Genomic DNA, 267,689 nt, shown 5'->3' with positions numbered 1-267,689 from the left:
AAACATAGTATTGAAACTTGGACCTGCTGGGGGTGTGGGAAATCTGCAGGGGAGACTGCAGCCTGCCCAGGCCCTCTGGCCATCCTAGTGCCCCTTCTTTACCCTTTAGTGGCAGAGCTAGAACTTCTTCCAGCAGGAAGTCCTTCCGTGTGTCTGACCTGGACCCCTCCTGCTGTGATTGCAGTAAAAGTAGACTCAGCAGCTATTCTTTGCCTCTCCTTTTCCTGTACTGGGAGGAGAGGTTTTGGTTTTGCTGGAGCAGGCGAGGCTGGGCCCATCTCTTTCCCCCAGTCCTTGAGGTGGGAGAGAGATGGGGCAGCCCATTTGGTTGGGGGTGGGGACAAGAGGGCTGCAGGATCACCTGCTTGAGCTGGGCCCTGGGAATGGAATCCAGGGTCCTAGGGGCTAGAGGTTGGGGAGTTGAGTCTCCAGTGGCCCCTGTTAGCTCTGCTGACCCCAGGCTGCACCTGGTTTCTTGGTCTTCAAGTCTATTGGTTACCTCTCCCCAGACAAAAGCTGGGACAGGAAAGTATGTGAAGTTCGCATACTGGGACATTCATGGCCCCAGGCCAAGGGTGTGAACAAGGTGGCACCCATCACCTTCTTTGTTCAGATAGGGAAATTGAGGTACCTTGGCCAGAAGTACACAAGGGAAATGTGGGTGGGGCAGAGCTCCCCTATCTGTCTCACACACTCAAATCCCGGTCTCCCCTCCCAGGTATCCAGACAGCTGAGCCTGCTTCCTGGGCCCTAGGCCCCTCCCACAATGCCTGTTGCTGGTCTCCTCCTCTGGGCTTCCCTAGTGATTGGGGCCTGGCCAGCCACCCCCTTCCAGGACCACCTCCCAGCCACGCCACGGGTCCGGCTCTCATTCAAAGGTAAGACGCCACTTTGCTGTTCCTCAGCATCTTCCTCTGTGCACAGGAGAGAGAGGAGGGGTCAGGGAAACAAGGACCAATTGTGCAGCCACAAGGGTCACCGTGGGGGGCGGGGGGGAGGGACAGGGAGCTGGGGACCTGCTGGGAAAGGCTGGAGACTGGACCGCTTAGACATTTTGGAGAAGGGTCCTGAGTATGGTTCCCTTCTAGAGTCAGAAGGTGAGGTCTCAGGCTGGGTGGCCCCAGGTCTGCAGAGTGTCTCCTTCTGTATGATAATCAGGAAGTCGGAGCTGCCACTCCTTTCAGACTCATGTTTGCAGAAGCCCTTCCTTGCCCCTGCTATGCGCCTGGTCCTGCCCTGGGCAGTCCCCAGGGAGGAGGGTCAGACACTCAGTGCAGACACTGAGACTTCAGGATGCTGGAGGTGCAGGACCTGCTCTGCAGGGCTGTGGGTGCTGGAGGATCCTTCCTGTGGGTCTCTAGGTGGGCGGGATTCCTGGGAATTGGGGCGGGTGCTGTTGGCTGTGACGAGAGGGCAGGCCACCTGGTGAGTTCTGGGAGAGCATGTGCTGTGGTGACAAGCCTGAGCTCCAGAGAGCCCCAACGCACACTTGGCTTTGGAAGTCCCTGGAAGGTTTTAACGATGGGTTGGGGTCTGGTCCTTCGGCTCCATCACCTAAGCCTCTGGGCAGGTGCACACCTGTGGCACCGTAGCCAGCTGTACAGATGGCTCACTCACCGGCCACTTCCTCGAAGGTGTTATGATCAGAAGAGTCTGCTCTCGGCCTGGGGTCACTCCTGAGTTCTCAGCCTTGGCCCTCCTCTGGCCTGAGGTCACTTGTCCTGCCGCCCGCCCTGGGTGGGGCCAACTAGGCCCTGGCTGGCCAGATTTCCGGGCACATATATTGGGGCGAAAGACTGGGCTGACCTCTTTCCTTCCTCAGGCTCGCCCAGCCCTCACCTCACTGTGTTCCCATGCTCCCCAGCAGAGCCCCTCCCCTGGCCTCATCCTGTCCCTGCAAGTTCATGGGGGCAGTGGGCAAGAATTTCTGAGGATGAGCCTGGGAGGAGTCCTGGGCAGGGCCTGAGAAATGGGCAGAGTGGATCCGTGCGGTTTGTAGAAGCAGCCCCCTCTCCCAGGCCTGGAAGACCAGATATTTATTCTGCTGGCACCCCCACCCTTTCCTGGTAGAATTCCTCCGAGCAGATTAATAAATTTTCAAGGGGCCTGGTTTCCCCTCTTTCCCCTTCCCATCCCAGGGTCCAGGCAGGGGAGTTAAAGCATCCCCTCCTGCCACAGGGACCCTGGAGCCCAGACATCCACTCTGGGTGTAATTTTGTCATCACCCTGGAGACCCATGAAGAGGTAGCTGGAGGGATGACACACAGGGAGATCCTCTGTATGCTCCTTTTAAACCTTGGACCTCCAGGGGCAAAGGGACAAAGGCTTTTGTTCCTGTTTCCCAGAGTGAGAAACCGAGGCTCAGGCAAGGGCAAGGCCAAGGTCATGCAGGAGGCAGAAGCAAGGCCAAAAATAGAACCCCGGTGTCCAGGCCTTGTCGACGCCTGACGCCCACATCAGTCAGGTCGATTCGCTCTGAAGCCAACACCCGCGGTGACTAAAAGCCCGACTCCTGGCAGCCGGCCTACGGTGCTGCTGACTGCCCTGGCAGCCTGGGTGGGGCTGCGGGGCGCCTGGGGCCACCCTGTCCCTGGACCTCGGTCCCTTTGCACACGCAGGTTTCCCTGCCCTGAATGGCCTTTCCTGTTCCCCACTTGATCTCATGTCCTAGTTTTATGGTTAATGTCACTTAGTTTAACAGATACTTGAGCACCTACTATGCGCCAGGCCCTGTGCTGAGTACTGGGGATCTTCAGTGAACAGGATGGGGTACCTACAGTCAAACTGGCCGAAACACAGTGGACACCGGTTGTCTGCGCCACCTGGGAGCCCAGCACTTAGGTACACCAGGCCCCGTGCTGAGTGGTCTCAGCCAGGTCACGCACACGAGGTGGCCCTCAGTGAGGAGTAAATCCTCATCAAGTGTTTGTGGAGTGAGAACGGAGGCCAACACCTACAGAAACGGGTCTCACAGCCAGGCCAGGGCCTGGGAAAGTGGGGGCTTCTCCTGGGCACAGAGAGGGTTGCTCTCAGAAACACTGGTGGTCGCTATGGCTCCATGCCTCAGTTTCTTCTTCTATGCCTTGAACGGATATAGCAGCTGGCATACCAGGCCTCGGGGACTCGGCTGAGACTCATCCCCTCCCCTGCCTGGGTCCTGCTGCAGTTGGGAGGTGCTGGCATGAGGGGCATTCCTGCCCAGGGCTGATAAAGGAACAAAGGCAGGAACTGGGCCAGACTTGGGCTTGCTGCCCACCCGTCCTCCCGGGCACCCCAGCCAAGCCTAAAGCTAAGAGGGTGTAAGGGAGAAGGGCCCCAGGGTTCAGTCAGAGCGGGGGCTCCTCTGGCCCCCTCCTGAGCGCCCTCCCACCCGCAGCACAGCCAAGGTCAGGCAGAAGTGAGGGGTCAAGTGGGGACTATTGCCAGGAGCAGGGGAGGTATTCCCTGAGAGCTCAGGGGTGCGGGGGCCTAGAGAGCCTGGACAGCAGGGCCGTCTTCTCTACCCCTCCTTGCCTAGGCCTGGATCCCCTTAACCCCAGAGTCACTGACCAAGTCTGGGAGCAAAAGCTCCCCTTCCCCCACCCTGAGAGGGCACCACCTTGGCTGCAGCGGGGAGGTGCCAGGGCCCTGCCAGGTCTTTTGTTCAGCTTGGGGAATGCTTACTGTTTGCCAGGAAGCCACCCCACAATACACGGCTGCTGCCTGTGCTGGCTTTGGCCAGGACTTGGGGCCAAGAGGTGTTTGGTGGGGAAAGAGGTCTTGTGATGACATGAGGTGGTTAGACTACTGGGGAAACTGAGGCAGGAATAGGGAGATGGAGCAGAAGGTCATCTTGCCAGAAAAGGTCAGGTAAGATGACGATAATAGAAATGGCCGTAGGTGCCCATGAGGATAACCAAGTGGCTGTCCCTCCAAGGCCTGAGGGCACTTCTCTGGGTTTCCTGTGAGCCATGAGACCCGGAGGCTTCCCCAGCCGCTCAGGTGGCCCAGAATGGTGCCACCTCTTCCGTCATTTGCATGTGGCATCTGAGAGCCAGCGTCTCCACTTTCCACGTTAGGAGATGATGAGATTGCAGGTTAGGAGGGCTCATGGTGGGTGGGGGTTGTGCAAGTCCTGATGGTGCCTTGCCTCACCCCCAGGCCTGAGCACAGGGTGGAGGTGGGATGGGGAATAGAGGACCCACCCTTACCCCTGGGGGCTCCCTGGCCAGCAAACAGGCTAGGAGCTTCAGATTGCAGGGGAGGAGGTGAGGAGCCCCGGAGCTCCGAGGCCTGCGGTGGCACCAGGGAGCTGGGCCGGGGTCAGGTGGCTTGGACAACTACAGGGGGATATGGAGCCAGCAAACCAGGATGGGTGTGTGTTCCAGGATGAGCCAGAAAGAGGGAGGAAGGAAGACCCAACTCGTGAACTTGAGCCCAGATCCCTGCATTTGGGATCAGCTTTCCTGGAAATGGAAGCTGCCTCCCTCCTGAGAGCTTGGAAATGGCCACTTCAGGATTTGGGAGGTCCTGGGGGCTGGCTCCCCGCCCCCCAGCTGGCCAGAATCTGCCCTGGAAGAGACTAGGGACAGGTCCTTGTGCTTGCGGAGAACCTGCCTGAGGCCCCGCCTGAGTCAGCCAGGCCAGGGGCTGAGCTTCAGCTGTGGTCCCGCCAGGTCCAGCCAAGCTTTGGATGGGATGGCTACCGGCTGGGACTCGGCAACACAGGCCTTGTCTCTGGTTCCCTGGTACAACACCCGCCCCTCCCTCCTTGGCTCCAGTTTCCCTTGGCACCGAGCAGGGAGCTGGTGCATGCTCAAGGAGTAAATCATGTTCCTTGGCAGCCCCCGCTGCTTCGTAATCGTAAAGAATTTAAAGAGAAACCGCCAAGATAAAAATCTCATCCCGGCCCATAAAAGCATCTTTCACCCTGTGGCTTGGGAGGCAGCCGCTGCAGAGTGGGCTCCTGGCTGTCTGCACCTGTGTGTGCTTCCCAGCCCCGTGACCGCCCTGGAGGTGCTGTGGGCCTAGCGGGTGTCTTCAGAGCTGGTGGTATCTGGCCCCTGACTCCCGGGAGACCTCCAGTTCCCTGCCTTCCCCCGCCCAGGGCAGGGAGCGGGCACTGACATTTGGTAGAAAGCAGAGGTGCAGGTGGTGGTGGTGGAGAGGACTGGCCCTCGAGGCAGACAGACCCCATTCTACCCTCGTCAGTGTGTGACCTCGGACAAGTGGCTTAGCCTTTCCAAACCCTGGTCCCTCCCTGGCCCTGTGGAAGCAGCATCCCGATGGCTCCCGCTGTCCTGCTTCATCCTGGCCTCGGGTGGACCTTGAGTAGTGGAGTCCCTGTGTGTCCCGGCTTCTCATCAGTAAAATGGGGGTACAAACAGTACTGACCTCATCGTGTTGTTGGGAGGATTAACTTTGTGAGTCCAGCGGTGGCCCTTGTGAAGGAAGTCTCAGTAACTAGGAGCTGCGCTGCGGAAGGGAGGCAGACAGGCGAGGGCCCAAGGAGTCCTGCACCGCCTCACCCCTCTCTCTGATTTCTCACCTTTGGAGAGGAGACGGTGTTTGGAAAGGACTGCAGGAGGGATCCTGAGCCTTGTGGGTGGAGTGGGCATCCCGGCAGACTTCATGGAGGAGGCTACATCTTAAGTAGGGGAAGGGAGCTTGGGGAGAGGGAAGAGCAGGAGCAGAGGAGGGGGTGGGTGCTGTGGCACCTGGTTAAAGGGCAAAGTGCTAGGTGGAGTCTTGCACTTTCTCCTTGTGATTTTTAAGCTCTTTTTAATCCCGGCAGAGGTGACATCCCTATTGTGGGGAAAATCCAGTGATAGAGATGCATTTGGGGAGGGGATGCCTTGGAGTGGGCTCCCCTAAGATGTGCTCCCCGGTCTGGTTTGGGCCCACGATCAGCCGCAGTGACCCCTCCTCGAACGCTGTTCTGGCTCCTGCAGCTTGTGCTGGGGTGACCAGACCTGGGCTGCTCACTTGGGCATCCACACTGCTGGGCTGAGTGAGCACTGGCCTGATCTGGCCCCGCCTGGCGCTGGCCTGGGAATCTGAGCCCCGCCTCAAGGGGGCCCTTGGCGCTTTGGAGAAGCAGAGAAGATTCCTGCTGCATTTTTCTTAGAAATAGCAAGAGGGCCTTTGCCAGAGGCCTGGATGCCAGAAGGCTTCACTCTGAGTCCCAAGCCCAGCTCATGCGGGCTCCTGAGCTTGGTGGGTCTGCAGCCCCCCACCCAAGGCAGCTGAGCAGCCCCAGGGAGAGTGCAGAGGCCTCCAGGCTCCAGACCCTGACCACTGGCCCTGACCCAGCAGAGAACGGGGCCTGGGTGGTGGCTGTGAAGGATCCAGGAGGCCAGCCTGTGGGGGAGGGAGGCCTCTGACTGGGGCCACCCCCTATCTGCTACATCTCTGAGGGCAGGGACAGCCCCAAAGCAACAGGCCCTCTGGGGACCAGGAAGCCTTTGGAGTCTGAGGCTTCAGCTCCAGACCCCCCTTCCCCCACTCTTCTTCCTTCCTCCCCCCACCTCCCCTTGCCTCCACCTCCTCTCATCATCACCCTGACCCGTCCTTGGCTTCCTACCCGGACATGCTCTTTCCTCTGAGGTCTCTGCACTCAGCCAAGAGCTTTGGTTCTTCCAGCCTAAGGCTTGGTGCCGATGCCCCCATTTCCCTCCCAGAGCAGCGTCTGTGTCCCTGCTGGTCGGCCAGCATGGCTGGCTCCTGTGGGTCATACACTATCATGGGCAGAACAGCAGGTTGGTGTGGCGGTCTCTCGGGCTCCTGCATCACTGAGGTCCAGTGGGTGGCGTTCTAGGGGCCTCTGCCCAGGGCTGCCTGCACTGTCACTTTGTTCAACACCTTCCTGTCCCAGTACAGGCCTTCCCGTGTGGGCTCCCGACTCAGCCTCACTGCACCCCCCAGGACCGACCCTGAGCACGCATCTGTCTGTGCGGTGCCTCAGTTTCCCCATCCGGATGTTGGGCAGGGGGCTAAGACTGTCTGGGACATCCTGGGAATCTTCGGGTGGGTGATGCAAGTGTCTGCAGGGATCCCAGGAGTCCTAGGATGGCAGCAGAGATGGGGGCTGAGCCTGCGGACCATCCCAGCCTGTCCGTCTGGTTGATGTATCGGAGTAAATGAGCCATGGAGAGTTTGTTGTCTTTTGCAGTCACAGGGGGGAGGAGGTGGCTGAGGAAGGAGTGAGGGGTTTCCGGGCCAGGTCTGGAATGTAGGAGGAGGGGTAGGTCCCCGGCCTGTGGAACTGGAGGCACTGTCCCCACCTGAAAAGTGCTTTAGCACAGCCCTCCCCTCACAACCAGCCCCTCCTCCCACCCCCAGCACACTCCTTGGGCACATTCCTGTGTGGTCGCAGCCTGACCCAGCCTGAATGCTCCCCTCCGAGTCCTCCCTCCTCGCACAGGGCCGCCCTGCCTGTCCGGGCCAGCTCCCTTGCCCACGCCGTGTCCTTTCCAAGCTGGGCCAGAGCTCTGAACTCTGCCTGGCCAGCAGATGCCCAAAGGGCTCCTCATAATCAGCTGTGTGCACTGGTAGGGTCCATGTAGGACCCCTTGCCCCCCGCCCCCCGCCCCCAGCCCCCAGCCCAGGCCCAGACGCCATGGGGCCTGGGGGATGGGCAGGGCAGTGGAGGCACCTCAGCTAGAGGGCCCCTACCTGCTGGGACTATGTGGTTGAAAGTCACTAGCATCCTGTGGGGATAGAACCTCTGGTTCCCGCTGGCCTGTGTGCCAGGGAGTGACCCTGCTGCCCCTTGCCTCTTGGCTTTTCCTGTGCCCCCAGCCTGTCCTCTTCTGGGCGGAGCACGTGGGCACTAGGGCGGAACGGGCGTGGGAACAACACGCCCCAGCCCCCAGGCCCCAGTTCCAGCCCCAGGCCCGACCCCCAGCCCCAGCCCCAAGCCCCTGTCCCTGCCCCTGCCCCAGCCCCAGCCCTCCAAATGGGAGGGAGGCCTGCAGTGGAGCCTTAGCCCAGCTGGGTGGCTCCTCCACTCAGGCTCCTGTCCAGCTTGGTGTTTACTGAACAGCCGGGATGTTTACAGTAGCCCTTAAGAAGGGGCCCCTCATTCCACAGGGTTTCCCATCTTGAGGATTCCACTGGGGATAGGCATGTCAGGGATGCCGGGGCTGCACCCATGCCCACCCTCACCGCGGCTGGGCCAGTGTCGAGGCCCTTGCCCCTCCACCCTCCACTCTGGCCTTGGGTCCCTCTCCCCTGGAGGAGCCAACAGTCCCAGGAAGTGGCAGCTCTAGGTGGTGAAATACGGTAACTGGGTCCCCAGTTTAGACATTTAAATTAAATTCAATCAGAGTAGTTATTGAATATAAACACGCCGAGTCATTTACATGTTAATTATGTTGAATGGACTAGAGGCCATAATTAGTTGCTAATTGGGTGAGAGCGGCTGTAATTGGTATTGTTGGCAACGACCTGGCTCACCTGCCTGGGGGGAAGGGGGGCGAGTGTGGGTAGCTCCTGGGAGGCCTCTGGGTCTCTGATCTGGAGAGCCTGGCTCTGGAATGGGATTAGAAGGGACAGATATTGAGGGGTTTGGGGCCAGAGGAACCTGGAGCCTACCCTGTTAAGGAGGAGGCACCTTAAACCCAAGGCAGAAACCCTGGATTTGGCTTCTAGGGGTTTCCATCCCGAATATCTTGGGGTGGGGGGTTGCAGGGTGTGAGAGCCAGCCCCAGATCATCAGTGACAGCCTCCCCTGCCCAGCCCCGTGTGGGACCTGGAGCTGAACAAACAGGAAATGCCCAGGAGATGGTCCATGGGAGCCCAAGGCAGGTGTCACACTGGTGTGTCCCTGCTGATGCTGGGGCCCTCCGTGGGCCTGGCCAGTGTTGGAGTCTTGGCATTGGGGTGTGGGTGAGATGGGTATGCTGAACAGGGAGGTGGGTGCCTGCAAGTCTTTGGGGCTGCCCTGCCCCCAGCTCAGCTTGGCTGGGGCTCCCGGGGTTGCGGGGCTGTGGCCAGGGGCTGAGGCCTTCCGGCTGGCCGCTCGTTAAAAGAGGATTAGGCTGGGAGCCAGGGGGCCAGCCCAGACCCGGGGCCTTCCTCCGGGCCCCCTCGCAGCTTTGGGGGAGCGAGAAAGGGGCCAAGGGCTACCCTTCCCTAGAGCCCAAGGGGGTGTCCAGTGGGGACTGGCTGGGCTCTGTCGCCCATGCTCCCGTCTCCTTGTCTGCCTCAGTTTCCCTCCTCGAGGCCAGGCGGGTGAAGCATTGACAGAGACCCTGGCCAGCACCCCCACCCTGGCCCCAACCTCATTTCTCTTCAGCTTAGGATTAGGGCTGCGCCAGCCCACGAGGTCAGAGGTCAGGGCTGGGCTGCAGGGGCCTGTCTATCACCCCCCAGGATCCCAGCACAGCCAGGGGGGTGGCGCTGTCAGTCAGGGCCTGCTGCTTTGTGGAGCTGTAACCAAGGGGGCGGACGCCCACCTCTGCTCCAAGAGCCCCCTTTTAGCAGCAGACCTGGTGTCCTAGAGACGGGCAGCCGGGGTCGGGGCCCCCTGCACTTGGGGTCTGCGGGCACGCCTCCTCAGTGCTGCTGTCTCCCACCACCTCCCTTAAAGCAAGGCATCGTCAGCTGCTTCCCGAGAGGCGGGACGGAGACCCCAGACCAAGCCCCCTGCACGTTGCAAATGTTCCGAGGCTGGACCTTCGCCAGGCCATTCCGGGCGGGACCTGGGGACCTGGAGCTGCTAATGGTGTGGGGGAGGGATGGCTAGGGACTGGGAACGGCTGCGGAAATGAGGTGTCCGATGCCAGAAAAGGCTCTTCCTTCCCTGATGACGGGAAAATCCTTCCTGGATGTTGCCCCACCCAACCTGTGCCCGGCCTGGGTAAGGGCATGGGGGTGGGGCACCCTTCCCAGGACGCATTACCCAGGCACATCACCCTCTCTTCCCAAGGTCAAAGCTTACCCAGACTTGAGCCCCAACACCCACAGAACCCTTGATTGCGCCTCTGCTCCTCCTTCAGTATTGCCATGGGGAGGGGGGAGGGGGGACACTCCTGCCATCGGAGTGGGGCTGGGACAAGTGGAGTAATGGTGGCGACTGGCCTGAGGACATAACCAGACTGGGTCCGAGTCAGCAACACCCCCCCCCATGCCCTCTTGGACCAAGTCCTTGCTCCTTAGAGGGGCTGGGCCAGCAGGAGCTGGTCCTGCTTATTCTGCAGGTGTCAGAGCAGGATACAGGGGGCTGCTTGACCACCTCCTGCCCTACCCGCGGCTTCTTGGAGGAGCGAGGCCCCCAGTTCCTTTGCCTTGCAGTAGGTTGGGGGGGAACAGAACACCAGTTTTACTCCCCACCCTGTGACCTGAGGTGAGTACCCCTCTCCCTTGTTGGGCTGCCATGGGCCCCTTTTTTCATTCTTTCCTACAATCTGCCACGAGTGAGGTGAACACTCCAGTCAGAGGATGATAAGGCCAGAGCTCTACACCCAATCCACTCTGGAACCCCAGGAAACTCATCCCTCTCCCCCTCAGTTTCCCCTTCAGACAGATGGGTTGGGGTCTTGTTCTGCTCCTGTGGGTTGGGGATGGATAGAGCAAGGTTGGAGTTAGGAGAGATTTGGGGCTGGGTCCACAGGAATTCCCTTCCTGCTCGATGCCCTCTCTACCCCCACCCCAGCACTAGGAAATGGGGAGACAGGGATGGGACTGGGGGTATACGTCCTCCCAGAGATGGTGACATTCGGGAGGCCTGCTTCTTTCCTTGGGGAAAGAACCTCCTCTCCCCTCCAAGGCAGAGATGGCCCACAAAGGATGAGTGAGGGGAGGGCCCAGAGATGCCCGGCTGTTAGCATTTCTTATACCCCAGAGTCACCTTGAGTGTCAGTACTAGGAGGGCCCAAAAGATGGTCCAGGTAGGACATGAGGCTCAGAGCCAGAGTGTCCTGGCTGGGGCCTCGAAGCCCACTCCAGAACCCACATCAGACCCAGATTCCTGACCCTTTGTTCCACCCCTTCCTTACCCCACAGAGCACCCTGCCCCCACCACAGTTTCCACAGTCACCAAACATCATGTCCTGTGACAACAGAGCCATTGACGCCATATCCCGTGGCCACCGGGAGGGATCCCAAGGGTCCCGAGTCATGTGCCCTGTCATTGGAGGACAAGTTACCTTCCGGCCTTGGCCGTCCCAGTGGCCAGTCCCCACCACCAGGACTGGTTTTGCTCGGGCCACCCCTCCTTCAGTCCAGAAGGCTGTGGACATAGGTGGGAATCCCATCTCCCATACACTCTGGCCTGTCACCTTCCTTCTCTGTGCCTGGATGGCCTCGTCTGTAAATTGGATGTTGTGAGCACAGGGCTTTGCACAAAATAGGTGCTTGATGACTGAGAGGCTCCCTCTGTCCCCACCTTGGAGGGCTGAGAGGCAGGAGGTCAGAACAAAACTAGTCTCCTGCGCCCATGTATGTCTCAGTTTCCTCATCTGCTGAATGAATGGTCTGTGTCCTGTTTCCTGCAGACAGGGATGGAGCCTGGAGTGCTGGGGCTTTGAGTCCAGGAGGGAGACTTGGACTGGGGCTCGGGCATGGGGAGTCACAGCATGGCAGAGGGGCAGAGGGAGAGGGCCTGCATTATAGAGGCCCAGGGCTGGGCAGGGGTGGAGGGAGGGTGGGGATTGTGGCTGGTTGCACCCCTGGGGCTAAGTGTTTGGAGCTTCCTCCACTCCCGGGTGCGCGTGTCTGAAGGTGCCAACTTGAGCCTCTGCCTCCCTCCCCTCCATTGTCCCCCAAACGCCCCCTGTCCCAGCAGGACGGGTAAGGGCATAACCAAGCCATGCCCCCAGCCAGGGTATAAATAACCCCTGGCGGGCTGTCCCAGCCTGCGGGGGCTCTGCTGGCAGCCCCACTTCCTCTCTGGCCACTTCCTGGCCTGGGGGTGGGGGAGTGTTTACTTTCCTGTTGTCACTATGGCTGGGTGGCCAGGCGGGGGACTCCGAGTGGCCCGACAACAGGTGCAGGACAGGTGCTCAGGCTGCCCTGCCCAGTACTTCAGAGGCGCCGCTGGACAGGCGGGCGAGGCTGCAGCCAGGCCGGGATCGGCCCTTTGATCCCCCGGCGTCCCTGCGTCCCAGAGGTTGGCCAAGGTCATCATCTGTAGTCTCTTGTCGCCGCACAGACAGGGCTGGACAGGGCCGGGCCTTTGCTTGTCCTCCAGCCCCTCAGACATGGGCTCTGTGTCCGCTGTGGGAGTCCCCTGGCTGCCATCCCTCCGCACACGCCCATCTGGGAGCCCCGTCCAATGCTGCACTCGGGCACAGCCCCTGAGTTCAGCTCTGCTCCAGGCTAGCACACAGCAGGGGCCCGGGCAGCGGGGCCATTCCAGGACAGCTGCTGGAGTGGAGGGTGACCGTGACTGATGGGATGGAGCCACCTGCTGGTCCCACCTCATGCAGCCCCCTGGGGCCTTGGATCCCAGCTGTTCTCCCTCCCCAGCCTCCCCCTTAATTGCCCCACCTGTGAGATGGGTAACCACCTGTGAGGTGGGTAACCACCTGTGATGTGGGAAACCAGCTATAAAGTGGGTAACCAGCTCTGAGATGAGTAACCAGGTCTGAGATGGGTAACCAGGTCTGAGATGGGTAACCAGCTGTGAAATGGGTTACAGCTGTGGGCTGGGGAGCTGGGTCGGGCATGATCTCCCGGTTGTATGCCTCATTTGATTCAGGACATGTGTGTGCATGTGTCATACCTGGGCCCTGTAGAGACACGCATGTGCTCTCTGTGTGTGCTGCCATCTCAGGCCTCCTGTGCTGATGAATATTCATCACCCTCATTACAATCTTCCCTCTCCTGCTGAGCTAAAAATAGCTGGGGGTGGGTGGCGGAGGGGCTTGCCTGGGGGACCCATTGACTCTCTCTCTCCCAGAGGAAAGTTCCCTAGTTTCCCGGAGTCCTGTGTCTATATTGGCCTGTCACTGGCCAAGTCCCCTCCTGCCCTTCATCCCCAGGGAGGAAGACTTTCCTAGAGCAACCTGGGGGTGGGAGGGCCAAGCTGCTGGACTCAAGCAGAAAAGAAACTGAGGACTCAGCCAGACCCTGCCCCAGCCCTGGGGACACCGCCACAATCTGGGAGGGCCTCTTTGCCGAGAAAGGCTGTTCCGGCTTCTGAGTGGCCTGAGAATTCCACCATCAGCAGCCCGTGGGGCCTGGGGAAGCCCAGCCTGCTGGGCAGTGTGGCTTCAGTAGGACTTGCCCGTGTCCTGGCTGACCCGCTGTCTGGTGGTGAGGACGGGGCTCCCTGCCTCCCAGCCAGCGTCTGCGGGCTGTCCTGGATGCCCCTGCCCACACCTCCTCCTCATTCATCCTGTTGGGCTCCTGTGGGACGCTGGCCCCACCCTGAGCATCAGCCCCACCAGAGCAAAGACTCTGATGCCTCACTCTCCCTGACTCCTGCCCACTGTCCTTTCGCTGGGACCCAGAGCCTGGCTGGGATCGCTGATGAATCAGGGCTTTAGCTTTGGGTGTGGCCCCTTTCTGGCCTTCCCACCTGTCCCACTTTCTCCTCCCAGCAGGCCAGGGGCCAGGGAGGGAGCCAAGTGTTCCCTGGAGGGCAGGCTAGGGGTGAAGATGACTGAGTGGTAGGGGACCCCGTCTACCAAAGGGGGTGTAACTGGATGGTCTCCACGGGTCCTAACTGCTGCCCTGCCCTCTACCCTCGGTCCACAGAGCTGAAGGCCACAGGCACCGCCCACTTCTTCAACTTCCTGCTCAACACGACCGACTATCGCATCCTGCTCAAGGACGAAGACCACGACCGCATGTACGTGGGCAGCAAGGACTATGTGCTGTCCCTGGACCTGCATGACATCAACCGTGAGCCCCTCATTGTAAGGGCCAGCCAGCTGGGGCGGGGCAATGAGGGACCTGGGGCCTCAGGGCTGGGGGCCCTGTCCACAGGCGGCACCTTGACCCCTGTCTCTGGCAGATCCACTGGGCGGCCTCCCCGCAGCGCATCGAGGAGTGCGTGCTGTCAGGCAAGGATGGCAACGTGAGTGTGGCAGGGTCCACAGGTGGGATGGGGGTGGCCGGCAGTGACTCCAGGGAGGCTGTGGGGCCAGGCAGGCATCTGGGTATGTCCCCCGCTTTCCCTCTGGCCCCAGGGTGAGTGCGGGAACTTCGTCAGGCTCATCCAGCCCTGGAACCGAACACATCTGTACGTGTGTGGGACTGGCGCCTACAACCCCATGTGCACCTATGTAAACCGTGGCCGCCGTGCCCAGGTAAGCCCTGCCCTGCCCACCCTGCGCTGCCCCCATTGGAGGCTCCATTCCAGGGTTCTGATGGGAGGATGGGCTTGAGCCCCAGCTACTTCCCGGCCCTGTGACCTTGGGTGAGTGACTTCTTTCACCTCTCAGAGCCTCAGTTTCCTCACCTGAAAATGGGGCTAATGGTTGCCTTTCTCACAGGTCGGTGTGAGGAGGAGGCAGTGAGCTAACCCTCCCAAAGCTCTTAGCAATGTGCCTGGCGTGTAGTAAGCGCTCGCTCCATTGCAAGGCAGCAGTTCTCTGGGCTATGCCTGTGGACCGGGCCCTGCAGCCAAGCCAGAGGGCCTGGCGGGGACCTCAGCGTCAGAAGGCTGGACGCCTGGGTCAGCTTCTGCCACACAGCCTCGGGGAGAGCTGCCCCCGCCCCGGCTCTGCCCACCCTGCCCGCTTCTGCCCTTTTCCATTTCCATGTGGGCCTGTGTGTAGCTGGTGTGACCTTGCGGAGCGTATGTGAGTGATTGGACCTAGGGCACATGTGTGTGCAGGTGTGCACCAAGCTGTGTGTATGTGTGCACGCACAGGCGCATATATGTACTCTGGGGCCCAGGTGCTCACGTGTGTTCCTGGCATGTGTGGTGTGAGAGGCTGGCAGCCCGAGCCCGCTCCCCCAGCCCCTGCCACCCCTGCCTCTAACCTCTGTTCCTCATCTCCTCAGGCCACGCCCTGGACCCAGATGCAGGTGGTCAGAGGCCGAGGCAGCAGAGCCACGGACGGCGCCCTCCGCCCGACACCCACGGCCCCACGCCAGGTGGGCCTCATCCCTCCAGGCCCTTGCCAGGCAGCCCTGCCTCTGAGCTGCACTCATCCTGGGCCTGGCCTTCTAGCCAGGGCCCTGTGCCCCAGGCCAGCCTCCCCAGGGGTTCCCCTCTATCTCTGTGCCCCTCCCAGCCCTCCCCCTGCAGTGACTCTGAAGGCAGTCACAGCTGGAGTCAATGTGAGCCCTGCAGGCAAGAAACCATGAAGCCGCCAGGTGGGGAAGACAGGAGCCCTGGGGACAGCCATGCCTCAGCTCTCAGAACACATGTGTGTAGATATGCATGAGCACACACCAACATACAGTTGGGCACATGTTTGCTGTCAAGCCCACACCTTACTCAGCACCCAGAGTGGGAACGTGGTACACGCGGGCATCCGACACATTGCTCTCGGGTCCACTCCCCATGCCGCCCTGGGTCACTGGTTAGCAAAGGCGTCCTGCACACTCACGTGCCTGGGGCTTTCTTCCCCTGGGGTGGGAGGAGCGGAGCGCTCTGTCCACTGGTCATGACCCCGGGCTGGGCTGGGGGGCTGGGGCTGGGCAGGGGCGGGCAGGGGGGCAGGGGCTGCCGGTGTATGAGCAGATGGTTGCTTGAGCATGTGTGTCTGCGGCAGGCAGTGCTGGAAACTGGGACGGCTCAGACTGTGTGTGCCGGGGTGTGAACAGTGGGTTCCGCGTGCTGGCAGTGATGCGTGCCAAGCTGTGTGTGCAGCCCCGTGTGTGCTGGAAGTCGCGTGTGCAGAGTGTAACTGGAAACGGGCCTGTGTACACCTTCCCATCACCATCCCCGCCACCCGCTGCCTCCTCCTCCTGCCTCTGCGCCTCTCTCCTTTCTCTCCCTTCTCCCCACGAGCTCCTCCTGGTCCCAGTGCCTTCACCGACCTTCCTCCTCGCATCTTTGGGGCTGGGCTGGGAGGCACAGGAGGCTTTATGAATTCCATGTGGTCTGGGCTGGACCCTTCAACTCCTGGCTCCCAGGGGAGACGTGTGGAACTGGGAGCTTGGCTGAGGGGCAGGAATAAGGCCACGGCCTATTAGTCTGTCCACAAAGCCTGGGGACACGGTTACCTCGGAGCCCTCTGACCTGGTGGGACCTGATGGCAAAGGACAGAACCCAGGCCCTTGGCCAGTAGCCCTGCCCTGATCTGGTTGGCAGCCCCTTCTTGGCCCAGAGCAGGCAGCTACAGCTCACAAAGCTGTGCCTCTATGGCCCAGGGAGGCCCTAGCCAGAGTCTTGCTGAACCAGCTGGCATAAAGGGGCTTCTGCCCCTCTAAGCCCACCCCATGCCCTTCTCATGGCCCCCAAAGCAGAGCCCTCTGAGACCTGGGACCAGGCAGCACCTCCCTTGGAACCTGCAGTGTGGCCCTGCCCAGGGCCACCTGGCCGGACAGCGTTAAAACCCAAAAAGATCTGGGGAGTGAAGAGAAGTGGCTTCAGAGTATCACTGGGTGCCTGATTTTTACCCTGGGGGCCTGATTTTACTCCGGGGACCTGATGGCCCTGACCTTCCTGGCCATGGGACCAGCCTGGATGCTGCTGAGCCCCCCTCTGCCCTGCAGGACTACATCTTCTACCTGGAGCCCGAGAGACTCGAGTCAGGGAAGGGCAAGTGTCCGTACGACCCCAAGCTGGACACAGCCTCAGCCCTTATCAGTGAGTGCCCCCCCCCCGCCCTGTTCTACAGCCTAAAAGCCTGGCCTCTGCCCTGGAGTGGGGTGTGTGGCACCAACACTTACCCCAGGGTGAACATGCTAGCCCTGAACCCCACAGTGGGGCCTCACCTGGCAGGGAGAGGGATACAGACAGACCCCAGTGTGAGCTGAGGGGGAGAGACTAGGCAGATGGAGGTGCTGAGGGGGCCAGATCCTATCCTGAAATCCACAGTGTGGTCCATGCCAAGGCCAGAACCCTCCTGGCCACAGGCTGCCTGGAGGAGACTGGTATCCAGTCTGTACTTGGGGTGGTGTAAGGGGTGGTTGAATAATCCCATTTTGCCTGGGAGGCTGGGAGAGGCCCACAGGAAGCACCAAGGGAAAGTACTGGCCCCGTGACCAGCTGGGGGGAGCTTGTTTCTGGTCTGGCCAGGTGTCTGGGAGGGTTGGGGGAATGTTCTTAGAAGAGGGGTCCTGCCTGGGGCCTCAGGAGCAGCTGGTGCCCCTACCCACAGGTGGGGCGAGCTCACCGCTGACCCTGGTCCCTGCATCAGGCCTGTCTTCTGGCTGCCTAACCCAGTCTGCATCTAAGAGCAGCTGCTGGGCACCATGCCACCTCTAGGCCTGGGAGAGGCCCTTGAGGGCAGGGGATGGGCATTATCTTCTCCCTCTGGTCGAGTGAGTAGGTCCTAGCCTGATGGTAGAGCCCAGACCAAGGGGTCTGATGGGGGAGATAGGGCTTGCCTGGGGGAATCTAGAAGGAAGACTTGGAGCCCACATGGTTAAGTGTTCAGGTATTTTGTGAGCCAGATGTTAAACACAGCTATTATTAAAAATTAAATTATATAAAGTTACAATTAAGTCAATGAGTTTTTTAAAAATCAATTACTTTTAAAAGGTAAATACACTCAAAACTCATTACTTCTTAATTATTTTACTACATTTTATTATTATCGATGCTCTTGCTCTGGAGGTAATTTACATCTGCCGTGTCCGTGGGATGGAAATACTATATACAGTGTGCTGGTAGCTCTTCCCAGCCCCACGCTCAGGGACGCGGGTTAGCAGCTTGCAGCCGCGGTGGGGGGGGGTCTATCCACAGAAACTGGCTCTTGCTACTGACCAGAGCTCATTGCCACTTAATCCCAGTCCTCCCAGAGCCAGTTAAACAGTGCCCAGCACCCGGCTGGTGATATGATTGTGCCCTGGGGCACCTGAAGGGGAGACAAGACCCTGCCCTGGAGGTCATTTGGGCGGCACTCGGGTCCTAGCAAAGGACGGTCACCCTGACTGAGCCCCCGGCCTCCCGCAGATGAGGAGCTGTATGCGGGCGTGTACATCGACTTCATGGGCACCGACGCAGCCATCTTCCGCACGCTTGGAAAGCAGACGGCCATGCGCACAGATCAGTACAACTCCCGGTGGCTCAATGGTGAGTGCGTCCCGCCTGTCCTGGGGGGGCAGCATGTCTGGGATGTTGCCCGTGAGAAGGCAGTTGGGGAATTTTCCAGCCCTGTGGCTGGCTGGGGAAGAGTTGGGGTATTCCTGTACCCGGCGGGGGCTCCGTTGGGGAAGAGGCTCCCCAGCTGCCCCCGCCCCCCGCAGACCCTTCCTTCATCCACGCCGAGCTCATCCCGGACAGCGCGGAGCGCAACGACGACAAGCTCTACTTCTTCTTCCGCGAGCGGTCGGCGGAGGCCCCGCAGAGCCCTGCAGTGTACGCCCGCATCGGGCGCATCTGCCTGGTAGGCGCCCCAGGCCCCCCCGCCCCCTCCCCAGACCCAGTCCTGCCCGGTCAGCCCTTCTCTGGCAGGGGCCTGAGGATGAGCGAGCTGATCCGACCCAGCGCCCTGCCCCTTGCCCCCCAGAATGACGACGGCGGCCACTGCTGCCTGGTCAACAAGTGGAGCACGTTCCTGAAGGCGCGGCTGGTCTGCTCCGTGCCAGGCGAGGATGGCATTGAGACGCACTTCGATGAGCTCCGTGAGTACCCAGCAGGCGGGGGGGTCCTGCGGCTACTATGGGAGGGATGGAGGCCGGTCAGTGCACCTTTGGTGGGTCCCCCTGGGCAGGAGTGGGCAGGGTCCTGGGGCTCCTGGCTACGGCCTCCTCGCAGCACCTTCTCCCTCTGTCCCCAGAGGATGTGTTTGTCCAGCAGACCCAGGACGTGAGGAACCCGGTCATTTACGCCGTCTTTACCTCCTCGGGGTGAGGCTGGGGCCAGCGCCAGCAGTGGCGGGGCGGGGCTGGATTGGGGGGCTATGAGTTGTGGAGGACCCGAGCCTGCTAGCGAGCTGTGGGGTGAGGGCAGACTGGGGAGGGGCCCTGGGCCGGGGGTCTGCCGGTTAACAGCAGCCTGCCCTGCCCACAGCTCCGTGTTCCGAGGCTCTGCCGTGTGCGTCTACTCCATGGCTGACATCCGCATGGTCTTCAATGGGCCTTTTGCACACAAGGAGGGCCCCAACTACCAGTGGATGCCCTTCTCGGGGAAGATGCCTTACCCACGGCCTGGCACGGTGAGGACCCCACTGCCTCTCCCTTTCGCTCCTTCTGTGAGACCTGCCCTAGGTCTAGCTCTTTGCAGACATGGGTCCCCACCATCAAGGAGCTTACAGGCAGGTGGGAGAGGTGGACCATACACACATATAAACCCACCATTCACCCTAAATAGAGCTGAGATTTTAAAAACACCCAAAACCCACCATTTACATAGTGTCAGGCTGTGAAGCAACCCAGCCAGGCTCCTGAAACACAGATGGGGGGCTGGATGTGGCCAGCTACTCCCTCTGGGGGCTGTTTGGGAGCTGAAAGTTGGAAGGAAGAGTCTTCATGGTGGAAGCTGAGAGGCAGGGGTTGTGGGAGGTGATTCACTGGTCTTGGTGTGTTGTGGGCCACAGCAGGCGGCCAAGCAGGAGGGCAAAGTGAGCTGATTAAATGCTGTGGGCAGCTACCTCTGTGTGGTCAGGACTGGGCTGGAGAGTCTGGTCCTGGCAGAGGTCAGGGAAGGCTTTCCCCCAGAGGTGAACTCAGGCTGCACAGGGGTGGGGAGGGCATAGCCAAGGTGTTAAAGGAGTTCAGGGCCTGCAGTCCTGCCCAGGAGGGCAGGGGTAGAGTGGGGCTGAGAAATACCCAGAGAGGAAAGAGACATCAGAGTGGCAAGGACACGGAAAGGGAATGGTCGCCTCTGCCGAACGCTGCCACAGGGCCTCGGCACATGAGGCCAGGGAGGTGGCTGTGGAATTTGGCAATGTGGGACCGTGGGACCCCCTCTGGAGCAGGACCTGCAGGGAGACTGGGTGTAGGGCAAAACCCTGGCTGCAGTGAAAAGCAAGCAGGCGGGGTGGTGGGAACAGACAACAGACAGAACAGGCCTCCTGCAGCGCGTGGGTCCAGGGAGTCCCACCTGGACGACCTGGGCCTGACGCTCTCACCTGCCCGCAGTGCCCTGGTGGGACTTTCACACCGTCCATGAAGTCCACCAAGGACTATCCCGACGAAGTGATCAACTTCATGCGCAGCCATCCACTCATGTACCAGGCCGTGTACCCGCTGCAGCGGCGGCCCCTGGTGGTCCGCACAGGTGTTCCCTACCGGCTCACCACTGTCGCCGTGGACCAGGTGGACGCAGCCGACGGGCGCTATGAGGTGCTTTTCCTGGGCACAGGTACCCACTGCTGCTCCCAGCCCCTCCTGCGCTGGGCCCACTGGGTGGAGGGTGCTCATCCATGGGTCTGGGACCTACGCTGCTAGGGGTTGCTACAGGCTGGTCAGGGTCAACTCTGCCACCTTCATCTTTTGGAGCCTTCTCCCTATTGCCCAGGATAACTGAGACTAAGGGTGGGCAGGCCCCTTTCTCATCCCCCAGGGACAGGAGAGCAGGGACACTGGGTGCCTGAGGACCCATGTATGAGCAGGAAAGGGGGGACAGATGGCAGACACCTCCAGGGTACATGGGCCCAAATACTGACACGTGCTCGTATGCACACATGCAAGTGCACCCACCACCATTCCAGGAGCCCCTGCATGGGACCACCTCCAGCACCCTGTTCTGAGCAGCGTCCAAACAAGGGTCTGAGGTGGGAGGGGCCGCCCCGGCCCTGACACCCCTCGTCCCAGGCCAGTCCCCTCAGACCTCTTCCCATTGCTGGGGAAATTCCACCCTTGGTACAGAGCTGATGCTCCACTGCCCTCTGGGGTTTGGGCCCTGGTGGGGGAAGGGGCTGAGGCTGGTGCCCCTTCCCCAGTGTCCTCAGCCCCACTGAGGCCCTGCCCGGCCCGTTCCAGACCGCGGGACAGTGCAGAAGGTCATTGTGCTACCCAAGGATGACCAGGAGATGGAGGAGCTCATGCTGGAGGAGGTGGAGGTCTTCAAGGTGGGTGTGACCCCAGTCCTGACCGCAGACCTCCAGGGCAAGGCCGGGGGAGATCCCTAGAATCCAGAGCTGATCGTTACCTTCTTGCAGGACCCAGCACCCGTTAAGACCATGACCATCTCTTCCAAGAGGGTGAGTTTTGGGCAAGGTGGGCTGGGGCTAGGGATGGAGCTGCCTCTCCTTTGGGGTCAGGCCCTTGGCACAAGGATGGGGAAACTGAGGCACAGAACAGGAAGGGAAGGAGCCCAGCCCTACTGGCTCCTGATGGGGGCCAGCCCTGGGAGGGAACTGACATGCCCCTTCCCCTCCCCCAGCAACAACTGTATGTGGCCTCAGCTGTGGGCGTCACACACCTGAGCCTGCACCGCTGCCAGGCATATGGGGCTGCCTGTGCCGACTGCTGCCTCGCCCGGGACCCCTACTGCGCCTGGGATGGCCAGGCCTGTTCCCGCTATACGGCGTCCTCCAAGAGGTGTGGACCCCCAGACCCTTGGAATTTTAGCAGCAGACCCAGGGCCCTGTCCTGGGGGTTTGGAGGTGGATGAGATATCACCCAGGGGGAGTCTGTGCGCCCTGGTCTTCTGGGCGCGGGGACCTGGGGGGCAAGCTGTAGGCATGCCCGTCAGGACCTGTCCCCGTCCAGGCGGAGCCGCCGGCAGGACGTCCGGCACGGGAACCCCATCCGGCAGTGCCGCGGCTTCAACTCCAACGGTGAGTGTGCCGGGCCCCCCGTCCGCACAGCGCGGAGCCCCGGCAGCCAACCAAGCTGCCCACAGGACTCTCAGGGGGCCCACGGGGGTGGGGGGCTTGGGGTTCCGGACACGGGCTGTCCCTAGCCGCCCCCTCAAGGAGTGGGTGCCCCATGGCGTGCCTCTGCCTTTTGTGGGTGGGTGTCCCCATACGTGCGCCTTGGCGCCAGCCCCTCACCAGCCTGCCTGGAGGCAGTGCTGCTTCAACCTGACCCTCTGGTCCATAGCCAACAAGAACGCCGTGGAGTCCGTGCAGTATGGCGTGGCGGGCAGTGCTGCCTTCCTCGAGTGCCAGCCCCGCTCCCCCCAGGCCACTGTCAAGTGGCTGTTCCAGCGGGACCCCAGTGACCGGCGCCGTGAGGTGATTCCCTGGGCCCTGCAGTCCTCCCACGGGTGCGGGAGTCCTCTGTACAGTAGAAACTCCACGTGGGTGAAATGCGGATAGGAGCCAACCTGGGCCAGCGCTCATTCTAAGAAAGCCCTCCCGAGCTCCCTGCCCTATAGGGAAATCATCTGGGTGAATCTAGTTCTGTGGGCACTCGGTGGGGTTTCCGCATTATATGAAACCGTTTATAGGCATGCCTCTTTTACGTGAAAACTCCATACGTGTGTCCATCCGAAGTGTACCTCACTATAGGGCGGCATCATGTGGGTGAGCTCCAGTATACGGAAATGCTATGGGGTAGCCCTCGTTTTACGGGAATGCCTTCCAGGCATCCCTCCTTACGTGGAAGTTTTATGAGGAGCCCCAGTTGGGCATTCTCATTAGATAGAAACTCTTTGTGAGCTCCAAAATTCTCCCATTGTACGGAATCCCCTCCCAACGTGGAAATTGTATGGATGCCTCATCCAGGTATTATGTGCAACCTTCCTGTGGCTTTTTCTTGGTGTACGGAAATTCCACATGGCTGCCCCTGCGTGGAGTGGCCTCAAGGTGGTCTGATCTGGGAGCTGGCTGGGGCAGCGGGGTGTCACGCAGCCCCTGAGCGCCCGCTCCCTGCCCCTGCAGATCCGCGTGGAGGATCGTTTCCTGCGCACAGAGCAGGGCCTGCTGCTCCGTGCCCTGCAGCTCAGCGATCGGGGCCTGTACTCCTGCACGGCCACCGAGAACAACTTCAAGCACGTGGTCACGCGGGTGCAGCTGCACGTCCTTGGCCGGGACGCTGTGCACGCGGCCCTCTTCCCACCGCTGGCTGTGAGCGCCCCGCCCCCCCCAGGCGCCGGCCCTCCCACACCTTCGTACCAGGAGCTGGCCCAGCTGCTGGCCCAGCCGGAAGTGGGCCTCATCCACCAGTACTGCCAGGGCTACTGGCGCCATGTGCCCCCCAGCCCCAGGGAGGCCCTGGGGGCACCCAGGCCTCCTGAACCCCAGGACCAGAAAAAGCCCCGGAATCGCCGCCACCACCCGCCGGACACATGAGGCCAGCTGTCTGAGCCCTGCAATGGGCCACCCTAGCCCTTGTCCCTTTTAATATAAAAGATATATAGATATATATATATATAAAAATATCTATATTCTATACACACCCTGCCCCTGCAAAGACAGTATTTATTGGTGGGTTGTATATAGCCTGCCTCAGCGGCAGCAATGTCCAGAACTTAGACCCGTGCTGGTCAGAGACGGCAGAAAACAGAGACCACCTAATCAGGCCCAGCCAGCTGGGAGGCCAGGCCCGGCCAGGACTGCACAGTCCCCAGACTCAGCTGGGAGTCCACCTGCTGGACAGCTACCGCTGGAATCTACAGGACACAGGGAGGAGCCAGCTCCACTGGGACAGGCATGAACTGGACAGCTTCTTGCCAGTGTGTGCTCTCAACCTGAGCCGTCGGCATAGACATGGATGCAAGGACTGCTTCGGAGACTGGGGGTGGGAGGGGGGCTCAGATGCACTCAGAGAGGGAGGGAAGAAGGGGCCATCACAGGATGCCGGCCCCAGCCTGGGAGGGGGGCACTCAGTCAAGGCCAGCCCCTTCCCGGGTATTTATTCTCTATTTATTGGGGATGAAGAGGAACCCTGTGTGGGTGGGGCAGCCCTTCCAGCCCCTCCTCCCCCGTGCCTGGACACTCTACCTCCTCTTGGCTTTTTCTGTGCCACTGACTCAGGGGCTGGGAGAATAGCAGAGGGGCCAGGCTTAAGCAGGGCTGAGGGCAGAGGGGCTGTGGCAGAGGCTGGGGACTGCGGAGGCTCCCCGGGGCTCCCTTCTGCCCACCACTTCAGATGATGGGTGTAAATAGCTCTGGGGGGCAGTTGGGTAGGTGGATGGGAGCTCCTGGAGGCCCCCAGCTGCCCAGGCCACAGCCGCCCTTGGGTTCCATCTTGTTAATAAACACTGGCTCTGGGACTGGACTTTGGCTTTTCTCCTTGGCGGGGGAGGATGGGGGTTCAGCCCAGGACCAGGTTCTGTCCCTCCTGCCCCTCACCCCCACCCTGTGCGGCTTCGCCACAAGTTCCCACGGGTTCTTTTTTACTGGCCAGCTTCCCTTCTCTCATTCAATTATTGGATCGTTAGTTCAACTCTCTCCTCACCTGGCTTTGTGTCCAGCCTTGTGCCAGCATTAAGGACTCAGAATTGGCAAGACAAAGCCACAGCCCTCACAGTCTAGCCTGCCCCCCCCAAGCAACAAAACCCCCTTTCTTCCTGCCTGCTTCTAGCAGCTCAGCGGAGGGCCCAAAGTGAGCAAGTGAGTAGAGGCGGGGAGACCAAGGTAGGTGAGGAGCTGCTGGAGAGGAGGAAGTGGGGCTGGGTGCCCTGGGCCAAATGCACTGAGTCGGGCCTGGCAGGGGAAGCTAAGAGCTGGGGAGGCCCAAGGATCGAACAGGGCTCAGGGCCATACCTGGTGGCAAGGGAGCCAGGTGGGGACAGGAGGCAGTGGATTGGCCCCACTTTAAATAATATGCAAAAAGCAGGTTCTTGTTGTTTTAACAAACCCGGGCTCCTGCACCACCTAAGCCCTTGTGTATAAAGAGCTGCAGAGAACCACGGGGCCACTTACCATGTGGGGGATGGAAGATGGTTGGAACCTGAGGCTGAAAATGGCCTGGACAGATCCCCCTCCCCCAAGAGGGTAGATGTTGGAGCCCTTGGTGGGGCCAGTATTTACACCTATGTGGTAGGGACACTACAGGACACAGGGAAGGAGCCAGCTCCACTGGGACAGGCACGGACTTGACACCTTTGCCACCTTTGCCCTGTGTGGTCTCCTGGTTACAAATAGAGTCAGATATTAAAAGGCAGCCAGGTTTCCCGGAGGGAGTCCAGGCAGGAGGCTCAGGGCCCTCGAGGGAGCCTTGGGAGCCCAGGGTTTGGGGCTTCTGATGGGCAGTGGGAAATCTTCATGCCCACCCAAGTCCACTGGCATCTTGTCATGGAGAGGCCCCACCCAGGTCAGACCCAGCCCTCTGTATGGCACAAACGCAATGTCCACCTTTGCCTCTTGACTCCCTGAAGAGCATGACACCTAGTACCAGAGTCACCCAACCCTTCTCAATCGCCTCCTACTGCATGACTGAGCCTCCATTGCTTCATCAGCACAGAGGCGCTGATGGTGTGGGAGCCTCCCCTAGGGCTGGTGTGAGCTCACAAAATCAGGAGCAGTGCAGAGCCCAGGTGCCCCTGCATGCTTCTCCCTCTGCTCCCTGCTGCCAGCCCTGCCCCCATGGTCCCCACCCCCTTGGCTCCAGGCCTTTTCCTCCCCTTTCTGAGCCTGATCCCTGCTCCAGGGCAGGGGCAGGACCATTTCCAGGGTCTCTCCTGGAGGACTGGGGGAGGGGGTAGTGGGGGTGCAGAGTCAGCAGTTGAAGGATTGGGGCTACACCAGCCCGATTACAAGGGGTGGGGGCTGAGCTGGATTCACTTGTCCTTGTCTCTGATTGGCTCTTGGGTACCCGCAGCACCCAAATCCCACTAAGTAGCCCCACCAGGGCCTGCACAGGTCTGGAGAGCCAGTTGATTGCCAGGCCTGGGGCCAGAAGGGCATCCAGGGAGGCCAGAGGCTGGCCTGAGCCTGGCTCTGGAGATCCCTCCATCCAGAAGAGCCAACTGACCATTTCTTCACCTACTGCCAGGGCCATGGGGGCTGGGGCCAGCGCGGAGGAGAAGCACTCAAGGGAGCTAGAAAAGAAGCTGAAGGAAGATGCTGAGAAGGATGCCCGGACCGTGAAACTGCTGCTTCTGGGTAGGGGTATGGGCCCAGGAGGGGCCACTGTCACAAGGTCAGAGGCCCAGGGGCAGGCAGGTGGCCCTTCTGTGAAGCAGGAGTGACTTGGGAAGCAGAATGAGCCTGCAACAGGGCAGGGAACAGAGTGGGAGCCCTGACTGGCAATGCCCTGGCTCCCCAAGGCTAGGTATGCTGTGGAACCCCTCTCCAGAGGGCCTACCTCAGGAAGCCTCCCCTCTGAGAAGTGTGTACTAGCTGCTCTTGTAGAGGTGTGTGTATGGGGCACACTTTTGCCCTGGCTGGACATGATGGGCCTGCTGGGCAGGGCTCAGAAACCAGGGTCCTCTGGGGAGCCCCACAATAGGCTGCTCCCTTGGGAAAGAGGTCACAGTCCTGAGAGTGGGCAGCCTCTAGAACCATCCAGAACTTTATTGTTGGCAGACCTGCAAAGCAGGTAAAGGGGTACTAAGGCCCAGAGGGTAACGGATAAAGCACACCCACGGCCCCATGGTAGTGAGGGGACATGGGGCGGATTCAGTACTTGGAGGCCCCAGGGAGCTGCTCTGAGAGGGGTGCAGGCTCCACCCAGGTTCCCCAGAGTCCAGTCAGTGCCCCAGGAAGGCAGAAAGGCTAAGCCAGAAATCCCATTAACTGTGCCCAACACCCTCGCAAGCAGGCTTAGAGGGGCTGTCAGCTCTGTCTCTCCCCCACCAAAGGCGCTAATTCGCTCTGAGCCTCAGGGAAACACTCCCCAACCCAGGTGAAAAGCTGGGCTGACCCGGCTCAAATAATCCCGTGCTGCAGTGCCACATGTCTCCACCAGGTGGCGCTCCAGGCTTTATTTTGGTCTCAGGCTAATCAAGTGCTTAAAGCAGGGTCCTGTGGGTTCCCCGGCACAGCCGAGGTCGTCGATCCCCCTTGGCGACCTTCTTCGGTCACCCCTGGCTGTTACAGAAGTTTTCCTGCCAGGGCGCCCGACCTTACTTGGGGGGTTGAGGGGGAAACAGGTGGCACTGAGGGCTCCGGGTGGGCCTCGCCGTCTTCCGGGCCCCGCAGCAAGGTGAGGATGGGGAGGCGTCGGCGGGGGGCGCAGCTCTGAGGCCGGGCTCCCCCCCAGGTGCCGGCGAGTCTGGGAAGAGCACCATCGTCAAGCAGATGAAGTGAGTGCCCTGCCCGTCCGGGGGCCGGGGGCGGGGGCGGGGGCGGGGCGCGCGCGCCGGGCCGGACCTTCCCCGCCCGCGCGCCTGCGAGGCGCTGACCCCGGCCCGCCCGGGCCGCAGGATTATCCATCAGGACGGGTACTCGCTGGAGGAGTGCCTCGAGTTCATCGCCATCATCTACGGCAACACGCTGCAGTCCATCCTGGCCATCGTGCGCGCCATGACCACGCTCAACGTCCAGTACGGAGACTCCGCGCGCCAGGTGTGCCGGGGGGGGGCGGGCGGAGAGGCCTCTGTGGGCTGGAGGCGCGGGACGGGGCGCGAGGCCCGGGTCCCCACCCACCGCTGCCACCCCGTCCCCAGGACGACGCCCGGAAACTGATGCACATGGCGGACACCATCGAGGAGGGCACGATGCCCAAAGAGATGTCGGACATCATCCAACGGCTGTGGAGGGACTCGGGGGTCCAGGCCTGTTTCGAGCGCGCTTCGGAGTACCAGCTCAACGACTCGGCGGGCTAGTGAGCGCGCGGGCGGGGCGCGGGGCGCGGGGGCCTGCCGCGCTCCCGCACCCGCGCAGCCACACCCCGGGTCTCCCGCAGCTACCTCTCGGACCTGGAACGCCTGGTGACCCCGGGCTACGTCCCCACGGAGCAGGACGTGCTGCGCTCGCGCGTCAAGACCACGGGCATCATCGAGACGCAGTTCTCGTTCAAGGACCTCAACTTCCGGTACGGCCCCGCGCGGGTCCTCGCTCGCGCGCCCCCTGCCCGCGGGTTGCCGCCCGAGGCCCCGCCCCACGGGAGACCCCGCTCCTGCCCAGTCCCCTGCGCGCGGGAAGGCGGGGCCCCTGCGGCGTGCAGGCGGGTCTGCGGGCTGGGGGAGGCGAGGGGAGGCGTGTGGGCGTGTCCAGGGGGCTCCGCGCGCGGGCTCAGACCCCACCCGCCCCGTAGGATGTTCGACGTGGGCGGGCAGCGCTCCGAGCGCAAGAAGTGGATCCACTGCTTCGAGGGTGTGACCTGCATCATCTTCATCGCGGCGCTGAGCGCCTACGACATGGTGCTGGTGGAAGACGACGAGGTGGTGAGCTTCAAGCAGGACCCGTGTCGGGAGCCTGCGGAAAGCGGGGCCGGGGCTGCGGGAGCGGGGAGCGCCTGCGGGGGGGGCCTTCGTTCCAGAGCCGCCTGAAGTGGAGAGGAGGCAGCCAGCAGCGCGGGGGCGTGGGGGGGCCGGGGGGAGGCTGCCCGTGTCCCTGCCCGACGGCCCCTGCCCCCCTCAGAACCGCATGCACGAGAGCCTGCACCTGTTCAACAGCATCTGCAACCACCGCTACTTCGCCACCACGTCCATCGTGCTCTTCCTCAACAAGAAGGACGTGTTCTCCGAGAAGATAAAGAAGGCGCATCTGAGCATCTGCTTCCCGGACTACGACGGTGAGAGCCCCGGGCCGGCCGCCAGGCGGCGCCCCCCCCCCCCCCCCCCCCCCCCCCCCCCCGGGGCTGCGCTCCTCCGCGGGGAAGGACTGGGGCCCGGAGTGAGAGCCCCCTTCCCCACCAGGGCCCAACACCTACGACGACGCGGGCAACTACATCAAGGTGCAGTTCCTCGAGCTCAACATGCGACGCGACGTGAAGGAGATCTATTCCCACATGACGTGCGCCACGGACACGCAGAACGTCAAGTTTGTCTTCGACGCCGTCACTGACATCATCATCAAGGAGAACCTCAAAGACTGCGGCCTCTTCTGAGGGGGGCCCCTCTCGGCCCGGGTGCTCCCCTGCCGTGCCCCGTGATCTCTGTGCTCCAGTCCCATGCCCACTCCCCACCCCACCTCCCTACAGCGGACCCACTCCACTGCCTCACCCAGACCTTCCAGGCCCCCTCAGGCTCCACCCCACTGTCACAGGCCCCGCCCCTGGCTCACAAGTCCCACCCACTTAAGCTCTTTGACCAGGCTCCAATCCTGCAGGTGTCCTTGTTTCCAAAGCCACCTCCACAGTGTCTCTCAGCCTAGGCCCAGTTATTTTGGGGCTGGGGATGCTGACAAGGCTCCTTCTTTTCCCAGGTCCCTGAACCCATGCATGTCCTGAGACCCTGTAGCCTAGCCAGCTTGTAGCCCCAGCCAGCAGGACTCCGGAGCCCCGGCCTGTGGCCCCACCAGCCAGACTCAAAACCCTGAGTCCCACTAACTTTCAGTTCCTGACCCTCCCCTGTAGCTCCCAGGCCTCCCAGGGCCAAGTGCCCCAAACCCCAGTGCTGCCCTTCACGGCCTGGCTGCACTGGCCTCCAGGACCCACCACAGCCAGCCCCAGCTAGGAGCCGGCAGGACTTGGGGCAGCTAGAGCACACAGTGACTCAGCAGTGCCCGACTGGCCAATCTCCTGCAGCTCTCCCGCCCCAGGGGGCCCGTGACTCACCCGGTGGGTCTGGGCTCAGCAAACAGCCCTCCCTCCCAGAGTTTCAGGAATTGCAGGGGGGCAGGAAGGGATCCCTCCTCCAAGCAGGCCTGCTTGCCATCAGCCCGTTCCAAGCCTTACCACCTCCATGTGACAAGTCTGACACCTGTCTACCCAGTGGCCAGTGACTGTCCCTCCCAGTGGCTTCTGGGGTCCAAAGTCTAAGCCAGCTCTGGCCTGTATAGCTCTGACATAGGCCTGGGAGCCCCTGGGTGCCAAAGAGAGACTTAAGCTGGACCCTTCCCCACAGACCACTCTCAGAGTAACCCCCCAGCCCCTTCCCCCACAGGCTCTGCCCCCTCCGTCCTTGGACACTAGATCCATGTTCTACCTCACCCACCCACCCACAGTATTCGAGGTCTCGGTCAAGGGGATGGTCTGTTGAGGGAGGATACTGTTGACACCAGCTTCGGCCAATGGTCAAGCTGTCCTGAGGGGTGGCTGGGGGCAGAGTTCAGCTCCCATCGATCTGCCCCAGGAAAAGAAGTTGGGACAGGATGGTGGCCCTGAGGGGTCTACCTCAGGTGGGGTCACAAGCAAACCCAGGTGACCCTCGTCCCTGCCAGCAGCTTCTCTCACCCTTTCTACTCAAGGCCCACTTCCCGGCAGGAATAACTGAGGGCCAGGCCTGAACTGTCAGGGCCAAAAACCCATGTCCCCTCATCCCCACTCCCTGCTCCTCAATTACCCAGTCTTCGCTGATGCCCATGGGCCCGGGCGCGTACTGCAGGTGAGGACAGGAGCTTCCGTCTAGCGAGGCCAGGGCACCATTTGCACTCCCCGTGACTAGATGCTCAGACTCAGCAATAAACCTTTGCATCAGGTCCCCGCTGTCCTTTCTTGGGAGGAGGGGGAGAGTATTAATTATCATGAGTCATGAGCGTTTATGAAGTGCCCAGTGCCGGGCTGGACACAAGTGGGAAGATGGGTCCTCCAGGTTGAGGCAGCTGGCCTGACATGGCAGGGGGCACTCTTGGGAACATGGGACCAAAGTGTGCCTCTTGATGGGGGCTCGGGGAGAGGAGCCATGGGAAATGCTTGCAGGGACTGTCTTGGATCAAGAGGGAGTTTTGAGATGGAAGCTCATTCTGGCTGGGGTAGTAAGGGGTATAAGGCCCAGGAACATGGCCTTGGGGGCCACAGGAGTTCAGTAGAGCAAGAGGAGCGAAGGGGGACATGGGGTGGGGTGGAAGCTGTGGGAGAGTGCCAAATGCCATCCTGGAGGCCTGAGCTTCCCCCACAAGATGAGAGGTCTCTGAAACCCTCGAAGCCAGGGCATAATTGTCGGGCTGGGATTAAGGGTGAGGCAAGTGAGGCATTATCTCTGGTGCAAAATTTATGATTGGGACAAAATTTTCAATAATCAAATAATATATTAATGCAATGCTTTTAAAAATCAGAATGGCTGCAAAAAAATCCATGATGCACAAGATATCAATATTCTAAATAAGTTCAAAATCCGAGCGAGCCCTGGGAAGTCATACTGGAGCCTGAAGCAAGAGGAAAACGCCCACTCCTATAACCGGTTTTACGTATTTTTAATGGTTAATTTTCTCACATAACTTTAGTTAAAAAAACATTGAAATAATTTACAGTAAGTATATTAAAACTCAAAATGTTTCTTTAAGCTTAAATATTTTACTTATACCTAAAACAATTTATAATTTTATTTTCCTGACTTTAATGGAAATAAAATAGTCAGTAATATTTTCCAAATCTGCTTCTGGAAAAAACAATCATTAAAATTTTTCATAAAATCATGTATTTGGGGGCACACATGTTTCCTGGGGACTGGTGTGAGTGGCCATGGGGGAGAAGTGGGCCCAGGATCCATGGAGAAGACACGGCCTCCTTACCCTGTGGGGCCAGGATCTGAAAGGAGTGGGGCTCAGTGACAGGACCCAGATCTATGTGTTGACCAAGAGCATGTGATGCCCCCACCAAGCTGGGACTACAGAGGAACACTGAGGGGACTGAGTTTTCCAGACCTGTGGCCACTGGGGAGATGTCCAGGAGGCAGCTGGATAGCAGGTGCCAGGGGACGGTAAGGGTACCCAGACCTGAGCACAGGGTTTGGGGACACTGGCTGTGTTAGAAAGCCCAGGACACATATGGGCAACCACCTGGTGCTGCTCAGAGACCTGAGGGGAGGATGGAGCTTGGGCCAGTGGTTTAGGACCCCCCTGGGTGGTCTTGGGCCTGGCTGAGCAGGGGCTGTTCATCTCAACTAAGGACCCTCTGCTTGAGTAGTGGACTAGAATGGGGTGCTCAGGGAAGAGTGACGGCAGGATTTAAGGGGAGAGGCAAGGAGGAAGACAAAGCTTTGAGGAGCTGGAGGAGGCAAGTTAGAGAGGGAGGAGGCTGTCAGGGGAGATGGGCTGATGGGGTCTTCACACAGCCACCTTGTCTTGGAAGAAAAGTAGTGAGCTCCCAGCCCTCCTGGGCAAGAGACAGAGAGAAGCCCAAACACCATTGCAGGGGGTGCACCCCACGCTCCAGGGAGTCCCCTCCCGTGCATGGTTCTCAACCCAGAGTCTGGGGTTCAGGACCTATATTCCTGGATCTCATGGGCTGGAGATGATGCCTGGTCTCAAGCTGCCCTTTCCATGGCTGGCAAGCCTCACGGCCCCACTCGCCACACCAGTGCAGTTACACCCCAAGGAGCAGGAGCAGTGGTTGCCCAATGCCTGATTCAAAGTCAGGGCAGAGGATCAGAGAGAGCTGGCCAGAGTTGGCACCATGGCCACACCTAGTAGTGCAGGTAGGGGGCATTTACTGCGGGCACCTACGGCCACCACTGTCCTGCCTGACCTGCAACCTCAAGGTGCCCCCAAGGGCCCTCTCGGCCTCCAGCTCTGGCTCTGGCGGGACTAACCTGGCCCAACCACTGACCAGAGATTAGACAAGCCTGGCAGACGGTTAATGCCACTGACGTCAGGATCTGATTGGGTAGCCACTGGGGGCTTGGGCCCTCCCCACAGGCAGTAGCTTGGCCCATGTGACTGGGGCTCATTAAGCCGCTCCAGTGGCCAGAGAAGCTGGAGGCCAGATCTCAGGGGAGAGAGGGAGGGCACTCCAAGGCTGTGGGGACAGGCCTCAGCCAAGAGGTCACCAGCTCTGGGGACTCAGGCTGGGGAAGGGCTGGGGAGGAGGGTCCCCTCAACCTTCCCCTGTATTGTGCCAACTAAACCCCTCCTCAGGCTCAAGGAGGAATGTCCCAGGCACCATCCAGGGAAGAGTATAGTCAGGAGCTGCAGGCGTGGGTCCCCCACTCTGTAAGCTTGGAGGTGAGAGCCACCCTGTCCTGTGAGGCCTAGAGACCCTCCCAACATGACTCCAGGCTGATGTCCTGACCCTGCACACAGTCCTGCGCCTGTCCGTGCCAACCCCACACTCACGCCCAAGTTCTCCTGTGGCGGCGCTGTCTCCTCCATCCAGAGCGCCCTTCCTCCTCCCGCCCAGGCACGTCCCTCTCTTCCCCCGGGAGAGACGAGCCCGCAGGTGGCTCCTCCACCAGGCTTTTCCTCCGACCTGGCAGGGGCTTCCCTGTCTAGACGGCCTGTAGAGAACACTTAGAGATGCCGAGGCTGCGGCTTGCGGCTGGCGGGGGTGGGGGTGGGGAGAGGGGAGGGGGAGGGGGAGGGAGGGAGAGGGGGAGGGGGGAGGGAGAGGGAGGGGGAGGGGGAGGGAGGGGGAGGGGGGGAGGGGGAGGGAGGGGTGGGGTGGGGGGTGGGGGGTGAACAGCCGTCGGAAGTATAGGAAGAGCCGGCTCTCCCCGGTGCTCAGGCAGGGTCCTCCGAGATCATCTTCCATTTGGGTGTTGAAGGGCAGGTAAGAGTTTGCTCAGGAGGTGGGACAGGATGGGGAACCACGGGGACAGAGGCACGGGGAGTGAAGGCGGAGACGTGAGCCGCCTGCAGGGCTGGGCGGTGGAGAGGGCGAGAGGCGGACTGGGAGGAGGAGCGGCCTGGGAGGCTGTGCGGAGGCCAGCTGGGTGTGAGGCAGGAGCCCGCAGGGTGTCCGAGGAGTCAGTGCGCACAGATGCGGGGCTCTGGGCAGGGCGGGGTTGGAGGTCACCATGAGGCCTCACTGGTACAGGGCCTGGGCTCATCGCGGGGGTGGTGTGCCAGGGAAGGTGGTGGCTGGGGAGGGGAGGCTGTCCGGCTGGAGGCCCAGAGGACATGCCTGGAGAGGGAGGAGGAGAGCAAGGGGCTGCCCAGACCCTGGAAGGAGGGCCTGAGTGACCCCGGGACCCTAAGTTCTGCCTCATGTGTCTGGCGGTCTCCGGGCTGTGCCTCAGGCTGGCGATGGGGGTTGGGCTGAAGGCTGAGATCAAGCCATAAGCTCGCCTCCAGCCTGCACTCCAGGTGGCTGCCCTCGACACCGCGGCTGTGTGGATGGACATTCCCTCTGGTCTCTGGGACAAGGCAGCCGGCAGTTCTTAAAGCCCCATCCTGGCTGCCAGCTGTCCGGCCACCACAGGCTGGGCTGGGAGATTCGGCAGGTGGCGGGAAAGGCCTCGGCGCTGTGTTTGCCCTGGCCAGGGCCCAGGCCTAGCATCAACAAACAGGCAGCCCCTCCCCCAGCCTGGCCACAACTGGCCTGCCCAGGGACCCCACATCAAGCCGCCTCCAGGCCTCCCACAGCAGCCCGGCCCAGCCAGCCCCTGATCCCTCCATTACGGATTGAGGACCTCAACACCCAAAGGCTGGGCGACCTTGAAACCAGGCCTGGCCCCTCATGAGCTGCCAATGAAAGCCCCCAGCCCCTTGCAAATGACTTCTGTGAGCATCCAGGATGTCTGTAGGTGGGCAATGGGGCCGGTCTGAGACCCTGGTCACCACCTCTTCTGCCTGACTCTGTCCCGTGGGGTGTCCTCAAGCCCCTTTGGAGGGTGAAAGTCTTGGGGTCCCTCATGACCAAGGTAAACTCTGATCTGGGGATGACACCAGCTCCAGATCCGGAGGGAAAGCCAGTTCCCTCCATCTCTCAGCCATCAGAGGGGCTGGGAGCTCCGGTGGTTTGAGGATTTCAGGGGCACACCTTCCCAGTGCCTTTCTCTGTAGTTCTCCCAGGCCTCTGGCACTCCCAGGCAAAGCTGAGTCCCCTGCCTTGGCTGGAAGCTTCTCCCCTCAGGCCACAGGAGAAGACAGGGCCATTTCCTGTGACACATAGGGAAACTGAGGTTCACTAAGGCTTGGCTGTGGTGATGTTGTGAGTCAAGAGGAAGAGACTCTGGGAGTTCTGACTCCCAGCACAGGGCCACGGAGAGGTTAGACCTGTCCTGCAGGGATGCTCCCCCCAGCACCCTCGACGGGGCAGACATGACACAGACATCCAGCTTGGCTGGGAGCAGCAGAGGCCCTGGGATTAATCAGATCAAAGCCTGTGACTGAGAAGCAAGGGACACAGTTGCTCTGGGAATCTGTCCCCCCAGTTCACCTCTGAGGTCAAGGCCTCCCCCAGATCCCTGCTGGCTGGGCCTGGGGGCCTTAACACCTACGCCCCACCTCTGGGCACCAAAGTCCTGCGTGGGAAGCAGATGGGAGCGGAATGGGAGGCGCTGGCCCAAAACAGGGCCACCCCAAAAACCCTTGTCCCAGGGCGCCAAGTGCCAGGCCCAACTTCCCATGGGCAGACTAACAGCTGCCTCCTCCTCCTTAGAAATAAAGAAATGGGGGACGTGGCCAGGGAGATCCCAGGCAAGGCTCCCCTCCTGTCCTCACCGCTCCTGTCCCATCTGTTCCAGCCTCAGTCCCTTCGGAACATCTGGGGAAGAGAGGACTGGTGCGGGAGCCCCTCCTCACCCGCTCGCCCCCTCCGCTTGGGAAGCGCGAGGCAGGCAGAGAGATACTTTGTAGCCTCGGCGATGCCTAGTCCCCCGCTCCAGCCTCCTTCACTGACGCTAAGCATTGCCCGGCGCTGCGCTCGGCTGCGGAGCCCCTTCTGGCGCAGGGAGGTGAGGGTTAAGGGGGCACTCAGGGGGATCTGCTTTGGACTGAAGCACCCCCCCCCCAAGACTCAACTGAGCCCTCCGGGAGCAGCTGCTCCGTACCTGGGGGCTCCCTGGCGCTCCGGCTGCCCCCGTGCCGGTGCCGGGCGGCCGGGCCTCGCCTCTCCGGGACCAGCCCCTCCTCCCGCGGGCCCCGGGGGTTGGCCGGCCGGCGGCGGGCGGGGGGCGGGGGGCGGGGGCGGGCCGGGGGCGGGGCCGGCGCCCTTCATCCGCGGGCGCTGCGCTCGGCCGGGAGCAGAGGACAGCGGCAGCTGAGCACCGCGCGTCCCACCCGCGAAGCCAGGTACCGCTGGGGGCACAGTCCCCCAGCCCAGGGGCACCGGGAGGGCCGAGCCCTGCTGTCCACGCTCAGGTCCGCAGCCAGGCTCTGGGCAGCTCCCCTCGCCGCCCCGCGTCGGGCAGGCGCCCCAGCCTCGGGGAACCAGAGCCCGCGCGCTCGGGAAGCAGGTCTGGGGACCCACCTGTCAGACTCAGCTCCGAGCTCGAGCAGGTGTCCCGGGAGTGGCACCCTGGCGCCTCGGGGCCTCTCGGCAGGGCCGGGTGGGACAGCAGGAGGTGGGCGACAGCCGACGGGCTTCCCGAAGCACGGCCGGTGGGGAGGGGCCGGAGAGGGCCGGCGAGCAGACCCTGGAGCGCTGCCCGACGGGCACCTGGCAGGCAAATCGGCCCGGTTGGCGTGCAGGAAGTCCGGGTATATTTATCCCGGCTGCGCTGGGCAGGGATTTGAGGGCAGATCGGGCCAGGCTGCCTGAGGAGCCGCGGGGCACATGCTGGTCCCAGAGCCCGTGCCATTTGCAACCGGGCCGAGGGGCGCGGCGGGCACCGGGCGCTTGTGGGTCGCAAATTTGAGGACGGGGCTCGTGTGCGCTACTCTCCCCCGGGTGCGAGGCAGGGCTTGGAGGGAGCGCCACAGCTCGTGCGTTTGTTTACACCCGGGGAGGGGAGGCGGGGACCGGGCCTGTGGTGATCCCTCCCCTCCAGCACCGACCTGAGCCCTGAGCCCTGAGCCCGAGCCTGAGCCTGAGCCCTGAGCCCTGAGCCCTGAGCCCTGAGCCCTGAGCCCGAGCCCTGAGCCCTGAGCCTGAGCCCTGAGCCCTGAGCCCTGAGCCTGAGCCCTGAGCCCTGAGCCCTGAGCCCTGAGCCCTGAGCCCAGGTACAGGCTCTAGCACAGGTCTGAGGGCCACTAAGTCAAAGGTCCTCACCCAGGCCCATCCTTCCTTCAGCCTGCCAGTCCTGCCCTTCCTTCCATGACTGCTTGGGCCACTGTTCTGTCCCTGGAAGAGGCCTTTGGACCTACCCCTTCCCTTTCCCTTTCAGTAGCAGCCTGGCTGGGGGCTCAGTTCCTTCTGGAGAGGAAGCAAGTCCCTCAGAGGCTCTCAGCATGGAAAGCCAAAGAGGGGGCAGTTCTATTTTAAGAGATAGAGCTTCTGCACAAGCACGGAAGGCTTCCTGTAGGAAGCACCAAAGGTGGGAGGAATCAGGGGTGGAAAAGGCCAAGCCTGACACATCTCTCAGAGGACTGGAATGACTGGGGGCAGGAATGAGAATCTCACTCCTTAGCATTGGGGGCAGGGGACTGTGTCTCTGGGGGGAGGTACCTGTCTCAGAACTTTATTCTTCCTGGACGCGTAGAACCCATGTCCTCACTGGCTTCTCAAGCCACCCCTTTGTTCAGTACTGGTTCTTTTGGCCCAAAGCACACAAAAAAACAAAAAACGGTCCAGGGCTCCGGGTGGCCAGACCATGAGAGCTGGCTGCTCCTGTCCTGGTGTCTGCTGCTCTAGCAAGTAGCCTCAGAGTCCCAGGCAAATGGAGAAACTGAGGCAAAATAGGACAGGCTAGGTGGTTCGTGGTGTCTGGGTGAGGTCAGGGAAGGTTTTTGAGCTGAACTGAGTGCACCCTGAAAGTCTGGGCTGGGCATGGGGACAGTCACTCAGATTGAGGGGGAAACCTGTTTTGGGGAGTTCGGCACCTGTGTGCACAGAAAGCTGGGATGTGTGCAGCCCTTGCTGTAGTGAGACAGGGGCATTGAGAGAGGATGTTCCAGTGCAGACATGGCAGGCCAGGGGCCGTTTGGAGCCAGTGACATAGGCTGGGGGCTTGCCAAGGACCTCGAACCCACTTCATTTGTTTAACAACATTGCCTGAGTACCTACTATGTGCTGGCGAGTGGAGGGCTGGCCTTTGACTCTGGATAGGAAGACAAGTGCGGGTAGGTGGAGTGCCCTAGAGGACCAGGCGGGGCTTCTGAAGGCCAAAGGGAAGGCCCAGCTGCTGGGGCAGGAGGGGCTTTCCGGCCAGCAGCTTGAGGTGGCTTGGTTTTGAATTTCCGCTCTGCGGGCCACGTCCTGTACACAGCCTCTCAGCTGGCACGTCTACACACGTGCGTGGCCCTTAAGGATGGGGTCACTCCAACCGGCCATCGCCTCCATATATCTTTCCCATTGTGTGGTAGACAAGCCACGGGTGCTGGACGAGGGTTCTTTCCAGCTGGGCCTGGCCTCGTGGCCCTAGTGGGCTCAGTCTTACCCTCCGGATGTCCCTGCACCTGGCTAATAGGGGCATAGCCTGCCCTTGTGGGAACCTGGAAATGCTGTAGCAGCCTTTTTGTGGGGTCCTCCAGGGCTCTGCCTGCTCATCCCTGCAGTGCCACCTAGGTCTGCTGCCGGCTCACCCAGGCCTCTGGCTCCCACTCCCCTTCCTGCTCCTCCTGGGGCTCTCTCTGTCTTTCCTTGGTTGTCCCTTGTTGTCCCTTGCTGTCTCGTCTCTGTCTCTCTCTCCATCTGGCTGTCTCTGACCAGTTGGCCGTCTCTAGTTGTCTGTCTCCCTCCCCCTGTCTGAAGTCTAGTGACCTACCTCTGTGTGCTTTTCTGTTTGTGTCCCTCTCTGTCCATCCGCACTTCTCTGACTCCCTGTCGGACCAGTATGCGTGCGCGGACACATGTGTTGTGTGTGTTTTCTCTCCCTGCCTCTCTCTTCCCTCCCTCTGCCTCTCTCTGCTTCTTCTTGACATTGGATGGAGCCCCTCCTCCAAGCTGACCTTGCCTTTAGCCCCCCCATTGGGGTCTCCGACAAGTCCTGAGCTGCCCCAGGCCCCTGCTCCAGCTTTCTTCGGGGCCAGAAGTCCGGCTGTCCAAATATTTGGCCGCCTCCAGGGGATTCCGGGTCAGCACGGGGGAGGATGGGCTGGCTGGCTCGGGGTCTTCCCTGCCCCTGGGGGGCCACAGGCATGTGATGTCCTGTCCTTTGTCTCAGCTGGGCCTCAGGCTGCACGTCCCTCTCAGCAGGCTGGCAACAGGGGGAGGGGGCTGCTGCTGGCTCTGGTCCAGTCTTGAGCCAAGAGGTTCCAGCTGCAGCCTCTCCTGGGTTCAGCCTGAGCAAGTAGGGTCCAGGGCTGGGTGGAGGGGAGGCCGAGGTGTCTGCAGCTAGGCCCAGCTCTAGGCATCTACTGAGTGTCTAGAAAATATGCCCTGTTACAGGAAAGTTCACATTCCGGCCCCACCTTCCGGATGCCCAGAACACAGAAGCACGGACCCCAGACACAGGGCCAGGAAGCTAGGGGATGAGGGACTGGTGTGGCCAATACAGCAGTGTTCTCAGTCATCTGCTTTTCCCTGGATGTGCCACCAGCCAGCTGTTGGCCACACACTGGCCACTTACCCAGTGTTGTTGACAATGAGGGAGTAGTGGATGGAGAGCTGGGCCTACTGGGGTCAGAATCTGGGGTTATGGATCTGGGACAGGGGCAGGAGTGTGTTTTAACACCTTCCCGGGTCCTGAATACCCTCCCACATACCCTATTACTTGACCCCTGACCTCAGCAATCAGTTTCCCAAAATCCTTGTGGCTGTGCCTTGAAAACGGGCAAATCAGACATGTCCTTTGAATCTAGTTTCCCTGTTGACTGTCTTAGGAGGCTGTTTTCCCTTTGAAGCCTGGAGAAGCAGGTGGGCAGAGGGGTGCCAGGCTGAAAGGGGCACCTTGTTCAGCTAAGGTAGTGGTAGGGAAATGGTAAGGATGGGGGAGCTGGAACTGGGGGCAACCCTCATCCCTGAGACCCCAAGAACAAGCACAATGGGCCCTCAAGCCAGGCCCCTCCTTTGAGATCCAGGCTGAGGTTAGGGCTGCCCAGGCACAAGAAGCCCAGAGGCCACAGCAGCAGCTCTGTGGGGTCTCCGCCTCCACCAAGGCTTGTGGCCACAGGACTGAGGGGTAGACAGTGTGGATGCCTCCCTGTAGCCAGCTCGCTCCTGCAGACCCACTTTCGTCCCTGGTCCCTGGTCCTTGGGGAAGGAAGCAGACACGTGTGCTTCCCACAGCAGCTGACATACGCTGTAGCCCCACGATGGCCTGGATTCCTGGGCCTTGGAATCTTTAATTAGCCAAACTCAGCACCTGCCAAGGTGCGCCTGACCAATTCGCACCCGTGATGCGTGTGGGCGGGCGTTACCTGCAGCTCTGTCCCTGTGGCTCCTTGCCGCCCCCCTTATCTCCCAGCAGAACAAACAGACCCTGGGGCAGTGGCCTGGGCCATCGATTTACTGTCTGAGCCCACGCTGCACCCGTGACAGATGCTATTCTGATGACCCACCCAAGGTCACAGCGATTTCCCCACCCCAGAGCCGGACTCTGAGAGCCCCTGGCATGTGCAGGGGCAAAGGCCTCAGGGAGGCTCCTCACTGTCCCCAGCTATGGCCAAACCTCACTAGACTCCTGGAAGACAGGCAGACACTGAGGTCCTGAGTGGGGAAAACTCTGGCCACAGTCACACAGTGAGGCAGGGCCAGGTCAGCGTTGGACTTAGAGTGTCCACTCTGGGCTTTTCCCACAGCGGGCTAGGGTCTGCTGGCAGCTTGCCTTAGGGAGGGGTGATCTCCCTAAGTTGACCCTGACTCCCTGACATAAAGAAACCTGGGAGGTGGCAGGCCCGAGGTGAGGGATGGGAGTGTCAAAAATGGGCTCAGGGAATGGCTGGGGGTCCACGTGCCAGGCCAGTGTTCATCTCTGTCCTGGATCCCCAGCCCTTAGCCTTGCACTAGAATGAAGTACAGATGCCTTGCCCTGGCCTTCAAAGTTGTCGGGCTTGCCTATGGCCATGGGACCTTCATTTCACCTTCACAGCCTGCCTCATACCAACCTCAGGGCCTTTGCCGTGCTGTGTCCTCTGCTTGGGTCACTCTTTCCTATTTCCACACCCTGGTTACTCCCATTGGAATTTCAGAACTGACTCCGTCACCTCCTCCTCCAGGAAGCCTTCCTTGATGCCTCACTCTCCCTGTTTTTTTTTAGTCCCAGCATTATGCGGTTCACACTCAGTTTGCAGCACGAGCCATGGGAGGGGGTGTGTTTAAGGGTTTTGTCACTCCTAGACTGGAACCCAGTTGAGGAAGGGTATCCATGTTCTCTCTGAGGTCTCAGGCCAGCCGAAAACCAGCAGTGACTGGTTATGAGTAATAGGCCCTGAAAGTCTCAGCTTAGGCCCTGCTGGGGGATGGGGAACCTGGAGCCAGGACCTCGGGCACTTTGGCCATGACCATGCCATGGCTGTGGTCTCCCTGGAGGCAGTGCCCGGCTGCTAGGGAAGGATATTAAGGCAGAGAAGGGTGCTTTGTCTAGGCTGCTGACTCAGCACACTCCGAGGGCCTGTCAAAGCCTGCCCAGGACGGGAGGCCCTGCAAGGGCAACCCCAGCTGAGAGCCAGGGGGCACTCTGGAGTGACTCAGGGGACCAATTGTTGGTACCTCCACACCCAGCACGGATCTTGGAGGGGCGCCGATGGTGGGGCTTGGGGCTTGGGGCAGAGTCCCTGACCTCAGGGACTCTGGTCCAGGGGAAGAGGGAGGGTGTGAGAAGAGATATCCACTGATCATGATCCTGAACGGGCAGGGCTGGAGGAGAGAAGGGTCCCGGCTGCAGCATCAGAGGGAGGAGAGGCAGATTGAGGGGGTTCAAGGGTGCCAGGTGCGAGGTCCCCAGGATCGACACGCCTGGGGTCTGAACTCCAGCCTGGAGCAAAGGCAGGTGGTCTTCTGGTCAGCTCTGTGTGGCTGCTGCCTCCAGGACCAGGGGCCTGAGGCCGGAGGCCTGCTCCTAGCCTCCCCTACCCACCCATAGTCCTGAGCGCTAAGTTTGAGATTCCTTGTGCTCCAGGTTCAAGAGCAGACTGAACCAGCAGGATCTGGAGTAAGGAGAGAGGATTCAGGGCAGGGTTCAGGGTTCCCAAGCAGAGGGGGTGCCGTGGCGTCAAGACTAGGCTCTGGCTGACCTGCTTGGCAGTGCCATCCACTCCTTGGTCACCACTCTGGCCTCAGCTCTCGTGCTGGCTCGGCTGGCCATCAGAATGTCCTTATAGATCCTGAGGGGACTATGCCCAGGTATCTTCTGGTCATAAGGTGGGTGGGTGGTTCCCATCCCCAGTGATGGGAGAGGGGCCAACCAACAAGTTCTCTGGGCAGTGAGCAGGGTTGGGGGATGGAGAGCAGGGTTCCTATGAGACCCAGCAGGGCCACACCCTAAGAGCAGGAAAGGGGGGCTGATCCAGTGGTCCAGGCCCCTCGGCAGCTGGCCAAGGCCCTGAGCTCCTAGCCTGGGGCTCAAGCAAATGGGGACTCTGCTTGAAGACCAGGAGATGGGCACCTAAGGGTGGGGGGGTTCCCTAGCAGGAAAAGAGAGTCTTGAAGGAAAACATGGCCCTCAGGCCAGGGCTGTGTGGAGGGTGAGGCCTGTGTGGCTCAGAGAACTGGGCCCTGGGGCACCTATTTCCTGGAAGGCCCCCTGAGGGCCCTTTGCAGCCAGGCAGGCAGGGCCCAGGTGTCCCGCCACCCAGCACTGCCTCAGGCCTCCTGGCTCCGAGGGGGTAGCCTCTGCGCCTGCCGTTCCCAGCGCCAGCTCTGAGCCCACAGAGGGGCCTTTGTTCTGGCTGCCAGCAGTGCCCGCCGGGTGGCTGGGAACAGGGCCCACAGCCCTCACCCTTTCTCCAGGCCTCCAGCCGTCGGGCTGTGCCATTCTAGGTTGGCTAGGAGGCCCCTGGCACACAGATCCCGCACAGGAAACCGTCTCCCAGTATTAACCTCGGAGGGGAGTCAGTCCAGGGCCCACAACCAGAGTGGGACCTGGACGCCTGGGACTCAGCATCCCAGGGTCCTGGCGCCACTGGGCTCTGAACTTAGGTCATCCAACTGACCCTCCCTTCACAGATGGGGAAACTGAGGCCTGAAGGACTTGCCTAGGCTGGTGTGGGGTGTGTGTGTGTGTGTGTGTGTGTGTGTGTGTGTATACTTGCTGAGGTGCCCCTCAGGATGTCCTGGAGACCTCCGGTGTCAAGCTTTCCTCTCCCACAAGCAGATTCCAGGGAGGCCACAGACAGATCAGCCTGCACACATATGTCCCGAGTGACCCTCTGGAAGGTGTGCTGTGGCTGACACTTCCTCTGGGAGGCTGGGCCATGGGCCCAGGAGTGGGGAATAATCTAAGGACCATTCACTCTGCAGACTCCTGAGTGTGTCGGTGTGAGAACTAGGCTCCTGTGTTCCCTGAGCCATGGAAGCACCTCTGCAGACGGAGATGGTAGAGCTGGTGCCCAATGGCAAACACTCGGGAGGACTCCACCCAGCCAGCACCCCCAGCGCAGGCAATGAGAGGTGAGCAAAGGAAGGACCCAGTGATGTCTCAGGGCAGGGCAGGGTGCAGAGCAAAGGGCTGGAGCTGAGCTGCCTACCCTGGCCTGTGCCTGCAGGGTCGAGGGCCCCCGACGAAGCTGTGTTGAGGGCGAGGGTTTCCTACAGAAAAGCCCGAGCAAGGAGCCACACTTCACCGACGTGAGCCGGGGCAGCGGAGGGGCTCGGGCACGTCTGGGGGCAGGGGTGAAGTCAGAAGGCGTTGTAGGGCGCTGATGGGAAGCTGAGAGGCGGGGCGGGGATGCTGGGATGCCTTCCAGGCCTGCTGACCCCCTGCCCTTCCCCATCCACTCTGGTCCCTGCAGTTTGATGGGAAGACATCGTTCGGGATGTCGGTGTTCAACCTCAGCAATGCCATCATGGGCAGCGGCATCCTGGGGCTGGCCTACGCCATGGCTAACACGGGCATCGTCCTCTTTCTGTGAGTGCTGCCTGCAGCCCTCCTACAGATGGAGCACCAAACAGGCCACCACCCAGGACCTCCCAGGACCACCAGTTTCCTGTCCCAAGGCCCGGGTGGCAGTGGGGGGGCACTTAGACTCAGCCCAGGCCATGGCTAAAAGAACCAGCCACAGCCAGACAAATATACACCACTTCCCAGGGAACCCGCCGGGATGAAGGCACAGGGCCAGCCTATCAGGTCTGTCTGTCCTGTATTAACATGTGACGGACAAACCCCAGTGGCCAGGCCTGTGTGGACACTTGTGTCCTTACCTGGGAGCTCTGCCCCATAGCCACGTGGAACACGTGTTTGTTCCAAGAACTCGAGGAAAGGTGGGCTTACAGGGCCTCTTCTGGGTCAAACTGGCTGGTGTTCACCACCCCTGGTGCCTGCTGAACATCCACACCTGTGGGGGGTTCAGACACCTGGTCACAGAGCCCACACGCCCGGGCTTCCCGGGGCGCATCACCTCCCGCCAGCCAGGGGAGCCAGCGGCCTTTTCTCGTCGGTCTCCCCAGGTTCCTGTTGACGGCCGTAGCCCTGCTCTCCAGCTACTCCATCCATCTGCTGCTCAAGTCCTCGGGGATCGTGGGTGAGCTTCAGACCAGCCTGTAGCAAGGGGGGGGCAGCCTGGGAGGAGCGCTCCTGCGTGTCCTGACTCCCGGTGCCCACAGGGATCCGTGCCTACGAGCAGCTGGGCTACCGGGCCTTTGGGACCCCGGGAAAGCTGGCGGCGGCTCTGGCCATCACGCTGCAGAACATCGGAGGTGCGGCCCGGCGGGCGGACACAGGCAGACAGCGGGCGGGGGGCGGTCTGAGGACAGCCGGTTGGACTGACCCCAGCGCCTGCCCACCCCTCTCCCCCCAGCCATGTCCAGCTACCTGTACATCATCAAGTCCGAGCTGCCCCTTGTCATCCAGACCTTCCTGAACCTGGAGGAGAAAACTTCGTGAGCCCCAGGGTGGGGCGGGGCTGGGTGAGGGTGGGAGGCCCTGGTCTACCCCCCATGTCCCACCCTGGCCCTGGGAACCCAGGTTGGGCTAGTGGGAGAGACCCTATGAGTGGCTGGTGCTGGGCAGAGAGCTGCCAGCAGGGCTGACATTCAGTCCACCCCGTGTATGAAGCACCTAGGGGAACCCCAGGAGAGCCACGTGGGAGGGGCGAGGAAACAGCTCGCCTGGCCCTGGCCAAGCCTGTGAGCAGGGGGGACCCGAGGGCCGAGGGCTTAGCTCTAAGCCCCTGCTATTCCTGACTGTGGCTTGGGTGTGAGCCCCCCCACCAAGAAATTAAGCCCAGGCTGTCCCAGTTCCCCATCATCACTTTAGCAGCCCTGATGGCATCCCTGACATTTGTGAGTGGGGCAGAGAAGACAGCAGGCCCTGCCCTTGGCAACACGGCCCAGGCGGGCAGAGGGGCTGTGAGGCTGAGAGCAGCTCTGGGGGGAGGGAAACAGCCAGAAACCCCCTCCTTGGGAGCCTTTCCCGAGGAGTTGGCCTTCAGGCTTGTCCTTGAAGGATGGCCGGTCCTTTATCCCTTTAGTTCCCTGCAACCCATGTCCATTGGGAAGGGGCAGGATGATGCAGGATGCAGCTGCCAGTAGGGACCGAAAGGGGCACAGGCTGTTGGCAAGTCCCCGAGACCCCCGTGGAAAATGCCCCACCCCCCAGAGCCAGGTTCTTTCAGTCCACCCCCCTCCCTGGGCCCTTTGGGGTCATTCCCTGTGGAAGCTGGACCCAGACCCATGTGTCCTGAGTAAAACCACAGCAGGGACTGACCGGAATGGTTACCAAGCAGGAGCCCAGTGTCTCAGCCCTCGCCTGACCCAGGCGGGTGCTGGGAGCCTGCCGATTGTGCAGATGGGGACAGGGAGACTCAGAGCTGTGGACCCATATTCTATGGAGGTCACTCAGTGGCGCCACTGGTGGCCCTGACTGGGGGTGGAGGCTGTGTGGGCTCTGATCTCAGCTCCCCACTCCCGTCCTGCAGGGACTGGTACATGAATGGGAACTACCTGGTGATTCTGGTCTCTGTCACCATCATTCTGCCCCTGGCATTGATGCGGCAGCTTGGTGAGTGTGACAGGGCCAGGGCCTTGGAAGGGGATGTTGGAAGGATGGACCAGAGGGGACTCCCCAGTCTCACAGCCCGTCCTTCCCTAACTTTGCAGGCTACCTGGGTTACTCCAGCGGCTTCTCGCTCAGCTGCATGGTATTCTTCCTAGTTGCTGTGAGTCACCCTCCATGCTGGTCAGGGGAGGTGGCAGGGCTCCTAGGGGCTCCTCTGTCGGAAGGCAGCTCCCCCAGTCCTGGTCTAGATCAGAGTGACTTCTGGGCAGCCTAGCCAGGCCCTGATACTCTCTGCCTCATCCCCACCAGGTCATCTACAAAAAGTTCCAGGTGCCCTGCCCACTGCCTTCCAACTTTGCCAACATCACAAGCAACCTCAGCCTTGCGGAGGTCATGGAGGAGGAGACACTGCTCCTGGGGAAGACCGTCGCCCCAGACTCCTGCACCTCAAACTACTTCACACTCAACATACAGGTTCTGACAGGCCCAGGGTAGGGGCCCAGGCCCGGGAGGGGGGGGGAGTGTCGGGGCTGCGCTGACACTCTCTGTGTTCCCCCAGACGGCATACACCATCCCTATCATGGCCTTCGCCTTCGTCTGCCACCCGGAGGTGCTGCCCATCTATACAGAGCTCAAGGAGTAGGTTCCTGGCCGGGAGAGGGGGCAGCAGGTTGGGCAGGGGCGAGGGTGGATGTGGCCCTGCAAGGGGGGTGAGACCCCAGCCAAGTCATTTTCTCAGAGATCCCTGTGGCTGCTGTGGGTGAGGACTGGGGTAAGAACGAGGCCTCCTTGTGCACATGACAAACGTGATGCCAGAGAGGCCTGGGGGAACCTGGGGGCCTCCCAGCGTGGCCCAGCTTGGCACCAAGCCCCGCCCCGTCCCCGCAGCCCCTCCAAGAGGAAGATGCAGCACATCTCCAACCTGTCCATCGCCGTCATGTATGTCATGTACTTCCTGGCCGCCCTGTTCGGCTACCTCACCTTCTACGGTACGTCCGGGCTGGGGAGGGGCGGGGCAGGCAGAGGCCAGCTGGGAGGCAGGGCGCTTGCCGTCCCCGGGGTCGGGTGGGCTGGGCCGGGTCCCAGCCCTGCCTGGGCAGCCCGCGGACCCCCTGCCTCCACAGACGGCGTGGAGTCGGAGCTGCTGCACACCTACAGCAAGGTGGACCCGTTCGACGTGCTGATCTTGTGCGTGCGCGTGGCCGTGCTGACCGCGGTCACACTCACGGTGCCCATCGTTCTGTTTCCGGTGAGCCTGTGGGCAGGTGGCTGGGTGGTTGCGCCAGTGGGGGGGGCTGAGGGGCTGACAGGTCGGTGACTCCCCCGCCCAGGTGCGCCGAGCCATCCAGCAGATGCTGTTCCAGAACCAGGAGTTCAGCTGGCTGCGGCACGCCATCATCGCCATTGGCCTGCTCACGTGCATCAACCTGCTGGTCATCTTCGCCCCCAACATCCTGGGCATCTTCGGGATCATCGGTGAGGGTCTGGCCCTGCTGGGTGTTGCCCAGGAGAATTTCTCTTCTGCAAATCCTGGCAGATTCCTGAGCTCACACTCTACATTTATTTATTTAAAAATTTTATTGATTGATTTTAGAGAAAGAGAGAGAGAGGAAGTTTGTTGTTCCACTTACTGCTGCACTCACTGGTTGATTCTTGTATTTGTCCTGACCGGGGATCGAACCTGCAACCTTGGTGTATCAGGGTGATGCTCTAACCAGCTGAGCCACCCGGCCAGGGCCTCACACCCTACCTTAGAGTGATGGCTGCTGGCCATGTGCACAGCATGGCCTCCCATCTGAGGTTTTGAACTTAAGGCTGTTCTAACGCCTTTTGAGGGCTCAGAACCACTGAAGCAGTTCCCCTCACTGGGGCACACAGGGGAGCCAAGGCCTCCACGACGCAGGGTCTTGTCACTGGGTCTTGTCCTCATTTTGCATATGAGGAAACGGAAGTTCAGAGGGATTAAGGGAGTGGCAGAGCCAGGCAGCTGGTAAGTGGGGAGCCAGGATTCAGCCCCAGGACCATGGTACTCTGCCCACGTCCCAGACCAGTTGGGGCTCAGAGCTGGAATATCAGCAATTCTGAGACATCTTTAGGGTCACCCAACTCAGGAGATTAACTCCCTAACCCAATTCTGTGAGGACCGACACACAGGCCTGGGCTGAGTACCAGGGATATCACAGACAGGACTCTTGGTTGTTTATATCCCAAATTCAACTCAAAATGAATTAAGCAGAGGGAATGTTTTGGCTCAAGCAACAGAACAGCCTTCAGGAACAGCTATATCCAGGAGCCCAATATCCTCAAGTCTCCGTCTCTAGCGCGTCACTTGCCTCTCCTCTTTGCTAGTCATTCACTGACCGATTCTTCTGACACCAGTGGCACTAGCCTCCCACCCCATTGGGCAGAGAACAGGGGAGGGGCTGGGGGGTTCCCTAGAATCCTGCAGAGCTTTCAAGTGAAGTCCCCCCAATAAGAGACGTTTGATCTCACTGGTCCACCCCCGAAGCTTAGCCAACAGGGGGCCACGAGCACTCGGCGGCCATGCCTTGTTTCCACAGGTGCCACGTCTGCCCCGTGCCTCATCTTCATCTTTCCTGCCATCTTCTACTTCCGCATCGTGCCCGCCGAGAAGGAGCCCGCGAAGTCCTCCCCAAAAATCCTGGTGCGGGGGCCTGGAGGTCGGTGGGCCGGGATGAAGATGAGGGGGCTGCTCTGACCTCCGTCCTGACCCTGACTTCTGACCCCACAGGCCCTTTGTTTCGCTGCACTTGGCTTCTTGATGATGACCATGAGCTTGAGCTTCATCATCATTGACTGGGTCTCAGGGACCAGCCGGCATGGAGGGAGCCACTAGGACAACCCATCCTGCTCTGTCTACTCCTCCCAGTGCCCCTGCCCAGACTCCTGAGCCCCAGCTCGCACCCAGTGGCCAGTCAGGGGGCAGGAGAAAGGCATGGTTAACACGATGGCATTTGGCCCTGCCCCACGTCTTCTGTGGAAGGTTTCTTTAAAAAGAGCCAGGACCAAGGCCCTTGGGCCGCTACCCTGCTGGGCTTCTGGGCTGCAGGGCCTTCTTGAGCTGGGAGCAGAGTGGGGATGTACCCCTGCTCCCCTCCTGTTGCTCCAGATCTCCCCCAAGCCCGGTCTCCTCCTTGCACAGAGGCATATGCTGAGCCCACACAGCCTGTGGGGGCAGGCAAAGCTGGAACCCAGGCCTGCAGCCATCTCCCCACTTTGCTGCTGGGCCACCGTCTGCGCCCTGAGGCCCCAGCTCCCTCAGCCCCCTTGCCTTCCCTCTTTCTGTTCCCTAGGCCCCTCGCAGGCACTTGGGCTCAGGTCCTTGAATACTCTTGCCCCCTTCTCCCATCCCCTCCACCAGGAGCAGACCCCCACCCTATACGTGGAGCCAGCAGGCTATTTTGAGGGTGAAGTTGGTGTGGATACCCCCAAGGGACCCCTGCCATGCACCTTCACCAGTCCTGGGGAGGCTGGGACTCCCCCCACCCCGAGCCTGGGCTGTAACTCACATTCCATGGCTGGGAGAAGAGAGAGGCTGGGGCCCAGAATGTCTCTGCCTCTGGGAGCCTACGACCCCAGGGGCCAGCCTGGGACAGGGTGGAGAGACTGCCTGGCAGCCCCCTTTTATAAATATTATACATAAGACCAGCTGTGTTTTATATTCTTGGTCTCCATGGTCCCTGGGTTCCTGGAAAATGGAGTGAGAACTGGGACCTGGGTGGTGATAGAGCGCCCTCCTGCTTCTTCCCTGGATGAGGGCAGGGACAGGCGAGTCCCCTACCCCACTCTGCCCCCTGCCTCCCAAACCAACCAGTGGTGTGCGTGCTCAGACCCTGCTCTGGGCCCAGGCCAGGCTCAGCACAGACCTGCTTTCTCAGGGGTGAGGTGGGGAAGAATTAATGAGGCCCCAGGAAATGGGACAGAGAGAGGCCTCCGGAAGGAGGCAACGTGAGGTGCATCTCCAGCAGCTTCAGAGAGGGTCTGAGCTGGGGGCAGCTCGGAAGCCGTGCAGAAGGGCCCCCTGCCCTCCCAGGCTGCCTTGTCAGCCCTCATCAATGCCTTGAATCTGGAAACAAAAGTGCAGGGCCCTGTGCCCTGTCAGGCTGGTCTTTGTATTAATAGTAAAACCCATGGTGAATAAAGGTGGGGTAGTGAGTCCCGTGTGTAGGGCCTGAGCTTTGAGTGGGGGCACCCAAGGTGGGGCACAGACTGCAAGGACGCAAGGGCAGCCCCAGGTGCCCTGGCCCCGGGTGGGGCTGGGAGGCTGCCCATTGCCCGGGGCAGGCCTGAACCAGCTGGGACCCAGCGGGATGGAGCTGCCCAGGTCTTGGCACCAAACCCTCATTAGGAGAGACCCTGTGCCCAGCTAGGCCGCTGAGGAAAGAGCAGCAGGAAAAATCCAGTTTGAACTGGTAAGGCGGCTGCCAGCATGGGAAACCCCTGAAGAAAGAACTTCCTGAAGCTGGTGGCTGCTGGACCCATGGCATTGCCAGCCAGACAGAGGGGGCTTCCTGAGCTCATTCCCATCAGCCGCTGGTGCCTGGTCCAGCCTGGGGACTCACCAGGAGGCCTGTGGCCCCAGAACAGAGCTGGACACCTGCCTGGAGGTGGCTGCAGCCCAGAGTGCCCTGGCGTGAGGGCTGCCCTCGGGGTCTCTGCTTCCTCCCCATCAGATGAGGCTATAGCCCTGCCTCGGACCATGGGCTCCTGGGCAGTGGGAAGCAGTTCAGGGCAGGGTGCGTTCTGCAGACAGCCCCTGGATCTTTTCTCACACTCCCTCCATCCAAAGAAGGCTGCAGGCCAGAGCAGCAGCAGGCCTCGCAGAGCAGGGGGACGCGCTGACGGTAGCTCCCCAGCTGTCCTCCACCATCCCTGCCACACACAGCGGGGTGGAGGAAGGACCCTGGCCCTGGGAGGCCAGCCATCTCTACTTGCCCAGCAAGGTCTCGTCCAGCCTGGCCAGTGGGCAGCAGGTGCCGGGGGAAGGCAGCAGGCAGGGCGGCCTCCACATTATAGCCAAAACCAAGCGTCCACAGGACCGAAAATGAATAACCTTCACCCTGAGCGGTCAAGCCCCAGACACTGGGCCTCCCTGAGGACAGGTCTGCAGGCCCTTGGTCATCTTTAAGCATTTTTGTATGTTCTGAAGAATTTCCCAGGTCTTTTTTCTTCTTTTTTGCTTTTAAAAAAACTTCTCTTAAAAAAACAAAACAAGACAGAACAAAAAACACCAAACCCCCCCCACTTGTTCTGCTTGGAATATTAACAAGATAGAACAGCCAGAAAGCCCAGCCCCAAAGTCTCCTGTATTTCTTTTCACTGCTTTTCTTATGGCCACTTGTATGGAAAAGTAAGTAAATATAGATCAGGAAAAGGCACCAAAGCCTGGGCCGTGTTTCCCCTGCCCCCTCCGCACTCACCTGTGTGCACAGCACACATTCGCCTACCAGCGGAGGAGAGATCCATTCATTCACCCAGCGCGTTGTCCTTAAGGTTCCCCCTGTGCCAGGCCCTCTTCCAGCACCTCTGCACCCGCAGCGAGGGTGAAGACCCCGCCTTCCTTGAGCTTACGTTCTGGGTGGGGCACTGGGTTCAGACTGGAAACATGAAACAGAATCAGTAAGTTATATCATTTGTTGGAAGATGCCTAGTACTGTAGAGAGTGAAAATGGCAAGGTAAGGGCAGTGGAAACGGCCTGGAGGCGGTTCAGGCTGGGCCTCGCTGAGAAAAAAACCTGTGATGAGAGGTTTGGAAAGGGGGGAAGCCATGCGGATGACTGCAGGGAACCATCCCAGCCAGAGGGATCAGCCCGTGCAAAGCCCTAGTAGACACCATGAGAACTTTGGATTCTTCTCTGGGAAAGATAAGAGCCCTGCAGGGTCCTGAACACAGGAGGGGCAGGAACCGACTCAATAGCGACTCTAAGTTTCAAATTGATTATTTTGGCTGCTGCACCGAGACTAGACTCCGGGTGGGGGTTGGGGAGCCAAGGGTGACCCTGACACAGGGCTACTGCAGTAGTCAGGCAGACATGTCGAGGGGCTCAGCCTAGGGAGAGACGCTGGGCTTGTCCTGAAGGTAGAGGTGGCAGGGCTTCCTGATGGTTTGGGTAAGGGGAGGGACAGAGACAAGTCAAGGGTGACCCCAAGCCCATCTAGGGGCTGAGCTGCCACTGCATCCACTGACGGAGGCTGGGGGAGGAACAGGCTGGAAGGGAGATCAGTTTTGCCGATGAAATGTTTAAAACACTAACCGGACGTCAAAGTAGAGATGCCCAGTTGACTGCCAAGTGTGTGACCCGAGCTCAGTAGAGTAGCCAGCGCTGGAGCTTTGGATCTGGGGGGCAGAGGGAGTGGGTGGTACTTAAAGCCAGGGGCCTGGGTGACATGGGGGAGGTGAGTTTGGACAGAGGACGGCAGCAGTCAGGACTGAGCGCTGGAACATTCCTGTTAGGTGGTGGGAGAGATGAGGCGGAACCATCAAGGGGCCGAGCGGGAGTGGTCAGGAGGTGGGAGGAACCCCAGGAGAATGTGGGCACCGGGAGCCAGGCCAGCATCAGGTGCCCGGGGCGGTGGGGGCTGCTGAGGCTGCTGAGGACCTTGACCAGGGCTGTTCTGTGAAGAGAGGACAAGCCCGACTGACTGGTTGAGGAGAGAGAGGTAGGAACTGGAAAGGCCGAGTGTAGAAAACGTGTGTGAAGTGAGGGCGCAGGGCCCACAGGGGCCTTTAGGAAGACTGGGAAGAAGGTAAGGAGAGTAAGAGACTGGAGGGGGCTGGGAGGACGGTGGGTTGGAGGTAAGTGAAGGACTTCTGGGCCAGGGCCCTGGAGGAGCTGAGCTGGAGACAGTAGATGGCAGTTGGACAGTTGGCGTCAGGGAGTGTGCAGGATGGCCAAGTGCTGGTGGCTAGGAACATCTTGGGTCCAAGATGCAGCCAGGGACATCAAGGAGCATATGGAGGGACCCAGAGAATCGTCAGATACTGGCCTTGACCTCAATTTAAAGCCATACAGCAACTGACTAACTGTCAAACAACTTGGAACAGTTACAATGGACTGAAAGTTACTTAGAAAGAAAGGGTAGCCCTGGGAAGAAAAAAATCTGGAAGAAAACTGCTTTCAGAACCACACAAGGCTGCAAACCTGCCTGCCCTGCCACTCACAGTGGGACTTTGACAGAATTAGACGGCGACCTAATTCCCCAAGATCGGCAGAGGCGGCCTCTGCTGCCCCCTGGCGGTCAGCGGCCAGAGTCCGTCCTGCGCCGTGACCCACCCGACACGCCGCCCCGGCCCCCAGCTGGGCTGGTCGGCGCCCGCCCCGAGGCTCCGAGGCAGTCCAGGAGGGCCTCCCGGCTGGCGGTAGGGAAGGGGGCAGGCAGGGGGTGTCGGGCGGGGCTGGAGAAGTCGCCAGAGAGGGGCAGGGCCGTCCTCCAGGGGCATCCTGTGCGGCTGAGTGCGGAGCTGCCAGCCTCACAATTGGCAGTGTCCTCGGTGAGCCAGGCCCCGGCCCTTCCCGGGCCCCTGACCTTGGAGGGATTCCCAGACCCAATCCTGACGGTGCTCTGAGAGCCCCTGCAAGTATTAATCAGCTCTCCTTCTTACCCTGCCCACGTCTTTGGGGCGAAACTCAGCCGGGCACCGGAGCCCCCACTGTGCACCGGCCCTTAGCTGGGCGCAGGTAGGCGACGGGCACGGAGCCGCCTGACCCTCAGGAAGCGGGGAAGTGCCCACCGTGATTGCCACCCAAGTCAGCGCCGAGTCGACGCTGTGCATTTGGGGAGATGGAGGCGAGAGATCGTCCTGGAAGGGGGGGCGTGGGGATGCTTAGACCAGAAGCAGCAGAGAGGCGGCGCCACGGGGCGGGCTGAAGGTGGCTGAGGGTGGCCCAGGGGCCTGGGGCCAGAACAGGGAGAGGGCGCTGGGGCATCACCGAGGACGCCCAGTGCCGGGAGAGCCTCCTGGGCCCCCAAGTGGCAGATCGGCGGAGACGGACGAACGAGACGGGAGCGAAGCCCGACGGGGGTGCGGGATCGCGAGCCAGGAGGTGGCTGCGGAGAGGTGAGCTGCTGGACCGGCCTCTGCTCCCGCGCTGCGCCCCAGGCCCGCCAGGGGGCGCCGTCGCCCCGCGAGGCCTCGCCTGGTCGCTGGCGGCCACCGAAATCCAGCCGGCGGCCTAGAGAGGCCCCGGAAGAGGCGGGGCAGCGCCCCCAGGCCGCTTCCGGCTGCCCCTCCCGGCCCGCTGGCCGCCTTGCGGGGAGCCCGGCTGGGGCGGGGTGTGTGCGTCAGGACTCGGGGAGGCGGGAGTGCGAGGGGCCGCGGTGGCCCGGCGCCGAGGGCAGGCGTGGCTGTGGGGTCCCGGGGCGGGGGCGGGAGGCCGAGGGCGGGGGCACGGGCCTGCGAGGCTGCACCCTGCGCACCCCCTGCTCTACGCCCGAACCTCCTGGCCTTTTCCCTGGTGAAATACAGCCTTGGGGTACCCGGGGAGCCCGACGCGGGCCAGGCAGGGATAGGAAGGATTCCTAGCGATGCAGAAGCGGGCAGGGAACTCCCCTGGGGAGGTGGAGAGGCCACAAAGGTTGGGAAGCGGGTATGGGAGCCGAGAGAACCCCTTTTATTACTTTTTACTTTTTTCTCCTGATGACAGTTTTTAAGTTTGTCTTACTATTTACAAATATGCAATACAGTATCCTGCTTTTTAAAAAAATATATGTTTTTATTGATTTCAGAGGAAGGGAGAAGGAGAGAGAAAGGTCAATGACGAGAGCCCTTGATGGGCTGCCTCCTGCTCGCCCCCTGGGGGGGGTCAAGCCCGCAGCGTGGGCATGGGCAGCCTGGGCATGGGCAGCGTGGGCATGGGCAGCCTGGGCATGGGCAGCCTGGGCATGGGCAGCCTGGGCATGGGCAGCCTGGGCATGGGCCCTGACTGGCAGTGGAATCTTCACCTCCTGGTTCATGGATTGACTCTCAGCCCCTGAGCCAGGCAAGAGAACCCCTTTAGGCTGATTTCCTTTAAATGCTTGAGCAATGTCCATTTGGAGGAGACATTGAAAGGGTTCGACTGAAAGGGGCCCAGCCAGCCTAAACCTGCTGGAGGAAACAAGCTCAGCCCAATTATAGGTGCCCACCCCCACCCCCGGAACTCCCTTCTAGGGGACATGAGCAGCCCCATCTCCATAGGCTTCACTCCGTTACTCTCACCTTCTGCACTACATGGTGTTACCCCTGCCTCCCTTCCTGCCTCCTCTCTTGTCCGAAGAGACACTCCTCAGAGAGCCAGAGGGAACTTTAAAATAGTAGATCATGTCACTCTGTCTTATCACACTCCAATAGTTTCTGTCACACTTGAAAACTATTAGTGTGATGAGGAACACTTGGAACAAAATTTAAACTTTTCCCTGCCCCATGACGCCGATGACCTGGCCTCTGCTGACTACCTCCTGGCGTTAGCCCACAGCCTGGCCTGTGTTGTAACATATCATGCTGGCCCTCACCTCAGGGCCTTTGCATCTCAAAAGCTTTTTTCCAGGAGCCTGAAGCAGTCCCCAACCAGGCTCATTTCTCTAACTCCGTCTAGTTGGCTTCTGTTGCAGCATTTGCTCCTCATAGTACAGCAGGGCAAAGTCCCATGCTCCCCAGGACTCTGTGACCAGCATCCCTCCCAGGACAGGCCCCCTTTCTCTCAGTCATCATCTATAGGAAGCCCCAGAGCCCAGGTGCAGAGCCTTGGTGACACCTGGCAGGCTGCTTGCTGTTGCGTCACCTTCATTAGGGCTCTTTTTGCTCTTTCATTGAATTCAGTTCCAGGAAGCAGTGCTAATGACGACTCTAACGAGTCGCGGGAGAGGCTACCAGCCCCAGTCTTTGGACATCATAGCAGGAAAGGCTATGCAACAAGGTGAGCAGAGAAGTGGCTCCTGGGATAGGGTTAATTATTGTTTCCCAGGCTCTCTAAGGACCCTGGGTTTCCCAAGGGAGGTGGCATTTAGAGACTGTATGTGGCAGACACAGTGGCAAGTCGGGCCAAGGACAAGAAGGAGGGCTCAGTTCAGGCCTTAGCCCCAAAGCCCTGAGGAACCCTGGGTCCCCTCCCAAGGCAGTGGGCAGTTCTCTCTCAGTCATACCAGTAACACCCTGAGGGCCAAGACCAGTTGGATTTGCTGGGCCAGGTGAGTTGCTGCCTTGGAGATGATGCCTGCTACAGGCTCACACCCACGCCTACCTCAGCGCCCCCTGGGACTTGGGAACTCTGTCTGCCTGCTCCCCAGTGGTGCCCCATGCAGCCCTCCCTCACACCACTGTCCCTCTTGCTCTCTCTTCTGGTCAGGCTAAACTCTTCTGCTCCAGCGACACCAGCCCCTTCCTGCCCTAAGGTGTTTGCACTTTCTGTTACCTCTGCCTGTCACTCTCTTCTCTTGGCTTGTGACACAGTTGGTCCCTTCTCAACATTCAAAGGTCCCCTCCTCAGACCTGTTCCCTCCTGCATATACCTCCCAGTGGCCCTTGGGTCACCCTGTTGATTTTCTCCAAAACTGTGGAGTTCTTTTCCTGTTTACTGTGTTTGGCATGTGCTCCTGGAGGGCAGGCTCCCAGCTGCCTCCCTTACCCTAGGGTTCTCAATACAATAGGTTCAGAATAAACATCAGTTGAACAGATGACCCCTCCTCCCATATTCTCCTGCTGCCAACCCCCCAAGGAGGTGAATGAGCCAGAAGGGGTACCCTGGGCCTTACGGCCTCCCAGGCTTGGGACTGTTTCTCTGGGAGGGAGAGAAGCCTGGGAAGAGAGGTTTGAAGGAAGAGACAGAGAGGGCAGGGTGTCTGCCTCCAATCTCAGATTGCTGCTGGGCTAAGACGCAGGAAGGGGGAAGTGCTGGGGATGTACCTGGAGGCGGAGCCTGGCTCAGGGCTACAGGGAGGGGCCAGCTCTAGCCACTGAGATCTAAGCAGAAGCTGGGGGGGGGGGGTACCTGCTGTCTGCCAGGCTGTGATTTGGTGGTCACAGGGCCTTGTGGGGACTCCCTGCCACCTGGGAGCCCTGGCGGTGGGGTGGTCAGAATCCTGGACTCTGGGGATTCCTGTGGGGTTCTGCCTGTTCCTGGACTCAGGGTGGGGCAGACATAGCCACCCTGAAACTGTCTTTGGGGAAGTGCGGCGGCTTCCCCTTCCTGGAGCCTGTAGGCTGGGGTGTCACAGCCCACTGAGGGGGTCTCTGTTCCTCAGCCTGGTGCATGATAGGAACTCAGGATAAGCAGGACCTGCTCTGTAGCCTGTGGTCAGCCCCAAGACTATTCTGGCTTTCCGGTGAGCCAGCACCTGCCACTTCCCCATTCCAGCTGAGGTGCCACCTTCAGTTCTGCTGGATGTCATTTTATTGTCCTTTGTGGTCTAGTCCAGGTGGCGCTGGGCTGGTACGCATGGCGTCAACTCATACTCCTCTGGCTAGGAAGCCACCCCTGCCCCCAAAAGGATTCCTGGGTCCCCGAGTGTGACAGAAGCAGGTGCCAGTGACATCCCTCACTAGATGACCATGGATGGGTTCTCGCCCCTTCTGGCCTCAGTTGCCTCAGCTGCAAAGCAAGGGGGTTCCTCCAGCTGTGGCCCTTGATTTTCTTGTCTACCCTTCCCAAAGCCACCCTCCTAGCCCCACCTCCCCGTCTCCTCTCCCTGGAACGTTCTTCCTCAGTGCTCCTCTCCTTTAGCACTCCCACGTCACCTCCATCAAGAAGGCTCCCTGCCCTTAGTTTCTCCCTCCTTTGCACACACAACTATGGCAAGCATACTGTGTCTGCAGGAGTATTATTTACCCCTCTCCCAGCTCCAGAGGAAGGGACCCCTGGAAAGGTGAGGTAGAGTTTGTGTGATTCATTCATTTAATTTGACAAATATTTAGCCATCCTTAAGGATTGTGCTGCACGGGATCTGGAATCAGAGCCGTGGGTGAGAGAGACCACCAGGCCACTGGCTGGGGAGGAGGAAGCCCTAGGACACCGGGAGTCAGGCCCAGCTCACAACCAGGGAAGGAAAGCTGAGGAGGAGTGGTGAGCGGGGAAGGGGAGGGGGGGGCAGGGCAAGTCAGAGTGCTGGAGTGCCGGTGGGATGCCGGTGGAGAGTGGAGAGCCTTGGGTGGGGACAGACCTATGGAGCCTTGCAGAAATTACTATTGTAACAACTCACCCCTATTGAGGCCTTTCCATGTGCCACGCATATTCTGAGTATTTCTTTTTTTTAATATATTTTTTTACCCTCACCCCGAGGATATGTTTTACTCATTTTTTTAGAGAGAGAAAGAGAGGGAGGGAGAGAGAGAAACATTGATGTGAAACATTGATCAGTCCAGGGCATGAGTATTTCACCATTTCCCCCTTTGTCCTAACCTCAGCCAGTACAGTGGGTAGCTAATAGTATTAGGCCCATTTTACTGACAAGAAAACTGAGGCACAGGGAGTTTCTGGTACTTGTCCAAAGTAATATGCAGCCAGCAAGTTTGCAGACTACTCCCCAGAGTCCTTGTGGTCAACATCCACTCTACTATCTCTGTCTCCAGCACAGTCCAAAACAGTATGTGTGGGGGCTTTATCCTCAGGGCACTGGGGAGCCACAGAAGGTTTGTGAGCAAAAAGTGATGTGATTTCTTTCAGCAGGATCCCCTTTGCTGCCATGTAGAGGACAGGTTGTAGGGGAAACAGAAGATCCAGGGAGGAGCCTGGAGGCCTAGGGGCAGGGAACAAGGACACATTTGAAGGGGAGTTGAGGGGAGGAAATTAACAGGATGCAGTGGGTGGGGGTGGTCACGGCTCTGGGTGATGAGAGTCCACAAAGTCGAGATCCCAAGAACAGAGCCAGTGGGGGTGTCTGAAGTGTCTTGGGGAGGTTTCAAAGCTGTATGGGACATGGGGCTAGTGACCAGGAGAGAAGCTAGGCTGGAGATGACCCTGTGGGGTTCTGAGCCCCGGAGGAGGAGGTATGTGACTGGAGTAGCAAACAGAGGCCTATCTACAGCCCTGGAGACCCCTATGGAGACTGAGAGGGAGCAGCCTGGAGTGGTAGAAGCAGGGGTTGCTGGACTCTAAGAAAAACACTTAACTGGAAAGGAGAGGCTAACTGGTGGGAAGGGTGCAAAGACCAAACGATCTGGCCTGGAGCTGGAGGAGGCCATGCCTCCCAGGGAACCCCATCCTGCCCCGCCTCCATTGATTGGGGTCTGTGTCCCCCGACCTCTGGTGAGCCTGGCCTCCAAGGAGCTGACAGGTTCTCCCTGTTGCCCGGCAACTGCAAGAGCTGTTGGCTGTTGCTAGGAGCAGGCTAGGGAGGCAGGAGGAGGGAGGATCAGCTCTCAAGCATGGGGCGGGGCTGGTGGGGAGAAAGGCCAGCCTTGGAGCTGGGTTTGTAGTCTCCACGGGGACTAGCTGTGTGTGCCCCGTTTTATAGTGTTCTGTGGATTAGAGGCACATATAGAGCGTATCTCTGAGTGTGTGTGTCCCTGGGTGGGCATATGTGTCTTCACGACGTTTGCTCCATGCTCGTGGCAGTGCCTGCCTGAGCTTTGGCTCCAAGAAAGACGGAGCCTAAGGGGAACCCCTGGAGGACTCACAGGCCAATGGCTCCTCAACAAGGGAGCCATTCAGATAGGGGTACACAAGACACTCCAAGGAAAGCAGACAGCTTGAGGACCAGGAGCTGAAACAAGATATGTGCCAGGGTGGGAAGGAGGGAGCCTGTACTGCACAGGGGGCTGTGGGTGGCCAAGCATTGGTGGCCAGCTCTCCTCCTGGCTTTGTGGACCTTCATTGTTCTTGGGCAGGCGTCTCCCCAGCTGTCACACTAGAAATGCATAGGGTTGCAGCCACTCTCTAGTGGAAAGGCCACAAGATCATGGCCACTATGTTTCTAGAAGTCAGGTGCCATCTCTTTCTCCCTCCCTCTCTCCTTCTCCTTTGGGTCCGGGTTGCAGGGTCCCAGGCTGAAGTCCAGGATGGCTACATGCAGGAGGATGCCGCCTAGAAGATCAGAGAAGGGTGGGTAAATCTTGGATGACTAGAGAAGGCAACCCGCAAAGGTGTCGAGGTGGCAACAGACTTTTTAAAAATCGATTTGAGAGAGAGAAACATCGATTTGTAGTTGCATTTATTTATGCATTCATTGGTTGATTCCTGTTTGTACCCCAACCAGGATAGGATCCCCAACCTTGGCGTATCAGGAGAGGATGCTCTAACCAACTGAACTGCCCGGCCAAGACGACTTTTTTTTTTTTTTTAACAGTAACCCAGACAGAGAAGGGGCCAAACCTTCCCTAGGACGGAGAAAGCCCCAGTTGAGAGGCTCCGGGCTCTGTGGATCCCGGAAGGAATTTGTTGAATTAATTAACGAGTAACGAGGATACGCCTACCCCACCCAGCTCACGCAACTCCAGAAGCTCCCAGGGCCTGTTCCTGCTCCGCCCGCGAGGTGCGCCGGATCCCCACCCTCGGGCTACGAGATCCTCCCGCCCCCGCCGTCCGGCGCGAGCCCGGCGCTCCGCGCCCAATCGGGGCCCGGCCTCGCCTGCGGCCGCCCCGAGCCCGTCCCTCCGGGCGCCGCTCCACCCTGTGGCTCCCTCCCCGTGGCGCCGCCACCAGTCCGCCCGAGCCTGGGCGGGGCCTGACGGCTTCGCTCCGCCCTCGGGCCAATCGCGGGGCCAGGATCTGCCGTGGCCCCGCCCCCGGGCCCGCCCCGGCCCAGTCCCAGTCGCGGCCGGCTCTGGCCCCACCCCCGGCCCGCCCGCAGCCTGTGCGCGGAGCCCTGGAAGGCGCCGCCCGCAGACGCTCGGGACTGTGGACCCGAGAGCTACGCCGAGAGGGCCGGCGGCGGGAGCGAGCGGGGCGGGTCGCGCGGGCCGAGCCGGGCCGGGGCCGTGTGGGGGCCGGGGGCGGCCGGGCCGGCGGACGGCGGGATGGGCTGCACCGTGAGCGCCGAGGACAAGGCGGCGGCCGAGCGCTCCAAGATGATCGACAAGAACCTGCGGGAGGACGGCGAGAAGGCGGCGCGGGAGGTGAAGTTGCTGCTGTTGGGTGAGGCCGCGCCCTGCGCAGGGACCCCCGATTCCCGCTCCAAACCCCCAACAAGGACTTTGACTTCCAGACTCGGGCTTGGAACTCCCAGACTCGGCCTGGTCCCACACCTGGACTTGAACCCCCAGACCCGGCCTGGCCAGGACACCCAGATAGTGGTTCAAAGCCATGGGTTGGCCTAGACCTCTGATCCATAACCCAGACTCTAAGTCAAACCCTGGGCTCATCCCAAACTCCCAAGCCCACCCACTAGTACCCAACATAAGCTGCTCAGAACCCTGCTTGGCCATCTGCCCGTGGCTGACCAACCTCACAGACCCTCAGAACCCCAATCATCACCTACCCTTAGGTACCACCTCCTCTCCCCACCTGCTCCCCTATTCCCATTGGGCATGAGTATCCTTGGGGCCCCTACCAGGCCCCCACCCACTCCTCCTTCCTGCTGCTCTGGACCCCATCTCTACTCTGGACTCTATATCCACCTGTGCATCCCACCCCAAAGGACCTCTCAACTGGGAAACCACAGCTGCTCAGGAGCCCTCTCTCCAGCTGGAACTTCCAAACCTTTAGAGACCCCTGCCCCTTGCATCTGGCCCAGCAGGTCCCTCTCTGCATGCATCACTTCTCAGGCCCGCTGCTCCCCCTCCCTTAAGCCCTCTCCCACACTCTCGCCTTTCCCAGAGTCCCCCACCCCCCCTGCACTGGTGGGCCAGGCTGGGAGGAGAGGGCCCAGACCCCCAAGGGGCTGGACTGAGACTCCACTGGTCCGGCTGGGGAAGGGGGCCAGGCCTGGGCTTCCCAGGGAGATACCGTTGGCTGTCCGTTTCACGGTTTCTAAGCCCCGTCTGGGCTGGGGAGGGGAGGTGTGGGGAATAGGAGGGAGTGTGGAGGAGTTCGGGTTGTGGCGCCTTCAAGGCCAGGGAAGATGGTGGCTGCTTGAGGGGTGGGGGGAAGTGGAAGTGGTGAGACAGCCGACATATTGCTGCCCTGGCGGGAGGGCCGAGGAGATCCGCTGACGGGCTTCCCGCACCCCTTCTGGGCCGAAAGGCTGGGAGTTGGATCTTGAGGCCCTTTGAGGAGGGAGTAGTGGACCAGCTGGTTGAGGAGTTGGGGTGACAGATGTGGGTGGGCACCTGAGGTGGACTTTTGCAGACTGTGGGTCCTATAGTTGTCCCAATCCAGCCTCCCACTGGGAGCAGGTGTGGTGCCCAGTGGCAGCCTGATTTGGGGGAGGTTTCAGGGTTGGGGGAGGGAGGCCCCTGCAGCAGCGTTGGAGGCTGGACAGTGTATGGGGGGTGTGGCCCCTCAGCCCCAGAGCGGCTGTGGGGTCCCTAGGCTGTGAAAGTGGGGCTTTTCGTGCTGGACGTATGGTCCAGGGACGGCGTGTCTTCCCTCATCCTCCCATCTGTTGAGTGTCCCTGGGGGCCTGGCCTCAGGGGCACAGCCCCGGAGGTTTCAAAATGGCATCCGCTCCTCCGCTGCGAGGAAGAGAAGGGGCGGGAAGGGGCGGCGGCCCAGCCTCCTGGGCTGTTTTGCGTTGGGCGCTTGCCTCTTCCTGTCTCTGCTGCGAGTGCGGCAGCGAGTGGGTGTCGCGTGGTGGAATGCCAGTCCCTGCTGCCTGCTGGGCCTGGGGAGGGCACCTCTGGTGCTGCTGCCTCCCAGTGTCCAGCCGGCGGCCTCTAGGCAGCCCCTTCCCAGGCCAATCACTGTTGTGGTGGCTGAGATGTGGGACTGGGCCATGGTGCTGGGGACACAGGGTTCCTGTCCTGTTCTGTGTCCTGACCCCATGCTGGCAGACCTTCTCCTAGGAGCTCAGCTTAGGTTTTGGGCCTAGCAACCCCTCCCACACTGGGCTGGCATAACCAGGGGTGCTGCGCCTGGCTCAGCATTTTCTAGGTTGGGGAGTCCATCTCAGCATCCTACCCCTCTGGCTTTGCTTTCTTTGTGAAATGGGCTCCCCAGGTTTGGGCCAGAGTTGTGCCCAGGCCCAGGGTGGGGAGGATAAGGGCCTGTGGCGTTTCCTGTGGGAGTGTGGGACAGGCGCTTAGACCTGCAGAGGGTGCACAAGGAGCTGGAGACCAAGCTCTGCCTGAAACTGAGGACCCAATCTGCCCTGGCTGCCTGGGGAAGTGTCCTGGCCGGCCATCCATTTCCCACCCAGGTACAGGGAGCCCAGCTGAGGCAGCTTCCGAGTGCTGGGCGCCTGTCCCACATAGCGGGAAGAACTCTGTCCAGGCAACGGGACTCAAGCTGGGTCATTGCCAGCCTTCCTTCCCAGCCAGAACCACGCCTGCTGCCCCACCCGCATACTGGCTCCTTCCTGTCCCGGGTAGAGCTGCCAGCAGACGGGCATAGCAGTGTCACCCCGGCAGAGGCAGATGTGGTACACACTGGTGAGAGGTTGTTTTCTGGCAGCTTGGTAGGGGGACCAGAGTTGTTGATACCAGCCCTACTTCTGGGACATCTCCACTCATTATCCCAGGTGGAATTTGGGGCTGTGGGCTGGGCATTAGGGGAAAGGAAGCCAGAGTCTGTGTTTGGAGGTGTTTCTGATTTCGGATGGGCTTGTGTGTGCAGCCTACAGAGAGAAACAGTGCCCATTGCTGGCCCTGTGAAAGCCTCAGGGTATAAATGCAGCTGTTCTCTCTTGCCCCTGTACTTTGCTTTCCCCGGTTCCACCTAACTCACCACCCTCCAGGATCCTTCCTTGACAACCCCCTTCACCAAGCCTGGGGACGCACCTCCCCTGGCTCCTGGAACTACCGCTTCCCCCACTGGAGCATGGTGTTTGTCTGGGTCCCAGCTGCCCGCCCACCGCTTACACCGCAGGGGCAAGGCTGAGCCTCTTGTGCTAAGCATGGAGCCTGGCACCTTTGGATGCTTTTTGCCTGTTTGTTGAATGGGGGAAGTGCTACTGGTCTGAACTTGGTCTTGGGGATGGGTAGGTGGAGGAATAAGATGAGCCACAGCCTGATGTATTTTGAGCAGGTGGCAAGGGCTCAGTAGGGCCAATGACCAGGAGTGGGGGAGACACTGGGACAGAAGTTTCTTAGGCTTTTTCCTCCTAGTCTCACCACAGGCTATGCTGGCACCTCAGAGACAGCCCTTACCCCACTCCACGCGGAACTCTAGCGGACCAGTTTGTAGCTTGTCTCTGGGCACAGCACATGGTGGGGACTCCAGCTGTTCCTATGGCAGAGTGGCTCTGCGTCTTCCTTTCAGCTCAAGCTGTTTGGGGACTGTCCCAGGCCTGTCTAACTCTTGGGGCTCAGACCAGAGCAGCGCTGCAGGAGTCCCAGCCTGGCCAGCGTAGACTGTACCTACGAGGGCTCCTTTAGGTTTACTGAAAGAAGGAAAGGGGTTGGTGGCCTCTGTCCTGTCTCTGTCTCTAACAAAGGGCCTGGCCCACTGTAGGTGCCTGTTAAGTGTGCGTGAAAAGAACAAAGCTATTCAGCACATCCATGAATAGGGATAAGTAATGCTGGGGCTGCTGCCTGGGGCTTGGTCTAGCTAGAGATGATGGTAAGGGCCAGCCTGGGGTCCTGGCTGCATGGGTAATGGATGAAAGTGGGGGTGCTTCCTGAGAAGGGGCCCTCTGGGTAGTCTTGAAAAATAAGCGACAAAGGGACAAAGGGACCAACTCAGCAAGGGTACTGAGGGAGGAAGACCTGGCCTAGGTTCCCAAGCCATTGGGTGGGTGTTTCCTGGCCTAGGGTAGGAGGGCTCACCCTCCCTGGACCAGCTCTTGGGGTCACCAGGTCTGGGTTCAAATACCAACCCCACCTAGTGCACTGGATGAGAAACCCAATGACAGGTGAAACCCTGAGACATTTTCCATCCATAACCTGAGGACAGGGTGCCTGCCTGCAGCCACAGGTGGTGTGGGGCAGTACACCAAGGCCTGGAGGTGTGAAAAACTGTGAGGGACCCTCTGCTGACTCCTGCGGAGCTGAGAGATTGGTAGGGAGGGCTCTCCTCAGCCTAGAGGCTGCTTGGTTGCAGGAGTTTGGGGGGGACCCCTTTCTTGATCTCAGGCAGCTGCTCACAGCAAGTAGGGAGACCGAGGCATGTAGACAGGTGGTGCCACCTAGAGTTACAGACTGTCCTAGGGACCTTAAGCCTAACCTCTGGGGGCTTAGCCATCTTCCTGGGGGTCTGGGGACCCGGGCCTGCCTCCAGTCCCCCTTTTTCCCCCACAGCCTTCAGCATCCCGCCTGGAGCTCATTAGCATGTGAATAGGGGCGGGGCAGCTTGGGCCTCCAAGTCTCTTCTTCCCACCCCTCCCCCAGGCTGGGCAAGGCTTTGTCTTCCAGAGCGGGCAGTGCCGGAGCTCCCACACTAGTAGTGAGTAGGGTCTGAGCCATTTCTGACACCCTCTGCCTGCGTCCTGCCCAGTCCCGCAGGGCTCAGCCCCTGCTTATGACCCCAGTGTTGGTGCAGGCAATCTGGGTAGGCGTGAGACAGGGTCCTTCAAGGGATGCCCTTGAGCTGGGAGACTGGGTGAAACAGGGAGCTCAGCTGAGGATGTCCCAGGAAGGTGGGGGGTGGAGAGCCCCAGGCGGAGGGCTGTGCTGAGCAGTGGTAAGGACAGAGAGAATGAGGCCCTTGTGGCTGGGGCTGGAAGTCAAGGCAGCTGGGGAGAACAGGCCTCCCTGCCAGGCCCAGGAAAGATCGAGACACCCGCTATGCTTGAGTTGGAGCCTAGGCTGCCAGGAGGGGGCTGGCATGATCAGGGACCCCTTGGGGCCTGGGCAGCCTGTCAGGTGGGATCCCAGTGAGGCCCCTAGGCCTCCAGCACTTCAGGGGCTGGCCCTTGGGGTGGCTTGAGCCACAGGCACACACACTGGTCCTGTATACCCTGCCCTTAATATCAGTTCCTGGCTCTGTCTCTTGGTTTTTGTCTCTAAAAGGCACCCATTGTGACAGGAACAGGATGGAGGAAACTTGGTTCACACAAGCTCTTAGCCACTGAGGGACCAAGACTTTGTCTCGCCACACCCCCCCACCAGAGGATGAGGCGGTCTGACCTGGAGGCTGAGTGCTGCCTCCTGACACCCCTTGGTGCTGTGGGGAGACAGGGCCAGACAGATGGGGGCAGGGCCCAGGCCAATCTTTGTCCCACATTCCCAACAGCTCAGGGCAGGAGTCCCAACCTGGGAATCCAGTGAGGGAAAAGGGGTCAGCGGGTTCTGGCTGGGCCATAGCTCATGTCCCCACCTAGGGGTGCCCTGCAAGGTGCCCTGGGGACTAGGCCCTTTGGTGGTGGCCCTGGTGCCTGATGCTCTAAGTAGCCCCTCCCTCAGCCATAAGTACAGGGTCTGGCCTCCTGTGCCCAGCTCCTCTAGCCTGGAGCTGTTGTTCTTCCTAAACCCTAACCCACCCTCACCCCATCACTGCTGCTTGGGGCTGTGGCCATTTGGTGGTTTGGGAGGAATAATCTCCCTGGAATAGCCAAACATTTGCTGGGCACTTCTGTGTACGTCCAAGGCTTGGCAGTGAGTGCCAACCCAGTGAGCCAGAGCTCAAAGGTGGATCGTGTAAGGCTTGTCAAGGAGGTGTCCTTGTGGCTTGGAGCATTCTGGGGTGCCAAGGCTGCTACAGCTTCAAAATACACAGAAGGGGTGGCGATGGCAGCACCTGCTGTGTCCTGGGCAGGAGGGCAGTGGAGTCTGCATGGCAGGGCCGGGCCCTCAGGGAAGTGGTGTCCGCAGAGGAAAAGGAGGAAGCAGCTGGAGGGGGAGGAGCCCCGAAGAGGAAGGGGCCAGAGGGCCGCTCGGCTAGTGCTGGGAGTGGGGGGGCCATCCCGTCAACCTGGGCATCTAGAAGGTGATCCCCCGCCTGCTCAGGCTCATCCGCATCCCCCTGGGCCACCCTACTGGTTGGCACTGGCTTAGTCACTGGGTTGGAGTCAGTTCTGGCAGCTCCGTCCCTTGTCCTGCCCCAGCAACCACTGGGCCTACGATCCCAGAGAAGGTGGCGCTTCTGAGGAGGATTCCAGGCCCCTCCTTTGACCACAGGAAGTGGTGGCTGGGAGAGGGACGCTGGTCGGGGAGCTAGCAGGAAAGCAGAGGGCTGCTCCTGCGTTCCCAAGCGGCCATTGCCCTCCAGAGCCGGAAGGCTGGCTGCAGGCCCAGATGAATGCCCGGAAATGGAGCAGCAGCCCCGGGATTAGCTCACTCTGGGTTTCCCCTGCCCGGGGGTGGACAGAGGGGCTCTTGGTCCAGACTAAGGATTCCCCCCGCTGCTGGCCGCTGGCCCTGGGGTGCCTTCACTCGGCCTCTGGTGAGAACAGCCTTGACTGCTGTGTGCAGCTAGACTCTCCGGGGTTGTCGTGTCTGACTTACACCTGTAAGCCTGGGACTGATGTTACACTCATTTCACTGATGGGGAAACTGAGGCTCGGGGACATTATGTGACTTATGCAATAAGTAGAGACGCCAAGATGTGACCCAGGTAGTGATTCTGAGCACCCGCCCCCGTTACCGTGGCCTCTCAGGAGTCTGTGCCCAGCTGGCGAGAACTGATGAGTCAGGACAGCAGGCAGGTGCTGTGGGTGCACGTGGGTGCTGTGTGTGCCTGGGGCCTGTCTCTGGAGGCCTCCGTTCCTCTTTTAGGAGATTAAAAGGGGGTCTGTCCTGGAGGGCAGGACCCAGGACTGTATGTGAATCCTTTTCCTGCTCAGAGCCAGAAGCCTGCCCTGTGCCCATGGATGGCCTCCTCCTGAGGCAGCTGCCCCACTTTACTTTCTACCTTTCCTGTCGGCCCATGTCCCCTCATAGTAAGACTCAGGTCATCGTCAGGCAACGCAGCGCCTCGCTGTCTCCCTAACATTATGCTTCCTCCTCCCACCACTGCCAGGCTGGGGACTGAGCCCAGGCTGGAGGCTGTCGTAGCCCAGGATGGGGGTCCCTGAGCTTGGTCTGAAGATGGGTTGTCCTGATGGGAAGGAAGAGTGTTCCTGCAGGGGGCTCCCACTGTGAGCACAGGCTGTGGTGGCTTGTGTGGGACTGTGTGGCGACCGAATGTGTCCGTGGTGCGGGCAAGCTGTTAACAGCATGATAGGTGCTGAGGCTGGCCCTTGTGCTCCTCGCCTCTGAAGGGTTTTGTGGCCTTCCCCTCTTCCTGGAGGTTCCCAGGCCTCTGCTCTGTGCTGTCAGGCCAGGCCCCAGGGGTCTGAGGAGCCTGAGAGAGACGTGGGAAACCTGGAGCAGATGCTTCCGGGCCTCTCTGGGCTATGAAGCTACACAAAGCAGAGAGCACGCATCCTTGGGACCACTCAGGACCCACAACCCCCTTCCTCTCTGTGACTTAAAGCTGTTCTCTTTCCTCTTTGTGCCCAGTGCTGGGACCTGTGATCCATCATTCTCAGCTTGGTCCCATGGCTTGTGGGCACATAGACGAGCTGCTGGCTTGGGCTAGACCCTAGGATAGTTTGGGGTGAGTGTGAGGGAGGATCCCAGGGAGGCCTCAGGGTAGGCCTGGCACTTGGCACACTCCCTTGAGGAGGATATTTTATAGATGGGGACACTGAGGCCCAGGCACTGGGCATTTCACCCAGGGGGCCACCATAGATTCTTTGGAAACAGTGAAGGGATTCCTTAAATGAAGAGGCACGAGGAAGAGGGGTGTGTCTAATGGCCTGGATCCATGTGACCCGGGCCCTGTTTAGCATCTCTGGGCTCCCGTGGAAGGTAAGACCTGTAGCCTAAGGCGCAACAGTAAGCAACAGGTCTCCCGGCCTCCTCTCCTCCAGGCTGGCCTTCCTTACCCAGTGCCTCAGTTTCCCTCTGCACAATGGGCAGGGCCCCACCGAAGGAGACCCATCCTGCCCTGGAGACCCCTCTCTCTGTCATATCGGGCTGCCTCGACGCCTGTTTCTTGCAAGGAGAGCTCTGACTTGGCAGAGGTGGGCCAGGCCCTGGTTGTTCCGTGCTTCCCTGATGGACATGGAGAACCTCTGGGAGCCACTGGAGGCTGCCCAAGTGTCAGGGATGGGAGGGAGGGAGGGAGGGAGGGAGGGAGGGAGGTTCCGAGTTTGTTGGGGCACCAAGGGGAAGGCAAGGCCACACATACGGGTGGGGTGTCACAGGGCCCATCCAAGACACCCACAGTGCCAGACCTCCTGAGCCACTGAGTAGCACCTGGAGGAAGGAAGAGACGCCAGGGGCCGGGCTTGGAGGGCCTTTGTCTGGCGGGCCCTCTCCCCCTCCCTTCCATTCCCATTGTTCCTGGTCTGCTGTGTCTGTGCAGGCGGAGGGCTTCCCAGGCTCGGGAGTGGGTGATGGGTGAGGGTCCAGGCCCCTCCCCCAACTGCCCCTAGCTGAGGCTGCTTTTCAGAAACAGATGCTCCCCAGCACTGCCCTGCCCCCACGGCCTCCACTGGGTCTCTGGCTGCCTGGCTCCCCCTGGTGGTGGCCCGACCGGGGACCCTGAGGCTGCAGGGGAGGGGCAGGAGCTGGAATGGGGGGGCCGAACCACGGGCTTGGGTTGGAGACGTGGCACCTTCCTTGCAGTGGGAGTGGGAGGTGGTGCTTGGGCTGTCTTTGGGGTGGGCTTCCCAGGGTTCACCCTCACCTTCCCCCCGTGCCCCACTGGAGGGGGCTGGTGGAGGGTTGTGGCAGTGGGGGGCAGGCCTGGTGCTGTGGGTTTGAGCTGGGCTGCTTGCCCAAGTCTACCCTGTGGTCACGGCCACTGCTGCTTATGAGAATCTGCCCTGGCTCTGCCACGTCAGCTGGTGACTCTACCGAGCCTTACATGCTCCAGGGGAGCCCACCAGCACAGGAGCCTCTGCTGGAGGCCTTTCCCCACCCCGCCCATCCTCTGAGTGCGGGGCATCAGTGGACAGTGTCCACCATGAGTCTCCAGGGCAGGAAGGAGGCTGGGCTGGGTGGAAGGGAAGTGGTGAACTCAGAGCAAAGAGCCAGCAGAGGAGTGCGTGGCGCTGACTGCCCGCCCAGGTTCCACAAGTCCCGGCAGGGAACCACCGCTGCTGAGTCAGCCCTTAGCCGATGGTCAGCACCCTCCCCTGTGCTTTGTCTCAGAAACTCCCCTTCAAATGCAGTGGCCCAGCAGGCCACACTGCAGGTTGTGGTTGTTGTGACCTGTACAGCGAGGCCCTGGGCTGCAGTGTTCATTTCAAGAGCTTTGGGGAAATCTGTAATCTTCCAAAGGGTAGAAACACCGTGCTAATAACTTTTATCTGAACGCTCTCCATGTGCTGGGCAATATGAGAATAGCTTTGTGTCCAATCCTCAGCCCTCTCCCCGGAGGGGGTAATGGTGGTGTCTTGTTTTACTGATGAGGTGCCAGGAGCGGGCAGGAAGGGGCTGCAGTTCTTGGGGATCTCAGGGAGGACCATCATGGGCACAAGGGCTATGGCAGGTCAGGACCCCCCTCCTCCGGGTGAAGATCTGAAAGTGAAAGATGGGCTGGCTGGCCAGTCGAGGCTTGGCAGTCTCTGTGGAGGGGAAACTGAGGCCAGAGAGGACACTGGCATGTCAGGGCCTCTCAGCAGGGCAAAGCCTTGCCCAGGAGGTAGAGGGTCCAAGATGCTCAGACAGCAGCGACCTGAATACTGGGACTTGGGATCAAGCAACTGGACTGGTGGCGTGGCTGTAGGTCTGCTGCAGAGGCCCTGCTGGCTTTGTTCAGGCAGGTGGCCTGGTACTGTCTCCCTTCCCCCATCTGTTCCTCCGTTGGGGCCCAACACTCCCAGAGTGGAAGCAGATGTTCTAACACGGAGCAAGCAGGAGCAGCAGCCGCTGTCACCCAACACATCAAGGCAATTACTGCCTGCCTGCTCGGGGCCCAGCAGCTGCACCCTGGGGCAAGGGCTGCAGAGGCTTCTTCCTTGGTGAGAAGAGGTGTGGCCCAGTGGGAACACTTTTGGCCACCCCAGAGAGCCTCTACGGGCCCCTCTGGTCGCACTCAGCTGGAGCTGGAGTGCCTGGTGGGGCCCTCTATGGGCAAGAGACTCCTGCCACCTCCTGTTGTGGTCCCCTACCCTGCACCTTTGCAGCCCGCTAGTGAAGCCCCTTCTTCTGAGGGGAAGGTAGAGAGCTGGGGGTGGGACTGCATGCAAACTCTGATCCAAGTACCAGCACCACAGATCATGATAGAAAGGGGGCCACTGGGAGAGTGACAGTGAGACTGTTGGGCTGCCTGAGAACCAGGGTCCTTGTCCAACCCATTCCACTTGGTGTCATGCTGTGGTGCCACCTACCTCTGCCCCTGGCCCCCAGTCTGCCCTAGCTGCCCTGATTCTACCCCAGTGTCCCCCTTGCTTCCTGCATGGCCGCCAGCACTATGCCTTTGTTCTACTACTCTCTACTTCCCGTCTGAGTCACAGCTGCTGGAAAGACAGAGGGACACCCTGAGTCCAGGGATGGGGGCTCCGTGACCTTGGTTTGTCAGCCTGTCAAATGGGAGTCTTTCTGCAGTGATCACTGCTCAGGCCAGAGAATATCCTCCTAACTCTTAGAATGTGAGAGCAAGGGAGACTGAGGCTCGAAGGGGACGGAGAAGGGCGCCTCAGCTGGCTGGGGCAGGGAGCAGACATCCTGGCTCCAGCCCGGCTTGCCTCGGTGCTGCCTGCCTCGGTGTCTGCTGGGTCGGCTCCTGCTAGGAAAATCAGATGCAAAGCGAGTCTGTGCTGTCGTCCCTGTCGCTGGGCAGGGTCACTGCCTTGCCCACACCACTTACCAAACTGGTGACTCAGTTGGACAGGGGTCCCAAGTTACACAAGAAGGGACCACCTTCACCCTGACCTCAGGTCACTCTGAGTGTCGGTTTGCCTGGTGGGGATGGCATGACTGATCTGCCCCAAGACATCCTTGGCCTCCCCTGCCCCACGAGGCTCCTGATCCTGGCTGAGCCTCTGCGGCTCCTGGGCCCTCCCTGTTCCAGGATGTGCTCCCTCCCTCCGGCTCTGTTACTGTTATTGTGCTCACTTATTGTTACTGCTGTGTTAATCTCTTCGCTCGTGTTAGTTTGTGTGTTAGCCACTCCATCCTCTGAGGAGTCTTTACCAACCCTGAGGGATATGAGGGCCAGAGTCCCCACGTATGACCTGCCTGCCCACCCCGCTGAACTGCTCAGTGGGACAGACCTGCCACAGTGATCGGGAGGGTTGGAACACATGTCAGTGGGGCATGGGCCAGGTGTGCCCAGCAAAGAGAACTACATGGCAAAGGCCTGGAGGTGACAGAAGGCAGTGCCTGGCACGTGGAGTTGTCACTGGCTGTGATGGTGCCGGAGCAGCGGGAACAGTGAGCCAAAGCTGGGAGGGCAGGCCGGGCCCAGCCAAGGTGCCTTTTCCCTGGAGCTCAGGATGGGGAGCAGTGGAGAGAAGCAAGGCCCTGTGTCCCCCCACCGTCCCCCGGTCTTCACACGTCTCTGGGGAAGGTGGGTTTCTGGGCTGCATCCCACCAGATATGGCCCTGTGTCTGGGAGGAAACCTGGGAATTTTCTCTTTTTTGACACCCTTCCGGGGCATCATCCCACAGGGTCTGAGCCATATTTGAGGAGGGCTGGGCAGGCCAGGCATCGTGGTCTTACATGTTTCCCGGCCCTTCTGAATTCTGGCTGCGTGGTCTTGGGACTAGACTTTACTTTTCTGAGCCACATTGCCCTCATCTGTAGAATGGGAGCAGAAGCCGTACCTTTGGGGCTGCTGTGACAATCATAGGAGAGAGTGCCAGCAAATCCCTCCGCTCTGGCCTAGGGGATATACAGGGTGAGTCTGCCAGGCCAGGGAAGCATTTTGAGTCAGTACAGTGTGTGTGTGTGCGTGTGTGTGTGTTTTACACTGTCTCCCAGGTCCTGGTCTCCGTTTGCTCGGGGCAGACCTGGGCACAGCGGACAGAGGGCTTGGCCTTGGACCATGTCTGGAGACAAGAGTATGCTGCTGTGCCCATCCCAGGGCCTTGGCAGCTATGGCTGCATGTGGGAAGAGGGCTGCTGCCCTGCTGGAGTGTGCAGAGCTCCTTCCTGCCAGCTCTGCCCGGGCTCTGTGCTGGCAAGCACCAGCCGTAGAGCGGCGAGCTTGCATGTGTGAAAATGACAGGGTGACTCCTGCAGGGCTGGTTTCCGGTCTCCAGTCAGAGCCCCTGAACTCGAGTAGGGCAGTGGGGAGCCACAGTGGGTTACAGAGCTGTGAGAGGTGAAGTCTGGAGAGTCCACCATGGGGCACAAGTGTGGGTGCCCTGCCAGCTGCAGCCCCGCCTGCTCTGCTGCCCACCAGGACCGACTGCCTCCATGTCACTGTGCAGGTCGTGGGGTGGGTGAGTCAGCTTCCAGGACTAAAGGTAGCTGGGCCACTAGTTGCCTCCCTGTGTCGCCCCCTGGCCTGCTGACTGCCTGTGCTCTCTGTTCCAGGTGCTGGGGAGTCGGGGAAGAGCACCATTGTCAAGCAGATGAAGTAAGTGCTGTGGCCTCCAAACCTCTCCCCACTTCCCCCAGGCCCGCCAGGCCCAGGACCTTCTCAGAGGCAGTTATCCATCCTCAGGTCCCAGTGGGTTGGGGGCAGTTTTGTCCGCTCGGAAGTAGATCCCTGCAGGCCCCAGCGACCCCAGGTGGCCAAGTGAGGTCCCTGTGGTCTGTGGACATTAATTCCTGCCCCTTGGCTGCCAGGATCATCCATGAGGACGGCTACTCAGAGGAGGAATGCCGGCAGTACCGGGCAGTCGTCTACAGCAACACCATCCAGTCTATCATGGCCATTGTCAAAGCCATGGGCAATCTGCAGATTGATTTTGCTGACCCCTCCCGTGCGGTATGTGGACTCTCCCCCCTACCCTTGCCTCCCTCCCAAAAGGCCTCGGGGCAAGTTAACATCCTAGGGAACCTGAGAATAGCCCAGGCCAGGGCCCATTCCCGTGGCCTTCCTGCCCTTGTCAGGTGGGGTAGGGGTGAGCTCCTGCTACCAACTGACCATCCCCTGCTGTACCCAGGACGACGCCAGGCAGCTGTTTGCGCTCTCGTGCACGGCTGAGGAGCAGGGCGTGCTCCCCGAGGACCTGTCCGGCATCATCCGGAGGCTCTGGGCTGACCACGGCGTGCAGGCCTGCTTCAGCCGCTCCCGGGAGTACCAGCTGAACGACTCCGCTGCCTAGTGAGTACTCTGGAGGCGGGGCAGGGCCACAGTCTGCACTACAGGCCAGACTGAGGGCCTGAAGCATCCTCAGAAACATAGTGAAGCTGAGGACTGTCATCAAGGCCTTGGTGGGTCTGGGTTTGGAGGGGAGACATGGAACCTAAAGGCCAAAAGGAGGGCGAGGCAGGGTGGCTCGTAGAGTCCATTCCCTCCAGGCCGATTGTGTCTAATCTGTCCTTAGACAAAATCATTCTAAAGAAACATTTGCTACCATCTGCTCTGTGCAAGGTCCTGTGGGAGGCTTCAGGGACCCAGGGACAAGTCCCCAAGCATCGACAAATTAGGGTATCAGTGTTGTGGTGGCAGTTGGGGTAGGTCCAGCAAGGGACTGCTTCCTCTGTGGAGCTCTGAACCCAGCTTAGGGGAGGAACGGGAAGGACTTTCAGGCAGGGCACAGCGTGTGCCGACTCCTGGCTGTGCTGGAGGTCACAGAGGAAGTTCATGCTGGCTGGGGAGGGAGACACGGGGGGAGGGGATGGTCTGGGAGATGACAGATGTGTGCAGGCAGGGCGGAGCCGAGGACTTCAGCTCCAACCCTTGCTGGCCCCTGGCTGAGCCCAGGACTCAGCTGAGGAATCATAGGGCATCCCAGGAGTCCCAGAAGCCCAGCCCCCAGGGTGAGGCCCTGACCTCCTTCTCTGAAGTACCTGCCATAGGCCATGCCTGGTGCAGGGTGCTGAGTTCCCCATGGGGAATAGGACAGACAGGCTGGCGGCCAGTGCTGATGGCTGCAGGGCTGTGGGGGAAATCACAGGCTCTGGATGGTGCCACCCAGACAGACTGCCAACTCTGTACACTCCCCTTTTCTCTCCTACCTCTGCTTAAGCCAGCCCCTCTGTCTGGAACAGCTCTCCCACTCCCACTGCCCATCCAATCCCGAGCCCATCCGGAGAGGGGCAGGACCTCAGGAGGGTGGGTGGGAGGCGGTCTCACCTGGCCATGATTCCTAAGCCCTGTTCCAGTTATGTGGACAGCCCCCGCCCCTGCAGAAGTCTGAACACCATTGTGAGCTGTGCAGTCACAGCCAAACACAGGGGCCTCCAGACCTCAGCTGCCTCTCCTGGAGGTCACGGAGACTCAGCACCATAGAACTTGTAGTGCCTAGAGGAAGGGAGGGTGGGCCTTGTCAACCATTGCCACCTCAGTGCCCAGGATACTCCAGGAGGGTGGACGTAGAGCCACCTTCCAGGCCACTCCCCACTCCTCCTTGGCCCTGCTCTTCAAGATCAGCGAGGGTGGGGAGTGGATTGGGACACTATAGGGGACAGGGACATTCCATCCTTCACAGACATCCTCCAAGGCTGCCGTGGGGCAGTGAGTCCCTCAGGTGAGCCCACCTGTTGAAGAGAAGGGAGAGACTGATGTGGAACCCACTGTGGGGCCTCCAGACTGGAGGCGCTCAGTAGGGGGCGGGGCTTGTATAGAGGTTACGGCACATGCGTCACAGTCCCCCATGGTTCTTCCTGTTTTTCTGTTCTGTCTCTGTGTCTCTGAGGTCATTTCCCTCTGGCCAAGCTGCTGGTAGGAGCCAAGGGCAGGCCCCAGCAGCCCTGCCCCAGGAGCAACACATGGGCATTGACAGGCACTGGGCAGCGGCTTGGAGGCCTAGACCCAGGACCCAGGGCGCAGCAAGGATATTGAGGCAGGCAGCAGAGCTGGCCCCAGGGCCGGGCCAGGGCGAGTTGATACTAATTAAAGGAGCTGGTAATGTGAAGCCCCTGGGACCCCGCCAGGCAGGTGTTGATGGCCACCCCTGAGGAGCCTAAATTTTCTTGGGTGCTGGGAAAAGAGCCCAGTGGACCTGGCAGGCCCCAACCTGTCCAGCCCCGCATCAAGGGACATGCCAGGTTGCTCTGCGGCTGATGCCATAATGTTGCTGTTAGCATCTTGAACCCCTCACTGAAGAACTGCTCTGCCCCCTCCCACCCCCCTCACCTGCAGCCTTGCCACCCTGGGTTGTCAGGCAGGCCTGGCCCAAACCTGGGGGCTGGAGCTGGGCTGGGCTGAGCTGGGCTGGTTGGCCACATAGCTACACCTCCTCCCAGGCCCGTACCACAGGTGGGAGCCGAGGGATTCTAGTCCAGGTTTCCTCACCTGAGAGATGAATGCGCAGGGGTCTCTGTCAGGAGGCCCATGCTGGCCCCCACTGACCCCCACCCCCACCCCGACTCCAGCTACCTGAATGACCTGGAGCGCATCGCACAGAGTGACTACATCCCCACCCAGCAGGACGTGCTACGGACCCGTGTGAAGACCACGGGCATCGTGGAGACGCACTTCACCTTCAAGGACCTACACTTCAAGTGAGTGGGCAGAGTGGAAAGGCAGGGCCTGCCAGCCTGAGGTGACAGAGGGAGGGCCCCTGCCTCCAGGGCCTGCTCATGGCTGTGCTGGGAACCAGGAGCTGGTCCTGGATTCCCCAGCCCCACTCTGAGGTTTCTCGAGGCTGTGCAGTTGCCAGCGGCTCGCATCCTCTGCTGACCCTGGCGGTGTGGCTGCAGCCTGCCCAGCTGCCCAGCTGCCCAGCACTGAGCCTGCCAGGCAGACACTCCCTGGCCCAGTGAGGGGGCAAGTGGACAATGTGGAGAATCCACGAAGGCAGCTGCCCCACTCTGAGCAGGCTCGGTCCTCAGCCAACCTATGGAGTGGAACGGGGATCCTCTCCCAGAACCTCCTTCGTTCTCTGCAGCTAAGGTGACCCTGTGTCCACAGGATGTTCGACGTGGGCGGCCAGCGGTCTGAGCGTAAGAAGTGGATCCACTGCTTTGAGGGTGTCACTGCCATCATCTTCTGCGTTGCCTTGAGCGCCTATGACCTGGTGCTAGCAGAGGATGAGGAGATGGTGAGGCCATGGCCACTGAGGGGTGGGGCGGGGTGGGCTGGGCCAGGGGCTGGTGCTGACCGCACTGTCCCACCCCCAGAACCGAATGCACGAGAGCATGAAGCTGTTTGACAGCATCTGTAACAACAAGTGGTTCACGGACACGTCCATCATCCTCTTCCTCAACAAGAAGGACCTGTTTGAGGAGAAGATCACACACAGCCCCCTGACCATCTGCTTCCCGGAGTACACAGGTGTGGGGGGCCCTGGGCCTCTGGGAAGCGCTGGTGGGGACCAGTTGAGCCACGAGCGCCCCCTGCTGGACGGAAGGGTAATTGTGGGGCCCTTGGTCCAGCTGGTGCCTCTGGGGCTCAGGTACTTGGGCCTGCACACTCGGGGCCCTTCTTCCCCCTACAGGTACATGTGGCCTCCTCCACACACTCAGGTGTGCGAGGGCACTCACACAGTCACCCTGTGCACATGCTGCACACTGCGTGCTTGTCGGTCCACGCGGGACTGCCTGCCTGCCGCCCGCAGAGCACAGGCCCTCACCATTCTGTCTCCCGCAGGGGCCAACAAGTACGATGAGGCCGCCAGCTACATCCAGAGTAAGTTTGAGGACCTGAACAAGCGCAAGGACACCAAGGAGATCTACACACACTTCACGTGTGCCACTGACACCAAGAACGTGCAGTTCGTGTTTGATGCCGTCACTGATGTCATCATCAAGAACAACCTGAAGGACTGCGGCCTCTTCTGAGGGGCAGCGACCTGTGAGGATGGTGAGCCAGAGCGGGGCCAGGCAGGGAGCTGAGGAGGGACAGAGTAGGGCCACTGAGCCCAGAGAAGGGACGGAGAGGGTCCAGGTGAGGGTAGGGAACCCGAGTGCTCAGTAGGAGAGCAGACGACAAGGGGGCGCACAGGCTGGTGAATCCCAAGAGCCGCATAGTGCAGGGCACTGAGGAGGTGGCACAGGCAGGGCTGGGCTCTGTTCTGCCCAGTGGTTCAGGCAGCAGACGTGCCTGGCTGTGCACTGGGACAGAACTAAAAGACTATTCTGCCTTCCTTGGGGAAAACTCACTTCCTCACCAAGCAGGCCACTGGCCTAGCCTGAAGGAGGCTGCATGACGGTCGGGCCCTGCCACCTGCTACCCAGTGTGACCAGCTCTGCTCAACCCTGCCATCTTTGCCTGGGACCTCTCCGAGGGTCCTGGGCCTCAAGAGGCTGGCTCCACTGGGCCTGGGGAGGTGGGAAAGACTCTGCCAGTGCTCAGACCCACCTCCCCCCTGTAACCCAGCAACAGGCCCTGGCTTCTGGGTGGTCACTGTGTCCCTGGTAACAAGCGGGGTAGGGGATGTGGGGGAGTTTCATTGTCTAAGGAGGCAGAAGGAGACTCTCACAGTGGCTACCTCCCAACCCATGCACTGACTGTCCCCCACCTCCAGGGCCGCCGCGAATCTGCTCCCCCCAGTTCCTGAGGAAGATGGGGCAAGAGGACCACACACTCCCCACCTGCCCCTCCCCAGCCGCTTTTCCCCTCTTTCTCTGTTCTTGGCTCCCCCTGTCGCCTCCCTCAGCTCCAGAGACTTGGGGGAGGGGTTGCCACAGGCCTCCCTGTTTGAAGCCCACCTTTGTCCCAGGTGCTGGGACCAGCGGGGGTATTCCCTTCCTGGGTATCTGTCCTGGATTTAACCCTTGTCTTGTCCTGTGACCCGGGAGGGGAACATCCAGATCCGTGTCTGAGGGGCACGTATTTCTTCAGCCTGGGACCCCCGGCTTCGCCCAGCACCAGCCCCTGACCCAGCCCAAGTCCAGATGTTTACAGGGAGCCTCCTGCCCACCCCACCCCTCAGCCGCTCGGAGGCCCCAAAGGAAAAGCACAAGAAGTGTGAGACGCCACCATTCCTCAGACCACAGTCCATCCGCTCATTCTCGTAGCTTTTTAAAAAAAGGAAAGGAAAGGAAAAAAAAAATTGCAAACCTAGAAAACTTTTTAGAGAAAAAACTATTTAAAACCATCCGATCCTGACCAGCTCCCACCCAGCCCCATTCCAGTGATTCCGTGCCTTGAGTGTGTCTGCGTGTTTACACCCATCCCTCTGCTGGCTGTCCCTGTGCGGGCAGCGACCCTGCCCTGCCCCCACACAGTCGGGCTCCAGGAGCTGTTCTGGACAACTGCCAATGGGAGGGCCTGCCCCAGTGGCCCTGGGCCCCAGCTCCATTAACCTACATGTAGCCCCTTAGCGCTAACCTAGGAACCGTTGCTGCCTGCTGAGGGGTCCTGCCCCTCCTGCCCTCCCCCCAGGTTGGGTCCTTCAGCGTTGAACACTTCCTTGCTTTTTTCACGTTTTATGGAATTGTTCACCTGGTTTGAAATAATAAAATGTAGAAAGAAAAATACCAAGAACTGCTGAGCTTTGTTTTTTCCAGGAAGCAGAGACTCTGTCTGAGATGTGCCGAGTTGACCGTAGTGTGGATCCAAACCCTCACTGTGACAGGGCCCTGGGTGCTCGCTCTCCAGGTCAGACTCAGGCCCAGTACTCAGCACTTTATGGGTTTCCAGTGTGGATGCATCTTACCTGCTCAGGCCTGTGTCCCCCCTCCTCCCAGCCCCTCCACAGCCCTGGGGGTGGGGCAGCCTTCCAGCCTTGCAGAGCAGCAGGGGCACATTTGTAAGGACTCATCCACACTGGGCCCAGGAGAGGTGCCCAGTGGGTCTAGTGTGGAAGGAAATTGACTGAGCTCCCAGCCCGAGACCCAGAGACGGTTGCTGTGGTCACAGGGCCAGGTTGTCTGCAGCCCCCTGTACACCTTCCTGTCTCCCAATCGCACATGCTGCCCAGGGCCCTGCCCAGAACTGAGACCCCCTGGCCTGACTAAACAAAGTTGAGGACATAGGGGCCTCTGCCCCAGAGGTGCCCCTCCAAACCTGATGTGGGGGGAAGGGCCAGGCAGGCAGCTGCCCTTCAGTGTGAGGTGCCCTGGGCGGCTGCAGGGCTTCAGCTACACTGGGTCTAGGGCTCAAAGGCTGCGGGGGCTCTCGGGAGGCTGGGGGAGCGCACGCACGTTGCAGGAGGAGGAAACTGGCTGACAGGGCCAGGGGTCCGTGGGGTGGGCCAGGCCCGCTCGCGACTCCCGCAGCCTGCGGCGGAGCCTCCGCGCGGAGCTGGGCGGGGCCGGGCCCGACGGGGACGGGGCGGGGCTGGGAGGCGAGCTCCTCCGCCCGGGCCACCAGGGGGCGCCGCAGCCCGTGCTGGCCCCGGGGCTGGACACCGAGGCTGACGTCACTGGGTCCCGCGGAGGCCGCGGGGCACAAAGAGGCCTTTGTGGGGCCGCGGGGGCTGCGCGCCCGCCGCGGGACAAAGCGGCCGGGCCGGGGTCGGCGCCGTGGGGGCGGGGAGGTCGGAGGGGGCGGGGCGGGGCGCGGGCCCGGCCCCGCCTCCGCGCACCTGCGGGTCCCTCGGAGGCCAGGGGCCCCAGCCCTGGCGGGAGATGAGAGGCCGCAGCGCGCCCAGCCCGCGTCCCCGCCCCGGCGCCCGGCCTTTCCTGCTGCCCCTGCCTGGAGGGCTGGGGGTGACGGACGGGAACAGCACCCCGCCCCCAGCCCGGGATCCCCGCCTGCCTTCGGCGGTCAGGCCCGACCCGCGCAGCCCTGTACGTGCGGGCGGGGCACCGGTGCCCCCAGCAGCGATGCCAGCCCAGCAGGAAGCAGGCACCGGAGATGATTCCTTCCTTCCCTCCTGAGGGGGAACCCTGCACAGAGGCACCATTGAGGAGCTGGCATTGTCTGCTTGGTGCACCCAGTGCCTCCCTCCCTGGGTGGGCCATGCAGGATTCCAGCCAAGATCCCCTTGTACCCGGCTTGGCAGTGGTTCTGGGTGGGGCCCTGGCAGACAGGGCTTCCCTGGGTGCAGACAACTAAGCCCCCACCTGCTCTGGCCTTCCTACCCCTGCTCTGATTTCTAGGGCATAAGGCTCTATTGTCCCAGCACTGGCGGGGGTGGCCTCTCAATTCCTCCTTGTCTTTGGCAGTTGGGAAATTCCCAGCCATGGAGGGTGGCAGGCTGGGGGGCAACCCAGGTGTCCTGCATCCCAATAGGAGGGACTCCGCAAGGTTGATTGCTGGGGATCCCCGACTGCCTGTTGCTGCCCAGGCTGGACTGCAGCCATACCTCCTTCCTGGGAGCAGCTGGGTGAGGGGAGGCAGATATTCTGTGCTCCCTGACCCTGTGTGCCCCTGGAGCTCTCTCAGCCTGAGAAGGCCCACCTTCCTGGCCCCACCCATGGGCAGCTGCAGCTATGAGGCCTGGGACCCTTAGACAGGCAGGGCCAGGCAAGACACCCAGGTTCCTCCTCCCAGACCAAACTGTGGGTCCCAATATGAGGTGGGCTGTCTCTAGCCAGTGGAGACCACCCTAAGGCTGATTCTGTTCCACTGCAAATAGTTGCTCAGGCTACTGATGCCGTGGCAGCCTTGGTATTTTTAACCCATTGTGGGGGGGACAACTGGGAAGAGAGACAAGCTCTGAGTCAGAGAGGCCTGACAAGGGCAACCACTCCCCAACTCTCCTGGCCCAGACCCCCATCCTCAGCAGATGTTTAGAGGCCCAGATGCCAGCTGCAGCATGGGGAGGTGGCCTCATTAGAGATGGGGCCTCTGAAGCTGCAGGGGCTGCTGAGGCCTGGAGGAAGCCCTTGCTATGTTCCAGGGCAGCCCCATGGCTCCTCTTGAAGTCAGGAAAACTTCCTAGCCTCTCAGAGTCAACTCCCCTCCCCCCACCCAGGGTGCCAAGCCAGCCACCAAGGCTGGAGGCTCCAAACCATGACGTGACTGCAGCCACCCAGCCTGTGGCATGGCCAGCTAGGCCAGCATGGCAGTCAGGGAGAGGGCAGGGGCAGGACTGCAGCTTCTCTTGGCTGAGTTCTGGGTCCAGGCCCTCTCCCAAACAACTGCCCCCAAACCTGTCTATCGCCCTAAAAGGGATCCCAGGGGCCCTCACCCCTGCCATGAGGCTGTGCCTTCTCCCCAACCCCCCTTGGATACGCCAGCTCCCATTACACACCAAAAGTGGGGACCTCAAGCTAGTTGGGATATGTGTGTCCATGCCTGCCAGCCACTCCGTTCCTCAGTTAATCACAGTGTTGGGCACCAGGGGGCAGAGGGCAATGCCATGGGTCCCGTTATCCTCTCTGCCTTGGTTTTTCCCATTGCCAGAGACACAACCCCACAGGTGGTCTCAGGAGAAAAATCAGTTTGTCACCAATGGGAAGCCACTGACTCTGCTCTCTGACCTTATTACAGGGTGGGGAGTCAAGGCTGAGGGGTTGGTGCAGGGCCAAGGAAGGGCCTGAGGTGTCCCTTCTCCGTCAGTCCGCCATCCCTACCTGGGCTCAGCAGGCCCTGGTAGGTGGGAGGCTTCCTGCAGGCACTGTCTCCCGCCTTCCTGCACCTGTCCTCTGCTGGGTCTTACAGGTGTCTGGGCTTCACAGAGAGAGGAATCCCCAGAGGTGGATGGTGAATGGCGACAACAGCAGGTGGCAGCGGGGTGGGCCTAACGGCAGGAGGGCACAGTCCAAGCAAAGTCCTGGCCTAGAAAGAGCTGCTGCCTCCTGGCAGTGGGGTGGCTGGAGCACTGGCAGGCTGGCAGGAGTGGTGTGAATGCCGGGCTAAAGCCTGGGGTCCCCAAGCTTTGCAAACTCTGAGTCAGGGGCTGGGAGGGCCTGCAGAAGGGAGGCCTCAGGAGAAGTGGCAGAAAGAACCAGGGCCACAGCCTGGGGTGGGGTGAAGGGGTCAGGCTTCAGGCCTGAACGGAGAGGAGGCAGGGTCTCCCTGAGCTGGGGGCTTGGGCACTGCTGGGGGGTTGCCGACTTGTGGGGTGGGAAAACAGTTCCAGGGAAAGAAAGGAGACTGGAGAGGAGCCAAGTCTGAGAAGGACTCAGAAGTTTGGGCAGAAGAGGCGAAGGGAAGGGTCTCCCTCCAGGTCCCCGGGCCTGGATCCTGCGCGATGCCCAGTGCTGAGGTGGCAACAGGAGTGCACACCTGTACCCGCCTCCAGCGTGCCAGACCTGCCCAGCCCCCATTTACAACCGCAGGACCAGTGAAGGGAGTGATCTGAGAGGCTCCATTTCCCCCTAGGGACACACAGTTGAGCAGAGGTGTCAGGATTCAGCCCCACCCCACCTTCTTCCCTCCCCTGGCTACTAGGAGGTTGATCCCTGGTCCCCCAAACCTGAGATCATCTGGAGCCCCCCACAGCACTCCTGGAAGTGTAGCTTGTGTTAATGTATGTTAATGAGTTTAGGGACAACCCCAGTCTGCTTTTGCAGCATTCCTGGCACAGCCCTCCCCCCTCCCCCAGGCTACGGAGGAGGGGAGAGGGAGGCCCTGCCCCCAGCCCCCCCAGTCCCCCTCGCTGGGCAATGAGGAAAACAGGAGTGAGTGAAGAGCTGTGATGTGGCTGGGGGGGGGGGCGGGCTGCCCCATCCCAGAGGGGCTGACCTCAGCCGGGGAGGAATGTGCAGGAGGCGGAGGGTAGGGGCGGAGCGGTGGGGGCAGGGCCACAGTCGGAGGCCCAGGGTTCCTGGCTGCCCCTCCCTCAGCCCCTCCACCTCAGCTCTGACATGGCCCTCAGAAGGAAAGGGGAACAGGCAAGGAAGGGAGGAGCTGATCTTTCCAAAAAGGTGGGCCAGGGGTCCCCTGGGAGCTCGGAGACTAGGCTGCGGGTGGGTGGGGAAGTGCCTGGACAGACCCTTTCCCAGGAGACCCCCTGGGGTGGGTGCGGAATGTCAGAGAATTTAGGCCTCAGTTAGGTTCTCTGCAGGACCCCCCTGCCTAAGTGCCCGGGGAGCACATCTTAGTACCCACGTGACCAGAACGGGGCAGGCTGGAGCCACTCGCCTTGATGGCGAAAGCAGGTGTGAGTGGGGAACCAAGGTGACCCAGCCCAGGCTTCCTCAGATGGATGTCCTCCCCCAGCCACACCACCCAGAGCCCAGGCAGGGTGCAGGGGCCAGGCCCAGCTGGTGACGAGGGGTCGGGAGGCAGGTGCTGGGACTTGGCACAACAATCCAGTTATTTCCAGAAGGAAGAACTGAGGCCTTGGCAGCCTGTGCCACTAACAGGCAGCACCGGGGCAAGAACCCAGGCAGGCCTTTGCACACGGATGCCCTGGCAAAGGGTGGGGGCCAAGGAGCCTGGGGTGGCCCTAGGGCTGGGGTGCAGGCAGGAGTAGGGACCTCAGCTGCCTCCCGTGGTTTGTCCCATTCTGTCAAGACTCGGGCCCAGGCTGCCTGATTCCAGAATCCTTGGGGACTTCCAGAGCCCAGTGTAACCCGCAGCCAATGACCCTGCTCCTAGTGTTGTCCCCATGAGGTCCCTGCCCAGGGCCTGGCATACACTTGGACCTGAGGAGCAGAAAGGACACCTTGTGGGGACAGGGACAACTTGAGCTCCCACTCCTGGGGACCTCCCTTCCTGCTCCAGGGAGGGGACACATCTGGAGTTAGGAGGACAATGTGAAGGTCTCAGGTGGCCCAGGGACAGCCCAGGCCCTTTGGCTGGGGGTTGAATCCCAGGATGTTGGAAAGATGGGGGGGGGGGTGTCCTGGTTCCATTTCTCATATGGTCACAGGGCTAGGGAGTGAATGAAACAGAGGCTGGGACCCTGGGCCTGAAGAACTAAAAGCAGTGGGGGCAGGTAGGGGGCACAGCGGGTGTGGGTGGGGACCTCAAAGGCACTTGCTGATCTTGGCTGCTTGGGTGGAAAAATTGTAAACAGCCAAAGAATTTTGTTTGCTTGCATGGGGCGGGGGGAGGCAGGCCAGGTCCAAGGCAGAGAGCCTGGGAGGAGGCAGAGGTGCATCCCGGAAGCCCAGAAGGTCACGCAGAGGTGTGTCCCTCCCCAACCCTACGGGAAGGCCCCTGGTTCTCCCAGTGACCCCTACCATTCCCTGCCAGTCAGCCAGCCAGGTAGGCACACCAGGCCCTGAGGCTCAGGAAAGAGGCACGACCCCACCCTGTCTGGGCACAGATTCCTCTACCCCGGGGCACTTGGCAGGAGATGGCAGCAGAACTATGTGTACTTGCCACTGCCACACGGCCTCCCTTGCTGACCCCTGAGCGGCTGCTGGCCTCCCTTGAGGATGCCTGCAGGAGGATGCCTTTTGGGGAGGTGTTGAGGGGTGGAAGCCCATCCTCCAGTCCTGGCACATACACCCAGGTAGACCTGAGGTCCCCACTCAGCCATTGTCAACATTCAGCTCCTCTAAAAAAGTACCCCTGGCAGTCCAGACAAGGTGCGTCCCCAGACTCAGCTTCAAGCCAAGCCCCCAGACCCTTCCCAGCTGAGGCTCCGAGATGAAGTGTAGGAGCCCTGTCCCATCTGTGAGAGACACTCCCTTGGGGACAGGTGGTGCCTGGGTGGGCCCTCACCCCGCAGTGCATAGTAGACCTCCTGCCTGCCCTGCCTGCCCCTCTCTGGCCCTCCTCTACTGCCCCAGGCTGGCTGTTATGGCAACCACTGCCAGCCAAGTGGCAGAGGTACTGGCCTGAGTGGTGAGGAAGGACTGGGACTGGGTCCTGAGGGCCCATCAGGCCTCCAGCTGAGAACCCCCTCCCCTGACCTCCAACCCTCCCATCCCAGCTGGCTCCTGGGGCTGAGGTGGCAGCTGGGCCCCTCGTTACCCTCCGCCTGCGCCCCAGCTGTGGAAGGACAGGTGAAGAACCTGAGTCCCCCAGGGGTGCCTCTACCAGCTGTTCCTTCTGCCTGGGGCTGGGGGCTCTTTCTTGCTCCTTCCTCCTTCACCTTGACTGGTAGCCCCTTTCAGACTGCTGCTTGGGGCGCCCTACTGCTGTGAGGCCCCACGGGGGGTCATCCCTACCCACCCCTCCTGTGTGCCCCCTCCACTTTGGCCCGGCCACCATCTCCAGCCGTCCAGGCTGCCTGCCCAGTCACCCGATCTGCCCGCCCCATAAACTTGACGGCGCGTGTGGGGCGGTGGCCGGCTTGGCGGGGGCAGGGGCTGCTTCTTAAAGGGGCCGTTGGAGGGTGCCCTTCGCCCCCTAGGCTTCTCCCCTTCTGCGGGGTGAGAAGGGGCTGGGGGAGGGGGCGCTGCTGCGGGAGCTCTTGGGGGCCTTTGGGAAGGTAGCTGGATGTTTTGTGGCAGAACCCCCAGACCAGAAGAGGCAGCGGAGGGAAGGAGGGAGGTGGGGGCCCCCGCACGGAAGGGGTCCCGCAGCTGTGGAGCTGGGCAGGGGCGGGGGGAGCGGTCTGGGACGTGCCTCAGCAGCTGTGCCCCTTGCTTCATCCCACCCCAGGACCTTGCCCCACGCCAGGGCTCTGGTGCCCCGCACCTGCACAGCCTGCCTCTGGGAGGATGGTGGCCATTGAGGCCAGAGCCTGGCCCCATCTGAGGGGTCCCGGGAAGGGCTCTGGCTCGGAGAAGTGGAGGGGCTCAAAGATGGGGAAGCCCTGAGGCTGAGGGCAGGGGAGGGAGAGGCTCAGGGAGGCGGGCTGCTCCCTTAGCTGGGGGGAGAGGCTGCCTCAGGCCCTTGGCTCTCCCCACTTGATTTCTCTTGGGTCTGAAGTCTGAGCTCACAGAATTTCATTGTGTGACCAGCCCAGTCCACCCTCGGGTGGGGAGAGAAGCCAGCTTGAGCTGGGCTGTTTGATCCCAGCAGTCCCGGGTCAGAGCCCAGGTTCCTGCCCAGCCCCTGGGGCTCCTGGGCAGCACTTCTCTCTCTGAGAAATGGGCTCCAGGAGTGTCCCCGAGTTGAAGGCAGGGATGGACTCTGAGGTTGTTTTTGCTCACCTGCCTGTCCAAATAGACACGCATACACTTGTGTGTGCACACACATTCACACATGCACGCACTTGTGACACACATATGGACGTCCGTGAGTGCACACACCACACAGACACTGCATAAACACACATGCAATGCTGCGTGTGCACACATGCGTGCCACATATCTACATATGTAATACACATGCCACGTGGCCTCACAGGCGTGTATGTGATACATACGACACACGTGCAATACAGATACGCAAAGGGACCCTCAGAACATTCACACTCAAGGGCTCCCGCACCATTGGCTCCAGTCCCAAAGGTGCCTCTGTCGCTGAGGCTGCGGGTGCACAGCCACCTCCAGAGGCCTGACCCCTCCTGTTGTGCTCTCCCACCACCGGCTTGTTTTGCTCGCTGCACTTGGAGCCCTCTAAAACGCACCGATCTGAGTCCTTGTTGGCGCTCTGCCACCTCCTGTCTGTGTCCCCCAGCGTCCCCAGCCCAAGTCCCAGGCTGGCACGAAGTAGGCGCACCGAGTGTGTGAATTAATGTCTGTGAGTGTGTATGTGGGAGGGCGGGGTACTGGGGAGGGTGACGTGGTGGGGCGGGTGCCTGCCAGTGTGGGGGTGCCCCAAGGGTGTGCCCAGCGTGGGTGTGTCTGTGATTGTGGCCAGGCAGGGCACCCTCGGAGGGAGGGGAGGACTCGGAAGCAGAATGCGACCCCCCAGCTTCCTTCCCCTGGGGGCTGTAATCTGATCCCCCGGGACTCCCCCAGCTCAGCTGCCCTCCCTTGCCCTCTCTGCAACTCGTCTTCCAGATCCCAGGGCAGAGTCCAGGGCGGCTCAAGGCTCCTCCACACGCGCCTGCCGAGGCCTGCTGAGCCCTGGGCGCCCTGAGCGGGATGGGGCGGCCTGGGGCTGCCGCCATTCCCTCAGCCCTGGTCCTGCTCTGCACGGCGGTGCTGAGGGCCGCCTCCCCCAGCCCTCCCCGCCTCCGGTTCTCCTTCCAAGGTAGGTGCACCTGGCAGGCGGGAGGCCCAGCTCAGGTGGGCAGGGAAGGGGCCCAGTGCGGGAGGGGGCGCTGGGTTGTCGTCGCACCACCTGACCTGTGTGCCACCTGACCCGGCTGGATTGGGAGCACTCAGCCATCTCCAGTTAACCCTGTCCTGGCCTCAGCCCACATTCCCCTCTGCTTTCCCAGGAAGACCCTTTCTGTCCCCATGGCAACAGATCCTGCCTCTGTACCATCCCCTGCTCCCGGGGAGCTGAGGCGTGGGGGCCATTAGAGCTCCTTGCACACCCCACACAGGAGCGGTTACTAGGCAGTGGCATGGCCCTGAGCTCAGGCTCCTGGCGGGGACGCCTCAGCCTGGGTTGGGGTTCTGGCTTTCCCTGTATGCCTGGCCTCCCCCAGAACCCTGGCCTCCCAGAGTGCCTGCCTGGAGACCCTGCTTGTCCGAGCACGCCCAGGAGCCCAACCTGCCTTCCCTTGGGCGGGGGGTGGCTGCACTGCCCACCCTGGAAGCTTCGCGCCTGGGTGGGCCTTCACCAATGTAAACTCGCATAGGTGTGAATTCAGGTGTGCGTGGGCCGGGTCACACGTACAACCTTGGCCTGTGAGAGAGACAAGAGGCAGGGCCCGGGAAAGCGTCCGTTAGAATCCTCAGTGGCGTCCCCTCTGCAGAGCTCCAGGCCCAGCACGGCCTCCGGACCTTCCGGCTGCCGAGAACCTGCTGCTACGAAGCTCTGCTGGTGGATGAGGAGCGTGGACGGCTGTTCGTGGGCGCTGAGAATCACGTGGCCTCCCTCAGCCTGGACAACATCAGCAAGCGGGCCAAGAAGGTGCCAGGGGCCCCCAGCCTTGGTGGTGCTTCCCAGGGAGAGCGCCCTGGGAAGAACTGCAGACTGCTTGGCGAGACCAGGGGGATGGGTCCCCTGAGCGGACACCCTAGCCAGAGAGCACCCGAAGTCCCTGACCCGTGTTCCCCCTTCCCGATCCCCCATAGCTGGCCTGGCCGGCCCCTGTGGAATGGCGAGAGGAGTGCAACTGGGCGGGGAAGGACATTGGTGTGAGTGTTGGCTGCCCGGGTGGGAGCAGGAGGGTCAGCCCCTCACTCCATAGACGGGGCAGTGCTGAAACAGAGGCCTGTCTGTTCTGGCAGGGATGGGGGCAAGGGGTGAGGTGGCTGAAGTCTGGAGGTAGTGAGTCAGGGTGGGGGCTCATGTGATTCTTCTTGGGTGCCTGTGAGTCACAGGGGGCAACGCAGGCCTGTGTTTCCCTGTGTACCCATGCTAGTGAGAGGTGGGCTGGGTGGGTCACCAACGGCACCCAGGTCCCTGTAGCCCATGTCGGTACTTGCCTGGGCTGATGCAGACGAAAGGAAGGGGTGGGGGTGCCACTGGTGAGCTGGGACCCCTTAAGGTCGCCTCCCTGGGGGAGGCCTCATTGTCCCTGCTCCCGCCTGCCTACCAGACCGAGTGCATGAACTTCGTGAAGCTGCTGCATGCCTACAACCGCACTCACTTGCTGGCCTGTGGCACCGGGGCCTTCCACCCCACCTGTGCCTTTGTGGAAGTGGGCCACCGGCTGGAGGTAAGGCCAGATGCAGGCAGAGAGGGTGGCTGGGAGAGTAAGGGAGGGCCTGGCAGTAACAACTTCCCCACCTCCAGGAGCCCATGCTCCGCCTGGACCTTCGAAGGCTAGAGGATGGCAAGGGCAAGAGTCCTTATGACCCCAGGCACCGTGCGGCCTCCGTGCTGGTGGGTGAGTCCAAAGGCTGGGATCCCAACAGAACTTTGGGACCCCTCAGAGACTCTAGAACCTCACAAAGTCCCAAGACCCTCCCAGGAGCCCCAGGGATCCCCATAGCCTCATTGACTCCCCGGGGCCCCCACAGCTCCGCAGGCCTCCCCACCCGAGAGCCTTCAGCTTGGCTGAGCAGCCCTCGCCCTGTCTGCAGAGGAAGAGCTGTATTCTGGGGTGGCCGCAGACCTCATGGGCCGGGACTTCACCATCTTCCGCAGCCTGGGCCAGCGTCCGAGTCTCCGAACAGAGCCACACGACTCCCGCTGGCTCAATGGTGAGAGACTAGTGGGAGTGGCAGGAGGAGACCCTCATCCCCAACAGGGCAGGTACTGAGTAAAGCCCATAAAATAAGTGAGTAATGGGCACAGCCAGGTCTCAGCAAGTACTACCAAGTGGCAGGCCCTGTGGGGGGTATAGCCCATACCCTCTTTGAGTTCTCAGACCTCCTAACAAATTATAAAATCACTTCCAATGGCAATCAGACCAATGAGAGAATAAAGAGGGGGGGAGGGGAAAGGGTGACCAGGTGCAGGTGGTGGGAGGGTTGGGTAAAGAAAGCCGCTCTGCTGACCCAGGTGTGAGCTATTTCCCAAAGCACAGCAGGACCGAGGGAAGAGCATTCCAGGCAGAGGGAATAGCTAATGCAAAGGCCTTGGGGCAGGAACATGCCAAGAAACAGGTTTATGAAGGGAGCAATGATAAGGGACCTGAACTGTCATGGGCCAGGGTAGTTTATTCTGATGGGACCAAGCAGAGTGTTTGAAACAGGAGTGGGGCGCCTGCTTCCTGCTAGAGAATAAGATTCATGAGTGAAAGTAAAAGCGGAGACTCCATGCCTCTCCTTTCTTAAGCCACTGACCTGGGGAACTATCAGGGCAAGGCGGGGGTGGGGGTGGGGGTGGGGGTGGGGGGCGCCCAGGAAGCCGCGGTCTCTGCCGCCCTCTCGTGGCGGCTCCCTGACTCGCAGGCCCTGGCCTTTCAGCCCATCCCTGCGCCGTCTGAACTTGGCTGTGGAGGCCGGGGAGTCAGGTGCTGCCCACCGGCTCCTGGGAGAGGGAGCAGTGGGGCATGTGGGTCGCACAGCAGATCCGGGGGTCGGGGCCAGGGCCTCTCTGACTCCGTGCCTCTTCCTGTGGCCAGAGCCCAAGTTCATTAAGGTGTTTTGGATTCCGGAGAGTGAGAACCCGGACGATGACAAGATCTTCTTCTTCTTTCGTGAGTCAGCAGTGGAGGCCTCGCAGGCACTGGGCCGCCTGTCCGTGTCCCGCATCGGCCAGATCTGCCGGGTGAGGAGTCCCTGAGCCACATCTAGTGACCCCACTCCACCCGTTTGCCTTTGGGGCCTTGACCTCATCCCTTCCAATTGACCCCACAGAATGACGTGGGCGGCCAGCGTAGCCTGGTCAACAAGTGGACCACATTCCTGAAGGCGCGGCTGGTGTGCTCAGTGCCGGGCATCGAGGGTGACACACACTTTGACCAGCTCCGTGAGTGCCAGGCGTGAGGGATGGAGTGGGGGGAGGGGTGCAGGGGCACAGGCGCAGGAGCTTGGCCGCCTGCGGGCTGCGTGCCCTCTTCCAACCAGGCCCCTTGCCCACAGAGGACGTGTTCCTGCTGTCCTCCAGGGACCGCTGGACCCCGCTGCTCTATGCCGTCTTCTCCACCTCCAGGTGAGGGGCGGGGGTGGCCGTGTGGGGCAGCCTGGGCCCCGCGGGGCCTGCCGCTCTACCGGTGCTCTCGCCTGCAGCGGCGTCTTCCAGGGCTCTGCCGTGTGCGTGTACAGCATGAACGACGTGCGCCGGGCCTTCCTGGGACCCTTTGCCCACAAGGAGGGGCCCACGCACCAGTGGGTGTCTTACCAGGGCCGTGTCCCCTACCCCCGGCCCGGCATGGTATGTAGCCCAGGGACCCCGACCACAGCCCACTAAATGCCTCAGAGATGGAGAACTTGGCCTGGGGTCTTCTTAGTTAAATGTGGTTTCTACCGTTTGTTGTTGGTGAAAAAAAAGTCAACTTCATCAGACAGGGCTCCGCAGGGTAAGGCCACGTCTCCTCCTTAGACTCCCAAAGGCAGGGCTGGGTCTCCTCTCTTAGATTCCCAGGACAGGGCCCTGTCCAAACCCTGCCCCCCAACACACACACACACAGACACACACACACACACACACACACACACACTCTCTCCAGGCTCCCAGAGGTCTCTCGTGGAGGACTGCTGACCAACCCCTCATACCACATCCCTGTTGTGCCTCCTCCCCACCCCCCAGTGCCCCAGCAAGACATTTGGCACCTTCAGTTCTACCAAGGACTTTCCTGATGACGTCATCCAGTTTGCCAGGAACCATCCCCTCATGTACAATTCCATCCTGCCCATGGGGGGGCGCCCTCTCTTCCTACAAGTGGGTGCCGGGTACACCTTCACCCAGATTGTCGCAGACCGAGTAGCAGCTGCTGACGGACACTACGACGTCCTCTTCATTGGCACAGGTCAGGGTCCTGCCATGACCACCCACCAGACCCAGTCCAGGCTCCACGGTCTGTTAGAAGCTCCCCTTGTTCAGTCCCCTCTCCACACCTTTGCCTGGGCTCTGCCCCCGTCTCCTGGATGCTGCTCTGATTGTTCCAACCCACGTTCTCCATCAACCCAACCACGCTGAGGGTAGAGGCCTCCAAGGGGAAGAGATCCCGGGCCCTCGCTGTCCAGGAACACAAAGAGCCACTCACCCCTCCTCACCCCTGCAGACGCTGGCACAGTGCTGAAGGTGATCTCAGTCCCCAAGGGCAGCCAGACTGATGACGAGGGGCTGCTCCTGGAGGAGCTGCAGGTGTTCGAGGTGAGGCCTAGCACCCATCATCTGAGGTACCCCCACTCCATTCAGCCCCGACCCCCAGCACCCCTTCTCTCTCTCTTAGGACTCTGCACCTGTCACCACCATGCAAATCTCCTCCAAGAGGGTAAGTGACCAGAAGTCTCCAGGGTGGAATGGACCGAGTGGGTGCCCCCAACCCCGCATGTCCTTTGGTAGTTTGCGGCCCCAGGTTTGAGTGTAGGCTCTGCCTTTGTTAGACTGTGTGACCCAAGACCTCAGTGTTCTCATCTGTCAAGTGGGGAAGGGATCCCTGACGGATGGGAGGCGGGCACGGGGCCTTCCGCAGTCAGCCCCGAGCCCCTCGTGCCCCCTAGCACCAGCTGTACGTAGCCTCGCGGAGCGCAGTGGCCCAGATCCCGTTGTACCGCTGTGCTGCCCACGGCCTGGCCTGTGCCGAATGCTGCCTGGCGCGTGACCCCTACTGCGCCTGGGACGGGGCCAGGTGCACTCGCTTCCAGCCTAGTGCCAAGAGGTGGGCAGGCGCGGGGCGGGCCGGGGCGGGCCGCCGGGAGGGGTCCCTGGTGAAAAGAAGGGCTGGGGAGGCTCCAGTGTTATGTCCCCCAGGCGGTTCCGGCGGCAAGACATAAAGAACGGCGACCCCAGGACGCTGTGCTCCGGCGGTGAGTGCCCAGCGGTCCTCCCCTCACCCCTTGGAGATGCCCCACCCCCACTGCCCGGCCTGAATCTGACACCCTCGCTGCCCCCAGACTCGTCCCCTCCCGCGCTGCTGGAGCGGAAGGTGTTCGGCGTGGAGGGAGGCAGCGCCTTCCTGGAGTGTGAGCCCCGCTCGCTGCAGGCGCACGTGGAGTGGACCTTCCAGCGCGCAGGGGAGGGGGCCAGCACCCCGGTGAGCCTGGGGGCAGTGAGGGTGGGGTGGGGAGAGTCCCCAGCCAGGCCCGTGTCCCTCCCCCTACGGCCCTGACTAATGAGGCCCCACATCTAGATGAGGTCCAGCCCCGCCCCGTGAGGTTCTGCCTGCCCGGACCCCTTAGGTCCAGTTTGGCCCCTCATCCTGGTGAGGCCCCATTCCTGCCAACTAGGCTCCTGACCGCTCCCTCTCCCGCATCTCCCGCTCTTTACCAACCCCCCAAAAGCCCTGCCCTCCCCCGCCTATTGAGTGCCCTGACCCGCCCCCCGTATTCAAACGAACCCCGCTCTGTTCGGGTTTCCGCACTCGAAGACCACTTGCCCCCTTGCACCCCAACTTCCAATGTGCACCTGCGCGCGCCAACTCTGCGGCTCCCCCTCGGTCACGGCGACCGTGGCCTCTCCCGTCCGACCCCGGGGCCCGGAGCCGCGGGCGCCCCGCCCCGCCCCGCCCCGCCCCCGGCCTCACGCTGGCCCCCCCGCAGGTGCCGGCGGCGGAGCGCGCGGAGCGCACGGCGCGGGGGCTGCTGCTGCGCGGGCTGCGGCGCGGGGACGCGGGCGCGTACGTGTGCGCCGCCGTGGAGCAGGGCTTCTCGCGGCCGCTGCGGCGCCTGGTGCTGCACGTGCTGAGCGCGGCGCAGGCCGAGAGGCTGGCCCGGAGCGGGGACGCCGCGCCCGCCGCGCCGCCGAGCCCCAAGCTCTGGTACCGGGACTTCCTGCAGCTGGTGGAGCCGGGCGGCGGCGGCGCGAGCTCCCTGCGAATGTGCCGACCGCAGCCCGAGCCGCGCCCGCCGCCGCCCGAGCCCCGGAGGAAGGGTCGCAACCGGCGGACGCACGGCCCCGAGCCGCGCGCCGAGCGGGGCCCGCGCAGCGCCGCGCGCTGGTGACTCGGCCGTCGCCGCGCCGGGGACGGGAGGAGACGAGGCGACTGGACGGACCCTGGGAGCGTACAGCTGGGGCACGGGCGCACGGCGGTCCCCGGCCCCCCGAGACGCCCACGGACAGCTCTGGCCGGGGCGGCCGCGCCGGCTTATTTATTAACAGGATAACCCGTGAATGTAGCCCCGCAGGGGCGGCCCAGGCCCGGCCCGGCCCGGCAGGTGGGGAGGCGGAGCGCCCGCCCGGAGAGGGGCCTCCGCGGGGCAGGCGCGGAAAGCTGTGAACAGGCCGGGCGAGCCCCTGTACTAATGCAATAAACACTATCGGCTGAAGCTGGAACGGCCCCGGCACATTCGCTGGCCCCGGGTCTCGCCGTGTGGCCTTGGGCACCTTCCTAGCAGTCTCAGGACCTCAGTTTCTAAGCGTGCGTGCTGAGGAGGCAAGGTGGTTACCAGGCGACTGAGTGGGTCATATGGGGCCTGTGGAGATACACGCACAATAGATCCTAAATGATATCATTTCTGGGCTAAGTGCTATGAAGAAAGTAAAATTGGGTGATGTGGAAAAGCATGTGAGCAGAAGGCCTCACTAAGGGGGTGACACTTGAGCTAAATGACAAGGAACCAGTCATGGGAGTATCTGGGGACAGAACATTCCAGGAGGAAAGGGCCAGTGCAAAGGCCTGAGGTGGGCACAAGCTTGCTGTCAGAAAGGTCGAGGCCAGTGTAATACAGTGGGGTGACGGGTGTGGGATGTTTTAGGCAGAGCCCCACTGTACTGCTTTGTCCCAATTGGGAAGGAGTGACACAGGGACCTAACAGCAGAGGGTGGCCCTAAGCTGGACCACTTTCTCTGTCCGAGGGTGTGGTGCCCTGCGTCCCCACTCAACCTCGTGTGACCTGTGTGCTCTTGTGAAAAGGAGGGTCAACTGCATTGTGCCAAGTGCTCCAAACATGTGTTTCCAATCTCGTGTGTACTACGGCAGGGAGGAACCAGTTATTCCCACTTACGGATGAGAAAACAGGCCAGACGGGGCAGTCCTTTACACAAGGCTGTGGGCTCAGTAACAGAAGTACCAGTCTTCAAGCTGGGTCCTCCCACTGACCAGCATGGGTGCCTGCATGTATGGGATATCTGCCCCCCTTTTAGGGTTCTCTGAGCCCTTGTGGCACTGGGCTCCGGTTGTCCATCATCCTCAGTCCGATGCCAGCAGGCCACACAGTGGTGGGTGCTTATTCCACATTTGCTTGGAGAGACCATCCGGCTGTGGGCAGGGGTCTTGGGGGTGGAGAAGTGGAGATGCACAGGGCCCCCTTGCATGTCCTGGCTGCCACGTGGGTATTGCTGGAGGTGTGCCTGCGGCAGCTTGTCTGAAGACACCAAGGCTCCAGGCTTGTGTATATATGGGAGTGGCAGGGTTCCCCAGGAGAGCCCCTAGGCACATGCACTAGTGGTGGTGTGCCCTTGTCTGGGCTCCATCACCAGGTCAATAGTCCATACTGGCCCATGTGGGTCACTCCACCCCTCCCCCTCTAAATATAGCCCAGTGGGCTGAGCTCAGGCCTATTTTAGGCCCAGGCTGGGAGGCAGCCAGGCCTTCCCCAGGTTCTCAGAGGAGCTACTGCTGCCTCCATCCTGTCCTGCTACTGGGTGCTGACATCGGGGCCCCTGACTGCCCACAAAATCATGCCTGAGGAGACCCAAGAAGGTAGGAGATGTTGGAGGGAGGGCAAGGACCCAGAATTATGAGCCTGTGGACCAGGGAGAAACCTGCCCTGTCCCACTGACCTCACTTCTTTAGTTACTCGTCAGTCACCATGTCCCAGCTCAAATAATGGGACCTGCACCCTGTACACAGGAAGGCCCACCATGCCTTGAACCTCTCACCTCAGGCCCTGCCCTATTCCCATGCTAGGGACAACAGGGAGTGATTGGGGGAGCCACCCAGTCGTGGGAGGGTTAACCATAGGCTGTGGCCAAGTGGGTGTGGGTGGGGCAGCTGCCTGGCCAGTTCAGCTCTTCCTTCAGGGAAGAAATTGGGATTGGGGGTGGGCAGTGGTTGCAGGGAGCATTTGGGCACAAGGCCCAGGAAGTAAATAGGCTTCTGACTTTTTCCACTTTGGGCCTAAATGGCCCCAAGTGGCTAGATTGGGGTCCCTTGGTGGGTCTGACTGTTAAGACTTTGATGACCACTCATCTAACTGCTCCACTACATGCAAGAAGTATGGAGACTCAGAGGGGCCAGAGCAGGGACCCAAGAAGCTTCAGGTCCAGCTGCTGGCCGGGATGCAGGACTAGTTGCTCCTTGCCTCCAGCCTGGCTCAGCTAGTGCACTCCCCCATCACATTTTCAAAATTTTAGGGGGGGTCAAATATATGGCGATGGATGATTTGACTTTGGGTGATGGGTATACAATGCAATATACAGATCATGTATCATAGAAATGTGCACTTGAAACATGTAATCGTCTTAACCAATGTCACCTCAATAGATTTAATTCAAAAAAAATTTTTTTTACACTGGATGGGAGTGACCCAGCTCATTGTTGTGCGGTGGGGGGGAAGGTTACCTCCTTTTGGGGTCTTAACAATGAGATTTACTATGTGTTTTTCCTGGTAGCAAACAGATCTGAGTTCAATTTAGAAAGTGTGGGAAAAGTACAGCCAAGTGCAAAGGAGTTTAATAGGACCCGCAACACACCACCCAGACAGAACACTAGCAGCACCTATTTTTGTTTCACTTTTGAGCACGTCACAGGTCAGTTTTAGGCAAATCATGAAGGTTGAGTTACTGTTCAGAAAGTGATAAACCCAGAGAGCCCACTCACCCTGGCCCCTATCAAGAGATGACCCTTCAGTGCCCCCCAATGTGTGATCTAGCTTCCAGCTGGGTATCTGGGGGTCTTAAGGGGCTAAGATTTTTTTTTAAAAATCAAGACAAAGAACAACCAAAAGAAAATACGACTTTTAGAAATCACAAAATTACTATTTTGATCGATCAAAAAATAATTAAAATTCAGGAAAAGTACACAGATCCCAGTGACTAACTGGGCAGAGGCTGGGAGTGGGTACTTAGGAAGCCACATACATATCAGGCCCCCAAGCAGAGACCCAACCAAATGGGTCAAAAAAGGCCTTTTTTCATCTCTCAGCAAATACGTGTACACATGTACATATAAATTTTTTTTCACTGGAGATGCCTAAGAGTGGAGGTGGTGTACCCTTCTGGGGGCTGTGGGCAGCCGTTCTGGACCATTTGAAGAGTTTTAAAAAGTCCCTGCTTTTGGATCCATTAACTTTGCTTCTCAGAATCTGTCCTGATTAACTATCGGGAAACTGAGAGAAGTCTCCGTCCTCAATATATGTCTTTTTCTAGGGGTTGTTAATTTCCAAGGGGGAAATGGAACAACCTAAATGCCCAGGCAGCCTCAGAGGGACGCCTGAAGGAAGACCTCAGAGGGCCGAGAAACAGTCTGGTAACACAGGCAGGTCTCCCACTGTGATTCTGAGTGAAAACAGCAGGGCTCGAAGCAGTACAGCAGAATCACACTGAGTACATTTGAGAACACAGCCAAGGCCAGGAGGGAAAGGCGCCGCTGGCTAGCATGGCGCTGCTTCTGCTGGGGACCAGGTCACCAGGCTCTGGCCTGATGGGGAACTCCCAGGGCCTGCAAGGAAAACTGAGAGCAGAAGAGGCAGGAATGAACTTCATGCGCTGTGGGATTATTCCTCCAAGGCTGACAAACTCCTCTCTAGAAATGAGCAAGCAGAGGAATACCTGAAAGTCCCTGGAGCGCTTGGAAGGAAACAAAACGTGAGCAAGTGCATCCCCGTTACTGTGGGTGAATCAGGCCTACGGGGTTCTGGGGTCGCCCTGGCTCCAAAATCGAGGATCATTCCTAAGTTGAATTTAGGGGATTGAGAGCCCCATGTCCCTTTGTCCTACCCCATCTTTGCTGAGCACATGCTGCCTCTGAAAGCCACCCAGGAGAAGGGAGTGGCCCACCGGTTGAACCAACCCTCCCTATGCTGCCCCAGCAGACACCATGGCACCAATGCCGAGCCCGAGGAACAGGGCATCACTGGCCCCCAACCATGTGCAGGAGGTCCGCCTGCACCGGGTGGAGTCCATCAGCGACCTACACAGCGGAGGTAAGGGGGGCAGGGGACAGGGACTCAAGTATTGGGAAAGGAGAGCGAGCGCATCCACTGTCTTCCTGATGCTCCACCCATTTGCCCCCCAGGCTTGCTGTGCCCCTACCTGGCCGAGGAGGCACAGCCGTGGGATGAGCTGCTGGGCATCTTGCCGCCGTCGCTGTGTGGCCAGCCTGGCTCCGGCCGCGGGGGCTTCCTGCTGCTGCTGGCACTGCTGGTGTTCACCTGCCTGGGGCTTGCCATCCTGGCCGTATACCTGAGCGGTATGGAGGCGCAGAAAGCCAGCAGGAATCAAGGGCAAGGAAGTGGGGCTGGGAGGACCTTCTGTGCAGTTGGAGGGAGCAACTGCAGAGGCCGAGGCAGTGAAGGGTGGGGTGGGTGTTCTCAGCATGCTGAGCTGGATGGGAGTCGTGGGGTGATGCATGGTCCGATAGCCCCCATTCCGGTCCGATAGCCCCCATTCCTGCCCGCCCGCAGTGCTGCAGAGTGAATCCCTACGTGTGATGGCGTACACACTGCAGGCGCAGGAGGAGACACTGCTCAAACTCCGGCTGGCCAGCCTCAGCCAGCTGCGCAGGCTCAACTCCAGTGAGGCGCGAGAACCCAGCTGAGATGCCGCTTGGACCCGGAGTCTGGGTGTGTGGGGGGGGGAATAAAGTGGCCCTTGGCAGGTTTTTCCTCTCCCACTGCTGCTCCACACTACTTCCTTGGTCAGGTTTTTGTAGAAGAACCTGATCTGGCCCCACAGCTGCCTGCCTCTCCTGGCTTCTTCAGCCCTGGCCTAGCCAAGCCTCCTGATGCCAAGGCCCCACTTTGGGTGGCCCAAGGTCAGAGGAAGTGATACCAGCCTCCTGGCTCTTCCTGCAGCCTATCAGCACGCTTTGGCCTCCCTCAGACAGCAGGTTCAGAAGTCTAGAAATAGCTGCCCCCACCCCAGTCACCCAAACTTTGCCAAGCTTCCCAGTGGGGGTCCAGCTCTCAAAAGACAGTCCAAGCTCTGAGTAGGAGGGACATCTGGGGAGAGACTCTTGGAGGGCAAAGGTGAGGTGGAGCTGGGAAGGAGCTGGGCCCAAGCCTGGGGTGGTGAATGGGCAGGGGGGACAGGCAGAAATACCCAGGAGCAGGGCCACAGAAGGCTGAGCATTCAGTTTAATTATCTCTAGTAGTCTTTAAAAATCAGCACACAAATCCATTCCAGGTAGCCTCCCCTCCCCACTTGTGGTGACATTTGTCCAGATGGCATCCCCACCCTCCTCAAGGAAATGGTTCATCCAGGGGAACAAGGCCTGAGAAAGGAAAGGAAGGAAGGGACAGCCCCCCTACTGCCCCACAGCTCTGGACAGGTACACATCTGGCCTGACCTGAGACAGGGTAGGAAAAGGCAGTGAGGCAGAGCGCAGGGGCAAAGAGCCAGAATCCCAAGTGGCCTGGCCTCCAGCCCCCCACCCCAATGCCTGTTTTTGGTTTAGTCATTAAAAAAATAAAGCAACAATTTCTGGCAGGGACCAGCTGTTGCGCTGTCTTCTGTTAAAAATATGGGCAAGGGTGTGGACAGCCTCTTCGGGTGGTGCTGCCTCAGAGGATGTCTGCCCGCTTATCCCGCACGCGGCTGCGCGCCTTGGTCCGAGCTTTGAAGGCAGCGGCGTTGTACAGGTGCTGGAGTGGGGCAAAGAGCGATGAGCCGGGGAGCTGGGGAGGGGGAGGCCCAGGGCTTCTCCTTCACCCCGGCAGAGCTCCAGGCAGCGGGAGCAAAGGGAAAACAGAGGTGCCCAAGGATACAAACCTTCTCAAATCGTGAGATCTTGCAGGCCTTCAGGGCGGTGGCATCCAGCACCAGCACGGGGCCCAAGCCGAAGATGTCACGGAGCAGCTCGTTGTTCTGGGGGCAGAGGGAACAGTGAGCTTGGGCCAGTGTGAAGCAGACAAGCTGGGTGCCCCCTCTCTGCCAGCCTCCCCACCTGAAGGTGGTGGTGCATGCCCGACCCCAGCACATCCTTGAAGGCAGCGTAGATTCGGCGCCGAGCCCAGCTGTCCACGTAGAGCACCTCAAGGCCAAAGCGGATTGTCTCTTCCTCACACTCGCCACCCTGCAGGGCAGAGGAACCTGTAAGACTAAGCTTGGTGGCTGTGCCTGGGGACGAGCTATCACTGGGACACACACGTCCTCCCACGCACCTCGACAAAATGCAGCACGGCTCGGAAAATGGAGCGCTGCCGCCGGCGGTCAGCTTTGGCACGGTACTTGTTGCTATCAGAGGCCAGAGTGCGCAGAGCGTCGCAGAGGGCGTCCATGTCCTCATAAATCAGGTCCTCCTGCAGCAGGGAGAGGGAGGGCATGTGAGAGGGGCCTGAGCTCTGCTGGCTCTCAACATGGGGTTGCCCAAACCCTGCCTTTCACTGAGGAGTCCTTTTCTTCTCTCCCTGGCCCCCCTGAATCCCTTCTTGGCCCCTGTCTCGACCAGACCACTCTGCTCAGGGACCCCAACACAGCCCCTGGCACCTGAGTCTGTGCTGGGGCTACTTCCACTCTACAATGACCTAAGGCTGCCCTGTATTCTGTGGCATCTCCTGCATCCAGCCTGAGGTGGGCACGTGGTGTCAGCAGGTACCCTCGCCCCTCACACCTCAAGGTCCCTGGCGAGCTCAAAAAGCAGTGCGATGGTCTCGCCAGCAGCAATCCGCAGGTTCACAGTTTCACTGGACAAGAGTTGGAGTAGCCGGGGCAGCTGCCTGGGGAGGGGGCAAGCTGAGCTATGTGTGTGGGCTGGGACCTCTGCACCGCTCCCCTCTCATACCCAGTGGGCAGTCGCCTCTACCTGTTGAGGATGTGGCTGATGTGGGTGCTGGGGCAGATGGTGAGCAGCAATGCCCAGGCTTGCAGAGTAGCACAGAACAGGCCATGCAGGCTGGCAGGGGCTATGGAGCCACCCACACCACAGGACCGGCTAAAAACACCTTCCAAGCAGGTGAGGCAAGAGACCAGGTCCTAGGGCACAGGGAGGCAGGGCAGTGGCTCAGGGGCAGAGCTAGGGCCAAGATGCTCTACTATCTATGCCCAAAGGCCACTTACCTGGACATCAGCGGCAGCCACGTAGCAGCCCAAGCCGAGAGCAGAAGCGCACTGTTGGGAGAACAAAGCCAGGCAACGGTCAGAGAGTGAGCCTTGGTTCCAGCCATGCGGGCTCACCCTCAGAGTAGGGGAGCCTGGAGGCAGGGGGAATCACCTCTCTGCTTAGGGATGGTGTGAGGGAAGGGTGTCGCGGAGCATGGAACACTCACGTGGAGCCGGGCCGAAGGGCTAGCTGTGCCATCACTGAGCACGGAGACCAGGAGGGGCTGCAGGCTGTGGAAGAGCTCCTCACTCTTGGCTCCAGGACCCAGCTGCACGCAGAGTGGGCCTAGCACTGCAGCTGCCAGGGCCTGTTCCTCGCCCTTCCCTGCAGGGATGCTTTCCAGTCAGCCAATGCACAGGGGTCAGGACCCGGCCATTTCAGGCCCCACACGCCCCACACCCAACCTTTCTTGAGGCATTTTTCCAAGGCATCGGCCAGTGTAAGGCTGCGCTCCAGCAGGAAGTCAGGGAGTAGGCGGGACGCCAGGGCCAGGCGCAAGTTCTCAAGAGCACCTTGCCGGGTCTTGGCACTAGGGGATAGAGAAAGGGTGTCTTGTGGACCAGCCCAACCTGGGTAACATCTGTCATGGGTTGAGCAGGGACATGGGTGTAGGGGTTGGCTGGCAGTCAGGGGTACCTCTTATCTGTGAGGCAGTCCACATACTCCTTCAACTTCTCCTCAAGGTCCTCCTGCTGGCTCTGCTCATCCATGGCATCACCCCCTGCAAGGCCACCTGCTTAGCCCTGCTTCTTGCCCCGGCCCACGGAGCCCCCAATGAGTCCCTACCAAACTCCCATGCACTCTCACCGAAGCTGTCCTCTGCCGTGGTGCTAAGAACGCTGGGGCAATCGCTGGCGGTGCTGCGGGCCTCGCTGGCTGCCTCATCCTCGCTGGAACCCGAGTCGGCTTGGGCCCTGCTCTGAGCACCTGGGGAGGACAGAGCGGGGCACTGGCTTGCCTCCACTGATGTGTGATGGCAGGGTGCTCATCCCGCCTCCTGACACGGGTCAGAATGCTGCCCTGCTCAGAGATGAGAAAGCCAAGGCAGGGCGGGAGGCAAAAAGGACTGTTGCAAAGAACACTGAGCCAGGAAGCAGGAGAAAGGGAATGAGGTCTACCGGTCGGACAGCATCCGGCACCAGCAGAAGGGGCTGCATAGGCCCCACACAGGCCTGTGGCCCAGTCTGAAGTGGGAGCATACCTAGGCAGATCCTGGGGGAGCTCAGCCACCAGCCTAGATGATGCCCCCAAATGGCTAGAGCAAGATTCAGGGACTTATTAGATTCAGAAAGACCCAGGGTTCAAATCCCAGCTACACAGCTTAACAGGGGTACAACCAGTCCAGGCGCCCAGCCTTCAAAGCCTGTTTCTCTGCAAAAGAGTTGCAAAAGTACTTCCTCTGGGTAAGGCGCATGAAGACAGTGACTAAATAAGTTACTAGTCATAGCTCTTCTGTGGACCAACAAGCTCACCAGGTGACCCATCAGCCCTGGGGGCAGAAGCCCAGTCCGTACTGGATGTGGGTGGCTGCCCCAGGCTTCAAGCATATTGTCTTATGAGAGCTACCCTTGGTCCATCCCAGGCCTTCAGCCCTGGGCGGATGAACACAGAAGTTCCTTCTTCCCCTGGGAACTGCAGAAGGTGGAGTGGCCCCTGACTACACGAGCCCCTGAAAATAAGTGAACCCAGGGGAACATCAGGCCCAGCAGAACTGAACGCTCGGGTGTGTGGGTTCTGCTTTGGCCAGGGCAGGAGCCACGGCTGAGCCCTAAATGGGTTCTGGTCGCCAGGCTGGACCTACTTCTCAGGAACTACATGCTCCACGTGCATGCGGTCAAAGTTCAACACCCACACAGGACTCGGCGCATCTCCTCCCTCGCTCCCCTACCGGCCAAAGCAGCCCAGCCTTCCCTCATTAGCTTCACTGTGCCAGGGTCCCTCCAGATGCCAGGCCTTTGCACAGCCTGTTCCCTCCCCAGGGTTCTCTTTTCTGCCCCTTCTCAGGACTCTCCCAGAAGCCCCAACCTTGAGGCTTCCTTGGTTCCTAAGTCTGGGGCTCACACCACTGGTGAACTTTCCCCCCACAACCAGTCCTTCTGGAATATCACGACCCTCTCGGATATCTCCCCACCCCAGCCCCATTTAGGGGGGCGGCCTGGTCTCTGCGGTGCCTAGCAGGCACCTCATCTCTGCAAAGTAAACATATGTGTTTACTACACCAGGACACCCTTCTGGTCGACGCTGATAAGCGTCTCCGGGCTGCCGCGGGCTCGAGGGCGCCCACCCACGGTCTGGGCCAGGTCTTCCGAGGCCTAAATCCTGGAACTTCCCTATCGCCCCCTCCCTCAGTTCTCCCCCAGGCTCCCACCAACTTCCTAGTCCAGCTCAATACAGGACCAGGGGCTGGGGAGGGGACGAGCTTTCTACTCTGTCCTGCAGCCTGGCCGACACAGCAGGCAACTAGAGCTTAGGAGCGATGGGTGAGCCGAGACCGGGGGGTGGGGGGTGCCGACCGCGTCAGGGTCGGGAGCGCGGGCTCCAGCCCCGCGAGCGGCGCGCTCGAGTGGGGCGCGCACGTGGCCGCCGTCTCCCGGGGCCCGTGCCGGCCGCCGAGCTGGGCCAGGCAGGAGCTCCCGCCCCGGGCCCTCAGGGGCGCGACGGGACCCCGCGCAGGGCCCCCCCTCGCCGTTCATCAGGCGCCCCGCGCCCACATTTACCTCCTCTGCGGCGCTGGCCGCCCTTGCGGGGCGCGCTGCCTTTACGGGCGCGGGGCATGCCGCGAGTCGGCGCGAGGGGCGCGGGGTCAGGGCCCCGGCGGACTGGGGCTCCCGACCAGCGAGGCGCCGGCCGGGGTGCGGCGCTGAGACTTGGGCAGGCGACGGGAGCCACACGCCGCGCGCACCACCATCTTCGCTAGGCGCCCCGCCCGGCCAAACCGGTCGGAGCGCCCCGCCCTGCCAGACGGGCCGCCGGGAAGGCGAGTCCCTGGCGTTGGGTTCCGACCCACAGCCACGCGGCCCAAACTACTATTCCCAGGGGGCTGTGCGCGCATATGCGCGCTGGCCGCAGAGCACCTTGGGAATTGTAGTCTTCTCCCGTGACCCTTAAGCCCGCGACGCTCTAGCTGGACGATGCACCCACAATGCTCTGTGTCCCCCGCACCCCCGCCACATGCCAACGCGAACGATCGTTAGCTCTGAAGCTGAGCCGCGCACCGCGCAGGACTCGCGTCTCTGGGCACTTGCAGCCGGACACTGGCGACTGGATGGGCACGGGGCTTGGGACAACAAGGTGAACGGCCAGACCTCAGGCAGTGAAAGATAAAGTGACTTCATGATGAAAGCAAAGTACAGACAACAGTTTAGCAAGGACAGACCTTAGTCAAGATCTTGAGGCCCACCTGCCCTTGGGTCGGTCTCCTTCCTGCGATGTCTCGATGTACCCAGTGATGTGTAGGAACAGGGCCCTGGGCTGGCAACCCTAACCATCTGGAACCTTGTCTCTCTCTCCCTGGGACTGCTTCCTTTTTAGGAGGGGTCAGGTGATCTCAGAGGGCCACCTGTTTTAAAATAGTGTAAATGTTTTCTTCTGGCCCCTTCCACTCCCCAGGGATCCCATGGGAAGTGAGGTGTGTGTGTAGGAGGACTGGCTAAGCTAAGCAGAGCAAGAGTGGGACAGAATCCTCAAGGACTAGGAAATGGCAGCAAGGACAAGAGGGTCACGGCAGGTGATTGCTGGCTTTATGCTGTTTCTTCAGGTCCAGGCTTAGGCCTGGGCTCCTGACAGGTGGGGCCCATCCAGCCCCGGTAACAGCGGCAGCGGAAGGACTCCCAAGCTCCAGGGCTGCCATCTGGCTGCAGGTGTAGAAAGGCTTCCAGTTGTCCTGGGTGTCGCCGGGCGCAGCGCCCATGGCCATGACACCACTGGTTACTGCAGGCTATGGCCGCCCTGGTCACGTTAATTACATAGGGGCCCAGGGTGTCCACCAGGTAGTCATAGAGATGCCAGCACCTCTCCTGAGGAAAGGGGAGAGATGTATCAATGCGCCTGCTCCATGGCCCTGCCATGGTCTCTCCCCCACCCTTGGACCCCCAACACGGGCTGCATGGCGGGCTGGAGGGGGCAATATGATCACCTCAGAGCTGGAGATGCTCAGGTCCCCCCAGAGCACCACGCCGGCTGCCCCCAGTGCTGCGCTCACACCAATGGTCTGCACAAGGTCATCCTGGAGGCAGAGAGCTGCTAAGCCAGGGCTGAGCTGGCCAAATCCACCTAGGCCTACCTTCACCTTCCAGAAACTTCCTGGCTCATCGCCACGATCTGATTCTACCTCTAGAGTAGGGCCCCTTGGCACTGAGCCTCTGTGTAGCTTCTCGGGTCCTCCAGTGAGAGAATGTCTCCCCTCAGATCAGGGCGCCAAAGGCTGGGCCTTTTCTTCCTAGGACAGGGCCATGCCTTCCCACTAGATACCAGCTTTCACTCACCTGGGACAGGAACCTCCCAGAGCTCTTGTGTGTGAGGCGGGCATAAGCCAGGACAGGCAGGGGATGTGGGTGCCCAGCACGGGCCACACGGAAGGCCTCCTCCAGGCGGTATCGAACAAACGCCTGGTAGTGAGCAGGCGGCAGCCGGGGTGGCAGGTAGATGCTAGGGAAGAGGGCGCTGGAAGCAGCCCAGAGCCAATGCAGTTGGTTGTTGCGGGCAAGGGTGGCTGCACGGCAGTGGCCTGTGTAATTGGAAGCTATACCGTGCCAGCCATTGCCACAGGCTGGGAAGTGATAGAAGCCCCAGAGCCCACGGGGCTGCAGCGCTTGGCCCAGCCGCAGTGTGCCCTCCATCAGTGCTCTGGCCGCTTGTTCAAAGCCAGTGTGGGCCTTACGGAGCTGCTCCTGGGGGTCCAGGTGGGGGAATACCTGCTGTGCCCAAGCCCATGAGGCTGCCCGATAGGCTCGGCGGTAGCCCCAGTTCCCAGCCCAGAGCGGACACCATTCCTCCCAGTCCAGCACTGCCAGGCCAGTGAAGCCAGGTATCAGGCTGCGATGGATCTGATAGGCAGCCCGTTCCAGGTGGCGGTCAAGGAGCACAGCCTGGGGGATGCCCCCATTGTGAGCTGTGCCCCTGGGCCCAAAGTAGGGATAGAGGCCGAGCTGGTTCTTGTAGAAGATGGTGATGTTCTGCCCATGGAAATGCTGTCCACGATTGGCTGTGATGCTCAGGGCCTCTAGTGGCAGGTGCACACCAAAGCGGCCCCTGCAGCGTGCTGAGGGTATGTTCCACAGCACGGAGAAGGGGCGTTCAGGGGCCCCCTGGAGGGGCTGGCCACACCCCAGACACAGGGCCACCCCCAGCACCAGGGCCTCTCCTAGCTGCATGGTCATGCCCCAGGAATGGAAACCTGCAGGAGAGAGGGTGTGAACTTAGTCCATACATTCCACATAGCAGGGAAAGCTGGGAAAACTTCCCTAGCTCCTCCCCACAGGGGAGTGGGGAAAGCATGGTCCCCCAGGGGTCCCATAGGCCTCTCAGAGCAGCCACACCCTAAGCTGGTCTGGGCTGCTCCGCTCTCATGTTTTCCATCCCTGACACCTCCCCCACCCATGGCTCTCACAGTCCTTTTCTTTCTTCTCCCATCTTTCCTCCCCCAAGAACACTCGCCCCCCACCTTTCCCACTCAGCATTCAGGTCTCTGCTGTGGAGTGAGGGCACAGGGTTCCCACAGTCCCAGTGTGGTTCTGGCCACTGTATGCCCGTTTGTCTCCCTATCTATCTGTCCGCTTGGGGCAAGATCCTATCTGTCTGCCTAGTTCCCCATTGCCTGTGCCTGGTCCGGGGCCTGACATACAGTAGGTGCTCAGTGAATAGTGATGAGTGAGTGAGTGTGGAAGGGAATAGACACCCTTTTTCCTGGGCTTGGCAGAGTGGGAGGGGCAAAGGGCAGGCATCCTTCCATCGATGGCCCCAGGGCCAAGGTGGATCTGGGGGATCCTGCAGGAATAGGGGACCTAAGATGAGGCTGGCAGGCGAGGGTAGGGGTCAACAAATAAACTGTCATAGCCACACCCAACAGAAGCATTTATTCAGCCACACTGGCAGCTCTGAGCCACAGCCTGGGAGCCATCTCCTGGTACCACTGGCAGTCAGGAAACTGCCCAGGCTAAAGCTGCCCCCAGGTGCCAGGGGCTGAGGCATCGCCAGTGGGCTGAGGCTGGGACTGTCCTGGGGAGTCCACTGAACCAGAAAGACAATGCCCTGCCCTAGGTGGCCCTTCAGATGTCCTTTTCCATCCAAAATATGGGGCATCCTCTCAGGTCATAGTATTGTGTCTCCAGCAGGCTTTGTGGAGGGGGCCCTGCTGAAGGTGAGGTGGTCAAGGGCTTAGGCAGGGGAGGGGGTGGCGGCAGTGATGGCCCTTTGGAGGCTCTTGGGGCAGCCTGGGCAGTCAGGCTAGGGGCCTTGCAGGGTGGCTGGAGGGAAGGAGCTCTGGGGAAGGCACTGAGCAGAGTGGCGGGCAGTTGTCGGCTGGTGAAGACCAGGCCCTGCACAGGCTCACCCAGCTGGTAGCCCAGGTGGGCATAGAAGGGCAGCTGGTCATGAGTGGTGAGGTGCAGCCGGCGGAAGCCCCGGGCCTGAGCAAAGACCTCGAGGCCCTCCATGAGGCAGCGGCCAAAGCCACGGCCCCTAAGGGCCCGGGCCACCACCACTGTCTCTACTAGGAGGCTCTGGGGCCGGTCTAGCACTCGTGACAGGCGGGCATGTCCCACCACAATGGGGGCTTTCCCGGGTGTGGGGTGGGGGCTCAGCAGCATCAGGCAGAGGGGGAAATTGTCTGAGGACTGGCCCAGTGAATGCAGGCGGGAGGCGCGGCTGCGGGGCCACTGCTCGTTGATGAGGTCAGCACAGGCGTCCAGGAGCTCCGGTCGGCAGTGCACAGGCTCGAGAGTCAGCTCAGCCCGGCTGGGGGCTGGGGTCTCCTCTGGCTGGTGTGTGGGATCCAAGGTCAGCTCAGTCAAGCCAGGAATGAGGGTCATCTCTGATGGCATGCAGAACAGGGTCAGCTCAGCTAGCCTGCTGCTCAGGGTCAGCTCTGGTTGGTGTGCAGGATCCTGGGTCAGCTGGGCCAGGTTGGATGTCAGGGTAAACTCTAGTTAGCAGGCAGGATCCAGAGTCAGCTCAGCTGGGCTGGTACTCAGGATCAGCTCCATCCAGTGTGTAGGGTCTAGGGTAGGGGTCAGCATGGCTGGGCCAGGGCTCAGAGTCAGCTCTGGCTTACATGGAAGATCCAGGCTCAGCTGAGTCAGGCTGGGAGCCAGGGTCATCTCCTGCTGGGCTGCAGGTAGCTCAGTGCCAGGCTGGGGGTTAAGGCCAAGGTCTCCAGGAAGTAGCATTTCCTCAGATCACAGGGTGTTTCTCCTGTGGACACCAGCCATGCTGGCCTGTGCCAGGAGGGAGGATGGGGTTGGGGTAGGGAAGAGCTGACAGAGTGCTAGGGGAGCCATGCATCCTGGAACAAGGGAGTGGCGGGCTGCACCTTGTTCCCATACTCACTTGATAGCACAGGTGAACTGGAGGCGACCTATACCTGGGGGAGCTCGCTCAGGTTGACAGCAGGGGGGATGGGTTCAGGGTGTCCTGCCCACACTGGATGGAAGCTGAGAGCCAAAGGCTGGGGCAGAACCCAGGAGCCCTGGCCCCAGCCTGCTCTGGCTACGACTTTGATCCAGCCCTACAGCATCTCGACTGGTGGGCCATCAGACAGAACGTGCAAAGCAGGCACAGTGAAGCCATTGCTTAAACCCATGCAAGGCTCCTTTCAGAAGCAACGCAGCTATCAGGAGCTCTTCTGCCCTCCCCCCCCCTAAATTCCAGGTCACCATCTTGAACCACATGGGCCATGCCCACCACATAACTGATCCTGGGGTGCCACTCACTCACCCATCAGGCTGTTTTCCCCTCCCTGGAAGGTTTTCCTTGCCTGGGACACACAGCCCATGGTCCTCTCCCCAACACCACCCAGCTCAGGGAAGTTTTTTTTGTGTTGGTTTTTTTTTCTAGTGCTTACATTAACACAAATTTATTATCTTAATGGTTTGGGAAGACAGAAATCTGAAATGAGTCTCACTGTGCTAAAGTCAAGGTTATGAGGGCTGCTCCCTTCTGGAGGCTCTAGGAAAAAATCCATTTCCTTGCCTTTTTCCAGCTTCTAGAGGCAACCTGTTTTCTTTGGCTCATGGCCCCCTCTTCATCTTCAAAGCCAGCAATAGCATCTCTCCAACCTCTGCTTCCCTCATCACATCTCCTCTCTCAGGACACTTTGACTGGTCCTGGATCCAACTGTCCCCTCAGATGGGGCCCAGCAGCACTAGCAAGGGTCCTGGCTCACAGTCACACAGCAGTGTGGCTCCTGCAAGCCTGGTTCCCCATTGGCCTGAGTTTCATGGCCACTCTAGCTAGATAAGGACCATAGCTTCCTTCCTACATCCACAGGGCCTCCAACCGTCACCAGGATGGGGGCCCAGACCTCCTGCACCCAAACCCCATGGTTTGCCCATCCTGTCCCAAGCCCTGCTGCAGGAGGGTCTATGCTGGGGAAAATTATGGCAGTGGGGAGTGGGGAGGCATTGGTCCCCACCATTCTCACTTTCTCACCAGAGGGGACGTCTTGGCTCCCTTCCCCACCTGTCCAGGAAGGCCCTCTGAGCTTGAGGCCAATTTCACACTGGTCAGTAACTGGTAGACCCCCCTCCCCTCACGCCCATTCCACTCAGAAGGCTATAAGCCCCTCACCTGCAATCAGCCACCTCCGCAGCAGCCGCACCCCGTGACCAGGAGGGAAGATGCCCCAAGGTCTGCCTCTAGACCAGAAACCCCAGGCTTCCCCGCGGGTTTAACCCCTTCAGTACCAACCCAACCCACTGTGGGCGGGGTTCCTGGGTTCTCAGAGAGGCGGCACTGCCCCTCCTGTGCGTCGGTTTCCCTCTCCCTCCTAGTGAGCCACACACCGTGGAGTTTGGGGGGCGGGGGGCTTCGGGAACCTGACTCTGGGTGGGTGTGGCTCGGCATGCTCTGGGAAGGAACCACAGACACGGGGAGAGCGCGCGGGGCAGCAGAGCCACTCGACCTTATGGGGAGGAGCGGACAGAAGCACGGGGAGGGGGGCACAATGAGGATGGACACGCCGCGCGTGGGGAGGGGGCGGTACTGACATGTTGAAGCGGGGCTCCAGGATGCTCGGCGTCCCGGCTCCGCACAGGTCCGGTTCTCGCTCCGTCTGCGACTCTTGCGTGCGTCCGCGCTGCCCCCTACCGGTGCGGCGGACGCACGGCAGCCGTCGCCGTCCGCGGCGCTCCGCTGGGGCAGCAGTCGTCCAGGTCGTCCAGGCCCCGCCCCCGGGCCCGTGCGTCCTCCGACCGACCGGACGTAGGCTCCGCCTCCGCCCCGCCCCCTGGCGCCGAGCCCCGCCCTGCTTCCTGTGCGTCACGGCTCGGACTCAAAGCCGGCGGCATCCGCGGTTGGCCCCGCCCTCCAGGCCCCGCCCCGGCCACGCCCCCAGGCCCCGCGTCTGGTTCCACGCGTCCCCGAGGTCCCGCCTCAGTTCGGCTCGCTGAGCCCCTCTGCCGGCGCCCCGCGAGCCGCGCACGCCCTTCCTCCAGCTGCCTCCGTTTCCGCCTCGCCCTGGGCTCACACTGGCTTCGCCCACGCGCCGCTTTGTCTCGGCTCCCGCCGGCCGGCAGCCTCGGTCAAGCGTGGAAAAGGGCAGGTGAAGCTTCCTCCTGAAACTCGGGTCCCACCCTGGGAAGCAGCCGCCCTCGGACAGACGTCAGAGCAGAGAGGGGCCTTTCCTGTGCCCTCTGGATCCCGGGGCCTGCACGCTTTAGGCGCTCAATAAACAGCTCTTGGAAGTAAGACTCGTGTCTGCTTTATTTGCAGGGCTGGCGCCTCGGAGCGGGCTCAGGTTGCATGCAGGGTTGGTGACCACCAACACAGGAGCCAAAGGGCCCTCCCTACCTCTACAGCCAGACAGCCTGGGTTCAGATCTCGGCTTCTCCACTTTGTGGCTGTGAAAATTTGGCAGAGTGCTCCCGCCCTGTGTGTTGCTCAGTCGCCTTAGGACCGAATGAGTCAGCCCACTTAAAATGCTTAGCACAGGACTTGGTGAAGATCAGGCGCTCAGAGAATGTCAGTTCTTGTGATTGCTGCAGTTTAAAGACTGGCCCAGTCGGTGTCTCTGGAGGTGATGTTTATGACCCTGCTGGGTGGGTGCCGGACACTCTAACTAGGGATGCAGCTATCCCGGTCTGTAAGTACGTGAGCATACACAGGCGTATGCTCATGACGGTGGCTGAGTGTACTCCTCGCTGTGACCGTGACTTGTGTAACTGTGCCTGTACTTGAGAAAGCCTGGGCAGACCCCGAGTGCATTAGGTGGCGCTCAATGTGTGCATCCGGGCCAATCACCATGTGCCCTGCTGCTCACACGATGCTCCCCTCCAGCCAGGGTAGCAGTGACATTTGAACTCCACCACCATCCGTTCCCAATCCTCAACTGAGAGGGCACCTCGTAGGGTCAGGGGCCCGCCACCAGGCGTGAGTTCAATGGAGAAACTGGTGGGGTTGAGGATGAGGAGGGCCTCTGGGTGGCTGGGGCGCCGGACACAGCGGCCATGGCCTGAGCACAGGGCTTGACTGCACAGACGGGCTCCACTGGTCACGTTCAGGATGAAGGGCCCCAGTGTGGTGTCCACATACTCCTTGATGGCCTGGCATGATTCCTGGGTAGGAGGGGGAATGTCAGGGACACCACGGCCATGCATGGGCCCACCTAGGGCATTGAGGCCCTGACTGGCTAGTCAGCCAGGACTGCAGGGGTAGAAAGGATGGTCCAAGTGCCCTGGCTGGTGTTGCACAGTGGTTGGAGCATCGTCCTGAGCACCAAAGGGTTGAGGGTTCGATTCCCAGTCAAGGGCACTTGCCTGGATTGCAGGTTCAATCCCTGCCCCATCAGGGCTTACGAGGGAAGCAACCAATCAATGTTTCCCCCTCCCTCCTCTCTCCCTCCCACTCTCTCTAAAATCAATGGAAAAATATCCTCGGGTGAGAATTAACAACAACAAAAGAGGATGGGCCAGGGTCTCCCCAACCAACCTCTGCCCCCACCCCCGCCCCCACCCTGGGCCTGAGCTCACCTTGGTTTTTGTGTTCTCCCAGCTCACCCAGAGCACCACTCCTGCTGCTCCCTGGGCTGCGCTCTCCCCCAGGCTGTGCTCCAGCTCATCCTGGGGAAAGGGACAGCATGGCTCTGTGGGTCCTCCCTCCCTCCCCACAGCAGATTGCTATTAACACCACTGGATGAGACAAATAACTCCTAATTCCCACCTGGGGCAACTCTGGCCCTGGCGGTCAGAGGCTAGCCTGTCCCCACTCTGGCCTTGCGTACCATGCAGGCGGGCCTGCATCCTTTTGATGGATGCTGAAAAGTCCGTGCCTAGCACAGACCTTGGCACACAAAAGGTGTTCAAAGAACGTGAGAATGAATGGATAGAAGTGCCACAAGGCTGTGTGGCATCAGTTGCTGGACCTAATGCTGGACAAGGGAGGCTATGAGGTGGGCAGGGTCACCAAAGGAGACTCACCTGGGGCAGAAAGCGGTTGGTCATGTCATAGAAGATCTGGACATAGGGCAGCACCGGCAGACTGGGATCCCCAGCACCCCCAGCCACACGGAATGCTTCAGCCACTCGGTGCCGCACATACATCTTTGCCTTCCCTGTGCCCTCCAGCGCTGCGGGAATGTAGATGCTGGGGTAGAGGGCACGGCTCTGGCTCCACAGCCACCCTAGCTGATCGTTCTGGGCACAGACACCCTGTGGGCACTCGCCCGTGTAGTTGGGGCTTAGGAAGTCATAGTTATAGCAGTCAGGGAAGCCATAGAAGCCCCAGAGGCCACGAGGTCGTAGCGCCTGCCCCAGCTTGAGGGTGCCTACCATCCAGGCCTGTGCAGCCTTCTGGAACTGGTCCTGGGCCACCATCTCCACCCAAGGAGCCGGCCAGTCAGGGTGCTGCCCCTGTACCAGTTCCCGTGAGCGCTGCCGATAAATGTCCTTGGCGTCCCAGTTGAAGGCCCAGCGTGGGCGCCAGGCCTCCCAATCAATGACTGCCAGCCCTGAGAAATCAGAGGCGGGCATGGCCGCCAGGATGTCGTGGTACGTGCGGGCCAGGTGAGCATCCAGGCTGGCATTCTGGGGCAGGCCGCCAAACACAGGCTCCCCAGCAGACGTGTAGTAGGGGTAGGTGCCCAGCTGGGAGCTGTAGAAAATGGTCATGTCAGGGCCGAGGAAGGTCTGTCCCGGGTTGGCCACCACATCGAAGACACTGACATCCACGTCCACACCGTGCTTCTCCAAGCACCACTGGGTGTTTGCATTCCAGATAGTGGTGAAGGGCTGGTTGGGTACCACGGAGCCTCTGGAGCCTTGGGCCATGCCGAGCATGGTCAGGAAGAGGGTGCAGATGGGAAGCAGTTGAGCTGCCATGGCACGGGGCAGCTCTAGGGAAACCTGGCCAGGGGAAGCAGAGCTGAGAGCAGGCCTTGAACTCTGACTCCTGCTCTGACTTCAGGTAAACACTGGCAGGGCTCAGGGAACTCAGAGGGCCAGGGAGAGGCATGGAGGAGAGCACTGCCCCTGGAGGGCACATCTGAGTTGCCTCTTGGGCCAGGCGTTTTTCTGTCTCCCACAGGCCCTGCCCTGGGCTCGCCCACCCCACTTTCCCAAGGGCCACAGAAGCCATGGCATCTGTTTTGAGAAGAGTGGCAGAGCCAGGCCCTGCCCAGACTGACCTGACTGATGGGGCGGGGCCTTTCCTGTCTCTTCCCCCAGGAATCCCGGCCAGCCATTGGAGGAGGGGATGCTCAGGGACCAAGGGCAGGTCAGCCCAACCCTCCTGTATCCCGCCAGTCTGCCCCTTAGTCCCTGCTGACCTCGGGGCTGAAGGGCCTCCTCATGCAAACTTCCTGACCCCAGGCTTAGGGCCTAGGCAGGGCTCAGCAAGATTCTTGTTCCTCAACTCTGGCCCCAGCTGCGCCAGACTCTTGGAGGAAGACGCTGCTGCTGGCAACTCTGAACTTTTGTAGGGGTCACCCCGCCCAGACCGAGGGCGGGCTGAGGGCTGGGCCAGGCAGCGGAGCCACCTCACCACCCTAGCAAAGTGCCCTTGGCAGGGGTGGGGCCTGGGCCGGAAGCGGCCCCCCCACCCAGGCAGCACTTGGGCTGGGCTGTGTGTCTTTACTTGGGCTGGGGTGGGGGTGGAGGCAGTGCAGGGGGGTTGTCTGGGTGGCAAGCCCAGCTGGGCAGGCTTGTTCATGGTCCTGGAATTTGGGTATCTTGGGACTGATACCCAGGGAGTATGCGTGCCCCACATGGCTGCATGACATTTGGGGGCTCTGGACACTTTTGCCTTTGTGAGCAGGCCCCTTCCTTAAAAAAAAATTTTATTTATTGATTTGAGAGAGAGAAAAGGAGAAACTGTGCTTTGCTGTTCCACTTATTTATGCATTCATTGGTTGATTCTTGTATGCGCCCTGACCAGGGACTGAATAAAAAATTTAAAATATATTTTGCATCTATGTTGGTATAAAGACAAATAATATCCAGACTGAATCCATTATATACTCATTTATATGTTTTTTCTTCTATTAAAAAAATTAAAACATCTGTGGGCCTCTAAAGCACCGTGGTCCTAGGCCCTCTGCCCAGTGGATGTCCCCCTGCTTTAGGGACCTGTGTCTAAAAGGCACTGTGCTCATGAAATCGGGGCTGTGCTGTCACTCTGTCCGCCTGCTGGGTCAGTGGCTACGTCCGTGAAGCCCCAGTTAGTGACCATCTGGGCCTCCGCACAAACTCCAGGGGAGTGTGAGTGTGGGACCCCGCTGTCTTGTGACTGTGAGACCACGTCAGTGTGAGCACAGGTCTGAGCAGTGACCACATGCTGGTTCATTCCTTTGTGATTTCACTTGTTTGCTGACTCAGATGCTAGTGATTGATGCCTGCTGGGGGCCCAGGCCCAGGCTTGCCTGCCAGGGTGGGGTGAAGGAACCATCAGGTCCCTGGCTTGGGTTAAAGTGCTGCCTGGGCCCAGCCGGCATGGCTCAGTGGTTGAGCATTGACCTATGATCCAGATCACAGTTCGATTCCCGGTAAGGCACATGCCCAGGTTGTGGGCTTGATCCCCACTGTGGGGCATGCAGGAAGCAGCTGATTAACGACTCTCCCTCATCACTGATGTTTCTCTCTCTCTCTCTTAGTCTCTCTCTGAAATCAATAAAAATATATTAAAAAAAAAAAGTGCTGCCTGGGTCTGCAGCCTAGTCTGAGCCTGAGCCAGTGGCATGGTGGTCACCAGAGCAGTGGCGCAGCTGGCTGCCATCTGGGCTTGGTCCTCCAGCTGGCTAGGATGGAAAATCTAGCAGGGCTGAAGGAGAGGGTCAAGGGGGCTGGGGGCTGTGGGCACATCAGCCGCAAGCCGAGCACAGGATCTAGCCACAGAGGTGGCGGCCCCTGAGCCTGTCCAGAAAGCAAGGTCCCAGAGTGATGACCATCAGGCCCAGGGCAGCCCTGGACACCCCCCCCCCCCCAAGGCCCCTTGCTACGTCCTGGTGCCCCCAGAGACCTAGTGCTGTGATTGGCACAATCCAGCCAACCAGCAGGCCAGCATTCTCTAGCTGGCCTCAGTCCAAGGGAGAAGTCCTAATGGTGGAACAGCAGGAAGCAGCTGGGGCACCTGACACCCTCCCAGACCCCAGGGCCTCACCCACAAGCTAGCTTCTGCGGGGTTGGTCTGGTTGGATTGGTCCAAGTGGTCTGTGTCTGGGGTCTGAGCAATAGAGTGAAGAAATAAAATGGAGTCACTCTAGTCAGGCTGTTAAAATACTACAACCAAGGAGGCTGAGGCATGAGGAAAGATTCTGTTCTGTTCTAACTGGCCTGGGAACTTAGCTTTGACCTTTCCCAGTCCTGCATCAATGCCTGCACATACCTCAGGCCTCCAGACAACCCTCTGATTGCCCCCTGAAGGACTCACACATCTAGAACACCAGACATGACCTGACCCCTTGGTGTCCATTGTCCAGGCCACACATCTGATTGAGAACTATCTCAGACCAACCCAGAGGCTAAGAATACAGAACTGATTCTTCTCAAGAATGTACTTTTTAAGCTCTGTTGACAGGTCTGTCCAGCTTTTCCGTCCAGTCCTGCCTGCCCTCTGGTTGGGCGTACTCAGGCCCCAAGTCACCGTACTCCCCATCCCCCCCTCCCAGCCACCTAAAGGACAGCTCTCGGGGTCTCCAGAGTTGCACTTTCTCCAAGGCTGTCTTCCAGGTCCCCCTGGGGAGGTGATGTGAGATGCTCACAGATTCGTATGGAGGGGTCAGAGCTGTGTAGGGGAGGTCACACACGTGGGGGATCAAAGCTTTGCACACAGAGGGTTATGTGTATGTAGATGTCATAGCTAGGCGGGAAAGGTCCCAGCCAGGTGTGCCTCGATCACCTGCATGTTGGGAGGTTACAGATGTGAGTGGGAGAGCTCACAGGTGTGTGTGTGGGTCACAGCTGCCCTCCCTCCGCTGGCTCCATCATCTCATGGTCTATTGACCAACACCTGAATCTTCTCTCTAGCAGGCCCCTCCCCACCACAGCCAGGAGCACTGGGGACCCTTCCACCTCGGTCTCCTCCTCCACCAGGTGACATTGCCTTAGTGCTACCACCAGCCTTCTCTCCATTCTCTGCCATCGCCAGCCAGAGGGACCAGGGATGGCTTTACAGCCTGAGCGGACACTGCTTCCGCAGGACTTGCTTTGGCAGGCTCTGCTCCCCCAACCATGCCACCCCTCACCCCATGCTTCTCTGGGGAGCACTGTCCACCATCCAGCACCTGACTCGGTCTTCACATCCAGTGTGCACCTCCCTCTACACTGTTAGCCCCACAGGGAGAGTGTAGGGAGGGGTCTTTGTGGCGTGGCTCACAGATACATCCCTAGCAGCCAGCCCAGCACCGCAGGTGTGTGCGCTGCTTGTTGAACAGCTGAGACAGCCACCACCCTGGCAGTCAGGGTTGCTTGCCCCTCCTGCCCCTGCCTGATACAGGCGGCCACACCCCCCCTCATGCTGGTATCCCAGCTGAGTTCAGCTTCCTCCAGCCTTTCCCTGCTTTGTTCCTAGCATCAAGCTTCCCCCCCACCTCTCGAAACTCACAATAGAAATTCCTCCAGAACACCTCCCCTGGTCTGTCCTCACCATTGGTTTGTTTCTAGAACCTGTCTCCCCAGAGCAAGTGTGTCCTCAGGGTTGGGCTGAGTCATCTCTGACTAGGACAGGGGCACCCAGGTGTGGGTGGGATGGCAGAGAACCACCCAGGTAACTCCCTTCAGGAGCAGGGCAGTGAAGCTGGGTGGAGCTGGTCTGACTGTTCCTTTGGCTCCTTCTCTCTTCTGGGACAGCTAGAGACCAGCATATTCTCCCATGAGCAGAACAGGGCTGACCTTTGAGGATGTCTCTGCTCCCAGACTCTGGGTACCTCTCCCTCGCCCCTCATGCATCTGCAGTGGGAGAGGGACTGGACTTCAGATTTCAGACCCCAATCCCTTGCTTGCCTCCTGCGGCCATGCCCAGTGGAAGACTGTGACCCAGAGGGGGAGAGGTGTGTGTGGCTGGAGTCCATTGCCCTTGGGAGCTGGGAGTGGAGGAGACGCCCTGGCCTGTGGGAACAGCAGGGAGAGGTGGTCTGGTTACTTGCCCAGCCAGGGAAGATCAAACATCCACTTCCCCCTTTCTCCCTGGGTGGGCAAGGCGAGGCAGCTGGCACTGGCCCAGCTGGGGATACCGGAGCCGGCAGGAGAAGCACAGTGAGTCCCGTCTCTCACAGAAGGTTGGGCTCCGCTGCATTCCAATCAATATGGAGAAAGCAAGGCCCTTGGCACTGGGGTAGCATGTGAGTCCTCCACTCCCAGTGGCCCCGCCCCGACAGGACAGCTGCAGAGCGGGCAGCTCCAGGCCCCGGGGTCCCAGTGAGCCATTACAGACAAGAAGTCCCTAGCAGAGAGTTTCATAGGGAAAGAGCTGGGTCAAACCGCATGGAAGACTCCGGAATCACTCTCATGTGCCCAGGCCCAGGTATACAGTCCAAGCACAAAAGCAGTTGTTTTATATTTAATTTACAAAAGAGACCCCAAAATAATAATAATAAACTATCCAGGGGCAGGGAGTAGGGTCAGGTCCTCCCCGGCCATGCCCCTCTTCTTCTCTGGCAGGGAGAGAAAGGCTCTCCCAGGGGACTGCCCTTCCCCCTTAGAACAGGGGGGTGAGAGCTGCTATGGATGCCCTACTGGGCATCCCAGGGGCTCTTTTCCCTCTGGACTCATTCGTCCACCCCTTGCAGGCTCCTACATGCCTGGCAGAGCTCTTGTGGCAGAGGCCAGCTTGCCTGGAAGCCAGGTGAAAGATCCCTACAAAGTCCAGGTGAGGGCTAGGGCTGCCACAGCCAGCAGGCCAGTGAGATGGGACCCAGCCCAGGCCTCACTGGCACCCCTAGCTGACCGCTGACGGTCCCATTGGCACTGTTCGCCACCCCAGCCTAAGTAGCATTGGCACTGAAAGTGCTTCTTCAGATAGTCGAGGTCGGCCCAGCTGAGCTCCCCCTCTGGTCGCAGCGGGGGCTCACCAGGTTTGTGGTTAGGCACTAGGCGGAAGCTGCTGGCACTGAGGTGCAGAAAGGTATTGGTGCTGGGGTCTCGGCGCACGCAGCGCCCGTGGCCATGGCACTGGGCCCGGCTGCAATACTGGGCAGCCGAGGACACGTTGACTACGTAGGGGATCAGCAGCTGCATCAGGTAATCCTTGAGGTACTGGCAGGTCTCCTAGGGGCAGAGGCCAGGAATCAGGGTCAGCTGCCCCAGCCCAGGACCAGATGGAAACTGTCCACAACGCAGTGACCATACCTTCTTTAACCAGTTCACATGTGTATATATGCACAACTGTGCCTAAGCACTCGCTGTCCCTGCTCCTACTGAGAAGGGGGTAGGGGCAGAGACTGGATCCCTACAGGACAGGCAGACAAGGGCTGAACTGGACAGCTGTTCAGAACAGCATGTCCCCTTTCCTGGGAGCAGGGGAGGGGGCCTAGTCTTCTCTGTTGGGAACAGGGATATGTCTTGGGTGAGAGCCAGACAAGGGAGCCAGACTAGGTTTGCCCACCTTGAAATTCGTAGCCAAAAGCCCTAACATTCACCCTATTTCTGTAGACGCTGCAGACCCAGTAGGCCGGGGGGGGGGGGGGGGGGGGGGGGCTGTGTGTCTCACTTACCATGCTGGCGGTGAACCCTGCGTCGCCCCAGAGGATGACACCGGCCGCGCCGAGAGCGGCACTCTCGCCAATGGTGGAGATGAGATCCATCTGTGTGGGAAGAGGCTGGTCACTGGGGGAGGACAGACAGGGTGGGCAGGCCCCAGCCTGTTCTGACTGGGTGACCCTCCCCCAGCCCAGTCCTCCCCTCTCACTCCCAGGTAGAGGCTTCATTCACTCTCTCTTAAGTGTTTAAGCCATTTCCACCCCCTCCATTTCTAGAATGTATCTATCAAGGCAGACTCCAAAGTCAGAACACCTATGCCCAAGTCCCTGCTCTGTCCTGGATTTGCTGGCAAGCTCTGGGGACATTTCTCCGCATCTCTGGGCCTTAATTTTCTCATCCACGGAATGGAGATGACGATGCTACCCTTTCACAAGGTTAAAGAGAGACTGAGGCGAAGGGATGTAGAGTAGCGAGTACAGTAGGGGGCAAGAGGCCCTCCAGTAACTCCGACCACAGCGGTTCCCGAGGAAGAAGGCAGGACCCCAGGAGGCACATACCTGGCTAAGGCCTGTGAGCCTGCGGCTGTAGGTGGGCCGTGTGAAGACGTAGACTGGGAGTGCGTGGTTGTCATGGTGGGTGCGAGCGACACGGAGGGCCTCTTGAACACGGAAGGTGACAAAGTTGCGGCCATGGGCGGTGGAAGCGAGGGTCTCGTCCAGGTAGACAGAGGGGAAGAGGGCCGTGCTCTCAGCCCACAGCCAAGACAACTGGTCGTTTCGGGAGACCTCCACATCGGGGCAGTGGCCCGTGTAGGTCTCCCAGTTCTGCACGTAGTCGTGGTTGTAACAGTCGGGGAAGAGGTAGAAGCCCCAGAGGTGCTGAGGCCGAAATCTCTTGACAGAGCGCAGCGTCTTCAGCATGAACTCCCGAGCACCGAACTCAAACTCGTACTGCGCCTGCTTGTTGACGCGGTCTGAGGGCCAGTCAGGGTGGCGGCTGGCCACCAGCTGGCGTGATAACTGGCGGTACACGTCCTTGTCCTGCCAGTTGCGCACCCACACAGGCCGCCAGTCCTCCCAGTCGATGACCGCCAGCCCTGCAGGCTCCTGTCTGCGAATGTAGTGCTCCACGTGTTCCCGAAGCATGTCCAGGTGTGCCCTGAGGACGCTGTCGTTCTGTGGCACGCCACCATGCACAGGCTTCCCTGCGGAATCCACGCGTGGGTACAGACCTAGCCGCTCCCGGTAGAAAATGGTGATGTTCTGGTTCACGAAACCCTCGTTAGGTGAGGCCTGCACATCGAAGGCTTTCTCCTCTAGGTCCAGTGGCACCTTGAGGCGTGGGCCACAGTCTTGTGTGGGCACATCCCACGCTACCACAAAGGGCCGGCCTGTGAAGATGGGTGGCGCCGTGGGCTTGAGCTCCTTGGCCCACGCCACCGCCAACACCAGGGCCAGTATGACGGCGGGGCTCAGGCTGGGCCACATGCTGGGGGCTGCAGGAAGACGGTGTCACCTGCCTGGCACCAGCTCAGGGACTGAGGAGAGTGGGAGAGAGCAAGTCAGCCTAGAGAATCCTGGAGGTGCCAACCCCAAACCCATCCACACTGCCAAAGCCCACGCTTGAGGGGCACTGTGCCTAGGGCTGTTCAGACCCTGCTCCATGGCGGTAACAGGTCTGAGAGACCGCAGGCCACGCAGGCGCAGGCAAGACACCCTAGGAACTCAGTCCCAGGAGCACAGCAAGCAAAGGTCTCCTTCCCGGAGCAGGTGGCCTGTGGCTGGGAAAGGACCTCAGTTAGGTTTGTGACCTTCCTGAGAACTAGAGGAGCTGAGCTATGGACTCGCTGCCTTAGACGCCCGCCCGCCCGCCCGCCACCCAGCGCGTCGTTTCGAGGAGCCCGGACCCCGAGCCCCCTGGGTACCCGGCGGAGGGCTCTTGGTCCCGAGAAGCGACAGCATCTGCGTCGGGCAGGGCGCAGCGGCCAGCGAGCGGGCACGGCCGCGGGCTGGACCTGTGCGACGCGGCCCGGTGCCGGAGCGAGGCTGTCAGGGCAGACACTCCCCCAGACCCGCGCAGGCCCGCGGGGACAAAGGGGCCGCGGACCTCCCCCGGCGGCGCCGGCCACCGGCCCTTCCGCGCACGGCCCCGGGAATGCGCGCGCCCGCCGCTGGGCGGGTCGGGGGGAGCGCACTCCGCCTGGCCTTTGTGCGGGACCCCGCCCCCGCCCCGCACGTGGGGCCCGAGCCCGAGCCCGGCGCGGTGGGGGTGGGGTCCCTGGGCCGCCTCCCTGGGGGTTCGGAGCCCAGCTTGTAGGGAGAGGGCCCCCAGATCTGCACCGCTCCACCTCACCTTGCGCGGGGTGCCGCCGGGACCCGCGCCGTAGCCACCGCCATCCTCGGCCCGGCCCAGCCAACTCCGGCCGCTCGCCCAGGCCCGGCCCGGCCCGGCTCTGCGCTCCTGCTGGCTCCGCCCCCCGGCCCGAGGGCCCTTTAAGAATCCTGCGCGGAGGCGGGCCCGGGGCGGGACTCGCGGCCGGGGCAGGGAGGTGTGCCCCATTTTCGCGCCGCCACGGCGGTATTTTGGGCTCCAGGGTCCCCGGATCCTCCGCGGAGAAGCGCAGCCACCCATATGGGACCGTGGGGCCCCTCCGAACGGGTATTTCTTCCGGAGTCTCAGCGGCAAACGCCAGTCAGCCCGAGATTCCCCCCCGCAGCCTGCAGCCGGTGGTACGGTCCTCTCCGCGGCGCGGCGCGGCCAGCCCCTTAAAGGGACCGCCTGGAGGACGCGGACGGGACTGAGTGGGTGGTTCCCCGTTCAGCCGTGAGGAGGTGCTGTGGACCCCAAGGCCTTGGCCGGGAGTAGCTGCGAATCTGGCTCTGCACTCCTGAGTGTAGCCCTAGCCCTGGGGTCCCTTTGTGTGACCAGAGCCGATCTCCAAACTCCCAGGACAGTAAACCCCTACGGCTCAGGGCTCTCCTCCCCGGTCCAGGGTCTGAAGGGGAGCCCCGCCCCCTGCCTGACCCGAGAAGGGGGCCGAGTGCCCGCCTCTTCGCCCTTTCTGGGCTGGGCCGAGGCAGTGGTTGTCTTGGCAACACGAGCTGTGGGTCTCGGCTCGGCCCGCCGGCGGGGGGGTAGGGCATCCCCCTTCCTGCGACCTGCACCACCGGGAGGCCAATCCGTGGGCTCCCGTCCCCTTCTGCCTTGTCTCGGGGGGTGGGGGGCTGTGGGAGGCCCCAGTGCTTCCTTTCAACCCTGAGGCTGCCACCCTTGCAGAAGTTCCCGGTGGGACGGCGGAGAGCGCTGGGTCGGCCAGAGGGGCTCCCCCAGGTCTCCACCCGGTGTCCTGAGCCCCTTTTCCCCGCCAGCCCCTCCCGCTGGGTAGCGGGCTTGCAGCTGGACCGCGGCGAGACCTCCTCGCCTCTTCCTACACCCGCTCCCCGCGCGGTGCTCAGCTACCCGAAGGGCCGGGGTCTCCGCCACCAGCCCCCGCCCCGCTCGCAAGCAGGGGGGAGGAAGGGCGCGCGGCTGTGGGCGCACCTGTGCGGGTGCAGACCAGCCGTCCGCGGTGGGCTCACCTGTGTGGGATCTGTCGGAGCCTCGGGAGGTTAGTGGCCTCCCTCCTTCTCCAGGTGCGCCTCCGCAGCCCAGCTACTCACGCCCGCTGCTGCCCGGTGGGCAGCCCGCCGGCGACTTGATAAACCCCATGCCTCCCATCCTACCCGCTCCCGCCTCCCACCCAGCCCTCTCTCCGCACTTCCTGCTGCCCCTTGGAGAGGAAAGGGCCAGGAATGGCGCGGGGGAGGGGACCGTTTTGACCCTGTTTCCCTACAGGCTGGCTGTCCTCCCCACCCTTCCCCCCTAGGTCCTGGCCAGGGCGAACTGCGCCAGGTGACAGGAAGGCTGTGGGATCCCACTCAGGTGCCAGCCTCCCCCCTGCCCACAGCTTCCTTAACACTGAGAGCTCTTCTCCCCAACTCTCCCTTGGGGTGGAGACCCATCCTAAAATCCATAGCGTCGTGTAAGGGCCCCAGTGGTGGGGGTTTGGGGAGTCAGACTGCTTGCGCAATGGTTGGCTAATGGTTCCCCTAAGCAGGTGATGAAGGGAAGAGGGGTGTCTGGGGGAGGGGTTGAGAGAAATTCCAGGAACTGAGTCAATTCTTTTCCACTGAGAGCGGAAGTGTCCCAAGTGTGACAAACAGACAATATGTTGATGTATGTGACTGTGGGGGGTGTGGATGGGGCAGGGGCTGGGAAGGTTTTCTGCAGGATGCTCTCCTGCTGAGGGACATTCCTGGGTGGATTTCACTGAAACTCTGCAGAGTAGGGGGCTCCTTACAAGTGGGAAGTAGGTGCCCATAATGCGGCTGGCAGTAGGGAGACTGTAGCAGGGTCCCAGTGAAGTGTGGACAAATTTGCACACCCTGAAATCATTGAACCTACCCCCTCCCCCAGCTTTTACCCTACTCACCCACTTCCCTGATGCCAAGGGCCTCTTTCCTAACAGAGGCTGTGTAAAATTAGGGGCCTGGGGGAGTTGGCACATACCCTGGAGTCTGCCCCTGAGGACCAAGGAGTCCAAGACATGGCATGGGAGGGTCTCCTGTACCACTGTGCTGGCTCAAGGGACACGGGCTTTGAAAGCTTCAAAGGTGGGGCCCCTGGGGAAACAAAGACCAGGCCAGACTGTCCCAGGGCAGGGACACTTCCTCAGGCAGCCAGCAGGAAGGAAGTGAGCGCGGCCCAGTGGGAGGGAGTGGGGAAGCAGTGACCTGACCCCCATTGTTTCTAGCTTTGGGGTCAGCTGGGGCAGGCCCAGCACAAGGAGTTCTCCCACACTGGGACAGTGGTGATGGGAGATGGGATGCTATCTGGCAAGAAAGAACCCTGTCCCTGGGGCAGTCAGTAGGCAGGACAGCAGAGGATGACAGGACTTTATGTCTGATATCTTATTGGGAAAGTGCCCAAAGAACTAAGTCCATGTTGCACAGGGCAGTCCTGTCCCAGACTTTACAAGTTTAACCCTCCAAAAGACTAGTGGGCCAACTCCCCAGACCCAGAAGCCTGTGTGCTTGAAGTCTCTCCTCCCTAACTGGGAGTTGGGCTGATGGCCAAGGGCTGGGCAGAGCAATAAACCAGCCTCATAGCAGGGTGGCAGGGAACACAGGAAGTACTGGGTGGCTGAGCTTTGTCTGCTGGAACAGGGGCTCCAAGCCCATTCTCCTGGTGGTATCCACAGGCAGCCCTGGGAGGAGGCAGGTGAATATGGGATACAGAGCCTGGAAGTAGACCAAGGGCGTGGTGCCACCCATGTGGTTGCTGTCCACCTAAGGCTGGGCCTTGGAAGTCAATAGGGTTCAGGTTGTGGCCTCATGTAGGGTCAGCTGGCACTGCTGGGGGCAGGACAGCTGCTCCAGACCTATCTGAATCACACTCTCACCTCAGGTTAAGCAGGTGAGGCCAATCCCTAATGAAGCATCCCAAAGGCTTTCAATATCAGGGGTACCCACCTATTGAAAACAATATAGACGAGTGATCCTCCATCCTGAGGGGCCCTGTGGTGAGGTCTGTGTGAGTACAATGCCACCTGCTGGTCATGACTGGGATGGCTGCAGACTGTGCTCAGACTTGTCTTTGGCCTTGCTAGAGATTTGGGGGGGGGGGGGGGAGGCAGAATCCTGGGCCCAGGCCTAACTACCGAGCCTAGGTGGTGGTCTAGATGCTGGGTGTCACAGGCCCAAGGATGCCACTCTTGTATGCAGGGTCTACAAATAAATTTTATTGAAACTGAACAAATAACACAACAGCCTTCTTAGATTGGGGGCCACCCTCCCCACCATTTCCCATACTCTTGAAGTACAGAGCTTGCACAGAAAGGAATTTAAAAAAAAAAGTCATTTCTATGTAGAAATCAGACTCTGCCCCAACATCATCATGGACTAGACTATTTACAAACTTTCACATTTTAAGTATTCCTTTTATGGTTGTTCTCTCTGTCCCTACCCAGGGGCTCCAGTACTTTCCCCTGACTCATCCTGAAGGGATGGGCAAACTGTAGGGGAAGGGCTGGTGGGCTCAGAGCTACTGGCACCAGCCCTGGGGTGCTGTCCCTCACCACAAGGTGGTAAACGGTGTCCTCCCAATGGGAGCGGGGGGGGGGGGGGACCTGGTGCAAAAAGCAAGGGAGATTAGATGGAATAGGTGGGTAGGGGCAACTTCTCATAGGCACAGGCATCCATAGCCCTTCCTGATCCCATCCTATGCCTTCTCAATTCAGGGAGGGGGGCAGAGGATGACTCAAGGGACAACTAGTTGCAGTGGGGAGGGATCAACCCAGTCCTAGGTAGAGAGAGAAACCTCCCACACCAGTCCCTACTCCTATTAACAGCCAGCAAACTGTCCATCCATCTGGGGGTGGGAACACATGGGCAGGTAGGTAGGAAGAATCAGGCTTGCGTTGCCCCCAGCCTCTGTCCAACAGAGGAGGAATCGAGGTAGCAAACGGCTGAAATGTTCCAACGAATGGGTAGAGGAAGTGAGGGAAAGGAAGTTCCCACTTGTGTACAGCTCCCACAGCCAGGGGCTGGAAGAAAGACCTTATTTGTAAAGTGCTGTAGCCCCTAGTAGGGTTGGGCCCTAGGCAAGCTTGGAAGAAAGCAGGCCAGGTAAGGGCACAGGAATAATACATTCCCAATCAGCATATGCCCTGCCATGCTCTTTATAGGGATTGCCAGGGAAGGTGGGCTGGTAACTCTGCTATTAGCCCTCACCAGCCACCAGCCACCTCTTAACCAAAGACAAACCAGCACCCAACCAACATTGCAGGACTGCCTGGCTCACAGCTGAAGGTTCCAGGCCAATGGAGTTTATTCAGGATTGTGGCTTCAGCCTAGGTTCCTCAGTGGAAGCCACACCTTGAGCCTGAGGGTTTCTTGCTGAGGCAGGAGATGCTTAGGACTGCAGCCCCCCAGGCTCACACCTCATAGAGGATCACAGGGAAATCCACGTGGATGCGGGGGGTATCCAGCTTCACGATGCCCTGCCATGGAAATGGGGGCTGGTGAGGGTCATCTCAGTGCCCCTACTCCAGGAAGCCTTCATGTTCCTCCCAACTCCTCCCACAAGAGCCCCCAGCATGACAGCAGACCCCATCTGGGTCTCCTCAACACACTCAACATAGGCTCCATGACCACTGCCCAGCCCCTCACCTGAGGAATCAGGTTCTTATGCACCCGCCTCAGCTTGGCCCGCTTCTGCCCGTTCTTGGTGACGATTGTCTCCTCATAGAATTCGTGAGCCAGATCTCCATCCTCGTCATAGAACATGGAGCTGTGTAGAAGGAGAGGGGAACAGGCTGGACTGGAACCTCACACCTGATCATGGCACATGCTACAGACCACTGGGAAGTGTGCGCACCTCCAAAAGGGGAGGTACAACCTTGGTGGAAGGAAGGGGAGATAATATGCCTTGCTTAGGGCCTGGGGTCTACTAGAAGGAAGTGAGGAGTGGGGTGGTGGCCAGTGCTACTGTCACACCCCAAAAAGAGAGGCTATACCAGGGCACACTGTCCAGGCAGCCAAGGCCAATTCTCATCACTGGTTTGTTCAGCAAGAATAGCCATTCCAGCATCAGGTCCTTGACTCCACCCAGGACTTCTAGAGTGGGCAGGATGGTGGCTGAGCATGTTGGTATCCAGAAGACACTGCTGGCCCAGGGCCAAAGCCTGAGACAGCAGATGCCTGAGCTAGGAGGGAGCCTAAAAGGAAAAAGGCTGCATTCTTCCCACCCACCCCAGGTGGCTGGTGCAGCCAAACTGCTACTGTTGGGTCTCCCTAGTATCTACAGCCAAACCTCTAGCATCACTTGAGTGTCAGTCCCCAGGGGACCACCAGGGCCGGGTCAATCTATTGCTCCTGTCTGGACCCCTGGGGAGAGGGAGGAGGTCAGTGCTCCAGATCTGAACATATCTGAGTGCGGGTCGTTTTTCCTAAGCCCCATCCCCAACACTAGGGCCCAGTTCTGCTTTCCCGACCCCATACTCTCAGAGGTCCAACCTCACCATTGTGGGAAACGGCAACAGCCAAAACAAAGGGTTATTCTCCCCTCGGAAGAATCGGGGGGAGGGGAGGAGGCTAGGCGCCTTCAACTTGCAGGCTGGGCTTGAAGAAATAAAAGACGTCCTTAAGTGTTGGAGGCCCTATCTTAGCTCCACCGTGCATAAAACTGCCTGCGCAGGGACAAGCTACAGGCCCCTTTTTCTCCTAGAGAGATCTCAAGAGCAGCCTGGCAGGAACCGGCTGCCCCAGCTTTCCACATCCCCTGCTCCAAAAGGGGCCTCAATATGGGAATCGCCCTAGCTCGGGCGCAGGGGAAACGGCGGCGGGAGCTCTGTGACGCACGGCACCTGGCAGCCCGCCTGTCCTCCCTGGGGCGGAACCCCACGCCCTTACCCTCGGCGCGTGAATACGAAGGGGGGCACGACTCGGCCTCGCGGACGCACCAAAGCTTGCTCAGCGGCCGCAGCCTCCGGGCCGCCGCCCCCCGCCGCCGAGGCGAAGGGCCACAGGCCCCGAGCTTTGGAGCCGCTGGCGCCCATGTCAGGGCCGCCGGCGCATGGCGGACCCCGCAGCCGCTTTGCTTTTTCACCCGGCCGTCGGCACCACCATGCCCTGCCTCGGCTTCCGCTCGCAGGTGCCGCCGCCGTCTTCCGCAGGCTCCACCGTCTCCACGGAAACATCATTTCCGCTTCCGCACGCTGCCCCCAGATTGGCTGCTTCTCCCGTCGCTCCGCAGAACAGGACCAATAGCCGCCCTCAGACACTAGGCATCCCAGCATGCACTGCGAGACGTCAGGTTCCGACAGGCCACTGTCTCCAGCTGGGGCAGCTCCCACCCAGGAAAGCGGCGGCTGGTCCCGCGCGCTTCTTTGACTTGTATGGTGTCCCCTGCGTGCCCACCCCCGAGGCCAGTCGCCTGCCCAACCACCAGCACTCTTTTGACCCCAGGCCAGGTGGCGCGGTGCCTCTCTGGCCTCATTCTATTCCCACGCCGTTTTTTTTCGATCACCACTGTGGCATGTGGAGAAGAAACCAAGTCTATGGAAAATTAAGGAACTGGCCAAATGTCATACAGCCACATTAAGGCCTTAAGAATTCAAATTCAGTGTTCTTTACAAACCCAGCAGAAGGTATGCTTCAGGAAGGCAAGAATTAACAGCCGTACTTTCGGTGCCATGAGCAGTGAGTGTCAGGTCCTCAGTAGTGGCTCGATAAATATTTGGTGAAGCGCCTCTCACAGCTTGCAGGGTGTGTGGTTTCCCTAAGCTCTAGCTGCAGCTGATATTCTTATCAAGACCTGAGCCCAGGGTGCTGACTTACATATCTGTACCACAAATCCTTCATAGATTGGTCCCATGGTGACCTTGAAAAGGTGCTCTGTGAGCCTGTCCATCACCCTGGGCAGCCACTGGCATGAAGGGCAACTGGGGCTGAGGGCCCATAATAGAGAATCTAAAAGCAGGAGGTTCTTAAATCTTTATTCAGCCAATTTTTCTCAGGCCCCAGGCCCTGATGATGACTATCACCCCCACCCCTTTCCCCACAGGAGGCATTCAGCTGAGGCCACAAAATATACATTCACACACATCATCAAAAATACCCGAAGTAAAGGCCCTGGCTTTGACTGGCAAACAAGGCGTGGACTTCGACCAGTGCCCACATTCACACAGACCCCGTCCAGGGACATCCTCCTTGGAGGAGGCACTGAGGCACTGTTACTACACCATGAGATAGCACCAGAGGGTACTGTAGAGGGAAATCTAGACTCTTCCTTGATGTCTGTCTTATCTTGCTTATCTTGAACACCCACTACTGGCTTTGATAGGGTTGCCCTGAGACCCCATCCAAGATCCAAAACATACCTTTCCTCATACATGAGAGTCCTCATCCCTGCAAACATGACCCTATTCTGTTTGTTGGGTCTCCTAGATTCTCGCATCTGAGACACGAATTAAGGAGAGAGACGTCTGTCTGCTCTACCTCTGCTGCAAGCCTGGAGCACCTTCCCAGGGCAGCCCTGGCCCACCATGACTCAGTACATGAACGGCAGAGGGCGCGCATGGGTGGACGCAGGGCCAGATCCTTCGCCATTCTCTGGGTTCATTCCACCAGCAAGATGAGGGCCTCCATGCACACTCATTCCTCAGGCCACACAGGCCCTGTCACACTCACACGGCACGCCCTTTGTGCTGCCTACTCTCCTCCTTCTACCCAGGGGTATAAGGTCACCCCAGGGGGCAGGCATGCAGGGCCTCCTGGATCTTCTGGCGGCAGTAGGAGTACTTCTGCAGGATCTGGCGGAGGTGTTCCTCTTCCTCCCGCTGTAGGATGCGCAGGAAGTTGTGGAGTTCAGGCATGCTGAAGGCATCCCACTGCAGGGGGGAGGGGTGACAAAGGCTGCAGCAGGCATGGCCAAGCCAGCAAGCCCTCCCAGAAAAGACCAAGCATCATGGTCACACAGCTAGGATGGGACTTTCTAATATCAGGTTCTTTCCTCAATGGTCTGTGCTAGGATTCCCACCAAGTCTGTATAGAAGACTGGTCCCACAAAGTAGGGCAGTCACCTCACAGATGGGCCACCAAACCAGATATTTCCAGTTACCATGGACAGGTCACACTCACACTCTGAATCTAATCCCACTTCATGGACTCAATACATTGGAACCAGAAAGCTTCCAGGTAAAAAGTCCTAATGTCTGAAGGGAAGCCTCCAGGATGTCCGGTGTCCATCTGTGTGGCTTTGATCTGGTCTGGGATCACCATACTGTCAGATGGACTCCTGTATGTCCTGAGGACTTTCCACAATGAGAAAGAGCAGAGTACCAAGACAATTCTCCCTGGCTTCTTGAAACAGGCCCTAGACCTTGGTGCGAATGGCCAGGAAGCCTTCACATTAGCCACAACGCTCATGCACTCCTGGAGAAGCACTGCAGGGCTTGTTCTTCAACCCTGTTCCTCCTCTAACCCTCACTATAGCTGCAACCCATCAGCCCTGTCTAGTGACAACCAAGAAACAAAGGAGGGCTGCATACTCACATTCACCTCCCCAGAATCATTCTCTTTCAGGACAAAGCTTAGGGCTTTCTCACTGGGCCCGGCAAGGAGCCGCAGCCGCAGGGGCTGCTCATCATCTGACAGCTTCCGGAGGTACACTGCGGGCCAGGAAGGGAAGGGAGTGTTTGATTAGAGTCAGGCCCAGCCGCCTCAGTCCCTGCATGCACAGGTGCATGCATATATGCCCTCACACAAGGTGGGGTGAGGTGGAAAGCTCACCTTGGCCATGGCGCTCAGCCCGCTCAAAGAGCGCAAACTTGCGGGGGTCATCCACCACCAAGAACTTGCGCAGCAGGGCCTCAATGACCTCTCGTGCCCGCGTGCGTGACAACACATGCAGGTGCTTGACAGTATCCTTGGGTAGGTAGAAGGAGGTGCGGCGCCTCACTGCAGCGCTCCGCCCTGGGCCTCGCCGGGCATCCTGCAAGGTGGGTGGCTTCTTGCTGGAGGGCACTGAGACGGGGCGCACCAACTTCAGTTGAACCTTGATGAAGCCTGTGTAGGAGCCATCCTTGTTCTGAAGAAGAGAAACCGCACCATGACTAGGTTCCAGGTGAGAAGGGACAGATTTGGCACTGCCAGTCCACATGAGGCTAGGCTAGGTGTGAATAAATCACTACATGGGCCCACCCAAGAATACCTCAGCTGTAACCCTTTGGACATCAGGCACACAGCTGGGTTCCTGCCCCGCCCCACACCCCTTCCCAGGCTGTCAACTCACCAGGCTCATGAAGAGGTTGCTGTTGATCTGGCCATTGTACTCCTTGATCTTCTGTTCAATCTCAGCCTGAGAAAGGTCTGATGTCTCCCACTCCACAGGCTCGTCCTGAAAGATGGACCAACATGGACCCTTAAGGAACCCATCCAACTGCAATGCATGTCATAGGCAGAGAAGTGAGCCCTGGGCAGGCCACTGAAAAACGGCCTCTGGGGTAGCTTTTGGAAACTGACAAAGCTCAAGCCTGATGAGAAGAACCCATCACTGCTCCTTGTTCTGTATGCAATAGATGGAGACAGCAATGGCAGAAGCATTTGGCTACTCTCTGCCCCCTGACTGGGGACAGATCTGGGTGAGGCCCTATGGGTACCTTAAAACCAAGGCAACTGAAGGCACAAGGCCTGGGGCCAGGAAAAGAGGGAAAATGCTGAGGAAGGACTCTAATTTATGGTAAAACTACCTCTCACAGCCTGATCTCAGCACTTTATTTAGGTGGGATTGGTGTGTGTCCTGAAGAAGGAAGCCCACTTTGCCACTCTGCCCTGGCAAAGGGCCATGACCCACTGTAGGGTGTGAAGTGTGAGGACTTTTGCACACCAGGAGCCCCGCACCAGTGGGCAGAGGGGAAGGGCAACCTCTACAACATTAACACCCCTTGGTAGAGGACCTGGGGTCAGCCCACTGTGACATGCCATTTGATCTTGACCCAGGCTGCACAAAATGTAACTTAAGGCCAGGTTCCAAATCTGCCAGACGTGAACAGATAGCCTCCTGGTAGAGCCTGTCCCTCAAGTGCCAAGCAGGTAGGTTTCTGCACTTCCTCCCTGCTATACGGATGTTCAGTGCCAAGATTTTAGCTCCACCACTCAGCCACTCCCCCAGTCCTCCAGGAATTGGATTCTTATCAGAAAGGTGGAGTATGGACCAGGGTGAGCAGGGCACTGAATGAACTTTCTTCTACCAAACTCCCTTGGTCCCATTGCATCAGCCTTTCTTCCTTTCCTGTTGATATCAGGCCCTAGCTGGAATGGGAGTGTCACAGACGAAGCTGAGATCACAGCTGACTAATGCCTTGTCCCAAGTCCCAAGGGAGTTCCCACCAGAAGGTCTCATAGAATAACCTTGTGCCCAGGACAGCCAAGGTTCTCCCTGGCTGCTGCTTTGGAGCCCTCTACGCTTAAACCATCTGATGGGGACAAATCAGGAGGACAGACGAAAGTGCAGGGTGGAGGTCACAGCCTTTTAGCTGTCTGCTCTTCACCTAGAACCTGCTGTTCAGCAGCCAGCAAGTACATGGTGCTGAGGATTAAGGCTGGGGCTCCACAGGAAAAAGGTACTGGGGGAGAGGTGGGAACTGAAGCCTATTTGCTTCCCCAAGTTTCCAAAGGTCTCCTGGATGGCGGAGAGCATCGAGAAGTGAGAACTCCAGCACAAACCTTGTTGGGGACAGTGGGAAACCCCATAAGGCTGGTAAGAACAAATGTTGTGGACTCTGGAAAATGGAATTCTGGAGCGGGGTAAACGAGGGCTGGAGGCTGTGAATAAAGGGTGGATATGTTTGTTCAGGCCCAAGGAGCAGGACGGGGACAGGAAGGAATGCCCCAGTGAGAAGCGCCAGGATGAGAGGGATGCTAGGGGCAGGAGGAAAGTGGAACAGACTCCAGTGCCAGGGCAGGCAGGAAGAGATTTATTTACAGAACACGGTGGGCATGGGGTGGCACTAACTTACTCCCCTGCCTTGAGCTGGCTCTGAGCTCCAGCCTGGGAGTGAGAAAACTTGCTCCTTGCTCTTCCCTTCTCGGGTGATTCACGGCCCTGGCCTGGGATGCAGTGACCTCAGTTCCAGCCCCTTTCCTTCTCCAGGTGAATCTCCCTCAGTATATTTACTCATAAAACATGGGACTTGGATGGGAGGCACTATACTGTTCAACCAGGATTTTAGAGGAGGAAGAGCTTCTTTTTCAGATTCCAAAACTGCCTGGCGGACGAGGATTCGGACAGCCATCCCGGAGGGATGCACAGCAGGACCATGGGATTTCCCACCTCTGACACCACAGCAACGCATTCTCCACTCTGCCACTGTCCATAGAGGCCGGTGGTCTTATTTTACATACAACTGGGGACTCCCCAACCTCCTTTTCAATTGGTTAGTGTCTTATGGTTTTCTTGCCTTTCCACAATGGAAAGTGGCTCAGGCCTGAGCGACACAGAGCAAGTTTCAGGGATCCACACTCAAACTTTGCACATAAGCTCTGGGCTGAGCTTTTGAGGTTTAAAATTTTCATCTAAAGACATATCCACAACTCCCCCTTCTCTTGGCTCATGTAAGGAATTCTGCTCCATGGACGCCAGACATACTGAGCTTCATAGTCTCCATCTCTCTCTCTCTCTCTCTCTTTTTTTTTAAATATATCTTTATTGATTTCAGAGAGAGGAAAGGAGGGGGAGAGAGAGAGACAGAAATATCAATGATGAGAGAGTCACTGATCGGCTGCAGCCTGCAACCTGGGCATGTGCCCTGACCGGGAATCGAACCCCGATCGCCTGGATCCTAGGTTGATGCTCAACCGCTGAGCCACGCCAGGCCGGGCTCCATCTCTCTTTCCTGATAGTCTGGCCAGGATGCTCCCCTGAGGTGTACCAGCCCCAGAACAGTTATCTGAGCCTGGCGGTCACACTCATGGCACACAGCACAGAGGTCTCTAAGAAAGGGGACACCCAGGAGACTCCCAGAGGCACAGCTGCTCCAGCACCACACCTTATAGTCCTGGATTAGTAACCCCTCCTCAGGTATTTTACAATCTAGCCTTGTGGATAAAGTGCTCCTGGATGCTTACAGTCCAAAACAAGGCTTCCTTCCCGTCCATTCCCAAGTCCCCTATCTCCAGATCCACTCCAGTTTTGGTATACATGATCCCAACGGGGGCACGCCAGGTCCACTCTAGGGTGGGCATCAGACTCCTCCACATTCCAGCAGCTGGTAACAGGCCAGGACCCGCCGGCGGTGGAGACTCAGCTGGCTCCACTCCGAAGTGCTTTTGGGGGGCGCAGCCCATCCCTGGCCTCTATCCTAAAAACACTTCTCAATTCCCGGCGAGGACTCCGCCCTCTCCACTTCCTCCCGGGTTCTTCCCAGAGTGGGTGGGTGCACCCGAAAGCGGAAATCGAGGTCCTAGTCCAGACTTTAGTCATAGGTGGTTAATGCCCGTCCCAGGTCTGCCCCAAGCCACGTAGCTTCTTCCCCTGGTTCGACCGGTCTGGGGCAGAGAGCTAGGCCTCGGCGCCCAGTACCGACGGGCCGAGAGTCCGACGCACGGTTCCACCGGCTGGCCCGGGACCGGCCCGCGATCCACGCTGACGGAAGCGCGGGGCTGCCCACAAACTAACTCTCCACCTGGAAACTTACCGGGCAGGGGCGGGGTCCCAGTGACCGCCCCAGGCCCGCCGCCCGCAACCTCGGGTCCCCACCTGGTCCCGGCGCGGCCGGCGCACTAGCGAGGTGCGCGCCGTAAAGTACTGCTCGAGCTCCGAGTCCGAGTCCTCCTGGCTGCAGTAGCCACTGCTGGTCGTGCTGCTCCAGGTCATCTCGAAAGAGGGCGTCCCCGCGTCCGCCTCGCCCATCGCCGCGCCCGCCAGCCGGCTAGCCCACCGAGCCCGCGGCTCCCTCAGCCTCCAACCACCGCCCCGACCGCGAGCGTGCGTCCGTGTGCGCGTGCGCCCCGGGCAGCGTCGGCGCGGCAACCGTTAACGCTGGAAAGGGCCCGCGGCGTCCGCCTGGCTCGCCTCTCATTGGGGGAGGGACGCCCAGGGGCGGGGCCGCACGCGCCTCGCCCCCGGGGATGATCTCATCGACCCGGCAGCTCCGCTCAGCTCGGCTCCGCCCCCAGATCTCACTTCCGGTGGGGAGCTCGTGGGCGCGTGTGCGCATGTGCACCAGCGTGGCCGCAGGACCGGATGCGGATGCGGGAAGGTGCGGAAGTTGCGCGGGCGCGGAGCGCGGGCGGTGGGGCGGTCCGCGCGGAGGCAGTGCTGCCGCACCCCCTCGAGCCCGCGCGCGGCCAGGCGCTGCCCCGCTCGTTGCGCGTAACGCGGGCCAGCCCTGGGCTACGCCTGCGACGGGGCCCGCTGGTCTGCGCGTCCCCGCCTCGCCTTAGTCTCGGCCCCAAACTCACCACGTTCGTGTCCCGCTCCAGCGCCGGTTCCCAGCCCAGATCCCGGGGCCCGCAGCAGTCCAGGCAGACGAGCGCGCGGCAGCGGTAGTGGCAGGTGAACTTGCAATCTGCAGAGAGGCCTGGCCGTGAGGCGGGGGAGCCCCAGCTCCAAGAAGCGTCCCGGGGACGGAAGAGAAGCCCCAGGCTGCGGGCCGTTGACCGCTGGGCTCTGCCTAACTGGCCTTATGGAGGCCCCGTTACCGCCCCCTCCACACAGGTTCTAGCGTTCGTCCCCCGGCGTCTGGGAGCGGGCGGGAAGGCCTCCCTTCCCTCCGGCAGTTAGGGACCCCGGCCGGCTCCGCTGTTGGAGCTGGAGTGCAGAGCCTACCCCCTCCGCCCTGGAAGGGAAAAGCTGCAGTGTTTTAACCCATGTCCCGCTCCAGTTGCATCTGTCTCTGCTCCCCTCGGACCAGAACTCCCCAGTCTGATCTACATGCGCGCATTTCTCGCCTTCACTCTCTCTGCCGATCCCAGCCAGGCCTGCTCCCCCAGGAAACTGCCCTGGTCAGGGTCCTCAGCAACCTGGGTCCTGCTGAGTCCCGCGGTCCATTCTCCAGCCGCACCTCAGCATCGCCTGATGCTCCCCTCGCTTCCGAGGGGCCCCCACAACCCCGGTGTTCCTCCTACTTCCCCTCAGTTGCTGCTGAGCTCCTTTGGTTCTGTCTCAGCTCCCAGATCTGACGGCAGAGCGTCAGGGAGGCTCAGTCTTGATCCTGCCGGGCTCTGTGTACACTCAACCCACCCCAGACCCAAGGCTTCCATCGCTGACTTCCCCCTCAGATCAAATCCTGTGAGCCAGTATCTTCACTTGGATGTCTAATAGACACTTCTACCCAACATGGCCAACATTTAACTCACTTTTCTTCCACCTCACCCTACCCTGGCCTGGGTTCCTCATCTCGGCAAAAATTGCTAATATTCTCCCAGTTGTTTGAGGCAAAAAAAACCCCCAACTCATCATTGATTCCTCCCTTGTTTCTGCCTCTGACAAGGACCCAAGTTGTCCTGTTTTTCATTTCTGTGGCCACTTTATGTCTTGGGAACACGGCAATGTCACAGCCCTTGTTCATGCTTTGTATTGTCATATCACCCGTGTCTGCTCCCAGCGGAATTCAGGACAGACTCCTGTGCTGGATGAGAGGGTCTCCATGCACACAGACAGGCCTAGAACATCTTCCTTAAGTTCTTAAATGGGCCAGAGCAGTGATTTGCAACCCAGGCTGCACATTAGAAAGATGTTTTTAAAAATTGCTGAAACACTCCCAGCGACTGATTCAACGTGTCTGAGGTAGGGTCCAGGTATAGGGGTTTGGAGGGCCATAAAAGCATCCCAAGTGATTCTAGCTGGTGTATAGCCAGTGGGAGAGCAACCTCTGCTTGCTACTGGTACCAGGGAGGGCAGAAGGTGTGTGGCTGGCTGTGTTTCATGTTTTAGCACTTGGTTGACTTGGTCTGTGATAGGTATTTGCTATATGAAGACAACGAAATTCCTGCTTGCAGGGGGCCCACCCAAGGCTCTACCTTTTTCCAGGCCCCCCCCCATAGGTGGGTAAATGCCCGTCACCCCAGTGATTACCCCGGAGGGGACATGGTGAGTGAATCTTTGCAAAGGGGCAGGCCTGGGAATATGGACTTAAGAGACTGGTAGGCACAGAGCCTTTCTCAAAAAGGGCCACGGTACTGTACAGATAAGCAATTTGAAATCAGCACCTTGGTACTCACAGGCACCTGTCTCTGCCCAGCTGTGCCCCAGACGCAGGTGCAGTGTGGCAAGGACATGAAACGTGCCCACACTCTCTTCTGTGATGGGGTAGAGGTAATGGACCTGGTCCTCAGGGGCGTTCCAGCCTACCCCCTCCGAGGCAACTTGACCCGCAGCGCCAGTTATGCCCTTTGACCACCCATTTCACTCGCCAGCGCTTGGGGCCGCTACTCACGCGCGCACTGAAGGCCCTTGCGCACGACGCCCCAGATGAAGTCGCCGCAGAGGTCGCACCACGTGTGTGTAGTGGGCCCAGCGGGCTGGAAGCGGTGGCCGTGGCCCGGGACCGGCTGCCTGGCTGGGTTGCGAGCTGTGCCCGGCGAGATGCGCAGCGCGTTGGCGCGCTCCAGACGGGTGCGACCTGGGGCGGCGCGCGGCGCGGGCGCCAGTTCCCGCAGTTCAATGAGCTCAGGCTCCACGGACATGGCCCGGTCGGCCGGGGCGCCAGCCAGTTCTGGGAGCGAGCAGTCTCGGGGCGGGCCCCGATGCGGCGCCGCCCCGGAGATCCAGGCCGAGCGAGCGACGGGGAGATCCGAGGAGAGCGCGCAATGGAAACCCGGGCTGCGGGGCTGTGTCGACCCACAGGCGGAGTGGGGCGGAGGGGGCAGCGGCAAGGGACTCTCGTGAAGTCCCCGCCCTCCCTTCAGCCCCAGAGCCACTCCCCTCCCCTCTCACGAGGAGGAGTGCAAAGGCCACGCTGAGACAGGCGCATTTCTGGAGACCAGCTTTATAGTGCAAGAGGAAGAGGGTCCCCACATCCGGCCCCCGCCCTTGCCCTCACCCCTCTCCCAGGCCACCGCCCGCCCCAGCTGAGGCAGCGCCCCAGCCTACCCGCTGGGTGGGGCAGGAAGCGGGGAGCGCTTTGCGGGGGGAGATGGGACAGCAGCGGCCCCGCCTGCTCCCTCAGCACCTGGGAGGCTGGGGCTCCTGCAGAGGCCAGGCTGGAATCCCGCGGTCCGGGAGCACCGGGCTGGGTTGTACGGCATTGGTGGTCTGCCCTCAGCAGCTGCAGCCTTCACTTCGCTCTGTCATCCTGGGCTGCCGGGACACAAGCCTTTTTATGCTTCTCCCAGTGCTTGACTTGGCACTCCCTGCAGGCAAGTGGGCCAGTGAGGATGCAGTGCTTGTGGGGGGGGGGGGGTGTAGGAGTGGGGTTTAGGGGCCCAAATCCTAGGATACCCTCACCTGCAACAATACCACTCATTTTGGCATCGCGAGCAGCGTTTGGTGGCCTCTGTGCTGCAGTTGGCACAGCGGGGCCGCTCTGGAGCCACTGCCTCTAGCACATCCAGCCTGTAGGTCTCGGCCCACCTGGGAAAAGGGTCAGGAAGGCCTGGCTGAGCCTGGTAGGTGGGAGCACAGGAGCACCATATGCCTTCTGCATCCCTTCCACGATGTCTGCCAGCTTGGCATGCCTCACCTTTGTGCCTGCTGCCGGAGGTCCTGCTCCGAGGGGTTGAACACATGCTGCAGCTGATGCTTGGCAATCGCCTTCCACTTGCCTTTGTTCTCTCGCTCTAGCCGCTCCCAGATTTCTGGGATCTGGGGGAGAGAAGAGAGTGTCAGGGAGGAGCTGAACTGGCAAAGTGGGCAGCGGTCCTGAGCAACTAGCTTCCTAGTGCCTACCTGTTCGAACACCAGGTCCTTCTTAGGGGGCTGGGGTTCGGCCAGGGCCAGATGGGCCAGGAAGCTCTGCAGGTCTGCCAGGTTGGGCAGCTGGTCAAGGAGTGTATCTGTGAGGAAGGCCCGAAGCTGCAAGGGCGTCCAGGGAAGGCCAGTGTGAAATGGTGCTGACCAGAGGGTCAAGGAACAGGGACGGCCTGGGCTGGGCTGAGGGTGCCTTCGGGTCCCATGTCCCACGAACTGCCGTGTTACCTGAGGCCCAAGGTCAGGAAACAGGACTGGGGCTGAGGTGGGTGGGCAAACCCACCAGCAGGGATGGGGTGGGGTCAGTGCTGTGGGGGGTTGGGGAGAGTTCCCCACCTTGAGTAGCTGTCCTTTGGCAAAGCTGGTGAGGCAGTAGCGGGTGCGGGCCTCCGGGCTCAGCAGCAGGTTGTACAGGGCAATCCACACCTGTCCCTCCAACTTGCTCATCTTTTGCTGCTCTGAGGGGCCCACTGTCTGCCAACGGCCCCCCTCAAATTGCTGCAGCTTGCCTAGGGAGAGGAAACCGCGTACTGGGTGCAGGCATTGCATGCGTTCTGAGTAAGCCAGCTGCATGGGCTAGGGGTCTGACCGCTGCCCTGGGAACAGGACTTGCCCAGGCTGTGGTGCTGCTCACTCCAGAGCATAACAAGTTCTCGGTCGTGGACACGGGGGCCCTGCCTGCTGCAGAGCCCAGATCTAGGCCCACTTGTGGGTGAGCCATCCTGATAGCCTCTGTGGACTAGGGGGCAGAATTTGTCTGCCTGTGTGCATGCTGCCCACCCCCATCAATCCTGGAGGACATCCTGGAAGCTGTGAGCTGAGGCTTAGGCAGATGGAGGAGAACCTTACCTCTTTCCCTCCGGCTCCAGGGACTGTGCTCCAGCAGTTCCACCAGGAGGCAGGGCAGGTTGTGGGTGCTGAACATGCGGCTCAGGGTGCTTAAGGAAAGGCTAGGGGTGGGGGTGCAGAGTGGTGAGCAGAGGGGACAGGCCAGGCTCCCAGCCCTCCACTGCAGGTCCCAGGCCGGGCAGGGCAGCCCACCTGTCCATGCAGTCAGTGATGTAGCGGAGCACTGAGAGCGCCTTCAGCGCAATCTCAAATTCCATCAGCTCTGCCTGCTTCTGCAGCTCCTGGGGAGCACATGGTGTTCAGGCCTGGGGGACCCTGGGTCTAGCCCTTGCCAACCCCAGGGAAGCTCAGCCCACCTTCATGGGGGTGCTATACTCAGACTCCTCGTTTTCTGGGGGGCCAGCATGGCCACTCCGGGCCACCAACAGAGTCAGTTTGCGGTGACAGTAGTCCACCAGGTCCAAGACGGTATCCTCTGCTGACTCACACACCTCCTGGGGGCAGGTGGAGGGGAAACATTCTCTCTGATGACCCCCTTCCTAGGCACAACCCCTCTTGCCACCAGGCCCTGGCTGGGGCAGTAGCCAGTGCACAGGACTGGCACCTCACCTTGTGGAAGAACACGGTCTCCAGGAGATTGATGATGGAAGCCTCATGGTGGACCTGGCAGATAAACAGGAGGACAGAGCCCAGGGCTGCTGGCGAGGGGACAGGGGCTACCAGCTATCCTCTCTAATCCCAGGTCCTCTGACCGGGTTGGCGGGGTGCACACCAGGGGCCAGCTCACCACCATGTATATGGGAAACGTGTTCTGGGGCTTGTAGTCCTCCAACTTGCACAGCACGGGGAACACCTTCTGCTTCCACATCTCCACTGTTATCAGCTCCACCACCAGTGTCGGGACCTTTGAGGGGAGGGGAAAGGACAGGGATGAGGTGGGTCTGCCTTGGTCTGGCAACCCTCCCCTCCCTGGCTCAGCCTAGCCCAGCTCTCCTCCAACTCCCCTGGGCCCCTAGACTCTTCTATGCCCCATGAGTACCTTCCTGACCTCTCTCCTGCACCTTGACCTCTCCCCTGCACCTTGACCTTCATTTCCAGCTGCCCCTGGCATCTCTTTGGGGACATCCCCCATGCTTCCTGTGGCTGGTCCTTGCCTTGTTCCTCCTGTATACCTGCCTTTGTCCCCTCCTCCCTCATCAGATATCCCCCAGGCCAGCCCTCCTGCTCACGCCCTGCCTCTCGTCCCTGTCCTCTTGTGTGCCTGTGCCTCACCCTTAACCAGGGCCCTTCACAGTGCCCCACTCCTACCTCACCCCCAGGAGGGGCTCTACCCTTTCCTTGCAGAGGAGCCCTTTTGTCCAGTGATATCTCAGTTCACCTACTGGTGTCACCTCCTGGTTCCTGTTCCAACCAAGCCAATTCTGGTTTCTAACTCCCTCTCTCTCAAGTCGGGAAGGCTGCCTCCTTCCATTGCCAAAGTCCCACCTCCACTTCAGTGGGGACCCCTCCAGTGCTCAGGAACACCTTTAGAACCTGGGTCCTTCCTCTGCAGTCTAGGCTGTTCTAGGATCCACGACTATCTCCCTAGCCAACCCACACCCTGCACCTGGCCTGGCATGCCAGGATTGTGTCCCGGAGCGGTACGAAATCAAATGTGTAAGGCGCTCCTCCTTTGGGGAGGACAGGTGTGCCACTGGAGGGAAGAGCAGATGCCCGGGGTGCTCCTGAGGGATCGAGTGGTGTGGTGGTGGTGGTGGTGGCGGGGAAGGCAGGAACCCTGCCTATGACCCGGCGTACCTTCCCGTGGGTTACCAGCAGCTCCTGGATGGGCTCGCCCTGGCTGGCGGTGGCATCAAGGATGGCCTGCATGTTCAGTTTCTCCAGGTTCTCATGCTGCTGGTTCCACCTGCCCCAGAGGGTGTGTGCGCAGGCATGTGGGTGCACGTGTGCAGGAGGAGTGGGGTGGGGTCAGAGGGCTCAGGACCACATAGCCCTGTCTTGAAGAACTTTACCTCCCCACCTGGGCGCCCCTCCATCCCCGGCAACCCGTCCCTCCAACGTCGGAACTCCCCCAACTCAAGGGCTCGGACCCCAGGAGTCCCCCGGCCCTAGCTCCAGCTGCCTCACCCTCCAGAGCCCATCTCGAGCAGCCGGAAGCTGCGAAGTCCCCGCACCAACACGTCGGCCTCCCCGGGCAGCAGCAGCTCCAGGTCACCCATGGCTGGGCCGGCGCGCAGGTGCGGCCACCAACGCGCTCCGGCGTCCGGCGGGGCAGCCCCGACGGTTGCAGAGCTGTCGGGGCGCGTGGGCCTCGCTGCCATGGAAACGGCTGGCTCGAGTCTGCGCAGTGCCGCCTCGGCCCCGCCCCGCCCCCTTCCCCAGCTGGGGTGCTGGCAGGGACCCTATTCGCACTTCCAGAGCCTTCTCCCTCGCAGCCCGCAGCCAGTCGTGGGTCCCCCGAGGGTCCGACTCCGGTGGCCTCGCTCTCCTGCGGCCGTGAAGTCGGCCCGCCCCCAGCCGGTGCTCCTTTCCGGGGCTTCCTGGCTCCGGCGTTTCCCGCACCCCGCTCCACCTGTTGGCCGGACCCCCGAAGCGCTGTGCTGGGCGCACAACTTCCCTCCGTCCCAGTCCGGGCTGCCATCACTCCGCAGGAGGTCACTGCCGAGCCTTTCTACTGCTCTTAGAGGTGCGCACGAGGCATCACTCGAGGGTGATTCTACAGCTGCCTCTGGCCCTCAAAATCCTACGGCCAGAGCGGCTCGCCGGCAGCTTGCAGAATCAGGCTCTCGCTCCCTCTCCTTTTCCGGGACTTTGTTTCTCGCCCCTCCCCCCCTTGCCTCCACCGGTCCAGCTCCATGGGCCTCCCTCAGCGGTTTCTGCACCTGTTCCCTCTGCCTGGAATACTCTTCCTCCCTAAGGGCCCAGTTTAAGCCACCTCAGCGAGGCCTTCATTGCCCATCTAATCCAGAGCAGCCCAGCTCCCATCCCAGCGCGCTCTCTCCATCACAGCTCCCTGATTGTCTCCGTTTTTAAATAGCGGGCACATTTACTTGGCCATTGTCGGCTCTGTCCACCAGACGGCGCTCCAGGGCGCCAGGACCGTGGCTATTTCACTCAAGGCTGGCTCTCTGGTGGCTGGCTGAGAGGTGGTACTGGGTGGAGGTAGGTTGAAATGGATGACTTTATTTACAAAAGTGACAGTCAACACTGAGACACGATGGACTAGCCTGCTGGTCTGCCCCTCATTCACCAGACAGGGCTCAGCAGGAGAGAGTAGCTGTGTCCAGCCCCCACCAGCCTCACTTCCAGCAGATGATGATATTGGGGTCATTTTCCAGCCGTTCATCCAGCTCCTGGTAGCTCATGCCTGGGTGGTGGAGGTGAGGTCAGAACCCTTGGCCTGGCCACCCTGCCCTGCCCCCGCCCCAGCTGTCCTGCCTGCCTTTACCCGTCTTGCAGCAGATCTCATCGTAGCTATGGCATCCTGTGTAAAGCCGGGCGGGGTGGCTCCGCTCCTCCCGAGACACCCGCACAGGGTACTTCTGTAGTCTCCGGATGAGGTTCTTCATAAGCCCAAACTGGATCAGCTTCCTGGGTCGAGGGAGAGAGGGGCGATGCCCTGGCCAGGTCTTCTTCCACTAGGCCAACCTTTTCCTGCAGTCTCCCTTCCAATTTTGCCTCCGTGGCCAGACTGGCTTCTAAACCCATCAAGCGTCCCTGGACTAGCAGTGCCTCATGATTCTGCTCACTGGGAATCTCCTGCTTCCTCTCCAACCAAAGACAGAGAGGGTGTGATTGCCTTCGGGCAAACCCCTCATGCCCCAGGGAATCCCCTTCTGACCTTTCATCAACGCGCTGCAGCTGTTGGGGGTGGCGGCCAATGAGGTCTCTTACAGTAGTGCCAGGGCTCAGGCTGCAGTACAGCTGGAACACATCCCGGAGACTGGCTCTCTTGTGTCCTGTGGGGGCCAGGGGTCAGCTCTCCAGGTTGCCCTGCCCTCCCTGAGATGGCCTCCCCAGAGCCTACTGTTACCTTGTTTGGTCACATAGGATAAACACTCCTCTTGCAAGGACTTGTCATCTACCAGGTCCTGGACCTTGGGTGTCGGGCAGTATACATTGGAGTACTGGAGGGTAGGTAGCAGGAGACACAGGGGTCTGAGTGAGAGGCTTGGAAGTCTGACACAGCCCCAGTCACATGATCCACTCTCCACATAACCAGACCCCAGACTCACCTACCTGGAGGATGGACACCAGGGTCACAACGCCATAATACCTGGGAGAGAGAGTTGTGCTCGGCTTCTGAGGGCCATGCCTTCCCAGCCCCCATACTCCGGGCCCCTGGGCTTTTCCCTGGTTGGAGTCCCTATCCTGGGTATGACTGTTGCCCCACTCACAGCAGGTTCTGGATGGCGATGCGCACCAGGTTGAGCTCCACATCTGCCTCGGCTGAGATCTTCTGGACATGACGAAAGCCATCAATGTAGGGCAGGATCTGGGCAGGGCAGGGCAGAGTCAGTAGGGGTGGGATGAAGCCAAGGAATTGGCCAGCCTTGGGTGATAATACCCACGGAGGGCTCGCACACCTGTTGTGTGGTGAGGTCCCACTGTGAGTTGAAGAAATCCTCCTTGTCCTTGGTAAAGACAGGCACATCATACTCCTGAACCACAGGAGGGTCAGGCCGCTGCTCAATCACCTTCAAGTGGATGGTGTTGGACTCATCTGCAGGGGGGTCCCACCCATATTCTCAGTGCCATCTCTTCCAAGAGGCCCTCAATTACCAATCAGTTCTTTCAGCAACCCTTGAGATAGGCAGGGGCTCTGGGTAGGGCCAATCTTCCCCTTTTATAAAGCAAGAGACTGAGGTCCAGAGAGGGGAAGGAACATGCCCGTGGAACAGCTGGAGAGCTCTGCTGGCAGCCCCAGTCCCAGCCCCATCATGCACTGGACCCTGGATATCATCAACTCAGCTCATGGCTATTTCCTGGCCATGAATTTGTTCACGAGTCTTGTCCTTGGCTGTGCTCACCTTCCCCTGTCACTTTCCCATCCCTCCTCTACCCCTCTGCTGTCCTTGCACAGACTAAGCCATACCAATGGGCAGAGTACACCGGCCTGAGGCATTTAGCTCCTCCAGCAAGATGGTCATGATGGGCACCAACTTCTGCTTGCTTTCCTCCGTTGACACGAAGCTGCTCTCTAGCTGGATGGAGCATGGATAGCATGGTGGGCACACCCCAGGACCCCTGGCTGGCATCCTGCCCTGGCAGGTTCCTAGGTCTGGAGGGCTTTGGAGACAATGTGAATACCTTCCCCAACACTGCCTGCCCATCCACCCAAGCCCATCGTGTTGCAGACCTCTAGTGTGGTCAGGTAGCCAGCCAGTTTTTTGACGATGGGCTCAAGGGCACAGGTCTTGGCCTGGGCATCACACACAAAGCCCAGGTTGAAGAGCAGGGCATTGCGGCTGTACTTCTTGTGCTCGATGCACACAGGGCAGCCGATCAGTTTCTTCTCCATGGCTGTGCTAGAGAGGGGAACAGAGGGGAACAGTCAGGCTCCTCCCACTCCCAAGCCTGTCTCCTCCTCCCGGGAACCCCCAGCTAGGGCCTCACACGGTGATGAGCTTGTTCTGCAGCTCTGGCTTGGTGATGATGTACACCTGGACCGTGTCGAACAGCTCCCGGGAGATGAAGTCCTCGGGAACCTAGGAAGGGAAGTGGGAAAAGGCTCCCCAGTGGACCTTGGTACTGGGCAGAGGAAACAGGACATCCCCCAAGACCTAAGCCCTCTTCTCTAGCGTTTCTCCTCTCTCCCATCCACCCAGGCCTCCTACTCCTCTGTTTCCAAGCAAACGCCGTGTGCTCACTTGCCTCCTGGATTTTGCACATGCTGTTCCCTCTAACTGGCACACTCTCTCCTCGCTTATCTAAATTCCTATGCATCTAGGGATGCTAATGGACCACCCATCCCCACCTCTCGTGGGACCTGGCACCTCTCCTGGGTCCCCATAGCCCGAATTCCCAATCCCTGCCTATGTGATGCTTGTGTGCTCCGCCACGCCGGGGGCCTGGGACCTGGGTCTGAGGACCCTCTCGGAGCAGCGGGCCTGCGCGCAGCGCGGGGACGGGGCTGCACCGCTTCCAGACGGTGGGCTGAGCTCTCGAGAGCGTCCCTATTTCCCCACCAACCCCGCGAACCCAGTGGCACCTGATAGGTGATCTTGGGTCCCAGCGTGGGGTGGAACTCGCTGAAGAAGATGCATTCGATGCGGCAGCCGCTGCCCATGGCGCTCGCAGGACCGGAGTCCTCTGGGAACACCTTTCAGAAAAAGCTCCCAGGCCTCCGCCCGGGGTTCGAGCACGCCTGCGCACTCACACACCCGCGCGGACCGCTGCTCAATGGCGCCTGCGTAGAGCGGCTCGGAGGCGTGGCTGCGGAGGGGGCTCGTCCCAGGAAGTCCCAGGTGGGGAGTCGGCACACCCGGAAGTGAAGCGGACCCGCTACGGAGCAGCGGCTTGTGCGGCAGGGTCCGGCGTATTCCGCCTTCTCGGGAGGAAACCACCGCGTCGGGTCGGCGCTGCGGGTGAGGCAGACGAGTCCCTAGCGTGGAGGGGCAGCATGCCTGCGGCACGTGACGGAGGCTGCTCGCAAAAAGAATTCAGGCTGCAATTTGGTCGCAGCTGGGAACTACAATTCCCGTGGTGCTTCATGCCCTATCAGCGGGCGCTCCCGCCTTGCGACGGCGCGGTGCACGCTGGGATTTGTAGTCTATTACACGGCTTTGCGCATCCCACCTGGAAGGTGGGCCAATGATCAGTGCCGGTTCTGATGCAGGTACATGCGGACACGCCGCCGGTCCTCACTCCTTGGAGGAGAGTGGCATTCCTGCCCTGCAACACTTGCTCCAGTGAGAGGAGTGGACCGCGGGCATCCGAGACCCTTGCTTACTCTACTATGCTTTCAGGCTACAGCCACCGGCCTGGTTGACCATGGCCCTCTCTGTGGAGACCGAGTCGCACATCTACCGAGCTCTACGCACTGCTTCGGGGGCTGCTGCCCACCTTGTGGCCCTGGGCTTCACCATCTTTGTGGCTGTGCTTGCCAGGCCTGGCTCCAGTAAGTATAATTTATAATTAACTTCTGGGAAGGAAAGTGCCACTTTTCCTGGGAGCAGGGGCAATAGGAAATCTTGGGCCTGACTCCTGGGAAAGGCCTGGCTGGTTGAGGGACATACTGTGCTGGAGGGATAAGTGGGGTGGAGTAGATGAGTTTAGGGGCTCTGCCAGCTTGGCCAGACCCCAGAGTACCTGGCTTCTCTTTCCTTGCCTTGGTGCTCCACTTGGCTGCCTCTTGCAAAGTGCGGTTGGCAGGAGGGAGGGCTGCAAGAGGTGTGGCAAAGCATGGCCTCTCTTATCCAGGAGGGACCAGGAAGAGAGGCTAGGTATGGGGTCAGCTTGTTGCAGCAATGGGGCTCGAATTTTGGCAGCACTTCCTCGGGTGACGCACTACTCATTTTCCCCAACCTGTAGTTAGTGGCGTGGCTGGTTCTTCCTCAGCCTCACAAGGCCTCCTCTTCTCATTCCAGGCCTGTTCTCCTGGCACCCCGTGCTTATGTCTCTGGCTGTAAGTAGTGGGCTGGCCAGCTCTTAGGGGGTGGGAGGGAGCATAGGTGTGGGTGGTAGTCCTGGTGGCCTCCGAATCCTTATGGTTACTTGGTATCTGTTTGGAGGGCTAAGATGTGGGATTGCTGGCATTGCATGCTCTAGGCTGCTGCCCATGGTATATATGTCCCAGACTTGAACCAGGGTAATCAGGATCCGGGGCAAATGGGTAGGGTTTGTCTAAGCACAAAATTTGAGGCTTTGCCCGCCTCCAGGCAGGAAGCTTAAAAAATGCATTTGGGTGTACCTCTGTCCCTTTTTACCTTAACTTAGTGATACATCTAATTTTCCCTGACACACTGCACCTGCTTGGCCAGCTCTGCCAAGAAATTGTATCCAGTCCTGTGTCAGGGAAACAAAGCTTGTGAATCATTTATAAGTGCCACATCTCAAACCTTGTGTTTACTGGGTAAGAGCAGAGATGTCATTTCAGAACAGCACCTAGGAGGAAGTATGAGGGGTACCTCTCACAGCTTACTCGTGGCAGATGTGCTGTTCCAGGTGGAGTTCTCCATTCCTGCCCCACCAAATGGGTGCTCTTGTCGGTGGGGAGAGAATGGAGGGGAATCTGCCCAGATCGACTGGCAGCTTAAAAGGTTATCTAAATCTCGCTTCCCTTCTGCTGGGCAGCACCCTCATTTCGTTTCCCGTGCCTGTCTCCCCAGTTCTCTTTCCTGATGACCGAAGCACTGCTGGTGTTCTCTCCCGAGAGTTCGCTGCTGCGCTCCCTCTCTCGGAAAGGCCGAGCACGCTGCCACTGGGTACTCCAGCTGCTGGCCCTGCTGTGTGCACTGTTGGGCTTGGGCCTTGTCATCCTCCACAAGGAACAGCTTGGCAAAGCCCACCTGGCCACGTGGCATGGGCGCTCCGGGCTGCTAGCTGTGCTATGGGCGGGGCTGCAGTGCTCAGGTGGAGTGGGGCTCCTCTACCCTAAACTGCTGCCCCGATGGCCCCTGGCCAAGCTCAAGCTGTACCATGCCACTTCTGGGCTAGTAGGCTACCTTCTGGGTAGTGCCAGCCTCTTATTGGGCATGTGCTCACTCTGGTTCACTGCCACAGTCACTGGTGGGGTCTGGTACCTGGCTGTGCTATGCCCTGTCATTACCAGCTTGGTCATCATGAACCAGGTGAGCAATGCCTACCTGTACCGCAAAAGGATTCAGCCGTGAGCTCTTCTCAGCCTCAAAGCCTGGATTTGTCTCTCAGTGTAGGAGCTGTGGCCAGGACCTCCTGGACACTCTCAACTGAGGTCACAGGGACACCTCAGGCACCAGGGTACTCAGGGGTAGGAGGAGTCCTGTGTGTGACATTTGTGCTTGCTCCTCACACTGGAGTGCTGCCTCCTTCCTTCTCTCTCTGCCATCCCAGAGAAGCTCATGGATCATGTGTCTGGATGAAACTGGGGTTGCAAGACTGCCTTCCCAGCAACTCAACTCATACTTGTATTGGTATGTCCAGAAATTACAGGGGAAGAAAAGTAAAATAAAATTTTAAAATGACTGAAAAGACTGGATGGGGTGAATAGCCAAGTTGGGGATAGTTCTCGCTAAGAGGATGCTGGGTACCATGGGGATCCTGTCTCTGGCTGCTCACAGAAGGGCTGAAGCTCTCTAGCACACAAGCCCCCAGGATCTGGCTGCTGAGTATCCCATACCACCCAAAGCCCTGGGAACCCTAGGTACAGCTGTGTGTCCTTTCAGTCTCCCAGCTGTCCCGTGATTAGATCTGGACAATGACAAGACGGGAGCTGGGGATGGGCTGTCTCCATAGGTGTAAAACACTGAGCACTCCATCATGAAGGTGAACCATGGGTAAGAAAATTCCTTGTGATAGAGAAGCCCTCAATCCTCAGGTCCCCTGGGCAGGGCCTCCCCCCTGGGGATAGGAGGGCGAGAGAAATGAGTAAGGGTGTGAGGAGACAGCTCTGCAAAGGGTGCTGGACAGTGAACATGTGGTTGGCAGAGGGGGAGGGGGACAGTGGGCATCTTATCCAGCTGGAGTTGCCATGGGGACTAAGCCCTCAAACCTAAAGTCCCTGTCACAGTTGAGCATGAAGAGGGGGCTGCACAGGTGGTCTGACAGCCCAGGAGTCATACCTCAAAGAACTGCTTTATTGATACTGCACGGCTGGGCTCAGTTGCCCGCTCAAGTGGTCCTGTAGAAAATACCTGGGAGCTGTGGCTATTCTGGCCTAGAAACAGCTGTGGCCACAGCAGAAGGAACCAGAAATCTTGAGGTGAACATAGTCCTTCTGGGGGTGGGCAGGGATATGCAGCCCTGTGCTGGCTCCTGCACTGGCTGGACCCCCCAGAATGTTTTTGGCAAATCCTTGCCTTGGCTCAGGGCTCTCAGCAACCAGTATCAGGGGTGAGGGTTGACCCAGAAGCTGTGGCACCAGTGTCCCTGCAGCCACTTGCTTGGGGCTGCCTGCTGAGGTGCAGTCTTATCTCAGATGGCCTTGGCTGGCTGATGCTTTGGAGGCCCCATGTCTGACATAGTGGTTGTCTGGAGTTGGAACCAGGTAGCAAGAGTCCTGGGTAGTGTTGGCGAGAAATAGCAGAAGGCTGTGGAAACCCCCAGCAGACCATCTTCTCTCTCCTCAGAGTAGCTGAGAAGGTGTCGAGGGGTGGCATGGGAGAGGAGGTACTACACTCAAGATGGTCTGGATTACAGCTTCGGGGAAGCTGCCTCAAAGGTGATCAGGCTGGATTCTGGGGCAGCCCCCTTCCCCGGGAGTGTGGGGACCTTGTCTGAGGGCAGAGGGATGTCCACCTTGGCCCCAGCCTCTTCTTCATCGTCGTCCATGCTTGGCCAGACAGACTGGTCCTCCACTCTCTTCAGTCGCTCATTGAGGGCCTTCAGGGCCAGTTGCCTGGGGCCAGAGGAAAGACAACAGGTCACTCTGGGTCTGGACTTGGCTCATGCCCTATACTCTTCCCCCATGAAGCGGACTCCCCCTACCACTCAGACTCCTCTCTCATAAGAATCTTACATGTTTCCCTTCCCCATGCAGGGCCCAGGGCTCCCCAGGGATTGGATCAGTGCCCACTCTACCATCAGAATAAGGATCTAAAGGCTGTAGAGCCTTTCTTCCCTAGCTGGGGCACATCCAGGCTGAGAAGGCCAATCTGCCACACTGCCCACCACACCAGCCCCAGGAATGGTTCTGAGGGTGGTGCCTAAGGGTGGAGAGAGCTAGTACCCCAAGGTAGATGGGTGGAAGGGCAAGTTCCTGGACATACAGTTTCTGCCTGGGACATACGAGTTTCTGCCTGGGCACTGGAACCACTGGAGAGGGTGATTACTTCTCCCCCACTCCTTGTTAGCAGTGTTCTGAGCCTCCTGGTAAGGGTCTGTGGGGAAGGCTGGGACTCAAGCACCTGCTGCCTTGGCTCTTAGCCTGGGAAGCAGGGCCAACTTGGGTCAGCCCATCCCTCCTAACTGATTCTAATATTCTCCTTCCCAGAAAAACCCCCAAAGCCAGCAAGACCTGTGCTAGAGTAGGGACACACTGAGTCCTTGTGGGAAGAGAGGAAGGAGAAACAGCCCACATAGGTAGGGCACAGGCCAAAGCCTACTAGTTGTACTGGCAGATTCTTGGAGACCCCGCTCAGGGGAGGTGGGAAAGTTCACTAGAAGCTATGTATGTGTGCTTGGTACCCTGGCCACCAGGAGGTGGAATGCTACCAGGTAACATCGCCAACAGTGGCCACTGTGGACCCGATGCCTCAACCTTTCTATGCCACCAGCATAGGGGGACAGCCTGTATAGCCTTCCAAGTTCCAGCAGAGAACCAAAATCTCCACTATGCCACGGAACATTACCGGAGAGGCATGACAGGAGAGGAACATGACATGGGTACAAAAAGCCCCAGCACACTTCCACTGTCCTCCAGACTGGCACATGGCAAGTTGGCTCCCATTCTGGAGACTGACTCGTCAGTTCTGTCAAAGGCCTGCTAAGGTAGAGAGTGACTTGCTAGTCATTTCCTCACAAGGGTCAGAGACAGGAAACCCTGTGGTCCACTACTAGTAGCCCTTTGGGTCTGGGAGTGGCATGTAGCCAGATGTCAAAGTGGTTGGAGGAGTAACTCCCATCCCCAAGTAAGCTCACAACCACAAGGCTATGCCAAGAATTGACCACCTGATAACCCCTGCCCCCAACCTGCCTCCACCTGTCCATTTTCTTGGGCCTGAGCAGAGGTGTTTTGAATGTCCAAGACCTCTAACAATCCAAGACCTCTCACTGGCAGAGGGGCCACCGCTATGGCCTGGCCCCGCCTGAAGAGCTCTGAGGACAGCTCAGTTTCTACTAGGCCCAGCTGTGCTGGCTCCATCTCCTCCACTGGGTAGGGTTAAGACAGGCCTCGGTTCTTAGGATTCATCAGCTATAGAAACACATATGGTAGGGCCCACAATTATGCCCTGCAGCACCTGCCACCTTGGACCATGATCTGTGGCGCTGCCCAGCTGGACACTCCTTCAAGAAAGGGATGTGTCCCACACTCAACTCCACAGCTCCAGTGGAGAGTAAGCACAGGGCTAACTCCAGCTGAATTCATAAAGCTGCCAAGAACCCACTCCACAGGTGAGCAAAAGCAGAAGCCCTTGACAAATGCAGAAAGCAGGAACAGCCTGCTCCAGATTTCACTACTCAAAACTGCCTCAAAAATACCCAAGAATAATGTTGGAAACAGAGCTGTGACCACTCTGGTGAGGCCACAGACCGGGGGGGGGGGGGGGGGGGGGGGGGGGGGGGGGGGGGAGCGCGCGCGAGCGAGCGAGCTGGATTTAAAACGATCTGTCCTGCCCTGGCCAAGGTGCACTGAGTAACTGGGCTGGGCCTCCTGATGGCGCCGGTGGCTTGGTTTACAGATAAAGAAAAGGTTGTCTCCACTCCCTGCAGTCACGTGGCCAGTCCCTTGGGTTTGGTAACAAGGGCCTACCTACAGGGGGGTAGGGGCGGGGTGGGGTGGGGTGCTGTAATTCTAGTAATACCTCAAGCTTCCCTCTCAATAAGTGGCAAAGAAGCACAGTATCTAAATTAAGGCCCAGGAAGAGGCCATGGTTCAGCAATTGGAAATGGGGGTGGCTCAGACTGCCTAAGGATCCCAGGTCTCCTCTGTCCCTCCATCTCACAGACCAGCAGGTTGTTTCTGGCATCCACAGAGCCAGTGTCTAGGATTCCAAGATTCTGAAACAAGGCCAGAGTTATGCGTGTCTGGCTCTCCATTAGCCCCTCACACAGCACCAAAGGAAACTGGACATTTCTTAGACTTGTTAGGTGGCCTGAATGGTGAGAAAAGCAATATTCCCTGATGGTGGAAAGCACCTACTGGAGCCCAGACACCTAAATGCTGAGTTTCTCAAGGCCACAAATCGGATTTGACCTTTCTGAATCTGCCCCAACACTTGACCCTTGGCACCCTGGCAGATGACATGTGACTTAATACTCTCCTAGCTTGACAAGGTTTTAGAAGATTCCACAGTACCTTCTCCGCTCTGCATCTTGAGGGTCTGTGCCTGGGAGGCTGATGGTGATGGAGGATGGGGCCCCCACATCATAGCGCTTCACTGTCTTCTGGCAGATCTTTACCTTCACCAGGAGGCTGTGCACCAAGTTCGCCAACAGCCCCACCACAGGCTGTAGGATCTCAGGGAAGAAGGTGGCGAAAGCAAAGTGGTCGGCCATGTCCCCTCGGCCTCGGCTATGGCGCTGGTAGAAGCGAAGATACACCCAACTGGAGAGCAGCCCAAAGCCATAGGAGGCCAGTGCCGGGCTCTGGAGCAGCGTGGCCAGCCGCAGTAGCAGCAGCAGCCCCAGCAGCAGCATGGGCACCACGCTGATGCGCACCTGGGGCACACGCAGGACCACACAGTCCCCCATGGTCTGCTTCAGTGCCACCAGGACACCACCTAGGAAGCCCAGGGCGCCATGGATGCGGATAGTGAACAGGTACACCAAGTTGAAGGAAGCCATGTAGGTGAGGAGGTAGGCGAAGGCCCCCAGCAGCCCTACAGACACGTTCACCACTGAGAAGAAGATGAGCAGCTCCAAGGCCCCCCAGAGGGGTTCCAGCAAACGTCCAGCCACCACCACTGTGGCCAGGCTGATGGCCACATCCCACACGTGCTGTTCCATTAGCCCATGGGTGGCCAGGGTCCAGATCCAGAAGTTGGGCGGAAAGAGATAGCCCGGGGTGACAGCCAGGCAGCCCGTGTCCACGGCGAAGGACAGCAAGTAGAGGAACAGCACCGCCGCGCACAGGGCCTTCACCACCACGCTGGCGCTGGCCAGGATGGCCCCCAGGTGCTGGCGGGCGCCGGGTAGGGCGCGCTGCATCTTCCCGGCGGGCGTCGGCCTAAGCGAAGGGTCTAGTGGGCCAGGGGCCTCCCCGGGGCCTCGTCCCAGGCCGGCCCCGACGGGAGGCCCGGGTCCGCCCTAGTCACTGGCTTATGGCCCCGGTGAGGACTCCACTTCTGTTCGGATCGACTCCGGTGGCAAAGGGCCGGGCCGGGCCTGGTTGCAGGGCGGGGCGGGGCCAAGGCCCCTCGCCGGGGACCTGAGGGAAGGCCCTGGGCGGCTCCGGTCCGCCGGCCCGCCCGCCCTGTGGGCCCCGAGCCAGGCCCAGTGGGCTGCCGTTGACCTCAGGGGTGGGCCCGCTCCATCCACTCCGCGGTCCTACAATCCGGTCCGCGCGGGACTGGAGCCGAGTTCTGGGCCCAAGTCAAGCCTGGTCAGCTCCAGCTTGGCCTGGGTCTCGGCTTCGACCGTACCTCCTCCCTTCCCGGCCGCCGACAAACAGGGGTGCTGCGCCTGCGCGCCCCGGGCGGCGGCGGGATGCCCTCTCAGCGCAGGTCTTCCGGGTCCGCTCCATGCTGGGATTCCGAGTCCTCGGCGGAAGCTGGGACGAGCGGAAATCAGGGCTCTGAGTCAAACTACAAGTCCCAGGAGGCTGTGCGCCCCGGCCGGTCCCGTCGTTGGTGAGAGGAGGTATGCTTGGGAATTGTAGTTTTCAGGACCATTTTCCACCGGTCCTCGGGAGGTGGGAGCGGGTGAAGGAGCACGGCGGGTTCGGAGGCAGCACCCTGCATGCCACACGTTGCTGAATCCCCCGGAAAGAGTGGCTCCTTGTGCATGTACATCTGAGTGGGTGTGTCTTTGTGGGTAGGTGTGTGGGCAAGAATGCTGACACCCTTTATCTTTGTCTCCTGGTGTATGTCCTAGTGTACGGGAACTTCCATGGCCTGGTGTAAGCCAGACTCAGGTTGTATGGGATGCATGGGGCCGGACCCAGGTTGGAATTCTTGCTCTGCCACTCGGCAGCTGTGTGACATTGGCAGCTAAGTTCCTGGACTTCGTTGAAACTCAGTTTCATGGAGACATGCTGTGAGGGTCCAAGGGGACTGGTGTGTAAAATGCCAGTTCCCCCTGGGTGCACCGTGTGTTGCCCAGGCTGCCCTTGTTACAAGTAAGGTAGAACCACGACTCAAACTGAGGTTTCCTGCCCCCCACAAACTTTTGATTGCTGGCCCAGAGGAAGAGAGGTCTCCCCACAAACTTGGACAAGACTGGCCCTGGGTCCCCACTTCATTGCAATGGTGGCTTCTGGCAGGTTGTGTCCTGTGCAAGCTGTTTTTTTTGTATCGAGTTACTTTTTAGAAATGTGCATATAACTAAAATAATTGACAAAGCACATTTATAAAGTGCAGAATCTCTTCCTTTCAGCTACAGATTTCAGTACTACTGCCAACATGCGCATAGCCTTCCAGATTACAAAGGGTGCTGACACCCTTTATCTTTGTCTCCGGTTTGGGTTCCCACGGGGTGCCACTGCCAGGGTAGGGTTGCCATATTTAACAAATCAAAATACAAGGTGCTTGATCAAATTTAAAGTTCAAATAAACAATGAATACTTTTTTTAGTATAAGCATGTACTTTTTTTTAGTATAGTTATGTCCCATGCAATAATATATACTAAAAAATATTTGTTGTTTATCTGAACTTCAAATTTGATTGTTCTGTATTTTATCTGGCAGCCCTAACCCAGGACCTCCGGGGCTGTTTCAGGGAGTGGGGGCTGTCTCAGAGGTTGCTAGTTAGGCGTTGCTCTGTGGCCAGCTCCTGCAGAGGAGCGAGGAAAGGTGTCTTCGCTAAGGCCTGGAATGCCCTCCTCCATTTATTTAGCATCTAAGGCCCCCCAGACACAGGCCACTTCCTCTCTGAAACTTTTGCTGATTTCTTGCCCTCTTCATCTGGGGAGAAAGGATTTCTCCTAAGTCTGTGTGCTCATCTGCAGTATGGGGATAAACTAGTATCCAACTCTAAGGTTGTGTTGAGGACTCATCCAGAAGCCACTGATGAGTGCTGAGTGTGTATTGTCAGTAGCACCAGGAAACCTCTGCACTGGTGGTTATATCTTTCTCCTTGAAAAGAACTCGAAGGTCACATGGACTAGGGTTAACTATTAAGAGTTGGGATTAAAATGAATAAAAGAGTTGGGTTCCAGTGCGAGCAGTGGCCATGGCCATGGAGAGCATCAGGCCTTGAGCTTCCCTTGTGCTGGGAAGAGCAGCATCATGCCTTTAAGTGGGCTAGACCCTGGCTCCTCCAAACAGCAGCACTGGGCCCTCAAGCACCAGGTACTGGACCCAGGGCCAGGTGCTCACTCTTGACTTCAGGTGGAGGACCTGCCCACTAGGCCGGGGTAGCCTGACTTGATGGCTGGATGCCTGCCTAAACCCACATCTCATCTCCTTGAGCCACTGGGAGTTGTTTTTGTTTTTTAAACAGCTTTCCCCACATGCTTTTGGGATTATACAGGACAAAGGATTCAAGTATCTGGTCTTTAGGAGGTCTGGGAAGCGGCATGCCTGTTGTGTCCTACACCCACCAGGGACCTGGATTGCTATGGCCTTCACTCCTGGCTGAGTGCTGAGTGGGGCTCTGAGGTAAAGGTGCCCTGTCTTCAAGCCACCCAGTTCTCACCCCAGGGCAGACACAGTGGATGGGAACCATTTGAAGTGAAAATATGAACATTATTTAATAACTGATCTTCTGTAATAAACCATTTGAAAATATTTTACAAGGAATCACACACACAATATTTTACAAAGTTTCTTGACTTTTTTGTCGCTGTTGTTTTTCCGACTTGTCTGTACAAAATAGAACAACCAAAAAAAGGGCAGAGAAAAGGAAATGGCCCCCCAGTCCCCCACAGATCCCCCAAGCCCGAGGTGAGGGGGCAGCCGGGTCGGGTGGGTGATGAGAAGGATCAGACCCAGCTGGGGGTTGGACAACTACCTGATGGGGATTGTTTTGTCTGTTTTTCTGTTTTTTAAACTTAAAATATATATTTTTCTGTATATGTTTGATTCTTTTTTATTTTTATATTCTCCATTGAGCACCTGACTACACTACAGTTACACACACGCCCCCGCAAGACATAGCTGGCATCTAGGCCGGGTGTACACCCTGGCACCAGCAGCGGGCATGGACCATACACACACACTGAGAAAGCGACAAGCAACATGACATTAATTAACGGAGCCATTAATTAATGCATCACCCTCCCCCCTCCTCCCAGTCCATCGGAGCCCCATGGCCACATCCCCTGCCCTCAGTCCCCCATTGGCCCCCAGGCTGGGATGCCTTTGGAGGAAATGACCAGAATGAATGGTGTGAAGAAGTGTGCCCATGCCCAGCCTCTTTGTGTGCACAGTGTGTGTTTATGTGTGTATGCGTGTGCAAGTGTGTGTTTAGCAGGGAGGAGCAGTTTGGCCTCCTGGGGGGCAGGGAGTGTGTGTGTGAATGGGAAAAAGATAGGAAGTGGGCACAGGCCTGAGTGTGTAAGGGCCAGATTGGGGGGGTGGGATGGCCCAGCCAGGAGCAATTAAGTCACCCTGCTAAGGCAAAGGGCGATGTCTGGTGAGGATTCCTCTGCCAAGGGGTGCAGGCAGTGGCATGTGGTCCCACAGGGGCCTGACACTAGTGATAAATGGTTACAATGAGCACCTGGGGGTATGAGGGGCATTTAGGGGGACACTGGCGGCTAGGGTGGGACAGAGGGGTCTTTACCCCATGCCCCAGCATTTGGCACTGTTTGACATTCAGCTTTAGAGATGGGGGACCAGCTGGGCTGCAGGTCAGATTAGAGGCGGGCGGTGAGCAGGAGATGGAGTGTGCACATGCCAACCCTCCCACCAACCCCTCACCCTGTGTAAGGCTTTGAGCCCCCGCCCCCACCCCACCCCATGTGCATGTCTGTGTTTGTGTGTCCCCTGGGACACGTCTAATGTGAGTCATTTCTGCCTAGAGCTCCAGGTGTGTGGGGTTGGGTCTGAGCCAGTTGTACTGTCACTGTCTTGACGCCTGCAGGGCTTGGGCGCAGGGGGAAGTGGATGTCGGCCTGAGGGGACCAGGAGCCCATTGGGGGGCTGCCCCAGGACCTCTCTGCTGCCAGGACTTAAGCTGGGATGCACAGGGCTCAAACTGCCCATCTCAGCCTCCTCCACTAGTCCCAGGGAATCCAGATTTGGTCCTAGGTGGGGTAGAAGGGCCAGGTCAGAGGAGTCCCGTTGGGGCTGGGCCTAGTGCTCCCGAGAAGAGGGGGCCTGGGGGCAGGGCGTGGGCAGTGGGGCCTGGTTTGGCACCAGTACTGTGGCTTCCCTGTCCCAACCCTGGGGTGGGTAAGTCCAGTGGGAATGAGGGGTCTGTAGACACTTTGACAGTTTAGCAGCAGATGTGGCGCCCTCCTGTGGGACACCCCTGCCCCCCCCCCCAGGCTAAGACTCTAGGGGCCTGGTGTGCTCAGGTCCTTCCGTGAGATAGGGTGAGGATCTAAGGTGGGAGTGTGGGGCGGGAGCGGGGATGGCGGGGGCCGGGGCGGGAGGCGGGTGGGTGCTCAGAGGCGGCGCGAGGTGTGGGCTCGGATGTGATGAGCCTGCGGCCCGGGAGGCAGGCCCAGGAGGAGCAGCAGCTGCAGGGAGACCAGGACGCCGAGCGACGGCGGGAAGGAGGCTCCGCGGCCGCAGTCTGAGGTATCTTCCTGCGGGAGAGACAGGGAGCTGGTGCCCGGGCGGCCGGGGGGGGGGGCGGGGGGGGCGCAGGGCCGCGCCAGCCCTGGGGGGGGCAGCGGGTGGCCAGCCCCCCACTCACCGTCGCGTTGTAGTCGAAGCAGATGTGCGGGCCTCTCCGGTATCGCGGTCTCTGCACCAGTTCGCACTGCTCCGGGCCGTCCGCTGGGCATGGGTGGGGAGTCAAGGAGGCGGCGGTGGCGGCACAGAGGGGGGCGCGGGGCGGGAGGGGGGCGCGCGGCGGGGAGCGGCGGGGGCAGGATACAGTGCGTCTCCTTCTGCAGCAGCCGGCCAGCCTCGCACTGGCTGCACAGCGGCTTCTCCGCCACCACGAAGAGAAGGTTGGTGTTGGTCAGTCTCTGCGCGTGGAACAGCCTGGGGGGCAGAGAGGCGGGGCGTTGAGGCTCGCCCCACCCACCGGGCCCCGCCCCCGTCAGGTCCCGCCCCAGCCCCTAGACCCGCCCCGGCCCCCGGCCCCTCCGCGAGGCTCGCCCCACCCACCGGGCCCCGCCCCCGTCAGGTCCCGCCCACAGCCCCTAGACCCGCCCTTCAGGCCCCGCCCACCTCTCGGCCCCGCGTCCCGTCAGGCCCCGCCCACCGCAAGGCCCACGCCCACCGCCCCTCCTCGGCCCCGCCCCTCCAGGCCCCAGGCCCCGCCCACCTCCCCTCCTCCGCCCCGCCCCTCCAGGCCCCAGGCCCCGCCCACCTCCCACCCTCGGCCCCGCCCCTCCAGGCCCCAGGCCCCCGCCCACCTCCCCTCCTCGGCCCCGGCCCGCCCCGCCCCGCCCCGCCCCGCACCTGGAGCAGTTGCCGCAGTCGATGATGGCGTTGTAGGAGGCGTTCACCGCCCCGAAGTAGTACTGGGTCTGCTTCACGACGCAGCTGCTCTCGCGCGCCTCGGGGCTGCCCTCGGCCTCCGCGGGATCTGCGAGGGCCCCGCGAGCCTCAGCCACAGCCCCCCACCCTGGCAGCGCTCTGGGCCTCAGCTGCGCCAGCCAGGACCCCCGCCGCCCTTTGGGAAGAGGGGGTTTGAGGAGGGGGCCTCCAAAGCCCCTACCTACCTGCCTGGAACCAGCTGTGGTAGATGAGGCCATAGAGGAGCTGCTGGAACAAGGACCTGCAGGGCACGGGTCGCTGAGTGGGAGTGGTCAGCGGAGGCCCGGGCCCTGCCCCGCCTCTCTTGAGCCCTCCCTGACCCCTGCCCCCACCAGGACTCACCAGGCGGCAGCTGAGGTCCACCAGGCCAGGTTAAGGAAGTCTGCAATGGTGGGCTGCGGCAGAGAGAGGCATGGGCTGCCACTTCTGCCCCTGGACCCACGTCTCCCCCAGCTCTCTCCTCACAGGTAGGGTGTCATCTTTGGGCAGGTCTCCCAGCCCCCCATCCTCCATCCCCAGGCCAGGCATTGCTGGGGCTCACCACAAAGACACCCCGGGGTGCAGCACCCAGGTTGCCTGGGGGTTGTGGGGCACAGGCTGCCTGATAGTCGAAGGACTCCTTGCGGGTGTAGAAGGAGTTATTGTAGAGCGCCAGCATCAGGTTGGCATCCACCTCACTGAAGAACCTGCCCACCTGGGGATGCAGGGAGGGAACCACAGTCACAGGGCTGGCAGCGCCACACCCCCAGAAGGCTCAAACTCGACCCCCTCCTTCCACCCTCTTCCTGACCCTCACCTGGTCCCACTGATGGTTCTGGTTTGACAGCACCAGGAATCCCCCGTCATCAATGAGGACACAGAGCAGGTCCTGAGAGGTGGGGAAGGGGGAGGAAGGCGGTGGAGGGCTCAGGCACAGGCCTTCCTCCCCAGACCCTGGCAATCCCCTGGTTGAGTGGAGGGGGTACCACTCCCCCCAGTTCTGGTAAAGCTGTGAGGTCAGGGCGGAGCTGGCCTAGGAGTTGCAGGTGGGAGTAAGAAGGCCAGGAGTGGGGTAGGTGAGGGTTCAGGGCACACCCACCTCATTGTTTACCTCGCAGTCCATCTCACAGTGGGTGCTGGGGCCGCACTGCTGGGCAGAGAGCAAGGACTGTAAGGTGACCACCAGTTTTCCCCCCTCCCATCACCCTTCACGATATGGGTCCCCAGGCCATCCACAACAGCCCCTGCCTCCCCACAGGCACCACAGACACTTTGAGTGGGAGGACTGGTAGAAGTTCCTGGGGGCTCCAGAATGGGTACTGCTGGGCTTACTGCCCCCACCCCTGCCCAAGTACCTTCTGAGGCTGGTCCTGGTGGGTACGATTGCTGGCTAGCACCTTGAACTTCTCAGCCCAGGCCTCTAGATCCAGCTTAACACCCACCACTATGGGGGAGAGCAAGGGGCCATCAATGCCTGCCTGCCTACGCAGCACCCTGCCCACCCTCTCCCTGCTTCCGTCGTGGGCACTCACCTGCTGGCCTCAGGGTGCGTCCACCCAGGCTGAACTCCACAGCTGTGCTGACAAGGATGCCCACCGTGTCGTTCTCCAGCTCCAGAGGCCTTAACAGGGCTGGGGGGAGGCAGTCAGGAGTGGGGGCTGGCAGCCACACTGACCGCCCCATGCTGAGCCCTGAGGACTCAGGAGCCCAAGCCAAGGCTTACCCCAGCCTAAGCACCCAGCACCCAGCACCGTGTCTGGCATAGCCTCGCCCTCTCTCCGCCTCGACCCCAGTCTCGGCCTGCCTTGTGTTTGAGAGGGGCCTCAGAGAGTAGAGCCCAGCCCTGGGTGAGCACACGGGGAGGCCTCGGCTGCCCCTGCTGCTGTGCACCGGGAGGACACTCACCGTCCTGCTGTGGGGGCTTGAAGACATAGCCACGGCTATCCAGGCTGCGGCGGTAGAAACTGGCATTGAAGGGCTCAGGGTTCTCCGTCCAGTCCTCAGCTGCCCTGGTCATCCAAGAAGGCAGAGGTTGATGGAAGGCGTGGCTTATGGGAGACAGTAGTCCAGGCAGGTGCAAAGGGGCCTCTGGGCAGCAGGACAAAGGAGGGTCCTAGGCAGGGTCAGGGGGTCAGGTAGCGGGGTAGGTCACTTACTTGTTGGGGAATACTCGAGTGATGCCGCCGTCAGTGGCAGCAAACACAGCCAGAAGGCTATACCTGGGGGCAGCAGGGAGGTGTGGTCACAGGCCTGCCTTTACACGGCAGGGCCAGGGCCCCTGGGCCCACCCCAGCCTCCTGCTCCCACAGGCTGGGCAGTGCCTACGTGTTGAGATCCTGGTCCCGCCACACACGCTCCACCAGCTGTTGTGTGATGCCTGTGTCCAAGATCAGGTTGTGCAGAAGGAAGTTGTTGCCTGGAATGGGAGGGCAGGGGTGGAGGGGGCAGCTTTTCATGGCTCCCTGCCCCCCCACCCAAGGCTCCAGTGGGAGGCTTCCCCATGACCTGGCCCAGGCTTGGCCTGCATATTTCCACGTCCACCCGGTCCCCGGGTTCCTCGGGGCCGCCCTACCCGGCACTCACACTGCTTGGAGTCCGGAGTCACTTTCTCCATGAGCTCAATGAAGTTTTTCAGGAACTCGGTGTTGTTGTCTGAGGCATTCAGGTCCTTGCAATACTCTCTGGGGGTGGAGGGGGGGCAAAAAGAGTGGGCTTGGGGGGCTGGACAGGGCAGAGGGTCGAGGCTTCCCAACAGGTCTTCCCGTCATTTGCTGAGAAGCCCAGGCCTCAGGGAGGGGCAGGTGTGTTCTTCCAGGCTGCAGCCACTACACGCCTGGCAGGCTCCCGGGTCTGAGTAGGGGCAGAGCTGACAGGAGGATGGGGATCTACCTCCTCCATCCTGGAAGGTTCTCTCCCGGGCACGGCCCTGCAGAGCCTCCCGCCTCTCCTGCGTATCTGGACCCAGATGGAGCACCTGGGAGGCTCTCCTGGTGGGCTCACCCGCCTGTATCTGTCGTGGTCCATGAGCGCAAGGTGGGTGAGCCCCAGCACCGGCCGGTCAGCCGAGTCTAAGACTGTCCTGCCCTCATCCTGCCGCTTCCTGGCTGTGTGCCTTTGGGCAGCTCACTCAAGCTCCCTGAGCTTTTTTTTACATCGTACCACAGAGGACGTCATGAAGTCGGTGGGAACATGCGGGTCCTCCAACTGCCTAGTCCCTCTGCCTGGGATGCTCTTGCCCCAGCGGTGAAGAGGCCAATCCCTCACCTCCTCCAGGTCCTCACGGGGCTCAGAGAGCAGGGGCTGCGGGGTGTGTGGAGGCCTGCTCAGGCTCAGCAACCCAGGAGGCCGTGGCGAGGAGCTGCCTCTCCAGCCCAATTCCTCACTCCCACCCCTGCCACCAGAGACCTCACCACAGGTCCGTACGGCAGCAATTGCGAGAATTTTTCAAATGTGCTGCTTCCCAGGCTCTGCTAGGGCCCACAGTCGGTGAGGGCTCCTGGGCTGGGTCTCAGCCTCACCTGCTCCCTGGCCCCTGGGGCCTCTGTGCACCGCACAGCTTGCACTTCCGGTGCAGAGGCCACACCTGACATACCCAGAGTGACACCCAAACAGCTGGGCTGGAGATGCACGTCCCCTGCAGTCCCCATATATACATTTCTATTTGTGGGTTATGCTATTCACTCACCCAAAACATATTTATTGAGCTCTCCTGAGCCAAAGACACAGAGGTGACAAAAACACACACAGTCCCTGTCCTCAAAGAGCTCCCTGAGGGTCACATGGGTCACACAGGCTCTTCACACATTTCCACAGTCGCTGATGCAGACGGACCACCCCACATTTACATTCGGACTCTTACAAACATCCACAAACACGCATGTACAGAGAGTCACAGAGAGATTTGTGGGTGCATGCGCGCATGTGCACACATGAAGGTGAGGAGTGCCCAGAGCCCACGTGGGGTGCCTGAGAGTGCCCCTGGGTCTCTGTTAGCTGTACCCACCTGCCCTCACCCAAAGCCCGGGTCACAGGGGAGGGCATTACCACCTGGGGGCCCACTGGCTTCTTCAGATGCGGGCCGTCAGGCAGGGGGTGTGCACATGAGGGCTGTGTGTGCATGCTGAGTGCGCTCGAGGGACGTCCAGGCCCTGAACCCTCACTTGTCCAAGCAGCTCCTCAAAGCCCCATCCCCTCCTCCACCCTGTCCTCAGTGAGCCACCACACCTAGACTCAGCACTGCCGACAGGGGCTCTGGCTGGCTCGTCCCCAGACCCACACAAACACTGACTGACACAGGACAAGGACAGGGTGCAGGGTGGGGAGGGGAGGGCACCACAAACCAGAGCAGCAGCTGCCCAGCGAGGTGCAGGCTGTGGACAGCCAGCCCAGGGCACACAGGACTCCTTCTGGTTGCCTGAGGGTAGGGAAGGTCAGCAGAGGGTCCAGAGCCCTCCCGCCCCAGGCCCCTGGGAGCCGGAGCTGCGGGCAGCTGGCCACTGCCGCCTGGTTCAGCTACATGGCCCGGGTATGCACGCGGCCGCACATACGGGGCTATGCAGGGGGGTGGGGGCGACACTGCACGGGACACAGACACACACAGCTCCAGGTAGCAGTGCAGGAGGCGGGCCAGGGCAGTCAGGGTGGGGGAGGACACCTCAGCAAGGCCACACGCAAGCTACCTGGGAGCAATGAAAACATGTCCTTCAGACTCAAAGCTGCTGGGGAGCAGGAACTCAAAATCTGCAACAGAAACGGGGGTTATCCGGCGGGGGCTGGGGAGGCGGGAGGCCAGGGGGCTCAGAGCTCAAGGGGCTGGAGGGATGGGGAAGGGGGTGGCGTGAGGGAGGGGGAGACACCAGCAAAGAGGGAACCCGCCACTTCCAAGTTCAAGTTCGAGCCAAAGAGAAGGGTGGGTGGGGAGGGTGGAGGGCCTGTGGAGACTACAGCATCGCAGGAGGAGGGCAGTTATAGCCAATATGTTGCCCCGGCCCGGTCCTCTGTCGGCAGTGAGTCCCTTGGCGTGGCTGTATATGCTTCCATACGGCTGTATAGCACATATACACGGACACACACACACACATATATATACACACACTGCTATATATATGCATGGTCTGGGGGAGGCACCAGTCTCGCTCTTATCGCATCCATAATGGAAAAACCACATGCTGAACTCCCTTCGCCTCCGCAGAGACTCTGAGGAAGGGAATTGGCTTTTGGCTGCGGATTTTTATCTCTCTTTGCTGCAGCTGTTTGCATTTTGGTAGGTCTTGCTTTTGTTCTGTGTCAGGCATCAACATGGCCAAACCGAGGGGGTTTCTCACGGGCACAGACAGTCCAACCAGAGACGGTGTGGGTGGCTGGGGGCAGGCTGCAGTGCATTGTGGGGTCTGGCGGCCTCCCTAGAGTAGCAGCTAGGTGAGGGGAGACCTTAAGGTGCCTGTGAATGTCCCCACACTGTGTGAGGAGGGTCTGGGAGCCGAGAGGGGACAGGAGGGTTGCCTGAACCTGTATACCTGCCCTCTTGGGCTGGGAGCATGGGGGCAGGTGTGGAAGAAGGGCTGGGTCTCCCCCTTCCTAGGACCTCAGAGGAGCCAGGGAGGAATGCTGGGGGCTCTGGAGAAGGCGTGGGGTGCTGCTGAGGGATCCACCTATTGGGCCTGCGCACGCGTGTGAGAGTGACATGAGTGTGTGTGTGCATGTATGCAACTATCTCTGTGTGGGTTTCTGGGGGAGTCTGGAGATGGGGCCACTTGGGCTCCTCTGTGGCCTCTCCCTGCCCAGTTGGACTGGCTATCTTGCTGGTCTTCAGCTAGGAGGTGTCCCTCTGCCCTCCGCCTGTCACACTCTGGGTAGTCCACTTTGCCATCCCTTCACCCAGATTCCAACCTCTCAGTCACCCCAGGGCTTTGCTTTTGCAGAGGAGGGGTCCTCCCTGTTCCCCAATACTCCCACAATGCACTGCAAGATTCCAGGGAAGGGGGACTTGGGGTGCCTGGGGGAGCTTGGCAGTCACTGGTTGGACTGTTGCTTTCTGATAGGACTGTGAGGCAGGGTTTGGGCACAAGCCGACAGGGAAGGGGTGGGGGGGGAGAGAAAGAAAACAGGAGGTGGGGGAGCAGGAAGGGAGGCTATGCTGTGGTCATCACTGTTGCCAGGGCCCTGCATTTCTGGGGTCCCTGGGAGGGATGTGGAAGGGGGAGGAAAGACAACTCAAGCCAGTGGAAGTAGGGCATGTCCCTCACCCCACCCAGGCTAGTGGGGGCAGCTGTGTCCTCTGTGCTGAACTAGGCTGAACGTGGCCCCAGGGCTTCTCGGGGAGCCCCTGCTTCCAGGCCTTGGGGACCAAGGACAGGACAGCCCCTCGTGGCTCTCCATTCCCATCTGCCCAGGTGTCCCGTGGGAGGGGTGTGTCTCTGTGCACCTGGTGTGCCGCTGTCTCCCCTGTCCTCAGCCCCTTGTTCTCACCAGGGCCTGCGAGTTCACTGCCTACCTGTCCTGGAAGTCTCTGGTCTCACATCCAGCCTGATTCCCTCCAAGCTCTTTTGCTGGCCCTTGTGGTCCAGACAGATCCCCTTCCATTCCCAGCCAGGCTCACAGTCCCTGAGTCTGCCTTTATTTAACAAGGGAGCACCTTCTCCAACCTGTCCAGTCTCCCCAGGAGCACAGAGCACCCCAGGGCAGGGCTGGGCTGGTGGCCTGAGCAACATCTTTGGGAGCAGCGGGGTGGCAGGGGGCAGGGTTTCAGCACCCTGGCCAGTGCCCAGGACAGTGGGTCTCCTCTGCTCTCCAGGTGGCCTGGCTACTGCTCTATCTTGCCCCCCCCACCCCCCTTCAGGATCAGGGCCAGAGGCTTCCAAAGCCTCTGTCTCCTCTTGGGAGTGCCGCCAGCTTCTGCAGCCAGCACGAGGTCAGAGGAGGGAGAACTATCTCAAAGGAAGCCCCGTGTGGCTGGCCCTTTCCCATAAGCCTCACGTAAGTCCCTCCCAGGACTGATCTACCCCCTGCATCTCAGGCCCCTGCGCTGCTGGGTAGGAGGTGGTGCAGAGGCATCCAGCCCTGTCCCCACTGTTGAGTTGTCTTGGGGGGACAGGGAAGGGGGGCAGGGGCCTGCCCAGAGAGGTCCAGGAGGATGAGGAGGGGCCTGAGCTCTCAGAACTCTTTGGAGAACCACCCTGCAGGTAGGGCGGGGAAAGGGCCGCTGGCTCTAGTAGGGATCAGAGGAAAGGCAAGAACTGGAGGAGCCAGGGGGATGCTGGGAGGGGCTCTGGAGAGCAGGGGTGTGGCCGGTCCTGGGCGGGGAGGGGGGCAAGCAGGGGCGTGAGGGTGGGTGGGTGGGGAGAGGAGGGTGCACTGGTTCTGAATATACTTGCCCTTCAGTTTGCTGATTGGCACTGGGACAGTCCACCAAGAGAGAAAGCGAGGAAAACAAAACAACACAGACACAAAAACAAACGAAAAGGGGGAGGGGAGGGGGGCACAAACAATATTTTATTCAATGGCTGTTTGAATGAAAATATTGTGTCTTATCTTCATACCGAAAGGAAACTTCTTGCAAAAAAACGACATGAGAGAGAAAGAGAGAGCGAGAAAACTCAAAGGAGATGAGCCCCAGTGGGCCAGGCAGGGGGGGCGCCCGGTGGGGCCAGAGCCCCAGCCTCCCTCCCCGCGACCTCGGGCGGTGGGCAGGCGGGGCCACAGGCTCCGGGAGGCCCAGGGCGAGCAGGACATGCAGGGGTGAGCCGCAGGCAGAAGAGTGGGGGAGGGGGGGAGGGAGGGAGGGGGGCGAGGGGGGCAAGGGGGAGGGACAGGGAGCCCGGAGCAGAGCTGAGGGGAGAGGGAGGGAGAGAGGATGGGAGGGGGGCCTGAGACAGGGAGGGAGACCACAGGAAAGGGGGAGGGAGGGAATGTGGGGGGGAGAAACGGAGTGAGCAGGAGGCAAGGAGAGAGAGGGAGACTGAGAAGGTGGGGGTGCAGGGAGCAGAGAGGAGGAAGGAGGGAGAAAGAAGGAAGGGCAAAGAGAGGACGGGCAGGCGAGAGTCAGATGAGGAGGCAGGTGAGTCAGGAGGAGTGGGGGGGGGACCGCAGAGGGGTTGGAGAGGGGAGAGACCCTGGGGGTGGCCCCTCAGGGGTGAGAGCTGCAGGGAGGAGAAGGAGGGGTTCAGGAGGGTGTCTTCCAGGAATGCAGCCCCCAGGGGTGTGCGGGGGAGGCAGGCTAAGGAGGGAAGACACCGAGTAGGAGAAACCAAAAACAGAACCTCAACGGAAACCATGAGAGAATGGTCTGGAACCAAATCTGAGAAAAGGCGGGCATGCAGATTTCCACAGACTTTCCGGGCTGGTGTCCCAGCCTGCGGGCGCCTGGGGGTGGGCAGACTGGGCAGGAGGGGCTGCCTGGCTGCAGGCCGCTGGCTCTGCTGCCTGAGGCTGGCCAGGGTGCAGGGCAGAGGCAGGGGTGCAGGGCACAGGCAGGGGCTGGCCACTTACACTTGACCTGCAGGATCTGGTCGCTGAGGTTGGCTTGGAGGTAGAAGGTGCTGTAGGGGGGCAGCACGAGCCCCAGGCTGGGGGGGCAGGGGAGGGGCTCGGTCACTGCTGGGGAGAGGTGGGCCACGCAGGCACCCCCTCCCCACGGCCTTGGAGCTGGGGAGAGACCCGGGCTGTGGCCTCCCCTCCCCTGACCAGCAGGGACATCTTTCCCTGTTTAGTGGTGGGAGATTCATGGCCTAAGGGCCTGGACCCTTCACTCCCCAAATTCTCCTGGAGACCTCAGAACATCCAGCCAAAAAGCGAATCTCCACCCCACCCCTCAAGCCCAGCAGCCTCCCCCAACATACCAACTGCCCGGCCAGCCTCCTCCATCTGGCCGGCAGCAAACTCACAAGGGGCAGGACACTGTCAGTGAGCTAGGCTGGGGTGGGAGCTGCAGTGCGAGTGGGGTCCCCAGTCCCCAGGCTCAGGCCATGTGAGACCAGCTGAAAGCGGGCTGGCACTAACACAGGGAGGAGCGGCTCAGGCCGCTCCTGAGGTGAGTGAGACAGCTTATGCTGCCGAGACCTGACCCACAGGGGACCGGCTCTGGGGCTGCGATGCCGTTGAGAGGCCTGTGAATGAGGGAGACAGCCTGGGTGCAGACACCCAGGGATACAATCCAGGCGGGAGGGATGGGAGAGGGTGGGGGGGCGCAGGGAGGCATCAGATGTATGTCTTGTCTCTGTCCTGTGCTCCCAGGAGATGGCACTTGTTCCTGAAGGGTCAGCAAGAGGCCCTTGGGGACTGAGCGTCATGGGGTGAGAGGTGAGCAGCGCTGGCTGCAGGTGCCCCGCTGCGATTTGGCACACTGGTGTGGGGGGCAGTCGGGCTCAGCTCTGGCCTTGGGGCACCCCCGCCCTTCCCTGCCTGCCCAACCTTGGCCCCACTCACCTGTAGTTGGTGCTCCTTATGGGCACCCAGGTGTAGTTCCGCATCACCTCATCTATGTACCTCTGGGAGGAGAGGCTAGGTCAGGCACTTGTGCTGGCAGGCGGGTGAGGTGCAGGGAGGACAATGTCCACCCCAACTCTGTCCCTCCTCCACCACCTGCTCACCTCGTCCAGGGACTTGACCAACGTTCTGATCTGCTTGTGGCCCCTGTTGCCATCGATCATGCTCCGACGGATCTAGAAGAGCAGAGACGTGAGGGGCGGGGCCCACCTTTCTCTGCTGGGGTGGCCCACCCCTGCTCCCCTCCTTCCGCACCTCCTCCTTGTTTCCGTCTTCCAGCTCGGCGTCCAGGAAGTCCAGGGTCACAGGCTCCCGGAAGTTGGTGGTCTGTGACAGGCAGGGCAGGAAGTCAGGGGGCCCCACCTCACAGGGCCTAACCCCCTCCAGGCCACCCACATGGCTTACCTGGGGCTTGAGGTTGGGGTGCAGCAGCACATAGCCGTTCAAGTCAATGGCAAAGACGTAGCCGTTGGCTCCAAGCTGCAGGTGTAGATTGGGGGGGGGGTGGCTCAGGGCCTGGAGGGCTGGGCAGGGGTTCCCCAAGCTCTGGACTTCTTCCTCCTGCCTTCCATGAGGCTGAGGGGTGCCATCTGCCTGCCTGGGCTGGGCCCCTACATGCCACGGGGCCCAAGCCTCCTTCTCAAGCCACGCCCAGCAGGCTGGTGCCCCTCACGGAGCAGCGCTGGCCTAGGCTGACCAGCTCTGTGGGACCACCGTTGGTTTGGCAGCCTGTCCTTCCCAGCCCATCGCCGGTTCTAATGGAGCAGTCAGCCGATGGCTCCACCTCCACTGGCCCCACAGGCTGCTGCTGCTCCCCTTGCCCCACCCCCTTACTGCCTCCTCCTGGTCCCCATCTCTAGAGCACAGCTGGAGGAATGGACCCTGGAATCCCACAGGCCTAGGGTGTCCCTTCCATGTGGAAGGGAAGGAGAAGTGAGACTCTGGACCCACCCTTACCTCTCAGTAGTTTTCTCAGTGCCCGTGGCCTGTGTGTGGCTCGTTCACATTCCTCATCTGCCTCCCCTTTCCCGACCAAGCCTCAAACTCCCTTTGCCACAGGCCCGGGGCCAGCCGCACTGATCCTGCCCCTTCCCTGGGTTACGATTCTGTTTTTCACCTTCAGGCCTTTGTCCAGAGGACTCCCTCTGCCTCTAAGGTACGCCTTCCCTGCCTTTCTACCCAGCACGCTCCTGCCATGTGTAAGCCCAGGGGGCATCAAGCTACAGCCCGTGGGCCACACCTGGCCCACCTCCTGGTAATGTACAGCTGCCAGCTAAGAATGGCTTTGACATTTTTAAATGCTTAAAAAAGATCAAAAGAACAATTCTATTTCATGACATGTGAAAATTAATCTGAAATTCAAATTTCAGTGTCCACAAACAAAATTGTGCTGGAACACAGCCATGCCCATTTGTTTGTTTTGCCTGTGGCCGTGTTCCCAATACAACAGCAGAATGGAGTATGAATGTGAGTACCGAGGCTGGCCGGGCCTCAAACAGTCAGAGTCTGGCCCTTTACAGAAAGTCTGCGGACCCCAGCTCTAGGCCCAAGGTCATCTCCTCCGGAAGCCTTCCCTGACTGCCTGAATGCAGAGGTCTCTATGGGGGTGTTCTAATCACCATCAAGTCTCCTCCGCGGCCTGGCTGTGTCCCCATGGGCGGCAGGGCAGGGCGAATGTGCAGGCGGACACTCACCGTGTAGTTGGGAGTCAGCCTTTTGATGTCATTCAGAGCCACGTCGATACCCATCACGCCCAGGATCAGCTGGTTCTGGGAGCAGAGGTGTGGGTCTGCAATGGGCTCAATTCCATGGGGTGCCCCCTGCCCACCCCCATGCCCAAGGCCTCACGCGACTCTCACTGTCCGACTTGCAGGCCTGCCATCCCTCCTCTACCCCAGACCTGCTATGGGGATGCCAACCCTCCCCAGCCACACCTCATTCTTCCCCAGTGTGGGGGGGGTCTCACCTTTTTTTCCCCAGGGCCATCCTGCGTCAGGTTGAATACTGGGAGGGTCCCTGTCACCACCAGCCCCAGCCCCTGAAGGGAGAGGAGGACAGCTTGGTCTCCTGTGGCCAGCCATGCCCCCACCCCAGTGTTCAGAGCAGGAGCTCAGGTGCAAGCTGCCTTTCCTGCTCCTCTGCCTGGTTTACCCCCACAATGGGGCCCTCAAGGGGCACGACACTGGGCACATCCGTGGGGGAAGGTCACCAGCCCCACCCCCTCCTCGCCCAGAGGCTTTACCAGCGCATCCTCATACACGTTGGTCCATTGCACCTGCTTGGCCTCCTTGCCCGCCAGGACCATGGGCCTGCCCAAGACGTCTAGATATTCCTGGGGAAGGGATTGTAGGCAGGGGTCGAGAGTCTGTCCTTCCCACCACGCTTCCCTGTTCTGCCTCCGCGTGCATCGTCACGCCACCAGAGGGCGCTCTCACCCCACAGCAGCTCATCATAGCCACTGTCCCTCCCCCTACAAGCAGGGGGCTGGAGCAGGGGGCCCCCCACAGCCTCACCTGCGTGTTGATGCGGATGGCTCCGATGGAAGGGATCTCAAAATAGTAACCTGTGAGGGAAGGCAAGGCAGAGGCGGGCCTGGGTGGTGTTCAGGACCCACAGACAGAGGCCCTGGGGTATGTCCGCGGCCCTGACTTGTCCCTCAGGCTCCTCCCTCCCTCTCTTCTTGGTGTCACTCCCCCTGAATCACGTCCTGTTAGTGCTCCCTGCCATGCGCTGTAAACTGGACCGATGCTCTATCAGGGGCTGTGAGTGCAGGGGTGTAAGGAAGCAGAGCGGGGGGAAGAGAGGAGCCTGAGGCCTGAGGTCTCTCGTTCTAGGCTGGCGGTGACATTCAGAGTCCACCCAGGGGACAGGCCCAAGTGCAAGGAGAGACAGACCGACCAGCAAACAGACACAGGGGCAGACGAGCTGGGAGACGGAGGGACAACGGACATTCAGACAGATGGGCAAAAAGATGCTCAGTCAGATGGACAAGTTAGCCAGACGGAGAGACAGATGAACAGCCACACGTAGGGAGAGATGGACAGTGGATGGGCAAGCAGCTGGACATACGGAAGGACAGGCGGGCAGCCAGCCCGAGGGATAGCAGAACGCGGCAGGCAGGCCTGGGGGCGGCGACGCCCGGACGAGGTACCTTTGTTGGCGCAGGCCATCCACTGCAGGGGTGTGACATCATAGTTGTGCTGCCCCACGGAGAAGGTGAACACTCGCACCTGCGTGGGGCCGGGGGTCACTGCCGCGGCTGCCAGAGCGCAGCCCTGCCCCGCGCAGGGCCCAGGTCCGGGGCCACCCCCGCCCGGGCCGAGCCTCACCGTGCGGTTGGGCCAGTTGTACTTCTCGAAGACGTCCTGCACGCGGTCCTCGCCCCCGTCCGTGAACATCATGATCACCTTGTTGCAGTTGGCACGGGTGATGTTGGACTGGGCAGGAGGTGGTGCGGGGTCAGGTGGCTCCAGCCTCTCCCGGTGCAGGCACGGGTCTCCCGCCCCCCGCAGGCCTGACCCGCTGGCCTTCCTCCCCCACAGCAGATGTTGCTATCTGCCCGAGCTGCTTGTTGGGTGCTAACAAGGCCATTTGTCTTGATTTCCCGGGTGTCCCCCAGCCAGGGCCCTTGCCCGCCCGAGCCACCCACAGGGCTCACGTTCTGTAGCTGGTCAAAGGCATACTCAAAGCCGGCCTTGTAGCCCGTGGTGCCCTTGGCCACCATGCCCTGCACCGCATCCTTGAACACCTTCTTGTTCCGCACGTTGGCCTGCACCAGGTGCGTGAAGCACGACACAGGCTGTGCCTTCTCGTTGAACTGCGGGGACAGCGAGGATGGTGGTCACACGGGCCGGGTGGGGGTGACCCGTTCCTGGCCTGCCTGCCCGCCCTGGGACTCACCGAGGCCACGTTCACATAGTCGTCGTCAGAGAGCGTGTCCAGCATCTCGCAGACGGACGTCTTCATCAGCTTCAGGGTCAGGCCACTCACGCTGCCACTCCTAGGGAGGTCACAGAGGCGCCAGGTGAGCCTCAGGTGTTCTCCTGCCATCCCCCCAGTACGTTCCTGGGCAGAGCTGGGCCTCAGGTGTTCTCCTGCCATCCCCCCAGTACGTTCCTGGGCAGAGCTGGGCCTCAGGTGTTCTCCTGCCACTCCCGCAGGATGTTCTGGGGCAGCAGATTCTAGCCCCTGCCCTACCCCCCCCCGCCTGCCAGCACTGCTCACTCACACATCCACAATGATGACCATATCCTTGGGCGATGAGGCTCCCTGGATATACCTGCCCAGGAGAAGCTTCAGTTAGGGCCAGCCTCACCGGGACTGTGCGGGTCCTTCCACCCACATACCGATTCAATATATTTCCACTGAGCAGCCACACAGGGCTCTGGGCACTGAGGATATTGCGTTTAATAAAAGCGTCCTTGCCCGTGACACGAGTGACCTGGTCCCCTAGCCCGTGAACGACCCTAAGGAGGAGTAAGCAGGTAATCCAGAGAGGGGACTGGAGGCATGGCCCCTGGTCTCAGTGGCCTGCCCTGGTCCCTAGCCCAGGCTGAGGTCCCAAGGGCAGAGTCCTAGCTGTGTACAGGACTGAACAGGTGGCAGGGAGGGAGAAGGTCGTGGGCTACCGCAGGCGAGGGAGAGCGGAGGGAGGCTCAGAGGGGTGGGGGGGGGCTGGCCAACTCCACAGAGGACACATCCACCCTTGGGAACCTCCAGTGGCCCCATCGCTCAGTCCCGAGGGGGTGGAGTGCCAGGCAGTGAACGGGGGCAGAGGCAGCTGGGAGGCCTGCCTGGGTGATGGGATCCATTTTCCAGTGGCAACGATGTGTGAAATGAAAATTGGATAGAGCTGGCTGCGCCCTGCTCGGAGGCCTGGATATCGGGAGGGAGGGGAGCGGGTGGGAGAGGTGGGGAGCTGAGGGGGTGCCCCTGCCCAGCCCCTCCTTGCTCGCTCACCAGGGTCTCCTTCGGACATCGTACAGGTCGATTTTCTTGGGGGCTCGCCATGGGGTGGCTGTGGGGAAAAAGGAGGTGCATGGGTCCCACGGGGAAGGGCTCGGCCCCGCGTAGCAGGCGCTGAGGGAGTGACCAGGCCAACCTGCAGCCTATGGGCTGAGTGGACGGGCGGGGCGGGCAGGCTGGCACCCACCTGGGTAGTAGCGAGTGACGCCTGTGGCGCTGCCGAAGACCTGCCAGAGCAGCGTGGGGTCCTGCCTGCGGTTCTCGGTGAACACGTTCTCCAGGGCCTCTGTCCAGTTGAGCTCATTGAGGATGACGGTGGCTGTGGGGGAAGCGGGGGCGCTGGGGTGGGAAGCACCTGGGCTGTCCCCTGCTGAACCTCACCTCGACGACACTCATGCACGTGACCCCCACTTAGGAAGCCTCGCCTGCCCTCTGCCTACCCAGGCTCTCCCCCATTCTCCCCCAGGCTCAGCTGGGGCTGCACCAGCTCCTCCAGGAAGACTTCTGGGTCCTCACCCCCTCCCAAGTCATCGAAGACACAGCTCAGCCTACCCTGCAGCCAGGCCCTACATGATCAGGGAGGGCAGCTGTGACCTGTGGCCCTGCAGAGGGGCCACCCAGGCGGCAGGGAGTTGTATGTTGGGATGCCGATCCAGCATGTTGCTGGAGCTGGCGCGGGTCCCCCGGGAGCTCACCCACTCAGCATGCACTCCGGGCTGCAGCCACAAGAAAGCAATTAAGGGCTCGATGATGGGGCTGGAATTATTCAGCTATTAAGGTACCTGATAAGCTGGAAGCCTCTCAGCTCCACGATTAATCAACTGGGGCCGGGAGCAGGCGGGGCGGGGTTCTTGGAGGGACAGGGTCTGTCTGTGCCATGATCCTGCTCCAACCCAGACAGGCATGTACGAGCAGGCCACACACACACACACGCACGCATGCACGCACGCACACACAGCCTGCACTCCCCAACAGTGTACCTGCATCTAACCTCTGTGATTCCAGCCAGGTGTGTGATCCCCTCGCCCCTGAACCTACCTGCCCAGCCGCTCGACTGCTGCCATGGGCACAAGGACTCACACATTGAGACCTGCACACCCTCTGTACCTACAGGACACCAACAGGTCCTGTTCTCACAGCCAGTCACCCCACCCACCCTTTCCCCCAGCCTCCCTGGCTGCACATGGCCAGACCCACCCCTGTGCACACTCGCAGAGCAAGGCTTCTCTCAGATGAATGGACTCCAGCCTGCAGAGCCCTTCATCTGGGCAGGGACTCAGATGGCCAGAGCAGTGTCCCTGAGCCCTAACTCGGGACAGCCCTAAGTCTGCCAATGTGTGCGTGGTACATGTTCTCGCAGGTGCGGTGTACCCGTCTCTGCCTGAGGGACTCAAAAAACCCCAGCAGGCGTTGGGCACCTGCTATTGCCAGGTATCTGTCCTCACCTCTCCCCTAGGGGCAGTCTCTTCTACCTCCTTTTTTCCCAGGTGGGGCCCTGACACCATCAATCCCCCACCCCACAGTCTTCATCAAAGACCCACTGCAAGTGAAAACCAGAGCACAGCCTCTGGATGTGGACACCTTCCAGCAGGTGAAGAGCTGGGAGTTAAAGACACACCTGCTCCTGGCTCTGCCACAGCGGGGGCACCGACACATTCCTGGGCACCCTTCCCTCTCAGCGGGGCCTCTGCCGTTTTATCTGCTGCCCAATCCCTCCCCCTCTGCTCTCCCTCCCCCCCTCTGGCCCTGCAGTTTCCCGTAACTGACCTTAATGTGAAAACAGAACACATTTCTAGCATTGGCTGTGCCTATTGAACACTATGTTATGGTCCTGTTCCTAATTTAGAAACTTAGTGAGTTGAACAATTTCTATTTTTCTCTTTAAGGAAAAAAAATCAAGCCGGGCTCTCAAATGCTTCACACAGCCCTGTCTGTCCAGCACCCACTTGCCTGGCAAGCCCCACCCATCGCCTGGCCTCAGGTTCCTCATCTTCACAATGAGAGGCTTAGAGCAGATTGTCCTGGAAGCTCATCTCGCTCCTGGCAGAGGGGTGGTCCTGACTCAGGTCTAGAGCCAAGAGAAGACCCCTGGCTGGGCTGGGCTACCTGTGTCGGTGTCCCGACCACACACACACACACACACACCCCACTACCAGACACACTTCTGCAAGCACGCCAGCCTCCTGACTGGGAAGGGCCCACGCACAAACACCCGCACCCACTCGCACCCACGTGCACACTCTCAGATCACGCTGCGTTGGGAAATGGGGACCATGCCCCCTCAGGCAGGCGATTACAGATTTAATTAAAAGTGACACAGTAAATAAAAAACATATAAAATGTAATTTGTGTGGGTAGCGAGGGGTGACTGGGGAGGGCGGGTGGCTCCTGTTTTAATTAGGGTGCCTGCCTGTGATAGTGCTCCTCCACTGGCTCAGGCAGGTGGCCTGTGGAGGGGCAGGAACAGCACCCCCTTCACCACCCCCCCCACCACCCCGCCTCAGGCTGCCCATAAGGCCTGCTGACCCGAAGGGTGGAGGGAGCCTCCCTGAGGAACCTGGAGGATTCCCTGCATCCTGGAGACTATCTTTGTCCCAAGACCCTCCACCCAGTGGGCACCCTGGATTCTGAGGCCACCCTGTAGGTGACCACAGAATTACATCAGAACCAAGAGACCCCCCCAAGCCTTAGATCCTGCTGCTAGAGCTCTCCATATAGCGTTCAACTCTTGGCCTCCTCCTTCAACACATCCCAAGACCTTCGGTAAGTTCCTCCTCATGTCTGCCTGAAATCCTTCTAGCTGTAGTGACCTGGTTTCCTTATTGTGCAAAACCGCCCTCCCTGGAGCTAGGAATCTCAGCCACCCTCTACCCAATCTCCCTCCCCTTACTCTGCCCCCCATGCCAAGGAGGAGGGAAGTGTCACAGGGCTGGTGTGTGTGAGTAGCAGCTCCAAGATCCATCTGATGTGGTAGCTCCTCCATCATTCTTACATGGGGCCAGGGAATGAGAGGGGGTGCGGGAGCTGCTTTGGGGACGGGAGGGGATGGTCCAGCGTGTGCGGGAGCAATTGTGTACATGCATTCATGCAGGCGCATGTGCACACACCGGAGACCGTGCGCAGGGCGGGAGGCTCAAGGTTTTCTATCTACTGTGAGTTGCTTGCTGCCTGCGTATGGGTGAGTCTGAGAGGCGAGCTCGTGTGACCTTGGGTGTAGGGGGCTGGCGGTGGGTGGTACCAGCCAGGCGCTGGGGACCTGGAGGGCAGTGGGTCATGGCCTCACGGTGTGCGGGGACAGCTGTTCCCATCTCGCCGGACTCACAGCCTTTGTAGATATCCGTGGGGATCTGCACTGCTGTGTGCGAGTAGTTGACCTTGTTCTTGAAGTTGGGGTCCTCAACGAAGTCCAGCTTCAGAGTGCTGACCTTGGACCCCCTTTCCACACCCTCAACCTCAGGGTCGTCCTGCAGAAAGGGACCCCCCCCATAGCAGCGTCAGGGCTGGCAATGCTGGAGTGGGGACAGAGAGGCCTGCAGGCAGGGGAGGGCCAGGGTCTAGGTGGTGGGGGCATCTCAGAATCAGACAGAGAGAGATGGAGACACAGGGTATGGTCCCCTCACTCGGGAGGCCCGTGACTCCCACCTGCCCCTGCTCACCCCACCTACCATCCCCACATTTGCAAAACCCAAATTCCAAAACCAAAACCAAACTGACCCCTTCCCCACATCCTTGAAAACCAATTATCAGCGAAGGAGGTGGACCTCCAAGTCAGCGAGGGGCAGGCTGCAGACCTCTGCCTGCAGAGCGTGCCTTGGGCAGTCACTGGGGGAGGCCTTGGTGGACCTGCCCAGGCGCTCTGGGACCTACTGCCTCTGGACCCTGCCCATCCCTAGCATGGAGTTCCTTTGGCAGCACTGAGCAGGCCCCGGCCCCACCTGGGGAAGGGGCACCACCCCCTTCTTGGTATGAGGGGAGGGGTGACCCTAGGGGCTGAGCTGTGGGAAGTCCTGCGGAGAGAGGACTGGGGCAGAGACTAGCACTGAGACCAGCAGCCTCTGGAGGGAGGGTCCGCAGCGCCTGCCAGCAGCGGGACTGTCAAGGCCCCCCTCCACTGACTTTCTAAAATGAGCTGCAGCCGTCTGACAGGTGCCAATTACTGCATCTCTGGCCGGGCAGGCTGGGCATGCGCCGTGCGTCGCCGCCCACCACCACAGGCTGGCAGGAGTGGGTCTGCGACGGCAACGTTGACGTGCAGCCGAGGGGGGTGGGCAGGCTCGGGTGCAGGTGTGCGAGGGGGAAGGGGAGATGGTGGGGAAGGGGAGATGGTGGCGGAGGGGGAAGGGGAGGCGGGAAAGGCGGCAGGCCGGGGCAGAGCTGGGGGCCCTGCGCCCTGGGAGGAAGCTGGGGAAGCAGCTGAACCATCCACATGCCCCCTCACTGCCCTGCCGCACCCCGTGACCACCCTGGGCACAAGGCTCAGCTCGCCGCCTCTGCGCTGCGGACGGCGCAGTGACAGCGGGTCCCGGGAACACCTCGACTCCCGCCTCCAGGTGTCTGCACAGGCTGCCTCGTCTGGGGAAGGGGTGATTGAGCCGCCCCAACCCGGAGCACTCCTGGAGGGGGTGCGGTGGCCCGGAAGGGCCTGCAGCGACCCCCCTTTGCATTTCTTTAAGGGCTGATTTTGTACCGCAGGCCCCGAGCCCCAGGCCGCCCTCCGCACACCCCGAGGGCCCGCAGCAGCTCCGGGCACTGGGGAGGCCGGCGGGCCCGGCGAGGCCAGAGCGGGGCGCGGCCGCCTCCAAGGCGTGAGCCGCTCACGTTCTGCAAGGAGGGGGGCAGGCTCGGAGAAGAAAGCCCCCGAAATGTCAGAGGCAGATGAAGGGCGCTGGAAAATTTAATCTCCCAACTTTCCCAACTAATGTGACATTTGGATTCCGTTCCGATAAGCTATCAGCTGGCGAACTTTTTCCCTCCTTCTCTTTCCCCCACCCCCACCTTCTGGCTGGTAATTTAAAAGTAAATGGTCTAGAAAGATCTCTTAACTGTACCTCTGGCAAAGATTTTTTAAAAAAACACAACAAGCAGGGGAGTCGGCAAATGTGTACGTGCGGAATTCATACTAAGGCCACTCTGGGCTGGGCTTTGGGGCTACCTGACCTCAGCCCCGCCCCGCCTGGGGTGATCTCCCTCCTTGGCCCCCCCTGGCCTCCCAGCAAATGCCTAAAGGGCTGGGAGCAGGGAATCAGTGCTTTAGAGCCAGGGGTTGGGGGTCCTGGATACACTGGGGGCTGCTGGAGGCAGGGAATTCAGGGTGTCCCGGGAGGGGGTCAGGCTCCACCCGGGCCAAGGAGCGCCTCAGTACCACCCCCACCCCCAGGGGCTTTGCGCGGTGGGCAGCGGCAGTCTCCCGGTTTACATTTAATGCGCTGATTGCTAAAATTACAGCCGCTGTTAAGGGGGGTACGGAGTTAGATTCAGGGTCTAATTAAAGGTTCGCTCTTCATTTGAATTTCAGATTCCAGCTATAATTTTAGCAACTTCTCTGGGAGCCACAGAGGCTCAGCCAAGGGAGAAAGCACACCTGCTTTAGCCCACCCGCCCCTCCTTCTCGGCCCCCTGCCTGCCTGTCCTTAAGGTCCCCCCAGGCCAGCCTGGCCCCATGGACCCTCTGCAGGGAGACTGCCTGCCTGCCCACATCGGGTGTTATTGGACACCTCCTGCTCCCTGAAGGACACCCCTCAGGCCAACAGGCCTGGGAGAGGAAGTCTGGATTTGGGGTCTCCTGCACTAGCCGGTGTGGGTGGGACCCCAGAGACTGAGCTGTTGCGACACCCGTTTCCAGAGGTGACAGTTGGGTTCAGCTACCTTTGCCTCAAAGGCAGGCACATGGACTTGGGCCTTGACAGGTTGACCAAACACTGTCTACTCAGCGTGCCCTGCCCCGAAACACTCTTGTCTACTTCGTAGGCCCCTCCTACCCAAATGATGTCGTCACCTGAAGAGCAGGCACAGGACCCGGGCTGCCTCGCCAGCCGCGGGGGAGGCTGGCTGCACTGCTCACGGGCCAGGGTGCAGGGTGCTCCGCACACTGAGCTGCTGTTCCCTCGCCACAGGGAAGGGTATCTGCACTGAAGCACAGCTGGGCAGCACTGCATCCTGATTCTCAGCTGTCTGCCACCTCCAGGAAGCCCTCTCCAAATGCACTCAGCATCTGTCAGTTCTAGCATCTGAGTTGACCCATGAGAGGTCCCCAAGGGCCGGGGTCCCAGCCTGCCACACACTGTGCAATTAAACTGTGCCCCTCGGTGCCACAGAGACACAGCCCTGGAGAGGTCTGGGCCTCTAGCGTTTTGTCTGTGGAAGGTGTAGGGTGGGGGTCTGTGCTGCTACAGCCCTGCAGGCTCGAGCTCAGAATCCCGGGAGCGCCGAGTCCCAACACTCCCTTCTCGCTGAGGCCACGAGCCCAGAGAGGGCGCGTGGCGCTGGCAGCTGCCCCTCCCCCGTACAGTGGGGGCACTTACCAGGTCGGCGTCAGCCTTGGCATCATAGTACACGATGTCTTCCTCCTAGTTGGGGAGAGAGGCCTCAAAGATCATGGCTCAGGGGCTCCTGAGGTGCAGCCAGGACCCCCAGCCCCAAGGCTTAGAATGACCCCCCAGATTCCTCTATCTGGAGCTTCCATCCAGGGAGGCAGGGTGAGCCAGGCTGGGAATGTCCCTCCCCCGGGAGACTGGGGCCTTCACTGGCCCCAGGACCAGGGTCCCCGTCCTGCTGCTCTGCTGTCCTGTCTGGCTGCAGACTCCGGCTGAGGGGCCACCAGGAGGAGAGGAAGATGGAAAAACAGAGCCGAGCCCGGCTGAAGTGAAATAACTCCACACTGCATCTTCCAATTTCTTCTATTAAAAAGCCTGCTCATTACGGGCATGTACTTATTAATTATCTGTGATTTGTTGTGAAATGCAGGGAGGTTTACACAACAGGAGAGGGAGAAAACAAAGCCCGGCCCAGCGCCTGCCCTGGCTGCCCGCGCCCCGCCCGCCCGCCCCGCCCGCCTGCCCAGCCGCTGGGTTCCTGGCCATCTGCACGTCATAATCACCGGCCACCCGGGAGACCTGTAACACAAACGGGCTAATTTCATGTTTAATGATCTTTAATCAGAACCGAGCAAGGCTGAGAGAGGCCACCAGAAGGTGAAGCTGGTGCCATCAAGTCCCACCCGCTCAGAAGGGGCCACTCTACCCCTGCCCCGATGGGCACCCGGGCCAGGACATGGGACAGGGTCACTGTCTGGGTCACCCTCCCCAGCGCTCCTTAGTCCTACTTTGCACAGCAAAACCTGCAGCTTGGCCCTGGCAGTCCCGCTCACTGGGAGCCTGTTTCTTTGTGGTCTGAAAATGGGGGTGATGATCCCGTGTACTCCCGGGGGTCTCACTGTAGACCAGCAAGCACAGAGCCAGCTCTTACTCCACGGTGGCCGCCCCTCAGCTGGGCCTGACTGGGCCCCACCTGCTGTGTGACCTCAGGGCTGCACTCTTCCCTCCCTGAGCTCAGGCTCCTTATGATTTGGGGGGAGGGCTTGGCCTCAGTGACTGCCCAGGTGCTGGGTCTGAGGCCATGGTTTGAGGCAGTCAAGGGGGCCTGTTGGGGGGAATAGTTGTGAGGTGTTTCCCACGAATGGTCCGGGGGTGCAGGTGACCAGCTGAACCTGCAGGCACAGTGCAAGCTTTCTGGACCACTGACTCCATGCTTGGAGTCATCTTGGGGAACACCACACCCCCTGATGGATGTAAGACCTGGCCACTCAACAGTTCAGTCCTCTGAGGCGTCTGCTATGTCCAGCGCTTCGCACACCTTCAATCACGGGTCCTCCCAACAGCCCTGTGACCCAGCCGTACAGAAGAGGACACTGGCAGAGAGGCTTTGAACCCATCTCCAACCCCTCCCACATCTCCCACCCACCAGTTCAAGAAGCTGGGGCGCAGGTAGGCCCCCATGAGGGCGGGGCCCAGGCGCCAGGGTGCCTGGCCCTTCCCTGTGCCTGGCTCCGAAGTACATAATGAAAGCTGACATTACATCAAACACAATAAGGAGTTTCAGTTGATGAAGATCATTCCTGAACACACAAACCCATTAAACCGAGGGGAAAAAATATCAATTCAACACACTTGCTGGCGAAAAGAAAATGTGATTTGTTATCTAAAAGGGGGTTATAAACACGGCTCTGGCTCGCTCTCCCTCAGCAGTGAAACAGGCCGCGAGGTGGGAGGACTGCAGATTAGCACGGGGGCTTCACCCTCCAACTTTCCAGGCAAACCTTCCGCAAGGACGGGGAAGGGCATGGCTGAGGGTCAGTCACTCTCAGGCCTCTGGGCTCCCTGGGCTCCCTCACAGGCCGAGGTGGGACCTGCCTGCACCTCTGCCCCTGGGACCCCTCCCCCCCGCCCCTGGCATTTACTTGGCCACCCCTCCAGCTGCTCCAATGGCTTCTTTGTTTTGATTCACAGTCTCAGCAGAGGATCAGATGCTGGTGGCATCAAGGACACAGGGGGAACGTGTCACCCAGGAGGATCTCAGCCCCCTGCAGACCACGGGTGAGCCTCAGGAGTCTGTATGCCGCTGTCCTCGTCTCTAGGGCCTGGGGTGCAGGTGGGCAGGGCTCCTCCCCACCTCTCCCACCTTGGAGGGCGAGCCCATGTCCTTCCTTGGTGGAGGGTGGTGGCGGGCAAGGCCGAACGTGAAAATCATGGTAAACACAGCTGTGGTTGCTATGCTTGCTGAGACGTGCAGCTAGGGCTGTGGCAGGATGGGGCCATCAGGGGCTGGGCGGGAGGGTCCCTGGAAAGGCCTCTGTCTGCTTTGGCTGCACAGAGTGCCCACCTCTGGGTTAGACAAGGAGGCAGCAGCACCCAGCGATGGCATCCAGGGGCCTTGGCAAAGGGCCCTGGCCTTGATCTTGACCTGAACATGTGAGCTCTGGGATCCCAAGCAGTGAGTGCAGACCCCAGTGACCCCATGAAGACTCCCAGGCACCGCTTCATCTCACTGATGATTAAGGGGCCGTTTTGCTCAAATTGGGCAGGCATGAGGGAATCAACTCCTCTGAGCTCACACCTCCCCCCACACGGATTTCTGTACACAGATGACATGTGAGGGGTGGGGCTGTGGGGCCCGGGGCCCTCGTATAGATGACACATATACTCTCCTTAGCTGTAGCTTGGCCCGAGAGAGGGCACCAGGGGTTGGTAGGCAGGGGACAGGTGAGGATGGGAGCATGGAGGGGCCTAGGGAATAGCACTTTGGTGCCCTGGAAGGCAGATGTCATGGCCTGGCCGGCCCTGACTGCCGCCCGCCTACCAGGCTTCCGCGCAGGGCGCAGGCCAGCTACCCGGCCTCACCAGTGAGGACGCTTAGTCTTCCTGCCCTGGCTCTCCACCAGCTCGACTCAGCCAAGAGGATTGTTTTCTGAGAGAGCCGTCTGTCGCCGGCTTGGCAGGGAGGCAGGCGGCCAGCCTGATGGCGGGGGCAGACCTCAGGCTGGGGAGGCCACCTGTCCTGCCCAGCTGGCTCCTCTGGCCTGGCCTAGCCATCACAGCCCTCGCTCTAGGTTCCCAGGCAGCACTGCCTCTCTCATCAGACTCTCCATGGTAGGGCTGTATCTCCCCCATCAGACTCCCTGGGGTAGGACTGCGCCCTCTATTAGACTCCCAGGGCAGGGCTTTGCCTCCCATAGGTCCTGCTGTTGGCAATGAGGTCCTGGGGCCAATGGCCTCCCCTGACTCCTCAACCCGTACCAGGGCCCAGTTCCTTCCTGGTGGCGGTTTAGATGGCTGATAAAGATGGCACAGTGAGGTGCTGGTGCCAGGGACTTTGTCCGACAGGTGGGCCATCCGTCATCTATCCTGTGCTGTGGGCACCAGAGCACCTGCTGCTGTCTGCAGGGCTATGGGAGGTGCTGCCTGCTAACAAGGGCTGTGGTTTCCCTGGTGCCCAAGGGCTATGACCGCAGGTTCCCTGCCCCTGCCATGGCCAGGTGTGTGAGGTCATGACCTGGGACTGGGGAGGAGAGCAGGGGGGCTTCATGTCCAGACATCTCCCCTTCCCTCTCTTGTCCCTGCTCTGACCCTGTAGACTACAGGAGCCCCTAAGTCCCCAGGCTGGAGTTGACAGGGTGTGTGTGTGCATAAGGGTACACCATTGTCCGTTTCTCAGAAGCCTACATGTAGACCTACTGTGTACTGTTGACACAGGGAGAGCCACACCCTACTGATTACGCAGTGGATTCCAGTCTGGCCCCCGTGGACCAAGTATCTCCTCTGTGCCCAGAACTTCGGGGAGTCATCCTCCCCATTTCAGAGGTAAGAAGACCAATCTCCAGCTGCCCCTGGTCACGCTGTCCACAGGGGCCCCAGCTAGGCACATGGATGGACTTTCCTAAAGGGCCTGAGTTTGACACTGGGGTTGTGGCACAGGCTGGGTGCTCCTGAGTGCATGGCCCCTTATCTATCACCTTCTGAAGGTCACTGGGAAGGACATAGTTTCAAGGGTGGGTGGTGTGCCTGCAAGGGACAAAAAACATCATCCCTCCCCCAGTCTCAAGTCCCCATATCTCCCTTGGCCTGGCCAGTCCCCACCTGCAGCTGTGGCCAGTTCTCCCTGGCAGCCCGGGCAGGGCTGGCATTGTGTCAGCTAATGGGCCCCCATTAGCACTAAGTGCCTTTCAGCCTGGTGGCTGGGGAAGAGCAGGCCCTGACCCTGCATCTGGGGAGGGGCTGACTACAGCTCCACCCTGCCCAAGAGACCTCCGGGACAGACAGACAGGAAAACTGATGGGTTGAGGGTGGGGCAGCTGGCCCTGTGGTCACACCCACAGCTGGGGGGGAGGCATATCAGGCCAAGGAGGGGGGGAGGGGACCAGACAGAACTCACTGGCACCTGATACCCCACCAGCAGGTAACCTCAGGCAGGTGAAACAACTAAGTGCAGGGTAACGATCCCACCTCTCCCCTAGGTGGGCCAGGTCCTGCCCCACCCCTACTCTCCTCAAGGGTCCCAGGGACAGCTCTCAGTGCCTCTTCCCGTGTTTAGCACAGAGGCCACCAGGAGGCATGGTCCCGACACCTGAGCAGCTGTGGAAGAACATGGCGAGTCCTGACTACTGCTCTGGTCCCTGAGGGTTCCCTTATCCTTGGCACTGAGGGTTCCCCGAGTCTGGGAGGAACCCTACCTTAGTCCCTAGCTTCCTGTGACCCCCTGAGATGCTGGCCTGACAGAAGTGGTGCAGGGGTATCCAGCCCAGCTCGAGTAAAACAGCTGCCTGAATTTATGAGGTCACCTGGGCATGAGGCCTGGGCCGGTGAGGCACCCCCCCCCCCCCACATTCGGATGCTCTAGAGGAGTCCTCTGACCAGCTCCTCACACCTTTACCCCTTGGTGTCTGAGCTCTGTCCCAGCTCCACCAGTGGAAGGGAGGCTGGTCCCTGATCCCAGCCCGAGGGCTCCTGGAAGATGGGCTGCTGCTTAGGGAGGTCCTGGGAAAGGGTTAGTGTTCCGCCCCCAGTGTCTCTTTCAGGTCAGTGTATTGAAGTTGGAGGAGTCCTGGAGTCAAGAGGCTTCTTTGCCTCTTCAGTGGGCCTGGGCAGCCTGCCCCCACTCACATCCACTCTTGCCAGGGGTGGGCAGGTGCTCAGGGCTGAGGAGGGCACTGTAGGTCTTACCTTGATGTTGTCCTGCCAGCGGTGGGCCTTCTGGAAGGTCTCTGCAGCATCAGCCAGTCTCTGAGGACAGAGGGTAGGGAGGTCAGAGGCTGAGGAAGGCCCTCTCAAGCCAAGGGTGAAATGCGCCAAGTGGCAGAGTGCCTCGATCAGGCACCTCTGCCCACAGTCCACCTCTGCCCCCCCCGGCCCACCACTCTGTCCCTGTTCCGGCTTCCGAGCCCCTTCCCAGCAGGGCTCTCCAAGCCCTCTGTCCGGACAAGCCTGGCCCATCATTTGGCAGCTTCCAATGACTCTATATATAAAAGGCAAAGCTTTCGCCTTGGCTGGTGTAGCTCAGTGGTTAGAGCGCCATCCCATGCATCAAAGGGTCTTGGGTCAGGGCACATACTCAGATTTCCGGTTCTATCCCATCAGGGGGCACATGGGAGGCAACCAATGGATGTTTTTTTCTCACATCAATATTTCTCTCTTCCTCTCCCTCCCTGTCTCTCTAGAATCAATGAAAAATAAAATAAAAGGCAAAGCTTTCTTGATGCCCCAACTCTTGCCCCTCCCTTTCCATCCTGGGGCCTCCTTTCCGCCTAAACCACAGTCCCCCAGGATAGGCGAGGCCCCTCATTCACAAGCCTGCAGTGCCCTTCTGCAGAGGACATCACTGTGTGACGTGTATGGTTAACAACACTTGTCATTACTGTTAACTGAGCACCTATTACACAAGCTCAGCCTCTGGCCTGGACGAGAGGGGGTGAAGCCTAAGGAGCAGCCCCTGGGGCTGCACCGCAAGGGGGAGCCTTGAGCAATGGCTGCACGCCCCTTTCCTTACCCTCTCAGGGCTCAGCCTTGACCTGAGAAGTCAGGCCCCAGGAACATGGGCTGTAAGGGCCAGGAGCCCCAGGGGGAGGGGGCCCCTGGCAACCAGCTCCCTGAATTCACGGAGTCCCTCGGGCTCAAAGGCCCGGGTCAGCCCGCTGACTCGTGAATAACAGAGTTGCAATAGCCACAGCAAAAGGATTACTTTTAATCCTCAGTAACGATCAAGCCATTATTATTTTTTCGGTGTTACAGATCAATCAGAGCATCCCCGGGCGCTGAACGTGTGGAAACTGCTAAACACACAGGCCTGGCGGTGCGGCAGGAAGGGCTGGGCACGTGGATGACGGTGGAGTGGGCAGCTGTGGCTGCCCGTGCCCAGTCAGGCGTGAGGACAAGAGGGTGGCAGGGCTGGGACCACCCACGGGCATGCCTGAGGGGCCCCGAGTTGGGGTGCAGAGCCTCGGCCCTGGAGCATTGGAGCCCTGGCCTGGGTTCAAATCCTGCCTTCTTTGAGCAAGGGGCTTTCCCTGCCCTCAATTTCCTGGGTGTAAATTGGAAATAGTAACTGGACCCACTCAGAGAGTGGGTAGGTTCTTGACAGCCCCCGTGTTCCAAACCCCAGAAGCTGCCCACAGGGAGTGGTCCCCTGGGTTCCTCTCGCTGGCTCTAAGCACCAAGCCTCCTGCCCACCCCAGGGCCTTCCTCTGTTACCCACTCCTGCCTGGGACGTGCTCCCCGCCATCTCAGCCAGCCCATCAGATCGGGTCACCTCCTCTGGAAGCCTCCCTTTGCCCTTCCCCAGCCCAAGGGCTCCCCCCCTCCCTGGCAGGCACTCAGAGCGTTGAGCTCCCGTCTACCCTCACTTCCTGCCCCAAGGTTCATCCTCTAGGAGCTTTCCTCCCACCTCTCCTAGGTCCTCCTTATGGCCCGGGGGCAGGAAGAATGGGGAAGGAAACTGAGGCCAAGAGGTAAGGGGACAACCTACCAAGGCCCCCAGCAGGGCGGGGCGGAGGTGGGGCAGTAGTTCTGTCTGGGGAGATATGCTCCCTTCCCATTCCCGACCCCGAGGGCCTGTTCCTCTGGGACTGGCTCCCTGCTTGGGCTCCGGGCTCTGCTCTTGGGGCCACCTGCAGTCTCTGGCTCTCCTGCTACCAGGCCCTGCACCTTCTGCTCCCTCCTGTGGACTCCTGCCCAGATAACTCTAGCCTGGCTCATGCCTTCACCCCTGAGGTGTTAGCGCAGAGCTCACTCTCCTCTGAACCACTCCCTGAGCCCTGCCAAGCCCCCACTGTCCCCATCACGGCACTCAGAGAACCCTCCGCCTCGTCTGCTTTCTCTTGAGCTTGGAGCTTGGTGGGGGCCATATCTTGCAGCTGTCGAGTTTACAGTAACCTGGTCCCTGGCACATAGTAGGTACACAATGTACATCTGCTAAATCAAGGTCAGAGTGGCTCTGAACCTGGGTAGAGGCTTGGGCTTGAGTCCTGCTCTGCCCTGCCAGCTGTGTGACCCTAGGTGTGTGGTTTAACCTCTCTGAGCCCCTTTCCCTCGTCATATCCTGGAGGCTCAGGGCTGCTCAGGAGGGGGAAGCTGCTACGACGTTGCTGATGGTGGCTGGCCTGGCCCGTGGTGTTCCCTTCACGGTCAAGGCACTGGAGGGAACTGCGGTGGGACTGCTGAGGAGGGCTGCTCATGGCCAAGTCTATCACGATGGGTGTTTCAGAGGCAACTATCAGAGTTTCACTTACTCAATTTCCCTCAGCTCTGGAAACTGTTCTTACAGGAAAAGGCAAGAAAGAGGGCTGGTGGGGTGCTGGGTGGGGAGAGAGCTCCCCTGGGGAGCAGCCCCCTCCACAGACACCTTCAAATTTCACTAAGTTTAACGTGTTTCAATTGCCAGGGAGCTGACACAGACGATGACCTGCAATAAGGGACCTGGGCCATGGTGGGTGCCCCTCAGAGAGGCCAACACCTGGAGGGCAGAGCCCCAATGTATGCTGGGAGAAGCGGGGCATGGGGGTCGCTGGAGCCCTCAGGCTTTTCATCCTTTTGTGGGGCCCCTTCTTCCCCCAGAGCTGGCCCAGCCTGAAAGGGGGTTTGCTCTGTGCAGCCCAGAGGGGAGATGAGTTTTTTGGTCTCAGCTACAGTTACCCCCTCTTCCAAGAGGATGCAAGACGTTTAGAATAAAGCCCTGGACCCAAGGGGCACAGGACACAGCACCAAGGAGATGCCCGAGAACCCTGCAGGAGGGTTTGGAGGAAGGTCGTGACACAGGACGACTCCAGACACTGCCCCTGGCACCTACCCTGGGCCAGGGTTTCACTGACTGGCACAGCTAATCCAATGACAGGTGGAAGACTGTGCCTCTTCCCCGCCCTTCCCACCCCTGGCAAGACCCGAGAGGTGGATTCTCTGTCCCCCCCTTTGTACAGGCCCCTGCTGAGGAAGTGCTGGAGGCATCAAACACAGGCTGGCCCCCATGTTGGACAGTGAACGCCCCAGGGCAGAACCAGGTCTGGCCAGGAAGGGCCTGGCTGCTTGGGCTCAGGTGCTCCTCACCTGCCCCTAGAGTGGCACCTTTGCCATTACCCCAGGAGAGGGGATCAGTAACAGGACTCCCAGATGCTGCTCTGAGCCCACCCTGAACCTTGGTGTCGCTGGGCACAGATCTTGGGAGGGGAAAGCACCAGGGTGCCCAGCAGTCTCTGCACTGCCCCCAAATGCCGCCCTCACCACTCGGCTTCCCTCCCTGCCCTGTATTAGCTCGGTATTGTGCACTGATAGGTACTAAATACAGATTTCCAATTTCCGGAGCTGTTATGGTCTAATGAGTAAATAATATACATATTTAAAACTGTCTAAAAACATATCTGCATAATTAAAATATCTGCATAATAATGAAGTAAGATGCAGCTTAGCAAGGAGGGAGCTGGAGCCCCAGGGCTGACAATAGGGGCTGCAGTGCAGGCGGGCGGGCGGGCGGGCGGGCGGGCGTGTGTGTGTGTGTGTGTGTGTGTGTGTGTGTGTGTGTCCTGGCCCTGCCTCTCTCCTTCCTGCCACCTTGGCTCGAGTGGGGACTTGTCCCTCTGTCTACCGCCTGCTCCAAGCAGGGCCATCCACTGTCAGGGGCCAGGGGATCCTAACTTGGCCCTGTCCTTGCACAACCTGTAGCCTGCGGGAAGTGCACAGGGACAGTGCCTGGCTACATTGACCGCTACCATCTGTGGCATATGATGTGCTCAGAGCTTTATGGGGATGTCCTCCCTCCCCACACCCTTCTGAGGGAGGGTCCTGTCCCGATCTCCCATTCTGCTGGGTTCTCAGGGGTAGAGAGAAGGGCATTGCCATGGGCAGAGCGGGCTGCCTGGGACCCATGACTTGCGCACAGCAGGTAATGGAGATGCTGGTGGCTTTGCCTTCCTATCAAGTCCATCGCCGACACCAGCAGCTCCTGGGCAGACCTGGCAACTGGCCTTGCCCTCCTGCCCTCTGAGGTCCTTTCTTTCATCCCCTCCTGCATCCATCCACACTGGATACTCTTGGCTCCTGTCCCAGGACACATCAGACCCACCTTTTCTGTATTAACTGTGCTTTCAGCTTAAAGATAAAACCACCATGGGAACAATGAACAACAAAGACCCAGACCCCAGACCAAACTTCCAGCAACCAAACCCGCAGGAAGCAACCAGCACTCCTAGCTGGGAAGGGTGCCGGGGAAGCTGCCACATGGGGCCCATACCCTTGATGGCAGAAACGGGCCCATACCCTGATGGCAGAAACAGGCCCCTTGACCTTTTCCCTCGCCAGCTGTACCAGTCATCTATGAGTTGATAAAAAAATTAGTAAAATGGATTTTTTTCTTAAAAAAAAAAGGTCAGAATACATGTAACAGGGAAAAATTCATTCATGTTGTGGTTCCTGGGAGGGTGCACTGCCTCACCCCCAGGCTTGGTCGTGCTCACTCCCGGTGGGCATCTCTTCTTTCTGGAAGCAAAAGCGACTGGACCTTGCTGGAGTGAGAGGCTGGGGTGTGGACATGGGTCCCTCACCTGGCCAGAGTGGCCAGGAGTTGGGTCCCTGGGGAGTTGGCACACCTGCCCTGGCCCCAGACTAGCCATTCTCCTGACGCTACAACACCCTCCTGCAAGACGCCTTCTCAGATGCCTCTATGTCTCCCCACGGCTCAGGGGCAGGACAGGGCAGGTGGTGGTTCCAGTGGACAGGGAACCACCCTTTTTCCTGTTGGTGGATGTTTAAGTACCTACTGTGTGTCTGGCCTGTACTAGGCATGAGTAGGTCTATGAGCAGTACAGACAGGGCCCTGCTCTCATGGGGTGTCCCATCAGTAAGTTCTTCCTTATGCCCCACTTAGCTCCCCATGGCAATCCAATTCCACTGCCCCGAGCACGGACCTGACTGAGGCCTCTGTGCTAAGAGCCACCTGGGGTGGAAACCTCACTGCTAGGAGGCCCCTCGGCTATGACATGTGTTTCCACCCGAGAGCTTAGCCTGAGCACCCCCACCAACTAGGACAGCAGAACCCCTGCTTGTGAGGACAGTAGAGCCCCTTCCAACAGCCATGTTCCCTTTCCATGATGTTATTTTTATACTTTTTCCTAAAACACAGCCTGAGCGGGTCCTTCTCGACTCTATTAACATTAGGAATCTAATCAGTAATCAGGCAGCTCATAATTTTCTGATTAGCTCTGATTAGGCCCAACCTCGGGGGGAGAGGGAGTGGGACACCAGGATGTGCTTGATGGGGTCCTGGCCTGGCTGGGGGTGGAGGGCAGAGGGAAAGAGCCCTTGGCCCCACTGTCATCTGTCCTGGGGGGTGGGTGGAGTGGAGTCTTTCTTTGGTTGTGCTGGGTTACAGGGGGTGCAGGGATCAGGGAGCAAATGGCAGCAGGGACCCCAGGGCAGGTAGGGTCCAGACTTTCAGCACCATGGACAGAACAGGAGGGATGGCCAGCCAGCCTACAGGGTGTGGTTTGGGCATCTGCCTGGGTTCCGCACGGCCTGGGCCCCTCTCAGTTCCACTCCAGGAATGATTCCAGGGGAAGCCTTGAGTGATGGTGACAGTGACAGGACAGGCCTGCTTAAAGGATGCAATGTGTGACCTTAACATGGAAAACTGGCCCCAGCCACTCTTACTGAGACCACCACAGGCAGGGCCTGGCTTGAAGACCACCACCTTCAATGTGGAAACAATAAGGCTGGGGCCCCGCTGTACAGTGGGGGAGCCAAGACCTGGAAGGACCACAGGTGATGGTGCCAGTTAGGGGCAGAGCCTGGACCTGTACGGAGGCATCCCAGGCCAGGGCCAGGCCTCCCTTCTGCCTGAGACTTGTTCGTTACCTTCGCAACACATGCTCAGATAGACCCATAGTGCTGGCTAACCAGCCCTTCTGGGTCTGCCATGCAAGGACCCTGGGCCGTGGCCTGTCTTTAGCCCTGGCTGACTGAAGTCTCCACCCTTCAGCCCATCCACTGGTCTTTCCCACAGGCTCAGACTCCTTGGGGGCCGCATCCTGGAGCCCAGAGTGGCCCTGCCCTTGCCCCTGGTGTGGATCACAGGTCACCACCCCTTGTTGAGAGAGACCATCCAGGTGACCTCTGATGAAATGCACAAGCTCGTAGGAGGAGACGTGCATGGCTAATGCCATGCAAATTGGCACAGAGGCAATCAGCCTGACTCTAAAAGCTGCCCCACCGGCCGCAGGCAGGCTCATTGTCTTTTCTGTCAATTTGCATCTCATTACCCAGAAGGCTGTGCTCACTGGAGGTTAAAAGAAAAGAGAATCATGCCCCACTGCGTCCTGCCACGTGCGGGGCGGGGTTCCTGGTGGGCTGCCCCGTGAGGTACGCTGCACAGGGAGCCCTGCCATCCGTCACCCCCATCGTCACCATCGCCATGACCTCCGTCGCCATCACTGATCTCCCCCAGCCACCACCAGCATTCCCATGACTGCCAACGATACTCCCTGGCACCACTGCCAGCCAGCATTCTCCATCACCACCACCATCACTACTGCCAATGTCACCCTTACCACCCAGCACCACTTCCAACATCATCTCCATCCCACCACCATCAGCGCCACCATCGCCCTTATCACCCAGCACCACTTCCAACACTATAGCTCCACCCCATCAGCACCATCGCTACCCTCATCTTCATCGTCACAGTCACCAACACCATTGCTCTTGCCTCTACCACCACCCTCCACCATCAGCTCCATTATCAACATCACCTCCACCCCACCACCTTCACTACTATCCCCATCGCCCCACCGTGACACCTGTGCCAGCTCCTCACGTCTGCTCACGGTCAGGTCAGAGGGGACAGTCTGACGGAGGCAGGGACCACTCCCTCTGTACCTTTCCCTGCCACCACCCTCCAGCATCGCCGGAAGGCTAGGGAACCTATTAACAGAGACCTCATAAGTCGACCACCCAGATCTGGCCCGGACACTGTGCTTGCTGTAACTGGGTTTCTCGGGAAGGGAGCCCTCAAGGTCGGCAGGCGGGTAGGGGTGCTTATCCACCCTGGCAGAGCCCCGGGGAGAATGGGGCTTAGTTTACTCCCTGACCAGGGGCCACAGTGTCCCATGGGCCACAGCCAAGAGCTGATGGTCACCTCCCTCTGAACCTTGATCACTTCATCTCTAAGATGAGGCCTCTGATATCCTGACCTCACGAGGCTGTGTGGGGATGAAGGCAGACATGAGAGGGGACGATGAATGGCCGGGTGGCCGAGCCTCTCCCCTAGGACATCATGATTCGCACCTTTATGCACGTTCCCTGAAGCCTGCTGGTTATTACCAACCCACTGCCGAGGACGCCGAGGCTGAGATGAGGCTGAACCAGGAGGAAGCAGGGGCTCCCTGCAGAGGTCACGCAGAGTGAGAACTGGAGCCAGATCTTTTTTTTTTAAATTGTCACCCAAGGACATTTTTTCCATTGATTTTCAGAGAGAGTGGGAGGGGTGTGTGGGGTGAGAGAGAGAGAAACGTCGATGTGAGAAAGACACATCGATTGGTTGCCTCCCGAATGCCCCCCGACTGGGGTGGAATGAACCTGCAACCCAGGTACGTGCCCTTGACTAGGAATTGAACCCACAACCCTTCGGTGCGCAGGCGGATGCTCTAACCGCTGAACCAGGCTGGCCAGGGCCAGCTCTTTCCACTCGGGCTGCCATGCTGGGTGTGGACGCCTGGGACTCCACCCCATCACTGCCCACTGGCCTTGGTGGCACCACCTGGGACACAAAGCCAGGCACTGGCTGGCCTGGGGGTGAAGCTAGGAGCCTGGGCTGGGGCGACAGGCAGACAAAGGCCTGAAGGTGGAGGGTGAGGTAGGCGCAGCCTGGCTGCCAGGTGGAAACGCCCAGGGTAGAAGCTGCTCTGAATACTGGCTGCATCCCGCTGCTGCAATCAGCCTCGACACTTGGTTATTATGAGGAGTAAAGGCGGCCGGCGGGACAGCTGGAGCCTTGGCGACAACATTTAAGGCGTTTGTCAGAGCTGTGGGACACGGGCTGCCAGGCGCTAATGGCTTCTGCTTGCTGCTGCCAAGTGAGAGGAGGGCGGGCAGGAGGAAGGCAGCCTTGCTCCTGCCCGGGCCCCGTGCCCGCCCCATGCTGCACGGCTGCTCCACGACAGGTAGGGCCCACCTGGGCCTTCCAGGTGCCTAGCAACGGCCACAGAGCCTTGGTGCCAGCTGGGGAGGATGAAGCAGCACCTGCCTATTTGGGGCATCTCTGCCACCTCCACCTCGAGTCAGGCTGCAGCCCTCTCTCCTGGGACGAGGGTCTGGGAGTCTGTTCTCTACCATGCCATCTCCCAAGGAAGAAACCCCTGAATCCTAGCTGGGTAAGGCCCCCTGGGCTGGCTTTGTGTGGGAGAGAACCCTGTAGTGATGGATGCACAGAGGACTCGGATCCATCCTGACTGGTGATTTCAGCTCTACTGGCCTCAGTTTTCCTCCTGGTGAAATGGGAAAATGACACCACCCATCTCAGGAGCTTGGCTGTGTCAGTGAGAAAACAGAATACTCAAGTGCAGGCTACAGGGAGCCCAGTGGCACTTGGACTTCTTAGGAAGGGTCAGTAAGAGAGTCAGATGTCTCCTGGGAGTAGGGGGGTGTGGACCCCGGGGCTGCCTGAAGACGAGGGCAGCTCCCGGAGCAAACTGCAGGTGAGGCCAGAACTTTCCCACAGAGGAGAAACCCGCGGCCAGGCGATCAAGTGGGGCTTTGGGTAAAGTGTTCCTGCTCCTGGAAGTGCCCTGTAGACCTGGCACCAGCCCTGTCTGCCTCACGCAGACCTGTCGCCACAGGCCACCCTGCTGAGTGTTCACCATGCCCAGCCCTGTTCATTGATCCCAGGAGAGGCCTCTACAAAGCAGGTCCCATTCCAATCCCATTTTGCAGATGAGGAAAGTGAGGCTTAGAGGTGGTTACTCAGTTTGTAGTCACAGTTCTTTGAGGGCAAGGTGGCAAAGCCAACGCTCAGCAAGGGGTGGGACTCCCCTAGGGTGGGTGTGAGCAGTGAGGCTATGCCCAAAACTTGTTCACACTCTTGGTTCTGCTTCCCTTCCCTGAATCCACAGAGCCAGGTGCTCTCTGGGGCCCTGGGGCTGGCCCAGCCTCAGCCCACCGAAGTACCCCAGCCTCTGGCCCCTTGATTTTCGGCTCACTGCTCTGCTCAGACGTAGGTCTGCTGGCCCATCCCCAGGTCTGGCCCTGGCCATGGGGGCTCTCCCTCCCCAGCACTCTGGAGCCTGATGTCCCCAGACCCCCCACAGGAAAGGGGAGTAAGACGAAGCCCTGTGACCGACGTCTCTTAAGGTGAGACAGGGCCGCTTCCCGCTGAGGCTGGGTGTGGGGCAGCTCACTAGGCCCTTGGCTCCCGGACCCGCAGGTCCTACCACCTGCCCACCCACGCTTGGCCCTGTGGACCCTTCTGGCTGCCACCCACCTCATTTATGCCTAGTGGTCCCCTCCTCGAATGTGCCCTCAATTTGTCCACGGGTTTACCTTCCTCCCAGCCCTCACCTCTGCAGGTGATCACTGTTCGGTGTTATCTTACCCCAATTAACACTAGAGTATGGAGTCAGTGAAAAGGTGGCCCCAAAGCACCTCTTCTTTCAACAAACATCGTTGTTCGTTGTTCGTGGCCTGTGCTGACTGCCAGGGACACAGGATGAATCAGGCCCAGCACCACTCGCAGTGGCGGGAGGGGCTTCCACTCGTCGCCACACTCACAGCACAGCCAATGCCAGGCCAGACACGCACCTGGGCCAGGGAAATCTGCGCACCAGTCCCCAGCCAACTGCCCACCAGCTGCCTAGTGATGGCAGTTCTCACTCATGGGGGCCCGCAGTCCACATGTGACCAACACAACCATGGGGCGAGGCTGGGGCTACTGACCGTGCCTCAGAAGGAGGCTCAGAACACGCAGCTGAGGACCCCAAGGCCACAGAACTGGCAGGAGGAGGAAGCGGGGCCCACACCTACGTCTGTCCAGCTGCTGAGCCCAGCACTGTGACTTGAGTTCACCGCGCCCATGTGACCAGTGATCCCAGTACTGCCAGCAGCTCCTGCCTGTAGCCCCTGGCAAAGAACAGATGGGGCTCTGAGGCCTGGGGAGGAGGGACATTCTCAGAACTGGAGCCTAAGTGCCAGCTCCCAGATCCTGCTCCTAGTAAAGGCGGGAGGGACACCATGGGGAAAGTCTCCCCCAAACACCATCCCATAGGAAAGCTGCACTTGGCTTCCACGAGGAGTTGATCTAAATGTCTCACCTTCTGAAATTAGAACTGGGTCTCCCTTTTTCCTTTGGCTACCAGGAGGCTCAGGGTCGACCTGGAGACTCACCTAGACCTGGTCCTGAGGTGGTCTATCCTGGCTCCTCTGTCTCACCCTTATTGTTCATATTCTACATTTTACGACAGAAGAAGCTTCTCAATACTTTGCTGAATGACCTGGGGAATAAGCCAAATTACACTGTACCCCTCACCGCACCCCTTCTCTCCTTTCCAGGAGGCAGCTAACCCATGGGAAGGAGCTCTGGCCAGGGGCCAGGAGGCCTCGGTGCTCAGTGGGGTGTGGGGCCAGCGGCTCTCCCCAGCCTCAGTTCCCCCTTCCTATACCCGTCTTCACCTCCCCCTCCCTCTAGCTGCTCTGTGAGGCTAGACTGATTGCTGGCGGGCAGCAGGGCCCGGCTCTAAGCCACCACCCAGCCAATGGGCAGGCGGGCATCTGGCAGGCACAGCCGTCTCCCTGGAAAACGAGAGGCTTCTTACTGAGATAACGAATCACTCCATTTAGATCCAAATTAACCTCCCCCAATTACCCCATTTTCTACCACATTTCACCAGATCGAAATCCCCTTCTGCCGGCACACGAGCTCTGCCTGCCTCGCTCCCAACGGGTCCGGCGGGCTCAGCAGCCCCAGAGGGGCCGGCGGTTGCGCCCTCCCTCCGACGGCCAGGGCTCTTTTTGGGGTGTGTGTGTGAGGGGAGTGGGAAGCCTGATGCAGCTGCTGCTCTGAGGAGTGGGGATTTTACTTTATTTTTTTTTAGCTCACTCTTTGAAATAAGGATGCTATACGGGATCAATTTTTGATGACAGTGAAGTAAAAGGGGAAAATAGTAGCAATTTTCTCTTCTGAACATGCCCTATTTAATGGAAGGATGTCATGGTGGCATTTTATCCAGAGGAGAGAGGGACACTTGGTCAATCAGATGTGCCTGGCAGGATCTTAGCTTGGGAGCGGCTGGGCACCCCCCAGCTTCCTAGTGCCCCCCATTAGGATAGTTGCCAGGGCCCAGGGCCACAGGGCTCCATGTCATCTGCTGGGGCCCAGCTGCTGTGGACTCAGATGCCACCTCCCCTGGCCAGGTACAGGGTGGACCCTCCCCGCCTTGTGCTCTGCCTGTCTCAGCCTACGTCAGGCTTCCAGAGCCGGGACCCCAGGGGATCAGTGTTAATTAGGGTTATAAAATCCTGCCCAGATGCTGCTGCTGCCTTTATATTAAGCGAGGGAGCTGAGCACTGGCTGGCCTGGAGCTGGTGCGGGTGGAGAACTGTAATGGAGACAGAGCGGGGAGGGGATGGGACATCCAAGGATGGGGGTAGTGAGGTGACGCGTCCTGAGCTGGCCAGGACTGGGGGTAGTCAGGGTATCTAGCCGCTTGTCTCAGGGCTCAGGAAAGAGAGGTGGGGTGAGGAAGGGGGCAGAGGTGGGGCTGGTTCTCAGGGGACACTGCAGGAGTCAGACCTGGGCTGTATAGTCAGGAGGCCTTCAGACCAGTCCTAAAGGGCTGTTGGGATCCCTGCTGGGTGTCAGGGGGACCACCCTGCTCCCCTGCTCTAAGTTGGCCCAGGTGAGGTTAAAGGCCCTGAGCTGATGGACCAGAAGGACAGGGGTCTGGCTGCCAGGGCCACATGCCCACCAGAAAACCCACCTCCATAGTCTATTCACCATGGTCGCCCTTTGAAAACCCACCTCCATAGTCCATTCACCACGGGCACCCCCACAATGGCTGCGTGCATCCTGGACAGCCTTGTCCCCCCTTCCTGAGGCGCGGTCCCCTTTGGTCTCTGGTCTCCAAGGCCTCTCTCACCTTGCGGTGCAGGGACTGGGGACAGAAATTAATTAGAGCCATACCTCAAAGGCCTGTGCAGCTCAGCCACCATCATTTCATCATAGACACGTGCACTCATGCCAGGTAGCTCATGACCCACAAACACAGCACACAGTCACATCAACCCCCCTCTGCGCCTCAGAGCCCAGTGATGAAAACACCCGGCCCCACGACCGAGCAAGCACGCCCCTGCCTGGGCCCACGTGGTCCTAACGCCTTCGGCCTCACGCGGCCAGAACGCCACCCTCTGGAGCCTTTTCCCGGCCACCACTCATAGACATAGACCCGCGACCACAGCGATCCAGGACCCCGGGTGACCTTCCAGAGTCCTCATTGCAAGGTCAAAGCTGTGCTGCCAAGAACAGGCCCCACTCCGGGCCACTCCATACAGCAAAACCCAGAATGTCCCCAGACCCGGGAGGGGAGTGGCGAGGTGGCAGGCTGGGCCTGCGGTCCCAGCGCCCTTCTGTGGACAGACGCAGCCGAAGCCGCAGCGTCGCCGCCCTCCCCTCGGCTGTGGCCTGGCCTCTGAAATAATTAGCGATTCTGCTCAACAAAATGCCGGCCGGATGGGGTAATAAACGCCAACATCTGTCAGAAGAGCGGGCTCCTACGGAACTGCCAAGAGAAACATCTTTCTCCTCATTCGATTCGCATTTAAATCGAAAACAGCCCCTTCCCACCAGCACCAGGCTGGCGGCGCCGGCTGCGGGAGCCACAAGCTGTTCCCGGGCTGCAGAGACGCTAGGCCGAGTGGCGATCACTCACTCAAATTAACAGATCATTTTATTTAGAAACGGAGAGAATCTGTAAGTGACGGATGACTCGAGAGCCACTGAGGAGGAGGGGAAGGCAGCCATCGGCCCCGCTGCTGTGCTGGTGGGAAGCCCCGTGTCCCCCCAGCAGAAAAGCCCCCTGCAGAGCTCCCACCTGCACAACTACCAGTGTGGCTGGCAGGCCAGTAATCACGGTGCCCTTCTGTGGTGGTAAACTGAGGCTCAGTGAAACACCTGAGGTTCCCAGCCGCTCCTGCCGGCCCAAGACACAGGCCCACTCTGAGGGAGCCCAGCCGGGGCTGGCTCTGGCCCCAAAGCCACCCCTGGGCCTGCAATTCCACCTCTGGGCTGCAGGAGGTGCTGTGCAGAGAGGCTTGAGTCCTGTGTGAGTCCAGGGTTGGGTCTGGCTACAGACAATCCTTGATTTATCCAAGGGCTTGGCACACAGTAGACACTTGGTGTATACTTGGGGAATGCATGGGTGGGTGCAGCCAGGCACGAGGGGGCTCAGGACACACCGAGATGTGCTCCAGTGGAGGCAGAACCCCCATTACTGCCCATACCAGCTCTGGGAATTAATGGGTCCCATGGAGGAACGAGCTGGGAGATGGCAGTGCCGTGAGAGGGAGGGCTGTCCTTTTTACTTTTGCTCGTGTTAATCAGCCAGAAAAAGCTGCACTCCTCCAGGGGCCTCCCCTAGGGTCACCCCTACCTGCCATCCCCAGAGCCACAGAGCACCTGTAGGGTAGGTGCCATGACACAGGGGCCTGGGGTCTAGCCCCCTGTGCCTGGCATTCAAGGCCTCCCACTGCCACCGCTACCTTCTTGGCCCTGCAATGCCGCCACCTCCAACCAGTCCCTGCCTTTGCTTACGCTGTGACACTTCTGGCCTGACCGCCTCTCTTCCTGGCCAAGTCCCCAAATCCAGCTGTGGCCCTACCCACCTCCGTAGGGGTGTCGCCCTGAGTGTTCCCAGCACCAGTCAGGGTGGCTTCTGGGGCTGAGTGTCAGGAGGGGTGCTGAAGGCAGCTCAGGAGGCAAGTGCTGGGGAGCCCTTGCTCTAGCCCCTCAGGGCTGTGTCCCCCACTGACTGCGGCAGGAGAGGGAACACGAGGTGGAGGGTGAGGGTGGGCTCTGCTAGTGGTGCCCCTGCTCCTCCCTTAGGCTCAGGCCTGGCTGGAGGCTTGAGTCCTTGAGTCTTCGGGCCTGGGAGGGGGCCTGGCTCCTGGGGGCAGGAGACCGGTACACCCTAAAGTGAGAGCATGTCAGGAGGGGACCTGGGGAATGTGCCTGGGTGAGTCTGGAGTTTGTCTGAGATGGAGGTGCTCAGCCTGCAGAAGAGTGGGGGAGGTGACGGATACGTGGGGAGGTGGTGACTCAGTCCCTGTCTCCTGGGACAGGGAGGACTTATGGGCAAGAACGTCTAAGCCAGGGGTGGAGCCAAGGAAACGGGATTAGGTTTCTGCAAGAGGGATTCACAATATGACACAAGGAGAAACTTCTAGACACTCAGTGGCTCGAACTCTGAAATGGGAACCTGTGGACATGGTGGCAGCTCTCTCTTGAGCCAGGGGCAGGCTAGCGGGCCACTGCCGGGGACAGGGCGGCAGGCCGGCCCCCTCCAGTCACACAATCAGAGGAGCTGTTCTGGTTCCCTGACATCGGGACCTGTGTCCCCAGCATCCCTGGGACCGTGATCTCATGAGCCAGGACCTGACCTTGTGCCCCTGAGCCGAGCTGGGAATTCTACATATGAGGCATGGGTGACCTTGAGGCCCAGGACACAAGCCTGGACTGCATCTCGCCTGATAAATAACCCCGAGGGACACTTCCCCAGTCTGAGAGCAGCAGGCTGAGTGACCCTGTGACCGCTGCGTCTGACAGCACTCTCACAGGAACGCTGGGCCTTTCTACCTGGGGAAGTGGGCGGGTGCTGTGGGCCTTGTGAGTGAATCTGTGGGAAGTAGTGAGACTGCACGCAGGGCCCTCCGGAGCTAGCACCGTTCCTCAAATCTGGTGGTGACACCCAGGGTTGGGGCCCTCAGCAATGCCTCCTCCATGCAGAGCCAGGAGGCTGGAGAGTGTGACATGGGGGGGGGGAGCCAAGCCCTAGTTCCCCTGGGACCCCGTGGAGATCCAAGAAGGCCTGACCTCCACTCCTTGCCCGCTGCCCCCCTGCCTCCTAGCTCTCCTTCTAAGGGAAGCAAACCTTACAGGAAGAAAGGAGAATGTTTTTAATTAAAAGTTTAAGAGAATTCACATCTCAAGGGAGTTGGAGCAAGAGAAGGTGGGGAGACAGTGAGGATAGTTGCAGGGAGGGAAAGTAGGGCGCGCCTGCTGAAGGCTCCGAGTCCAGTCCTTCCAGCCACTTGGGGTCCACGGCTGCGGCAGACCTGAGCCTTGGAAGGCTCTCTGTGCAGATGAGGACTGGCAGCCTCTGCTTTTCCATCTGGGGAATGGGTGGAGAGGTGGGGCAGGGTGCTCAGCAGCGCGGCTCCCTCTGCCTGGCACCACCTCCTGCTTCCAGGGAGGAAGATGAGGCCTGGTGCCCCGTGCTGGAGCTCCACCTGTGCCCTGCCCACAGTCCACTGTCCTCACCTTACCGCTGGACCGGACCCTGTTTGAGGCGGATGGGTGGGTGAGCGTGGCTGCTTGGGGCAGCCCACCCACTGCGGGACCTGTCCAGTGGGTAGAAGTGGGCAGATACATGGTAATGAAGGTCCTTGGGATTCCTATGAACCGAGTTCGATGCGCCCCTGGCTACAGGCTCGGCCCATCATGCTCAGTAGCCACGGGGTACTCGCAGGTGTGCAGAGGAGCTCCTGGGACAGGACTCAGGCAGGCAGGCACCATTTCCTCCTGCCACCCTCAGGCCTGCCCACCGATCTCCAGCTGCTCAGGAGGCCCTGGGCCTGGGGTGTGTGCGTGTACGGGTGCAGGGGGGAGGCCCCATGTGCAGGGGGTGCGGCCAGAGCAGACCTGTGAGGTGGTCCCCCAGGAATCTTCCTCCGCTCCATCCCCTCCTACTTTTTCCTGGGAAAGGGAAAAAACCAGAGGAAATATGACAGATGCAGTATTTTGCAAAATGAGCTAATTACATGGCAGTCACACAGGGAGACGAGATTAGCTGAAGAATATTTGATAAAAGGAGGCCTAGGCGTTCACGCGGGTGGTGGGGAAAGGTCAGTGTCACCGCTGAGAGACTGCGGAGCCCAGCGCTTTGGCCCGGGCCATGGGATGTGGGGACAGCGACCCCCTCACTCAGTTGGGTCACACAGCTCAGTCCTGGGCCATGTGGGAGTCAAAATCTCAGGGAAAGGAGCATGTGTGCTCATATACATGCAACTGTGTGCCCCGGAGAAGAAAGGACACCCACACTCTCATGCACTCCTCCCCTCCCCCTCTTCCCTGGGAGCTTGTGTCTTGGGGTTGGGGCTCACACTTGCGGCAGGGGGGGTCCTGCACATGAATAGAGGAGAGAGAAGACAGTGGAGCTGTGGCCATGACATTAACTTGGCAATCCTGCCAGGTGAACTCCTATTGTTCCACTTTACAGACAGGGAAACTGAGATTCAGGGAAAAGATATTACCAGGCAAGGCCATGCAGCTGATATATCGGTGCTGGAGCTGAGACCATACTTGGCCTTCTGCCCCTTGATCCAATTGCCCGGTCCATGCCCTGTGGCCTCTGTCTCCTAGGTGAGTAACCCTCAAAGGCTCATTTCTGGAAAACCTACTGATGAAGTGGGTAGGAGTCTCATTCCAGAAGTAAATAGGGTTTAGAGGCCCAGCTCTACCATGTGGCCAACTGCCCTGGTCCCCAAGTGGTGGAACAGCCTTGGCTAAAGGTGCGGGCCTGGGTTTTCTCCAGGCTCTGGGCAAGTCGCTCCCCTTCTCTGGGCCTCTGTTCCCTGTCTGTGTCTGACAGCCATCCCTCCGCACCAGCCAACAGCCAAAGTTGCCCATTGTGCCCTCCCCAGGGCTGTGGCTCCCTCACCCCCTGGCCCATGCCTGCACAGCTCACACATGGATGTCAGCTCACCTGGTCCAGGCCCCCTGGAGTTCTCCCTGGAACTCTGATCCACTGTCCCAACCCCATCTCACTGCCCATCTGCCCATCTGTCCACCTGCCTGACCACTCAGGCCTCCTCTCCTGGGACTGCTGGATCCAATGACTGAACAAAGTGGGGGAGAGGTCTGGGCTGAGACTGGGGAGTTAAAGGGATTCTGCACAGGGGGTGGGGGAGCCCCAAACATAACCTTCACAGGCCTGAAGCCGCTTCTGCCAGGAAGTTCCTGGAGCTGTGCCAAGTGGAGACTGCTGGATGGACCCTCTTGAGTCCTGCTCCCTGCCTGGGGCTGCCCTGGTTCCAGACACCTGCCCATCCCAGGCCTGGCAGTCCTGTAGGTGAATGGGTGGGTCACAGGTTGGGAGCTGCTCACTTGCCTACCCACTCCCACTGCCTAGGGAGGGGCTGGCCCCGGCGACTGGCGGATGGGGCCCAACACCCTCAGCTATCTTGATAACTGGGTTCCAGCTGGTGTTGACACAGCAAACAGGCCGCAATTCCCATTCGCCAAGGCACAGAGTGGGCAAACACAGCAGGGCTGGAATAAAGGGCCCAACGGCCGTGACCAGCCTCCCAAGCGCCAGCCTGCTGCCTGTGCCACGAGGCAGGAAGCATCCGGCAGCCTGGACAGCGTGGCTCACAGAGGTGGGAGCCGGGGACGGGCCCTTGGCAAGGTATCCAGAGGGGGGAGGGCTGGTGTGAGGTCCTAACAGCCCAGAGTTGGCCCACATGCTGGGTGGAGCCCCAGGGGCACAGGGCAGTCTTGTCCATGGGGTCCATCCCCTGTGATCCCCTGTGAGCATCCCTTCCTGACTCGGTGCCTCCAAGGCCTGGGCATGACCTCTGATGACAGGTCTGTGAGGCTATGCTTGTTCCTATGGTACAGGTAGGGAAACTGAGGCCCAGAGAATGTGAGATTTCCCCAGTGCAGAGCGGGGGCTGCAGCATAGCAGTGGGTGAGGCCCCGATTCTTGGCCATCTTCTTACTTTGAGCCTGGTCACGAGCACCATGTGCCATGTTGCATCTTTCTGAGAGGGACTCGTGCATGGCCAGAGGTTCTTTCTGGGGGCAGCACAAGGTCAGACCTGGCAGGACTGTGGTCACTAGGCGAGGTCTCAGCTAGCTTCAAGGAAAGCATCGGCATGGGGCACGGCCCCTGCCCCCTCTGCCTCAGGCCCCACTCCACAGCACACCTGCGCACATGCGCTGCAGAGCCAGGCCAGCGGGTGAGACCCGCATCACCACCTGCGTGTGCAGACACGCAGGCTGACACTCCCGCACTCTCTCTACCTCTGGCCTTTCCTGTGCCCTCTGCCTTGGATCCTCTCCCTCGCTTACTCTCCTCGGCCTGGATAAATCTTGAGCACTGCCCCCCACCTGGTCAATATCTATGGGCTTACCACCCTGGCTCCACGCTGTGGCGTGGGTCACCTCACTGTCACCTTGAGCAGACTGCACTCCTCGAGGGAAGAGCCCCACAGGTCTATGCCCATTCCCTGTACTTGGTCACCTAGTACAGGGCTTACACACACCAGGCGCTTGGCACTCAGGAAACAGAGTCTGAAGGAAGGAAAGGGTGCCTGAGGCACCTGGCATCCCATGAAGAGCCAGGGTCAATGGCCTCCTCCAGGAAAACCTTGGGGGCCCCTGTCTGAGGCGATCAGGTCACCTAGGGCTGACCAGCCTTCAGGTGTGGGCCTGGAGAAGGCAGCTGAGGGATCCATGAGGCTGTCCCTTCTCACTACCCTGATGGCCCCACCACCAAGGCTGGGTCTATGGTACTGTGGCCTCCCACCAGCACCCCCAAATGCCTGTGGCTACAGCGGAGGCATTGTTCACTGAAAATGGGGTGAGAAAGGTGACTGGCTGCTCCCCAGGGCTGCCTGCACTACAAAGGATCAAGGCTTACAGAAGTGCGGCTACCACCCCAAAACTCAGGTGGTAAGCTCTGGGCCCCCCCCCCCCATCTTTGTCTCCTCGCCATCCCCTCTCCCATCTGGTGGAAACAGTGACATACAGGCTGCACCTGTCCACCTGTCGTGGGTCCCTTCTGCTCACGGTCACTTCCAGGCTTAGGCCTGGTGCCTTCCTTCTTTCCTTTCTCCGCCTTTGGAAATTCCACTCGCCTTCCAAGGCTAGCTCAAATACCACCTCCTCCAGGCTGTCTTCTTAGACTTGCCCCTCCCATGTCACCTGCTCTGCACAGTGGGACCCCATAGCTTGTTGTCTGTTTCCTTGAAGAAGTCTGGTCACCAGGCCATTGGCTTGCCCTACCTTAGATATACCCCACCCTCCCCCAGCCCTCCTGCACAAGGATTTCAGAACAAAGGGCCAGACGCTATTAACATTCAATTAAATTTCTCACTTCTCTGATCCTAAATTAGACTGGTTTGTCCCTGTGGCACTTGCAGGCCCTTTTCCTCTGCCTCCCAGCATCTGCCCCCCACACTGCTGGCTCGAACCCCCAGGAAGTAGACAAAAGCAGCAGAGCAGCCTCCCTCAGTACAGGCTTCTCTGGGGAGTGGAGTCCAGTGTGTCCCCTTCGGGCTCAGCGTTAGGTTTCTCCATTTGACTGACGCCACCCCCATGCCCTAGATTCCCCCTCCTGTGGGGGGCAGGGTGCAGGGGTATTAAAAAGGGAACTCAGGGCTATGGCTCCCAGCTTGCATTGGTGGCCCTCTTCAACCCAGCCACCCTCTCCAGTGTTCCCCAGTGCTCCCCAATTAAGGTCTTGCCCCTAGAACCTTGCCTGTGCTCTGCCCTCTCCTGGCAGACTGCCACCCAGGCTTCCTTTGTCCCAGCCAGCATGCTCCGTTTTCTCCCACTTCCTGGGAGTTCTGGGAGGGGTGGGCACACAGGGTGAGCAGGGGAACTGTGACAGTCTCCGCCAGGCAGGGGCTGGGGCTGGCATTTTCTCGGAGCCTCTGTTTCCTCACATGTAAAATGGGAATTCTGCCTCACAGTGAGTGGAGGCTGGCTCCATACCTAGGGCCAGGCTGGGGGCAGTGGAGAGGTTTGCTGGAGACTGAATGCCAACCCCAGGGGATGCACCTGGCATCGTGAGCAGAACCACCGGGCAGGAGAGGCTCAGATACCTCCTCTAGGGGTGAGACCTGGGCCTGGGGCACTTCAGCCAAGATGTCCCCACAGGAGGTGGGTGATGCTGGTCAGGGCAAGCAGGATGCTGAGCTTCCTGGCCTGACACGCGGCCGTATTCAGCCCTTTCCCTGACCTGCAGCTGCTGGGGAGAACTCAGCAGTGGGGTGGGTGGGTGTAAGGCTGACCTGACCCACCAGGCTCTGTGGGCCTCCGGGACGTTGTACCCCAAGCCCCCAGTCCCTTCCTTTAGCCAGTGGAAGCTCAGGAACCGTCACAGCTCCTCTGACCCCTCTTGAGGCCCCTGCAGCTTGGAGGAGGAGCCAGGAGAGACATCTGTCCCACAGGGGGAATCCCAGAGAAGTCCAGCCCCAAACCACAGCTCAGCCTTTCCCAAGGCCTGACAGGCAGAGCAGGCCCTTGTCTGAGCACCACGAGCTCCGGCGGGCGGGTGAAGAGGGGGGAAAGCTGTGCTTCGGCCCCCCCCACCATGGCCTAGCCACGCTTATATCACACCCCACACCAGCGCCCCACACTGCGCCCCTAAACACAACCACACCCAACGCATGACCACACCTCACCTGCACTGTCTCCCTCTTCCTTCCCTGGGAGGCCAGCTCCCTGCCCTGCCAGCTCAACCAGAGGCCTTCTAGGGGTCTCTGGGTTCTTGCCACCTGGGGAGGCTGTCCTCCACACTCGTCCCCAGTGGCTGGAGCAGCACGTCTGCCCAAGACTCACGCTGGTTCTCAGGACCCTCGGGTGTATGGGGAGTGGACCGCAGTTCCCCTTCCTTCCTGCACCCATGCCGGCCACCTCCTCCAAGGAGCCCCCCTGACCCCTTTCTGGGGTGGTGCCGCTCTAGCACCCACGCTGCCGGGTCTCTCCTGAGCGCTCGCCCCCCCCAAGTCCCCTCCCTCGTTTGCTTGCTGGCCCCTCTGTAGGCTGTGGTCCCAAGGGCTCCCACGCCATAGGCACTCTCAGATGTCCGTTCGCTAATCCAGCGCTCCCCTCCCTCGCGCCCCCCTTCCTGGGGGCCCCAGTCGGCTCCTCTGGGTGACAGTGGCACCTCGCCAGGGGCAGCCGCACTGTTTGGGTGAGGCGGGAATGATCAGCCACAAACGCCGCAATCAGGGAGAAACGGCTGCGCGGCCCCGGCGCCCACACAAGTGCCTAATTGGCTCCACGCGTGTGCGCCTTCTTTCGAGAGCGGGAAAGTGGAAGGGTCAAGATCTCTTAATGTTCGTAACGGAGGGAAGCGGGAGCCACCGCCAGTCCTGCGCACACCTTTCAGCTGCCCGGAGGCGGCGGGCGGAGGCAGGGGCGCTGCAGACCCCCCCTTCCCGCCGGTCTGTCCACCACCGCGGCGCCTTTCAGAGGGAGAACCCGGAGCCTCGGCCTCGGCTTGACGTTTAGGAGGCTCCCACTCTGGGCCAAGCCTTGGCAGCAGGTGACCCCGTGGCCCCCATCAATGAAGCATCGGCGGACCCAGTTCTGAACTTCCCCCCCAATCCTTGCTGCCCCCTCCAGGCAGCCCTAAGCTCACTATTACCCCTTGACTGAAGGAGCTGCCCCATTCCGTCAGCACCTCTCTGTTGCATCAGACCAGTGGTTCTCAACCAGGGGGAACATCTGGCAATATTCGGAGACATTTTGGGCTGTTACAACTGGGGAGTGGCACAGAAGTGACACCTAATGGGATGCTGCACAGAGCAGCCCCCACAACACAGAACTGCCTGCTCCAATGTCAACAATACCGACACGGCGACGCCTGTGTTAGGTGACGCCGGAGAAAGAGCGGCGAGGGACCGGGAGGCAGGCCGGCTGTTCTGCTTCCTGACAGGGGCGCCGTCTGCCCCACAGCCCTGGCCCCCGGCTCACTCCTCCTGCTCCTCTGAGCACCCAGCCCAGAGCCCAGTTCCTGAACAGACCTGGTCACACTGCCAACAATGCATCCGTTTAATTGGGTTAAGTGGCCATTAGCAGCAAAAGCAGGGCGGCTGCATGCAGAAGGGTTTTTAATTTTACTCTTTAAATGATGCTCGCTCCCCAGAGAGGCCACTGATGGTGGGAACACTGCCCACTGGAGCCCCCAGTACCAGAACCTCGGCAGCACCCCCCGTCCCATCCACCTGGGCCTTGTGGGGGCCGGGCTGGGAGGGGGGCTCAGTGTCATCGCCACTGCCCAAGGAAGGAACTGCGGGGGCAGGGACTTGCCCAAGGTCACCAGGTCATCACAGAGCGAGCCCATCAGAAGAGAGCAGAACCCCATCCCCCTGTGGACAGCAAATGTCATGTGGCCACTGGTGGTTGCACAGAGTTGGGGGGTAGTGTGGGGGGTCTGGAGCCCAGCTGCCTGGATTTAATGCTTGCTTTTGCTGGAAGACCTGGGCCAATGGCTTAACACTCTGGGCTCAGCTTCCTCCCATGTAAAATGGGAATAAGAGGAGTAGGGAGGGTGTGGAGCAACCTGGCATGTTCCAGCTCATCTTTGGCTGGCACGTGGCAGGCACTCAGACAGAGGCCAGTGATCACGGAAGGAATTATTTCTGCCATTTCAGGAGAATGTCCCGAGCTCTGAATCTACACAGAATCGTCTGTGGAGCCCAGCTCCACCCCACAGAGTCTGAGGCAGTGGGTCTGGGCTGGGGCCTGGGCATCATGGCTCCTGTCCCCATCACCTCGGTCTTAATTTTTCAGGATGAGCTTTGGTCTTAATTATGTTTTAATGTGCTTTTAATCAAAGTCTTGCCCCTTTCTCCTTTCCCATGTTTGTTTGCAGCCTAAGTGCATATGAAGGGAGGAAGGGATGTTGGGGGTCTGCCCCCCCCCCCAGCCACATTCCATTGTTCCTCTCTCCCCAGACCCCATCCAGTAATCCAATTTAAATCCTCTTGCCCTGGTCTGGAATTTTAATTTGGGTCTTGCAAAGAGGGAACTGAGCAATGCAGGATGGGAGTTCATTGTCTCATCTAATCAGGTTCAATCAGATGTTTGTAACAAGCTTCTCCAAGCTGCGAGGGGCGGGTTATGGGGCCAGGAGTCAGGTGGGAGCAGCCAGGTCAGGGCTTTGAAGCAACCAGCAGCCACAGGTCTGGGAAACCTGCTGGAGCCTCAGCTTCTCAGCTTCGGACACATGGAAGGGACCTCTCTAGGAGCACCTACCACCAGGAGGTGGTGGGCCTTTGAGGCAGGACCCACGCTGTTGAGTCCCAGGAAGGGGAGGGAGATGCCTACTTCATATAGCAGATTGGAAGCAGAGCTGGACCCAGATAAGGACTCTCCTGTCCTTCCAGCTGGGACTTGACACCCAGTTCCTCTTTCAGAAAGGTCATTGCTTCATGGTCCTCCCTCCATTCACTAATGGGGGACTCAGGAGCCAGGAGGTGCTGCAGCAGGGGGACTTCACTGGCCAGGAGAGTGCTGGGAAGGGAGGGCTGTGGGCTCCATGCTCACCTCGGGGATTATGTGGGGAGTCGAAGGCCTGGCTTAGGGTCCTACTGACCAGGATTCAAATCCTGGCTCTGCCACATCCTGGCTCTGCTAAATCCTTGCTCTGCATGGCACCTCTGAGGCTCAGTGTCCCCTCTGTGAAGTGGGCGTCCCTCACGTGCTTGCTGTGACAAGGACGTGACAGACTCAGCACATGGTGAGCGCCCGATCAGGGAGTGTCTTTTCCTATCACCCTTCCACTGAGAGTAATGTGTGTTTGCTGCACTGAGCACCAGGCCATGGGCTGGGCTGCAGAGGTAGTGGGAAGGAGACTCACACCTGCCCTGCCTCTTGGGGCAGAATTTGGCATGTGGTGCAGGGACAGGGTCCTCTGGGCTCATAGCGGGTGGGAGGCTCCCCCTATTCCATGATCTAGGTCACACAGGGACAGGCAGGGGGCCCTAGGTGGGCAGCAGGGCCCAGCTTTGGGGAAAGGGCTCCTGGATCTCTCCCGGGCCTGGATGTGGTGGGGGTTTAGGCTGGGTGGCTGTCCTGACTTGACCCTGCCAGGACCCTGGCCTGAGCTTGGGCGTGGCGCCGGTGGGCTTGCTCATGTGTTTGTATTTTTTTTTTTTTAAACAGCTTTACTGATATATAATTCACATACCGTAAAATTCACCCACGTACAGAATACAAGTGGTTTTTTAGCATATTCAGAGTTGTGCAACCATGACCACACTCTAATTTTAGAATGTTTTCATTGCCCCAGAAAGAAACCCTATACCCATTAGCAGACACTCCCTATCCCCTCCCTGCCAGCCCTAGGCACCCACTAATGCACTTTCTGTGCCTATGGATTTGCCTATTCTGGACATTTCACAGAAATGGGATCACACGATAGGTGGTCTTTTGTGACTGGCCTCTTTCACTTAGTATAATGTTTTCGAGTTCATGCCCATTGCCCATTGTCTGTGTGTCAGTACAGTACTTCCTTTTTGAGTGTTAATTCTCACCCGAGGATATTTTTTCCATTGAATTTTTTCAGGGAGAGTGGAAGGGAGGAGGGGTGGGGAGAAAGAAACTTCGATGTGAGAGAGACACATAGATCGCTTGCCTCCCACACGCGCCCCAACTAGGGCTGGGAATCAAACCTGCAGCCCAGGTGTGCGCCCTTGAAAGGGAATCAAACCCGTGACCCTTTGGGGCGGGGGCTGATGCTCTAGCCACTGCACACACCGGCCGGGGCTGTACTTTCCTCCTTTCTATTGGACTTGTCCCTTTGACACAGGTGGGGGCAGCTGCAGTTGTGCCTCTGATCTGGGGGCCACTTGGCCCCTCCCTCATTTACTGTATAACCTGCCCAAAGCACCCCGCAGCTCCAGAAGCCCCTCCAGCTGCTGTCCCCGGGCTTGGCCAGCTCTGTACAGCAGGTCCGGGCGGCCCAGCAGGTTCTCACCCCACAGAGACACTGTGCCTTAGAGATGACAGGTGCAACCTCTCTGAGTATGGAGAGGAGACAGGGGCCCGGAGGGAGGCAGAGGAACATTCAAAGTCATGGGCAGAGCAGAGGCTCCGGTCCCCGGCATCACATGGCCACAGGTCTCTCTGTGGGGCTTTCAGGTTCCCTTCACACTCCCTCCCCATCAGAGCCAGCAGCCCACCCCCAGCCACCAACAGGTCAGCGTCCTGGCCAGGTGTCGCCCAGGGCACACTGACAAAGCGGAGGATGGGAGGATCCCAGGCCCAATAGGAGGGAGAGGTGGACTCTGCCTGGGCCCCACCACCATACCCACACAGGGTCCCCGAGACCCCTGGTCACCCCTCATGCAGGCCACTCCAGATCAAACCATCCTGCTCCTGCCACAGCCACCATAGTCCACATGGGCACAGCCCTGCCAGTGATGGCCCAGCCTGCACTGAGAGGCCAGGAGGGCCGTGCTCTTGGGAGGTTAGGACACAACCCTCACAGTGCAGGGCCAGGTCCTCCCTCAGTCCTGACACTCACACCTACCTTCAGGGCCTGCACCTTCCTGTCTAGCAGGCTCTCGATATCCCCGGCCACCTTCTCCACCAGCTTCTGAGGCTCGTTTTCCTGCACCTCAAACAGATTCCGGTTGTCCTTGTAGATCTGGAAGGAAACAGAGCCAGGGTGAGGCCAGAGGGTCACACAGGCCCATGCCACGGCCCTTCACGTCCTCTGTGCACAGCACAGTCCTCACCCCCACCCCTGCTCTCTGTCCCCCACCCACTGGGGGTTCAAGCCAGCAGCGTGGGGGGCAGATGCTGGGAGGCAGAGGAAAAGGGCCAGCTCCGCAGCTGGCATCGGCTGTGATTGGGAGGGTGGGGTTGTCGCTGCCTTCTCTGGAACTCAGGGTTCCTCCCCCAGGGGCCACAAGCAGCAACCCCTGACTAGCTCAGAGTGGCTGAGGGCAGCAGAGGGGGAAGCATGGGCTGGATAGGAGGCAGGGCGTGTGGCGGGTGGGCCAATAAGCGCACACAGCACACCACACACCAACGCAAAGATGCTCTCATGCTCACACGTGCACACACACCTATACGCCCCCACGTGCATTACACTCACAGCCACCCCTCCACACGGGCTCAGGCATCCACACCCCTTTGTGCTGGCGCTGCCCCAGGGCATTTGCAGAAACTGTAGCCGGAGCTCTGGGTGCCTCCAGGGGATCTTCTGTCATTCAGGGCACAGAATATGGGAGCAGGGACCAGGGAAGGAGAGGTACATGGGGGAACGAATCCGCCACTCTCTCCGCCTTGGGGGGCGGGCCTGTGTACACACGCAAGTGGGGGTGTGAATCTGACAGTCTGAGTCTGCATGAGTGAGCGTGTGTTATGGCTCAACACACATCAGTCTGCGCCCAAGCCTGCGCGTTGAGGGCGGGCTGGGGTTAGAGCCTCTAGAAGCACAGAGCCTGGGGGCTCGTATGTGAGAAGCAGATCTGTGGGCGTTTCTGTTCGTGGCTGGAGTCTTGGGGGAGTGTGTGCACGCACGTGTGTATGCACTGTACAACCCTGTGTGCGCCTGAGCCTGATGGGTCCATGTGTCCATCCAGGTGACCCCAGCGGGTCTGCGCCACCATGACTGAGCTCCGGCCACCAGGCTGTGCCATGGGGCTGTGCAGAAGAGAAGGAATGCGGAGAGAGAGAGAGGAGGTGACGAGAGGCGATAAGGAGGTGGGATCGGCAGCTGATGAGAGACAGACGGGCAAGAGAGATAAGGTCGGGAGAGTGACAGAGATGAGGGGAGACAGGGCCTCGGGCGTCTGAGGGGGAGGAGGTGGGGGACTGGGTGCTCCAGAGCCCGCACCCACCCAGCACCTGGCAGTCCAAGGGTTAAAGCTGCAATCGCCTCCTCCCGCCCCCATCCCGCCGGCTTCTCTTTTCTTTTTGTCCTTCTAGAACAAAATAATTTGTGGTGAAGTTGCTCCTTCCCACAGAGCAGTGGCGATTAGAGAGCGAGTTGCGGGGCCTGGGTGCACAGCCAGGAACGATGGAGGCCCGAAGTGGATACCAGGCCTGGCTGTTCCCCAGGCGCCCTGGGCCCTGCCTCAGGACGGAGGTCCCCAGGTGGAGGCAGAGGTGAAGGAGGGGGTCAGAGCCCGGGAGTCTCTGGGAAATGCAGGAAGCCTGGAGCCAGGTGCCCACTGCTGGGGAAACAGGCTCAGAAACAGGAGAGGACAGATCAAGGACACATGAGTGGCAAAGCCAGGTCCCCCATCTTCCCTGAGCCCTCCTGTCCAGGTTTCAGGACATTAGAAATATACCGGTTCCCCGACCTTGGACTGCACCCTGGGGGGGCGGGGGCACAGTCTCAGTCACACTGGCTGAATGAAGCCTTGGCTGAGTGCACCCAAGTCCACTTGTGCCAGCAGGGGGCGCAGCTGCCTGGCTGCTCAGGGCATGGGATGAACTTCTCACACCTGATGCCCGCGTCAAGGTCGTTCCCAGGTGCCCCTATTTGGGGCTGTCCATAGCAGCGGCAGCCCCAGACCTGAGGCTAGACTGTGTGGCTGCTGACAACTCTCCTCAGGGAGCCCAGGAGTCCCTCTCTGCCGGGTCCAGGGTGTCCCTTGCAGCCTGGCACAGTGAATGGGCTAGGGGGATGCCAGGGAGTGGGTCTCCAGGTGGCAGGGTCACACCTAACAGATGGTGCAAGGGCTTGAAAGCGGGGAATCTGCCAAGAGCCACCCCATTTCTGAACCTGTTCAATGCACTAAATGGGAGGACAGCAGTCCCCACTTCCCAGGCTGGCCTAGGACTGCAAGGAGCCTACATTATTGTAGCTACTGCTAGTGTTACCACCACCAGAGTTCTGCAGAAGGAATCACAGTCCCCTTCCTGCCTCTACTCTCTCCCTGCTACATCTGCATTCTTAGGATCTGAAGCCATTGGCTTCCACTCCTAGGCGGACAGCTTAGGTCTCCTGGGGTCTGTCACCTCCAGCCCCCCCCTTCTCCCTGGTCTCCCAGGGCAGTGCCTCCCAAGCCATCTTGTCCTTGTCTCTGACACCTCAGCTTGGGTCCTGGAGGTGACAGCAGGGGAGCCCAGACACAGGGACGCCACTAATAGGGCACAGGCACAGCCAGCTCCCTTCTGTCTCTCCCCGGGGACTGGGCCTGTGTGCAGCGGACCCTCGGCAAATGCACACGCCTGATTCCATGTTCAAGAGCAGAGCTCCGGGGCCCGCTAGACCCAGCTCTGACTCCACTCTGCCTGCAGTTCTGCTACTCCTTGGAGACTGGGCTGTGTCTGCCATGCTTTCTTCCTGTCCCATTCTACCCAAGGACCCACTGTGGTACCCTTCTGCTGGCCCACTGACCTGGCAGGCACCTGCAGACCAAGCCTCCGGATCCCCAGTCCCTGCTGGCTCCTACCACTACCCCTTGGCTCACGCTGTCCCTGCTGCCCTTTGCCTTTCCCTGCCTATCAAAATCCTCCCTCGAGCAAGGGTGGGGGAATGGGCTAGGAATTTCTGGGGAGATGAGGGCAGAATTGTAGAATGGCAGGGGCTGGTCCAGCTACCAGCAAGCCTGTCCCCCAATCCCAAATGAGTCCCTGGGAGAGCAACAGACTCCCTTCCTTCTATTGCAGGTGCCTCAACCCTCTTTTAACATTTCCCTACCCCTGCCCCCAGTTGCCCCTGTCCCCTGGGGTGGGCCCTGAGTCTCAGGGAGATCTGAGAGACACAGTCCGGCAGATGGTCCCGCCCTGGGAGATAGGTCACCTCTCCATCCATGCAGTCCGGGAGGGGCTTTCCACCTGCAGGCCCAGCAGGAAGCCCGGGAGAGCCCTGGGCACCTCCAGAGCACGCCCAGGGCGGGCTCCCCTTGAGCCCCAGGGGGAGCTCCCCTTCAAGCCCTGGCCCCCGGGGCCAGCTCAGCAGGAACAGGCAGGCCAGGGCGCACCAGGCACAGGGCCTCAGCTACTGCGGCAGGACCGCATGCCTGCTGGCGTCCTTGGCCCCGCGAGCTAACTGGAAAAAGCCAGCAGCTCCCACAGCAGCGCGGCCCCCACCTCCACACAGGCAGCTGGGCCAGGGACAGGCGGGGCCGCGGGTCTACAGGTGGCTAGAGCTCCGCACCCGCCGCGACAGGGCTCCATGCCACAGAGGAGGTGGCAAACGGCAGGGGCAGGGCAGCAGACTAGGGAAGGGCTGGCTGGGCACAGGTGGGCACACGGGAGGGCAGGAGACAACGGCGCAGGGGCTGAGGATGGAAGAGCGGGGTGGCCGAGGCGCAGAGGGACAATGCAGGGGGCAGTCTGTACCTTCTCATTCCCAGGAGGCCCTGCTCCCCCCACCCCGTATCATGCGTCTACGGCCACGACTCCCCTGGGCGTACTCCTCCCCTCGAGGCCGCCCCTCAGCAGGTACGGAGGCCTGTCCCTCCATCTCTCCCTCATCGCCTTAGCCCCTGCCCAGTGCTGGCCCCAACCCCACCCCTCTTTCAGCTCCAGCGAGTCTGGCCAGCCTTTTGGCTGAGGGATTTCCAGGGTCTGTGGGGCCAAGGCCTCCTCAGGGACACCAGAGCCTCCTGCTTCCCTGGGTGGCTTCACAGAAAGGGGAGGTGAGCCCGGAGGACACTTGGAGGAATGGTGACATTGGATAGGAAGCCCCGATGCTCACAGGGGCAGACGAGTCAGCCCAGCCCCCACAGCCGTCAAGAGTCCCGACTAGGAGAGGGGTGCCTGGAACACAGATAGCCACCACGAGACAAAAGGTCCCAGTGACCCGGACAGCCCCAATCACACTGAAGAGGCAAAGTCCCGGAAAGCCAGCAGCAGTGGGGCCCGGACGCAAGTCAGTAGCCAACCTGCCCAGGCAGAGGGGGACGGTATGGGGAGAGGAAAAGGGAGGGAGGGGGACCATGGGGGCCACAGGAACAGCCCCGTTCCCCGAGTGTAGCTCTCCATCCCAGGGCAGGTGCTTTATACCCTTGACGTCGCTGATCTGACGACCCCCGAGGAGGGACCCTTCAGATCACGCCCATTTAGCAGCTGGCACACTGAGGTCCAAGAGGTTAAGTTCCACAGCAGAGCTCAGATTTGAACCAGTCAATCTGATCCACAGCCCTTGTTTTAGGTCACACACCGTGCAGGTCTGTTCCTCACATTTATCGCCAAACTTGAAGGTAAGGCCTCTGGCATAGTGGGTGTGCGGGACAAGCTGGTGGTTTGGTGGGTCTGAAGGGGTCTGGGGCAGAGCCAGGGTGATGCTGAAGGGCTGTGGCCCATGGAAGGCAGGAGTGTCATTCTGGAAGGGGGCACAGGGAGGACTGGCAGAACCAGCCTGATCAGCTAACCAACCACCCAACCCCGTGAGTGAAAAACAGACACGCATGCGAGACTCCTCTCTGCAGCAAAGGTGAACGAGCCCTAATCTCTGGAAAATTAAATCAGAAAGAAAATGGAACGAGAAAGATTTGATGTAGGCTGGGCCCTGCTGCTGGCTGTCTCCTCAAAGGCCCAGGCTCAGCGGGGGGTTCAGCTGGGTGCTCCGGCATTCCGGACCCCCCCCCCCCCGCCCAGGGTGCTTGCTAGGCAGGGCACAGGCAGGGTGCAGGGAGCTGAGCCCCATGATCTGACCCCCGGCGGGTTTCCTGTTCTCCATCCCCCTCTAGCCACATCTCACTGTCTGGTCCCTGGTCTCAAAAGCAGCTGCGGGGGGTCTAACTGCCCAGCCCTCAGGCCATCAGGTCTCTAGAGAGACAGCAGCAAGGACCAGAGACAGTGGGCTGGGCCTCCCGAGGCCGGCCTGCATGGGCAAGCCCTGGAGGCCACAGGGTCTGGGGTTGGAGACGAGGTCAGCTGCTAGAATGGGGTACACTTGTGCCAGGGATTAGGGGAACCTTGGGTGGATGATAGGGGGCTCACCAGGAGCTGGGCCAGGAGGGAGGTGTGGTGACAGGGGACTGAATGGTCAGTTCAGGGACCCCAGCCAGTCACGGCAGAGCTCCTGCCCTCAGCCCTGCCAAGCTGCTGCCTGTCTTGTGCCTTCATGGGGAAAACCAAGGGTATCGATATAGCTGCTGATCACCCTTGATGGTGACAGGACTGATGGAGCAGCCGGGTGGGTACCCTGGGGTCCCTTCCACTGAGAGCACACAGGTCAGATCCAGGACAGGCTGGACCTCCTGGGCTCTCCCCTCACCCAACCAGCCTTGAGACTCGCAGTCCAGCTCCTGACTGGACCGAGGGGCGGCCCCCAGCAGGTGCACAAAAACCCCAACCCAGCTGCTCTGGGGACACACCAGGCCCTGGACTCTGTGTGGCTGAGAGCCTCCTGGTGTAGGAGTTGTGGTCCTCCCTGACCTTCCTGATGCGGGACTCAGAGTAGGGCAAGGGCAAGGGCAAGGGCGAGGGGCCTGGAGCCACGGGATCACACAGTCGGTGCCCGGGGGGAGTTCGATGCCACACTGCATCAGCTGCTGGCGTTCATCAGCTGCCACGTTAGGTTCCCACGTGGCCACGCGGCGCTGCCACCATCCTATGGTGGGATGGCTCCACAGACAGTCAGCTATAGATGGTGTCACGTTACAAGCAGGGTTTGTACACCGTGATACTAGTTGTCATATTATTAAAAACCAATCTTCAAATTGAGTAGGGGTTTCATGGAATAAACTTCCTGTTTACGGGGGACCACAGACACCCACCCAGGCCATTCCCGCCGTGGCCCTGCCTGGGCTATGATGAACACAAACGCAGCGTAGGAGCGGGGAGAAGGCTCCTGGCCTGGCTTCCAGGATCAGGTGAGGATGTGGCCATCCTGGGTCAGTGTTCCATGAATGGTCCCATCTCCTCCCCACCCCACCCCATGTCCTTCATTTCCCCTTGAGCACTATACCTTCAGGCCACAGGCTTTGGTTGGGGCCCTCTTGAGCCTGGGGCAGCAGAGATAGGCCAGACTGTGTCCCTGCCCTCCTGGGACTCACCATCCAGAGAGGACAGATGTCTATGCAGACTGCTAATAGCAGAGGTGGGAGCAGAGAGCAGTGTGCCAGAGACACTTGGGAGTGGGGGTGGCCTGCTGGGAGTGGGGGTGGCCTGCTGGGAGTGGGGTCAAGGAAAAGACTGGGATGGCTTTTCAGGGGAGAGGCCATCTGAGCAGAGTCTGAAAGGCTGGGTGGGAGCCTGCCAGACCCGGGGGTGGACAGGGGATGAGGGACTCTAGGCAGGCGTACTGGTGGGTGCAAGGCCGGGAGGAAGGAAAGCCAGGGGACTGCTTGGCGGAGGACACAGGAGCTTGTGGGGGGCAGGAGGGAAGTGAGGGGAAGGGAGGTGGATACCAAGGTGGTGTGGGGTCCTCAGGGGAGGAGGGGTGTGGCCTAGATCACAGTTGAGAAGGCCTTTGTGGCTCCAGGGCCCCTTGGCCCCCCAGAGGCAGCTGCCAGGAGCTGTCACCAGCAGATTTCCCTCCAAAAACTCACAGGGGCACAGAGCCCCCACCGCCACCCCCAGCAACGCCTCCCTGTTTTTAAAGTTAAAGTTTAGTTGACTGTCATCCATTACTGCAATTAGTACATTATGTCTAATTATGCAATTAGTGTAAAAAGTGCACTTGCCGCCGAGAATGGGAAATTACGCTGGCTCGTTACGCTGTAAAATCCATGGCATAAAGAGGCTCAATCTCTTGTTTTTCAAAAGACACAAAACCCAACACAAAACAATAAACCGAATCCTCCCAGTCGAGCTCGGGCCAATCTGTGCCAACTCCCTGTGCTTCCCGCAAGCAGGCCACCTCTGCGAGGCGCGACCCGCCACCAGGGAGCCGGTCCAGTGGTCCGTTCCTGGGTGTGGCCGGTCTGCTCCTCTGAGGCAGATGTGAATTAACCTGACTTCAAGTCCACATCAATCCTGACTCTCCATCCACTGTTCCAGACCTGACTTGGAACAAGGCCTCCGGCATTAAGACCTGTATCTTTTCGGAGAGAATGATCCCAGAGGGGTCATGGCCTCCACCCAGCTCCAAGTGTCATAGGCCCTTTCTTCAAGGTTTCCGATGGCACCAGAGGGGATGCATATTCTAGCTCAGGGGAAACCAGAGGAACTTTCTCACACTTCGGGGTCCCAAATCCTGGGAGCTTTGTCTGGATAGTGAGCTCCCCATTATAGGAAGTATGCAAGCTCAGCTGTCAGGGATGCTGTGAAGGGAGTCACCCATGGTTTCTCTACACAGTCCCTGGACTCAAGGCTGCCACCATGAGATAACAGCACCCCCATGGTAGTGTGTCTATGTGAAACTCACGGTCAGTGACTATCCTCCCAGGTTCTGGCTCCCTTGGAGTCAAGGGGATACTCTGGGGACAGGTAGAAGGTGAGAAAGGAATCTGATGGGGTGGGGGGGGGGGTGTCTTCCTACCACAGAGGTGATCATGCCAATTGGCCAAACCCATGGAGGCCGGGAGGTGGCACACTCTAGTGTCCTTGACTACCCACGTCAGTACTGTGCACACACCTGTACACCGCAAAGCACATGCTTCAGGGCCATGTCTCCATTACCCACGCCCCATCTCCAAGGTCACAAGTTATAGCTCTGGCATGGGCCTTATAGTGCCTAAGGAGCCCTTTCCCTGAACCTCTCCCTCCAAGTTCTCACCTCTCCTTCAGTCCACGATGCTTGGCCCAGGCCTGGTGGTGGGTGGCAGTGTCACGGAGACTCCTTGCCAGCCAAGAACCTGCCCTGACCTCAGGAGGGTGACGGGCGTGCCTCCTGCAGTTGCCACGCCAGGCTCAGAGCAGAGAGCCCGAGGCGTGGGGTGCCAGGGCCCCTGAAATGTGCACTCGTTGCCTCTGGGTGTGCTGAGGCATCTGGGTGCTGTCCATACCCCAGTGGGAAGCACTTACTGAGATGGCAGCTGGATTATAGGGAGGAAAGGGGGGCTGGACCCCACTGGAGGAATACCTGTTGCCTAAACTCAAGGCATGGTCCCTAGATGGTTCTGCCTTTGTCTACTCAGGTGATCTTGGAGAGCAGGGGAGCTGGGTCACGCCCTGGCCACATGGACACAAGCTATAGGGACTCTCAGGGCCTGTCCTCCCGATTTGGTCCAGGATAGCATCGGGAGTGGGAGATTTGAGCCTGAGGTGAACCGAAATGCAGGCGAGATCTGGGGGCCCCTGCCTGCTCCCCCTTCCCTGAGCTGGGAGCCGCCGGCTGTCGAGGCAGCTGGGAGGGAAGCTGTGCCCAGCATACCAGCTGGCACGGGGGAGTGCGAGTAAACATACCCACACTTTCCCAACTTGCAGAAGTCGCCGGGTGGCGGCCGGCTGGTGTGGGCGCTCATGTTTACGGGAAACAGATTGTTTTTGCCATGTCTAGGCCCTCTTGCCACCCACCCTGGCTCAGCTCTCTCCCACTGCCTCCCCGCCCCTCCTTCCACCAGGACTCCTGAGCTCTCAGCCCGCAGACAGATACTGACAACGATGACAGGCCCTCCAAGTGGCCAGACAGGGCTCCGCGCGTAACCTACTGAGTTGTCCTCCGAACTATCCTAAGAGGCGGGTACGGTATTGGTCCCATTGCACAGCTAAAGAAACCAAGGCTCTGGCAGGTGGAGAAACTGGCTGGAAACTGTAGGCAGCGAGGGGTGAGCCTGAGGTCCTGGTCTTTTCAGACCCCATCGTCAGTTCCAGGCCCCAATGCCCACCCGTTCCTCCACCTCGCCGACAAATCTGGCCTGCCCTTTACCTAGGTCACCACATCAAGCAGCCCTGGCAAAGCGTGGCCTTGGACATGGGCCCTGCCTTTAGAGCACCGCACACAGTCCCCCCCCCCCGTCCCCACGACAGCCCGAGGAGAGACCCAGGGTCTGGTCACTATCTGGCCAACTGGCCTCTTTAACCCCGTCTCCCTCTGAGCCTGTCTTCAGCCCTATAAGGCCCTCTCCAGCCTCCGTCTCTCAGGAAGGACAGTTCTGGGAGCGAGGGTGAGAGGCCCCAGCAGTTTTTGAGATCTCACCGGAGACACCTGCCCCTCAGCCCAGAGCACGCAGAAATTTACCCCCGTAAATACCCTCGTGAGATGGACGTGAGGCTGGGCCTGACACAGGTCGATGGCCAGAGAGCAAAGGACAAAATCTGCTCCCTCTGCCCGTGTCACCTCCGTTCCACCCCTCCCAGCACTGCTGCCCAGGCTGGGCAACCCTCTTCAGGGGCTGGTGCAGGTCCCTCAGGGGCCCCGGAGTGCCCAGAAACTGGCCTTGCCTGAGATTCTCCAGGCAGACTTCCCCTGGTGGGAAGGGGGGGGTTGGTCCACCTCCCTCCCTCCCTGACCTGTGACAAGGACACCAGGAGGGGCTCAGAGGCTGGCTTATCTTACACATGAGAAAACTGAGATGCCAGGAGGGTCGGAATCTGTCCAAAGGGGAGACCTCCCAGCCCGAGTCCCCCGCACTCGCAGTTAGGACGGCTAGCAAACCCTGGGGCTGAGTCCTGACCCTGCCCCTTGCCGGCCGTGTGGCTGGCACAGCCTTTGCCCGCAGCATCCACACAGCTCTGAGCCACCTGGGCCAGGCCTCCTGGGACACTCCTGGGAGATGAAAGGTCAAATGCGAGGTGCTGCTGGCTCCGCACAGGGCCTCCTTCCAGGGCTGCCCCCAAGGCTGGGGCGCCCTCCCTGCCCAACGCTGCCCCATAGGGCCCAACTTCCCAGGCTGAGGGGCCCTCGGGCTGCCACTCTGGTGAAAACAGATCTTGGCATGTCAAGCATGGGGGACAAAGACAGGGAGGGAGGTAAGCCAGGGAGGCGGCTGCGGCCTCCCATGGTATCAAGGGTCCCCTTCGGGTCAAAGCCACCCAGGGTCCTCCCAGTAACGGAGCACACACTGTAGTCCCGCCCCACCGTGCATAACACACACGCTCACCTCCTTGCATTCATGCCCAGTGCCCAGGGAGCCAGGTACAGATCGTGCCCGGGGCCTACCACTGAGGCTCACAGGAAAGCAGCACAGCCCAGTTGGACCAGTCCACTGGCACTGGGTACCCAGCAGCCCCAGGCCTGGGTGAGGCTCTGTGTGTCTCTATCTGCACCTCTAAAGGCAGCTGCAGCCACTTGAGATGTTTAAACAGTGGAACTTTTCTAACCCCGAGCGGCTGGGGCCACCTAAAGGTCATGGCCCTAAATTCTCCTGCTGGACACGGCACCGGAGCAGCTCCTAGCAGCATGGGTGCGGGGCTTGGTGGGGGCAAGGGCACGGCCTGACCGACAGTCACCTCTGGACCAGGGTCCCCAGGGGTGCCTGGCTGGGCTTCCTCCTCTTATCACAAGGCTGAGTGTCAGGCACTGATAAGCTGTGGGCCCCAGAGCCAAGGTGAGCGCGAGTGCACGAGGGAGCCGGCCGCACCGAGGCTGTCTTCCTTGTGTCCTCTGCCGGCACCTCCCAGCTCCATCTAGGTCCTTCCCCTAGTTTTTCCCAATTTATGGGCCCTACTTGAATTTTATGTATCCTTGTAAGTGCCCTTAAATCTCCTGTAGAACAAGTCGGAAGCATAAATAAATAAACCAACAGGACTAAGACACGAGGCCTTGCACACGCTGATGGCGTGCTCAGGAAAGGCACACACAGGGACGCGCACACCGAGGATGCGTGCCCAGAGGGGACCCCCTCTCTCCAAGGCCCTCATAGGAAAGCTCCCATGTTGGACCCCCCAAATTCAGGGTGGCCACCACACAAGGGTCTCCCAGAGCTGGGAGGTCAGTGATCTCCACACCATTCCCAGCTGGGTGCTCCTAAGCAGGCCCTGGCTCCTCTCTGCACCTCAGTTTCTCCTCACTTCGCTGTGGGGAGAGAGACAATTCTTGGCATCCACAGCTCCAGGTTCTCTCTCCTTAATGCAGAATCCCAGCAGCCACTGGGACCGACGTTTGCCTTCACTGCGTCGCGCACGGTGTTTGCCATGCAAACGAACTGTGCAAATAGAACCCACCACCCGGCTGCACAGGCAAACACTGAGAGAGCCCTGGCTGAATAGCCATGAACTTCGCAGTAAGTGTGCTGTGCTCAGGGGAGGCAGACGCCGCTCCTGGACTCCCACCCCCGCTGGGCCACCGCTCTCTGCCCGGCTTGATGGGGTGATGAGTGCCACAGGAAGAGCTGCCAATGCCAGTGGGGCCCGAGCGAGCCTCCATGCTGGCCATTTGTTGTATCAAATCCTCACAAGCCCCAGCCCTTGTCCCCCTTTCATAGATGAGGCAACTGAGGCACCGAGAGTAACTGGTGGAGCTGGGACTCAGCGACCACACAGACTAACCACATACCTGAACACAGACCCGTTCCAGACCCTGCCCACCTCGCAGCAGCTGGTCTCCATCCCACAGGCTCCTGTGACTGTCCTTAGCCCCAACCCACAGGTCTTAGAGATGATACTCTGGGTTCCTGAGTCCTCTGCTCAGTGACCTCCAGCAGGAGGGAGGGAGCCTGAGCTTCTAGCTCTGTCAAGGGCTCCCTGAGCAAGGAGGTGGTGAGCGACGAGGCCAGGAGGACAAGAGCGGAACAAATTGCCCCAATTACATAAGGTGGCCCTGCTTCCTCCCTAGCAGGGAGAGAACCGGGCAGCTCTCCTTCCCACACCACCCCCACCCACACCACTGGGCCCATGGGGATACCCCTCGAAGAGGTCCCCTGAGCAGGGTCTCTGGGCCCAAGTCACCAGGTGCTGGGCAGGATCTTGAGGATGGACTCTGGCTGGCCCCTTTCCTGGGGGCTGCAGGATAGAATCAGGGCAGGAGGTCAGCCCTGTCTGGTCGTCGTTCCTTGAGGGTCTTTGAACGTACACCTGCCCTCTGGTTCTCCTGCCTGTGCCCTGGGGTGGGCAGCCTCCTCTGTCTGCTTGCCCAGAACTCCACACCCCAGGCCTCTCCCCTTCTCTGAGCACCTCCCCAAATTCCCTGTATCCCTTTGCTCAAGTACAGCACACAGTAGGCCTCAGGGAACATCTATGTGCATGTGACAGGCCCGGGGATCCCTCCAGCAGACCCCATTCCCTACCCCCTGCCCATCACCTTAGAGGGACCGGAGCCCAGCACTGGTCACACATCCAGGCTCAGGTTACCCACACTGGGCTGCTGCCTCCTTCCAGCTACTGACCCTACAGACCCAGAGACCCCCTTCTACATGCCCGGCTGCAATAGAGAGCCCAGGGCACAAACTCCCTCCGTGCATGTGTGCGCACGCGTGTGTGTGTAGGGGAGGAACAATGGGACAAGGTGATCCTTCCTGCCCACCCCCACCCCGCAGACAGGAGGATCTAAAAACAATTGATTTCCTTGCTGATAGTGGGTGAGAAAAAATTGTCTTTCTCTGAACACTAAAAATAACACCCCGTTTCCTAAAAGCAGGGCCCTCCTCAGCCCACGGCTTGGAGAGGCTTATGTCGCCGACTCCAAACGCAGAAACGCTGCAGGAGCTGAGAGCACTACACCCTCAGCTGCCTCACCGCGGGGCTCAGCCTGGGGCAGGAGGGTGCCCCGTCATCCGAGCCAGGACCTCTGTCTCAGTGAGCCCAGATGACGCTGTCTGACAGGTGGGGAGAGGGCAGCAGGAACCGGGTCCATATGCTGCTGGTGCCCGGCTAATGGGCTGACAAATTAACAGGTCTCTCCTCTAAGCAGTGATGAATGAGCAGCCGCCCAGGAGAGCTGGGGGACGGCAGCCTCCCCTCAAGTCCTCTTCTGGCTCGGCTCTGACTTGGCATCTATGGGGTGTCCATCCCAGAGACTCCGCAGGGTTGGGGCTGGGGGTGACTGTGGGTTTGGGCAGGGGGAGGGCAGAGAGGGCAGAACAGGACAGCCCTGGTCTTGGAGGACATCCCAAAACAAGCCCGGCCAGGGGGCCTGAATTCCCTGGGGGCTGTCATGCTGTCTAAGGGTGCCACTGAGGGGGTTAAAGTGTCATCCTCCTGAGACTCCTCATTAAGACCATCATTGCCACACACATAATGACCTGGCGCCTTGAAGAGAGAGGCAGCTGGGCTGTGGGACCCTGTGCCCCAAGGACTGACCGAGACGGGGGGGGGGGGGGGGGGGGGACACCTGAGGCTGGGTCCCAGGGGCCACCCACTGAGCGAGGCTACTTCTCACACGATGACAAGGCTGTAGCCTCCTAAGCTCACAGGGCCGTGGAGGGGACACGCAGGCAGAGGTGAGGAACCTGATTTTTCAAAGCAGTGTGGCCTCCAGAGTTTGAGGGCTGCTGTCACCAAAGGGGACCCTGGCCCCCAGTCTCAGCCAGTCCTCTCTGGTGGGGGGTTGGGCCAAATGGTCTTAAGGGTCCTTTCTGATCTGAGAACCCAATATCCTCAATTTGCCCCCAAATCATTACCAGTCCCCCTCCTCCAGTATGCAGGCATCTAAAAAGGGCAGGACTGACACTTTTTTTTTGTCAAAGGACCCACTTGGATCCCTCTTTGAGAGCGGCAGCCCCTGACTCAGGGAGGGGCTCTGTGGGCTCCCTGTCCAAACAGCCCCGAGCCCCCTGCTTGCGAAACCCCCCCCCCCCCCCAGCTCGCCCCCGCCCCTTGTAAACAGAACCTGCCCGCGCTCTCCCAGGGGCTGCTAATTCCTCGGCAGAACTGCTGGGACGTGAAATTGGAGTGAGACAATGTGTGTTTAAGGAAATGAATCTCGAATCTTAAGAGGCCTGGGAGCCCGCCCTGCACCCCCATCCCTCCCCTCCACCCCGCCCAACCGGAGCTGGGGAAGGAGCACTTGGCATCAGGGAAGAGAAAGGCGGAGGTGACATTCAGTGCCAAATTAGCAGCCACCACAGCCAAATATTGTACTTGCCTCCAATCTTCTTTTATTTTTCCAAAGAAAAGGCTTTCACAAAGTGAACGGGGCTGTTGGAACACTAAGGCTGATGACGGTTTAAAAGGCACACCCGCCACGCGCATGCCCACTCCGAACCTTCCCTGTCCCTCAGCCTGCCTCCTGCCCCGTCCGCGGCCACAGCCGGGGGTGCTGTCTGCCCGGCCAGGCCCACCGCCCCAGCCTCGTGGGCTCACATCCTGGGTATTCCTCGCCAGCGTGACCCAGAGTCCCTGACCCTGTGCTAGTCTTGGACACGGGACATGCCTCAGAGCCATCTCCCCACCTGCAAGGGGTCCTTGTAAGTGATGGGTCATTTTCGGTGTGCCCAGAACCACCTGGCCTGCAGAGGCCTTGACAAAAGTGACTAACCCACGGCCTCCGAGAGGGCTCTTGTCCACCTCCTGATGGCCCTCAGCACCCCTGCCATGAACAGCCACACTGCCTGTACTTGCCCCGATCATCACTTTACCCCCTCCACTAGGGGCAAGAGGTCCAATGGCTGCCACTCTCTGGTCACTCTGTTGAACAGACACCCCCAGTCATCCTGGAGTCCAGCCCTCAGACCCCAGCCTGCCCAAGACCAAGGTCGATCAGCTACTATTGCTGCTGAATGCCCACCCTGCCAGCAGCAGAGACCAGTCCTAAGCCTCTGACATGGCCCTCCTTCTCGAGGGGCTCAACCACCCCACGTGGTGGTAAGTTGACGACACTGGACCTCTTCCAGCTGAGAGGGGGCAGTGATTCATGTCAACTGGGATGGGCACACATGCAGTACCATATCAAGTCCGTCTTCCTTCCCTCCATGCAGGGTGCTGCATATCCAAGAGCTTACCCATGTCTGATGCACTGACATGGGATCCCATGGATTCCTTGCACCAAGGAGCCCACTTTACAGCAAAGGAGGTGCTTTAGTGGGCATATGAATGGAGGAGCCACTGATCCCTCACTGACCTCACCATCCTGGCAATGGTGGAATGACCTTTTTTCCTTAACAGATTTATTGAGATCTAATTCAGATACCATAAAATTCACCTTTTCAAGTATACAATTCCATGATTGTTTGTCTGTTCATCAAGTTGTGCAACCATTGACACTCAATGAAAACATTTTTATCACCCCCCGAAGAAATCTTGTACCCCATTCCTGCCTCCCTCAAGTCCCTGGCAATCACTAGTCTACTTTCTGTTTCTAGGGATTTGTCCATTCTACACACTTCATATAGTTTAAATCATATAGTATGTGCCCTTTATAACTGACTTCCTTCACTTGGCATAATGTTTTCTTTCTTTTTTAAAAAAAGTATTGATTTTTTTTTTTAAGAGGGAGAGGGAGAGGGAGAGGGAGAGAGAAACACTGACGAGAGAGAAACATCCATTGGCTGCCTCCTGCATGATTCCTGGTGGATCGAGCCTGCAACCCAGGCATGTGGCCTGACCGGGAATCGAACTGGTGACCTTTTGGTGCACAGGACGACGCCCAACCAACTGAACCACATCGGCCAGGGCAGTGATGTGTCCACAACATAGCCTATATCAGAACTTCATTCCTTTTTATTGCTGAATAATATTCCATTATATGGATATATCAAATTTTGTTCAATTCATCAGCTGAAGGACATTTGGGTTGTTTCCACTTTTTAAAACCATTTCAAATAATGTTGCTATGAACGTTACTGTACATATTTCTGTGTGGACATATGTTTTCCATTCTCTTGGGTGGAAAGACCTTTTAAAACACAGCAAAGCCACCGAGGTCAGAGACAGTATCCAGCAAGCCTATGGTGCCATCATCTGGGGCACATTATGCACCCTAAATCCATGGACATTACAAGCGCCAAGTCCTTAATAGGCAAGAATACTCGGGTCCTTGGAACAGGAGGTAGAAGCAGGTGTGGCCCCACTCCCCATCACTCCCAGCTTCCCCTTGGGGAATTTTGGCTTCCCATCCCCTCAACTTTAGGGCCTATGAATCTGTAAGTCCTGGTTCCCAATGTGTTTCTACAGGGGACACACTGAGAACCCCACTGGACTTCATGCTTCAGCCTCACTGTGTCCCATCTCCCTCCAGGTTCCAGTGCCTGCTCTGAATGGCCAATGAGGCCATGTGATTGGCTCATCAAGGGCAAATAATAGTTTTTGCTGAATTCAGCTGCAGCCAATCACAGGCAATCAAGCACACAAGCCGCCTGATGGGCCACGCGGCGGGCGGCCCACCCACAGGCACCAGAACTGGCCCCTCAGTCAGGTTCCGGAAGCTTCCTCCCTCCCCCCTTATGTGGGAGCACTGGGGTGGGGGTGGGGAGATCTGAGTCCAGGAGGCCTCAGAAAGAGAGAGAGAAGGGACCCAGCTGGGCTCCGCAGCATTTACTTGGCACCTGCTTTGTACCCAGAGCTCAGGCAAAGGACACACTCAGCCCAGCTCACAGGCCCTGGGAGGGGCTCCTTTAGGGTGAGCTTTTCTGAGCCCCACAATAGCCTCCAGCATCTGTCCCTCAGCCGCCAGGTCAGACCTCCTGGGCATCTCTGTGCCCAGTTCCTGCCTCTTCCCCAGGGAGAGCAGAGCCTCCAATCAGACCCCGGGAAGAAGTTTTCAATCTCTAACTGCAAACACTAATACTGCATAGCTAATTTTACAGATTTCCACTTCGAGACCTCGTCTTTGTCCCAGAATCCCTCAGCCTGGGAGATTAGTAGTTTAGAGGCTGGAAAAATAAGGTATTTTAAAATTCAGCATAAAACTCTCTCTTAGACTCAGTGAGTTAAAAAAAATTTTTTTTTTCATCGCAAGAGAGCCTATTGGTAAGGGAGGAGCCAGGTCCAGGCCCTGCTCCCCTGGGTGGCTGGAGGACCCCAGCACCTACAACCCCTTCAACACGCTCAAACTGCAGCCCAGGGAGGGGCAGAGAAGGGGTAAAGAGTCAGGTCCTGTACTGCATGCTAGGAACCCATGGGCCCTCTGCTCAAGGCTCTGGGATGCATGTACCCCTTGAAGCCACCCAGGAGTTCCCTGATCCCAACCTCAAAACCTGCCGAGCTGCAGAGAAAGGCTCCAGGCCCTGGGACAGAACAGGCCACAGGCACGCTGCCTACTTTGCCAGTGAGGCTGATTCCATTCCAAAGCAGACTCTCTCTGGGCCTCAGTTTCCCCAAACCAAATGGCTCAAGTCCCTGGCCACGTGATCCCCCCCAGCTGGCACCCCACATCTCTGCACACCCACACCTAGGCCCACACTCGGACCCTGCCCAGGCACGGGAGGAGTTTGGTGGCTCATTCCCCAAGCACCTCTCCAATGCAACTCTCACAGCCGAACAGCGTAATCACTGGCTCTCTGGGGGCCACAAGCTCAGAAACATCCTAATGAAAAATAAATGTCTTTACAGGGAGACGTCAAAGCCACCAGGACGAGTCCAAGTAATATGCCTGCGACCAGCACTCGGACTCCTATTTCTTCCCCCTCCACGCTCCAAAGCTGCTCCCGCGGCGTGCAGAGATAAATATTTTAAATAGCGACACTTTGGCGATGCACAGTTATGCAAGACAAGGAATAATTAGAAAATAAATTACTTTTTTAAAACAGCGTTACAAACATTGGGCGTCTAAGATTACTGCTCTCCGCAGGCCAGGGCCGCCTGGCTTCGGAGGCCGGCGCAGCAAGTGCCTTGGGGAGCAACGGCACACCAGCCTGTCCCCACAGCCCCGGCGGTGACGTCCCCTCCCACCCATTCCGAGAGGCTCCCAGAATCAAGTTGAAGACCACACTTGGCAGCTTCCAGAAAATCTCGGCGATGGAAAGGCTTCCTCTGGCGCTCAGCAGCAGTGGCGCAGACTAAAAATAGTTTAATCTCCTTGAAAGCAAAAGGAGCAATCAGCAAAACAGTCACTCGGGCCCCGAGCTCCCCCCGCCGGTCCTCACGGCGCTGCCCCCATCCACCCGGGCTCGTTCCCAGTGCTGAGCATCACCAGCTTCTGCCCGGCCCCAGGGCAGCATCCTGAGACGCCCACCCCAGTCTGAGGAAGGTGCCTCTCATATCGTCCAGGACTCCTTGTGTCTGAAGCCCCCAAAGCCCCCACATTTGTGGTATGTGTCCCATAAACCTTGTGACCCCTAGAAGGGAGGCAGGCGGGTGTGTTATGCGTGCTCTACAGATGAGGAAACTGAGGCGTGGAGAGGCCTAAGGCTAGAAATGACGGAGAAGAAGGCAGACCCAGGGCATGGGCTCAGCTCTGCAGAGACGAGGCTGGGAGCTTTTAATGAGCACCTGATCTGAGTCTCCATGCTTGGCTCCCAAGAAAACAAAAGATGCCCAGGGCAAGAAGGGACAAAGAGGCTAGGATGGGGGGTGGGAGAGGCTCACACACACATTCAGGGGACAGGGCTAGCTCTCTGCAGGGCTAGCTGAGTGGGTCTGTCACACAGATGTGTCTTGCTCGCTGAGGCTGGAATGACACTGTGACTTCATTTCACCCTTTGGCCTGGGGTGGGGTCTGGACGCCTACATTCTGGCCCCAGGTCAGTTACCAGCTTGCTGTGGGGCTGAGGGCCTGGCCCTGACCTCTCTGGGCCTCAGTTTCCCCAGAGATTGGCCAAAATGACCTGAGGGGGTGAGGAACCCGCTATCCTCCCAGACCTGCCTCGCATACTCTGCCCCTCCTCATTCAGTCCTGAGTCTGGGCCTTTGACCCCTGCCCTTCCTCTTTACGTACCTGCCCCAGGCTGGGAGAATGGACAGCGTCCTGTCCCCCACCTGCTTTTACAGGAAAAAACTCAAGAACAGGGAGAGGAAGGTCACATGCCCAAGGCCCCCCTGCAGAGGTCAGAGGAGGTACAGCCAAGACCGGGATCCCATCCCCCATCCAGCCCATGCCTTTCACGGTGCTCCTGTGGCTGCCCAAGAACATCACTGTCTCCCTGGAGCTCAGAAGGGCCTTCTGCTTCATTCCCTCAGCCTTCGTAGAATGAAACTAGGACATAAAATAGTCTGGGCGCTGGTGGGTGGTCCAGCTTGCCCGGTCTCCCGAGATGCCACCAGGGTAGGCTCAGAGACCCAGGGCTGAGCCAAAGAGAAAACCTGGACTCACTAGAACAGCTGCCCCAAAGGGATGAGCCTTCAGCCACTGGCCAGCCTCCGGGTAGTGCCCTGGTCACGGGAGCCCTGGGTAACCCCACTTGCTGGTACCTACCACCTGGGTTACCCCACCTGAGAGCAACGAAGATGCTGGGGGCGCACCCAGGGAATAGCCCTCTCCTTCTTCTCTCTCTAAAATCAATAAAGGATTAAAAAACCCCAAACTCCACAGTAATCAGCGCCGTGGATGCTGAAATCAGCGGGCACAGAAGTGCGAGAAGAATCAGGATATTTGCACAGCCTCGAAGCATCTCCCCCAAGAGATTAAAGACAAAGAAAAAAATAGCAACTGGTTCCTCCAGCAGACGGCACCTTAACCAAATGATTGACATCACCGAATAGTAAGATATGCCGACATCATGCACCCCCCAATAGGTTGCCCTGTGAAGGAGCACCCCATTTCTATGGTGCTCTTCCCAAAAATGCAGAACCTCAATCTAATCACAGGAAGAGAGCAGACAAACCCAAAGTGAGGGGCATTAAACACAATAACTGACAGGTACTTTAAAAAATGTGTCAAGGTCATGAAAGTCAAGGAAAGACGTAGAAACTGTCACAGATTGGAGGAAACCTAGGAGACGTGACAACTAAATGCAATATGGGATCCTGGATGGGATCCTGGGGTAGAAAAAGGACCTTCGTGTAAAAGGTGGTGAAATCCAAACAGGGTCTTCACTTTGGTTGATAGTATCGTACCAATGTCAACGTCTTAGTTTTGACATTCGTTCCATAGTTATGCAAGATGATGACTTTAGACGAAACTGGGTGAAGGAGCAGGGAACTGCTGTACTATTTTGGCAACCTCTCTAAGTCTAAAATTATTTCAAAATGAAGGTGTTTTTTTTTTAAAAAAATGCTATAATACACTCCTCAGAGAGCTTCCAGACATCATAGTAACAATGAAACAAGAACAAGCTGTTATTTTGGAAAAAAGCACCAAAAAGAGATCCTGGGAATGAAAAACATGGCAACAAAATTGAGAACTCTCCTGATTAAGAGACACGGAGATGGAAAATTGGAGCGAACAGAGAAAAGAGAAGGGAGGAAATAGTCCAAGAAATCATTCAAGAAAACTTCCCAGAACGGAAGTGTCCGCTGGGTGGTAAGGGATGAAAAGAAACGGAGCTCTATCAGGGTGTGACTTCTGGACCCTGGGCACTGGGAGAAAATCGACAAGTTTCTGGAGATAAAAACCAGGCCTTGTGCAGTGGGATGGGACTCTGAATGAGTCTGGACCTCTTCACAGCGGCCCCGGGAGCCGGAGGAATGGGGGGCTGCCTCAGAAATTCTGAGGCAAGTGGTTTCTCCCCTGGGCTTCCACACTCGCCTAAAATCTCTGCCAGGCGTGGGAGAGAAGGCGGACTTTCTGAGACCCCAAAGCCCCAGCAGGTGCCTCCCACGTACCTCTTCTCAGCAAGCCCACTGAAAAGATTATCAAAATGAGGGAGAAAACCAGAAACCGAGGGAGTGGCGCCCATGGTGCCCAGGAAAGAGGGGCTCTGACCCAGAAGAGAGGTGAGGGACATCCCAGGCACAGGTGGAGCCACAGGCTGGGCGGGCAGGCTGTCAGGAGGCTCCAGGGCAGACTCCCCTGGACAGCAGATTTGCCAGAACCCCAGATACGTCCACAGGTATGAGAGAAGGCCGGAGAGGCGGGTGGGAGCTCGGGGCAGAATTAGTAAAGGTTCACGGAAAACTGCAAACTCACACCAGACAGCTGTTTACCTCCAGGGGGAAAAAATGTAAAAATTGTACTCCAAAGTGTGTACTACGGGTTACACTTCTGCTTAGCATTTGCCTGGTCAGGACAATGTCCACACTGAGTCCTGATCTGACCATATCACAGTGTGATGACAGGGGGGCCGGGGGTGGAGGGAAGAATGGAACAGGCTCAGGGGAGGGGCCCAGAGAGCTAAGCCCTGCTTCCCCCACCAGTGGGTAAAGCCTAGAGCCGAACAATTGTGAAGTAGCGACATAAGTATGTCATTTCGAGAAGTGGGCTCCGAGATTACAAAGTGATAGCCTCTGGGGAGCTGGGCACGGAGAGGAGGGGCTGCTGGGCTCCTAACAACACGCCTGTAAAACTACGACTTTATACCATGTGCGTGTGTGATGCCGATTTTAAAACCAGGGCATTAAAAATCCATTTAGAAATGCAAGAAAAAACAATACGAAAGGGAGAGAGCAGGGGTGGGGGAAGGAAGAAAGGAGAGAAGAATGCAGACAGAGGCGTCAGGGACAGGAGGCTGACTGCTTTGACTCTGGCCTCTGGCCTCAAGGCGGGGCCCCCAAAGGGCAGCAGCTGGCATCATGCTCTGTGCCATCAGCATCACCTCTGTCTATTGCCACTGCAAATGAAGACAGTTCGAGGTTTCAATTCCCCCATCAGCTGCGTACAGAGTCCACAGACCAGGCTCCTTAGGCCAAAACTTTAACTTGGTATCGGTGACCCCTCGCTCCCACACCTATGTTTCCCAAACGTTGGGGGTAATCAGAAAGCAAATAGATCACCGCCCATCCCAGGGGCAGTGGGGGACAGTGCCAGGTGGGGAGGGAGGAGCTCCCAGTCCTGTCTGTGCAGCAGTGGATGCACTCACTGCCTCACAGCAGCCTCTGTTTAAGCCTATGCCAGGGGCAGGTGGCCCTTCTCACTCAGACCCACAGGCAGCCACACCTGGGCAAGGATGGGAAGGGAAGGGACCGCCTAAGAAGTGGGGCTGGGTGGGCTGGGTTCCTCTGGCAGGTCTTATGCCCCCCAGCAGGTCTTGAGTCTCAGAAGGGAAGATGGAAAGCCAGGTGAGTGCCCCAGGAGAGGCCCCTCTGTAAGCCAGGCTTGCCCAGGCCCAGTAACCTTCATGCCCCTCCGTGCCTCATGGAGATCTCAGGCCCCTGGGGACCCAAGAACTTGCTGGTGCCCCAGGGTGTGATGATGCTCCCAAATTTACCCTGCTATACCCCAAGTTCACTGGGCACTCACTGTAGAGGGAGCCCCAGAGTCCCCCGGGGGCAGGCAGTGGGTGACCCAGCCCCATGGGTGGACACAACCTTTTCCAGCTCTGCCAAAGATTTCTAAAGAGGCTCTGCGGGTGAGCAGGCTGCAGGTGGGAGAAGCATGCCTCCTGGGACAGCAGAGGGACCGTGTCCTACCCCAGGTGCCAGTCTGAGGTAGGAGGTAGAGGCCCAATCTGACGCCCTGCCCAATAAGGGAGAGCACCGGGCCTTCTGGGAGCCCCCAGTCTGCTGTGGGGTGCAGCCACCACCCTCACAAAGCCGCGATCTGATGGGGAGACAGTATGCAAGCCCCGGGGGTCCTAGTCTGAGCTGGGAGGCTGTCAGGCCCTCCCTGGTACAGAGCAGTGGGTTGCAGGGGCTAGCCTCCTGCCTCCCCTGGCCCCCAAGCCTCCAGACCTCCTTTCCCCCAGTAGTTCCTGCACCACTTAAGCAACAGAGACAATTTACATAATGCATCGAGTGTGAGAGCAATAATGGCTGGGGAAGCAGGGTGCCCGGTCCTGGCTCCTCGGGAGGGAGGATACCTGCTCCCACACCACCACCTCCCCCCCAAGGAACAAGGGCCAGAGGCTGGCGGGAAGCAGGTGCCTTTAAGTGCTTGGCTGCTGCCAAATGGGGCCCCGAAGCACCAAGTCAGCCCTGGAAATGGAGCAACCTCAGGACAGAGACCCATGTGGGAGGAAATTTCCAAAGCACCCAAGTTTTGAACATAAATCCACCTAGCCGTGCTCCTGGAGCCCGCACCCGGAGCCTTCTCGGAGGAGGCGGCGCTGGGGCAGGCTGGAAGCTATAGCTGGGAGGCTGGGGAGCCAGGTTGCAGCTGCCCAGGAGGCGGTAACGTTCAAACACAAAGGCAGCGATGAAGGGGGAGAATACGTAAAAATTACTGGCACAGTAATTGCTTTTTATATAAATGTTCTTTTTAAAAGCTTTCCCCAGTGTGAAAGTCCCTCTTTAAAAAGAATAAATTCACGACACACCAATTTATTCCGCGCCTATAGATGGAGCATAATGAAGGCTCCTCCGTCAACACCTGATGGAGAGACAAGCGGCTGCCACTTGACCCAGCTTCAGGGACTCCCTGCACAAGGACAAGGAGTGGCAGGGCCCAGGGGTCTGTGAGAAACACAGGAGGGGGCCACTGGTGCCCCAGGAGTGGTGTGCGCACAGGGGAATTAGAGCAGGAGCCGCTTTCTGGGGACAGGAGCAGGGAGGTGTCCAGGCAGATGATGACAGGCACCTAGGGTGCTAAGTGGGAGTGGCTTGTCCTGGGCTGGAGGAAGCTCCCTGTAGCCTCCAGCTCTGCAGTTACCCCTGTAGGTACCCAAAGTATCCCCCCACTTCTGGAAGGTAACATTTGGTGGACCCCAGCCCGGGGCAGGAAGGGCTGCTGCCCTTCACCAGGAGGCCCAGACCCTGGAGAAGAGGCTCCTGCCTGATGCTCCTTACCAGCCACAGCTCTGTCATCTGTGAAATGGGGACAGGGTCCCAGGTGGCCTTGCCAGCCAGCCTCTGCACGAGGGGTCAGTTAGTCCAGCACCAACCGCAGGGCACAGACACACAGGGGTGTGAGGACACATCCACAGCCTACCGGCACCTTGCCCCCTGCAGGGCCACTGAGCACAAACCAGACAGAGACGGGGATGATTACCATGCAAGGGACATGATGTGTGTGCCGTGTGTGCGTGAATGGGAGCACTTCACCCACAACTGCCATTTCTCAGCCTCACTAATTAATCAGTTAAGTGGTTCTCGCCTGCTCTGGTGATGGAGCCCCTGGCACCAACCTCCTTGCAGTCCCACCCTGGCCCATAAGGGCGCCTGCTCTCTCCTGCACACAGAGCACAAACTGTGCACTCAGCCACATAAACACGCATGCACACGCTCGCCTGGTCATACCTCAGGAAGCATATGCCTGTGGGATCACACTCACACACATGCACACGAAGGCCTGGCCACATCCCCCCACACAGCATTTCATGCAGACCCAACCTCTCCCTTCCATAGACCAGCAAGCACTCACCTGTTCACACCCCCAGCTGCACACACACGCATTCACATGTTCTCGTCTACATGCACACACATACCCACATTCCCACGTGCAGCATCACGCGTCTCTTCTCTCTTCCACATGTGATCAGCTCCACTCCACCTCACACAGCCTCAGCAGGTCAGAGATTGTGTCCCCCAGAGTCATGGGACCGAGAGCCAGCAGGTACCAGCTACCTTCTAGGTCTGACTGCCCATGTTCAGGTAGATTCCTGGGAGGCCTGGGCGTTACCCTGCCCTGCCGGTCATGGTCACCCTACCCCATATGATGGGGAGGCTGGACTGAGCCCACCAGAGGCTCCTGGCAGCTCTAGCCTTCTATGTGTACCCGAAGGACGCAAAAGCAGAAGGGAGTGGGGGCCTCATACACCACAGGCCTCAGCACTGATCTGGAGGGCTTTCTGGGGGAGGGAGCTGTAGGCTGGGTTTCAAACTGGGGAGAGGCCTGGAGAGGATGGGGTGAGGAGAGTGACAGTGGGTGGAGAGGAAGAAGCTCAGAAGTCTAGTGGGGGGGGCACATGGATGGCTAGGAGCCCAAAGGCTCCTCACTCTCCCTGCCCGGGCCACACACCTTGGCCACGCCTGAGTCACTCTGGGAATAGCCCAGCCTCCCTCGACCCAGCCTGACACCAGGTGCCTCCTCTCCTCCTGAGCCCTTCTCCACGGCCCCTACGCCCTCCATTCCCTCCCAGAGAGCAGCCAGGGAGCCTCTAAATGGGGCTGAGCCTAGCAGACCTCATGCAAGTCCACTTCTCCGGGGCCATCAGGCCCCGAAGCTCTACCTCAATGTGCTGGGTCTCAGTTCGCCCATGTGGGGCTGGACAGCTCCCACGGTCCTGTGGGACAAGCAGACCCCCCGTCTCTCCCTCCTCAGTCCTCAGATGCTTATCCATCCACTGAACAGTTACCAGCTGAGCACCGACTCCATGCCAGCCTGGTGGGCACCTAGAGCACGTGTGTACACCGCAGGCATCTGTGGAATGCACGTCCTCTCAGGTGGGGGCTGGGCCCCGCATCCTCAGGCCAGGGTGCTCAAGCCCTGGGGTGACACACTTGGTTCCCTGATTTATGAGAACCAAGGATGGGTGAGGAGGGAGCCTGGGGAGTCTACCCAGGATCTACCTTCCCCCTCAGTCTCCCCCACACAAGGGGCCTGCCAGGCGCCTGCAGAAGTACCAGGTTCCAGGGCTGAGAGAAAGGTGTGGGACAGCGGGAGGTCTGGAGCTCTGTGACCATCCCCGAACCCTAGATCTCCGCTCACAGGGAGAGGGAGCCACGCTGGGAAGGGCGGAGGGGGCCAGGCTGCGCCTCCGTCTCCCGCCTGGTTGCGGTAAGCGCTGCTCATGCTGCCCCTGGGGCCAGCTGTGGTTTGTCAGAACCGATTACTTGTCTTCCTCTGCCAAGCGCTCGGGGCTTCACGAATTTCAGGCAAGTGTCCCTGTGGCTGCCACCGATCCAGCGATGATGGGGTGGAGGAAAAGAGAGGAATGCAGTTGGGGCGGCCATTCCAGGGGGGCCCAGATGGAAACCCATCAGGCCCTCTATCCACCCCCAGCCCCCCATCTTCCACTCTTGATCACCCAGACCAGCTCTGGGCCTGCAGCCCCATCACTCTCCAGAGGTGGATGCAGGGGCCGGGGTAGGGGGAAGCAGACTGGCCTCGCCTCAACCCTCTGTAAGTATGGGGTTCCCTTTGGAGCTGACCACTAGCTGTCCTGATGCAAGGCCAGCCTCTCTGGGGCCCCCAGAGGAGACCGCTGTTCATCAGGACACTGCCATGTGTGTGTGTCAGGGAGTGTCTTGCCTCAGGAAAGTCAACAAACTTCCCCAGATTCCCACGGGGAAGAGTTGAGGGGTGCCCACTTCAGGGAGGGGCCTGCAGCAAAGCCGCAGGCTCTGGACCAAAACTTCCAAAGAGCAGTGCGGTCTGTCTGCCTGCTGAGGCTCTGATCACACCTCTGAGACCCCTTCTTAAACTGAGGGACCTCAGTCGGAGAACGTACCAGAGACCCCTCGTGCTGCCCCCTCAAGAGCCCCTGACCCTTAGCCCTGGCCTCGGCCACTCCGTTTTCTGACCTTGCATCCCCAGTGCCAGTACCTGGGGCCTGCCCAAAGGTTGGTGGCTTCCTGCCACCCCTACTCCACTGCCAGCCAAGCCCCACCCCCTCCTGAGCCCACTGGGCTGGGAGACAAGCTGGGTGACTGATCTGAGAAACAGATCCCCAGGCCTCTTCTGGAGTGTAGGGTTCCCTCCCTCCACCTGCGCCTGCCTTCCCCAGGGGTGCCTCTGCAGCTGGCTCCCTAGGTTCCTGGCCCAAGCCACCCACCCTTCTCTGGCTCATGGGCCCTGTTTCTTCAAGCCCTGATGGCCTTTGTGTCTCTCCCACACAAGGTTCCCAAAAGACGTCATGTTCACCAGATGCTACAGACTGATGTATTCCCCCCGACATCACATGTAGAAACCTAGTCCCCAAAGTGATGGTATTGGGAGGCAGGCTCTTTGGAAGCCCCTGTGAATGGAAGGAGCCCTACCGAAGGAGACCCCAGAGAGACCCTTGCCCCTCCCATCACACGGGGACACAGCAAGAAGATAGCCATCTACGAACCAGGAAGTGGCCTTCACCAGACACCAGATCTGTGGATGCCGTGACCTTGGACCTCCCGGTCTCCAGAGCCCAGAGAAACAGCCGGGTGTTTATAAGCCACCCGGGCAGCGGCGTTGTTACGGCAGCCCAGCAGACTAAGATGGGGGGAAGAGGGGACCAATTTCCAAAGGGACACCTCGGGCATCTGAACTTTCCAAAGCTGTGACCAGCTCCCAGAGGGCTCCACAAAGGCACCCCCACATTTGCAGGGTTCTGTCTGCAGCCTTTCCTTGTCCCTGCTCTTTTGAGATCCTGTCTCCCATGAGCACAGGGGTGCTCAGATCCCCATGTCACAGATGGGGACGCAAGGCTCAGAGACGCAAGAGAACATGCCCCGGGTCCCACCACGCGGAAAGTCCAGCCCTGCCATCCCTACCTGCCACCAGCCACCGTTCAGTTGCTGCCACTGGAGCAGGCTCCAGGTTCAAATTCTAGTTCTGCCACTTACAGCTGGGGGACCTCAGGCAGGCCCCACCTGCAGAAGGCACAGCTCTTCCCTCCTGCTCTGAGACGTTCATTCCCTATCCTCTGGGAGCTGACTTCAAATGTGGCCCCACAGTGACCACTTGGTATAAGCTGGAAGCCGATGGCTCCTCTCCCATGTCTGTTACCACAGACATGGGTCTGCTGATCCCACCCAGAGGTGCCTCACCCACAGACCAGTCCCCTCCACACACACAACCTCCGCAGGAGCCTGGGCAGCAGCTCTTTGCCGAGGTGATCCCAGAACCCCAAGGGCATCTTAGCAGAAGTCCCTGCGCCCGCCTTCCCCACCAGACTCTGAAATGGCCAGGATGCAACCACCCACTAGCACCCCTCTGGGGACCTTCCTGTCACTGCATCTGCTACCTGCTGTGAGGCTGTTCTCACCTAAAACCCCTGAACTCTGGGGAGCAGGAGGAGGAGAGACCTGGGAGGGGGCAGAGGCAGAGAAGGGCACAGGTCCTGGCCCAACCTTAGCAGCCCTGAAGGTGGGTGGTGCCCATGAGAGGCAGGCTGACATGAGCCAGGGCCCCAGGGCCAGGTGTCTCGCGGCAGCCCTCCCCCCACGATGACCTCCCTGCACTCCCTCTCTGGGGTGGAGTGCAAGAGACCCAAGCTAGTCCTCTGGCCCTCAGGCGGGAGCTCCTGCCACAGCTGAAACGGCTTTTGCAAAGCTTCTCAAAGATGGAGTTTTCTCCTGCAGGCGACAAGGGAGCACGTGTGGGGCAGCAGCAAGCAGGGGGCGACAGCCAGTCCCTCCAGCCCGTGTCTCCTCACGGGGTAGCAGGAGAGAGCATTCCCAGACCTCGCACTGGGGGGGGGCTGTGCCAAAAGGGGCCACTCCCAGGACAGGGCCTGGGAAGGAAAGAGGTGGGGAGCAGGCTGGGCTAGGGGGACAAAGAGGGGGTCCCAGCAGGGCTCCGGCCAGGCTCCCACATATCTGCCTGTGTGTATCCAATTACGCTCAAGTGGCGGACTCACCACGGCTCAGACGCCCTCTCAGGAGCACCCCCAGCCCCCTGCATCCCCGCTGGGTGCTGAGCAAGAGGACCATATGGAAGGAACAACAGGACAATTAACTTTCCATTAAAGAATAATATATGTGGGTTTTTAGGGAGGCGAGCGGCAGCAATCCCTACCCAGCAGCATATTTCACACCCGCCCCCACCACTGCCACCCGACAGGGCTCACATCCCTCGGCGCCAGGAGAGGAGGGCACCGTGGGGTCTCGCTGGGAGGTGGCTGGAAGAGCGGTGGGGGCTGCGTGAGGAGCAAGCTCAGGGCCCCTAAGAGTGGTTCAGAGGCTTCTGGGGAGCTGTGGGGAGGGGCTGTGAGGGGTGGGGCTCCCTCACCACTCCCACCCCTCACCTCCCTCTGCGCACAGGGCTGGAACAGCGCCAGTCCTGTGTGAGGGGTCTGCGGGGCCAGGGAGCTGCAGGCCTGTCTCCCGGGGCCCACGGGAACCACAGTGCTCGGATCAGACCAGCTGTGGGGTCTGGGGTCACGGCCTGAGCTCTCTTTTCCTGACCCTCCAGGGCTACTTCTGTCCCCTGGCACCTCCCCATCCCTGCTTCCTTCCTTTTCTGCTACCCCAGCCCTGACAGGGTTCGGAGCTGTCACTCTTGGACTCTGCTAACCCCACCTGAGTGACCCTCCCCAAACAGGGGGGCAGTTAACCACAGCCTCGGCCAGCACCTCCTGAGCGGTGTGTGAGTGCACGTGTTCCAGGAGTTGGGGATACCAGTGAGGGTCGGGGAGGGAGTGGGGAGACATGGAGAGGCCGGTCTCTAAGGAACCTACCCAGGGGCCCTGTCTCCATCTCCCTGAGCCCCTCAGGAAAGGGGCCCTTGATGCGGCTAGACTCTGGTCCTTGCCGAGAGCCAGCTCCAGATGTGGCGCTTCGCAAATATTAATTACACATTCCCAGGGAGCACTGAGCAGACGGGTGCAGGATGGCCGGAGGCAGACAAGATGGGCTGAGACTACGACACCATCACAGGTTGGGAAGTACCATTCCTGGCTCTGCAAAGGAGTGGGGCACACGGATGCCATCCTCCTGAACCACCATGACTGTCCAGAAAAGCACACGGTGGGGAATAGGAGACTTGGGGTAAGGGAGCACTCAGTCCTGGGGTCCTGCACTCTGTGGACATAGCTCAGACGTCTAGGGGGCGCTGCCCCAGGGTGGCCCCTCCAGGCAGGCCCCAGGCCTGCACCTCTGCCTTGATACTTCTGCCCAAACCCACCACTACTCAGGCCTGGCCTGTCGGGGCTCCAGGATGAGACTGGCAGGTGGAGACAGTGGCCAGGACCTTAGTTTGGTTTCCCCATTTGAATGCCAGGACACGGGAGGAACCAGAAGCTGGGCTGAGACCCTCATGGGGGCTGAGGTGGTGAGGGATATGGGCAGGGCTTTAAGCAATTTCTGCCCCAGCCAGCAAGCCAGGTAATGGGGGGGGGGGGGTATGATGTGGACTGAGAAAAACCCTCATAGATCCAGACTTGGCTTGAGCCTTCCCAGGGGGTCCCAGACATGGCCATCCCAGGTCTCTGCTCCCAGCCCCTCTCTGGCCAGGTAGCCTTCCCTCACCTTTCGTAGCGCCCCTCCAAGGACCGTGTCTCTCCCAGGCCAGGAACCCATCTCAGGGCTGTTGAACCTGATGAGTACTAGTCCTTCCTTATGTCTGACTGTAATCTTTCCTAGTTTGCTTTCCCACGAGGTCTACAGAGTTGTCCCCCTCTACCCTGGACCCCCAGAAAGAGGGGGTAGTTCCCTGGCTGTATCTGTCAGAGTGACCTGGGCTTCAGAGTGGGGAGACTGACCATCTCCACATCTCCCCCACACACCCCCAGGCACCTGATGAATTATTCATCCTGATCAGCCTCATTATGTAAATGAGCTCAAAGCCTAAGCATATGCTCTCTGCTCTCCCCCCAAGGATGGGGACAATATGGTGCTGATGGGGGTGGGGTGGAGAAGGAGCTTGGGAGAGCTTGCTCGGCCTCCAGGGGCTCTGGACAGGGCAGACTGCAATAGGTGCCACACTTCTGTGACCTGCTCATGGCAAGACTAGGCCAGGGCTGGGGGGAGGTGAGGCTGGTTACCTGGAGGGCATGGCTCAGGAGTGTCTGGCTATAAACATGGGGTGGGGATGGCACCTGAGCACCATGCCACAGTGGGTGGTCCTACTATGTGCTGGTCCTGGGGTTAGATGAGGAAACATGATGGGGGTCTTCACAGACCCCACCCCCCCACCCAGATGTGCCATGCTTTCCGACTTGTAAATGGGCCACAGTCTGCACCCTGTCATACCCCCACGGGGCTGTGGTGAGGCGGGGAGGAAAGTGCCAAGGCAAGGAAAATGCTCCCAAATGCCACCGTCTGCAGTTTCTGAACTCTTGCAGCTGCCAGCTCTGTGGCTCCCAGCCTGGGGGGTGGGGGGGGCCACCTCTAGGGCTGGGACAGGTAGAGAAGAGAGCCATTGAGGGGAAGAAGGCCAAGGTGGCCCAGGTTTCAGGATCCCCCAGCTGCAGGGTGTTTGAGGCAGCTCCGAATCAGCTCAGGAAAGCCTGGGGAGAGGCGGCCCCAGTGGGAAAGCTGGTGCCAGGGTCCATGGGAGCATTTGCTGCTGGGTTAGGGCTCTGCAGCAAGAAAATTCCTGACCCATCAGAGCCTGGCATGGGCTAGGCACAGGGCCCTCCCATATGCACTGGAAGGGGAGCTATGGGGGCTCAGTCTGGGTGGGGGGCGCGAGCCAACCGGTTGGCTCCCTCCTGGCTCCCCCAGGATTGTCCTTTTCCTCTACAACTCTTTACCTGCTCTCTGCCGCCCACCTCAGTAGAGTGCCCTGTGCCAAGAAGCAGCCCCAGAGCTGTCAGCAGGAAGTAAGAGGCTGAGGAAGCAGGTGAGAAAAAACTGGAGCAGGACAGAGAGCCACTGGAGAGCTGGCAGCGTTGGCAGGCAGAGCGATGCCAGAAGGAGCCAGAATGCCAGGTCAGCACTTCTCTGCCTGCTGCCAGGCGGGCCATAGCCACACCACCCGTGGCCCCTGCTCCAGCCCAGCTCCCACTTCCCTAGGCTCACCCTGCCCACCCTTCCCAGAGGGGAGGCATTGCCAGAGGAGCTCCCGGAACAGGAGTCAGAAGCCCCAGCCCTTCCCAGCCAGCTGCATGACTCTGGTTTCCACTGGGCCGAGATGGTGGAGAAACACGTGCTCATTGATGAAAGTATCTGGAATCGCTCAACTGCCATCGGAAAGGAAAGAAACAGCACATCCTAGGAGTGAAAATGGTCAATGAGGGAATTCCAATCTGACTTCTAAAAAAAGGGGGTGAATCTGTGCCCACTGCCGTTCTCACTGCCTCCATCCTCCAGCCAGACCTCCCAGCCATGCAGGGATCTAAAAGGAGGATCAGAGAGGGTCCAGGACTTGCCCAGGAACACACAGTGGGTCCACAGAGCCAGGATTCCATCTCTCATCCTCACCATCCAGGAAGCACAGTGGTTCCAACAGACTGGATCTCAGAACCAAATCTCAGGCATGAGAAATACGTGTTACATTCTCACTGGCAAACTTTCCAGGTCCAAGTTGCTCATGACTACAAATTAACAATGTCCTCGAGGTGAGGATTCAAAGCACGGAAGATTCTTGACTGGAAGTGCACGGTTACCTCCTTCCGTGGGGTACATCTCACGTCCCGATGCGAAACTTGGACGGGCACCCGACACATTCCAGGGAACTCTCGTTTCTGCATTAACCTACGTGCTGCCCTTGGCAGTGCCCACTCAGGTCCCAGTTAGTGCCGGCGCTATTCCTGAGCACACACTGATTCTGTTCCGGGCAGCTCTGCCTACAGCACCTTCTCGGAAAGCTCTGAGTGCGGCTGAGTCACTGCGAGTTCACGGAAAGGGAGTGGGATGGGGTTACTGCAACTCAAGCCCAACAACAGGGAAGGGGGTTCAGCGAGGCTGGGCCCTGGGAATACCCAGCGAATGGTGGCTCCAGCCTCCAGGCCTGGACTCCCTCTCCCTGCCACGTCACCAACTCATTAGACACCCAGATGAGCCCCATCCTGTGCAGAGGTCCTATATCTACCGCCACGTCACTGCCGCCCCCATATCCTGGGCACCTGCTATAAGCTAAACATGGGGGAAGGACCGAGAACAACACCCCCGGTAGCTGCCCCACATAGGTTCCATCTACTGAACTTGGCCCTGACCAAGAGGGACAACAGGAACACAGAGGAGCATCTCATCACTGAGCCCGGGACCTGGACTCTGCAGCAGTTACTCCATTTACTCTGCTGTCCCCGGGAGACCACTGGCAGGAGGTGCCTGTCAATCCCCTGGTCACACCCGGCCCCAGCCCCCAGCCCCTCCTAGAGTTCGGCTCTCCAAGCCTCTGCATTTTCACATAAAAAGTGATGGCTCAGGAGACTGACAGAGATACATTTTGCAGCCTTCTGGGGGTGACGGATGGCCTGCTCTTCACATCACCATTTCAAACATTAACATAATCTCCAAGGATGAATGTGGCTGCTTGGTCTAATCAATCACCCCTCCCGCCCTTGATCCCTCATCTCGCCAAACGCAGGCTTTCAACTCATCTTGCCAAAGAGCGCCTTGGGCGGGCGGCACTGCCCCCGGGGTTGTGTGGCCTGGCCACCCCGCTCACCGCAGACAGTCCCTCTGCTCCTGTGCACAGCTGCATTGGCTGGACCCTCCCGGGCCTGGACTCCCGCCCCAGACGCTGCCTCAAACACCGACCTCACCCACCTGACAACCTGCAAGGCCTGAAGCAAGGGCCGGCTGGGTACCACTCTGCACAGTGACCTCAGGAAGAACAGGCCAAGACTCAGAGGAGTCGCTGTTTTTCTAGTTACTCCCCACCTGCCCCCGAGGGTCCAGACACACATGCTTCACCACACCAGGTCCTCAACAACGTCCACTAAACCGTCCTCACTCCTGATTTCCCCTGTGGAAAAGGATCTGGGAAGGGAAAGCACCTGGCAGCAGGCTTACCTCCCGGAGCTGCTGCACGCCCCCGAAGATCCGCATCACGCCGTCGATCTCCTGCTCCAGGCGCCGTGCCCAGTGCTGCACCCTGCGTGCAGAGAGGAGAGAGGTCAGGAGTGCCCGCCTGGTGCTTGGAACAGCCCAGCCCAGCACCCAGGGGTGCCCAGCAGCAGCCACCCCTTCAAACACTATAGTGCACCCGTGATTCCTTTGAAATCCAGACCCGGAGACCCAGGCACTGTCGAGCAGCCAGGGAGGAGCGCGGACTGGAGTTTAAACGCACGGAGGGAGCCCAGCAGCTATAGGAACCTGCGGGAAGACTATTTTCCTGGTGAGGAGCCAGCCCTTGCTGCTGCTGCTGCTCTGAATCTGGGGACTCTGGACACCTGGGAGGAGGGAGATGGAAGGGGGCCAGGGGGTGCTGCTGGATCCCAGAGCCTCCTATCCCCAAGGCTCAGTGGGGTCTGGGGAAGGAAAGGGAACACGAGTGGCTGCTGCCACTACCACCAAGTCACTGTGTGACCCGGGCAGGCACTGGCCCCTTTGGGCCTCTTCAGAGCGGTGGACACGGAGATCTCCCAACTCAGGCGGCCCCTACCTTTCCAGTGCCCTGGTAGACAGATGCTTATCTGAGGCCCTTGCTAGGTATCCCACAGGAACCACCCACCCGCACATTCAGTTCAGACCATCCTGCCCCTTTCTGGGGACCCGGCAAGCCCCGAGAGTCCTGCACCTGAGCCACCAGCCTGAACAGGCCTCCTTCTCACTGGTGCCACCTCAGAAGGTATGAGAAGGACACGTGAGAACAGGTCAAGGATGCTGCCCAGGGATCCTTGGAGTGGACAGGATGGGCAGGCAGTCACACGGCTCTGTATTCTCAGCTCAAACCCAGGAACAGGGGCGGTGCCTGAGGAGAGGCCTGGCCCAGGTTCTAACCTGGGACCCTTCTTCAGGCAGTGCCAGATCAGGTGAGCAAAGGGGCTGGCCAGAGAGACACGGTCCACACTGCCCAAGGCGCTTCCTTCGTGACCAGGGCCCCTTGTTCTAATGCATCTGAAAAGGCCTCTCACCCGCCCCATCCCACAGACACAGAATGAGGCCCTTCCAGCGAGGGCTCACACAATTACCACGAAGGTTTAAATATGCCACAGGTCAAGCACACCCCACAGGGCAAGGGAGGGGTGGGGGGAGCTAGCCCCCAGCCTCTGGCCCCAACACCTGCCCTGGGCCTGCTACCTCCCTGCCTCCCCCAGTGCCACATGGTGCCAGGACTCTTCTAGCTTGGTGGGTCAGAAGAGCTTGCCCCTGCTCCACACCCCTCCTCAGGCCTGTGGCTGGGGGGCTGCATCCATGCCATTGTGTATGCCCGGGTTGGTTGGCATGGGAACTCAGAGCAGGAGGCGGGCAGATCACTAATTGCAATTTGCCAAGCTGAATGTCAGGACCGAGATGAAAAAAAAAAAATCAACATCAAAAGAAAGAGGTATTAGCTTTGGCTTGTTGCTGGTTGAGCCACAGCCTGATGTCCACCTCCACTCCCCACCCAGGGGAAAGCTAACCCACTCCTCACTGCAGGGGAAAGCTAACCCTGCAGAGGGCAGGCTGCAGGCCAGGCACAAGGGCAATCAGGCTGCCCGCTGGGGGAGGGCAAAGCCCGGTGAAGAATGAAGAGCCTGCTTGGCCCTGGTTCCTGTCTACCAGGCACTGATCGCTTGGCCCTGGCTGTGGGTGGACAGTGTGACAGGTGGCTGTTTTGTGTTCCTGAACCGGAGCCTGGGGGCCTAATGTTGAGATGGGCCGCTGCACAGTCCTGTGTCCAACCAGGCAGGTGACCCATGAATGGGTGAGGTCAAGGAGATGATCTCCAAGGGGAACAATTAGTCCTGCCCTGGCCCTGACCCTGAACCTCAGCCATTCACTGGTCTAGGGGACAGAATGCCAATCATTATCCTTCCTGGGGCTATCAGGTACAGGGACACCCGCTATGTATGTCCAAGGTGCGGTGCTGGCTTTCTTGCTCCAATCCTCACAAAGAAGCAAACACCATCTTCCTGAATTTACTCATGAGGAAACTGAGGCACAGAGGTGTTAAGTGACCTGCCCAAGGTCACCCAGCCAGGAAGTGGTGAACCCAGAGCTTCACCCAGGGGTGAGCCGGAGTCGGCGAGAGCCGACGGTGTGCGTGTCTTCCCAGCTATGCATTCGGCGGCGTCACCTTGGGAGTGAAATCGGCCATCGTGGGAATATTTATAAATCGGCAAATGCTGCCAATCACAGTTTTCCTTTTCCCCCTGGAGGGCAAATTGTAAACATTTACCAGCACGGCACTGATGCAATCCCAGGCTGTTGACTCTTTTTTTTAGTGTATCTATAGGTCTTCAGTTCTAGGAATTCACAGACATGTGAAGAACAGGCATGGATGCCAAGTTTTTATTTTGCTCAGACAACACATTATTATTATTATTACTATTATTATCATCACCATCATTTCATCAAAAAAGGTGATTTCAACCCTAAAAGTTTTTTTAGAAGAGCCAAATCTCAGGATAAAGTCCAATTCTGACCCAAAACACACACTCACTTTCCCACACACACACTCTCTCCCTCCCCGCCTCCCAACACACATGTGCGCGCGCGCACACACACACACACACACACACACACACACACACACACACACAGTCTCCCCATGCCCACCCCCAGGCTGAGCAGCTCTACACTCTGCTATGGGCTGCAGGGACTGGCCCACCATGACACCCCCCCACCCGGAGTCTAGGGGTGGCTCCAGTCCTTGGTCTGGCGTACTGGGCCTGATGGGTAGACCCCAGACCCCAGCTGCACTGCCCATCACCTCAATGCAGGGCACACAAGTTATCCGATTACTCACCTACATCCAACCCAATTAGGAAAGCAATACATGTGCCGAGGCGTTTAAAAGAACATGACAGATCATTCATTTTATCTTCACAGAGATGTGACTTTGTGGGTTCCAGGTTTTGGCTGGTGTCCCAGGACTGGCTCCAAGGGGTGACATATGGGACGGAGGAGGCCAGGAGTCACCTATACACCTGCAGCGTCCTGCCCCCAAACTGGAGAAACCACCCACCAAACTGAGACTAAACCTGGCAAGGCACGGTTGTCCTCACCCCAGAAGGGCATGAGGACTCTGGAAGGATCCACAGCCCCACTGGGTCAAAGGCAAAAGGACCAAATCCCACCTGAGCTTCCAACAGCGTGGGCCCAGGTGCCTGGCTCTGCCAGTGCCTCCCTGGTCAGGCAGTGTGGCCCACGGGCCGCCCTCCCAATGGCCTAGACCCACCTGCTGGCTCCTTGCATCCATGATTTTCCAGTTCTTCATTGAGATGACAATGCTTATCTGAAAGTGTCGCTAAGTGCCAAATTAGCAAGACAGTGAGGAGAGAGCGTATCTGGGAGGAGGCACGTGCAGCCACTGGCTGCAGCCGGCATGGTGACTGCTGTGGGCACGAGAGGCCGGGGACAGGGCCAAGCACCACCGTGTCCTCCAAGGTGCCTGAATCTAGGAGGGTCAGGCACTGCACCTCCATTTCACAAATACAAAAACTGAGGCCACTGGCAAGGCTGGGTGCTGGGCCATATACTGTAGAGAAGCCAGACCTGTCCGGGCTCCCTCAGCGCCATGGCCCACCCTTCCAGGATTACGAGCCTCTAGGGAGCTGCCTCTGCCAGCTGCGTGACCTTGGAGAGTTCTCCCCCCTGGATCCTCAGCTCTCCTGTTTGTGAACGGGGCTAGTACTGAGTGGCTCACTAATGGCCGAATCCACAAGGCAACCTTGATGGGCAGTACTATTACTGGGCAGTCCCCTGAGGGTTAGAAGCTCATCCAATCCAGCCCCGTCCCATGTCCCCAGCACTCAGGAAATCTCCCAGGAATGCCTGCGCTTGGGGGAGGAGATGCAGAGGGAGGGTGCTGGGGAAAGGAGTCCCCAGTGGCCCCCTTCAACCCTCTGCTCCCTTGCAGAGAGGGGCCAGGAATGGGCACCGGGCACCAGGCAAAGGTGCATGTGGCTCAGGACTGGCAGAGGGAGGGCAGCCCAGTGGGAAGCGGACACCAGGAGCTGTGGGACTCAGGCCTTCGTCTCCAAGGCAAGGTCAGACCCAAAATGTGAGGGAAGAGGGGGTGTCATCATCAGGCAAGGTGTGGGATGGGGATCTGGGACTGAGGGCCCCCTTTAGCAGGCAGAACCACAGTGACCCCAGCTGGAAGGCGGGGGAGGCCCCTGGTCAAACTACAGAGCACTCAGGTGGGGGCCTCCGGCTCCGAGGCCAGTTGCACACCATCCCCCCTCTGCCAGAGGGGAGGGAGGCAAAGCCAGGAGGAGGGAAGGGAGGGAGGCAAGGCCAGGAGAAGGGGTGGGAGGAGACAGGAGAGGAAGGGGAGGGGAGGAGAGGGGAGGGGAAAGGGGGAGGGGGAAAGATGGGGGAGGAAGGGAAGGGGCAGAGAGGGATGAGGGGGGAGTCTGTGTGCAGATGCAGCAGACAGATTAAACTCCTGCCAGTTGTTAATTTTATATGTGAAGTTGTTGATCAGAATGTGATTTAATTGTACAGTATAATCCAGGCTTTTGGAATAAATTATGCAGAAAACTCATCTATAATTAAACAAATCAAAAAACCAGAGACAGGTGACACTGCAGGTTCACCCTCAGAGGGCACAGGTAGGTGTGGGCGGCTGGACCCTGCAGAGGGGCAAGAGGGGGAGGGGGAGGGCAGGCAGGGGAGGCCTTGGAGAGGCCAAGGCCTAGTAGGGGTAAGGGCCTTGGGACCCCCAACCTCGGCCTCTGCAGGCCTTTTCACCACTCCCAAGTAGGAGTGTTTTGCCATCGAAGCCCTGCTGCAGGCTGCCTCTACCAGGCAGACTGCCTGGATAAACCCCATTTCAGTGGGGGCATAGGAGCAGTCCACAGCCCTCCCTTCGCCGAGGGGGGAACAGCAGACGCAGTAGAAGGGGCGTGTGGCAGGATGGCACTGGGCTGGGGCAGGTGAGGGGTGTGGGGAGCAGGCACAGCGGAGGCCACTTGCTGCCAAGAGCACTGTGAACCACAACTGGCAATGGTGGGGGCCCACAGGTCTCCTGCTTCTCTTGTGACAGGCTGGCCAATTATTCTCCTGGCTCTGGGGGAGGCAATGATGTAAAATAAAGTGCTATTTAATTATTCTGATTGTATTTCAGCTGGCCTGCCACCTCCCACCTTGGTGCCTTCGCAGTCTTCTGAAGGGGAAAGAAAGGCAGGGCGGGGGTGTGGGGATGTAGAGGGCCTCCATGTCCCACCGCCACTGGGAGCTCAGAGAATGGCTGTGGCCCTGCCCCCAGGCCACAGCCCTGCTGCTAAGGGCAGGAAGCTCAAAGCTGCACCCCAGGACGGTGGCATCTCCAGAGCCACCTCCCCCGGGGAGTCCTCCCTGACCATTCGGGTGGATGTCCCTCTTCACTTAGGCTGAGTACCCACATCCATCCCCGGTTCATGTGCACACACAGAGCCATCGGGCAGTGGGGCTGCTTTCCCCACAGTCCATTCTTCCTTAGACCTGCAGCTCACTAGGGAAGGGGTGGCTGTGCCTCCTCCTTAGGACCTCCAGGTGGGCCGCAGACCCCTCAGGAAGGGCAGGGCCTCCTTCCTCCTTGTCTGCTCAGGAAAGAAGTATCTTGGGCATCAGCATCTTTCAGGGTTCAAAGTCTAGAATGGGGCCCTGACCCCAATTTGACCACAAATTCCCAAGAACAACAGGGCTGGCAGAGGCAAGTCTAGCCAAGGTCATTCACTCCTGAGAGGTCCAGGGGATCAGAGTGCCTGGGGGTGTGGAGCCTCGCACTGCACAAACCATGGAGGGAAACTGAGGCAGGGTGCGAGGGAAGATGCTGGCCCCTCCCACTCATGGTGGAATAGGGCTCACAGCTAGCCGCCTACCACTCACAAGCAGGTAAACTGAGGTGCGAACTCAAAGCGACGGGCTCATCTTCAACAGAGTTGTGATTCAGTTAAAGGGACTCCTAGTGTGGGCGACACTGCGCCCCCAGGAGCACTGTCCCCACCCTCACCGGCCATCCCATGCACACAGGAACCCCACAGAGTTGGGGAGGGGCTGGTGTTGCCAAGACTCAAATTAGTCCATTTCCATTGGCCTCAACTGTGTGTCCTGGGACCCTGCCCAAATACTGCTCCTTAATGAGGTTATTAATTACGGGCCGTCTCTTCCCTTTCTTTTCCAAGGAGAAAGCTTTCTTCCAGTCGGCTCTCTCAGGCCTGGGCCCTCCCACCCCCGCCCCCGCTGACGGTAAACAGTTATCAGCTTTAATTAGGGTACAGGGTCCAGCCCAGTATTTAAGCCTCATAGTCTGAAAGGGGATGGGAGGGGCCGGCGGGGGAGGAGGCCGGGAGCCAGGGAGCAGCCTCACTCAGGGCCGGGAGAGCCAGGCAGCCCACCTGGCCCAGAGAGAGACGGACAGCGTCCAGCCTCACACAGCAAATGGCCACAGCCTCATCCCCACCATCAATGCAGGTTGGAGGCCCACACGGGCACCAGCAGTCAGGGAGGACTGCATGGATGAGGCAAGCTAGGGCCATGCAGGTTTCCCAGCAGTGCTGAGGGCACCGTGGAAGGCCCACCTGAGCTGGACTCCTTTTTCTGCACAGTTGGCTATGCGACCTTCATAATAACCTTCGCCTCAAGGTGAAAGCAGCAGTTGTCACGCCCACAGTCACAGGGTCCCTGAGCAGCCCCTTGGTAGGTCTGGGTTTTTCAGCAGGAGGGAGAAGCCCCTAAGGAGGACTGCACCAGCTTCCATGGGGTGTATTCTGCCCTGGCAGTCCCTGTAGTACCAGGAAAAGGGGCCGGAGAAGGCACCAAGGGGCAGCAGAGCCAGAAGGAGGTGCGGATCGGGAAGAATGGAGGGGCTGGTCTGTGGGAGAGGTTGGAGGGCTCTGCTAGGGTGCCAGCCTAGGTGGAGAGGGGCCCAGGGCTGACTTTCCACCAGACCCCTACCGTGGACCAGGCCCTGCTCTGTGGTCCACACCCAGCTCTATGATTTAGCCTTAACAGGTCTGCTGCCCAGGTGGCCTCCACGGGCCATGTGGGAATCCATTTCCTAAGGGGTCTGATAGGGGTCTCCCTGCCTGGGGCCTGTACCTAGGCGCCAGGTGTGTCGCAGCAGTGACAGGCCAGGGCTCTCCCTGCACGGCCTCAATTCATCTTCACAGCAGCTGGCTCATCTCCCCAATCCTCAGAGGGGGAAACTGAGGCACAGAGCAACTAAACAATGTGCCCAAGGTCACACAGCTAATGAACGCCAGTCAGGGTGACACGCACCTCTCCTCGGGATACCAGTCCTGAATGTCCAGCTTCGGAGCGCCCACTTGGATACCTAACGGGCCTCTCAAACTAAATGTGCCCCAAATGGAGACCCTGACCTCCCTCTGGATCCTCACTCTCTCTCCACTGCCCCACCCTCCACTTCCCCTGGCTCAGCTGACGGCAGCTCCCTCTGTGCAGGCCCGAAGCCTCAGGGTGACCCGGAACCTGCTTTCTGCCACATCCATATCCAGTCTGTTAGCAAGTCCTGTGCCCACTGCCTACCACCTTCCCAGACCCTGGCCTGGCCTGGGCTGCGTCAGTCCTCTCTCTCCAGGACAAGCGCAGCCATCAGCTCACCGGTCTGCACACTGCACCTGTGGCTTGAATATGCTTCTGCACAGTCTGTGCTCAGGGGGCCCCTCTCACCTCCTTCAGGTGATGCGCACACATCCCCTGCTTGGTGAAGTCCACCTCGCCCCCTATTTGAAGTCTTGTCTCTCCCCAAACCCAAAGCTGATCTCCATGTGCCCTGCTGGGGTCAGTTTTACCTAGTGCTCTGTTAGGCTGAGCCCTGAGGGAGGAGGCTCCTGCTCTCCAGCCTGGACGAGCAGGCTCTGTGCCCAGTGACTGCGCCTCCCCGTCGGGGCGACCTCCCCGCGACCCTGCGCAACTGCGTGGCTGGCCACAGGGGCAGGCAGGTGGGCTGCCCGGCGGAAGCCTGCGGAAGCAGAGGCTGCCCAGGGCTGGTCCGGGAGGCCCTCGTTTTCCCTGGCTCCTCTCCGTATGAATTATTGAAGCTCATTTATGACGAGACTGCCCAGGCCCGTGGCTTCCGTGCATAATTCATGGCTCTCCCAGAAGGGCCAGGTGCTGGAGCAGCCACTCCTTCCAGGAAGCGAGAAGAAAGTGCAGGGAAGGAGCAGCCCACCCCGATTATGCCCCATCTCCGTCACCTTCAGCAATGAGCGTGAGGAGTTCATGAACTAGCCGAGGCCTCCCCAGAGCACAGCAAGGGATCCGGGCCAGGGACACGGGGTATCTGCCAGCCGCTCTGCCCAGGATCACTGTCTGCTCCCCAGGCCCGGAGCCATCTGCCCTAGTCACTGACAGACAGATCGCAGGCCTGTTGGGGTCTGTAGCGCCTTCTCTCTCCACACATTCTCCAGGTACAATGGAAATGTAACCCCTGCCCAGGCCCACTTAACAAACGGAGGTTCAGCGAGGGTGGCTCTCAGGAGGTGGCTATAATGACACAGCCCCTGGGTGCGCAGCCAGGTGCTGTGATGGGGGAGCCACACCCAAGCCTGGTCTCAGGAGCTGCACTGTAGGGCTGAGGCACAGGTGATGGTCACCAGGTGACTCGGAGGACCCAGGAGCTCCGGCAGCAGAAGCCTGGCTGGAGATGGCAAGATAGGCCCTGCGTGTGTGTCACCAACCACTCTGGTCAGATTCTGTCATTCACATGTCCCCATCTCCCCTCCTGCACATGCTCCCCAGCCCCCAGCGTGAGTCAAATCCTCGCTGAGCCGCAAATAGCCATCCTCTGTGTGTATCCTCAACACAGCCTCCTGCCTTGAGGAGAACAGAGGAGCCCCCACCCTTCTGGGTCCTCTGATCCCCTTCAGGGCAGAGGTGCCCCCGTGGGAGCTGGGAGGCCACCGGCAGACACCCGGGTAGCAAGAAGAGGCAGTGCACTAGGCATGGGATGGCTGTGCCTCCTCCTCAGACTAGGGCCTCCAGGACCCACTCTTCCCCAGGCTCCTCCAGCTCAGCTGGGGACAACTGTCCTTCCAGCTGCTGAATCCAAGCACCCCAGGCCTGCCTGGGACTCCTTTCTCTTTCTTACACCCAGACCACTGGCATGTCTTATCACCACCATGGCTACCATCTGGTCACATCCCTCCTCTGCTCATACCCCTCTCGTGGCTCCCACCTCACTCGAAGTAATGGCCAAAGACTCATGCTAACTTAATGGCCCTGCCTGGCCTGGCCTCCCACTGCCCGCTGACCTTCTCTCCTCCTCTCTTCCTGCTCCAACCACATTCCACCCCAGGGCCTTTACACTGGCTGTTCCTCTGCTTGGAACACTCTTCTTCCAGACACACCCTCCCCTCCGTTCAGGATTTGCTCAAATGTCTACTTTCTAGTGGGGCCTACTCTGACACCCCACTCCAGTTAGACCATAACCCTGCCCCCCCAACTCATCCTGTTCCTTCTCCAGGGCTCTCATCACCTTCCCAACACAGTATGACCTCTGTCTGCATCCCCTCCCTGGACTGTTCTTGGCCTGTCCCCTGCCAGTGCCTGGCACACAGCAGACGCTCATGAGTGTGGAGAGAATGAACGAACAGCGGGTTGTGCTGAGTGTCTGTGGAAGGAATGAATGTGCCCACAGTGGGGGGGACACGGACTGGAAGAGGGTGAATTGGGCGGGAACCAGGATTTCTCTAGGCACCCAAGGACGGCCCACTCCAGGCCCTGTGTCCCTCTTGCACTGACCTGCGGGCCATGCCCACCATGGCATCTGACCTGTGTTTACCAGCCCAGCTCACATGACCCCCAAGCAAGTCTGTGAGAAAGGGGCAGGCTGCCTCTCCCCAGCTCTCAGATGACAAAAGCAAGGCTCAGAGTGGCTGCCCGTCAACTTTATACGTTTTATTTAACACAAGGTTACCGACTGCTTGCCTTGCTAGGCCCCTTCCTTTCCATCTGGGGAGAAGCAGCACTGGGCTGCTGAGAGCACCTAGGGCATGGGAGCACCTAGGGCAGGTGGGCCTTGTGAGCGAGGGAAGGGGGAAAAGACTGGCAGAGTGGTGCCCAGTCTTCAGGGAACTGATTCCATTCATTCATTCACCCCACAGACAGTAACTGGGGCTCATCACAACCAGGCCCAGGTGCAGAGCTACCTGGCCAGGCAGCCCAACATGCCCCCTGGACTTTGTAGCTTGTGCTCTGACCCCTGGGTTGGGGGCAGCAGAGAGCACCGAGCCTCAGCCCAGTACTCGCTAGAGGTTGAGGGTGGTGTTCTCAAGCCCCCCGACGGGCTCCAGCAGTAAGACCCTCCTGGCTTGAGTCAGAGGTGCCCACAAGTGCAAAGCACTCACCATTTTCCTGGAAATTTTTGGTAGATATCGTCACTAAAACATCATCTCGAGTACAGGGCCTGGCACACAGCAGGTGCTCAAAAAATCTTGGCTAAACGACTGGAAGTTCCATCCTCACATTTTAAATATTGGGAAGATGAGGCACAGAATGGCTCAGACAAGGTCATCTACGGGATTCTCTCCAGGACCCCCGGCTCCTCCCCTCCTCAGTCGCTGTCCCTGGACCAGGCTTTCTCTCAGGACACAGCCAACAGAGCCCATGGTTCCAGGTCCCACTACGGGGCCTGTGAAGTCCCCACCCTCTTCCACTTCAGGGCAGGGGCCTCCATATGCCACCAGCCTGGACACCACCTGTGAGATATTACCTCCCCGCTGCTGGCTCCAGGACCATGTAAATCACCTGGCTTAGTGGCCCCTGGGATTGTCCCTGCTTCCCCTGCCGGGCCACTCTGCGCTGAGGCCGGCGAGGCCCGGTCATGAGCTTTGGGCAGCCTGAGGCAGCCCAGGTGCCAGGAGCCACTGCCCACGGCACATGGGCCTTGGAAGCGTGTCAGCAGGAGAGGGACGGGGCGGGCCTGGAGCCTCGGGAACTGGGGCTGGATCAACCTGGGCAAACCTCTCTCCCACCCCACCCTGCTCCTCCCTGACCGGGGAGGCCCAGGACCATGGGAACAATGGGGACCCTTAGAGGGCCTGTCAGAAACCGGTCCTGGAGGATGAGCTCAGCTCTACCTCCCCCCGCCCCTCGGATGCTGCTGGGAGCACCGGCCACGTACGGTTATTACTTGTTCAGCCTCACTTCTGTTTCTTCCCCACTGATGATCCCCCCGACTGGGAGCTCCCCAGAGCAGCCCTGCACACAGCTAAGCCAGGTGTCGTAATAAGGCCAAGTCAGTTGCTCTGCTCCTCAGCAGAAGAACCAGGCCCTCCGTCAGTGTCCTCTGTCACCCATGCCCTCCAGGAAACCCAGGGGTGCCCCAGGTCCATAAGAAAGCCAGCAGCCCCATGAAACCACATTCTGCGGACCTCAGCCTGAAAGGCAGCCCCCGCAGAGGGACAGGTGTGACGGAAAAGAGTGGAAGGGTGGGGGCACCCTGAGGGTCTGTGGTCTGGGGACTGCTTGGAGGAGGTGAACTGCGTGCACAGATCCCAGTGCCGAGTGTGAATCCTGCCTCCATCACTCACTATCTGTGTGATTTCAGCAACACTCAGCCCTGCTGCCTCAATTTTTCCTGTCTGTGAAATGGGCATAAAAATGGACCCATCTCATTGGATAGCGTATGTGAAATACACCACCGAGGGTCCGGCTCATTGATGATGATGTGGTTAAAATAACTACTCCCTTTACAAACTTTCCCTCCATCAGGGCCGCCCTCTCTTGCCTTCCTTCCCATCTTCTTCCTCAGCTCCCACCCCCACGCTCAAGTCTTGTCTGCAACAGACATTGCCTACCCACTCGCCATCACTCCCCCCACTCCTTGCTAACAAAACCCAAGTCTGCAAGAATCTCTCCACCGCCAGCCCCAAGGTGACCCCATCTTTAGCTCAAGGGTAAATCCTGATTAGCCCGAGCCAATCACAGTGCACCTTCAGTGATTGGTTTAGAATGGACATGTGACCCAGTTCTAGCCAATGAGGTGTGAGGGAGAGTTGGGTAGCGGCCTCTGGGTGAGGTTCCTCTTAGGAGGAGCCCAAAGGAAACCTCTCTTCTTTTACTCCTAATGTCTGGTGCTTGTGATGTCTGGAGCTGTGGCAGCAATCTTGTTGCCATGAGGGCCGTCAGCCAAGGACCAACGGCCACACTAAAAGTGTGGCCAGCCAGGCAGAGTGCAGGTGGCGGCCTGGTCCTTGGTGACAGCATACACTCGTCCACCTCTGGGCTCCCTGCGGGTAAGAGGCCTAACCATGATGAAAAAAGTCGTCCCCTGTGGTTACCAAGGTTACACAGAAGCAGCCTCTTTTCCTTGTAGCCAAATGCACTCCTCAGACACAGATCTGGAGGGGTCAGAAGTGAGCTCAGTGCCCACTCCTGGAAAGCCCCTGTGAACTGGGCAGAGCTGGGAGAGGAGGCACAGGGCTGTGAGAGAGGCCCACAGGGGTAGGAAGCCAGAGGAGGGCCTCAGTGGGAAAGGCTCCTGCCCCAGTACTCAGGCTGAGGCCGCCAGCTGGGCGAGGGACATGGTGAGCAAAGGCCGGAAGGTGCAGAGGCCAGAGCAGCTCCTAAGACCTGCAGGCGGTCAGCCTGGCTGGAGCCTGGGTATTTCCAGGGCTAGCGGCCAGAGCCCAGAGCAGCCCAGGCAGGGCCTCACATGCTGGCTGAGAAGCGAGGCTCTGCCCACGGCAGGCTTCTGGGCTGCAAGGTCCCAGCTCACCCTCAATGGGAGACACTGCTGCATGGCTGGGGGGGTCTGGGAAGGGAAGGGAGGATGCCCAGGTTCCCCCCCGCCCCCCAGCCTGAGCCCATGGAAGAAGGAGACACATCCATCTGAGAGCCCTCAGCACAGGGCCCTGTTCTGCCAGCTCCTTTCTCTTTCCTAATACATGAAGCTGGGGGCAGGGCTGAGGTGGGGTGTGTGTTGTTTGTTTGTTGGAACTGGTGGCAGCACCAGGCCTGACCTTTAAGGCTTCAAACGCAGCGTTCCAGGCAGCGCCGGAGGGAGGAGAGGGCTGCGCAGGGAAGTTATTAAGGCTCAAATGCCACATCAGGCTGGAAACTGCAGTGGAGCAGGGGCCTCTACCACCTTGGGGACACACCAGCCCGCTCGTACCCACCTTGTGACACAGCTGTCCTTTCCGAGGTTACCTGGCACGGAGGGCCGCACACCCCACGGGCGCTGGCTCTGCGGGCTTCGCTAGGGGAGGCTTTGGTCCTCCCGCATCCCAGGTCGGGGACGTTTTTACTTACGAGAACCAGATGTACATCACAGTGTGAGGGCTGCAGGGCAGGATCCCACCTCGAGCGGCTCACATTGAGCACGGGGACTGGGCTCTGCCAGCCGCACATGTGCAGCCAGCAGAAATGGGCCCGAAGGCTCCTTTCAGCTACCACAGGCCTCAGTTTCCCTGTCTGCACAAGGGGGTATCAGGGCACCATCTGTGGCTGGGATATGTCTTTCCCAAGTCAGGAAGCCATCCAAAACCCACAGTGCCCAAGGAGACGGTCCTACCCAGGCTCCCTGCCCCCAGAGGAACACTCACTGGACCTAAGTCTCCCAAGCCCTTCTCAGCCACTTCTGCCCTTTGCAGAAGCCCCCTCCCAAAATGCCAAGGACTCTGGGCTATGCCAGCCCTGCCAACACACAGGCCTGAGAATGCCAGGAAAGCAAACTCACAGTCCCTCAGACATCAGAACCCATCAGTTCAGGGCCCACGCAACAGCCCCAAGGGCCAGCAGGCAGCACAGGGCACCCAGACACCTTCCTTATGAAGAGCCAGTAGACAAAAACTCACTCTTGAAAGGAAGTGCCCCAAACAGAAGAACACGAGGGGGTCATCGAGGCGAAGCTTTTGTACCCCAAATTGCCTGCAGCTACTACGCAAATGTCTTGCCGAGAACCCCAAACCTACGGCAGATGCGCCAAGGGATGCCAGTCTCCCTTCTGTGTGCAGATGACAAGCACCCACTCTGAGAGGGAAAACCACCAGCCCAAGGTCACACAGCAAGGGTTTCCACTGCTGAGCCCCGACCTCCACACCCACCCTCCAGGTCTCCACAGGGAAGGGCTGTTTGCAAAGACGCTCTGCTACACAAACTCACCAAGCTTCCCAGAGTCCCAAGCCCCCCAGTGCATCTAAATACTGTTCAATTTGCAAGAATTTGAATTACAAGGATGCAGCCTCTGTGTGTTTCCTTTGCAGACTGTCATCTGAGCCAGTTGGGAGATGATCAGACTTCCCAGCTCAGCCTTAACTTAGGCTGTTTCTGACATAAAAGTTTGCAAAACATTGGTCCCAACAAGCAGGCAGCTTTATTTCTCACTGTCAGCATTTGCCCAGCCAAGCCCTGGCATTAACCTCAGAGGCAGGTGCAGAAGGTGGGCACTGGGAGCAAGTTCTGGGTGCAGAGATAAACTGTGCACATGCCTGCACATACAGATGTGCACACATGCAGAAACACACACCCATATCTGCATTCAGACACATGCACACACCTACACCTGTGTATACATAAGCATTCGTGTACACACATACCTGCACATGTGCACACAAACAACATGCAAGCATGCACATGTGGGCACACAAGCATGCCTTTATATACAAATGGTCACTCGCACGAGTGTGCACAACATGAACATGTGATAGGCAGTTAGGCAGACAGGAGCAGAGCAAGGACAATCGGCCAGGTACAGGAGGTCATCAGGATGGAAAGCCCTGGATGCCTAGCAAAGGACAATTGTAGGGTGGGACCTGGCCCCCAGGGTGACCTTTCCTCCCCTAGCATATCACTGGTCATGTAGTTTGGACCCCCTGACCTTTCCTTCTTAGAGATAACACCTAGGCCTCAGTTGTATTTCAGCTCCAGGCCCAGAAGAGCAACAAAACCAGCCACAGGTGACCTCAGGGCCAGCTGCATTGGGTAATGACCCCGGCCCTAGCACTGGCCAATCAATCAGTGGAGACCACAACCATGAAAGGACACACCGAGAAAGCTGCTGAATATTACAATGAATCTTCCCCTAGGACCTCCCCTAAAATCTCCTCCCTTAAAACCATTAGGACTGAGGACCCAGAGCTCTCCTTCAGCGCCTTCCCCTTTCCCTTTCCCTTTCCTTCCCCTCCTCTTCCTCCCTGTTCCCCAGGCATGTCACCATCAGCTTCATCCATCCCAAGCTCTTAGGGCCTTCCTTTACCTCTATAACTTGTTTCCTAAGCCCGTTTCTTCCAGGAATTACGTCTTCCACCTCTGTAATTTTACCAAATAAATGTTCTCTTGCAGTTTGAGTCTTGGCTCTGAATTCTTTCCCAGCCAGAACTCAAGTACCGAGGTTGCTGAACCCAGGTCCGGTCCCACCCCATGGGTCTAACACCCGGTGCCGTTCCCACCGCCTACAACAAACACACTCAACACATGGGAACAAAAAAACATAAGAGCACACACGTGTAGACACTTCCACACACAAGCTGACATTGCACACAGGCCCAGGCATGGGCCAAGCACAGGAGGAAAGACCCAGAAGCCACAATTGGGTCTCAGGTGCTTGTAGGGCCTGGCTGTGTGGTGGGTGCTACGGGCAATGGCACAGGTGACTGGCACTCAAGAGTGCAGGCCCAGTCGGACTGAGAATCCTCCTAGATCAGGGTCCAAATACCCTTATCACCCACACTCTGGGGCCAGGCCTATCCCTCAGGACCTGTCATGCCCCAACCCTAAGAGGCAACACCATAAGGGAATTCTGTTTTAGAGATGAGGCCCTAAGACCCAGAGAGGCTGAGGAAGTTCTCAAGGTCACAGGACTGGTGAGAGGTGCAGCACAGCCTCGGTGTGTGCCAAGAGGGGGACTCATTCAGAAAGATCTGGCCAGCAGGGAAGGGAGGCATCAAGGCGGGAGAAAGGGATCCAGGGTGTGCGCAGGGCAGGGGAGAGAGGCAGAGGGAGTGACCTCCCCCCCTGCTCCCCTAATCCCTTCCCCTTTGTTTAAGGTGGGGAGAGATGGGTTAATGATCAGCAGGAAAGGCTTCCTGGGCCCCTCCCTCTCTGCTAAACAATCAGGCTGATCAGAGCTCAAAATGGGTCAGTCTAGGAAACAGCTTCCAGACACCCAAAGGGTGGCCAGAGGCCAGTACGGGAGGTGCAGGCTCCTCACCCCAGAGATGAGGCCCAGCTGGGCTGGGGGTCAGGCCTCACCCCAGAGCTAGAGCAGTGTGGACAGGAGCTGGAAGACCCCCGGGTCTGTCTTCTTAGGGCACTGGAATGTCAGTCAGAGGGCCCTGCACCAGAGGAAGCTGAGGCCCAGGGTGAGAAGAGACCTTGTCCAAGGTCACCACCACGCTACCCAGCAAGATGAGAGGATTAGGCTGAGACTGCCTTTGACAGAGGACACCCCAGGACCAGGCCAACCCATGGTGGGGACCCTTAGGTCCCCCATGTGAAGATCCCCCAGGTCTCCTGCTCTGTGACGCCCAACCCCACAGGCTCAGTCACCAGCAGAAGCAGTTGCTAGGCGTCGAGTGGCCCAGACCAGCCCCTGAAGGTGGGGGGCCCAGGTGAGGTAGGAGGGGGACTAGGTGGCCCATGAACAGGACCAGGGCCGGAGACACTAAACCAATGGCCTGAGTCCCGCAGTGACAGATCAGGGCGTTGGGCTCAAGCTTGTGGGCTCGAAGGACAGCACCCCTGATTCCTCTAGGAAGAGCTCCCTGTGACGGCCCCGCAAGTCCCGCAGGGGCGGCCCAGTCTGCACCTGTGCCACCAGCTCCCCTCTGAGCCACAGGCAGCTGGGGAGGCTCTTCGGGTTGCACAGGACAGCAGAGGAAGGGAAGGGAGAAACAGGGAAGCCACACATACACCTCCCTCTGGGAACGGGAATATCGATTCTTCAGCTTCTCCTAGGCACCAGAAAGAAAAAGCTCCACCTGATAGGAAGAGAAGCTCAGTTGGCTTGAGGTACATGCCCAGCAGTGGGAAAGCCCCCGCCCTTGCCTATAGAGTACCCCAAGCCCTGGTGCTGCCCCCCCATCCCCAGGCCTAAGGCCCTGAGCCCCATCACTTAAAGACACAGGTCACCAGTTCTAGAGGCAGATCTGGAATCTGGAGGCCTGAGAGGACAGCAGCAGGGAGGTGGGGTGGGAGGAGGTGCTAGAAAGGGAAGGAGACCATACCCCACCCATGGACAACAGGACCCTGCCACACAGGGACTAGAGGATCCAGCCCAAGGTCCCCATGAACAGCCCCACCCCCACCCGATGAATCATACTAGAGTCTTGGGGGGAGATGGCAGCTCGGCAGCTTGAGAGAGTCTCTACTGCCCATCCCTCCATGCCAGGCAGGCTTGGCCCATGACTTAAAGCCTTGGAGAAGGGAAACTTGGGTTGGGGGGCTCCATGATCACCTGTGAATGCAGGACGGGACCGAGGTGGGCACAGGGCTATGAGTACCAGGGCAACAGGGCAGCCGTGGGCCCAGGAAGGCCCCTTGGAGGACAGAGACTGAGCAAGCAAGGTCACAGTGGGAGGCTGGGGTGTGCTTCATGTGTCTGATGCCTCATTTTCTTCCAAAGACAAGGCTTGAGTCTCCACTCAAGTGGAGACTGCCACCTGAGTCTGCCAACTTCCTGGGCGTACTGCACAGATGCGCCCAGCCCCCTGGCAGGGCAACTAGGTGACAGAGTAGTCCTCACCCAGAGCCGCTCCAGCGGTTGTGGGGCTTTGGGCAGGTCCCTTCATCTTTCTGAGTCTCAGTCTTCCCATTGGGGGACAGGCATGACCACGGGCTCTGAGGTCACGTGGCAACGCGGGTAAGGGGCCTGGCCGGGGCTAAGTGAGGGGAGGCCACCATTACCCTGGCGACATCGCCCACCACAGTCAAGCTGGGCTTCAGAGAGGGAGGGAGGGAGGTGGCCCAATGTCTGTCTTCAAGGAGCTGACACCCTAGTGTACAGCCTGAGCTAGTGGCATGACCCAAGGCATCCAGGAGACTGATGGGTGGGGGCCCATTTGGCTGTGGCATCTGGGCCTGATGCTAATGTTACAATAGCTGCCACGGTGCTCACACTGGGAGCCCGCCCTGTCCTCCAGATGCCACACCCTCTCCCATTAATTCTCACCACCAGTATCTTAAGCAGGTTCGATTATCTCAGTTGGGGAAACTGAGGCAAGGTCATCCCAATGGAGAGGGTCAACTCTGAAGACCAAAGTACAAGCCTGCAGGGCCTACACCCGACACTCAGCATGCCCTCAAACTGCCTCCGCCCAGGAGCTGGCAGGGTCCATCCATCCACATCTGAGGTGCCAAGAATTGGCAGCGCCCACCTGTACACAGGCAGAGGGGAGGAGGCTCAGAGCTCAGAAGCGTCCATTCCACTCGTGACTCAGTCTCTCCTTGAGGACACCAGTGTGACTAAGAATCCAGGGTGAGGCTCACCCTCAGACTAGGAGGGGACTTATCTTAAACGGGCTCCCTCCCTTCTCAGGGATTAGCCTGACAGCTGCCAGAAGGAGGCGCTCTATAAAGGTGGGGCATGGGGGGACATGTCCCCCCAAATCCTCGACCCCAGGAGGGACGTCAGTGGCGGCAGCAGGCCACGGAGCCTCACCCACCCTCCCTCCTGGAAAAGCTGCGGCAGGTTGTTGGGGAGACAGGGACCCAGGTGTGTGATGCTGCCTCCCTCTAATGGGGAGAGTCACAGGGAGGTGCAGACACAGCTCAGAGGCCCAGACAGACACACGTCACCCACCATTAACCGTAGCTAGACTGACGCATGCCCGGTCCAGGAGCTCAGGAAAAGGAGCGCATACCCCAGCTGTCATTAATCTGCTGGGGCATCCAGACCCCCCAGGCGCCTCTCTGCTCCCCACTCGCTCCCCACCCACACCCGGAGGATGGGAGGTGCTGGCCAGCACCGTCCCTGGGGCGGAGCGGGGCCAAGAGGGGCAGCCAGAGGGCAGCTGGGTGCTTCACCCAGCGCTCAGCTGGGACCTCATGGAGCAGGGGCCAGAGAAACGCAGGGGCTGGAGAACAGGGGACAGAGGTCCAACAGAGGTGACAAAAGAGGAGAGCAGGGCAGGGTGAGCACAGAGAGGTGAAAGGGACCGGCCAAAAAGTGCAGGGGCAGTGGAGAAAAGATGAGAGACCCAAAGGAGGCAGGGGAGGGAAAGGAGACCAACAGGATTGGGGGAGGAAAGGCACAAGGAGCGGCAAGGCGGTGAGGCTGCCCCTCAGCCAGCAGCGCTGTTCATGCCACTCGTGCCACCTGCCACCACGCTGGGTGAGCATAACTGGGAAGAGGAGTATGCAGGTGACGGGCGTGTGCTCTGACTCCGCCTCACCCCCCCCAGCCCCTCGGTGCAGGCGTGCACACACATGCACTGTGCACATGTGGCCGCACTGTGCACATGTGGCCACTGCCTCGTTTGAAAGCCTGATCCAGGTCCACAGTCCTGTCCTCCCTCCAGCTCTGACTCCTCTGCCCTCCCCGTGAGCAGCGGCCCTGGTCTGCTTCGCCTGGTGGGCACAGAGCCACGCCACCAGGGCGATGACAGAAATGACGGCCACCAGACCCCAAGCCACACTTGCTTAAAGCCCAGCAGCTTGAAACGCTGGCCCCGTCGCACTGCCAGACACTAATGAAGACGTGACTTCCCCATCTGGGGCCCTCTCCAGAGGGGTGGTCACCTCAGTACCAGGAAGCCGAGGGTCCCACTTCCCACCTCAAAGCCACCTGTGTCAAGTCTCATCCCAGCCTGGCCACGCTGACCCCAGGGGGTTGACGGAAGCCACCCCCTCTCCCCACTCCCAGCAGCCCCAAGGCAGCAGCCTCAGCCTTTGTGTCAGCTCAACAAAAGCCCCAAATCCAACTGGACATGGTGGTCATGAGGGATGGGGGAGGGGGGCAGGAGGACCTCCCTTCATTCCCTCCCCGTCCTCCCTCCAAGGGTCAATGGGCATCACATCTGCAGGACCAGGGCAGCTGAAGGGCGCTGGCTGTCACGGTAAACCCTGTGTGTCGTCACACCATTAGTCCCCTCCCCCTGGACCCTCAGAGCTGCACAGCCCTCACCCCACCCCCACCCTCGTTCTCTAATTACGATTTCCAAGACATGTCCCATACCCTCGAATTAGCTCCAACTCCATCTACAAGAGGAGAGCGTCCAGCTGGAAATCACTCCCGCTGCCATCACACCCGCCTCACCACCTTCTTGCTGGGGACAGAGGGACAGGTGTCCACTCTGGTCAGGGTCTTACACTGTCCTTCCAAGGGAGACCCCTGCAGGCCCAGCAGCCATCTGACCCACTGCAGGTTGGAAGGAGAGGGAGTAAGGTGGGAAGAGGTGAAAAGAGGCATCTATGTAAACCTTCGCTGGAGGAGCTATGAGACCGCCAGGGCTCAGCTTTGAGGAAAATAAAACAACAAAAAAATAGTGCTTTTGCTCTTTTTAAACATCGTGGCTTAAGTCCATTTTCATCACAGCAAAATGAAGGACAGAAACGCACCCATGAGCTCTGAACTTCTGCACGATTCTCTTCTCCCTGTGCGCCCCCCCCCCACACACACGAAAAATCCAGACAGTTGACAGAGGACACGTCCGTGCGGCACCTGTAATTTGCCAATGGATCACCCGCCTGAGCACAGCCAGGCTGTGCAAGGAGAGCGGTGACGAGAGGGAGAGACACTCGGAGCGGTGCCTTTCCCGAGTTTGTCCGTCATCTGGGAGAACCTGCAAGCTGGGGCCAGCAGGTTTCCAGGCAGAACCAGGAGCTCCTAACCTGGGGTGAGGCTGGTCTAATGACGCACAGCCAGGGGCTCCCTTGCCCTGAGGCCAGACCCTTCCCCCGGGGCCACTAACAGTCAGGCTACTCATTTCCCAAATCCTCCGCCCGGCCACCGGTGAAGGAGACCAGGGACAGGTGGCTCCCCAGGGAGCTGAGAGACAGATGACAGACAGCAAGGTGGTTGCTGTGACCCAAAGCCAACGGGGGCAAGGGCTGTCTGGGCACTGACACAGGCTGGGGCATTGTGCCCACAGAAATAGCTGCTGTCCTAAAGGCCACAGGCACTGAATGCCCACTCCCAGACGGACACATCTGGCCAAGCTCCCCCGGAGGAAGCCGGAGCTGGCGGCGCCCGGGGAGGGAGAGAGGCTCCGAAGGACCACGACGCCCAGCAGAAACCGGCAGGCCCAGTGGATGCTGTTCTCCCGCTGGGGCAGCAGCAGGGGTCCTCCCTGACTTTCACCTTTTGCCCCCACCCCGGTACCTTCACCTCCCAGCTGGGCTCCCCAGGGCACCCTTCCCCCAGGCGCAGTGGGGCGGCCAAGAACAGGGGGCACTGAGCCCCTCTGTGGCACTGGCCACAGCCAGGTGCTCACACCCTCTGCATCGGGCCGTCCCCCTCAAAGGAAAAGGCCAACGAAGACAGGTGTGGGGTGCCCCCCACCTCCGGCTCGAAAGCGCCAGGCTGTCACCCAGGAGGAAACGGGGGGCAGAAGCGCAGCTCTGGCTCCGCGGGGCAGGGGTCGCGGGCCGCCCCCTCGTGCAAGCCCAGGTTCCCCGGTCACCCGGACGGCGGCCAGGGAGTCAGCCGGCCCGCTCGGACCCCACGCCACCGGGGGCCCGGAGATCTGGCTCCGCTCGGACCGGCGGGGTGCGGGGGTGGGGGAGGAAAGGGGCACCGCGGGGAAGTTTCCCGACGCAGCCAGAAGCGCCGGGACCGCGGCCGCCCGCCCTCCGGGCTCGGCGCTGCCACCGCCGGGCGCAGCCGGCCGCCGGACCCCGCGCTCCCGCCGCGCCGCGGGGCGCAGGCCGGGGGCGCGGGGGCGCAGGGCTCCGCGGGGTCCGGGGCCCCGAGGCCACTTACGTGTGCTGCTGGGGGAAGCTGTAGGCTGAGGCCCCGGGGGCGGCGAGCAGCGGCAGCAGCAGGAGCAGCGACAGCCGGCGTGGGGCGCCCGGGCCGGGCCGGGGGCCGCGGCGGGGCCAGGGCAGCGCGGGGCGCGCGGGGCCGGGCCGGGAGGCGCCGCAGGTCCGAGCCGGCACCGCCATGTTTCCATTCAAGACGCGGCGCCGCGGGGAGGGGGGGCGGCGGGCTGGGGGCGCGGGCGGCGGGCGACGGCCGGCCTCTCTCCCTCCGCCTCCTCGCGCGGGGCCTCCGCGCTCCACGGGCCGCAGCGCCTCTGCGGGCCGCCGGCTGCGCGCCGCGCTCTCTCCGCCGCGCGGGCTCCCGGCGCTCTGAGCGCTCGGCCCGGGACCCGCGCTCAAATAGCAGCCGCCGCCACCCCGCCGGCGCCGCCCTCCGCGCTCCCCCGCCCGCTCCCCGGCCGGCCCGCCCCCGCCCCCGCCCCGCGCGCCCGCCCCGCGCGCCCGCCCCGGCCGCGCGCCCGCCAGTGCCCGCGCGTCCCCGCCCCGCGCGGCCC

The 267,689-nt window shown here is 59.8% G+C and overlaps 18 protein-coding genes across 36 annotated transcripts in view; 7 read left to right on the top strand and 11 right to left on the bottom strand.

Annotated features, from left to right (window-relative positions):
* SEMA3F (semaphorin 3F) overlaps positions 1-23,937 on the top strand; it is a 27,174-nt gene extending 3,237 nt beyond the window's left edge. Inside the window, exons 2-19 of one of the 3 annotated variants that reach the window (XM_087824718.1) lie at positions 719-878; positions 13,684-13,844; positions 13,943-14,005; positions 14,118-14,237; positions 14,938-15,030; positions 16,600-16,693; positions 18,005-18,124; positions 18,298-18,437; positions 18,561-18,675; positions 18,831-18,900; positions 19,064-19,208; positions 20,134-20,356; positions 20,977-21,065; positions 21,156-21,197; positions 21,380-21,537; positions 21,709-21,776; positions 22,042-22,175; positions 22,824-23,937. In XM_087824718.1, coding sequence (XP_087680844.1) covers positions 767-878; positions 13,684-13,844; positions 13,943-14,005; positions 14,118-14,237; positions 14,938-15,030; positions 16,600-16,693; positions 18,005-18,124; positions 18,298-18,437; positions 18,561-18,675; positions 18,831-18,900; positions 19,064-19,208; positions 20,134-20,356; positions 20,977-21,065; positions 21,156-21,197; positions 21,380-21,537; positions 21,709-21,776; positions 22,042-22,175; positions 22,824-23,234 — 2,358 coding nt within the window. In that variant the 5' untranslated portion in view covers positions 719-766 and the 3' untranslated portion in view covers positions 23,235-23,937. Of the gene's footprint in view, positions 1-718; positions 879-13,683; positions 13,845-13,942; positions 14,006-14,117; positions 14,238-14,937; positions 15,031-16,599; positions 16,694-18,004; positions 18,125-18,297; positions 18,438-18,560; positions 18,676-18,830; positions 18,901-19,063; positions 19,209-20,133; positions 20,357-20,976; positions 21,066-21,155; positions 21,198-21,379; positions 21,538-21,708; positions 21,777-22,041; positions 22,176-22,823 lie in introns of those variants that run through there. The other 2 variants (XM_087824719.1, XM_016202902.2) reach the window with 2 other exon arrangements.
* Positions 23,938-25,885: 1,948 nt separating this feature from the next.
* Positions 25,886-30,413, top strand: GNAT1 (G protein subunit alpha transducin 1). Its single transcript, XM_087824559.1, has 8 exons — positions 25,886-25,991; positions 27,091-27,133; positions 27,254-27,395; positions 27,497-27,654; positions 27,736-27,864; positions 28,087-28,216; positions 28,413-28,566; positions 28,691-30,413. Exons 1-8 carry the CDS (start codon positions 25,886-25,888, stop codon positions 28,879-28,881), a joined length of 1,053 nt encoding a protein of 350 aa, XP_087680685.1. The 3' UTR covers positions 28,882-30,413.
* A 12,692-nt stretch (positions 30,414-43,105) lies between these two features.
* Positions 43,106-49,573, top strand: SLC38A3 (solute carrier family 38 member 3). Its single transcript, XM_016202772.2, has 15 exons — positions 43,106-43,242; positions 43,338-43,419; positions 43,584-43,699; positions 44,239-44,312; positions 44,395-44,487; positions 44,589-44,670; positions 45,708-45,790; positions 45,889-45,947; positions 46,097-46,261; positions 46,347-46,426; positions 46,676-46,776; positions 46,912-47,036; positions 47,119-47,263; positions 48,349-48,452; positions 48,540-49,573. The coding sequence occupies exons 1-15, from the start codon at positions 43,142-43,144 to the stop codon at positions 48,642-48,644; spliced, it is 1,515 nt and encodes a 504-aa protein (XP_016058258.1). The 5' UTR covers positions 43,106-43,141; the 3' UTR covers positions 48,645-49,573.
* An 11,147-nt stretch (positions 49,574-60,720) lies between these two features.
* On the top strand, positions 60,721-79,230 carry GNAI2 (G protein subunit alpha i2). The gene is made up of 9 exons (XM_087824717.1): positions 60,721-60,855; positions 73,231-73,273; positions 73,486-73,627; positions 73,806-73,966; positions 76,183-76,311; positions 76,721-76,850; positions 76,930-77,083; positions 77,399-77,611; positions 78,276-79,230. Exons 1-8 carry the CDS (start codon positions 60,738-60,740, stop codon positions 77,587-77,589), a joined length of 1,068 nt encoding a protein of 355 aa, XP_087680843.1. The 5' UTR covers positions 60,721-60,737; the 3' UTR covers positions 77,590-77,611; positions 78,276-79,230.
* A 4,215-nt stretch (positions 79,231-83,445) lies between these two features.
* SEMA3B (semaphorin 3B) lies at positions 83,446-94,260 on the top strand. 2 transcript variants are annotated; one of them, XM_087824715.1, is made up of 18 exons: positions 83,446-83,511; positions 87,436-87,628; positions 88,302-88,459; positions 88,624-88,686; positions 89,091-89,210; positions 89,288-89,381; positions 89,578-89,697; positions 90,564-90,709; positions 90,799-90,910; positions 91,024-91,093; positions 91,171-91,315; positions 91,691-91,910; positions 92,166-92,257; positions 92,337-92,378; positions 92,608-92,765; positions 92,858-92,913; positions 93,001-93,140; positions 93,646-94,260. In XM_087824715.1, exons 2-18 carry the CDS (start codon positions 87,520-87,522, stop codon positions 94,045-94,047), a joined length of 2,247 nt encoding a protein of 748 aa, XP_087680841.1. In that variant the 5' UTR covers positions 83,446-83,511; positions 87,436-87,519; the 3' UTR covers positions 94,048-94,260. The 2 variants fall into 2 exon arrangements, with proteins under 2 accessions (XP_087680841.1, XP_087680840.1); XM_087824714.1 differs by lacking the exon at positions 83,446-83,511 and having other exon boundaries at positions 87,253-87,628.
* A 3,383-nt stretch (positions 94,261-97,643) lies between these two features.
* Positions 97,644-99,052, top strand: LSMEM2 (leucine rich single-pass membrane protein 2). Its single transcript, XM_016223118.2, has 4 exons — positions 97,644-97,755; positions 98,062-98,190; positions 98,283-98,456; positions 98,671-99,052. The coding sequence occupies exons 1-4, from the start codon at positions 97,644-97,646 to the stop codon at positions 98,802-98,804; spliced, it is 549 nt and encodes a 182-aa protein (XP_016078604.2). The 3' UTR covers positions 98,805-99,052.
* IFRD2 (interferon related developmental regulator 2) lies at positions 98,990-104,096 on the bottom strand. The gene is made up of 12 exons (XM_087824713.1): positions 104,024-104,096; positions 102,114-102,233; positions 101,943-102,027; positions 101,711-101,835; positions 101,473-101,630; positions 101,264-101,314; positions 101,010-101,179; positions 100,818-100,923; positions 100,369-100,506; positions 100,152-100,280; positions 99,977-100,072; positions 98,990-99,849 (listed from the first exon to the last, which is right to left on the bottom strand). The coding sequence occupies exons 1-12, from the start codon at positions 104,079-104,081 to the stop codon at positions 99,769-99,771; spliced, it is 1,317 nt and encodes a 438-aa protein (XP_087680839.1). The 5' UTR covers positions 104,082-104,096; the 3' UTR covers positions 98,990-99,768.
* Positions 104,097-104,389: 293 nt separating this feature from the next.
* On the bottom strand, positions 104,390-110,586 carry HYAL3 (hyaluronidase 3). 2 transcript variants are annotated; one of them, XM_087824709.1, is made up of 4 exons: positions 110,510-110,586; positions 105,791-106,701; positions 105,442-105,531; positions 104,390-105,322 (listed from the first exon to the last, which is right to left on the bottom strand). In XM_087824709.1, the coding sequence occupies exons 2-4, from the start codon at positions 106,682-106,684 to the stop codon at positions 105,047-105,049; spliced, it is 1,260 nt and encodes a 419-aa protein (XP_087680835.1). In that variant the 5' UTR covers positions 106,685-106,701; positions 110,510-110,586; the 3' UTR covers positions 104,390-105,046. The 2 variants fall into 2 exon arrangements, with proteins under 2 accessions (XP_087680835.1, XP_087680834.1); XM_087824708.1 differs by lacking the exons at positions 105,442-105,531; positions 110,510-110,586 and having other exon boundaries at positions 105,791-107,297.
* Positions 107,364-110,594, bottom strand: NAA80 (N-alpha-acetyltransferase 80, NatH catalytic subunit). 3 transcript variants are annotated; one of them, XM_087824710.1, is made up of 2 exons: positions 110,510-110,594; positions 107,364-108,739 (listed from the first exon to the last, which is right to left on the bottom strand). In XM_087824710.1, exon 2 carries the CDS (start codon positions 108,344-108,346, stop codon positions 107,573-107,575), a length of 774 nt encoding a protein of 257 aa, XP_087680836.1. In that variant the 5' UTR covers positions 108,347-108,739; positions 110,510-110,594; the 3' UTR covers positions 107,364-107,572. The 3 variants fall into 3 exon arrangements, with proteins under 3 accessions (XP_087680836.1, XP_087680837.1, XP_087680838.1); XM_087824711.1 differs by having other exon boundaries at positions 107,364-108,447; positions 110,510-110,590; XM_087824712.1 differs by having other exon boundaries at positions 107,364-108,418; positions 110,510-110,571.
* A 1,114-nt stretch (positions 110,595-111,708) lies between these two features.
* Positions 111,709-114,815, bottom strand: HYAL1 (hyaluronidase 1). The gene is made up of 4 exons (XM_016223123.2): positions 114,283-114,815; positions 112,937-113,860; positions 112,490-112,579; positions 111,709-112,075 (listed from the first exon to the last, which is right to left on the bottom strand). The coding sequence occupies exons 1-4, from the start codon at positions 114,304-114,306 to the stop codon at positions 111,758-111,760; spliced, it is 1,356 nt and encodes a 451-aa protein (XP_016078609.2). The 5' UTR covers positions 114,307-114,815; the 3' UTR covers positions 111,709-111,757.
* Positions 114,816-118,493: 3,678 nt separating this feature from the next.
* On the bottom strand, positions 118,494-122,069 carry HYAL2 (hyaluronidase 2). 3 transcript variants are annotated; one of them, XM_087824557.1, is made up of 4 exons: positions 122,000-122,069; positions 120,205-121,184; positions 119,662-119,751; positions 118,494-119,215 (listed from the first exon to the last, which is right to left on the bottom strand). In XM_087824557.1, exons 2-4 carry the CDS (start codon positions 121,132-121,134, stop codon positions 118,805-118,807), a joined length of 1,431 nt encoding a protein of 476 aa, XP_087680683.1. In that variant the 5' UTR covers positions 121,135-121,184; positions 122,000-122,069; the 3' UTR covers positions 118,494-118,804. The 3 variants fall into 3 exon arrangements, with proteins under 3 accessions (XP_087680683.1, XP_087680684.1, XP_016078608.1); XM_087824558.1 differs by lacking the exon at positions 122,000-122,069 and adding an exon at positions 121,572-121,587; XM_016223122.2 differs by lacking the exon at positions 122,000-122,069 and having other exon boundaries at positions 120,205-121,436.
* A 3,306-nt stretch (positions 122,070-125,375) lies between these two features.
* On the bottom strand, positions 125,376-128,296 carry TUSC2 (tumor suppressor 2, mitochondrial calcium regulator). The gene is made up of 3 exons (XM_016223121.2): positions 128,098-128,296; positions 126,856-126,976; positions 125,376-126,686 (listed from the first exon to the last, which is right to left on the bottom strand). Exons 1-3 carry the CDS (start codon positions 128,241-128,243, stop codon positions 126,621-126,623), a joined length of 333 nt encoding a protein of 110 aa, XP_016078607.1. The 5' UTR covers positions 128,244-128,296; the 3' UTR covers positions 125,376-126,620.
* Positions 128,297-128,623: 327 nt separating this feature from the next.
* On the bottom strand, positions 128,624-138,176 carry RASSF1 (Ras association domain family member 1). 2 transcript variants are annotated; one of them, XM_087824707.1, is made up of 6 exons: positions 137,625-138,176; positions 135,652-135,755; positions 131,480-131,608; positions 130,978-131,275; positions 130,741-130,856; positions 128,624-130,076 (listed from the first exon to the last, which is right to left on the bottom strand). In XM_087824707.1, exons 1-6 carry the CDS (start codon positions 137,872-137,874, stop codon positions 129,930-129,932), a joined length of 1,044 nt encoding a protein of 347 aa, XP_087680833.1. In that variant the 5' UTR covers positions 137,875-138,176; the 3' UTR covers positions 128,624-129,929. The 2 variants fall into 2 exon arrangements, with proteins under 2 accessions (XP_087680833.1, XP_087680832.1); XM_087824706.1 differs by lacking the exons at positions 135,652-135,755; positions 137,625-138,176 and adding an exon at positions 134,945-135,097 and having other exon boundaries at positions 131,480-131,584.
* A 70-nt stretch (positions 138,177-138,246) lies between these two features.
* ZMYND10 (zinc finger MYND-type containing 10) lies at positions 138,247-142,185 on the bottom strand. The gene is made up of 12 exons (XM_016216897.2): positions 142,073-142,185; positions 141,743-141,851; positions 140,733-140,849; positions 140,555-140,608; positions 140,302-140,439; positions 140,138-140,226; positions 139,946-140,046; positions 139,433-139,605; positions 139,076-139,201; positions 138,870-138,991; positions 138,635-138,760; positions 138,247-138,540 (listed from the first exon to the last, which is right to left on the bottom strand). The coding sequence occupies exons 1-12, from the start codon at positions 142,162-142,164 to the stop codon at positions 138,465-138,467; spliced, it is 1,323 nt and encodes a 440-aa protein (XP_016072383.2). The 5' UTR covers positions 142,165-142,185; the 3' UTR covers positions 138,247-138,464.
* A 923-nt stretch (positions 142,186-143,108) lies between these two features.
* On the bottom strand, positions 143,109-146,278 carry NPRL2 (NPR2 like, GATOR1 complex subunit). The gene is made up of 11 exons (XM_016216900.2): positions 146,157-146,278; positions 145,562-145,653; positions 145,305-145,473; positions 145,041-145,149; positions 144,532-144,668; positions 144,343-144,440; positions 144,185-144,221; positions 143,979-144,072; positions 143,787-143,904; positions 143,394-143,536; positions 143,109-143,312 (listed from the first exon to the last, which is right to left on the bottom strand). Exons 1-11 carry the CDS (start codon positions 146,232-146,234, stop codon positions 143,245-143,247), a joined length of 1,143 nt encoding a protein of 380 aa, XP_016072386.1. The 5' UTR covers positions 146,235-146,278; the 3' UTR covers positions 143,109-143,244.
* A 266-nt stretch (positions 146,279-146,544) lies between these two features.
* CYB561D2 (cytochrome b561 family member D2) lies at positions 146,545-149,106 on the top strand. Its single transcript, XM_087824555.1, has 3 exons — positions 146,545-147,065; positions 147,535-147,572; positions 148,276-149,106. The coding sequence occupies exons 1-3, from the start codon at positions 146,939-146,941 to the stop codon at positions 148,777-148,779; spliced, it is 669 nt and encodes a 222-aa protein (XP_087680681.1). The 5' UTR covers positions 146,545-146,938; the 3' UTR covers positions 148,780-149,106.
* A 601-nt stretch (positions 149,107-149,707) lies between these two features.
* Positions 149,708-154,432, bottom strand: TMEM115 (transmembrane protein 115). Its single transcript, XM_016216879.2, has 2 exons — positions 153,102-154,432; positions 149,708-150,482 (listed from the first exon to the last, which is right to left on the bottom strand). The coding sequence occupies exons 1-2, from the start codon at positions 153,950-153,952 to the stop codon at positions 150,278-150,280; spliced, it is 1,056 nt and encodes a 351-aa protein (XP_016072365.1). The 5' UTR covers positions 153,953-154,432; the 3' UTR covers positions 149,708-150,277.
* Positions 154,433-156,627: 2,195 nt separating this feature from the next.
* CACNA2D2 (calcium voltage-gated channel auxiliary subunit alpha2delta 2) lies at positions 156,628-267,318 on the bottom strand. Of its 10 annotated transcripts, none has more exons than XM_087824699.1 (39): positions 267,137-267,318; positions 245,194-245,275; positions 211,547-211,663; positions 185,703-185,762; positions 180,510-180,554; positions 177,311-177,452; positions 174,176-174,307; positions 173,983-174,040; positions 173,252-173,302; positions 172,924-173,023; positions 172,682-172,840; positions 172,353-172,460; positions 172,175-172,253; positions 171,537-171,586; positions 171,266-171,355; positions 170,990-171,061; positions 170,718-170,792; positions 169,429-169,503; positions 169,279-169,350; positions 169,128-169,199; positions 168,964-169,025; positions 168,028-168,104; positions 166,914-166,934; positions 164,220-164,280; positions 162,124-162,221; positions 161,866-161,956; positions 161,697-161,759; positions 161,446-161,549; positions 161,073-161,171; positions 160,896-160,984; positions 160,640-160,690; positions 160,358-160,429; positions 160,103-160,255; positions 159,904-159,956; positions 159,747-159,802; positions 159,484-159,610; positions 158,951-159,060; positions 158,768-158,850; positions 156,628-158,657 (listed from the first exon to the last, which is right to left on the bottom strand). In XM_087824699.1, the coding sequence occupies exons 1-39, from the start codon at positions 267,316-267,318 to the stop codon at positions 158,514-158,516; spliced, it is 3,435 nt and encodes a 1,144-aa protein (XP_087680825.1). In that variant the 3' UTR covers positions 156,628-158,513. The 10 variants fall into 10 exon arrangements, with proteins under 10 accessions (XP_087680825.1, XP_087680823.1, XP_087680826.1 ...); XM_087824697.1 differs by having other exon boundaries at positions 158,768-158,857; positions 158,952-159,060; XM_087824700.1 differs by having other exon boundaries at positions 160,640-160,687.
* Between the last annotated feature and the right edge of the window lie 371 nt (positions 267,319-267,689).

Source organism: Miniopterus natalensis, chromosome 15 (genome assembly GCF_054644295.1).
Source record: "Miniopterus natalensis isolate mMinNat1 chromosome 15, mMinNat1.hap1, whole genome shotgun sequence".
Lineage (NCBI taxonomy): Eukaryota > Metazoa > Chordata > Mammalia > Chiroptera > Miniopteridae > Miniopterus > Miniopterus natalensis.
This window is presented reverse-complemented; position numbering and strand designations above follow the sequence as displayed.

What these genes read in the sequence shown, in the direction of transcription:
- SLC38A3 (XM_016202772.2), top strand. Translation starts at nt 43,142, where the DNA reads ATGGAAGCACCTCTGCAGACGGAGATGGTAGAGCTGGTGCCCAATGGC. An exon ending in AGGAGCCACACTTCACCGAC is followed by an intron (nt 43,420 to 43,583) that starts GTGAGCCGGGGC and finishes TGGTCCCTGCAG; the next exon opens with TTTGATGGGAAGACATCGTT. An exon ending in ACGGGCATCGTCCTCTTTCT is followed by an intron (nt 43,700 to 44,238) that starts GTGAGTGCTGCC and finishes CGGTCTCCCCAG; the next exon opens with GTTCCTGTTGACGGCCGTAG.
- LSMEM2 (XM_016223118.2), top strand. Translation starts at nt 97,644, where the DNA reads ATGGCGCTGCTTCTGCTGGGGACCAGGTCACCAGGCTCTGGCCTGATG. An exon ending in CAGCGACCTACACAGCGGAG is followed by an intron (nt 98,191 to 98,282) that starts GTAAGGGGGGCA and finishes TTTGCCCCCCAG; the next exon opens with GCTTGCTGTGCCCCTACCTG. An exon ending in CCTGGCCGTATACCTGAGCG is followed by an intron (nt 98,457 to 98,670) that starts GTATGGAGGCGC and finishes GCCCGCCCGCAG; the next exon opens with TGCTGCAGAGTGAATCCCTA.
- GNAT1 (XM_087824559.1), top strand. Translation starts at nt 25,886, where the DNA reads ATGGGGGCTGGGGCCAGCGCGGAGGAGAAGCACTCAAGGGAGCTAGAA. An exon ending in TGGTGGAAGACGACGAGGTG is followed by an intron (nt 28,217 to 28,412) that starts GTGAGCTTCAAG and finishes TGCCCCCCTCAG; the next exon opens with AACCGCATGCACGAGAGCCT. An exon ending in CTGCTTCCCGGACTACGACG is followed by an intron (nt 28,567 to 28,690) that starts GTGAGAGCCCCG and finishes CTTCCCCACCAG; the next exon opens with GGCCCAACACCTACGACGAC.
- NAA80 (XM_087824710.1), bottom strand. Translation starts at nt 108,346, where the DNA reads ATGCCATCAGAGATGACCCTCATTCCTGGCTTGACTGAGCTGACCTTG.
- CACNA2D2 (XM_087824696.1), bottom strand. Translation starts at nt 267,318, where the DNA reads ATGGCGGTGCCGGCTCGGACCTGCGGCGCCTCCCGGCCCGGCCCCGCG. An exon ending in ACAACTGGCCCAACCGCACG is followed by an intron (nt 172,254 to 172,352) that starts GTGAGGCTCGGC and finishes GGCCCCACGCAG; the next exon opens with GTGCGAGTGTTCACCTTCTC. An exon ending in ATGGCCCTGGGGAAAAAAAG is followed by an intron (nt 170,793 to 170,989) that starts GTGAGACCCCCC and finishes CTCTGCTCCCAG; the next exon opens with AACCAGCTGATCCTGGGCGT.
- TMEM115 (XM_016216879.2), bottom strand. Translation starts at nt 153,952, where the DNA reads ATGCAGCGCGCCCTACCCGGCGCCCGCCAGCACCTGGGGGCCATCCTG. An exon ending in CAAGATGCAGAGCGGAGAAG is followed by an intron (nt 150,483 to 153,101) that starts GTACTGTGGAAT and finishes CTCTGGCCCCAG; the next exon opens with GCAACTGGCCCTGAAGGCCC.
- RASSF1 (XM_087824707.1), bottom strand. Translation starts at nt 137,874, where the DNA reads ATGTCCGTGGAGCCTGAGCTCATTGAACTGCGGGAACTGGCGCCCGCG. An exon ending in GCAACCTCTTCATGAGCCTG is followed by an intron (nt 131,276 to 131,479) that starts GTGAGTTGACAG and finishes TCTCTTCTTCAG; the next exon opens with AACAAGGATGGCTCCTACAC. An exon ending in GGCTGAGCGCCATGGCCAAG is followed by an intron (nt 130,857 to 130,977) that starts GTGAGCTTTCCA and finishes CCTGGCCCGCAG; the next exon opens with TGTACCTCCGGAAGCTGTCA.
- CYB561D2 (XM_087824555.1), top strand. Translation starts at nt 146,939, where the DNA reads ATGGCCCTCTCTGTGGAGACCGAGTCGCACATCTACCGAGCTCTACGC. An exon ending in GCTTGCCAGGCCTGGCTCCA is followed by an intron (nt 147,066 to 147,534) that starts GTAAGTATAATT and finishes TTCTCATTCCAG; the next exon opens with GCCTGTTCTCCTGGCACCCC. An exon ending in CCGTGCTTATGTCTCTGGCT is followed by an intron (nt 147,573 to 148,275) that starts GTAAGTAGTGGG and finishes CTGTCTCCCCAG; the next exon opens with TTCTCTTTCCTGATGACCGA.
- NPRL2 (XM_016216900.2), bottom strand. Translation starts at nt 146,234, where the DNA reads ATGGGCAGCGGCTGCCGCATCGAATGCATCTTCTTCAGCGAGTTCCAC. An exon ending in GACCCAAGATCACCTATCAG is followed by an intron (nt 145,654 to 146,156) that starts GTGCCACTGGGT and finishes TTCCCTTCCTAG; the next exon opens with GTTCCCGAGGACTTCATCTC. An exon ending in ATCCTATGTGACCAAACAAG is followed by an intron (nt 143,905 to 143,978) that starts GTAACAGTAGGC and finishes TGGCCCCCACAG; the next exon opens with GACACAAGAGAGCCAGTCTC.
- IFRD2 (XM_087824713.1), bottom strand. Translation starts at nt 104,081, where the DNA reads ATGCCCCGCGCCCGTAAAGGCAGCGCGCCCCGCAAGGGCGGCCAGCGC. An exon ending in TGGCTGCCGCTGATGTCCAG is followed by an intron (nt 101,180 to 101,263) that starts GTAAGTGGCCTT and finishes CCTGTGCCCTAG; the next exon opens with GACCTGGTCTCTTGCCTCAC. An exon ending in GCATGCACCACCACCTTCAG is followed by an intron (nt 100,073 to 100,151) that starts GTGGGGAGGCTG and finishes CTCTGCCCCCAG; the next exon opens with AACAACGAGCTGCTCCGTGA.
- GNAI2 (XM_087824717.1), top strand. Translation starts at nt 60,738, where the DNA reads ATGGGCTGCACCGTGAGCGCCGAGGACAAGGCGGCGGCCGAGCGCTCC. An exon ending in GGTGAAGTTGCTGCTGTTGG is followed by an intron (nt 60,856 to 73,230) that starts GTGAGGCCGCGC and finishes TCTCTGTTCCAG; the next exon opens with GTGCTGGGGAGTCGGGGAAG. An exon ending in ACCATTGTCAAGCAGATGAA is followed by an intron (nt 73,274 to 73,485) that starts GTAAGTGCTGTG and finishes CTTGGCTGCCAG; the next exon opens with GATCATCCATGAGGACGGCT.
- HYAL2 (XM_087824557.1), bottom strand. Translation starts at nt 121,134, where the DNA reads ATGTGGCCCAGCCTGAGCCCCGCCGTCATACTGGCCCTGGTGTTGGCG. An exon ending in GGCTCACAGGCCTTAGCCAG is followed by an intron (nt 119,752 to 120,204) that starts GTATGTGCCTCC and finishes CTTCCCACACAG; the next exon opens with ATGGATCTCATCTCCACCAT. An exon ending in CAGGGTTCACCGCCAGCATG is followed by an intron (nt 119,216 to 119,661) that starts GTAAGTGAGACA and finishes CTCTGCCCCTAG; the next exon opens with GAGACCTGCCAGTACCTCAA.
- SEMA3B (XM_087824715.1), top strand. Translation starts at nt 87,520, where the DNA reads ATGGGGCGGCCTGGGGCTGCCGCCATTCCCTCAGCCCTGGTCCTGCTC. An exon ending in TGCAAATCTCCTCCAAGAGG is followed by an intron (nt 92,379 to 92,607) that starts GTAAGTGACCAG and finishes CGTGCCCCCTAG; the next exon opens with CACCAGCTGTACGTAGCCTC. An exon ending in CAGGACGCTGTGCTCCGGCG is followed by an intron (nt 92,914 to 93,000) that starts GTGAGTGCCCAG and finishes CGCTGCCCCCAG; the next exon opens with ACTCGTCCCCTCCCGCGCTG.
- TUSC2 (XM_016223121.2), bottom strand. Translation starts at nt 128,243, where the DNA reads ATGGGCGCCAGCGGCTCCAAAGCTCGGGGCCTGTGGCCCTTCGCCTCG. An exon ending in TTCGTATTCACGCGCCGAGG is followed by an intron (nt 126,977 to 128,097) that starts GTAAGGGCGTGG and finishes CCTTCTACACAG; the next exon opens with CTCCATGTTCTATGACGAGG. An exon ending in ATAAGAACCTGATTCCTCAG is followed by an intron (nt 126,687 to 126,855) that starts GTGAGGGGCTGG and finishes TTTCCATGGCAG; the next exon opens with GGCATCGTGAAGCTGGATAC.
- ZMYND10 (XM_016216897.2), bottom strand. Translation starts at nt 142,164, where the DNA reads ATGGGTGACCTGGAGCTGCTGCTGCCCGGGGAGGCCGACGTGTTGGTG. An exon ending in AGACCGTGTTCTTCCACAAG is followed by an intron (nt 140,440 to 140,554) that starts GTGAGGTGCCAG and finishes ACCTGCCCCCAG; the next exon opens with GAGGTGTGTGAGTCAGCAGA. An exon ending in CTCCGGCAGCAGGCACAAAG is followed by an intron (nt 138,761 to 138,869) that starts GTGAGGCATGCC and finishes CCCTTTTCCCAG; the next exon opens with GTGGGCCGAGACCTACAGGC.
- HYAL3 (XM_087824709.1), bottom strand. Translation starts at nt 106,684, where the DNA reads ATGACCATGCAGCTAGGAGAGGCCCTGGTGCTGGGGGTGGCCCTGTGT. An exon ending in CTGGGAGGTTCCTGTCCCAG is followed by an intron (nt 105,532 to 105,790) that starts GTGAGTGAAAGC and finishes CTCTGCCTCCAG; the next exon opens with GATGACCTTGTGCAGACCAT. An exon ending in TGAGCATCTCCAGCTCTGAG is followed by an intron (nt 105,323 to 105,441) that starts GTGATCATATTG and finishes CCCTTTCCTCAG; the next exon opens with GAGAGGTGCTGGCATCTCTA.
- HYAL1 (XM_016223123.2), bottom strand. Translation starts at nt 114,306, where the DNA reads ATGAGGAGGCCCTTCAGCCCCGAG. An exon ending in CCAACCGCTTTCTGCCCCAG is followed by an intron (nt 112,580 to 112,936) that starts GTGAGTCTCCTT and finishes CCCTTTCCCCAG; the next exon opens with GATGAGCTGGAGCACAGCCT. An exon ending in GGGAGAACACAAAAACCAAG is followed by an intron (nt 112,076 to 112,489) that starts GTGAGCTCAGGC and finishes CCTCCTACCCAG; the next exon opens with GAATCATGCCAGGCCATCAA.